At 40.4% G+C, this 285,692-nt stretch overlaps 10 protein-coding genes across 11 annotated transcripts; 2 read left to right on the top strand and 8 right to left on the bottom strand.

The window, feature by feature from the left end:
* Positions 1 to 11,662: 11,662 nt before the first annotated feature.
* LOC110366800 (ATP-sensitive inward rectifier potassium channel 10) lies at positions 11,663 to 33,526 on the bottom strand. Its single transcript, XM_036138590.1, has 6 exons — positions 33,251 to 33,526; positions 20,581 to 20,926; positions 17,350 to 17,561; positions 15,532 to 15,663; positions 15,101 to 15,278; positions 11,663 to 12,553 (listed from the first exon to the last, which is right to left on the bottom strand). The coding sequence occupies exons 2-6, from the start codon at positions 20,924 to 20,926 to the stop codon at positions 12,156 to 12,158; spliced, it is 1,266 nt and encodes a 421-aa protein (XP_035994483.1). The 5' UTR covers positions 33,251 to 33,526; the 3' UTR covers positions 11,663 to 12,155.
* A 17,142-nt stretch (positions 33,527 to 50,668) lies between these two features.
* On the top strand, positions 50,669 to 62,424 carry LOC105916715 (purine nucleoside phosphorylase). The gene is made up of 6 exons (XM_036138589.1): positions 50,669 to 50,831; positions 53,030 to 53,199; positions 53,314 to 53,417; positions 55,109 to 55,284; positions 57,428 to 57,618; positions 61,630 to 62,424. Exons 1-6 carry the CDS (start codon positions 50,812 to 50,814, stop codon positions 61,881 to 61,883), a joined length of 915 nt encoding a protein of 304 aa, XP_035994482.1. The 5' UTR covers positions 50,669 to 50,811; the 3' UTR covers positions 61,884 to 62,424.
* A 6,566-nt stretch (positions 62,425 to 68,990) lies between these two features.
* Positions 68,991 to 75,782, bottom strand: LOC110366796 (zinc finger protein 587). The gene is made up of 4 exons (XM_021309916.2): positions 75,375 to 75,782; positions 75,074 to 75,138; positions 72,539 to 72,632; positions 68,991 to 70,331 (listed from the first exon to the last, which is right to left on the bottom strand). Exons 1-4 carry the CDS (start codon positions 75,580 to 75,582, stop codon positions 69,313 to 69,315), a joined length of 1,386 nt encoding a protein of 461 aa, XP_021165591.2. The 5' UTR covers positions 75,583 to 75,782; the 3' UTR covers positions 68,991 to 69,312.
* A 4,715-nt stretch (positions 75,783 to 80,497) lies between these two features.
* On the bottom strand, positions 80,498 to 100,515 carry LOC105916714 (zinc finger protein 865). The gene is made up of 4 exons (XM_021309915.2): positions 99,741 to 100,515; positions 96,659 to 97,234; positions 87,768 to 88,529; positions 80,498 to 83,184 (listed from the first exon to the last, which is right to left on the bottom strand). The coding sequence occupies exons 1-4, from the start codon at positions 99,991 to 99,993 to the stop codon at positions 82,424 to 82,426; spliced, it is 2,352 nt and encodes a 783-aa protein (XP_021165590.2). The 5' UTR covers positions 99,994 to 100,515; the 3' UTR covers positions 80,498 to 82,423.
* Positions 100,516 to 101,374: 859 nt separating this feature from the next.
* Positions 101,375 to 106,684, bottom strand: LOC110366797 (zinc finger protein 227). Its single transcript, XM_021309917.2, is given in 3 exon segments — positions 101,375 to 102,438; positions 102,440 to 102,586; positions 106,309 to 106,684. Coding segments are annotated over 3 exon segments (1,146 nt in total). The 5' UTR covers positions 106,583 to 106,684; the 3' UTR covers positions 101,375 to 101,713.
* Positions 106,685 to 108,244: 1,560 nt separating this feature from the next.
* Positions 108,245 to 137,423, bottom strand: si:dkeyp-68b7.12 (rho GTPase-activating protein 30). The gene is given in 15 exon segments (XM_036138588.1): positions 108,245 to 111,235; positions 116,609 to 116,679; positions 116,681 to 117,154; positions 117,238 to 117,455; positions 119,838 to 120,593; positions 122,925 to 122,996; positions 123,364 to 123,461; positions 124,011 to 124,170; positions 124,251 to 124,369; positions 125,987 to 126,094; positions 127,418 to 127,500; positions 128,350 to 128,494; positions 130,499 to 130,601; positions 136,458 to 136,794; positions 137,362 to 137,423. Coding segments are annotated over 14 exon segments (3,675 nt in total). The 5' UTR covers positions 136,546 to 136,794; positions 137,362 to 137,423; the 3' UTR covers positions 108,245 to 110,055.
* Positions 137,424 to 143,936: 6,513 nt separating this feature from the next.
* tesk2 (testis associated actin remodelling kinase 2) lies at positions 143,937 to 191,307 on the bottom strand. Its single transcript, XM_012851330.3, has 13 exons — positions 191,188 to 191,307; positions 183,451 to 183,838; positions 180,498 to 180,617; positions 172,682 to 172,803; positions 168,941 to 168,989; positions 163,319 to 163,465; positions 161,544 to 161,626; positions 158,716 to 158,800; positions 156,960 to 157,043; positions 154,609 to 154,695; positions 152,519 to 152,651; positions 148,893 to 149,426; positions 143,937 to 144,577 (listed from the first exon to the last, which is right to left on the bottom strand). The coding sequence occupies exons 2-13, from the start codon at positions 183,559 to 183,561 to the stop codon at positions 144,291 to 144,293; spliced, it is 1,842 nt and encodes a 613-aa protein (XP_012706784.2). The 5' UTR covers positions 183,562 to 183,838; positions 191,188 to 191,307; the 3' UTR covers positions 143,937 to 144,290.
* Positions 191,308 to 193,983: 2,676 nt separating this feature from the next.
* LOC105916733 (zinc finger protein 578) lies at positions 193,984 to 197,997 on the top strand. Its single transcript, XM_012851329.3, has 2 exons — positions 193,984 to 194,505; positions 196,481 to 197,997. The coding sequence occupies exons 1-2, from the start codon at positions 194,214 to 194,216 to the stop codon at positions 197,371 to 197,373; spliced, it is 1,185 nt and encodes a 394-aa protein (XP_012706783.2). The 5' UTR covers positions 193,984 to 194,213; the 3' UTR covers positions 197,374 to 197,997.
* A 3,210-nt stretch (positions 197,998 to 201,207) lies between these two features.
* On the bottom strand, positions 201,208 to 245,148 carry LOC105916730 (nectin-4). Of its 2 annotated transcripts, XM_012851327.3 has the most exons (11): positions 244,725 to 245,148; positions 234,855 to 235,055; positions 232,598 to 232,768; positions 224,581 to 224,859; positions 217,776 to 217,893; positions 211,311 to 211,462; positions 208,954 to 209,110; positions 208,032 to 208,107; positions 207,711 to 207,761; positions 204,511 to 204,702; positions 201,208 to 203,300 (listed from the first exon to the last, which is right to left on the bottom strand). In XM_012851327.3, exons 1-11 carry the CDS (start codon positions 244,768 to 244,770, stop codon positions 202,989 to 202,991), a joined length of 1,755 nt encoding a protein of 584 aa, XP_012706781.2. In that variant the 5' UTR covers positions 244,771 to 245,148; the 3' UTR covers positions 201,208 to 202,988. The 2 variants fall into 2 exon arrangements, with proteins under 2 accessions (XP_012706781.2, XP_035994480.1); XM_036138587.1 differs by lacking the exon at positions 204,511 to 204,702.
* Positions 245,149 to 252,872: 7,724 nt separating this feature from the next.
* Positions 252,873 to 283,699, bottom strand: vangl2 (VANGL planar cell polarity protein 2). The gene is made up of 8 exons (XM_021309912.2): positions 283,597 to 283,699; positions 267,217 to 267,599; positions 265,413 to 265,536; positions 261,715 to 262,322; positions 259,186 to 259,319; positions 258,876 to 259,011; positions 256,375 to 256,618; positions 252,873 to 253,612 (listed from the first exon to the last, which is right to left on the bottom strand). The coding sequence occupies exons 2-8, from the start codon at positions 267,285 to 267,287 to the stop codon at positions 253,352 to 253,354; spliced, it is 1,578 nt and encodes a 525-aa protein (XP_021165587.2). The 5' UTR covers positions 267,288 to 267,599; positions 283,597 to 283,699; the 3' UTR covers positions 252,873 to 253,351.
* Between the last annotated feature and the right edge of the window lie 1,993 nt (positions 283,700 to 285,692).

Genomic DNA, 285,692 nt, shown 5'->3' with positions numbered 1-285,692 from the left:
CATGAAGTCTTACCAACATCTGGAGGGCAGTAATCCTCAATCTTTTTGGTAGAATTAGTGAAGCTGACCAGGTTGCTATGGTTACAGATGATCGATTCCTTCAACTGATAGATATGAAGATAAGAGCCAGATGTAGTGACCCCTCTACTCTCTCCACAGGTTTTATTCTCACATCTAAGAGTGCTGCTGATGGAAGAGTTCCCCGCCCTGCAGGTCACTGTGAAGATACTAGAGGAGGTGTTGGAGGTGCGGTTAACGGTGAGATCAGCTGGAGACACTGGATCTGAGGGACAGAGTTGATTTAAAAAGTTTTAGAGCATAAGAAAAAGAAAAAAAATAGAGGTCTGAATCTGACAAGAAATACAACCGAAAGAGCAATATTATTCTTAAAGCACTTTCTTTTAGCTTGTAGTGTTTATGAATATGGATTACATTGATAAAGGCCCTAAACCCAAACAAAGAGGTCTGACAGGATTATTTTTGGTGTTAATGTTTAAATATTTAAATAATTATTCTACTCCAATAAATAAATAGGTCAAAAATATACATATAAGAAAAACTCACCTTGAACTGTAACGTTGTATTCAGATAGTTTTTGTTCTTTAGGCGATACTGTCTTTGCAGTATAAATACCGCTGTCAGACTTTTGTAGAATCTTTAATTTCACATTATATTTTTCTCTCTCAAGAACTTCAATTCGTTCAGTGTAATTCTCCTGAATGATTGGTTGTGAAGTCTGTAAAAATGTTACCAATGCATTATCATTAAATTGCCATAACCAAACGTGAGAATTTTGGGGAATTTCAGCTTTTGTGAGATTAAGAATTAGATCCTTTCCAGTCTGCACAAATACATGATTCACTGAAGTGGAACCTGTAAAACAAAACACAAAAAATAATCAAAACTGTCAAGTAGGGCTGACTGTAGAGATTGATGTGAATTTTAAAATTAATTAATAATTGTATATATATATATATATATATATATATATATATATATATATATATATATATATATATATATATAGAGAGAGAGAGAGAGAGAGAGAGAGAGAGAGATTATCCAAAAAAAATAGCTTATTAATATGCTTAATAAACACATAATGTGAATAAGATTAATCGCTTTTTTAATCAGATCTTCAATGTCTGTCCCTGTTCGGCGACTGGGTGTTGTATCATAATACTCAGAGGAGCGTGATTGTAGGCCGTTCCTCCCAGCAGCTGTTAGGCTGTCTAACCATTACTGCTCCCAAAAAACCCAAAATGTTGTTTGCATTCCTACTGTTCTTTCCACAAGTTTTTAGGTGTTTGTATATAATCTGTTTTGTGCAAATATACAAAACACAAACTTTGCATTGTATTCCTATTGACTAATTTTTTTTGTATACCGTTACACATTCCATATAAATACAAATATACTTTGTAGAATATACATCCACTAATTTTTAATATTGTTTTTCTTTCTTTGTATCCTTAAAGACTTTACTTACTTAACTTAGGGCTTTATTTTGTTTTTGCTTCAGATACAATTATTATAAGTAAGATTTTAGGGCTGGTCTAGAAAAAAAGATTTCTTGACATGAGTGTTTTTTTCTCCCCCAATGAATAAATACACTGAAATTGAAGGTTGGATTTTTCTATTTTCCCTGTGAAAAATAAAATGATGCTTATACAGACATAACATTATCTCACTTAATTGCCGTAGCAAGACTCGTTAATTTAAATCGACCGCCAAAAATATTTTGTTATTTCAGCATCGTCTCTCTAGCTTTTAAATTAGTGAAGAAGGAGGACTTTCAGTGAGAAGAACAGTGGAAAAAAGTCAGAAACTTTTATACTATAAATGTCTTTTCTTATCTCACTGGACTAAACATTCTTCCTCTCTTTGTTTCATGAGGTCGAAACGTCTACAGAGATATCTTGAAAAAGAAATCTTCAGAACTACAAGAAAGCGATTAAAACTTTGAATTGCAAAAAAACTAAGAAAATAAATTATTTACCTTGTATTTGAAGATTGAAGACTAAAAACAGATGAGAAAAAAACGCGACAATCTGCGCCATTTCTGAAAGTGTATGTGGAAGTAAAGTAAGCACTTCCTACTTCAGTGTAAATACTAAATGAAACCAGAGCTGGTTCTGGGCGAGGATACATGAGGTGCAGACATCTTGCATACATGTTATGCTCCAGTGTATTTATTTTGTTTACAAGTGTTTCTTCGGGGTAATCGTTTAAGTGGTGGAGTGCTGTGCATTTTTGCCAGATTTGGCTGGTTTCTGCCCAGTGCAAAACGGCTTCTTTTGAACACTATGGGCTGGAAAATAGCTTTGAGCCGGTTTTTAAACATTCTTCTTTTCACGAAATCTGGTGTGGTTTTAGAAAGAATTGATAGGAAAATTCTATTAAATTATATTATAGTACAGTTAGATCCATTCTTTCCTTTGTCAAGCTTTGTCTTGATGTTGTGAGGCAGCATCTTGCTGAAGGGGGAAGTACAAAAAAATATGCAGGAAGCTAAAACTGACTGTATTTGGTTTTTGAGTGCTGCCTTTCCCTTTGGACTGTTCTGCCTGTTTCTGCTGGACCTGTCATTTATGACTCCTTCCTGTCTCAGGATTCTGCTTTCTGCCTCCCCCCGGTTCAGCCTGTCATCTCCGCTGTGAGCAGCCTCAGCATCAGAATGAAGTTTATTGCCAAGTAAGGTTGTACTTACTTTGACTTGGTGTTGATGGTGCAGACCAAAAAAAAAAAAAAAAGAAATATATATATATATATATATATATATATATATATATATATATATATATATATATATATATATATATATATATATATATATATATATATGTCAGTGGGGGAAGGGGAAGGTGGTGGGAGAGAGACAAGTTCTGCCAGTTGACCGACTGGCAGAGCGGGGTGGGAGGGGGGGGTGGGGGGGGGGATGCGTATCCATGTATTTTTGCCTGTTTTTTCCCTGCCATTCACTATATGCACGCGCGAAAGCAACAAAAACCGCATGTTAACGTCAAATAAACATGCAAGCATATCGAGTAGATAGATAGATAGAAAGCTATACACACTGTGCGTTAATGTAACGCAGAAGGTCTGAAAATGCTACGTTGGTGTAGCTTGTAGGTCCTGAACGGGGTAGAGAGGCAGTGTCCAGATTCACGGATGGCTCTTGGCCTTGTTCATAAGGCTGGTAGCAGATGGGAAAAAACTTGTTCTTGTAGCGTGAGGTTTTGGTCCTGATGGACCGCAGCCTCCTGCCAGAGGGAGGTGATTGAAATAGTCTGTGACTGGGGTGCGAGGGATCAGCCACAATCTTCCCTGCACGCCTCAGAGTCCTGGAGGCGTACAGGTCCTGGAGAGATGGAAGATTGCAGCCAATCCCCTTCTCTGAGACCGGATGACACGCTGCAGTCTGCCCTTGTCCTTAGCGGTGGCACCAGCGTACCAGATGGTGATGGAGGAGGTGAGGATGGACTCAATGATGGAGGAGTAGAAGTGCACCATCATTGTCCTTCGCAGGTTGAATTTCTTCAGCTGCCGCTGGAAGTACATCCTCTGCTGGGCTTTCTTCGTGAGGGAGTTGATGTTCAGCTCCCACTTTAGGTCCTGGGAGATGATAGTTCCCAGGAAGCGGAAAGTCTCCACAGTCTGGAGTCTTTCCGCTTGGCTGGAGATGACGGGTTTGATCTGGGACACGTGAAACGTAGATTGGACTCGGAGATGTGGAGGGAGTCTGAGGCGGACAGCTGTGGGACTGATGATGCGTTCGATCTTGAACGGGCCGAGGAACCTGGGGGCCATCTTCCTGGAGGTGTCCTTTAACGGGAAGTCCTTGGCAGACAGCCATACTTCTTGTCCGGGGGTGTGAGTGGGTGCAGGAATGCGTTTACGGTCGGCGATGTTCTTGTTTTGGATGGAGGTGCGTTCAAGCGCTGCTCGGGTCTGATCCCATACCTTACGGCAATGGAAGAGATGAGCTCTGACTGATGGGAGGATGGTTTCAGGGAACGAAGCGGGAAGGAGAGATGGTTGATATCCAAGTGATGCTTCAGATTCCGGTAGCAGTGGAAACATAGGTGTTGTGGGAATACTCCACCCAGGGTAACTGTTGGCTCCATGTGTGGGGATTTTGTGAGCAGAGGCAGCGGAGGGTGTTTTCTAACTCCTGGTTTAGCCGCTCGCACTGTCCATTAGACTGGGGATGGTAACCAGAAGACAGGGAAACCTTAGCACCCAAACTGTTGCAAAAATCGTGCCAGACCTGGGAGGTGAACTGTGGACCCCGATCTGACACGATTTCTGTGGGGAGGCCATGGAGTCTGAAAACGTGGTGGAATAGTAGTCGGGCTGTCTGATGGGCTGACGGGAGTTGTGATAGGGCGACAAGGTGGCAAGCTTTAGAGAACCTGTCAATAATAGAGAGGATAACTGTCTTGCGGTTGGACGGAGGAAGGCCGGTTACAAAATCTAGGGCTACATGGGACCAGGGGTGACTGGGTCTAGGCAGGGGCTGGAGAAGACCGGCAGGAGGTCTGTTAGAGGTCTTATTCTTGGCACACGTCGCACAGGCTGATACAAACTCTGACACGTCCCTATTAAGGCACGGCCACCAAAAATACCTTCTGATGAAGGCGATGGTTCGGCTCGAACCGGGATGACCCGAGAATCAGAAGGAGTGACCCCAGCGGATAAGGGGAACGTACGGAGGTGGGTACAAATGTTCTACTCGGAGGTCCACCTCTGGGGTCTGGTTCTCTTTCTTGAGCCTGTTTTATTAGTCTTTCGATGTTCCAAGTGATGGAACCTACATCACAGGATTCGGGGATGATGGGCTCAGGTTCTTTGGTTTCCTCAGAGGTCGTAAACAGAAAGACAGAGCATCAGGCTTGGTGTTCTTGGATCCAGGGCGGTAGGTGATGGTAAAGTTGAAGCGTGAGAAGAACAGTGACCAACGACTTTGATGGGCGTTTAATCGTTTGGCAGACTGGATGTATGCCAAGTTCTTGTGGTTGGTCCAGATGATTATTGGCTGTTCAGTTCCCTCCAACCAGTGACGCCACTCTTCTAATGCCAGTTTAATGGCCAGAAGCGTCTAGAAAAGAACGCACAGGGGTGAAGATTGTGGTCAGAGGCTGACATCTGTGAAAGGACTGCCCCAACTCCAGAATCGGAGGCATCAACCTCTAGGGTGAATTGGGCAGCGGGGTCAGGAAACGTGAGGATGGGGGCTTGAGAGAACCTTTCCTTGAGTTGCCGGAATGCATGGTCAGCATCTGTTGACCACTGGAAACTCCTCTGATGGAGGTGAGAGCGGTGAGGGGTGAGGCGATGACGCTGTAGTCCTTTATGAAGACTCGGTAGAAGTTCGCGAATCCCAGGAAGTGCTGGAGTTGTTTACGGTTCTCCCGAGTGGGCCAGTTGACCACTGCCTCGACCTTGCTGGGATCTGTCTTCACCTGTCCACCCTCAAAAATGAAACCAAGGAAACTGATGGTCTTCTATTGAAACTCACATTTCTCACCTTTTACGTCTTGGCGACTTGGCGAACATGTTGCTGATGCTGCCGGGGGTCTTGGGAGAAAATCAGGATGTCATCCAAATAAACGGAAACAAATTGATTAATAAAATCTCTAAGGACGTCGTTTATAAGTGCCAGAAAAACGGCAGGAGCATTAGTCAGCCCGAATGGCATGACCAAATACTCAAAATGGCCAATAGGGGTCTTGAAAGCAGTCTTCCATTCATGTCCTTCTCTAGTCCTGACCAAGTGATAAGCGCTGCGAAGATCTAACTTAGTGAAAATGGTGGCTCCCCGAATCATATCAAAAGCCTATGCCAATAGGGGAAGAGAATATTTATTCTTAATGGTTATCTGGTTAAGGCCTCGGTAATCTATGCAAGGCCGCAAAGATTTGTCTTTCTTCTCCACAAAAAAGAAACTAGCGGCAAGAGGTGAGGAAGAAGGTCGGATTAAGCCAGCCTTCAAGAAGTCATTAATGTAGCATAGCACAGCATTCCGAACGCATTCCGTTCGGACTGTGATAATTTGTAAAGATGAGCAGACGGCAGAGGAGCCCCGGGAAGAAGATCTATGGAGCAGTCATAGGGACGGTGGGGCGGAAGGCAAAGAGCCAGATCCTTGCTAAACACACGTTGAAGGTTGTGATACTGAGGTGGTATGTTAGAAAGGTCTGTGGTCTCCTTAGGGGAAATGGGACTGATCGGAGACAGGGGAACGGCTGGGTGGAGACAGGTAGCCAGACAACTGGAGCTCCAGGCCTCAATTCGGGAGTCTCTCCAGTTTATTTGGGGATTGTGAGCCACTAGCCAGGGATAACCTAATACAACCGAGTGTCTGGTGGGAAAAACAAAAAAAGATATAGACTCGTGATGATTGCCTGAGGTGATAAGGGAGCATCTGCTGGGTTATGGCGGCTAAGGGGCTGCCATCTAAGGCGGTAACAGAGACTGGTGTGGGTAAATTATGGACCGGAATCCGTAACTTCTCAACTAAAACGGGGTAAGTAATAAACCCTGATGGGTGACGGCATTCAATAATTGTGTTCCAGAGTCAGGCTGGTCAGTTCGTTCTGTCATATTTATGTAAATGTAACTCTGAAGAACGCAATGACTGACAAATAAGTAGATTTTTAAAAGGTTTATTGTATGGTTGGAAAAGGATGGTTCTTTCTGCGGGTTCTGCCGGAAAGATGGAGAGGGTGGTGAACAACTTGAGCTTGGTTATTGTGAAGATGAGACTTGGTCGGGAACTCACTGAGGCAGTAGCTTGGGTTTGGTCCAGAGAGGAGGTGCTGTGCAGACGTCCGGGTTGTCAGTGCAAGTCCTGGTTCCTTCTCGGTGTTGTGACTGACTGGAGGGTGGACAGGCAGGTAAGCACAGGCAGGAGGGCTAACAGGGTTCTGAAGGTTTAGCTTGGTTCTTGTGGACTGGTCCAGGATGGCTTCTGGTAGCATGAACGAGGTATCCAGGCTGAGAACAGATGAACGGGTTTCTAAAGCAAGGAGGCAACAGGAACAAGGTTAGTAAAGTCTTTTCAGGAAAAAACGACAGATAACAAAGAAGAAAGAGAAAGAAGAAAAGAGAAAGAGCAAGGAAAACAGGCCTGCACCTAGACCACGGAGTATGACAGGCTGAGTTCTTCCTGAAGTCCACAACCATCTCCACTGTTTTTACAGCGTTGAGCTCCAGGTTGTTCTTCCTGCACCAGGTCACCAGATGGTCAGCGTCCCACCTGTAGGCGGACTCGTCACCATGAGAGATGAGTCCGATGAGAGTGGTGTTGTCCGAGAACTTCAGGAGCTTGATAGACTGATGACTGGAGGTGCAGCTGGTGGTGTACAGGGAGAAGAGCAGAGGAGAAAGAACACAGCCCTGGGGGGAACCAGTGCTGATGAGCTGTGAGTCAGAGTCATGTTTTCCCAGCTTCACGTGCTGCTTCCTGTCAGACAGAAAGTCTATGATCCATCTGCAGGTGGAGTCAGGTACATTCAGCGGGGAGAGCTTCTCCTGAAGCAGAGCTGGGATGATTGTGTTGAATGCAGAGCTGAAATCCACCAACAGGATCCTGGCGTGGGTTCCTGCAGAGTACAGGTGCTGGAGGATGTGGTGAAGGACCAGGTTGACAGCGTCGTCTGCGGACCTGTTGGCTCTGTAGATGACATCAGCCAGATGTCAGCCTGTCGTCAGTTCTGCCTCTTATCTCCTCACCTCTTTCCTGCCAGCATCACATTTTCTCATCACAGCTTTTAAGTGCACCCGCTATTTTTCCCCCCAAGCAATTTAGAGTTCCTTAGTGAGATCTCTGAAGATCAGCACTCATATTCACAAAGAATCCTGAGACTAAAAGTGGTTCTTAGAGATGTCAATTTAGGAGGAATCTTAGAATTTCCCGAATTGTATGATTTTTCTTAGAATTTTACCTCGGTAACATAAAAATTATTCACATAGCATTTTAGGCCTTAAGAGAGCTCCTAAAGTGAAAAAATGTTAGCAGTAGTGTGGAGGACTTTTAGCGGGCCTTAGTGTCTGAAGCAGGAAGATAGTGGAAAGAGAGAGAGCTGATTGGCTGATCCACCAACTGAACAGTGAAGGAAATGAGCACAGAAACTTCCATAGCAATCATAGAATTATTAATATGTAGATAAGAAACTTTATAATCCCCATTGAGAAGAAATTAATTAGTTTCAGCGGGTTCTCACTTTCCAGGCTGGTACATAAAAGCACCAAGACGTGCAGAAAAAAGGTGTATTGATTTGGCGCTGTGATCCAGAGACGGATTTACCTTTCAATACTCCTCTGTTCTCCTTCCAGAGCTGAGTGCTGGACAGCGCTGTTGTTTTTCCATCTTTTTTCTATGTTTATGTCATTCATTTTGCCAAATACGACTGAATTATACAAGCAGGCAATCCCAGGAAAATGCTGACAGGTGAGTCAGGAGGTTTGGGCTATATAAATAAACTGAATTGAACTGAAACTTACAATGTTAGGATTTTATTAAACTTATTCCTGTTGAAAAGCATCACAATTTTAGATTTATGCTCACTTTTTATGCTTATTCTCATCATTTGGTTTTGTCAAGTAAAACTATATATGGCTGGGTTTTGGATGACTTTGAAGCAAACTGAGAGTTTAATTTTGATTAAATTAAACCAAAAGACATGCTCGAAAATGCAGTCTTTAATAATAAGCTTTATTAGATCAGTTGTTAAAGAATTACCAAATTCATTGACCTGGAAGACAAACAGCTGAGATAAAATACAATACGCCTGATTTCTGTCACAGTCATTCAGTCATTCCCATCACATTCCTGCCTTTACTTTTCTGTCTTAGCCCTTAATCTTAATAATAGTGTCATAATAATAATAAATAATGTCATATTTTATGAGTTGGCTGATTAAATTAGATGTTTTATCACAGAATTAGTAACTCCAAAGTTATTTGACTGCACTGATTGTCTCTAATCCTCACAAGAATCAGACTTCCTTCACTTTATAGGCACCTATATGATCTTACTACCTAAGTATTTACATCTACTGCAGCTTGCAACAGTTTGTTCATTTGCCCAATATCACTGACACAGAAACAGTAGTATTTTACAACTCACATCAGTTGTATTTAAGTCAGTTTATGTACATTTAGAGTGTTTTCAGAGATGAAAGAGCATTTAACATAAGTAAGGTTTTACAGATGGTAAACTAATTTTCTGAAGGTGCAAAAAAAACATTATGTGTTCCAATAAAGTGCTACTGAGTTGTCATACTTCTAGTTTAACAAAAGAATTACATACAGCACAGAAATACAGCATACAAGGCACCTTGAGGAACTCTAACATTGAGATGCAAGATTATTTCCATACTGTTTGCACTGCATAATTTGTAACAGGAAATTTTAAAATACTGATCAGATGCTTGGGAGGAAGTTGAGGGCGGGCGCATGAGTTTGCTGCTATTTTTTCTCACCATAAAAGAACAGAAAACTTAAAGTCATCTGACTTTCTGCTTGAGTGCTCAACAGAACATAGTTGCGTACATCTTAAGTAATTTCCCTTTTGGGAACTAGTAAAAGACTTTTAAAGTCTACAACTTTACCACACTTTTACCTAAACAGTAGCGAGAAGAATTTTTATTTCAGATGGTTATATGGTCACATTGTTTCTCTTACTGCTTTTTTCATTTTATCTTTTTAAATAGACACTCAATATGACTGACTTTTGGGTGACTAAGTCTCTCACCTAGTGATGTGTGACTGAGTGTGCTGGAAAGCACCCAAAGTAACCAGAATTAATTTCCAACCTTTCTTTATATTTGTTTCAAATAGGTATATGTATCATACATCCAGTAAATGGGCTCTCACGTAAATTGGCTTTCAGTATGTACAGACAGTTGTTTTAATGTAAAAGCATGTATTATCCAACACCCCTGTCCAGCTGTCGCATAGCTGATAATCCTGTGTTTCAATGGCATTCAAAGATGTGTATTTTAGGTAGAGTCAACATTAAAACCCTTCTCGTCCATGGTAAAATGTCAGGATTTTGTCATATAAAAAAATTTGAGCAATATAAATCCTTTCAGAGCTTTTTCCTCCTTTGATGTGACATATACATATTTTTCAACAGACAAAAAAGAAAATACAGAAAAATAAGTTGCAAAAGTGTTCACAACCTTAAACAAAAACTTTGTTTCAGTTAATTTACATTCAGTCTTCTTGGATGAAAAATGTATAAAAGTTAATTAAAAGAAAAAAAGCTTCCGTCAAGAGAAAGGTACAGGAAACAAAATAACAGGAGAAAATTAAAACCATAAAGGTCTTTATGGTTTACACATGAAAACAAGCTCATGTGTTCTTTATATGTCTGAATAGGATTGAGTTATAGAACCTCTTCCTGAAAAGGTTTGGCTAAAATCTCCCAGAACCTTACGTGAAAAGGTTTTGTGGTCAGAAAGAACTAAACTGGAAGTTTTGGCCACATTTCCAGAAGGTACGCTTACCCCTGAAACCATCAGATTAGACATTTCAGCTTCAAGGCCAGAAACCAACAAACTGTGATACAATTATGCAGCTTGAGCTGTTAAAAATAAATTGACAGCATTGTGATCTTTATAGCAAAGTCGGCTTGGACACTATAATTGGATTTATGTCTGGGGAAAGTACATATTTCAAAGTATAAAATCTCCCGTTTTCTCAGCTTTAATTTGAGCATTTTTTTTAAAAATTGGACAAGAATTAAGAGTGCAACAACAGTTTTTTTTTTCACAGATGTATCCTCACTCCACATTAGTACGACGTGGATTTGTTGACAAGAGTCAATGCTACCTGTGTGTGCATGCCACTGTTGGCCTGGGTGAATAAATACATGTATATATATATATTTATTTATTTATAGCTTCAACCATTTGCATATTCAGCTCCACAGTTTAGACATGGAAGTGTATTCACCTGCTTAAATGAACAGGATGAAGGAAAACTGGGCAGGGTTTTTACTTTCTGAAGCCAGATTTATCCACCTCTACTTAAAATGGAGAATGATTTTATATTTCAGCATCACAGTAAGAGGCCAGAACACCTTGGAACCAATTTGGCATCCAATCCAACAAAAAATCGGGTCGTATGACGTCCATTGTTATAATACACTGTAGTAAACACGGTCATGTAGACTGCTTGCAATTCACCACGACTGTGACTCGGACAGTCCAACCAACATAGACCAGGGGTCCATGTTTGGATGACTTGTGCATCAATTTGACAGAAAAGTCATCAGTCAGACAGGAAGTGAGGTACAGTGATGAAGTTAAAAACTTCTGCTGTGGGAAAAAAATCAAAGTATAGTCGCTACGGAAACAGTGTGTACTTACCAGGCTAGGAGAACAAAACTATTGAAAAAAAGTATAAAAGGTGAAACAGCAATCTTCTCTGAGCTTGTTCGAGCAACAAGATAAATGTTACAATAAAGGTGGAGACAGTTTTGAAAGGATGTCTAATAATTGTGACAATCTCAAAGGTCGCAAAAATAATACATTGTAATGACTTAATCTCATGCTATGTCATGCAAACACTCTGTCTGCACTGATAAAGATTCACTGTAGTAGTGAATGTTAGGAGTGACTGACATGGAGGGGGGTTGAGATCTATTTTATGATTAGGTCAGCTAACAGTAATTCTATTACTTTGGGGGTACCCACAGACATGATGTGGAGCATTTGACCTCATGATGGTCAGACCATATGGAAAAGGAAACAAAAAACAATGGTGACTGTATGGCAAAAAAGTATGTTCCTCTTTCTTTGCGCAACCAGAAGTCAGTAGATTTTACGTCCTTCAGTCCAATTTGGCATGAAATACACAGGACCTGTGGCATAACGAAATTAACATAATTTCTTCTCCCATTAGACTATTTGTAAATGTGTTGTTGTTTTTTAAATATTCCATCATTAGTGACAAGATGCGAATCAGTCTGACAGCAGCTCTAGCAAACATTTGTTCCTCAAATTCAGTACCATACTTGTTTTTTTTTTTTATCGTAATTCATTATCATTCAAAACAGTCTTTATCATTACATTTCTGCTACAGGCTTCACAGACTCCAGTTGTTTTGCTACGATATAGTCCAGTTCCAGCCAGTGTGGCTGTTCAGACGTTGCTGATGCGAACACTTAAAGGGCCATCTCTGACCCGGCCTCGGTCCTCGCCTCGCTGCTCCCTGTAGCTCTGCTCCAGGCGAATCTTCTCCGGGTCTGTCCCTTCAGACACAAGTCCGCCTCCATTGCTCTGGTATTCATGTTGTGAACTGGACGGTTTGAAGATGGGGGTCGTCATCGTCTTTGCCACTTTGTCAAAGAAGGAAAAGTCCGCTACGTATTTGCCCGACTTAGAGAGAGAAACTACGGGGGGGAACTCGTAGCCCCAGAGGATCTCGTCTGGCAGGTAGGACGTGCGGACCTGGCAGGTGGCTGAGGTCGGCTCTATTGTGGCGCTCAAGATCACCAGCAGTTCAAAGTCAGCCATCTCTGGATCTGTCCAGCCACCACCTGAGAGAGGAAAAAATTGAGTAATCTTAAAAAGACAACACAAAAAAGGGAAAGAAGACAAAGGCAATACTAACACTGATCTTAAGGAATTCTGGGTTTTCTTTAGATACTCTGGTTTCCTCCCACAGTCCACAGACATGCTTGCTCAATTCATGACCTATTCTAAATTCCCTTTAGATATGAATGCAAACATACATGGCTATTTATTTTTTAATTCAATTCAATTCAATTCAATTTTATTTATATAGCGCCAAATCATGAAACATGTCATCTCAAGGCACTTTACAAAATCAAGATCTAATAAAGCCAAAATTCAAGTTTATTTTTATATTGTCCTGTAATAACTCTATCTTGTCCTGGATTTACCCTGCCTCTTGCTCTAGAGACGTCTTGACTAGCTCCACAAACACTGATAGAATTCATCCACTACAAGGCATGGATAAGGAAGCAAATGAAAATGGAATTAGGAGGAAATATAGATATGCAGGAATAATACTGGAGCAAATAATATAAAGGTAAATGTACTATATATGAATAGCATTCCCCTAAGTTCTTTTCTCGTACGTTCAATGACTCTGTGCAGGAACTGCTTGCTTATGGGGGAAGTAATGTGGGTGGTTAAAAATAAAAAGGACACTCATTGATAACAAGGGCGTTGTACTTCCTCAGTTTACTAACTGCCAAAGAAGGCAATTTTTATCCCTCTGTTTCTAAGTTCATTAACAGACTTCTGACTTTTAAAAGCTTGAATTTGGAATTAAATGAAGGCATTTGGCATCTGTCATCAATCAAAAATCAAACCATCACTCCACAAAGTTTATTGTGGACTAAATCCAGAATTTTGTGTTAAACTGGCTGACGGAAGAATTATGCTTCAATGGACTTGTGAAGTTGTGAAGAAGGGCAGTCACACTTCATGTCTGCTAAAGGGTACCAATCAGAGTACATCCTTAACATGTGAAGCCAGTAGATTTCTGAATATGATCATTTGCAAACCCATCTCCTGGGCCTTAAAACTAAGAAAAAAAGGGCTGGACCAAATAATTAGCAAAACTGCAGGCGGGTCTTTTGATAATACAGTCAATTCATGAAACAAATAGGAATGCTGGGTTTCCTTAAACAGAAAACTTTTTGACCAATCTCTCTGTAGGATTTGATTGAATTTGACTTTGTCAAGTGCCTTGAGCTGACTAGTGTTGTGGACCGGCGCTATATAAATAAAATTTATTTGAATTGAATGCTAAAGTTGTTGGTATCCAGCACTTTGTAAAGTCAGATATAAATATGAAATTCTCTTTTTCACTACCATGTTTATTCTATGTTCATTTATGTTTTGCTTTTATTGCTTTGATGCCAAGTTTGGGAAGGGTTGCCCCCAGGCATGATATCAGCCAAATGTAAACGCTGTTCACATAGCACAGTACAGCTTTTTCACATTTGGGTCACCTCCTGCTGGGACGGGTCCCACTTGGAAGTAAAAGCCACAGTTGCTGAACTGTTGATGCAAAATGGTAAGATTGGGATTTTTTTGAACAGCTTTAATAAAAGTAAGTAAACTTAACTGTAAGGAGATCTTAATGAGATTTGCTACGTTCACATAAAACAACATAATTGCCTTGCACCATAAAGCTTATAAAGAGAAGAATTAGATATGTAAGAACTTTATAAATAGCAAGAAATATTTCATGGCATGATCATTGCAAGTTAGATATACCATGTTTACCTCACATAACCCTGCTACTTAACAAGGCCAGTACTACTCAGATGTTGCAGATATTAAATGATAATTATGTTAAAATGTATTGCTATGTTAAGCAGATGTTCTGTCTGCACTGCTGAAAACTTAGGCTTGGATACCACTGACACAGTGGCATAATACATATTTTGCAACCTTAGTCCTGATATACTCACACTATGTCACAATGAAACGGGGCAATAACAAATAAAACTCAAATTACATACATGTGGCAGGCCTCAACGCCTAATATAAAAACGCATAAAATTCACCTTAGGTTTTCACATTTGGATGTATAACATGTCAACCTAGGTGGCAAGAAGTAGAAGTGAGGTTTTTCTTCTTCAACAAATAGTAAAAAATTGTCTTTGTACAAAATGTGCTTTATCTTTAATGTGGCAAGAATTGGAGTTTTGTAATAATACAAGAAAAGGATAAAAATGGGACAAAGAACCAGTAATTGTTGTGCAGCAGAAAGAGCAAGTTACAAAGTGTCTTGCTCTTTCTTGAAGGAAAAAAAAATGCTTGGTTTCCCTTTTTCCAAGTTTAGCTGCGAAGTACAAGAATATGCTTTTTGAAAAAAAAAGCTATTTCTGTTTTATAATGCACAGCAATCCCTTTTTCCTCATTTTGAAGACTGGTAAATTTAACTTTTAGAGCTGTTCCTCTCTAAATTCTGATTTCAGCTAAATAGAAAATGGGTTTTGGAAACTTGTTTCATATGAATGAGCTTTTTCTCAGTCTCAACAAATGGAAAACACGCTAAACATGTGACAATACTAACAAATGACTAATTTCTCAACCAAACTTACCCTTGGCAGCCCAGGCTCTCAAGGGGCTGCTGTCATTGATAATGTGGTAGAAGGTGAGGGGAAGGATGAGGAAGGGACTGTCGCTGGAAGTGTCCACCTGAAACGGCACGTTTCTCTGATCCATACGGACTGTTTCGCCTTCCTTAGTCAGGGACGTCTGCAGGAGTTTCCCTGTCACCTGCATGAAATGATTTGCATCGTTTGTTTTAGCGCAGGTGATTCTCACGTTGAAACATTGCAAAGTAAAACAAATAATCTAAATACAATCTGGATGGAAACATATGTTAAGAAATAGCAAACTAGAATCAAATTAATGCCACAATAAATGCATGCCATAAACAAACCCAGCTGTGGTCCAACTACATATCAGTCAGGCTTATTTTGCTGTTTGAAGGAAGAGTATTTTGTGTCCATTCAGCATGTGCTCCTACCTGGCATCCCAGGAGGAGACTCTTGCGCATGTTGGCCACCCGGATCATCAGGCAGGGCTGGCCTTCATGAGTCGACACAACGGCATGTTGGCTGAACTTCACCGTCCCGCTTCGTTTCTTTGGCCGTGCAATCTGATCAGAAAGAAGCTCAGTTTAGATTTCTGTCAGGTATTTTTAATTAATTTATGTACTTGTTTGTTTTGTGCCTAAAACAGATCAAAGGACAGAGCCTTGAAAAGCCTTTCAACCCCCTTGAAGGTTTTCACATCACAAATGTCTGCTGAGTTTACACTGACGACCATCACAAGGTTAGGCATAACTCTAAAGTGGAGGTAAAATTATAAATGTGCACAATTCACTGCACAGCCTTAGGACTCTCTGATCACTGTCTCCTTAATCTCAATCGAGTTTAAAGGCAAAAATTTAAAACCTCTAAACTTGTGGTTATGGCTGTTAGTAGGTGGTTTATGAGTCATTGCTGAAGTTACGATCCTAGTTTGACTGCACAGACTGGAGTGCTTTTGAACCTGAATGAACTTGCTGAGACTGTGACATTTGTCTTTGTAAGGACGTGTAGAGATCAAGACCATTCACACATGCAACAGCAATGAAACCCGGTTCACATCATGTCTGAGGAAACTGCTTTCGACCAGCAGTGTGGATCAGTTCTAGCTCAAGCAGGCAAGGCCTAACCTGATCAGGGAGAACATGGCAGCTAAGAGAAGTGGTGAACAGGTGAAACAGCTTCTCAGCTAAGGGTCCTGAACATCACTGACTACATCTCCTTTGGTTCCTTGGATCCACCGTGCAGAGAATGTACTTCAAGCAACGACTGACGAAGCACAACCTTCCACAAGAGCTGCAGGTCGTCTTCTACGCTGCCATTATTCTGTCCCATCTACGTGCATGTTTGTCACTGTGTGGTTAGGCTCTTCCCTAAAACAGGACGGCTCCAAACTGCAAAGCACAGCTAGGTCTGTAGAGAGAACCACTGGAGCTGACCTCTCCTCCGTCAAGGACTTGGACAGGTCTAGGGTTAGAAAAGAGTGTGCCAACATCTTTGCAGAGCACACACACCCTGAACACAACCTGTTGAGACTTTTACTTTCGGGTTGGCGCTGCAGAGAGCTATTTAGAAAAGCCAGTCGCCACAGAGTTTCTCTAGTGAACACAAAGCACACCTCATAGACTGAAAAGTATATTTACACTACTGCATCCTTCCATTCTTTTGCCTTTTTATTACAAACAATGGCTGTACATATAAATGCATGTATACACTGTTCATACCTTTATTTTATTTCCTCTAAATGTTCAATATTCATACTTAATGTCTGAACCCTTCATGAGACTGAAAAGAAAAAGTGCGTGAAACTGAGGTCAGATTCCTCATTTGTGCACACAAATGTTTTAGCCAATACTGATTTTGTTTTTTGTTTTTCAAAATGTTTCACATGAAAAAAATTGGAAACAATTTGGAGCACAGCAAACAAGATTTCATCTGACCGGAAGGCTCTCCAGTAAGATGAGATAAGAGTTTAAAATATCGGGCCTACATGCAAAACTACATATGGTAGAAATCAACACTTTGCATCACCCTGAGCATGCACCATCCATGTTGAAACATGGTGGTTGCAGCATTATTCTTTGGAAATTACTGGTAACTCGAGACTGGAGCAATGGTCCACCAAATGTGGAAAAGTTCAAGGGGTGTGAATAAATTTGGCCCAAATAAGGGTAAACTGCAAGGGTTGGATTATTGAGGCTGAAGAACGCACTGGAAAGGACACTTTCTTTTGAAAGTTAGGTTCAGCTTATAACCTTGGCCAGAAAAGTGCCGGTGATGAAGATCTCCATGAGCATGGTGATGACCAGCTGGAGGATGAGGAGGATGATTGCAGCCGGACATTCCTCGGTGATGCATCGGAAGCCGTAGCCGATGGTTGTCTGGGACTCCAGAGAGAAGAGGAAGGCGGCTGTAAGGGTCTGCACCTGCATCACGCAGGGGGTGTGGTTGGACGGCGGGTCGAACTCTGAAATAAACACCAGCACAGAAAACAGGAGCTCAACGAGGTGACGGCGAAGAAGCAAAAGCTGCGTTACGTCTACATTTTCTGGAAGGTTTTTCTCATTGCCAGGAGTGGAAACATCAGTCATGAGAGGAAGAAGGGGAGGAGTGTTTGACCACACGTGGTTCAGTAACAGGAAATAAAACCCACACCGCAACTCTGTTAGTGTCAGTCAGTCCTCTGAAGAATTAGTGTACGTGTGCAGAGTACCCATGTTTTCATGTCTAATCTTTTCATCGTTCATGTTAAAAAGGTTAACTTATCTCTAAATCATTTAACCGACTTGCGGTCAGAAGTGCAACAGCTGTATTTTGTAGATTAAACACAAAGTAGAAGGGCATCAACGACAAGCCCAGAAGATGCACAGCGAAACGATGCTCAATTTCACACATTGTAGCAATTTCCTTTCTTCGTTCCTACACGTTTTTTGAATAACTGTTTCACGTATACGCATTTGACTTTTTACACCTTTTTCTGGTCTGCACGCCTCGCTCTGTGCAACAAAGCTGTTATTTTGTTTGCACTTTGGTTCCCATTTGCTCAGCTGCAAAGAAACTGTTGCACAAAACAGTGAGGTTTAAAAGAGGAAAAACTGAAATATTCACGACCAAAAAAGGACAAAAATCACACTGAGTCAAAGCTATGTTAGAGTTCAGAATGTTCCAACTTCTGCACCTTATCACCAGGCAGTGATAACGTGTTAGGGGAGGTTTTATGAAATCTGAATCACAGAGATGAGTTACTATTTCTCTTAATAATATCACCTGTTCCCATCAGAAAACAATGATGCACAGTGATGTGACACAAACAAAAAGAGAACTGTAAAAACTGCTGCGGGAATTTTATGTCACTTGTGTTCCTGTTTGATGTCTCTTAGCATTGTTCTGAGGCCGTTTTAGATCACAGGTCAAATATATTAGTTTTTAGTAAGGCCCTCTAATTAGGTAGGCTAATTTTTTACACAGTATTTTTTTAATCTGAGACTCAGTTCCCCTTTCTCTGTTGAGAACTAACCCTCCACCACTTCCTCTCATGTCTTCTTTTTTAGATACATATATGGTCTGGTCTAAGCGCAGCAAAAAAATATATATATCTTCTTAGTTTTTTAAATGTTTAAAAATTAACCCTATGTCTGGATCTCCCGCTCCTTACTTTGCCATCATCTTAGGCCCAAGATATATAACTTTGGATATTGTTAAATGGATATTTTACCCTTGATTTTTTAAAACAAAAACCAAATCAGACACAGTTTCTGTGCCATTGCCCACATTTCCCTACACCGAATAGGGGGTCGAAGTCAACCCACTGGAATTACATCCCTATGAGCTGTGAGGGTGATTGTGGATTGAGTGTGACTTATTGGTTTAATATAGTCCAAAGACCCGAATTGTTCGAAGAAAAAAAATGTAAAACAGGAAACAACAAAGTCCCCATAGTCGACCACAGAGGAAGAAGCATTATGATTTTGGGGCAGGATCTTCTGCTGACTATAGAGGGCAAATTTAGTGCACTTAGATAAGAATCTTGTAACCTCAGGCAAGAACAATGAAGATGGGACATTGATGGGTCTCCCAGAACAACTAAAACATATCAACAAGACTGCAAATCTCTAAAAACACTGAGCTAATTTACAGTCACCAATCGACAGCCATGAATGCTAAAGGATTTGAAGAGGATTTAAAGAGGAGTGGGCCAAAATCCCTACTGAGAGGTTCTCCAGGCCATGAAAACAACTTTAAGAAACAGCTTCCTGTCCGGAACTGCCAACAAAGCTCGTTCTAGCAAATGCAAAGTCATGTTTTGTATGAGATCAAATGCTTATTTCACTCTATACCATGCAAATAAACTTGTAATTCATAATTCATGTGTTTGCGCTGTTGATTCCTTTTGGGTTGATACTTTGTCTTCATAATAGTTTTATCAAAAATGATGAGACTGCTCCCTTAAAATCCAGTGGCAATATTTTATATTATATATTATTGTAGTTTTATCAAGTATAAACAGTTAAACCTTATGAGGTAATGCATATTTTTGTGAAATTTGGGTCTTGAACATATAGCCTCTGATCAACAATAAATTGGGAATACTGCTCTGTTTATATCCACAAGCAAGCCTGGAGTCTGCATGTTCTCCCAGTGCATGTGTGGGTTCTCTCCAGGTACTCTGGCTTCTTCCCAAAGTCCAAAATCAGTGGCGTTTAGGTTAATTGGTCTCTCTAATTTACCTCTATGTGAGTTTGTTTGTAGTTGCTTGGCCTGTGTGTCTCTGTGTTGTCCTGTGATGGACTGGCAACCTGTCTAGGGTGGATAGAGGAGATTATTTTTGCCCAACTGCTGGAGGTAGGCACTGGTTTCCCTGCAACCCTGCATGGAAAAGTGGGTATAGATGATGGATGGATGGATGGATGGATGGATGGATGGATGGATGGATGGATGGATGGATGGATGGATGGATGGATGGATGGATGGATGGATGGATGGATGGATGGATGGATGGATGGATGGATGGATGGACAAGCAAACCTTTAGCCTCACTACCTCTTCAAGTTGTTTGTAACGGTCTATTCTGGAGTTCTGGGAATTATGTCATCGTCTTAGACTCACTGACAGCATTTCCATTTGGGTTATTTTTTACAATCCGCTGTTGATTCATTATGAAAACTAAACTACTTCTCTGATAAAACTGCCCGTGCTTAAAGTTTCTGGATGATTCAGTCAAAGTTTGGACTGGAGAACTGGACTTTTGGCCGGGAAGTAAAATGTTGTTTCTGTTTCATAAAGAAATCACCAGGAAAACATTACCGAAATTACAGAACCGATGACATGAAACTGTGGGATAAACGCTGATGTCAGTTCTGATCAAAACCTTGGTTTCAGATGGAATAGAAATGGAAGATGAAATTTGTGGGTGATCTGGGGAGTAGGGGGGGGGGAGTGTGAAACCGTAAGAAGGTACTTTTCTGTCAAAACCTCTGCTTTCTTACCCAGCAGGTCTCCGTGCACCAAAGCCAGCAGGTACCACACAACCCCAAAGACAAACCAAGTTCCCGCAAACGTTGCTGTGAAAAGGAAGAACTTGTAGCGCCACGGCATTTCAAGAAAAGTTGTCCAGAGGTCACGCATGTAAAGGGCGTTCCTCCCACTGACGTGTTCAATGCGCATGTTGCTACGGCCATCCTTGGTCAGGATGCGCCTCCTCTTCCTCAGGGTCCCGCTGCCAGCGGACGAACTACCGCCCAACAGTGGCTTGAGAACGTCGGTTTGCGTCTGGGAGTGGCAAACTTTATGGGGAGAGGAACTGCGAGAGCTGGGCGGTGAGGCAGAAGTCATCTGATGAAAAGCAAGCAGAAAAAGAAGAAGTTGAAGTTGTTCATGCTTCACTTAGTTAACTTATTTAACTTTTCTTAGTAAAAGCCCGTGGATAACAGCAAATTGACTATAACTCATAAGCAGACACTCCTCTTCTGACAAACAAGCTGGTTTAGTGTTAAGCTTAGGCGTAAAAACCACAAACTTCCCACAACGACTGCAGGTTTCGGTAGATCGTTTGGTAACTTCCCTGCAGAGAAACATCCTCAAAGTGAAAGCAAAAAAAAGAAAACATTACACAAAAAGTCATAATTTAAATAATTACATCTCGCTTTGTTTGTGTTTTTTCTGTCATGGTGAAAATCCTGACATTATTAATGCAGAAAGTGGGTAATTTCTGCTCATGTTTTGGAAAAAACCCTAAACTTTTTTTTAACCAACACTCTTGTAGAAAGAAGCTGCCACTTAGTTTTCTGCTGAATTTGATGGTTACATGTAGCGACCATCATATGATGCCATCATAGGGAGAACACATCCTTCCCTTTAGTGTGTAAGATCTCTGCATATATTGTTTTCATGCAAAACGACCATGGCGAGACAAACACTTCTCCTCATTATTCGTAATATTCAAGGCCAGTTTGAGGGACGCTGGGGGGGAGAGAGTAGCCCCATTTACACTACCCTTTTTAACCGATCCATGCCGAGCTCGGTCCGAGCTTGGATCACATAACCGTGCCGAGCTTGGTTCTGACGACCGTTTACACATCACACTACCACGGTTCCTCGCCTCCTAGTGACGATCCACGGTACTACTGCTCTCTAGGATTGAAGGAGGGACTCAAGCAAATCAAAATGGCGGCGCCCGTAAGTGTCATGGTTTTTATATGTCCTGCCCACATGCAGACACAATACGGAAGACAGAATGCAGTTTAAAGGTGTTTATTAAAGGGTTCAGGTACAGGGATCGCACGGGTGTGGAGATCCATCAAGGTCTGAACGTCAATGCCAGAGGAACTGTGGGAAGAGGAGGAGAGTGTTTACGAAAGACTAGACCAGATAGAAAATCCCAGAAGCCGAGCCGCTTACCGTTTAGTTGAGCGAACCTAACCGGGGAGGGGAAGGTGAGGGAAACTCTGAGGCCGAGTGTTCACGAAGATGGCCGGTGGTTAGCAGCTGGGGGGCGGACTGATGGCAAGGCGGCGAAGGATCCGGAGCGAGCCATGACAGACAGGGGAGACAGATGGTTTGACCAGAGATCAGAGGGAACCAGCAGAATCCAGGGAAGGGAAACTTTGAGCTCAGCTGGGTAACATCCAGAGAGTACGAGGGGGAATGCCAGAGCAACATCTGAGCTTCTGGGATTCTTGGAAGCTGGTTCGTCGAGCGAGACGTCAAGACAGGTGAGTAATCCAAACACAAAACACGACTGGGTAAGGCTCTAGCGTCTTCCATCTGTCCGTGCCTTCCTTAAGACGCCAGTGAACAGCGTTCCAAACGAGCCGCAGGTGTGGGCCACGCCCCCCAGCAAACTAGAACCACCTGTGAACCAGAGTTAGAGCACCAGCCAGAGAACCCTGACAGTAACATTCAGGAAGTTATGTTTGGTTATAATTGTGATATTTCGTTGTTTGCGGCGAAGAAGGCAACCTTTGGTGAATTTACTTGACAGAGTCGGCTTTTGGGAAGTGGATAAGACAAACGAACATCTAATCAGGGATTACAGACGCAGGAAACAACGACAGACGTTGAGGTTCATCACACTGCACCTTATTTATATTTACTGACCAATTTTATGTAGTACAATGCGCTAAAAAAACTGTTAAAATGTGTAAGTACGACTTTGGTTAGCAACGAAGCCGCTCCGGTGAATGAACATTAGGAGCATTACGGTACACTGTGTTACTACCTGATTGGACACTTGACCTGTCTACAAGACTGCCTGACTGTAATGTCTAAACTAGAAGTGCTTTCATGTAAAGGCCCCCACATACTCGGATATAGTTCACTCCATGGAGGTCCACGCGTACTCGAAGCGGACTCTGTGCGGACACTATGCTTACAGATACGTGCAGAGCTCAATCTTTACAACAGTGTATGCTGTTCCCACTGGCAGAAAGTCTGGGAATTGTAGGAATTTGACACAAGAAATGTAGGCAACAGTACGCTTGACTATGAATGTTAAAATGTCTGCAGAGAGTCAGCGCGGAGCTCACAGTATGCGCACAGTGCACCACAGTATATAGGAGCCTGTAGGCAGCCCACGCCCAGAGTACACGCTAGCCACAATAAACCTAGAAAGTTAATTCAATTTGAAAGTTGCGTTTATTTTGGATTCAGTCCAACTACTCTGTCCTCCTTACAGAGACGGACAGAGAGCTGTGTGCATGGAGGGGGAGTGATATTACACACTTGGGAAGAATATCTAGTATGCCTTATAATTCGGTGTGCCTTATGGTCCGAAAAATACAATTATTGTTCTAGTAAGTAGCTTTTCACCTACATATATGTCAAAGACTGCTCCTTGGTGGTCAGAAAAACTGTTTAAGCATATCTATCAAAAATAAGTTTATAAACTATTCTTTGATACCCTCTTTTGGAAACATAAAGCTATGCTTACAAGGTTGCTGATTCATCTATAACATGATTAGCTGTCGCACACAATTCAGAAATATGCCTGTGGAGCTTGCCCTAGCTTTACCAAAAACGGAAATAGAGTGTCTTCAGCTATCCTTCTACACCATCTGTCTTCCTTCCTCTTGCATAGTTCCTGTGAAACCATGCACTCGTTCTAAAGAAACACCATCAGTAAACCTCTTATGAGACAGAGCAACAAATGTGTATGACAAAAACAACAGGATAATTGGGCATAAAACTGAAACTGCTACAGATAAGTGAGTTGATGTCAGTTTTCAGAGATTACAGTAATAAGAGATTATGTCTCATATATATTATGTCTCTCTATATTAGTATTACAATAATAATATAAGATTATATCTTTTTTTATTATCAGGGTCTGACCCTGATGCAGGCCATGAGTTGAAATCCGTTGGTGAGCAAATTGACTACCTACAAAGGAAATTTCACTGGACTGAGTGCCCTCAAGTGGTCAGACAATTGTTAGCCAAACTACACAGAAAGTAGGCAATGCCATCAGTTTCACTTTCAGTTTGAAGCATCTTGCATTCTGAAATGAGTAAGTCACCAACAGTGCAGACAGTTTTTGTACCATGTTGTTTGAGATTAGGCAACTTCTTATTTCTGTGATGTTTAAAGTGTAATTTGCGGCAGCAGGTGAAACTAATTAGGGTGAACTGAGCGGTGACATGAGTAGAGTGGAGTAGAGAACGGGGAAAACAGACAATCAGTCTAAAAAATATAAACCAAAAGCCCAAACCGTGACACCCTGTGGCGAGTCAGACTTAGGAGTTAGACTTGCAAACATTGGGAGCATTGATTGATGTTGTTTAGTGTTTGTTACTGCTTTGAATGTTAGCCCAAGGTAGCAATGATGTTGCCAACATCACTTTACCAATAAGAAACTGCACCCATTCTGTCCTCCATTGCCTCGGCAGCGTCAGCTTCAGGTTTTGCTGACTCAGCGCCTTATGCCAGCGGCTCACACTGACAAAGCTCAGCCCCTAATGGGCTTCACAAAACCTCTATCAACTTCGAGTGACAAGGATGTGAGAAATCCTCCAACTCAAAATAACGATCCGTGGCAAAACCACTAGATGTCATCCTGGTCACTCTTCATGTTCACTTTCCCTCATCCTAACCACAGCCCCACTTAACCCCCACCGCTCCCCTCCCCACATGTAGCCCCGTTTCTCTTTGAACCCTCCACTTTGGTCGCATTTTTCAAAATTTGTCTGGGGGCGTAGTTATGCCTTTACTTCGGGGTGAGTTATACTTTAAATAGCTGTAAAGCTTATAGTTGTGTAAGTTCTGTAGCAGTGGTGTACATGTGCTGTCTGCATGATCGCTGCTGTACCTATGCTACAGATTCTTTGGACATGACCAAAAACCACAGACTCGCTTTGCTGGTGATAAACTGTGCATGCTACAGCGTTAAATGTGTCGGAAGTCAATGCCAGAGATTCATCTGCCTAAAGGCTAGTTCATACGGCAAACTTTTAAAATAGTCGTCCGATTTTCAAAGCCAGAGAGACACCACATGTAAAGATAAATAAAATCATAGATAAAACAGGTTTGATGGTACAGTGTGTGTGGTGTCCAGTCAGATGACAAGCACAACACACCACACGTGAACAGATTTCACTCAGGCTCATTCAGACATCAGAAATCTTGTGAAACCTCTCAAGATCAAATGTGAGTTCAGAGTGAATAAACATGGACGACGAGTAAGGACAATGGCGACAGTTTGTGCATAAAGAGGTTTGTGCGACAGAATGGATGCATAAAGAGGCCTCTACGTTTGCTGCACTATGATATTGAGTTGAGTTATTTGTTCTTTTCTAACTGTTTCACTCACCGCGCTTTCTGATTGGCTACACGTCACAGTCAACAGGCTGCGTGCTCGTCTATCCTCGGGGAACACCACACACGCTAAGATATCGAGGTAAGACAATCCAACATGCTGAACATCCACAATTTGAAGTCGGAGCGATCCTGACGTTCTACTTAGCGGACCAGATCACTCTTAACACACCACAGATGGCAGGAATATCTCTTAAGATTATCTTACAAGTCACCCCGTTAGTCAGGGCCAGTCAGAAGGGGAAAATCGGGGCAAAAATCAGGCCTTAAGGCAGCAAATCTTCCTAGACCCTCAAAAACAAGGCAGTGGGGACTGATAGGCTATTAAGATAATAATGAAAATGGAAACGATTAAATCAAGAGAAGAAGTCAGCATGGAGTACTGAACTTAAAGCCATAGTTGGGAAACCTGATCAGAAACACTGTTTGTTACACTGGGCAAAAAAAATGGTCCTTCCATCCTGAAAGTAGTCAAAACATTATGTATGCAGAAAACGGAGGTTTAAAAATTATATCTCTGTGGGAGCCAAAACGAAGGGTTGTCAGAGTTCTGGTTCTGCCCTTACCTTACTGTTCACATGTCTTTACAATCCTAGTCTTTATAATCAGAACTGAGTTATTGCATGAAATTCAAGCGGGATTCATTTAGATTTAAATTTTTAGGAAGGCCAGCGCTGTGCCAGAATGGGAGACAGAAGGACTTGCAAAAGTAACATCACTGCTGGACAGTGTCTCCCCTGTCACCCTGTGCATGAAGCAGTTGCAGAACTGGAGAGCTCCGTCCACTGTCTGACCATCCTAGGTACACAAAGGAGTGTCATCACAGATCCTTCCTCCCAGCAGCTATTAGACTTTATAACCATCACTGTTTGTGTTTTTGTGTATAAATATATATACATGTTTTGCACATTTTTAAACCAGCCTACTCTGCTGCACATTTATTTAACCTGAGTATACTACTTCTAATAAATGTATAGGATTTCCTACTTTTCTACAGATTTTTTTAAATTTGCCTTTACTGTACAGTCTCTTATTCTTATCAGTAGAATACTTTTAAAGCATTCCTGTTAGGTTTTTCAGCGTCTAACTACTTCTGCATACTTCAACAGATTTTAACAATTTTGGTATCAAAACATTCAGCTCATTCACCACATTACCGCTATATCTCATGGTAATTATATCTTTTATAAATTTTCAAAACAGTTAAGTTTTTTGCCCTCATGGAAATTAACGGAAAATCCTTCAAATTCTTCAAAAACTTTGTGATTTTTCAAAGTTTACTGCTTCAGCCTAATCTCAGCTAGAAACTTCATTCAAAAAAAAAAAAAAAAGAAACTTCATTCAAGCTTTAAAATGTTCACACTTCCTTCAGCTATCTTCAGCTACTTCACCTTTTTCAAAATCTTTTGGTGCCTTTCTCCTTCAGCTGTTGTCCTTTCATGTTCACATCGGTTATTCTTTGATTTTAATGTGTTTTTTAGCTAGTTTTTTTACTCTTCTTCAGGGATCTTCAGCATCTTCTGCTCACATCATTCTGCAGAACAGCATTCTCACTGCTGTTTCGCAGGAACAGCTTTTTCTAGTATTTTTTGTCTTGCTGCTATATTTTGATTTTTTTTTCCTGTATCTCCATTTGCCTTTCACTTTTCTGCTGGTACACTTGAATTTCCCAACTATGGGACAATAAATTATATTTGTATTTCAAGTATTTGTATTGACTGATTATTTAAAAAAAAATCATCACAATTAAAACTGTGATTACTGCATTAAAATTTAGCACTTATTCCAGTTATTAGCCACAACTCGTTTACTGGGGATAATGGATCTTTATGTTATCTAAGAAATCTATCTTGCATTTTGTTTTAAAAGAAAAAGCTGAAGCTGAAATGTACAAAAAGTCACAGAAGTGTGATATGCTTTAATTGCTGTAAAGTCCTGACTGTAATCCACTCCTGTCACCCACAGACTGTTACTGTTTCCTCCACACATTTTAACAGGCTCAGCTACACTCAACGACCCCCAGAGGCCAAAGATTAGGATAACCCACAGGGGGAAAAGGTAATGAGAAGGAAAGAGAAGTGAAAGGAGCAGTGCAAGGTACATTAACCCCACAAAGCACCCACACAGAGATTCATTTGTGACTCCAAGGAGAAGAGATAACTGAACGCAACAATTAAGGTGCTAATCTTTGAGCAAAACTCGAACCTTTACCTAGATAAGGTGGTTTTTAAAAAAGCTTACTGTTAATTCTGGGTAGCGACATTTAGTTGGACAAAGAGTCGAGTCCTTAGTAGAAACTCGAGACAGCAGTGAAAGTGAGAGTTTGGACGGTTTGGGCTTTTTCTGTACCTTTACAATGTCTCTCTCAGAGATTTCTACTAAATGTCTACTTTCCACTTGTTGCATACAGTCTTCTTAGTCACAAGACCTTTGGAAAAATTCAATAATGATATCAAGCAGCATTGTGTCACAGTAAAACCACACTGCTTTTTTTATGTGGGAGATTTCAGTCGTATGTCATTGTGGGTTTTTAAATGTTACAACTTGTTCACAAACCTAGATTTTGAAAATTACATTTCTATTGAGACTCTATTAAATGCCAACGAAATAGATTCTTCCCAAAGTTGATAGTAGTTTGTTGTTTTACATTTACACCTAACATAAATAAAGAAAAATACCAACTGGAAGTACAGAACTGACCATAAAGACAAATGAAACTCTTTGGAGGCCGTCCTCGATATTTGCCTGCTGCTTCCAGAGATGGGACGTTGATTTTGATTAGTTTAAATTAAATTTCTATTTTAATCAATATACACGTTTTTATACATAACAACGGTGCTGTTAGAAAAATGCTGGACATTTGTTGGTTACATGAATTGTCCTGACAGTTGGGTAGATAGTTTTATTATTGATAGAAAATGTGCAACATGTCTGAAAACTTACCCTCAAAAATAAGCATTAAGGTACAGCAGCTGTCACTGCTGCACTTTGCTCATATAAAAATAGAAGTGACCTCAGCAAACCAAAAACTTTATTTTTCACGATGGTCAGAGCATCTACGATTATTAAATTATTAAAAGGTAATCAGAGATTTCCCACTTCCATGGCACGACACAGTGACCTATTTGTGTTGCTTAGCTACTAGAAAATGGCTATGCTAATAAACCTCCCATCCCTACATTTACAGTAAAAAGTTTTTTTTTCTGTCCAACCATCAAGGGAGTCTGATGAGACAAGGATTGAGTAATTTGAATCCCACACACCAAAGGGTGTGTCTTGCCCTAACCAAAGGACGTCTATGTAGTCCAGCACTTCGTTCCCACTGTTAAGTACAGTGGAGGACCTGTGATGATGGGATGTTTGATCCAAATCCACAAAGAAATGGTTCTCTAGACACAAAAATCCACCTTATTTCACAGTCTTCTCAATTACTGGACCTAAAACTTTTCAAGTCAAGTCAAGTTTATTTGTACAGCGCATTTCAGCATTAAGGCGGTTCAAAGTGCTCAAAGAAGAGACAGAGAAGAGCCCAGAATATAAGACCCAAGACTGAATGATGCAGAAAGATTGTGCACAGAGGATTGTTCTAAGAACCCCCATTCCAACATTTCAAGATGCAGCAGAAGAGTACATACTGTTCTATTAGCAAGAAGGAGTTGTGAGAAGTATTAACAGCGGGGGTGGCAATCATTGTGGTCCAAGGATTGCATGAAAAACTTTTTTTTCTAACATGATTGAATGTACTCAAATAAATTGTTGAGTTTTTGTAATTATTCAATGATATTTTGCTACGACAGTAAGTAAAAAAAAATGTAATTGCAAGGCTGAGGTGGCAATCAGTGTGGAGGGTATACCCAAACTTCTTAAACAACTTAGAATGAGTGAGGACAACATTACGGTTTGAAATGGAGCTTCTGTTTTTAACAATGTGGAGAAAAGTACATTCTTCTGTCAAGCTTATGCTAACCAGTGCACTGATTGAACACAAATTACTCTCCGTCATTTATTATTGGGTCGTGGTCCACAATTCTGTTCATGATAAATGTGAAATAGTATAAACTGCCCAGTTCTGTGCAAGATGGCTTGTTGTTTTCCTCAGCAGGTGTCTGTGCTTTTATGCTCAGATGTAAAGTAATTGCCCAGAGCAAGTATGTCCGCGCACGTAATAAAAGTGTGCATTTACATTCCCGAGCCTGGCTTACATAACCAGTCATATTTAATTAAGTCGCACTGCTGTGATTATGCAAGAGGGAGCTTCGTAATTACAATGACACCATTGAAAGCTTCTCACTCTCTCAACTCTGAGTCACCCTCGCCCAGTTTCCGCTCGTAGCTCCAGCTAAAACACTGCGCTCACGTGTTCATGGAGCAAAACAACATCCATCTCAGCCGCGTATCGGATAACCGATGGACTCAACGGGAGCAAGTGCGACCGACCTCTGCAGCCGGCTGGATCCGGTTACCGTGGCAACCGTACTGTACACCGTATCTTTAGATGGAGAAAAAAAAAAAAACCTGAATCAAAACTTTTTTTTTCTTTATGCCAGACAATGGGGTCCTGGATGTTTTTCTGATCTCTCTCTCTCTCTCTCTCTCTCTCTCTCTCCTCTTCTCACTCCTTCTTTCCCCCTCACTCTCCTTTGCCCCTCTCTGTACACAGGAATGCTTTGTTGGGAGCTGAGATAAAAGAAACAAAAGATGCCATTCACGGAAACGACTCTGTGTCCATTTGTGTGTGTGTGTGTGTGTGTGTATGTGTGTGTGTGGAGGGAAAGTAATTGCACGCATTAGTCCTTTCTTCTATACTTCTGCATATGTTACAGTGCAAAGTCCTTGTTGTTGTTGTTTTAAAAAAAAAAAAAAAAGGGTTTTGTTTCAGTCTGATTGAAAGGGCTTTATCTTGATTCTGAGGTTGGAAAACCCCTCAGGTTTGGTTAGGGATAGTGTAGGAGTTGTCGAAGGTTGGCGTGAGGAACCTTTAAAGGTGTGTGTATGTGTGAAAGAGAGGGTGAGAGAACTTTTAAGAGGAAAGGAAATAGGAAAAAGATCTGACAAAAGCCCTCATTAATATTCTGGGTTGAGGAGTAATCCTCCTCCATCTCTCTATTTCTTCTCCTTTTTTGCTTTTGCATGCAAACACACACACACACACTCAAACACACGTACCCTTCCACCCCATCAGCTTGTTTTCCTCTCACCTTACTTTTCTTGATTCACAGGAATCCTGCACCACAGTAGCCTCACAAGACATCAAATTCAGCCTATTTTAAAGCTTTGCACATTAAAACATTTCAGTCTACCCCCTTGTAGCGCTACGCACTCTTCATTTCGAGTGAATCACGTACTAGAGCAAAAACAAGGAAAATAAGCATCAAGCACACCGGTAAATATATTTCTGAAATGACCCATGGATGTTAAATTCCCACCAGATCCAGGTCACGACCAAAGAAATTCACACATACAAAGAAATCTAACCAACTTAGCAGATAGATTATGTGCTATAAAGTGCATTGAAACAGAGAATAAGCATTGATTACATGAAGAAAAAAAGCTGAAAAAATGGCAGATGGCCAAGAACATACCTGGAATATGTCTTTATTCAAATAAACGTGCTCCCTATCAAAGGTTTCTCCTTACCAAGGCATCACACCAGGAGCATCTCAAAATCAGTAAAAACAATGAACCCTTCCAGAATCTTTGCAACCTTATTGCAAAAATATTGAAGGCATTGGTTATAGACGTCTAATCTGCTGAATATTACTGTGAACACAGCTGGGAAAGATATAATTTCATTATAAACCAGCCACCATCAGGTGATACCTAAAATATATCCGAGAGAAGACTCAAAAGAAAAAATCAGAACCACTTAGAGAGACCTGGAATTAGCAGGTACATGGATTTAACAAATGTTCAATGTGCAAGACTCCACCGCAGAAGAAAAGGCAATTTGAAATGTGTTTAAAGTTTGCTGCAGAACATTCCAACAAACCTATAAAATACTTGAATATAGCCGCAACGGACCAGAAACCAGAATCAAACTCTTTTGATGCCACTACAAGCACCGTGTTTGGATCAGAAATGGCACTGCATGCCAGAATGTCCCCCCAACAGAGATGTTTGATAGTGGGAATATCTGCTTTTTAACTTTATGGTACTGTCAGATTTCATGATGTTGAAGGAAGGGTGAATGGAGAAATGTGCTGAGATATTCTTCACAACAATTAAAGAAGATTAAATGAAGGTGATGGGGACAATGATGCCAAACATGCAGCCAATGAAAGTCACTGTTTCTTTAAAAAAATCAAAATAAAGCCGCTACTATGATCAGATAAATCCACAGAGCAGAATTGTTTGAAAAGCAGAGTCCATAAAAGATGTTCCCCTGAACCATCAACATTTGAACAGAGTTTGTGTGAAGAATGGGTCCAAATCCCAGCTCGGTTAAAATTCATGTACTCTTTAGAGCTAGTTCCTCCATACAGGGAATATCCTGAAGTTGTCATTACCAACAAAGGTTTTTCCATGAAGTCTTTTATCCATTTCAGAACAAATTCCCTTTGATGTGTATTATACATTGCTTCCTTTGTGGATTAATTTGTTTCAATGTCTTAGTATGGATTCACTGCAACAACGGATCTAAAAATAAGTAAAATGTTCATAAAGTTAGTGTATTTATCCTTGATTTGAGCAGGTAAATAAGATTATCTGCCAACGGAATGAGTATTTTGAGCACTAAAATAAGATAATTAGACACTCTGCACTTAAAATAAGGTGATGGAGATGAATTGTTCCTATTTTAAGTGCAAAAATCTCATTCCATTGGCAGATCATCCTATTTACCTGCTCAAATCAAGGACAAATACACTCATTTTAAAGAATATTTTACTTATTTCTAGTTCCATTTTTGCATTGTATACTTATCTTATTATCAATGTCCAAAGTGAATTTCATGTTAATGGCCCGATAGGAATATAAAATAAACATTGACGTTTTCATTTTCCCAGCGAGATCACCCTTCCTGATGTTGGACAGGGATGCTCTCATGAATGAAGCTTCACCAGTGCATGAAATTGTAATGATTTCACCTTAAATGGTCAATTTCTGGGCTTAATTTCTGTGCATAACTGATGCATCATTGATATTAGAAAGATAAACTTTCTGATCATGTTAAAAAGCCAAGCACAAAAGTTAAAAAGTTTAGCTGATCTATTGTAACGTTTGCATTACAATATAATTTCAAATACAATATATTTCAAATACTTTTGCAATTTTTTTTTCAAATAAAGCCTTTTTTTGGTGCACATTTAGTCAATTTTATGTATATTTTGATGTCTAATGGCTTTATTTGGTTTATATACAAAAGTTCTTTCCCACAGTTTGTTGCCGACTCTCTGAACTCGAGTACAGTGGAGGAACATTTTCAACTTGGCTCCGTTTACTTCCTAGCGTTGAAATCAAACCATGAGCTTTGAACAATTCAGCCATTGTAAAGAAAACAGTGTCCACTTTCTGTTTTTTTTTTTTATCCAAGTTACTCTTTATAATGACACATATTGTCCAGATTTTGCAACAAATTCCTGTAAAAGAGTCATTTCAATTTAAAAAATGTTGCAGTATTACCACTTCTCATAATATCACATGTAGAGTTCAGATATTAAGGTTTTTTGAATAGTAACACAAAAGCAAATTAATTCAAAAAAATTAGTAAAAGTTAAAAAAAATCTAATCAAGAGAATAAAAAAATTATGCAAATTGAATAATTTAGATTATGCAAACAATGAGACATCAGTTCTATTTCACTCTTGATTTATTGCCTCAGCTTTTGTGCTGATAAATGAGTTTTCTTACCTTCTCAGAGCAGACTGTAAGCTAATTGTCAGGTGCAGTGAGGATTTTGGAGCCCAGAGCCTCAGCCTTTTGCTCTACATATCTTCTCTGCTGTCATACACATGCTCACAGGACACAGTCTGGACTGTAATTTTGCAGCCTGCGTCCCACGATACTGTACTCGAGCAGAATCGTGGGGCCTCTCATTGGCTCGTTGGGCTCCCGTTTCGAACCCGAACCCCGTCGTCTCGCTGCCCGCAATTTCTTCCCAAAGTGGCAGGACTTGGCTTTTATAAAAGGCCTCCCTCTCTCGGTTTTTCCTCTTTCCCTCCAAGTCCCTCTCTCCCTCACTCCTGAATTCCTGTTGTGTACGGATTATGCCCTGTGTAATTGCTGCAATAACCGATCATCGTTCCCTGCTGAGCCAGTTCAGTCCCAAGATATCGCATGTAATGTACTGTCCATGCATACTGCACATCATTGTCAGGGAAGAATGAGCTCTTGCAGATGCTAGTTTAATTCTATGGTGTTATCTTGCACTTTTATTGCGGTGGAAACAATTAAACATAACTTCGAAGTGTCGCAAAGTTTGCCGAAAACTTGCTGCACATGCAAAGAAGCACATGTTTTGGATGTCCCATGTGCTACATGCCAACGAAATGGTCCGGCAACACAAAACCTCTGCAGAAAGCGCACACACACTTCCGCTCATGCACAAAGATGGACCCACAAAACCCCTTTTAGACAACCCACAGAGCCCCCTATTCACCCTTTCTGTGGCCGGCGTTTGCTGTGTCCAAGAGCATCTGTACGGAGCGTCCTGTGAGGCTCCAGCACATAAAGGAGGCACGGCCGTGAGGCGAATACAAGTGCTCGCTCTGCAGCAGGAGAGGGTGACAATGCATTATTTCAATGAAAAGGCAGGAGCAGAGGAGGACCTCTAGTCAAACGTGTGAAGGGTTCCTGTGACACTGCGTGGTTCAAAGTGCAGACGAGGCATGTTTTAACTCTACCACTCTGTAACCTGCGTGGTGGATTTAAAAAAAAAAAAAAAACCCTGCAGGGACTGGAGAGTGTTTCTGTCATTGATATTAATGGATAGGACATCCCCTATAAGCAAATAAGGCTAGTGATGTGCTCACGCAGGCGCCGTTGCTATGCATTGAGTCTTGACTCCAACAAAACCATGCTGTTCTAATCAGAAATGTCCACATCTGTCACAAAATGGTCGTAGCTCCCTTAATTCTTAGCCGATTTAAAAAATAATATGGCTCAAATTACAAATGGGAAATTGCTGATGTTAACATACACAGAAATATTCCCTAAAGGTAAATCCATGAGCAATGTGGGAACTGTGCAATCATAGTGTTGATGGTTAGACTTACTGTCCTATAAAGAGCACCATGCTGTCAATTTATTTTTGTACAACTCAAGCTGCATTATTGTATCACAGCTGGTTGGTTTACAGGCTAAAAAGAGGGTTTCAAGGGTGGACTGGCCATCGGGACATTTCCTGGTGTGTCACGATGCTTCCGACAGCCCGTCTCTCTCTCACGGTGGATCTTTTCACTTTCCAAAGACATTTAATGCTACTGGGAAATTACGTGATGGATCAACACAAATAAATGGATAACTATGGATTACAAGGAAGATGATACATGTGTTTTTACAGGTGAATTCTGAACATTGTGACGTGCATTTCTATTTGGCCCCTCTTAGCCCATACCTTGTGGAACCACCTTTTGCTATTAATTAGCCTACAGCTATATGTCTTTTGAAGAATGTCTCAACCAGCTCTGTGAATGCAAAAGGCTTAGGCTGTTTTTTTTTTTGTTTTTTTTTAACTGACCTAAATGGACCTAAACACGATGTCTCAGAGATGCTATATTGGATTTAGGACAAGGGAGAGTGGGAGCCAGTCAATGGTATCAGTTCCTTCATCCTCCAGGGACAGCCTGCATACTCTGTCCACATGATGCCGGGTATTATGATGCACCAGGAACCCAGGGCCCACTGCAGCAGTGAAGGCTCATACCTAATGGCAGTCAGGGTGCCATCATGTATCCTGCACAGGTCCGTGCATTTCTCCACGGAGATGCCTCTCCAGAACAACACTGACCTACCACCAAACCCATCATGGTGAACAACGCTGCAGGCAGCATTAACATTTACTGCAGCTTTATAAGACCCTTTCACGTCTGTCACATGAACTCAGTGTGAACCTGCTCCTATCTGTGAAAAGAACAAGGCACAGTGCCAAGTTTCCCAATTCCCGTGTTTTCTGACATAGCCATGTGAGCTCCACGGTGCCAGGCAGTGAGCACAGAACCCACTAGAGAGCGTCAGGCCCTCAGGCCACACTCATAAAGTCTGTTTTTAATGGTTCAGTCAGACATAGTCCCACCAACAGCAGCCCACTGGAGGTCACTTTGTAAGGCTCTGGTGGTACTCATCTTCTTCCTCCTTGCACAAAGGAGTAGACGCCGCTCTTGTAGATGGGTCTAGGACCTTAGACGGGCCTGTCCAGCTCTTCTAGAGTAACTTCCTCTCTCCTTCATGCTCTTTAGACTCTGAGACACACAAACCTTCTGGCAATTGCACATATTGATGTGCCTGCAAAACCAGTCCAGTTTTTGTGGTCGTCTCATTATTTCAATTCAATTCAATTCAATTTTATTTATATAGCGCCAATTCATGAAACATGTCATCTCGAGGCACTTTACAAAGTCAAAATCAATCATATTATACAGATTGGTCAAAAATTTCCTATATAAGGAAACCAGTTGGATGATGTCACAGTTAACAGAAGGTCAGACCAGGTGTACCTACTATGAAGAAAAAAAGAGAGAGAACAGAAAGTTAAAAGCTGAAATGACAACATTCATTTCAATGCAATGCAATGCAAAACTGGAGAACAGTAGAACTCAGTAGAGTGAGAAAAATAGGCCCTGATGTCCTCCAATAGTCTAAGCCTATAGCAGCAAAACTATAGAGGTAGCTCAGGGTAACATGAGCCACTCTAGTTATAAGCTTTGTCAACATAGGAAAGTGTTAAGAGTAGTCTTAAAAGTAGACGGGGTGTCTGCCTCACGGACCAAAACTAGGAGTTGGTTCCACAGGAGAGGAGCCTGATAGCTAAAGGATCTGCCTCCCATTCTACTTTTAGAGACTCTAGGAACCACCAGCAGACCTGCAGTCTGAGAGCGAAGTGCTCTGTTAGGAACATACGGGGTAATCAGAGCTCTGATATATGATGGAGCTTGATTATTAAAGGCTTTATACATTAGAAGAAGAATTTTAAATTTTATTCTTGATTTAACAGGAAGCCAATGAAGGGAAGCTAAAACTGGAGAAATATGATCCCTCTTGTTGATTTCCTCGTTATTGCACCAGTTGTTAAATGAATCAACAGCAAAACAGCCGACAATGATTGACAAGCCCCTCTGCTGCTGAACTGACCAGCTCAAGATTACAGGACTTTAACTGACTTGATCTTATACTCCGATTTAAAATTGTTCCTTTAGTTTTGTTGATTGTACTTTATTTTATTGGAGCATTATATACTACTCATTCTTCTTTTGAATAAGTTAGTTAGACTGGATGGTAAGAGTCTGAACATAATTTTTTTTTTCAATGTTTTGCCACAGATTTCCAGATGAATTTTGGACTGGACTTTGAATGGGTCACTTTAACAATTAATATGCTTTCATTTAAACCATACCATCGCAGATCTGACCATAATTTCAGGGTGATTGTCTTGCTGGAAGGTGAACCTCAGGCATGTATTCTGCTGGATTACTGTGTTTAGCTGCATCCATCCACATGCAGCATGATTCAATTCAATTCAATTCAATTTTATTTATATAGCGCCAATTCATGAAACATGTCATCTCAAGGCACTTTACAAAGTCAAATTCAATCAGATTATACAGATTGGTCAAAAATGTCCTATATAAGGGAAAGAGTTGATTGCTTCAAAGTCCCAAGCAGCATTCACTCCTGGAGAAGCGTAGAGCCACAGGGAGAGTCACCTGCAATCCCTCATACTGAGCAAGCATGAAGCGACAGTGGAAAGAAAAACTCCCTATTAACGGGAAGGTCATCTGCCTCGACCGACTGGGGGTTACAGAAGACAGAGCAGAGACACAGAAAGCTCAGAAGCTCACATTGATCCAGTAATCTGTTCTACATTAGATGGTAATAGCGGATGATCTGTCTTCCCTGGATGATGTCACAGTTAACAGAATGCCAGACCAGGTGTACCTTCTATGAAGAAAAAAGAGAGAGAGCAAAAAGTTAAAAGCTGAAATGACAACAGTCATTTCAATGCAATGCAATGCAATGCAATGCAATGCAATGCAATGCATTGCAATAAACCTCGCCACAAGTTCCTCCATGACCTGTCTGCTGTGCTCCTCGGTCTTCATGACGCTGTTTGTCCTCTAAAGTTCTTTAACAACCCTCTGAGGCCTCCACAAAACAGGTGCATTTATACTTGCATCAAATTACACACAGAAACACGCCATTCAGGTAAATTCAGAAGACAATTGGTGGCACTAAATTAGATTTAGGAGCATCAGAGTAAAGGGGGCTGAGAACGAAGGCAAGTCACATTGAGCAAAGTGTCAATGTAAAGAAAAAGACAACGAGTCGGCAGATTTTCACAAGGCTCTGTGCATGGAGGGCCCCACTTACGGTTTATCAAACACATAAAAAAAAAGAAAAACGCGTCACATTTCCTCTGTGGGTTGAACATAACCCCGCTGAAGCTCCCTGACAGGAAGTAACATGGTTTGGTGTCGCTGCCTGAGCTGAGAAGCCTCCACACAAACGTACCCAAATGTCACCCCTCATACTACCGTGAACCTGGGTTACGTTTATGACCCAGTTCTGAGAGCAAAATGTGAAGTAAACTTTTTTAGAGCTCATGTCTTCTAGAAACCGTAAGAACAAAATACCGTTAAGACAATATTTAAGTTTCCCTGACTTTTTAGCCGTTCATGCAGGACTGGGGTTGCTTGGTCTCTACGCTGTAGCATCATCCGGACTGAATGATCGACTAGATCATTCAGTCCGGTTGCATTGATATAATAATACCTCCAAAACCAGAAATATTTATGGGCCACCTAGATTCTGGAAGGAAAACTGCATGCAAAAAACAAAAAAAACAAAAAAAAAAACCTGCATTTCCAACACAGTCTAAGGCGGGATCACTTCTGCAACTTGTGAGTCATAATAGTGCAGCGGTTGCTGAGCTCGTACCCAGGAAACCGAACGTACGTCGCAGCAACAGCCTCTCTCAGTTTTGTTTCTGTTGTGGTCGATTTCCGCCGAATTTATTATGAGTCATAATTCAAACAGTCACATTTTGATTTTTGCCTTGTTTCAGCTCAACGAGAGAAAATCGTTCTAAAAAACATCTGCTAAAAAAGGTTAATCGATAAAAACAGCAGACTTCTCCCAGTAGAATATCGAAGTCCTATTCATTAAAGACGACATTTTTGCAGAAAATAAACAAACAAAAACTTTCTGTAACATCTTTTGTTACGTTCTAATAAATACAGCGTTGTTTCCCCACATTTTAATGCACCAGACTGACCCCTCTCAAATTTGCTAACAAGCTATTGAAACAATTTTTCTCAAATTAAGGTATATGTCTTATTATTGAGACCTATACACATTAAGACAATACTGTGATCCTGGTAGGGGGTCCCTTTGTGTGGAGTTTTTTTTTTATTTCTGTGTGGGATTTCCCCACATGTACAGTAAGTGCATTTGAATAAATGAGCTCATCATTGAAAAGCTACATTTACTTCAGTATTTCGGCTCAAACAGTCTGTGACTGGATTGGCTACGTGTCCGGGGTGTAACCACTGAGCTATATAATACACTGGAGTGCTGATTTTGCCGAAAAACTGAAGTCACTGGCCGCCATCTTGCTATTCCCTACTCTCACAGAATGCCATAGGATTTGGTTGCAACAACAAGCAGTTTTCTGGCTGAGTGAAAACGTTTCACAGGTAATTCTACAGTCAGTGGATGTACTAACACTATCAACTACTAGGAAATTAGGTGCTGAAATATTACATTACATATAACATTATATATATATATATATATATATATATATATATATATATATATATATATATATATATATATATTAAAAAAATACAATGCAAAATATTTCAGCACATGACTTTCTCTGTACTTGAGTTTTAGTAAATAACATAAAAGTATATGGCATTTGACATTTTAAAAGTCTTAAGCCCCCCTGAACATGAGAAAACCCTCGTTATTCGATGCTATAGTGCACATATTCCCAAGTTGCTGGAGGAAAATAGGGAGTACCAATATGGCGGCTGGTGGCTTCAAAGCGACTTGTTCTAACAGCGGGCATTTTCACTCCAATGTATAATATAGCTCAGTGGGTGTACCCTACAGCTCACCCAATGACTGCTGGAAATGGGCAACAGGTTTGAGGGAGATTCACAGGGTGTAGGCTGCAGCTGGGTTCAGCCATCGCACATAGAGGTATCCAGAAATACATCCAAATACCCTTAATAACAGCTTCTGGCTACTTTTCCTTGACCTTTCATGGGGTCAACAGTAAGAACTCTATCGTGGGGAGGAAAAGAGCCTCGGACTCGGACCTTTAACTCCGACGTCTGTACGTGACGATGACTGAAAACCCAACATGTCACTTGACCTGGAATGTACTCACATGTGATCACGTTTTCACATACTTGTTAAACTAAGTCCCCAGAAAAAAATCAGCTGTTTACCACATCCTCTGTGCATGATGTGAGACTGTGTGTGTGTGTGTGTGTGTGTGTGTGTGTGTGTGTGTGTGTGTGTGTGTGTGTGTGTGTGTGTGTGTGTGTGTGTGTGTGTGTGTGTGTGTGTGTGTGTGTGTGTTTGCTGGGGTCAGCCAGTGCTTTTGGCTGGAAACGCCGCTGCTGGTGAGGTTACCTCCGTTTTATTCTTGCCTCTCTCAGGCCTTTCACGCTGCTCTTTCTGTCCTGCCTCCTGCATATTGATTTTCTGTTTTTGCCGTTTCGCTTCCTTCCTGTGCCGGTTTAAGTCAGGCCAGTTTGACCTAAAAGCAGTGGCATCAGGGCACAAAGAGTTGTGTGGCCCTGCAGAAAAGCTTTAATAAAGACTAACTCATTTGCGTTTATGCAGGAGATGTTGGGTTTGTTGGTTTTTCTAGATGAAATGCAGGTCTATTATTTAGGACAGCATATCATATTATTTTGGTTGAACATTAAAAATTGCATTGAAAATAACTTTGCACATGACAATCAAAAATCCCAGCGTGGCTTTCAGCAGTTCTGGCAAATTGCTAAATATTTTTAAATAGTAATAATAACCTCAAACATTATGTCTACATAAAGGAAAAATACAATTTCATTATTTTGTTTGTGCTCAGGATTGACCACTAGATAGCAGCAGATATCAGTTTTTCATTTTAAAACAAATGAACTTTGCATTAACCTGTCTGTGAGCTGAGACCTCTCAGTTTTGGACTAAAAAAACAACATTTTGTCAGTGCCTTTGTTTCAAAATGACTGTTTCGTTTGATGCTAAATTATAGTTTATGGTTTCAGTAGGGAATGACCGTGACTGCAAAACACAGCAACTCCTAAATTCAAATCTTGAGGAGTTTTCTTCCTTCTTTTTGAAAATAAAGTTAATTAGGTTGGCCTGAGAGAAGAAACGAATTTACAGGATAGGGTTGGTATCGCTGGGCACAAGGTTATGCAACATTTCCTGACATAGAGGTGTTGGGTTTCTAGTGCAATGCAATTAGAAAAATTACATACAACTGAATGTGTATAAAATCATATTTAGATGTAATAAAACAAAATTTTAACCATTAGTTTCACCATGGGCTCTCCTCCCAGTCAGATATGTCCAGAAAACCTCCCTGAAGGCAGCCATGTGTAAATGATTTAAAATTATTTGATTGTAACTGAATTAAACCGAAATTAATTAAATTAGATTTAACAAAACTGAATAAAGTTTTGCTCAACATATTTTGACTGATTTAAACTGAGTTTAATTGGTTGGAACTGAATTTAATCTAACCGAACAACATTTAATTAAACTGAAAAATTATCTAATTAAAGGGAACTAAATAGATTTGAACTGAACTGGACTAAATTAAATTAACTAGATTTAGTTTAACTGGAGTAACTGGAGTATACATATAAGATGCCCTCAAATCGTATTAAATAAAAATCTTCATGCTAACCTTTTCTTTTAATGTTGTTTAGCATGAGGATTTAAACAATAGCATTTCTTTTTTATTTTTGCATTTTTTGATGATCATTTACTGAGTACCACAGAAATAAACACTAATATTTTTGATTACCCTTTCTTGTAAGTGACTTTAGAAAAGTATTTGTAAAATGACAGCCCATCAAAGTAAATATATTAACAGACTAAAGCATGTCCATCAACATATATTGGATTTTGTTTTTTAACCCAGCCCCTGCTTAAACTTTGAATAAAACCAGTTTTACAGCTAGAAATGGGACCGACCCTGACTGGTATCCATGTGCAGGTAAACTGAGCTCCCAGAAAGGAAGAGATATAATGGAGAGTGTTCCCTTTGTAAGGCTAAAGCACTGGAACTGGATATCCTGAGAATAAAAGGAAAAAACAAATGATGTGAGTAACAGTAAAGCCTCCAGGCAATCAGGTCCATGTGCTCCCATCACATGAATCTATTGATTTGTACTGTCAGGATAGCAAACGTTGGGGAAGATTTATTACCAGGATGCATTACCTTTAGGGCTTCATGCAGCTTCTGAGTGCTGCAGCAGATTGAATGTGTATGTTGATGGGTTGTTCCATGGATTACAAGTGGCATTATCTGACTGTTTAGTGGCTCCGTTTCCAGGTATCAAGATTTCTAGAGACAAATTCTATTGAATTCCTATCTGAAATTGTTTTTGCTACGCTGTTAAGAAACAATCATTGCTCAAATTTGTTGTCAATATTCGTTGTTATTTACACTGTACTTAGACAATAGCAGGTTGACTATGGAATGGAAAAATCATTGAAACACTCTTCATTCAATTGTTGATCAACTTATTCCTTGTTTCCACTGATGATTCGTTTTTGTTGATCAGCTCCAAATCGTTGAGGCTGGAAGCCATCTTTGCCATCACACTAATCTTTCACATTTCAGCTCTTTGGCTTTAGATTTAACTCATGACTTTTGCCCCTCTACATCAACATGGAAATATAACAGCCAGACAGACAGAAACATGTTGGTAAAATGAAAAGTTTACTTTAAATTTACCTCCAACAGAGGTAAAAATCATTTAGGGGTTAAGTTTGTGTACCCCTTATAAGAATGTATGTCTTGTCCTTAAACTAAAGTCTGTTGTGTAAAATATCTACCCAACCAAAGTGTTTTTACATTTCCTCTTGTAACTGTTTAAAGAAGCTTTGATTAATAGTTTCCTAGTCTTTCAAACGTTTTACTCATCTATTATCTAGACCCAGTTGTCCATGCAGGACTGTCCCATACAATGCAATACCACATGGACACTCACACCTAAGGATGATCTGGAGAGACCAATTAACCTAACAGTCAAGTTTTTGGCCTGCGGGAGAAAGCTGGAGTAACCGGAGAAAAACCACACATGCACAGGGAGAACATGCTAACTCCATGCAGAAAGACACCAGGCTGGGATTTGAACCTGAAATGCAACAGAGCTACCAAATGTAACCATAAACCTTTAAGCTTTTTGCATATGAGCTATTTTAAGCTTTTTGTCTAGTCAATGTGACTAAAGACACCAAAGTTAAGCTGCTTGTAGCTAAAGAAAATGAAGAACACAAAAATAACTTCAATAATACCTTTGAAATGGCCTTTTACTGGACTAAAAATTAGACAAAAAAACAATGAAAGACCTTCAGAGATCCAGAAGTTTTCATTCTGATATTTTTTTATCATACAAGCAGACTGTGTGTTTAAAACTCACAGTAGTTTTGCCTCAAAGCCAAATATGGAATTAGCTGTGCGAATCGCTGAATCAGCGTTTTTGTTTGATGTCAGTTGGCCTCGCAGGTGAATAAAAGCAACATTTATTAGTTTAGTTGAAATTTACAGTTCAAGGTCGCTGGGAGCTACTTTAATCAAAGCAGGAAAGTCAGTGCTGATATCTTAAGATCATCCAGAGGGTCTTTACGCACATAAAACAGTTATTTCAGCAGCAAATAAAAATAAAACCATAATCACTGTTGTCATGTCTAAATATCTGTACTACAGATGATGACATTACTGTAAGTTTTCATTGTGAGTTCAACATGTGTTAGACACGGCCAGGTGTCAGACATCTTGTTTCTTGATCTCGTTGAAACATTTTACACATTGAATTAAATGGCTTTTACATCTGAATGATTTGGTTTTAATTTTTCCTTAACAAGATGGAATCATGCTTGAGAATGAGTTCAGCTTTTAACGTCCAAACATAAATCAACTGCTGTGAAGTTACCAACAGGTGTTCCACACAGATCTGTCCTCAGCCCATTATTTCCATTTTATCTCAATTGTCTTTCATTTATTTGTTTTAATTGAAACACTCACATGTTTGCAGATCGTCCAGTAGTTAATACATATGGTTACAGTATGACACAAGTTCCAAATGAGTACATAAACTTTATATGAGTAGGTAAAGTATGTTTAAATCTGTGCTACATGCACTCAAGGTATCGACATTAAGTTATATGTTTTCTCTAAGACATACAGCTTTAGGGTCAAGTCAGAAGTTTTGGTTTCTATGGAGAGATTTCAAGCTGTTTCTAAATATTAGCATCTTGGAGCTATAGTTGGAAATAAATAATTTCAGGATCAGTTTTAATCCCTTGCATTTCAAATTCATAAATGTGCTTAAAACTGTCCTTTTTGACAAAGCTTATAGTTAGAGTGGCTCATGTTACCCTGAGCTATCTCTATAGTTATGCTGCTATAGGTTTAGGCTGCTGGAGGACATCAGAGCCTATTTTTCTCACTCTACTGAGTTCTCCCACTGTTCTCCAATTTTGCATTATTTGTTGTTATTTAATTTTTTAACTTAATGTTCTCTCCGTTTTTTCCATCTTCATAGTAGGTACACCTGGTCTGCCGTTCTGTAAGCTGTGAAAGGATTCCTGGATCAATGTGAGCTTCTGTGCTTTCTGTGTCTCTGCTCTGTCTTCTCTAAGCCCCAGTGGGTCGAGGCAGATGAGCGTTCACACTGAGCCTGGTTCTGGTCCTGCTGGAGGTTTTCCTTTAAGTTACAGGGGAGTTTTCCTCTCCACTGTCGCTTCATGCATGCTCAGTATGAGGGATTGCTGCAAAGCCATCAACAATGTAGACGACTCTCCCTGTGGCTCTACGCTCTTTCAGGAGGAGTGAATGCTGCTTGGAGAGACTTGATGCAACCTGCTGGGTTTCCTTAGAGAGGAAACTTTCTGACCAATCTGTCTGGAGGATTTGATTGAATTTGACTATGTAAAGTACCTTGAGATGACGTGTTGTGAACTGGTGCTATATAATTAAAATAAAATTTAATTAAATTGAGATTTTGAATGTGGAAAAAAAAAAAACACAGAAGAGAAAATATGAAAAATGCCCTTTTGTCTAAGTTTGACAGATTTATGTTATTTTATGTCAACTGTCTGTATCATACAAACGAATAATAACATCTGCTGCTTCTGTAGCTTTCGATTTCCTGTCTTTATGTAAAATAAATTCTAAGATCTCGAGTAGTATTTTAGTGTGAATTATTCTCTAGACTCAGTGGATCACTTTTTCAAACACAAATGATGAAATGACAAAACAATAACACAAAATAAAGACACAGTTAGAGAGTTAGAACACAGTTAGCTCTAAAGCCTGTCTGGTACATCCGGGATCCGCTACCATCTAAGGCCACATTCCAGTATAATAACCTGTGATATGAGACGGGTTGAGGCATTCAACTGCCATACGTGCTTGCGTGACAAGAAAATCTGTACAAACATTACAGCAGAGCCACAGGCAACAGTCATTTTTCTCTGCCTGCTTTCCAAAACGTGATTGTTTAAAACCACTAAAAAATATATAAGCTTATTCAATTATTTTTATTTTTTTTAATTGCTTATGTTATATTTTTTGCCAAGAAAAGTATAAAACAAGAAGATAGAAAAACTCTGATTATCCTAAATATTATATGAAATGCTTGAATATCATGTGTCGAGTCAGAAATTAGTACAGACATAGATGCAAGTCCTTTAATGAGTTAAAGAAAGAGGTTTCATGGAATTTTTAGGCATTTGTTGGGTAAATTAGAGTGTGATAACAATTTGTGGTGCATTTCATTTGTGTTTGCTGTCCAAGCTTGGATTGGGGAATGATGCCATACTCCCACTGAGAAGTGTTGTATTAGTAATGCAATATAACAGCATGATATGTGGAAAAATCCTTTGGATTAGCTATTTGTTTTGGTGTTAACTTGAATTAGCAATACATACAATTAAAAATGTATTTCTTCACATTCGAACACCACTGGAACATATTCACAAACAGTACTGTGTGTGCCTATGACTCAATGAGATACAAACTGTCAGAAGTGCTGATAAATACTAGTGTTGCACCAATACTGATACCAGTATGGGACAGGGCTCCGATCCAGCACTAAAATGGTGGTATCGGTATCGGCGAGTACCAACAAATAGGGCACCGATACCATTTTGATGTTTGTATGTCACTTGAACGCAGCCTTCTCTCTCCCGACTAGTATTATACATGTTATATAAGTTCATGAAAGTTGCGCTATTTTGGCATTTGAGAGCCAAAACTCAGAGTTTAAAAAAGATTATTCAATTATTAATGTAATTTTACTGTCTTACTGTTGCACTACTATCATACATGTTATAATTTCACGAATGTTGCACTATTTTGGCCTTTGAGAGCCAAACGTTTATTCAACTATTTTCACCCATTCCAGGTAGGCAATAAAAAGTTCTACTACCCAAAGTACGTAGTATGCAGTTCTTCATATATACACACACACATCAATTTCAAACAGATGGTATCAGTATGGTATCGGGGCCAAAAAATGGCATTGGCGCAACACTAATAAATACCCTTACTGGCTGCTTTAGTTTACCCTGTTAGCAGCTGTTTGGATTACCTTTAGTCTTCAGAACCTCCCTGATCCACTGGACATGGATCCAACAAGGTGTTAGAGACATTCCTAATAGTTCTGATCCACATTCACACGAGATCACCATACAGTCGGTGCAGATTTATGGGCTGCAAATGTACAACGCAAATCTTCTGTTTCATTATATCCACAAAGTTGCATCCATCCATCATCTATACCCACTTATCTGAGCAGGGTCACTGGGTGCTGGTGCCTATCTCCAGCAGTGGACTCAATGCTGTGTTTAAAAAAACATTTAGAGATGATTTGACTGTTGTGACATGGTGCATTATATGACTAGAAGCAGCATCAGAAGTTGGTTACAGTGACCATAAAGGGACGTGTACAGTGGTGTTTTAAAATGGTGCTCAGCTGGGCCCAAAGTTTGCAAGCAGAATAATTTACCACACCATTACACCACTGCTTGTACTGTTGACACAAGGCAGGACAGATTCATGCTTTGATGTTGTTAACACCAAATACTGGCCCTAACTTCTGAATGTCGAAGCTAAAATTGAGATTCATTGCATCAGACGTGTCCCTCTTTCTGCCCCAGACACAACCAAACCCCCACCCTCAAGTTTAAAACACTTGTAAAAAATATGTACTCCTAAATAACAGTAAGTTTGCAGAATGAAACCTGTTTAGTAAATCTGGGCAGAAATACAATGAACAGGATGCATTGAAAAGAAAACATTTAACAGGTCACAATGAGTACGATAAAGACTTTATCTCTCCACAGAGTCACTTATTGTAACTTAAGAGATGAATTAAAAGAATAGAATAGTAGAATATGGCTTTTTGAACAAACAATAATCTAATAAATAAAAAAAACTGCTTTCTGCTGTATGTTCTGAGTTGTCTGTGTAAACTTCCTTCTTTGGAGACACTTCCCTTAATTGTCTGCAGCGTGAGAGCAGCAGGTCCGGGTTAGCATGTCAGAATACACAGCCGCCAAACTGTGTGAATATAAATCAGCAGTTACATAACAGCCGGGCGCCCAACAGTGGCCGCTCTGTGCTGCTTTCACTGCATTCAAATCAATTTAAACTCAGGGGCACAGAGCCTTGCCAGAGTATTGACACTCCTGTTTTTCACAGTTCGTCATCCAAAAACCTCAGTGTGTTTCGTTTAGGACTTTAAATTACAGACCATCATAAATTAGCCCATCACTGGGGCGTGGAAGGAATAGGATATATATGTGAATAAAATGATTTTTGCAAATAAAAATCTAGTTGTGTTCATTTTTATTCAGCAGTTCTTTGTTGATGTTCCTGTAGAAAAGCCTAGTCCAGCCAGCTGCCATCAAAAGCTCCCCTATAAGTAAAATGAGTGTACCCGTGTGTATTTTTATTTTAGTGTAAATTCAGCTTTTCTATGAAGGCCCCAGGGGTTTATTAGAGAACGCATTCATCCCTACACTCACTGGCTTTTTAAACAAAATGTAGATATAAATGCCCTGAAATTGCTGTGTTTTACCTTCAGTTTTAGCTCTAGTTAATAACTTTCTAAGATGTATTTTAGATTGATCTCTTTTGACATTTACGAAGCTGCCTCTTATCTTCCTGTCTTGTCAGTTGTTTGTGTAATTCCTTGTATCATTATGTGATGGCTGCGACTACTACTTGTCAAGAAATTGCCCTTTGGGGACCAAATAAAGAAAAGTCTAAAGTCTTAGCGAACAACCAGTACCACGAAGACTAAGTAAACCACCACAAAAGTAGTTCTGGAGACGATTAAAGCACGGGCTGGTTTCTAAACAAGTGTCCAAAGCTTAAAACATCTCATAGACAATAGTTCAATCCATTGTCTGAAAAGTGAAAAAGTATGACAGGACGTCAAAGCCTTGCAGAGAACACAGGAAATGTAGAATTAGATGCTCTAGTCAGATGAGATCAAAATAGATGATTTTAGGCCTGCAAATCTCTATATGTGGTGGGAAACCAAATCTGCACATTAAGCTAAGCATAGCATAAACCCTTTGAAACATGGTGGTGGGGGAAACATGCTGCACGCTGCTTGTCTTCAGCAGGGAAGCTGCTCAGAATTGATGGGAAGATGGTCGGAGCCACATAAAGGACAATCCTGAAAGAAAGGCTGAAAAAGACGTTAGATCAGGGTGGTGGTTCACTTTCCAGCAGGACATCAACATAAAACATGCAGACAGAGCTACAGTGGAATGGCGTTGATCAAAGTTTGTTCCATGTGTCAGAATGGCCTAGTCAAAGTCCAGGCCTAATTCTAATGAAGAATCAGTGGAAAAGCTTAAAACATGCTGCTCACAGACATTAGTCTTCCCGTCTGAGCTTAGCAAAGAAGAATGAGATAAATGTTCTGTCTCTAGATGTGCAAAGCTCATGGAGACATTCTCAGAAATATTTTCCTTGAACTTTACAATTCTGAAATATTTTCTACTGATCGCAAAACATCCCAGTGAAATACACCAAGGTTTCTGGTTGTAAATTGACCAAGTGGGAGAGTTTTCACAGCACTGAAACTGCCAACATGCCGTGCTTTGCACAGACATTCCTGCTGGCTATTAATTCCATTATGCTGTCTGCTTCAAACACAGATGGCTGCTGGTGTTTTCTGGAAAACCTACCGTGAGTTTTGTTATTACTTCTTTAGAAACATTTCCAATTTCTAAAAGGAGCACAGCTTGATATTTTTTTTATTAGAATAATTGTTTTGTTTTGTCCTTGATACCTTATAAAGGAATTCCATTACAAACTTCTGAATGTTAAACATCTGTTCCTATACACAAAGGGACATCGGTTTGGGCATCTACTTAAAAACACGTGAAATTGTGGTTGGTGAGTCAATAAAACAGGGAGTTTCCACTCAGCTTGAAAGACTAGAACTTTCCATTTTGAGCTCATATCACGCCACCCCAAAGCACAACCTGGTCTACTTTAAGCATAAATGTGAATAACAGCATCATTTTAATCATTTCTTAAATAGTTTACCACATTATATCAGGTATTATTATATATGTATAAATGAAATAGGCTAAACTATTTAGGCTAAAAAATGTCACAACACGGGTGATTTATTTATGAAATCTTATGATATTTCTTATAATATATAGTTAATTGTTTTTAAAATGTGGTAGATTAGGCTATTATGGTATAACATAGACTAACCAGATCTAAAGCCTTTTTCTCTAGTGTGGAGCGATTGCATCAGCACCAATGGAAACACCACCATGCGTTTCTGTGCTGCCTTCATGTTCAAGTTGGGCATAAAACTAAAATCTGTTCGAGTGCCGTGATGCAAGTTTTTTGGTAGACAATGTGACTGTGACGGATTATCAATAATCATAATTACATACCTCAAGTTGTTTAATTGTGTACATACGTTTTATTTTACTGTAATTTAATCCATTCGTGATTTTTACGGAAGTTATTGAACGCAGCACCGGTTCTATGACGCTGGTACAACGCCCACACATCAACCAGTAAATGAGCAGGTGCCGCATGACCGCATGTCAGCAGCATCGTCGCCATGTTTTTATTATATATAATGAGAAAAAGATGCCGAATTATCGTTATTTTGTGCTTTAGTGATATTTTCAGAGGCAAATTTATTTTTACTTCACTAGTGTTTGTTGATCTGTCCTATTTTGATTTTGAAAAAAAAAAAAAAGATTTTCAGTTATTAGAATTAACAGAAAATATCACTCTTGCAGTAACCAAAATTAGTTTAATGTTAACTTCGGTGGTGCGGTCTAGTACAGGGGCCTGCAACCTTAGTCTAAAGAGCCATTTTGCCTACAGTCCACTTCAGAGCCACAAATGTTGCCTGGCCTTTTGAGAAAAAAGCTAATTTATAATTTTTGATAAAGATCTCCTGTAGGGAATATGTTGTCTTTGGTAATGTTAATGTCTATTTTAAGGACAGGATTTTGATATTTGTGGATAATGATGTAAAAAAAAAAATCATAGTTTGCAAAATAATGAAAATATATTGATTTAAAATTAAAAATTGCTATCACTTGTAGCATCATGCTGTTGTGAAAATTAAAAGCAATTATTCCAAGAAAAAACTGCTAAAACCTGCATTTATTGTCATTATTACATTTAAATGCCATAATAAAAATATAATTTGTAGCTAAAGTTATTAAGAGCCACTGTGGAAGTTCCAAAGAGCCACAGGTTGTAGACCCTGCTCTAGTTTCTAAGGCGAACTTGCCACTCACAATATGGCGGATTGCGTGTCATCAGGCCACCTACGTCCCTCTGCGGGATGTGACGTATGGGGGGATGTGAGCGGGACAAGGGGGAGTCGAACCGGGTGCGAAACATCTAAAAAACTGATTTCTCCCTACTGGAAAGCAGAACAACGCTGGTAGACACACACCGGAACATCCCGCTGAGCTCATCATCACTTCCCATCATGTCTGAGACAACCTGCGGGTGAGCGACAAACTTATTTTATTGTTTTATTTATTTATTTTTACCAGCCTGTAAAAAAAAAAAAACAAAAAAAAAAACAACGACTTTTAGCGGTTCGAGTTGCCTGAAACCGGGTTTTAACCGAACGCGTCGTTATAAACGGTCACGTACACACCGTTAGCTGAAGTCAGTCATCTGAGGAAGTAAGCTAACCCCCCGGCGCTCTGTAGTCCGGTGGGTTTAATACGTTAATAGACGGACGGAAGACGAACTCTCTAGATCGGCCAAACTCGGAATAGTTCGGTTATTAGCCCTTCGACACGCTAAGTTGGAGGTTAAACCGGAAAAAAATCGCTGTTTTTTATTTATTGTTTCCTTCGTCGTTTTTTTTTTTTTTTTTTTTTTTTTTTAACCGGTTTACGTCAACTATAGAGAGCGACTCATTACCGGCTTCTGTGTTCGCTGGCTTCCCGCCCTCTTGTGTGCCGGATCCGGCCACATGTTGCCGCACAGCTGGCAGACATGCCGCCGTCTGTGTGCTACTGCGGCTCAGCCTCCACCAGTCTCCATGTTACCAGACAGAGACCGACCCAGAGCACGTTGCGCTCAGGATGGAGGAGACAAAGAGAGATGAGATGACTCAACCATGTAGGGCCAGGAAACAATAAATATTTAGATCTGATTGTTGCTTTAAAAAGGGTTTCATCGTATTTGTAAAGTGGACAAAGTTTCCACAACTTTAAGTTAAGGTGACAGGTTGTGTTAAAGGGGTTTGCAGGTGCATTTTAGGCCAGGGGTTCCCAACGTGGGTGGCCAGACACCGTGTGGGGGTCGCGTGATAATCCAAGTGATGATCAAAGCACCCGACTTTAAAATGTCAGATATATACTTGTCTGTATGCCTTTAATCATTAAAAGTGTAACTTTTCTTCTTGAAAATAGGTAAAATAAATAGATTTTTTGTGGAAATATATTCCTCTGTTGCCAGTAGTTTATTTTCTTTAATCAACAGTGGCCATAATACAAATTTATGAGGATAAAGTCAGAATATTAGATGTATAAGAATAAAGAACATTATGAAACACAAGAGGGGAAGACTGCGCTTTTTGGTGACTGTTCTCATAAAATTACTTCTATATCTTCACATGTTTATGACTTTATTCCCTTCTAAAAGATAAAAAGTTTGGCAACCCCTGGCGTAGGCGATCAGATGTGTTTATTTACAGTGTATTTTTTCTGATGGTGCTACATAATTCAGCCCAATCCTATAAAAAGATGAAAGTAGAACGCATTAAACATTTTTTACTTATGTTTTCAATTTGGCCTAAAGACTGAGCAGGATATTTGGAATATGGGAGTCTGGGAATGCCGGAAATATCAGAAAATCACATGTTTAGGATCCTGGCTGTAGATGTATGTTTTGGTCAACTTATCTATAAATATAAAGGTTACAGAATTACGTAGAAATCCTAATCCTAATTAAACAGCTGAAACAGATGTTTGCTTGATTTGTTTTTCATTCATAGCAGGAATTAAAAAATATAAGGAAGCACAGCTCTGATAAAATTAATTACACGATTATTAAGTCCCGCTGCAATCTGAGTAGCTGCTCGTCATCACGCACCAGCATATTTATATTTATATTAATTTATATTAGTCAGTACTGAAAACATACATTTCTAAATATCAATATGAAACTTTTTGACCAATTTGTATGACGTGTTGTAAATTAGCGCTATATAAATAAATTGAACTGAATTTTTTTCAGCTACTTTAATGTGTTTTCTCTTGTAAACTGGGAAGCAGAGCATGAAATGAGGCGTTTTCTACTCTCCTGTCTGGGGCCCTTTGTGTTCACGTAAATATCTCTGAAGCGCCTGGGAACTGTACAGTTTCCTTTGACTCGTTACATTTCCTTATTTTTGCCTTATCTGTTGAGTAAAAGGAGCATGACCAGGCATGTGCACCTTACAACATAGTAAAGGGAGTCAAACCCGTCTGTCCCTTTTCATGACAACAACAACACATTTGAGGTTGGGACATCCTGGTAGGTTTGACCCTCTGCTGTATTGTGACATTAACCGCTGAGGATCTTCATCCATCCATCCGGCTGTTTATCCGCCTGTCTCCACTGGGCTTGTTTGTCGTTGTTATCGCTGTTGCTTATCTTTGCTGCTTATCTTTGCCGTGCCCCCCCCCACCCCCCCCCCCTCCCCGCAGTGGAAGCTACGAGGAATGCAGAATCACCGCCGACTGGCTGCTGACGCAGACCCAGGTGCGACCCACCGTGGGAATCGTGTGCGGGTCGGGCCTGAGCGCGCTGGCCGGCATGCTGAAGGATCAGAAGGTCTTCAAGTACTCTGACATTCCCAACTTCCTCCACAGCACAGGTATGCAAAACCCAGGAGGGGGTGGGAAAAAAAACACCTGTTAACATCTGCATGTTAAAAAAAAAAAAAAAAACACAGCAGGAGAGGCTGATGTTGTGTTTGTGTGTGTTTCAGTGCGCGGTCACGCTGGCCAGCTGGTGTTTGGGACGCTGAAAGGAAAGCCATGTGTTTGCATGCAGGGCAGGTTCCACCTGTATGAAGGTCACCCCATCCAGAAGGTGAGTGGAAATAAAAACCTGCTGGTGGAGCTAAAGGCGTGTGCAGACACCTGACTGCTGGAGGCCAGTCTTCCTCTGCCCAACAGCTAAAGAGGCAGAACTGGATCCCACCAGACGCAGCTGACTGGTTGAGCAGGATTAACCTGCCTTGCAGTAAATAAATCATTTTCACCCAGATGTATTTCTTTGGTGGAAATAACAAGACCTAAAACTAATTTACACTAAAGAGTAGGGCTGGGTATCATCTAGCACAGGGGTCGGCAACCTTAGCCACTCAAAGAGCCATGTGGACACGTTTCACACAGTGAAGAAAACACTGGGAGCCTCAAAACCCTTTTGAAAATTTAAATTAAATAAATCTGCATATAACAGGTTTTTTTTGCCACAGAATGGATCCGCACCAGAACCAACGCACCTCTGCGCTTGTTGTTTTTTTCTGCACAAAGTGGAAAACTTCTACTGTTGTTTTACGGAAATCATCGACTCTGCTAATGTCAAGAGTTTTTATTTTGAATAAAGCTTGGTGCGAGTAAACGCGCATCATGGTCGGATTATTTGATTTTTCAGACCATATAAACGTTACGTTCTGAATACTTTCTTTACTTTTAATCCGAACACATTTAATCACATCTGGAAAAGTTACTCGTGTAAACGAGCTCCTGTCATTAACCAGCTAACAGCTGCGTTAGACGGCTCACAGCACCGAGCCAAGCGCTGTTCGCGTTTCCTAACTTTGAAAATTAACAAACATCAGATAAAGCAGCGACTTATCCAGCTGTTTAGCTCTCTTCACCCTCATCAATGACTCCGTGTTATTTTAGGTTCTCTGTCACTGTGGTGCTCCACAGTGACAGAGAACCTGTCACTGTGGAGCAGCATTTGAAAATGGCGCCTCGACGTGACGTTTATGTCGCTCTGCAGCCAGTCAGCCGTCAGTTCTTCTTCTTCTTGGGTTTATTAGCGGTAAACAAACATCTTTTCAGTGCGCATTACCGCCACCAACCGGTGAGGAGTGTTTGTCAGCATTAACGACTGCCTGCATGAGGCAAACGGCTCCGCAACATAATTATTTTTACCAGCTGAGCCGCATCAGAGGGATCAACGAGCCGCATGTTGCCGACCCCTGGCCTAGGCTGAGCCGATACGATACGATTCTCGATATAGCTCAGCTTGATTTAACTCCAATATCGATGTTTATTACTTTCAAATTAATGCTCAAAGTCATTCAATCAACAAAACCATTCAAATATTATATTTATGTTCAATTTATTGAACCCTGATATATTAACAGGAAAATAAAGTGCATTTGGTTCAATGCACTTAACGTATCACAGAAACCAGAAATGTGGCCAAACGTCTGATTTTAGGGACAAAGGCGCTTCTAAAATCCTGTCAGCCATTCCTCAAATTTGTCTCACCTGCACTTCCTCGCTGTGAACAGTGATGGCGCGCTGTAATATCGCCCCCTAGGAGTTGGGAGGTATATTTATATGGAAAGCCAGAATATCAATATTATTATTTTTTTTAAAAACATCAATATTAATCTTTGTATCGATTTTTATGCACAGCCCTACTAAAGAGTTAATTGGGGGTTTTGGAGACCTGAACCTCCGACTCCTCCTGTTCTAGTAAGATCAATCATGGCCTCTGAGGAGCCGTTGATGCTGAATTGTCCGTTTCCATGAACCCAGATCACGATGCCCATGCGCGTCTTCAAGCTGATGGGCGTCAAGACGATGATCATGACCAACGCAGCGGGGGGCCTCAACCAGGACTACAAAGTGGGCGACTTCATGATCATCAAGGACCACATCAACATGCCCGGCTTCGCTGGAGTCAACCCGCTGGCCGGACCCAACGACGACAGGTAGCTGGAGGCGGGAGGCACAAACCGACGCGGGGGAGCGTTTCTGTTTGGAACCACGCCGGCTTTTAGTTGGTTGTGTAGCAGCAACTTTAGCTTGTTGCTGTAAAAAAGAACTGAGATGAACCTTTAGGATGTATTTTGTAACCATATACAAAACTCTAAGCTATGGGGAGAAAATGCCAACCTCCTGTTTAGTAAACCAGGTCCCACCAGTGTGGGTCTCTCTGAGAGCAGGGTTCCTGCAGATCCTTAAAAAGTCTTAAAAGGCATTGAATTCTGTAATATAAAACTAAGGCCTTAATTGGCATTAAACTGTCTTAAATCAGTCTTTCTTTGGTCTTAAAATTGTTACCAGGTCATAAATAGGATTTTATTTTTGTAATCCTTACCAAACAGTAAAATAATTGATACAATTATATTTTTTTTAAATTTACCGAACGGCTCAATGTAACCATTATTGGTTCCGTCCCGAGAGCGGAACCAATAAAAACTGTTGTGGCCGGACCATAGCTGTGAAAAAGAGTTGGCACTGGTTATGTTGTGGTTTTTAAAACTGATTTATAGTTTATTTTAGTAGGGAACAAAACAAAGTTTGTGAATTCAGTTCAGTAGTTGTTAAAATATATCTGTAATTTGTGTGTTTTTTAGCTTTCTTCCTATATGGAATGTTTTTCAAAATCTTTAACATGTCTACTGGGCCAGAAAGTAATGGTTTATGTTAAAATAATCATTTGGGTGAAGTTGTCGCAACCAGGTTTATCTTGTTTATCGTGAAGTTGGTCTTAACTTTTTATTTCAAGTGGCATTAAAAAGTCTTAAAAAGTCTTGAATTTAACTTGCCTTATGCTGTAGGAACCCTGGAGAGCAGTTTGGGATTCGGTTTAACTTTATTTACAAACCATTCGCTGCACTGTTTTTTATTTTCATTGAAGCGTTGCCAGATTACAACCCATTTGTAACCAACGGCTGACTGAAAGTGTTTCAAGTATGCGATGACGTCACCACCCCTCGGGAAAGGGTTCGGTTACTCCGGCCTCGCCCTCCTTTCTTGTTGTAGCCTTTCTTCTCAGCTTCTCACACAACCTGGGTCAATAAAAAGTTCAGTAGAATAAATGTTTTTCTTCCTCATGCTCCGCCCCCTTCAAAGAGTTCAGAGAACAGTGATTGTTTCTTTTCTTGGCAAAAAGTTGGTTGAATTCAGTGTTTGTGTCTTCAGTATCTAAAAATAGATTGGTTACACTTTATTTGAAAATAATAAATAGATCGGTTACACTTTATTTGAAAATAATAAATAGATCGGTTACACTTTATTTGAACATAATAAATACATAAGAATACATAATGCATAAGACTGACACTACACTGTCATAAACATGACAACTTGACATTAACAGAGACAAGGTTAAGTTTAGGGCTTGACTTGGGATTAGGTTAATTTAAGGGCTTGGGGTTTTGTTAAGTTAAGGGCTTGTCATAACAAAGACATTTTAAAACAATATCAACTTTGCTTTAATAGTATTTACCGAATGACAATTAATGACAACAGTCCTAAACATTCATAAAGAGTCATTTATGTTCATAACAGGTGTTATGTCATGTTTATGACACTGTAGTGTCATTCTTATGTACACCCCTTCAAATAAAGTGTTACCAATAGATCTTTAAGCAACAGCATAAAATGACCAGGGCTGCACTTAAAATATACGTTTTGAATTTGTTGATAATTATCTATATCGATCAATATGATTTCTATTTTATCAATACGCTTTTTCTTCTATATCTTCCAGCCTTAATTTTAAGCTGTTACTGCCAGGTAGTCATATTACCTCCTGCAATTATACCAATAATTATCATGTAATTATATCTCTGGGCTGTTAGCTGCCAGCTGACCTTTTACCTTGTGACCACAGAGCTGACCTTCTAATTCATCAAATGTCGTTTTAGCTAAACAATTATCACATTCTTTGCTGTAAGAGGAAGCTATATTGGTTTATGAGGCTGTCGTCGTTTTACGGGAACATTGCCAAATATCAGAAATGTCCCGTATTGCGTCTGGAGGGATTCCAGCATTGAGTCACACTTTTGTTACTTTATTTGTTTTTTGTTTAACCACTGGCTGAGACCTTTGCCCTCCCTCCTCCAGGTTTGGTGTCCGTTTCCCCTGCATGTCGGACGCCTACGACCGCGAGCTGCGGCAGCTGGCCCACGACGTGGCGGCCGAGCTCGGCTACAGCGACTTCGTGCGGGACGGGGTGTACTGCGTCCTCGGAGGGCCCAACTTCGAGACCATCGCCGAGTGCCGCATGCTGCACCGCATGGGGGCGGACGCCGTCGGTAAGTAACCGCGTTCACACACATTCCTGCAGCCGCGACTCCCTGGGAGTTTATTTCAGCCGCGTGGCTGATTCCTCACTCTCTGTAAAAGCGCAAATTAACAGGAGTATAAGACCCGGGCGTTGCCAGGGGTCAGAGGAACCAAGACACTCCAGAGCAACCCAGCTGGCCAAAGAAGGAGGCGATGACTCCTGTCATCTGCAAAAAAATTAGCATCTGCCTTAACAAAAACCTGCATCGCTCAATCTCTAACCTGCACTGCAAAAAGAGAACTGAGAATAAGTAAAATCTTCTTGAAATGCCCTTGATTTGAGCAGGTAAATAAGATTATTTGCCAATGGAATGAGTATTTTTACCCCTAAAAAAAGCTAATTAGATAAACTGCACTTGAAATAAGATGATGGAGATGAATTGTTCCTATTTTAAGTGCAAAAATCTTATTCCATTGGCAAATAGTCCTATTTACCTGCTCAAATCAAGGAAAAATACTTTCATTTCAAGAAGAACTTTCTTATTTTTACAGGGTTCCCGCGGATCCTTAAAAAGTCTTAAAAGGCATTGAATTCTGTATTATAAAACTAAGGCCTTAATTGGCATTAAAATATCTTACATTAGTCTTTCTTAGGTCTTAAAATTGTCATAAATAGGATTTTATTTTTGTAATCCTTACCAAACGGTAAAATAATTGACACAATTATATTTTTTTTAATTTACCGAACGGCTCAATGTAACCATTTTTGGGTCGTCCCGATAGCGGAACCAATAAAAACTGTTGCGGCCGGACCATAGCTGGGAAAAAGAGTTGGCACTGGTTATGTTGTGGTTTTTAAAACTGATTTATAGTTTATTTTAGTAGGGAACAAAACAAATTTTGTGAATTCAGTTCAGTAGTTGTTAAAAAATATATCTGTAATTTGTGTGTTTTCTTTAGCTTTCTTCCTATATGGAATGTTTTTCAAAATGTTAAACATGTCTACTTGCCCAGAAAGTAATGGTTTATGTTAAAATAAGTTGAAGTTGAAGTTGTCGCAACCAGGTTTATCTTTTTTATCGTCAAGTTGGTCTTAACTTTTTATTTCAAGTGGCATTAAAAAGGTCTTGAATTTCACTTGCCTTATGCTGTAGGAACACTGTTTTAGTTCTATAAACACTCAGATGACTCTGCAGTCGTTGGATGCATCAGAGATGGACAGGAAGCTGAGTGCAGGGAGCTGGTGGGCCGCTTTGTGGCTCAGCGTCACTGACCTGCCTCTCCTAGACGTTCACGGCGGATGTCTTTAGTGTCAGGCTGGCTCCATCCTTCACCAACAGGGAAGCCGTAGCAACACCGTGCGTCACACGTGGATGTAAGAGGCAGAATCTGGTCTTTTATTTTCTTAATAAAACATGGTTCTGACTCAGATATTGATTAAGATTAATTCAGTGTCAGTTTTTTATTCTTTCTAACTCTGGTTTTTACAAACTTCATACTCAGAAGGCAAATAGCTTCAGATAGTTCAAATAGAGTTCAGGCTTTCTCTCCGCAGCAAGGCAGTTTGTCCAATGACGAGGCTTATTAAGGCATCTGAAAGTTTTTCCTGCCATAAAACTTATCCGGCGCAGGAGGCCAGGCCTGGATAAACAAAGGAAGGAAGGAATATTAAACTATTAAAGTAGCTGGAGATGAAATCACTCAGAGAAACTTCATCCTGACAGAGACTGGAGATAAAACAGGCGTTACCACAGAGGAAGAAGGTACGTTTCTAAAGGCACACTGATAGATAGATAGATAGATGGATGGATGGATGGATGGATGGATAGATAGATAGATAGATAGATAGATAGATAGATAGATAGATAGATAGATAGATAGATAGATAGATAGATAGATAGATAGATAGATAGATAGATAGATAGATAGATAGATAGATAGATAGATAGCAAATTGTGTAAAATATTGTAATTAGTTGGAGGCTAAGATTTTGAATAAACAGCAGTTAAATCAAGGTGCTTGCGCAAGTCTTGAAAGTCTTAATAAGTATGGAATTTTGAAACGTTGTTTTCCAGACCTTGAAAAGTCTTGAATTTTGTGTGAAAGTCTTAAAGTATGGGGAAAAAATGTATGGTAGAATTATACAGTATGCTCAAAGGCATTGTGAAATGAGAATTAGGAAGATAGGCTATAAAACTATAATTTTCCTAACTGGTGACGTACTGTATTAGCCTAATGGAATCAAACACTTGTTTGATGTGAAATTCATGTACTTGTGATTTTCATGTTTTGAAACGTTTTCATCAGTAAAAGCATAATTTACTGTGAATAATGCATTTGTTCATTGAATACTAGCCTATAAAAATTAACATTTCTAATAAACAGTTTGTACAATCTCAACCAATGAAGTAGGCAGTAGGCACACAAGTATACAAGTACATAAAGTTAAGGTCTTGGGGAAAAAAAATATCAGTTTTAAAAAAGTCTGGAAAAAGTCTGGAATTTTAATTTGGAAAAAGAGCAAACACCCTGTAAATGTAGTTGTAGTTTCCACATAAACTTGCTTTTTACCCAGATTACAATAATATTTTGCCCTTATACCCGTTCTAAAAAATCGTACAGTGTACGCCCGGTGTAGGTACCAGATCGACTCGGGTCCTGCGTCTTCTGATGACGTCACTATACATTGTTGGTTTAACGTTTGCTCAATTGCGCAAAATATTGTAATTGGTCTGGACAACTTACTAAAGTAATTATAGCGGGATGTAGGTTTTATTCGAGAGCGGGATTGCAGTTTGTAAACGGACAATTTTACGAAGAAAATCGCCATGGTCCATGCGCCTCCCGATGATGTCACCTTATGGCAACGCCACTCAAACAAACTACATAGAGCCCGTGGTCTGCATTTGTAACGAATCCATTTTATTAAGTTAATTAAGCGGTTTCTTTTTTCTCAAAAGCTTGAACAAATATTCAAGCCATTTTACAAATAAATAAAAAAAAAAACAAATATTTGACAATTGGCTCAATGTTTGGAAGAATATTGTTAACAAAAATGGAAGGGCTAGCCAGACTAATTTATCCAGCATAGATCTTAAATGTACCAAATACCACAATAAAAAAATACTCAAATTCATCACAATTTCATCTGGAATAATAAAAAAAACATGTGATCAGAAAGAACAACATCAGTACAAAAAGGAGGAATGAACGTTATTGATTTTACAGTGATGAATGCCGTGATAAAATTAAATTTGGCTGCTGACTTTTATTAAAAATGAAATGAGTTTATGGTTTAGTTTCCCTTCACAACTTAAAAAAAAAATTGGAGGAATTAAATTTCTCTAAGGTTGTAAATTTGATCCTGCAAAATTACAGATTAAATTGTCAGACTACCACACAAGTATTCCAAAATGATGTTAAAAGTTTTCATGCCTCGACTAATTTACAGGAAAATAACCGTAAATTAACAAAATAAAATTGATTTGTAACAAATGGAGACCGCGGGCGCATAATCTAGTTTGTTTGAGTTGAGTTGCCATATGTAGACGTCATCGGGTAGCGCCCGAGACGATCTGGCAGCCCGAGTCAATCTGGTACCTCACTGCAAAAATGGATCTAAAAATAAGTAAAATTTTCTTAAAGTTAGTGTATTTATCCTTAATTTGAGTAGGTAAAATAGATTATCTGCCAATGGAATGAGTATTTTGACCCCTAAAATAAGGTAATTAGACATCCTGCACTTGAAATAAGAAGATGGAGATGAATTGTTCCCATTTTAAGTGCAAAAATCTTATTCCATTGGCAAATAGTCTTATTTACCTGCTCAAAACAAGGACAAATACACTCATTTTAAGAATATTTTACTTATTTCTAGTTCTGTTTTTGCAGTGCTACACCGGCTTAAGCGAGAGCTGGTAGCCGCCCTTCGTTCAGCCGGCTGACTGGCAGTGCACAGCCAGTGGGTTGGGGAAGGGGACGCCACTGATTGGCCCACGCCTCGTGTTTAACGAGTTCCTTTGTCCCCGTCTTCACCGCAGGTATGAGCACCATTCACGAGGTGATTGTCGCCCGGCACGCCGGCATGCGCTGCTTCGCCATGTCGCTGATCACCAACCGGGCGGTGATGGACTACGACAGCCAGGAGCGAGCCAACCACGACGAGGTCCTGGAGACGGGCCGGCAGAGGGCCAAGCAGATGGAGGTGCTGGTGTCCACCATGGTGGCTCGGCTGAAGGACGACCAGAACGACGACGCCAACAGCGACGCCAACAACGACCGGAACAAGTCCTGAGCTGGGACCTCAGAGCCGGCTGCCCTGCGTGTTTCAGACATTAATCTGAAACACGCAGGACAGACTGGAGGACTAAACCGTTCCAGCGCCTGATTCCAGGTCAGCTGCTGATCCCAGACGGAGGATTTATAAAACGTTACAGTTCTGCTAAAAAGAGAGTTTTAAACCACAAGGCCAGTTCTAGAAGCATTTCTCCCGACTGTTACCACGATTTAAACGGACTCTCACACTCCTCTCTCTAAACGTTCAGCATGTTTGTGACTTTGTTTTCAAATTATTTATTGCTCCAGCATTCCCTGATATCGGCAAAGAACGATACTTTTTTTTTTATTGAAGCGAACCGACTCACTGAACGGCGGCATGAAATGTCGACGGCGGTAGAAGTGAAGCGTGAAATATTTATAAAACGTATTTATGTGGTGTTTGGGATCGGGGGACGTATTTAAGCGCGACGCTGTTCGCCGGCTGGACTTTGTTCGTGTTTTATTGCAAGTTCTGCAAACGAGGCTCCGACTGTCCAATAAATTACCTGGAATCAAAATGTGTTTTTTTTATTTTATTATCTTATTTTATTTTGGTCAGACATTGTCCTTGCAGGGTTTTTTTTTTTTTATTTGTTGACTCCTTTGAAATCCCAGAAGATCAATGTGTTTCGACATCGTAATGCTTGAATTAGAGAGAACTACGTTTACCATCATCAAGAATAAATGCAGAAACATTAAATGTCAAAAAGTGGTTACTATGCCAAGAAAGGCAGCAACCATAATAATAACAGTATGGTTAAATAAAGTATTTAATTCGATAATCAAAGGGCGAATTAAATAAATAAATAAAGAGAAATTAACACTGATTTGACACATTTTGTAGCTCTTATATTATTTAAACCAATTTTATTAATTTTATTTGACTTGCTGCAGTTTAGTAATTATTTTAATGGGCCATTCCTTCATTTAAAACGTGGCAGTTTTAGTTCTACATGTTCAATTGTTTTGGAGGCTTTCTATTGCCATATTTTTCTTTTTCTAGTAAAATTAATGTTCATCTAAGAAGCTTCTGATTCAAAATCGTCAAGCGATTATTAGGCCATTTGGGCCCTTTTAACAGGACTGACGTTCATTTTATAAAATATAAAAGTAGATTCTTGAGGGAGAAAACATCTACTTAGAAATGTTTTTTATTTCCCAAAATGATAATTTGTTTTTAATACATGACTGGTGGACTGACGTTTTCAGAAAATCTACATCCTCTTCCTCTGATATATATTTTTTCACGTTTGGCTGATAAATTATCTTTATTCAACACCAACATTGCGTGTTTTTTTTCCTGTCCTGATTCTCCAAACTTTGTCAAAACAGTAGAGGAAAATATTATCTTTGATACTTTTTGAGCTTGAGTATGTTTGTGACCTTCCTGGGTTGTTCATAGCCCGATTAATTTCTTTATAAAACTTGCTATAAAGTTAGGATTTAAATGGATCAACCATAATTATCCATTCTTTTTGCACTCTCTCTCCATTAGCAGCGGCTCAGATGGTAAAGTGTCTGAAAAAGCTTAAAAATAAATTGCTGTTATGAGGCCTTGGTGAGGCAAAGATGCCATTTATTCCTGCTGTTCTTTAACAGTGACCTCCCTGACCAACATCACTAAGTGTGGAGGAAAATTAACTTGTGTCAATACGGGCGATTATTCATTTTCTAAAAGCCTTCCTAGAGTTTCCCATTTTGAAGAGTGGCTGAGGTAAATGTTTCATATCATCTTTCTAATCCCAGGAAACAGGAAGTTACGGGTTTCTGAGGAACTATTTGATCGACCTACAAAAGTCGATTATGACTAATAAGCAACATTTATTTTCTGGGAATTTGTTGGTAAGTGTTGAACCAAAACTAATTCCTAATGTTTTAACAACTGAATCAATTAATTCATATTAATCTCTGCCAGTTTCCGTCTACATTTTCCAGTGCAGGATTATGTAATAAATACTTTTATTGAAGCATCTTAACCATCGTTACCTCCAGGGTGGCCTGTAACGGTGGAGAACCGCTTTACTCTGAGCTGCTAAATAAATAAATCAAAAGTAAAAGATTTATGGGTCTAACCTTCAGGTTTTATATGATGTTAGGTTGAATATCCATATTCCATTTCTAATTAAATAAAAGATTGTTTTATGCGTCCAGATAGAACCTACCTACAGTGGTTTCTCTGAGAAAGTTTAAATGTTTCTATTCGCCTTATCTGCAAACTTCAGCTTTATCTCATGGGTACGTCAGTCTAATTCTGGCTGTTTCTGCTCTCACTATGTAAACACAGCGTCTTATACAAAGGGGGGGGGGGGGGTGACTTTCCGTGACGCTCCCGTTTTCCTTAAGCTTATGGCCATACAAGGTCCTGGGAATTTTATGAGCGGTCTGAACTGAAAGGAGGAGCCCCAGGTGTCTGAACAAAATGTACTGATTTAGTGAGCAGCAGCTGTGCAGAGCGAGGACGAGCTGACATCCTGGGAAACGCTGACTGCTGCGAGGCTTACACAAAATACACAAGCCTGCCTCAGAGAAACATGTTTTGTGTCTTTCTAACAGTCCAGAGCGCTGATGAAGTTGATAATATCAGACTGAGGAGCACATTTTTACAGCACTGCAAAAAGGGAACTCAAAATAAGTAAAATTTTCTTGAAATTTGTGTATTTTCCCTTGATTTGAGCAGGTAAATAAGACTATTTGCCCATGGAATAAGATTTTTGCACTTAAAATAGGAACAATTCATCTCCATCTTATTGCAATCAACTGGTTTCCTTATATAGGACATTATTGACCAATCTGTATAATATGATTGAACTTGATTTTGTAAAGTGCCTTGAGATGACACGTTTCATGATTTGGCGCTATATACATAAATTGAATTGAATTTAATTGAATTTCAAGTGCAGTTTCTCTAATTATCTTATTTTAGGGGTAAAAATATGCATTCCATTGGCAAATGGTCTTATTTAGCTGCTAGGAAAATCTAGGAAAAATACACAAATTTCAAGAAAATTGTACTAACCTTTATTTCCCTTTTTGCAGTGTGTAGCGTTGTGCTGATGGTAAATGCTTTGATGAACATCGCTACCAAATCTTTACTGCACCTGAAGAAACTCTAATTCATGTAAAATAATAATAATAAAAAAAAAAAACATCTGCCGCTGGAAGGGATGAAATGTCTGGAAGAAAATACAGGATGGGAACATCACAAGTGTGAGCTTGTAGGAGCCAGTCAGACGGTTATTTGGGGAAAATGTTTTAGATTCCAGTTCAGAGCCAGAGGAGCAAAAACAGCGCTGTGCTTTACAGCGGCCATCATGGCATCACTGTGGAGGAAACTCATCCACTTTTCTGTAGATTTGCTTTAATTCAGCCACCCTGGGGAGTTTTCTAGCCTCTCCAAGGTCAGCCTCTCAATCACATTGAGATCAGGGATTTGACTAGGCCACTCCTCAGAGGTGGACTTGCTGGTGAGCGTTGAATATTTCTCCTGCTGCATAACCCAAGAACATTTGAGCTTAAGGTTACAAACTGACTGCCAGACTTTTGTCCTTCAGCTAAGAAGGCAGAAGAAATACTTTCAACTAGTTCAGAGTTCTGCAACCTGTGGCTCTTTACACCTTCATCTTTGGCTCTTAAAAACTTAGACCAAAAATATGGGAGGGAAAAATTGGTCAGTGTTTCTAAATGTAAAGGTAATTTAAAATTGCTAGCTTTAGGATGCATTTAGTTCTGCAGTATATGCATAACATTTCCAGAAAGAAGGAAACTGATGGTGTGGAATATTTTACTATAAATAAATGGATTATCTTTTTGTCAATAGACTGCAAACGACTTGCTTTTTCATTATTTTGATGCCATTTACTAGAAAAATAAAATGTCCAGTAGAAGAAATTGCATTAAACCTAAACATAAAAGTACTATTGGTTAAATAATAACTGTTGATCTTTAATTAAAAAAAAAATTAACAAATTTCCTATAGTATACTATAAAAACAAGCTCTTGTTTCAAAGAGATGTGTAACTTTTGTGGCTCTAAAATTTGTTTAGCTGGCAAAAATGGCTCTGCGGGCTGTAAGGGTTGCTGACCCCTGACCTAGTGGAAGTCATTCAGAGCATCACTCCACCAACACCATGTCTGACTGTAGGTTTAATGTTCTTTTTTATCAAATTCTGTGATTTACACTAAATGTAAAAGGGACACACATTCTTTCACATTTGTCTCATCAAGATGTTTTTTTGTTGTTTGTTTTTCCTCCACTTTGGTAGGTCGGCCACTCATGGGAAAAGCTTGTGTAAATCTGACAAATGTTAATGTTTCTCCTTCTGTTGTTTTGTTTATTTTATTAATTTTAAGGTTTTTTCAAAATTAATTTTAATTGAAATCTATTTGGGATCCGTTTCTTTTTTTAATTTCATTTATTTGACTCCAACATGATTTGAAGTTACTGAGGCAACATCATGTTGACCCGTGTTGCAACATTAAGGTCAGACAAGTTGCTGTTATCACTAAAGCTAAATGTTTTCTTATTATACCAACATAACATTTAACTTACACAGCAGTTTTCGATCTGCCAATGTCAATATTAAATTTTCTTTTCACGGGTCTCAAAAATGTGTATCTGAGCAGAAAAGGTATCTAATTTAAAATTAAGAGTGTATATTAAGGAGTTTTTTTCTGTTTTGTTGCTTTATTTTTATTGCGGCATGATGCGTTGTTTTGTTTTAGATCATTCTGTATGACATCAGGATCAATTTTATTCTAAAATTCAGGCAGTAATAACATTTGGTTGTGAAACTTAACCAAAATAAAAATGTAGTAATCCACTAATTTCATGTTTTAACAAGAGAGGGTGATTATTTTTTTACTTTCGGCATTTTGTTGGTATTTAAACAGGTTAATTTTGTCTGATATAATTTTTTTTGATGACTTTGGACCTTTAGGCGACAAAATAGTAAACTTAAAACGTAAAAGTCCATATAGGGTGAATACTTTTTCACTATAAATCTACAGCAGTTTTTCCAAGACATCTTTGTTCCTTAGATTTTGCTGCAAATAGCTCCCATCACCTCATGACTGCAGCGTCGTTTATTTTACAACCTGTTTAGACGAAGTCTGCAGAAAAAAACAACTGCTGACCAGGACAGAGCTGAGGAACCTCCTTAGGACAGAACAAGCAGAGCCTCGCTGCAGCTTTGCCAAGACGAGTTTAATTAAAAATCACAGGAGGGACTGTTCAAATCAAACATGGCCATCAGTAGCTTTAACGATGCGCGGGTCTGAAAAACATCCAGGTAACAGGTGAGTGTGCGTTTATGACACTTCCTATTTCAGGTGGACAAAAAGCAACACGTTGAAACGCCTGAAGTGCTGAATAAAATATTTCTGCTCGGATGCATTTGGAGATCAAAGTTGGAAGTAAAACTTTATTAGGTACACCCGTTCAATTGTTTATTAAGACAAAAAGTGAGTCTGTCAGTCACATGGGAGCAATTTAGCACATTTAGGTGTCTGGACGAGAGGAAGAGAGTGGCAGGAAAAAGAGAAAACACCCAAAGAGCTGCAGTTGTCTGGGTTAGGACGCCTTCTTGGTTTCAGAGGTCAGAGGATAATAGGCAGACGGCTTCAACGCGATGATAAGGCAACAGAAGCTCAAATAACCACTCAGGACAACCAAGACACCTCTGCTGGCTGAAATGATGGGTCACAGCGCCCCCTGCTGGTCAGTTGTGTACACGCTTCAATGATGCCGTAATTTCAGCCTAAACTGTTAAACTGAGGAACCTAAAGTCATTCAAGGGTGAGCAATTCTGACCCAGGTCTGATTTATTACAAAATATAAGGATTAAATGTGTTAATTTCCCCATTTTTCAATATAAGTCAACTCAAATCTAACAATATTAAAACAGATCATTATGAAACATTTCCAGCGGGCTAAACTGAGGGTGGTTGTATGTCTGTAAGAGGCTGGGCTTGAACGGTCATTTAAAAAAAAAAAAGAACTGGACATTATTCCTTCACATCAGAGTCGACACAGAGAGGTTTGATGGTCTGTTTAATGTAAAACACAAAATGATTTTATTGACACCAACGTGCTGGCATTAAAACATGAACCTGTGAGGTGCTTTTCTGTCGTCTTGAAGAGAAAGTCCTCATGTCACGGGGACGACATGTGGACCACAGCGTCAGATTTAAGTGCTAACGATGCAGAGCTCGTTTCTACATGACAGAATTAAACCGTGTAGAGGCGAAAGACGATGTCTGCGCAGGTACAGGGGCTCTCAGAAGTGCACACACCTCAGCTGAAAAGTCAGATAAAGCATTTAAAAAAACATATAATGCACATTTCACTTATGATACAAAGAAATCTGCTTTGGAAAAAAATAAAAAAGGTAAACAAAGTTAACTCATGAGACAGAGAGTCATGTTTAATAAATCAGAGGATGGGCTCCGATTAGGCTCGTCCTTCAGATTAAAATATATTTTATTGGTCTGATCTATTGTTTTAATCTTAAATGTTGGTTTGTCATTCATTGTAAGGGGAAAATAATCATAATTAAAATAAATAAAAGTTTGAACATATCATTAATCTATCCAATTCCTTAGATAGAAATTTGTTTTGACCAATCTGTATAATCTGATTGAATTTGACTTTAGAAAGTGCCTTGAGATAACATGCTTCATGAATTGGCACTATATAAATAAAATTGAATTGAATTACTCTATATAAACATGTTTCACTTAGTGAACTGAGTTACTGAAATAAATTAACCTTTCAATAATATTCCAATTTTTTTAATTAATGTTTTTTGTTAGTTTTTTTTTTTTTTTTACCTTTGTGAAGGAAATAAAAAAAAGAGTTGTGGGTAGAAATGTTCTCACAATCTGATGGGATAGGAGGAACTCTGCTGGACAAAAGACCGCTACCACAGATTGAACGCTAAACCTATTTAAAAAGATATGTCAGGAAAGTATTATTTAACCAGGTTTTTGTACTGTTTTTACATTTCCATCCCTACAAAGCAGATTTGTTTAGTCATATTGTGCATACTTCACCTGAAAGGTGGAAAAAGTTTGAAAGATCTCATTGTTTTTATCTGCCTTGTTAAACAGGAATGTGTAACACGTTCTAGATCCACTGTAACAGACAAAGTCGAGGGATCTCGTTTGGATGGTTTCACATCTTATTTTTTTTTTTGGATTTCTAGCTTTGGCAACGTCTGACACGTCTCACGGTCACATTTTTTTACCATCTTAAGACGAGCAGAAGAAAACTTCATATCCATTCCAGATGGATTCTGCGTGTAAAATATGCTTTGCTGTCCAAACTCTTTCCCACTGATGAGAATGAAAACCAGCCGTGGCTCGTTGGGTTTTAGTTTCGCTTGGTGTGGACGCGCCCCCCCGCCGTCTCAGCTGTACGTGTGAATGATCCTGTGTCGCTTCAGGTGGTGCATCAGGATGAAGGTTTTCCCGCACTGCGAGCAGCTGTAGGGCCGCTCCCCGCTGTGCGTGCGCTGGTGGACCCTCAGGCTGCTCTGCTGCGTGAACCTCTTCCCGCACTGACCGCAGCCGTACGGCTTCTCCCCCGTGTGCGTCCGGTGGTGGATGCTCAGGTGGGAGGAGCACTGGAAGCTCTTGCCGCACACGCCGCACCAGAACGCGCGCTTCCTCTTGTGGCTCTGCTGGTGCAGCTTGAACTGGTGCAGGCGGCCGAAGGACTTGCCGCACTGGGAGCAGGTGTAGCCCCGGGAGATGGGGGCGATCGGCTTCTGGGGGGTGTGAGGGTAGAAGCAGTTCGTTGTGTAGGCGTTAGCCGCGTCCGCTCCGTCGCCGCCTCCCTCCTCCCTCTTAGGGTCGTCCTGAGGTTGACCCAGCTGGGAGCCGCTCCTCTGGACGAACATCTGCTCCTTCTGCTTGTCCTGCTGCTGCAGAGCCTGCTGCTGCGCTCTGGGCTGGAAATGCGACAGCTGCACGTCCTTCTGGTACTCGCCGCCGTACATCCCGTTGCACTGCTCCTGGACGCCGGGTGACTTGCAGGCGTTGGGCGCCATGTTTGCGGCGTCCGAATGCTCAGAGAAGGAGCTGGAATACTCCTCCACCACGCTGGAGAAGTCGGGGAAACCCGCGTCGATCTCGTCCCCTTCGATGATCGACGACCAGAGCTGGTTTTCCCGTTCGTCCGCCGGATAGTCGGCGGCAGTGGGAGTCTGCTTCCCCGCCCGGTGCTGACAGCCGTCCTGTCTGAAGGGCTGCTGGTCCTCCGCCTTCTCCGTCTTCACCGTGAACTGAAGGCTGCTGATGTCTACAGGCTGCTGCCCAGAGGCAAACGGGCCGCTGAACTCTGCAGGCTTGTGTCTGACAACATCTGGATGGGTTATCTGCTGACTCTCTGGAGCATCACAAGCGCCGGAGTACTGGACAGCGTTGCCTGCAAACGACACACGAGACATGATCCAGCACCCTCAGCCTGTAAAAATGGTGAAAAACTATTTTTTTTTTAAACCTCTTCTAAACATAACTTTGCAGTTTGTTGTATCTGTTTTTGCCTCTGAAGGTTGTACATAACCAGGTAGAGTAAGTCTTCTTCTGCTGCTATTTAACTATTGTGCCGCGGTACTGTTCGGTCAACACCGATGCTATGTGTTTGGTAAAATGACTGCAGCGTATTCCAATGGAATTATGGGAATTAACTGGAAATTGGAGTACATTTAAAAAAAACATCATATCCAGCTATAAATATTTCTATTTTTTTGTGTTTTCTTAGTGAGGCATGCATGCAATCAATACCATACATTAAATGCATTTACCCGATGATATCTTTAGAACATATTATACGTAGTCCACTGCCTCAGATGTGTGATATCAATTCAATTCAATTCAATTCAATTTTATTTATATAGCGCCAAATCATGAAACATGTCATCTCAAGGCACTTTACAAAGTCAAGTTCAATCATATTATACAGATTGGGTCAGATTATACAGATTGGTCAAAAATGTCCTATATAAGGACAATTCAATCTTTTCTATAAAAGCATGTTTAGATGAAAAATTCCTGGTTTTCAGTAGCTGGATGGAAAACTTATTACCTAGGTTCTTTGTTTGTGTTGAACCAAGAGCAGAAAGACATCAAAACTGTTAGTTAAGTGTTGTTAGGTATATAAGGTGATATTACAAGTCGTATTATCCAGACATTCAACAAGACACTCTGGACTATTTTTTTCTCACTCTACTGATTTCTACTGTTCTCCAGTTTTGCATTGCTTGTCGTCATTTCAGCTTTTAACTTTTTGTTCTCTCTCTTTTTTCTCCATAGAAGGTACACCTGGTCTGGCGTTCTGTTAACTGTGACATCATCCAGAGAAGACAGATCACCCGCTACTACCATCTAATGTAGAACAGATTACTGGATCAATGTGAGCTTCTGTGCTTTTTGTGTCTCTGCTCTGTCTTCTTTAACCCCCAGTCGGTCGAGGCAGATGAGCGTTCACACTGAGCCTGGTTCTGCTGGAGGTTTCTCTTCTCGTTAATGGGGAGTTTTTCTTTCCACTGTCGCTTCATGCTTGCTCAGTATGAGGGATTGCTGCAAAGCCATCAACAATGCAGACGACTGTCCACTGTAGCTCTACGCTCTTTCAGGAGGAGTGAATGCTGCTTGGAGAGACTTGATGCAATCAACTGGTTCCCTTATATAAGAGATTTTTTGACCAATCTGTATAATCTGATTGAATTTGACTTTGTAAAGTGCCTCGAGATGACATGTTTCATGAATTGGCGCTATATGAATAAAATTTAATTTATTTGAATTGAATTTCTTCCACTCTGTGCTCCACTCATCTCAGCCACCTTAATTGGTTCCACCTGCTGCCGTCACTAATTAGTCACCTCTGTCACCTGTTGCTCTGCTGACTTACACCGGCCTCATCCAACCACTCCCTGCCAGAACGTCTCGTCTTGTTTTGGTTCTGCCTATATTCACCAGTTCCAGTCAGCCTCAGCCTCATCCTTCATCCTTTCATTACAAGATTATTGCATGATTTCCTTATATTGTGCAGCCCTAGCCACAATAGTCCAGGGTATGAAAAACCATTAGGGCATGTGGTGGTGGAGGAATGCACAGGAACCATGTAGTAGGCATTGCTTCTATACACTGCACCAAGCAGTGGCTGTGTGCATGTCAAATATGTTGTAAAATGTATTAAAAAAAAAACCAATCCTATTTATAAAGACTTCCCTCTGCCATCTTTCCTGACTGTCAGATGCTCCAGCAACTGCCTGGTGACATCTTCTTTACACTTGCAGCACCATCATTTACCACCATCAGTTTTAACTAAAACTCTACTGATCCTGGAGAGAAGTGTTTAACACCGGTGCCCAAAATCTGCTGTCCTGTTGGATGAGTCAAATAAATTAAATGAAAAAAGAAAAGGATCCCAAATAGTTTAATTAAAAAAAATAAATGCATGTTTTCATACTAAAATCAGAAGTAACGCCCATTTTAGACGTGTCAGCTTCTTGCAAATTAAACTATTGACATGATCAGATCATTAAGGTGCATATTTTTTTTGGCCAGAGTGCTAGAGGAATTATTTTCTTGTATTTTTTGAATTGTATAAAATACAGTTGTTGAACTCACCGATGGCTGCAGTAGAGTCACTGATCCACAGGGCCTCATCTGGACTCTCCTCCTTAATCGTGAAGGAAACACTGGACCCTTCGATGTCAGGAAACTGCAACAACAAAAGATGGACGGTTCCTGTTTTAGTCACTTTGCTGGAGCTGTAAACATATATTGTTGTTGTGTATTACTGGCTTTAGGAAGTAAACATGGCTGGTAAAGAATAGAATTTGCTTGAAAGGAGCAATAAGCGAAAATGTGTTATTTTAGAACTAAAAAATAGTGATGTGAAGAACTAAAGTTAATATTTCAGATGGACTATGGTATGATGTCACATCATCTCTATCTTCTCCAGTCTCTTGTTGGCCGGCTTGACGTTTGCACTTATTTTATTAGGAAAGAGAAATAAGTTTCTTCTGTTTTAGCTTCCCTTCATTGGATTCCTGTTAAATCCAGATAATTTTAAATTCTCCTTCTCACATATAAAGTTCTTAATAATCGAGCTCCATCAAACATCTGATTGATCCATATGTACCTAACAGAGGACTTGGCTCTGAGACTGTGGGTTTACAAGTGCTTCCTAGAGTTTAAGGCTGCTGGAAGAGATAATGACCACTTTACATCACTACATTCTCCTACTACTCTCCATTTATGCATCATTTTTCAAACCATGATTAACTTTGCATTCTCTGTTTTTTTTTTTTTTGTTCTGTAGAAGTATTCAGTATATACCTGTTTTTCCTGGAGGGAGTCATTGATGAAGAATTGCTGACATTAACCTTGAGAACTCTATTTTATTTATTTTTTGCCATGGAAATTATTGCTGACTCGGTGCTTTATTTTGCTGTCTTTTCCCTGAAATGAGCCATTAACTGTTGCTCTGACCCTCGGGTTTTCTTTTTTCCCACTAAAAAACACTCTCTGCCCAGTGCTTTTGTATTTCATCAGTATTTGCTTACTGTCCTTTCTCATCTCCATCCAGCTGCTTCAGATGGCAGGTTATAATGAGTGCGGTTCTGCTGAAGGTTTCCTCCTGCTGAAAGGGAGTGCTTCCTCTCCACTGTTGCCATATGCTTGATCAGTTGAGGTATATATGTATGAAACCTAAGATTTAATTCCTTTCTACATTAACGTACCTGAATATGATTGTTTATATTTGCTTTATAAATGTAACTGAAATTAATAGGTTGGTTTCTTTCAGACCTCTACTTCACATAATTTCAACTGTAATCAAGCTCTATATAAATAAATAGGACTGGACGATAATTTAATAACAATATATATCAATAGATAGACGTATATTGACTATAGGGAAAAAAGGTCAATAAAAAGTTCAATAGAATAACAGTTTTTATTCGTTTTGCATTCTAGTCATGTTACATATTTTACAGTCGTTACATCCTCCCAGCCAATCACAAACAGACCCAAGAACACTCCGTCACCAAGCTCCGCCCCTAAAAGTGTTCAGAGGGCACGCGTTCTTTTTCTGTTTTTAAAAACTTTTGGTAAAAAGTTGGTTGAATAAAGAGTTGAGTTTAAATTCAGTGTTTGTGTGTTCTGTATCTAAAAATAAGTCATTACGCAACAGCATAACCAGGGCTGCACTTAAAATATAGGTTTTGAATTTGTTGATAATTATCGATATCATGCAATATGGTTTCTATTTTATCGATATGCATTTTTTATATCGTCAGCGCTATAAATAAACTGAACTGAAATTGATATAATGCTTGCTTATACAGGGGGTCCTTGTGGTCTGAGGCCTTTTAGTTTGTTCCAGCCCAGTGTCAGGACCCGGGGGGCACTAGAAGGTGCTATAGCTCCCCCTGGAAAAGTCATAGCACCCCCAAAGAAAATATTAGATTATTATATTCTTATATAATCGTATTTAACATGTGATTGTTGTGATATTTCACTGACCAAATTTCCGCTGATGTAATTAGAGAAGGTTGATATTTTGGATGCAGATTCCAACCAACTGCGAAATATTAATCTGGATGAGGGGGCTCAACCGTGCGGCCATTCCTCCAGCGCTGCTGAAAGTGCTAACTATTACGTAACAATGGACGGCTAGAGGACCTAAGCTAAATTTAAGATAGACCAAGACCGCCACAAACAATAGCAATCTACCCTGTTTGGAGCAACAGAGAAGTTTGAACAAAGGCTTGATCAATATTTGGGGAACATCTGGGGAAGCAGAATGCAGAGAATCCATTGTAAAAGTTTACATACTACATCATTGAGTCACATGTCAGGTTTGTGTGCTTTAATTGAATTGCAGAATACCACATATGCATTATCCACTTTATTGGTGACTGTTGCATAAGTCAGATTTCTGGATGCACCTCTGTTTGTGCTCGTGTGGAGAAATATATTAACATATTATCCATCATAGCACCCCCAGTTAAATAGTTAGCCCCCCACCCCCCTTAGCACCTGCAGGATAAAAAAAAAAAAAACCTGGAGCCGCCACTGTTCCAGCCTTTAGACTTTTATCCTGACGCTACAGAACTGCACGAAGCTTTCAAACAACAGAAAAAAACAGACACCTACCTTTAAATCTCTGGCGGGATGTGAAAGGTTTCTCCCTAAATCAGTGCCTCGGTCCATAAAGTTTCCTAAACGCAGCGAAAACAAGCCATTTTATTTCAGGAAACGCACCGCTGCTTGACACAAACTGACACAATACAATTCAGCTGCGTGCAAGAGCTTAAGCCAAAAAAAAAAACAACAACAAGGTGTATTCCTGTAGCTTTCTGCAGTCTTTTCAACGGGATAACGAAGCTACGTTGCATGCGCAGGGATGAACTCATGCATCCGAGGCGGCAGCAGGACACGCAGCTGAGCTTCTCACCCAGTCCTCGCTGCAGCTGCGCGTTCTTGCTCTCCATCAGCAGCAGCTTCCTCTTCAGCATCTCGTTCTCGCTTTGTCTGCGGGATATCTCCACATGCAGGAAGGCACATTTGTCATCGACCAGCTTGGAGATCTGTGCCACCGCCGCCTTCACCAGGACCTCCATTATCGAGGATAACTGTGTCTGGAAGGGGACGCACGAAGCCATGTTCACCGAAATAATGTCGGAAAAGCAGCTTTTTGTTTTGTTTTGCTTTTTGTTACAAAAAAGGGTGTAAAGTCCTCTGGTTTCCTGCAATATTTCGATATGCTACAGGAAACGAAACAGAAGACGCCGTGAAAGACAAGCGTTACATCCCTGCGTGTTTGTGGCAGCTAGCTTAGAGCTTTCTTCCGTGTGCCGGAGAGCTCTACCGTAAATACAAGAGAGTGCGCGCAGGCAGATTTACTGCAGGTGGGGGGGAAGAAAGAACAAATGATGATTCAAGTTAGTAAAAGGTGACTTAACGACGCTGGAGTTCACTTATGACTCTAAAGCTGTGGAAAACAAATAAAGTAGCTGAGCTTTCTGGACAAGTGGTTTCAAATCGTAGGGTCGGGGGCTCCTCCGTGGGACGGTAAACACCAAGAAACGGGTCCTGACAGTACGACTTTCTTTACTGTGTTTACCTCTGTTTATATCTGTCAAGTTAAAATAAGAGCTCAGGATTTTTAAAGTGAGGTTCAGTTTAAAAGGTTATAAACAGTTAACATCTTACATATAGATATTTTCCACTTTCGTGTGTTTCACATATTTTATTCTATTCATCTTGTTTGTTTCTGTTCTGCGACCTAATGGTTTCCTGTTTTGTCATATTTTATAAATATGTCTACCTTTCATAAAAAGCGAGAAGTTCATTTTTGTTTGTTTGTTTTGTTTTTTGTTTATTCAGCCAGTAGTTAATACAATGTTGCAATAGAGATGGACGATAATTTATTAACATTATATGTCAATCAATAGACGTATATCGATGATAGAAAAAAGGGTCAATAAAAAGTTCAATAGAACAGTTTTCCTTCCTTTTGCATTCTAGCCAATCATGTAGGTCAGGGGTGTCAAACTAATTTATATATGGGGCCACTTTGGCATCATGAAGTTATTAAAAGGGCCGGTTGCATGTGTAGAGACGATACTTTTCATTGCATAATTTCATTCCAGTTCACACAGTAGTATAAAAAATGCACAGTAACATAAAAGTAGCCCCCTTAGGCCCAGTTTATACGGTTTATCTGCAAAAAAAGTTGATATTGGGGTGAGTTACACTTACAAGAGGCACAGTTTTAGCCACTTTATACACTTTAAAAGGACATATGCCTTTTTTTCTGGCTCTCGAGGGCCGGATAATTTACCTTGACGGGCCGGATTTGGCCCACGGGCCTTGAGTTTGACACCTGTGATGTAGGTTATTATTACAATCGTTACATCCTCCCAACCAATCACAACGCAGACCCAGGAACACTTTGTCACCAAGCTCCGCCCCCTTCAAAGAGTTCAGAGAGCATGCGTTCTTTTTTCTTTTTTAAAAACTTGCAGTTTTGGTAAAAAGTTGGTTGAATAAAGGCTGAGTTTAAATTCAGTGTTTCTGCGTTCTGTAGCTAAAAATAGGTCGCTAAGCAACAGCATAAGATAGTCAGGGCTGAACTTAAAATATATGTTTTGAATTTGTTCATAATTATCGATGTTGATCAACATGATTTCTATTTTATCAATATATCGTCCAGCCCTATGTTGTAACCTTTAATTTGGCTTATGCTATTATTATTCAAGTAACTATTAATTAATTATTATTGGGCTGCTGTTTTATTATTATTATTATTATTATTATTATTATTATGCATTAATACATTTGTTATATTTAGTAAGTATTTTATTCATCCATACCCTTTAATGTATATAAATAATGTATCTATGTTAATAATTTTAAAAAGTGACATGAATTCAGAAAATCAGTAAAAATCCTTAGCATAAAAGTATAAATAATAAACCACACAAACCCGATAGGTCGTTGCATCTTTATTTAAAAAATACCAAAAAAAAGACAATAAAATTACCATAAGTATACTCATCCTCAAACACAAGTGATTATCATGGTCAACTCCATGTCAGATTAACAGTTATTGATCAGATGGCTATAAAATACAAAATAATAGGAAAGTGGCAGTGTTAAAAAAAAGAAAAATAATATTAAAGAGGCAGAAGATGGAATCAGTTCCCATTTAAAGAATGTTTGTACCTATATTTCACCTGAAATTACAATTTTAAATGTCAACTGGTGCGAAACATAAAAAAACACAACCCTGGAAAATAAAGGTCAGGGAAAATAGTAAGATTTAAATTCATCAAGAGTAAGATAAAATGTGTCATCTGTTGGTTTTTGTTAGCAAACACTCTTAAGATCTTGTCAAACTTTGGTCAGGGAAAGGACAAAAAAAGGAGCTGCTTTCCCAAACTGGGATAATGATTTCCAAACATAATTACCACATTCTTAAAGGCTGCTGTGAAGGCAGAGAACATTGCAGCCACATGTTACTGGAACACGTTTAATAACCCAGACATCTCTTATTTAATCCTATCTTACACAGTCAGTCCCACAAACATATGGACACTGGTTTAAAGATCTAGTCTCACATATTCTCATCAACATGTACAGCCATGTTCAATAAATCAGAATATTATTGATAAATTAATTTTTTTCAGTAACTCAATTCACTAAGGGAAACACATTATATAGATTAACACAGACTGATAATCTTTTAAAGCCTTTATATCTGTTGCGATAACACAGCATTTAAAATAATTGCATCAGACCAATAAAAAAAAAATTCTTGCAGAAACGGGGGCTTAATGAAAAGTATGTTTAATACCTTCTTAAAGTTTTCTTTTTCAAAAGGTAATTTTAATCTGACAAACAAGCCTCTTAGAAATGCATATCCTAATTTTTTCAATTTGACTGTATATCATATTTTGGCCCGTTTATATCGTTACATTTTCCAGGTTTGACTCATAATACAACCTATAATACAACCTTTAACTCGCTGGTGGATCCACACAGAGTACAAATATGTTTATACATACCACCTGTTAATATTTTAATAAATGTCAAAAACCCAATAATAAACCCAATAATCGTGGTACTGGGTAGTGTTGCATAAAGTGAACGGGACAATGCGGTACGAAGACTACCTTCAAATTTATAAACTTCATCTCAAATCAACATCTAAATGGTTAAACTTGGACAGTGATCCCAAAGTCCACTGTTGATATATTAAGGAGCAACAATGGAGGCTAACATGAAGCGCTTTTAATGAACGGCGCCGAACCTCAAGCCACTGAAAATGTATGGACTAGGCGTGAAAGTTGGCGACTTGCTGAGAAAGCAACCACATTCAATAGACAAAAAAAAAGAAGAAAAAAAAAAAAGAATAGACATTTTAGATAAGAAGGGTTAAAAATCTGGCCTGAAATAAACAAAGGCGTGTAACTTTACCCGCGCAGAATGGATGTGGTCGAGATGCAACAAGCTAAGGAACATTTATCCAAGTAAAATTGGGGGTTTGGTGTGTATAATGGAGTCTGTAAGCATCAATTTGTTCATGCACTGCAAAAACAGAACTAAAAAAAGGTAATATTTTCTTAAAATGAGTGTATATGTCCTTGATTTGAGCAGGTAAATAAGATGATCTGCCAATGGAATAAGACTTTTGCACTTAAAATAGGAACAACTCATCTCCATCATCTTATTTCAAGTACAGGATTTCTAATTATCTTATTTTAGGGGTCAAAATACTCATTCCATTGGCAGATAATATTATTTACCTGCTCAAATCTATTACAAAAACACAAATTTTAAGAACATTTTACTTATTTTTAGATCCGTTTTTGCAGTGTGTGTAGCTTACAGGACAATCATAATAAATTCAGACTTGTGCAACTGATTCTAAATCATTAAAGTTGTACGTTGCATTATCGTCCCACACTCCCAAATCATAAACAATTCAATAAAAGCTACAAAAAAAAGACATTTATGTCGATGAGTAGATATAAATTTCTAACTAAAACTTAATCTTCATTCAGCCAGAACAGAATAAAAATTATACAAACAGGATGAAAGGCAAGTTTAAGCTGTAGTTGTGTTTTTTTAAACAAATTAATTAATTAATATTCAATAATTACTTATGCATAATTCATTTTAAGAACCTCAACTACAAATTGGACAGCAATTCATTAGTAATTACATAATATTTTGCACCTTGTGAGTCGGTGGCAATGTGTTGGTCCCGCTAACCCACAACAAATCAAAAATAACTTAATGGCATGTAGATGTTTTTTTAAAACTGGGGGTTATCTTGAGAGGATATGAGCAGTAAATATCTAACTGGGTACATTTGGTCTTGTCTCAGCTCTGATTAACTGGAAAGCCTCCAGTTTCTTCAATGTAAAGATGCCAAGAGAGTCATCTACTGAGCATAAAGCTCAAATTATCCCTTTAAGTCTGCAACATGTTAATAAAATGCTGGGTTCAAGGCAAATGTAAAAAAAATAAAAAATAAAAATAGTTTTTCCTAAAGCCAAAAACAGCATTTTGTCCTCATTTTCACATTTATTAAAGCCCTAAAACATAATCTCACTTTTCTAATACTACAGTTTTACCACATGTTGTTTCCATAGAACAAATTTAGCAACCTTGGTACATGTTCAGTGGAACGTAACTGGAATAACTAATGTTCTTCTTAATGGTTAATCATGTAAATACTTAATTTAATCAGAAATAATTTTATGCCTTTGAAATGGACCGGACTGTGTTTTAACACTAATTACACTGATTTTAGTCAGGATGACTTGTGAAGTCGTGAGGAAATTAAAGTACACCCTTCCTTCACGTCTAAGGTTTTAAATTATCAGGACATGAAAGAGAGAAAAAAAATCATCTGGTCCATTACAGGTAATAAAATCCCTTAAATATAACATCAAGCGAACAAAAACACACATTCTGTACTGTTAATATTTATTAAACAAAGACAAAGCCAAAAAAAAAGCTGAGTGGGAAAACTAAGTGCACCCCTGTAGTTTTACATTTTTTTAGCAGCAGCGCGTAATTTCTGAGGACATCTGAGCCGTTCTTCTGTGCGGCTCAGCTCCCACTGAGTTCTGGACTTTGACTTTTTTCTCTTTCCAGCCATTTTATCTGCTGCTCTGTTTAGGATCATTGTCCTGATGGTGATCTGGTCTGGGCTAAGCTACATCTCTTCTTTGGTCTCCTTGGTCCAAAGTCGACCCATGTCTTTCTGGGACGAGAAGAAGCCGTCTTCAGGGAGCGCTCCCTGCTTCCTGCCTCAGCGTTGTGTTAACGCAGAGCAGAAACCTGACAACACTCCTGCTTTTTTTTTAAATAGGGCACATTTATTGAAGACCACCAGGTAATTAAATGATTATTTGATGAGCAACGCTTGGGTGCAACTTTTTGTCCTGAGTCCTCATGATCCACAAGGGTGCACTTTGTTTTCAACACAGCTTTTTTGTTTCCTCTTAATTTCACAAATGTTTGTGTGTGTGTTTTAAACTTAAGGTTAAATAATTGGGGGAGGACTATTTCTTATTTATTATGTCCTCGTTTGTAAAAGTCTGAAGTTGAAAAGCCGTTCATTCTTTTTGTCACAACTCCCCAGTGGGCTCATATTAATGAGATTATGTGTTTATGTCCTCTTAAGTTATTATTTCAGAAATAGGCATTGCTTATTTTAGCCTAAAAAAAGTTATTTGACTTTAAAGGTGCATTGCCACATTATATGCCTGTACCAAAAAGACCAAAATCCAGTTGATCATGACAAAATAAGGTTATACAGTATATACCAAGCGTCTATCATGAAAGTGTTTTGATCGTTATTTTTCAGCCTAAATTGAACTCCAGCAACAGGCGCGATGAGCAGATATAAACAGATGTGGCGCCATCTACAGGCAGTACCGCAGAACTACCAGAAAGCCAGATGCCGACTAATAAATCACTGCTAAATAATGCCGGCCCGAGCCTGACCCTCTGCAAAGCAGCAGCTCAGCGAGATTGAATTATTAATTATTGTTATCAATTACATACACTGATTTTCAGCAACTTTACGAGCCTCATATCAGAGCATCAAGGAGAAAGAAAATTCCCGTTCATAAACAGGGACACAGCATTATGGTAAGAACAATGAATCGATTGATCTATTTATAATCTTGTTTGTACTTAAGACTGTAGAGGCTAAGAAGCGCATTATTATTACTATTATCACAGTATTGATAAGGACGTTTATTTATGTCAGTCAACTCTGCGGTCACATCTGAGCCTCGGCAGGTTTAGCTTCAGTGAACACCATCGTTCAGACTGTATTTCCAGAGACATTCAAGTCTTTTCCCTCTTGAAATCATTTATTTTTGCGTTTATATCTTCACTGGATCTTGGACCTTTTTTCATTGTTTCCACAGTTCGCTGGGAGATGCTAATAGCCGTTAGCTGCTTCCTGCATATCCACAGCACTGTACATCCGTTGTTATTATAAATAAACTCAAAGGACAAATTGAGCAAAAACAAAGTGTAAAACGGTCAAACAACGACTAATACGCCAGCTGGGACGTGATAATCGTTCATAAAAGCTTTGTAGGTAACCAGAGTGAGCTACTGATGTATAAATAAAAAGAGTCAAATAACGTGGCTATGCACCTTTAAATTTTAGTTTGTTTCAACAACATTCTGAGTTTCAGGAGAGATTTTTCTTTTCTTAATGTTACAAACCAACAAACAACAGAAATAATTTCAGTAAACAGAAGATAATAACCATTATTAGTGTTTTCTCTGATTAGTCTTTACAGTACAAAAAAGAAAAAGGTTCAAGTGTCAAAAATGGAGCTGAAATCTGTCATTATCTTTAGTTCTTTGTGTTTTTATTTCAGTCCCAGGAGAAAACAGTCTTGTTTTTGTCAGCCAGACACGGCGGGCGGCAGAGAAGGTGTGTTGCTCAGAAAGCCGACGGGTTTATCTTGCATGTAGCTTAAGGTGCAGTTTCAGGATGCTCAGCTGGTTAAACGTCTTCCCGCACATCTCACAGCTGAACGGCTGCTCGGGGACTTTGTCACACTGGTGCTCCTGGAAAATATGGAAACTATCGAAGCTTTGCCCGCAGCTGGAGCAGATGTAGTTCTGCCTGGCGGGGTCTCCGCCGCAGGCGTCCTCGTAGCGGTCCGAAGCCCTCAGCGTAAACTCGTAGACGCCGTCCTGGCTCACGCCGTCCCTCTCCGGGCAGAAATCCCTCGCAGCCAACTCGTGGCTTAGATCTGAGGTCCTGTGCTGCAGCGCCGCCGTTGAATACTGATCCTCCTGTGCTTTGTTGTCTATAAAGGCCAGATCATTTAGCGGCGAGGCGAATCCCTGCTGCTCGCTGCCTCCCGCGGCCGCCGAGCCGACGTGGTACTTCACGTCCTGTAAAAGCACACAGACGGATTGGTCGGGGCCGTCGAAGCTTTCCTCCACTGCGGACGTCCACAGCAAACGCTTGTCTGCTGCGCCTGCTCTGTCGTCAGCGTCCGCCTGGGACACGCCGAGGAAAGTGTCCCCGTTGGGCTCCAGGTTCGCCGGGGCGGGTTCCTCTTTAACGGCGTGAGAGAAGGCGGGGCCGGGAGACTGGCCCTCCTCTGCGGCCGGCGGTCCGTTACTGGTCTCCACGTAGTTCTCCATCAGCTGATTGTCGGGCACAGAGAACATCAGGTGATGGGCCTCTAGCATGTCTGTCGTCATCCCTTTATGACAAGAGAAAGACAACTTTAATAGAATCGTGTTCTGGTTGAAAGCAAAACAACTGTGTGCTTTTATATAGAGAATGATGCTTGGGAAAAAATCTGGATGTATGCTAGGACCACGTGATGAGAGAAAGTCGTGCTAATGCTGTATTAAATTCAGTAAACATAACCCTAAATAAAATCGAAGGTCAACAACAGGCTCAGAGGTCGCCTAAATAAGTTACCTGCATCCAGCTAGAGCAGGGATCTGCAACCTACAGCTCCACAGTGGCTTTTAATAACTTTGGCTACAAATTGTATTTTTATGATGGTATTTTAATGAAGTAATGATACTAAATGCAGGGTTTTTCTTTCTTGAAATAATTTATTTTAATTTTCACAACAGAATGATGCTAAAAGTGCCAGTAATATTTAATCTTTTCATTATGTTGGAAACTATGATTTTTTTTTACATCATTATCCACAAATATCAACATCCCATCCATGCTCTTTTTTTTAAACCTCAAAATAGACATTAAAGGGTGTTTTGTTTAATGATGACAACATATTTCTTACAGTAGATCTTTATCAAAAATTAGAACTTCTCTTTTTTCAAAAGGTCAGGCAACATTTGTGGCTCTGAACGAGTTTAATTCACGTGGACTGTAGGAAAAATGGCTCTTTAGACAGTAAAGGTTGCAGGCCTCTGGTCTAGGTGTTATTCAGTGGCAGTATAAATCCAGCTGGTCTCTGAAGGCCTAAGAGGTTAGTTAGAGACAGCTATTAAGCAAAAAACATAATGAAGACAGAGTCATGCAGCAGACAGGACAGCATTAACCAGAGAAGCAGCAAAAAGGTCCATAGTAACTAATCTGGAGGAGCTGCAGGGGCACACAGCTCAGGTGGGAGACTGATGAGGGAAAAACTATTAGTTGTGTGCTCTGTACCTTCTTCCACCTGTGCACTATTGCCAGAAAATCTGGATGTATGCTAAAGCCACGTGATGAGAGAAAGTTGTGCTATTGCTGTATTAAATTCAGTAAACATGACCCTAAATAAAATCCAAGGTCAACAACAGGCTTAGAGGTCACCTGATTAGTTACCAGCATCCAGCTAGAGCAGGGCTGTGCAACCTGAGGCTCTTTGGACCTTCCACAGTGGCTCTTAATAACTTTGGTTACAAATTGTATTTTTTATTATGGCATTTTAATGTAGTAATGACAGTAAATGCAGGTTTTAGCAGGTTTTTTTCTTGAAATAATTGATTTTAATTTTCACAACAGAATGATGCTAAAAGTGCCAGTAATGTTTAATTTTAAATCAATACTTTTTCATAATGTTGAAAACTATGATTTTTTTTATACTATTATCCACAAATATCAACATACTGTCAATCCTCTTTTTTTAAACCTCAAAATAGACATAAAAAGGTGTTTCTTTAACGATGACAACAGATTTCCTACAGTAGATCTTTATCAAAAATTAGAACTTGTCTTTTTTCAAAAGGCCGGGCAACATTTGTGGCTCTGAACGAGTTTAATTGAAGTGGACTGTAGGCAAAATAGCTCTCTAGACTGTAAAGGTTGCAGACCCCTGGTCCTGCAACCAGGGGCCTATCTTCGCACTCTGTGCTCGATTAACCAGCCTTGAAAACCGTGACGTCAGACCACTGTTGTGAATTCGTATTCTCAAAGAAAAAAATCCGTATTCTCAAGCAGTCGCTGCTTTTGGTGTTCATGAAGAGTAAAACACTAATTTAAACTTGAAATTTGTATTTATTAAATATTGAAGTTGTAACTATTTAAACTGTATGTTGTATCTTTTGCATGAGATTTCAATTATTATGAGTTTACAAATGTTTGTTATGCACAACTTCTGACTAATATGCACACAACTCTGCGTTTATGCACAAGTTTATTTTGAAAGTGATCTTACCTCATACAGGTGATCCTCAGCATTTAGAGCAATAATATTCCTGCTACTACCGTATCGTGCCTCTTGATTTGAATAACAATAATTTGTAAAACTGCCCAAGCAACATCAATACTGCACACGCTGATGCTGGGATGATGACAGAGATTGTTCTTAACCATTTTATCAACAAATGTATCAATCAGTAAATAATTAAAAGAGCATTAACTGTTATCGGTAATCCATAAAATAACTTTATTTAGCTACACTAACAGCTATACTTGTTAACGTATGCATGCGGCTTCATTGCAGCATATTTTAATATCCTTTTTTTTTAGCTCCTCTAGGGAGAGACAAGTGTCCAAGACTGAGTTTTTCCCCCAGAAAACTTTAGTTGTTTCCAGGTTTCTCCGTATCAAACTGATGAGGCAGCTGTCCCCGGTCTTTTTCAGCTGTTCTCTTTTGGCCTCAGGTTATAACGTAATGAGCCTTGGTATCATCTTTGACCAGGACTTGTCCATTAAACCCCCATATATAAACAGGTTTCTAGGACATCCTTCTTCCACCTGTGCACTATTGCCAAAATTAGAGCCATCAGTCCCCCCAGAGTGCTGCAGGGAAACTAGTCCATGCATTTATTACTTCTTAGGTTGGACTGCTGAACGCCTTTATGACCAAAAGAAGCAGCGAAAAGCCTTCAGCTGTTTCAACATGTTGCCGTGTGAGTTCTGCCGAAACTCAGCTCCATCATCTGTCATCCATCAAAAGTGTCAAAAACAACATGTGATGTCAACCAACCAGTGTAAATTTATATTTAGAAGACTTTTTAACCATTTTCTATATTTTTTTTAAAGGTTTTTGTCTGGCAGTGACTATGTGCATAGTGAATATGCTTTGCTCTCTGCTGGTGGTTCCTAGAGTCTCTAAAAGTAGAATGGGAGGCAGATCCTTTAGCTATCAGGCTCCTCTCCTGTGGAACCAACTCCCAGTTTTGGTCCGTGAGGCAGACACCCCGTCTACTTTTAAGACTAATATTTACACTTTCCTTTTTGACAAAACTTATAGTCAGAGTGGCTCATGTTACCCTGAGCTATCTCTATAGTTATGCTGCTATAGGCTTAGGCTACTGGAGGACATCAGGGTCTATTTTTCTCACTCTGCTGAGTTCTCCTACTATTGTCCAATTTGTATTGTTTGTTACTTCAACTTTTAAGTTAATGTTCTCTCTTTTTTCTCTTCATAGTAGGTACACCTGGTCTGGCATTCTGTTAGCAGTGACATCATCCAGGGGAGACAGATCATCCACTATTACCGTATAACATAGAAAGGATTCCTGGCTCAATGTGAGCTTCTGTGCTTTCTGTGTCTCTGCTCTGTCTTCTCTAAGCCCCAGTGGGTCGAGGCTGATGACCGTTCACGCTGAGCCTGGTTCTGGTTCTGCTGGAGGTTCTCCTCCCTGTTAAAGGGGAGTTTTCCTCTCCACTGTCGCTTCATGCATGCTCAGTATGAGGGATTGCTGCAAAGCCATCAACAATGCAGACGACTGTCCACTCTGGCTCTACGCTCTTTCAGGAGGAGTGAATGCTGCTTGGAGAGACTTGATGCAACCTGCTGGGTTTCCTTAGAGAGGAAACTTTCTGACCAATCTGTCTGGATGATTTAATTGAATTTGACTTTGGAAAGTGCCTTGAGAGGACATGTGTTGTGAATTGGCGCTATATGAATAAAATATAATTGAATTCCCCCCCTCCTTCTGCTACTTACTCTCCATTTAGGCAATTATTGCTGCCATCAATTATGTTTTGTCTATTTTTCTCCGATATAAGGTACCTGGCTCAGTATTTTGTAAACAGCTGTCTCTTTCCTGTAAAAAGTCCCTGATGGAGCTAATGCTTTCTAATTGTCTATAGAAAGTACTCCTCCTAACGAAGTGTTTCTGTGTTCAGCTGCTTGTCTTTGCTGGATGGAACCACAGAGGGAGCAATTGATGCCTTTAGCTTTTTGTACTCTTTTACGTTTGTTTGTTTTTGTTATAGAAAGTACCCCTTTGCACAGTGTTTCATGGTTTAACTGTCCTTCTGTTCTTAACAAAGTCACTGAGCGCAGTGATTGTTGATCGTTAACACTGTTCTCTCTCTCTTTCTGTAGAAGCCCGGTTCAGTAATTCTGTGCCTCTTTACTGGAGAAAGTCACTAACAGAGCTACATCTGCCACCAACATTGTGTATTGTCGTTGGTGGCAGATGTAGTTTTTTGTTTGCATGTTTAACTTCCCTCATGGAAAGTACCTTGACCCAGTTATTCTCCATTTTTGTTCTTTTTTTCTGATTGAAGCCACTGACTGAGCTATTGCTGCCATTATGTGTGTTTTTTTGTTTTCTTATCCATAGAAAGTACTCCTGGCCCAGCGGTTTCTGTTTAGTTAGACATTTTAGGCTCAAAGGAGTTTACCTGTGTTTGAATTTGAGTTGGATTGGAAGATGACTGGATTGTGTTGAAATAAAACTGGATCGATTTGAACTGAATTTCGATTAAACTGGATTCTCTATAATTCACGTTGGACTGAAGCATTCCTACCTTAGAAAAAACAAGTATTCCTGGTGTTAAGAAAACATTAGAAAGTCTGATTATTAAGAAGAACAAAGCAGGCCTGATTAAGAGTTCCTTCACAAAGAAATAAGAGCTAAATCTTACCGTTCCTGTGGGTCTTCATGTGCCCTTTCAGGCTGCTCTTCTGATTGAAGCACCTTCCGCAGATTTGGCAGCCGTACGGCTTCTCCCCGGTGTGGATGCGCAGGTGTCTTTCCAGGTGTCCGGCTCGCTCAAACACCTTCCCGCAGTACGTGCAAACGAAACACTTCTTCGGTTTCAAAACCGGAAACGACCTGTTTTTCCTCTGCCTGTGGTGGTTGGAGGCCTCCGCCGCGCCGTGGAAGCCCGGGTTACCGGAGATGATGATGGTCCCAGAGGAGCCGTAAGGGGTCTGCGGGACGCCGCTGTTCTTCAGCTGCCCGTACAGTTTTCCTCGGACAGAGAAGTTGCCGTACGAAGCTTCCTCCGGCGGCTGGAGTAACTGGGCGATGGCGGGGAAGGAAGACGTGTTCTGCGACGACGAGCTGTTGACGGCTTCGGTTCTGCTCAGTCCTGGATTGTTCTGTAGCCTGGAGGCCCACAGCTGGCCGCCCTGGTCCCCTGGTGTGACGCTTTCGCCCACGTTGTCCGCTCTGTTCGTGGTCTGATTGGGATTCACGTGATGCTGCGGTTGCGTTATACTTTCCTCGAGCGGCTCAGACTTCACCTGGACAGGAGTCGGCAGCACCTCCTCGGTCTTTGCTTGGTTATCTTCAGCCTTCACTTGGCCGGCCTCCTCAGGGCGACGCCTTTCCACACACGGATTCACCGGTGGGATCGGGAGCTGTTGGCCTATCTGGACCTCGCCTGCTCTCGGCTGAAGACCTGAAGCAGCAAGAAGATAAACCTTTAATAAAAACATTTAAACTGATTATCCCGTTTATACACCCACCAAAAAATTACATCTTTTAAGCATAAAGAGGATTCATGACATCTTCAATACTTAAACATAAAACTGAAGGAAAACTATACATGGTTTTCATTTTTTTTTCACCTACAATAATCCGAAACGTGCAACATCCTTTCATATTCAACCCCCTCTACTCTTATTTGAGTCCTTGGAGCTGATGTGGACATAGCCCGCTGCACCAGAGGGATCCCTGAAAGAGACTCCAGTTACGTTCAAAACTCACAAAATTAGTGAACAGAGTACTTTTTTTTCCATATAACTCCTCAGAAAACAGAGAGGGCACAGAAAAGCCGCCCCAGACACACCCCACCTAAACCACCAGGCTGGGCAAGGGGAGCGTTAATCAGAGAGGCAGCTCTGGAGGAGCTGCAGAGATCCACAGCTCAGATCAGAGAATCTATCAACGGGACAATTGTCAGTCGTAAACTCCACGTTTCCGGCCTTTGTAGAAATGGGGCAAGAAGAAAGCGACTAAAATCAAGGTTCTCTGCCCATCTTCCTGTAACCGGCTGCTGAACCAGGAGTCTAACAGCTGAATGAATGTATGAAATCCTGTTCACAGCGTGTCACAAGCCAAACACGTGTCGGAGAAGATTCTCTGGTCTCATCAGACCAAAATTCAACATCAAGCCGATTTAGGTGTGGCTACCAATTTAAAATGTTTAAAAAAAAAAACCTTTTGTGCAAAAGTGGTAGAGAAATATCTCAAAGGAGGGCAACTACGCTGAAAGATACAAACAAAAACCACTCTGTCCAGATTTATATTGGTAGAGATTTTCGAAAAACGCTCATTTTCATTCCACTTAACATTTGCGTAGGTCTGTTATCTAAAACGCAGTAAAGTCTGTGGCTGGAAAGAGCGAAAAAAATAAAATTAAATCCTTTGATTTAAAACCTTTGTATGACATCCAAGCCACAACTAACTATTTTAAAACTCTGACTCTTAATGTTCATCAGATCGACAGCCTGGGGGAAGAAACGGTCTACCTAGCGGCTGGTTTTCACCAATATTACCCCAAGAAGACAGTTTGTGTGCAGGATGTGTGGGGTCTGCAGAGATGTTAGATGCACCTTTCCTGAACTGAGACCTGTACAAGTCCTGGATGGAGGGAAGGTCAGGTCTGATGATCCTCTCTACAGATCTAACTGTCCTTCATAATTTGGACCTGTCCTGTTTTGCAGAGGAGCCAAACCACACATGATGGATGTGCATAAAACAGAGTGAATAAGGGCAGTTTAGAAGGTGACCAGTAGCTCCTGGTTGTACTTCTCGAGTTGTCGCAGGAAGTCCAGTCTCTGCTGGACCTTCTTCTGAAGAAGGTCTTGTTCTCCAATATCAGCACGATTTTCACACTTTTTTAGCCACAATAGTGACAACGTTAATTAATAAAGGAGCAGCGATACCCACATGTCCCATGTTTGACTGCACAGAACACAAACAGCTAAGAAACTGGAAGTTTTTTTGCAGCATTTTAAAGCTGATGCTCAACTATTTGGAAATCCGAGATTCTTTTGCAGCGGAAAAAAAATTACTCTTGGTAAACTTGTTTGCTATCCTAAATTTCTTCAGATCATGAGAATGTTAATTATGTGCAAACATGGAAATACACCACTTTATTGTGTCCAATTATACATAAGCCTGTAGTTTGGGTTTTAAGCTACTCTTAAGAAAACAAAGCGTTTAATGACACCACCTTTAGTCACAGGGCGTTGTTACGGCGGATATTTTTAATCAACGTTTGGATATCTTGAACGATTGTTGATTACAATAATATTCAGTCGCATTTCTGCATAATGGACAGAAACAAACGAGGAAATAGCTGAGAGGACTTCTGACTGTGAAGTCCTCTTACTCGTGAACTGCAGGAGAAGAAAGCAATGTGGAAAATGTTAAAGATGTATAACAGGTTAAAAGCTAAAGTCATCCAATACAAATATGCATTGATCCCACAGCCAATGATAAAAATACGACACGGCAAGTCCTACAGGAGATGCTCACCTCCTCGTGATAAGAATAGAGGCAATATTTGTTTAAGGCTGCACCTTGGAAAAACAACACAATTCCCTCTGGGAAACGGCGCACCTGGGGTTTGAACTAAAAGACTGAAAATAAGCTCAGAGCAGTTTGCTTCGATTGGAAATACACAGACTTAGCAGAGCGAGAATGATGCTTGTCCATGTGGGCTGCAAATTAATTCCCTTTAACAGATCTGCCAGTTCAGAAAAAAAAAGCTTAATTGAATGTTTTTAACCTCTAAAGTCTGCCATGTCCTTTTTTATTTATAATTTACTGACCTGTAAATGGTTTTGGAGTTAATAAAGTTGCCACCCGACTCCTAAACTTAAGTCAGAAATGGAGAGTAACTCCAACAAGAAGTTAGAAAGAAAACTAGAGGAGTTTTTTTTTTTTTTTACTCTGTAAAGTATACTGCTTTGATGCTATCCTAAAATAAAGACATGAAGGTCACATGAATAGCAACAAACTGGAAAGGTTTGTACTTTTGACTCAGGAATAGCAAAGAGTTTTTAAAAGATTCATCTTCCTACAGGTTAGAGGAACTGAATTGTGAGAAAAGTATTTTTCCTGCTTGTTATGAGACTTCTTATCAAATAACTGAAATATTTAAACCGGTCAAGCCTAGACAGAAACGACACACCAAACTAAGTTAGAACTCCACCACGTCTTCAGACTGAAAGGGAAGTCTCCGTTTCCCAGTTTAATATGATAGCAGCGAGCTGGCAGAGGTCCAGAGAACCAGCCACACACAAAGTCTCTGATCCTCTCTGATGCCTCAGCTGAAGTCAACCAGTGAAGCAGGAGAAGGAACGTCTTTTTTTTCTATTTTATCATTTGTATTTGATGAGAAAACTCCCCGGGTGTGCTCTCAGTGCAACACGCCAGTTTAAATGGAAATCTAAGGGACAGGAAATTGAAAATAACAACAGCCAACCGCTACACAAACTCTTTCAGCCTTTCTCTGATGGAACATATCATTTTTTTTCTATCAATGCGGTTCCAGAGTTAGAGGCGCTGGTGCTAACTGGTTCTAGGTGAAAAAACCCTGTAAGGAACCGGTTTGGGTTTCCACTGCCACAGAGCCGACACAAAGCCACCTCATGACGTCCCTTTGGAGGCCTCTCCGTGTTTTATCCTCCCACTGGTGGATCCTGGCCTTCTGCAGCGGACCACAGAGCGGGGAGCAATATTAGGATGTTTGACTCGTTAACTCTGCAAACAGATGTCTTCATAGGTTCAGACGGGATAAGAAATGACAGTTTAACGTGTTTATAAATGTGCTTAAAGGAGGATTCATAAATGCTGCTAAAGCTGGGGTCGGCCATTTTTCCAGAAGTTTCCCTATAAGTACCATTTTGAATAACTGCGCAAATCCACTCTGGTCTTATTTCTTTCTTCTGAATGCTTCCTCTTCTTCTCATAAACTTGTACGCGGTTTGCTTCTTCCAACTCTCAGCCGTGTTCAAAGTTTATGACGAGAGCAGCAGAGCTACAATGAAAGGCTAACACCGAAGCTAACCGCTAAGCTAACTGCTAAGCTAACCGGACACATAAACACTACAAGTGCGCATGCGCAGCCAGCAAGCAGAAACTAACAAGGAACGAGATTTTACAGGCCTACAACTCTCATATAGATTGATTTTTTTAACCTCCTTTTTGTGAATACATAATGAATTGACTACTGTCAGGATGGAAGGAGGATTTTACCCAGTATAACAAAAAGTGTTTCTGAACAGGATTACCAACTATAGCTTTAACTCAATTCAAATTCAAACATACTTTATTTGATCCCAAAGGGAAACTAAATGTTGTTGTAACTAATAGTCCAAATTCTTCAAAGAGTTATTGTAGATAATGACGGCTGTTGACAGGAAAGATCTCTTGTAGCGGTCTGTATCGCAGCAAATTTGAAGAGGCCTCTGACTAAACTCTGTTTTCCCAAGGCAGTCTCATCAAGAGGATGGTCATTATTTTCTTGGTTTTATAAAGAATCCTTCTTTGCTTTATCATCTCCAGAGTGTCCACAGTCCCCAGAACAGAACTATCCTTCTTTATCAGGTTGTTGAGCCTGTGTAATACCTAAACGGGTGTTACACAGTGTTTGGAGACAGTGGAAAACAGCAAGTGTGCGAAGATCTGGGAGTGGTGTAAGGTACGTAAGATGAGAGACAGTGAGGTCAGGTTCATCTTCACGCTTTCAACATTTCTACTTGGTTTGGAAAAGTTTGTGATTTCATTACTTTCCAGGTCTGGATAATTTGTTCCCTATTCTAGTTTAAAAACTCTCATCCTATGTCTTCCCTTGTTCTTTCTACCAATCTGGTGTCCATTCATACCATGTGTCCTTCTCTCCTACCTCCCTGTGGCCTTCCTCCTTTCCTTATTTATTTATGTCCTGTCTTCATTTCATCCTTATCTATCCTCCCATCACTCTCTCACGTGTCCTTTCTTCCTCGTGTCCTTCATTATTGCCTACTTTCCTCATCTTATATATCTTAGCCGGGCATTTGGAGAGTTTCTAAAAGTTGCCAGTTCAAAACTCTGGGTCCCTGAGCAGGAACCTTGACCACAGATTGTGCCTCTCAGTGTGGCAGCACACTGGATGAGTTAAATGCAGAGACAAGTTTTCCCCTCTGAGAGCCTTTAAAGGGAAAAACTTATTTATCTCCTACCTCGGTTTTTATAGTTCTTCCTTCCTTATGTCCTGCCTACATTCCTTTGATGTTTCCTTCATCAATTTCTTGTGTCATTCCCTTGCTCTCTTGTTTTTTGCTGGTGCATTATGCAAACCTCGGCCTTTTGTAGTGTGTGTGTGTGTGTGTGTGTGTGTGTGTGTGTGTGTGTGTGTGTGTGTGTGTGTGTGTGTGTGTGTGTTTGCAGTTATGTGAGATTTTTTTTTTTTTTTTTTGTATTTTAGCAACGAAGTGAGGAATTTGTGACTTTTTTTGATCCTCACATTTTTTAACCCAGGGGTTAGGTTTAGGACTAAGGTGTCAATTAGGTTTAGGTTAGGGTGAGGTATGTACTGGTAAAGTTTAGGGTTAGGGCATAGAAAGGGTTGAAAACTGATGTAAGTCAAGGCAAGGTCCTCAGTAAGTATTTTAAATGAGGATGTGTGTGCATGGATATTTGTCCAACTGTAAAACAGGTTTTTTTGGCCGCTAAAAAAGAAAGAACAGGTGCTAAGGAAGTTCTGGCTCTGTATGAATACTGGAACCTGTTTGGTGAGGGGGAACAACAACATTCTGAAATTTCTTTGGGCTGATTTTTTTTTATATACACCAATCTAGAACCAGTGCCAAAAACTGCACTTGCTCAGAAGTTGTTGTTTTTTTTTTTCAATTTACAGCACTTAGACTCATGTTTTTACTGAAAAGTCCTATATAAATAAACTTGCCTTGCCTAAAGCAGACAGAAAGACAACAGCTATCGCTTAAGAAACTCTTAAGAAAATTGCAATACCATAAGCTCACTGACTTTTATTTTATTATTTTATTTAGGGAAATAAAGTGTTTTTAAATTGCATAAAATTCTATCTGCCTGTACTTATTCTTAAAATATCACCAAATACAAAGTAAAAGCAGGTCAGATATGTCGCTGCACTCACAATCATTGGTTCCCGCTAGACCTATAGACACAATTTACTGCTCGGTTTTTAAAAACTATTTAACATTAAGAATTACAAGCTGGTCCCTATAAAATTGCACACGACACATGTTTTGCTTTGATTTATCTTCAGCATAAAACCAAACAGCAAAATGAACTGGAGATACCAAGATATTTCTAGATAACGAGACAAATCTTGTTATTCATGTTACGAACGATAAACAGTCCTCAGCATTTTAGGATAGCGATTAGCATGGTTAGCATTGGCAACCGTAAGTAGCTAACTCTTTCCTGTTACCATGAGATTTCCAAAAGGCTACCAACATTTCCAAAACTGGCGCGTTCAATAACAGACAGAGGTTGTCATACAGCAGATAACACGGAGCAACTGTGTTGTCAGATGATCCACCTTCCTTGTACCTGATGAAGTCAGCTAAGCTTACAGCTCCTTTAGCTCCTTCACCAACTCCACAACGAAACCACAACTGCAGGTGTGCAAAATAACAAAGGAGGGAAAAAGACCACAACCACCAAAGTCTAGACATCCTTTATGGCAGTTTGAACCAACAGCTGACATCCCTTCTTGGCTGTTCATCAAGCTAATAACAGCTAGCGTTAGCTTATGTTGTCCGGGAGGTTTATGACTGCAGATGCACGTTCAAGAGCTTTACTGACCTTTCTATGCTGCTCTCAAACATCCAGGTCGCACTGACCATTACACTCATGAGCGAAATGGTCTAATTTCAGTGTAGTTTTGACATCTGTCAGTGTAACAGCCTGTTACTCTGAAATGCACTGGCAAGAATCCTGTCCTTTGCTCAGTGACAACTTCCACACCGAAGAGCGTCACTGTTACCACCACCCGATACGACGTGGTTATGGTGCGTTCACTGACAGGCCAGGTTTTTGACTTTCCAGCTGTGCGGTTTAAGATCTGAGGATTTCAGACACCAGCTGGTTTCTCCACACATGGAGTGGCTTCTGTTAACAGCTACATTGAAGGTTTGGCGTTACGCTGAATATTTAAAAAAACATTGTGATGAAATTGGACCGTTGAAAATGAGTGTAATTAATGCTCAGTACGACACGGATGAGCAACATAAAAAGGTCTGCAAAGCTCTTGAACATGCATCAGCACTAGGGCCGGACGATAATTCAATAACAATATACGTCGATCGATGGACGTGTGATGTGATAGGAAAAAAAAGGGTCGATAAAAAGTTCAATAGAGAAACAGATTTCCTTCATTTTGCATTCTAGCCTATCATCTAGGTTAATACCACAGTCACTAAATACTCCCAACCAAAAACAAATGCAGACCCAGGACGCCCCGCCCCATTTAAAGAGTTTAGAGAGCATGTTTTTTTTTTTAAACTTGCAGTTCAAAACTTTATTCAACCAACTTTATTCAAAAGTTGGTTGAATAAAGGGTTGAGATTTAATCAAGTTCCTTATTAAAAACTAGGTCATTAAGCAACAACATGAAATGGCCAGGACTGCACTTAAAATATATGTCTTAAAGTTTTTCATAATTATTAATACTGATCAAAATGATTATCGATATATTTATTTTCTACATCGTCCAGCCCTAATAAGAGCAGCTATGAAGCTCCTGAGCAACATATGCTAACGCTAGCTGTTATTAGCTTGACAAACAGCCGTCTCCGAGCTGCACTACGCAGTACTCCGCTGCGTGAATGCATCCAGAGAAGCAGAGGAACATAAAGACCATCCTGGTGAGGCCCCTCACATTTATAGAAACGCTCCTCAGCCTTTTAAGGAGCATTGCCAAGCTCCCAAACGTGAATAATGCGCTTTGCTTTCAGAGAAAATGAGAACAAATCTTGTGATCTACGTCTCTCTGCACTGCGATACAACAGAGCGAGGATCAAACACCTGCAGGAACATGGAGTAGCGCAATGTATCAACCATCACAGACATCATCACCACAATATCTCAAATGCAAATGAGTGCTTGAATGCAATATTTGGTAGGCAAAAATATTTCAAGTGCCATGCATTAACTCTGTCCATGCAAATAATGCATTTGTACCTTCGGACGGCCTTTCACTGCCTTTTATCCCAAAACCCTGATGCAGATTTTAGAGACTGAGATGCTAAGGCTCAAGATAAGACAAAGAGAAGTGTGAGGTAATCACAACCTGTTCTAGTATTGTGCAGCCGTATTGGAAGAGAGGTTTTAAATGATCTTATGACATGGCTCTCAGTTGGCCCTCTGTGGAAAAAATTGTTTTTTAGCGATTTTGTGACTAACAAATTTAGACTCAGCAGTGGGACAAGTTTTATAGAAAATCAAAGCTGTAAAAGGACCAAACTCTTGGGTAAAACAGCTCTTTGTAGAACTTGGTTGTGCTCATTTCTACGCATTCAGCTTCAGTCCAGAGCATTCAGCCATACTTGCCTCTCCTGTGAATCTTCATGTGCTCCTTAAGGCTGCAGTTCTGATTGAAGCGCCGTCCACAGATCTCACAGCGGTACGGTTTCTCGCCGGTGTGAATCCTCTTGTGTCTCTCGAGGTGGCCGGCTCGCTCGAAGTACTTGCCGCAGTACGGACAGATGAAGCCCTTCTTGAACATCAGCCTCTTCGCGGTCCGCCTCCGCACCGTGTTCCTGTACTGGTTGTAGCCCACAAGCCCACGGCTGAACTGGCTCTGCGGGAATCCGGCGGAGCCGCTGCAGGACAGAACGAGCCCGGCGTCCAACGGTGGCTCGGAGAGACACGACAAGGAGTTCTGACCCAAAGTTAAGTATTCAGAGCTGCCGCCTCCGGCCTCCTTCGGTGGCCCTGATCTCCACTGCCCACCTCCGTACAGAGAGCCTTCCACCGGCCTCTCCAGCCGTCCTCTGGCGTCCTCGCTTCCCTCCTCCACAGGTTCGCATTTCACTTGCACTTCGGGCACAGGTGGCTCGCTGGGTTGCTCAACAGAAGGAACGTTTGCAACCAAGATCTTCTCACCTCCAACACCCCTCTGCCTTTCTGTGGAAAAGACGGGGGTCTTTATTTAAAACAGTTTTCAGGAAGCCTAAAAACTTTCTGGTTTTGGCTTACAAAACTAACACTGATTTATACATTTCATCTCTATCAATACGTACACTCTGGGCATTAGAAACTACTTCCAGCGATTTATAACCAATGCATAACAGAACTCTATAACTATAGGTATATCGACACTTTACTAACACAGAGCCATGCCCCATATTCATACTCCTTTAACGTTTCCACACAAAACCACAAACTATTGAGATTTAGTGATTGACCAACAAAGGGTAGTGTATAACTCTGAAGTTAGCACCAGGAACCACCAGTAGACTGCAGATCTGCTGGTGGTTCTTAGAGTCTCTAAAAGTAGAATGGGAGGCAGATCCTTTAGCTATCAGGCTCCTCTCCTGTGGAACCAACTCCCAGTTTTGGTCGGTGAGGCAGACACCCCGTCTACTTTTAAGACTAATGTTAAAACTTTCCTTTTTGACAAAGCTTATAGTTAGAGTGGCTCATGTTACCCTGAGCTATCTCTATAGTTATGCTGCTATAGGCTTAGACTACTGGAGACATAGACATAGATAGCTTTATTTGTCATTTTGTATGCACAAAGTGCGTACAGAACGAAATTTCGTTTGCATACAGCTTGAAAAATCACAGTAAATTGCACTAATTTTCAGGATAAGGATAAGGCAGCAGCAATTTATGTAAACAATTGAAATGTAAACAATGTAACAATGTAAACAATGCAGGGGAAATAGACAGTGCTATTCGCGGTATCCAGATGCAGCAGCAATTTATGTAAACTATTGAAATGTAAACAATGTAAAACAATGATAATTGTTAGAGGACATCAGGGTCTATTAGTCTTACTCTGCTGAGTTCTCCTACTGTTCTCCAATTTGCATTGTTTGTTGTTATTTTAACTTTTAACTTTTTGTTCCCTGTCATTTCTTCTTCTTAGAAGGTACACCTGGTCTGGCGTTCTGTTAGCTGTGACATTACCCAGGGGAGGCAGATCATCCACAATTACCATATGACATAGAAAGTACTCCTGGGTCAATGTGAGCTTCTGTGCTTTCTGTGTCTCTGCTCTGTCTTCTCTAACCCCCAGTGGGTCGAGGCAGATGAGCGTTCACACTGAGCCTGGTTCTGGTTCTGCTGGAGGTTCTCCTCCCTGTTAAAGGGGAGTTTTCCTCTCCACTGTCGTTTCATGCATGCTCAGTATGAGGGATTGCTGCAAAGCCATCAACAATGCTGACGACTCTCCCTGTGGCTCTACGCTCTTTCAGGAGGAGTGAATGCTGCTTGGAGAGACTTGATGCAACCTGCTGGGTTTCCTTAGATAGGAAAATATTTGACCAATCTGTATAATCTGATTGAATTTGACTTTGGAAAGTGCCTTGAGATGACATGTGTTGTGAATTGGCGCTATATAAATAATATATAATTGAATTGAAAGCTGCAGAAGTCCACAGCGCACATGGAAGAATCTGTTTTCTGACAGGACAACTATATGCTGGTCCTCCCAAAAGTCTGGCCATTATCAAAAAGTGGTCAAATAATTAAAAAAAAAATCTTAAAGGGCAGCAAAAAAAAAAAAAAAAAAAAAAAAAAACGTTAGATGGGCTGGAGTTTCTCCTTGAAATAAGACAACAACCCGAACCCTACAGCCAGAGGTGAAATCGAATGGTTTATATCAAGCATTGTCCTGTGTTAGAATGGCCTAGTCAAAGTCCAGGGCAGGACTTCAAAACTGCTTTTCACAGATACTTTCCATCTAATCTGACTGAGCTGATCTGTTTTGAACAGAATATTGTGTAAAATGTTCGTTCTATAGCTGTGCAAACTTAAAAAAAAAGCTGCAAGAAGACTGTAAAATGTGTCATTTTCTTTCCACCTCAAAATGTTTCACTACTTTGTGTTGCCCTCTAATTAGATCCCAGCATAAAACCCACTCACACTAAAACGAGAACACCTAGAGCCACAAATGTAAATAAAAGGGTGAATTGTTTGTTTCGACCAGGTTGTAGCTTATTTAAAAAATGGTATTAAAGCTTCTTAAAGTGTTAGCGCTGACTTTTGGTCGAGGCAGATGAGCGTTCACACTGAGCCTGGTTCTGGTTCTGTGGAGGTTTTTCCTTCCTGTTAAAGGGGAGTTTTCCTCTCCACTGTCGCCTCATGCATGCTCAGTATGAGGGATTGCTGCAAAGCCATCAACAATGCAGACGACTGTCCACTGTGGCTCTACGCTCTTTCAGGAGGAGTGAATGCTGCTTGGAGAGACTTGATGCAACCTGCTGGGTTTCCTTAGAGAGGAAATTATTTGACCAATCTGTCTGATATGATTTCATTTGACTTTGGAAAGTGCCTTGAAATGACATGTTTCATGAATTTGCGCTACATAAATAAAACTGAACTGGGTTGAATTTAACTTTTGTAGCAGATCTGTCCACAGCTAACATGTAAAGAGCTTTTTCTTTTTCTATCCCGTCCAGCTCACCGTCTGCAGCGCGGTGCTCCGGCCGCTGGATCTCCGGCCGCTGGGTCTCCGCCTGCCGCGCCGCCCTCAGCTCTCCATGCAGGACCTCCATGCTGCTCTTCAGCCTCTCGATCTCATCCTCCCGCTGACACATCTCCAGCCGCAGCACCACCATCCCGTCCTCCACAACTTTGGAGATCTCTGCCACGGCCGCTTTGGCCAGGGCGTTGATCACGGAGGCGATCTGGGAGCGCAGAGCCACGCCGTTCAACATGATGAACGTAATCCCAGCCAGTCCCCGAAAAATGAGGCTAAACTTTAAAAAACCCAGGAGAGAGGAGGATCCGCCCGGCTTTCAGGTCTCCTGCAGGCGGCCACAGACCGGCGTTAGGCCCGCTGCGCGCTCACAGCTCGCATCTTTTTCCATTTGCTCCGTTTGGGGTTCCCGTCAAGCCAGATTTTTAGCTAGCAACAGTTAATTGGTGCCATAAGAACACATAAACAACGCAAGCCCCCGTTTTACGGAAGTGATGACAAAAAAAAGGTACCGTAAAACGCAGAAGAAAGGCGCACAGTAGTACGCGTCGTGTGACGCTACAAAAACGTAAAAAACGCCGTCACCTTAGCGACCAATCCCTGAAACTCTCCCGAATCGCGACAACCAATCAGAGCACAGCGTCCCTCCCACTTTGTGCTGATTCGATATTGAATAAAAAGTAATTTCCCACAATAAAGCTTATAAAAAATACAGAGTAAATATTTCTAAACATGTTTCTGATTAAAAAGACACTTTTCTATTAAAACCAGCTCAGCTAGATATGAAAATGAAAAATCTGCCATAAAGAGTTTCATGAGACCAATTTTATACTTTCGTTATTTTTTGTCCAATTTCATTAACAAAATTTTGTTCAAAAGTTTTACTAATTTTATTATGGTAATTCAATTCATACAATGAATGCCTTGCATTACAGATTTTATATATATATATATATATATATATATATATATATATATATATATATATATATATATATATACATACATACACACATACACACATATATATATATATATATATATATATATATATACACACATATACACACACACACACACGCACACACACGTATATGTGCAGAATTTATAATGGAAAATTGTTCCAAAAAATACTTCTGATTTAATATAAAATACTGATCCACACCTGTTATAGCTGACAATTATCTTTGTTGGGAATGAAAATGTTCATGTTTTACGTTTAATGAAAAAACACAATTAATCAAACATCTATTTTGAGTAAAATACAAAGTCTGACTTCTATTGGTGTCCAAATGAAGTAAAGATACCAGCAGTGGAACCAGTGGAAGGAGGTGGAGAGATTACTAGAGTTCAAGTCCGGGAATATCTGCCGGATCAGGAACAAAATATAACCCTGAATATCCTCACATAACAAGTCACACTGATCTCACATCTTTCCCCTTTTTTTCTCCCCTCCATAGGTCTAAATAAAACTTCCCGCCATAAATAAACTCCTCAGAAAGAGCCACCTAACATAAACCACAAAGTACATATGCTCTGACAGGAACTGGAAAAAGGCAACAAAAAGTCTACAAAGAAAATCTATACCGAGAAAAAAAAAAGCATAGAGACAAAAGATGTACAGTGAACAAAATACTTTTAATGAAGTCATTAATGGGACGACATCCGGACAAAACAAGGTTGTACATTCATTGGATTGGCGTTAAACACAAGACAAACATTAAAAAAAAATAATTATCCAAAATAAGAAAAGAAAAATCTACATTTTGCTCGACATCTAAACCTTTCTCTTTAAGGGCTGCAGATATTTTGTGCACGCCTTTGTCTGACTCTCATTCCTGCATCGAAGTGGAACATTACAATTAATAAATACAACAGTGAACGCTTTCCACAGCATCGAGGCTTGATGCAAGAGTTCAAACATTGTTTAAACTGCTAAAAGTGGAGCGAGCGGCGCGCTACCTTCCCCGCAGGTGGATCACCTGATGGATTTTGAGGTTCCCCAGCACGGTGAAGCTCTTGCCGCACTGCCTGCAGCTGAACGGCTTCAGTCCGCTGTGGAACCGCTCGTGTCTCAGGCAGTTGTCCTGCCGGGAGAACTTCTTGCCGCAGATGCTGCAGCTGAACGGCCTCTCCCCCGTGTGGACCCTCTGGTGCGTCTTCAGCCGGGTCTTCTGGGTGAAGGACTTCCCGCACTCCAGGCACCTGAAAGGCTTGGAGGTCTGGTGGGTGCTCCTGTGCTCCTCCAGCTGAGACAAGCGGAGGAAACCCTTGTTGCACACCGAGCAGATGTAGACGCTCTGGTTTGCTCTCCACGCAGTCATGAACCTCTTTGGTCTGCAGCTCACCTTGCCGCCGACGTTCTCCTCGTTGGACCCGGACGCTCCTGCCGTGGACGCCTGGGCGTGAGGCAAAGCTGCCGACGGCCCCGCAGACTCCACGCAGTCGTCCTGAACGCCGCCCGGATGCAAACCGTCTGCATAAAAAGACCCTGGAAGCACAGAGACCTCCGCTTTCACGGGCAAAGCAAAGCGATCATCTGCTCCTTCCTTTCCCGATGATGAATATGAACTCTGCGCGTCTCTGGAAGAAGGCCGCTCCTCGATGTCGGACGGGAAAATGTGCGACTGCTGCTGAATTTCTCCACAGGCCGGCCAGGTGGGGTCACCTGGATCCGCTGCCTCATGTCACGGCACGCTCCGCTGCTCCGTCGACGCGAAGTCCGCCTGCTGGCTCTTCTTTCACGGCTGGACTGATGCGCGTCTCACAGAGTGAGCCAGCGGGGTTCAGCTCAGGATACGCCTCGTCTGTTTGGCAACGCTGCCTTTTATCTGCAGACAAAAGAAAACAGCAGCACTGCAAAAATGTATCTAAAAACAAGTAAAATGTTCTTAAAGTTAGTCTATTCGTCCTTGATTTGAGTCAGTAAATAAGATTATCTGCTAATGGAATGAGTATCTTTGCCCCTAAAATAAGATAATTAGACATCCTGCACTTGAAATAAGATGACTGAGAGGAATTGTTCCTATTTTAAGTGGAAAAATCTCATTCCATTGGGAAATCATCTTATTTACCTGCTAAAATCAAGGACAAATACACTCATTTAAAGAAAATTTTACTTATTTTAAGTTCTGTTTTTGCAGCGTGGGCGCTGAATCTGTAAACACTGATATTCACCTAGAGCAGTAATTCCAACAGATTCTTACGGTTCTTAATGGGAAAAGGTACAGGAGGTAAAGATTGACCTCGCTGGTCCCATTTAAGAATGTTAGGCTAAAGAAAAAATATGACAGAAAGCAATCTCTGTGTTCTGCCTAGCAACATGTCTGCACTGTTTATGCAGTAGTTATAGTATTACAGCTATTTTAGTATTCGCTTTTTAGTTTTAAAATGTTTGTTTTTGATAGTATTTGACTGAATGCGGTGTTGGATTTCTATTTTAAAAAAATATATATTTTTTAATTGCCTTTCATCACTACTGCTACAAATATAAGATATTCTACATAAAATGTCATGTTTCTATCCTGCATCTGTTGTGTAAGACTTGTGCAACAAGATTATCACATTTAAAAAAAATATTTTTCATTATTGTTTTCATGTGGGAAAAAAAACAAAGACCTGTCTTTGTACACCTCCTCTTGCCCATTGACAGCTGGAGATAGGCACCAGTACCCGTTGCGACCCCAACAGGGATAAGCGTGTCAGAAAAAAAAAAAAAAAAAAAAAAAAAATTTATATATATATATATATATATATATATATATATATATATATATATATATATATATATATATATATATATATATATATATATATGGGCTGGACGATAATTCAACAACAATACATATCGATCAATAGAAAACAGGGTCAATAAAAGTTCCAATAAAACAGTTTTCCTTCCTTAATATTACACTCATATTACATCCTCCCAACCAATCACAATCGCAGACCCAGGAATGGTTTGTCGACAAGCTCCGCCACCTTCAAAGAGTTTAGAGAACATGTGCTCTTTTTTATTTTTTTAAATACTTAGTTTTGGTAAAAAGTTGGTTGAATAAACGGTTGAGTTTGAATTCAGTGTTTGTGTGTTTTGTATCTAAAAATATGTATCTAAGAAGCAGCATAAAATGTCCAGGGCTGCACTTTTTGAATTTAAATTTTTTGAATTAGTCGATAATTATCCAAATTGATCAATATGATTTCTATTTTATCGATATGCTTTTTTTTCCCCATATCATCCAGCCCTAATATAGATAGATAGATAGATAGATAGATAGATAGATAGATAGATAGATAGATAGATAGATAGATAGATAGATAGATAGATAGATAGATAGATAGATAGATAGATAGATAGATAGATAGATAGATAGTGAACTTAATTTGACAAAAGGTAGATAGGATGGCTAAAATCCCCCAGGGTCATAACACATCAGCTGCACATGATGCGCAACATTTTTTTAACTTTTGATTGAATCTGCATGTCTCCATTTGCCTTTCACTTTGCTGCTGGCACACCTGAATCTCCCCACTGTGGGACGATTTCCAGTCCATTTATTATACAGCGCCTTAAAGGAGGTTTATCCTGTTCAAAGCTCAGACATTCAGCTTGGTGTCCTCCTGAGTGTTGAAGTGAGAGCAGACACCATGATGAGATCAAAAGAGCTGCCTGAGGCCTTCAGTGGAAGACTGCAGCAGACCGAGCGTCTCGTAAGAGATTTAAAAAAAAAAGTCTGGGCCATTCTGCTGTTACAGTCTACAAGCAAAGGAAACTCAAAACAACAGTAAAAAAACAAAAAGCCTAGGTTGGGGCATCCAGGGCCCCATTTCAGACAGCTGGGTTAGTTGATATTCAGAGTAAATCCTGGGGTAAATTCCTGCTTTTCTGTTTCAGAGAGCTCAGAAGCCGTTACCCTGAGTCTAATTATGACAACAAATTACTCCGACCCTGCTACCAAGCAGAGTTGTTTAGGCAAACTTTGAGTTTTTCCTCTGTCAAATAACTCTCACATCACTCATGCATTGACTTTTTCAGCAAATTTCTGCCGCTATAACTCGCCTTTTCTGCACCAACAGCATTGTTTTTGTTTGTGAATTATGCCTTGATATCCTCCGTATGCCATCATAAAAGATTTCCAATTCCACTCGCGGTAAACGCCACTTCCAGGCTTCTTATTTCATGCCGTTACCATTGGTGAATCCAGTTATCTGCGTTCCATTGATCAGGGCTTCTTTCACGCTCGTGTTCGTGCTTAACTCAGGGTTGATTGGACGCTGAGCTTAGTTACCTCATTGATATCACCTGTTCTGAAACCGAATACGCTGAATGTGATTATTGCTTTAGTTTCAAATGAATGCCTTTTTTGCACTATAAACATGGTGGAACATTTTTCTGCACACTTTTTTAAAAACTGTTTTTCTCCTGCACTGTACAGTCTTATCACTGCTGCACTTTATATTGTAATGTTATGTTATTTCAGTTGCATTCTCATTACATTGTCGTAAGCTGTATGCAACGCAATTTAGTTTTGTATGCACTCTGCACATACAAAATGACAATAAAGTTTAAGTCTAAGTCTCTAAGTCTAAGGTTAAGTGACAGCGTGAGGTAGAACTACTCAAAGTAAAAGCTTTCTACTCAGGGTAGATCGGCCCTTGTTTCTGAAACAGGTCCCAGGTCAGTTCACACAGAAAGCAGAGCCCAGGATGCTAAAAGAGGTCTTCGAAACGCAGCGTTCCAGGGAAAGAACGTTGCATGGAGGTGGAAGCGTCATGGTTTAGGGACGCTTCGCAGCAGCAGAACCGGTCCAGCTCACCATCACGGAATCGACCGTATGTTCCATCGTCCGTCATGCAAGAAATCCCTGAAACATCCAGCAGCTAGAACTGAGGAGTTAGGGTTAACTCCTCACTTCACGTGCGCTCTGAACTTTTTGAAGGGGGCGGGGCTTTGTACCTGGGTCTGCGTTGTGATTGGTTGGGAGGATGTAACGACTGTTATGTTTACCTACACGATAGGCTAGAATGCAAAATGAAGAAAAAGTGTTATTCTATTTAACTTTTTATGGATTCTTTTTTTCCCCTATCAACAATATACGTCTATCGATATATATATATATATATATATATCGTTATTGAATTATCGTCCAGCTCTACTGTCAAACGGCTACAAGAAGAGTCTGATTGAAATTATTCTGAAAAGCGAAAAATCAAAAACATTTGCTCACTTTTTCCTCGTCTTATATTATCTTAAAAAAAAAACTAAATACTCAATAGGCATACTATTTTTTCACGAATGTATATGTCAAATGGAAGATGAATAAATAAATGTTTTGCTTTTTAAAAAAAAAAAAAAAAAAAAAAACACTGTGTGTAATAACTATATTATGTTTAAATAACACATAGCATCAGACGAATTTAACATGAGACCAAAGCAACTATTTTACAGAGTGAACTTCTAAGGTAAGAGTGTGTTTTTCTCCAGCTGTCTATCTGGGTTTTGGATGCTCTGAATGCAGGTCGGTGGTGCAGGAGTCTCCTCGCTCCTCCTCACCTCTCCGCGGCTCCTGGCCCCCCGCCGCCGCGGTCTGCACCTGTTTCTCGGCCGTGGCTCGCCTTGCGGCGGCTTCCTGGGCTTTCCGGAGCTCAGCCTCCATCCTCTTCAGACAGCTCCGCAGCTCCAGGATCTCGCCATCCCTCCTGCTCGCCTCCAGCCGCAGAGCCACGCTGCCCTCCTCCACCAGCATCGTTATTTCCGCCACCGCAGCCTTGGCCAGGACATCCATGATGGCGGCCACCTGCGTGCTGAACGCCGAGGGGAAAGACATCCCGCCGGGGGGATGGATTAAAAACTCAACAGATGCGAGGTTTGGGTCCCCTGTGGAGGCTGGAATCAGCGTCCCATCCGTTTTATTTTGATTTACTTCCGGGAAATGTGTAGCCGGAAGTGAGGTAGACGCTGATGACCGTAATACATGTAATATGCGTGAAATGTTTGATTTCCTTCCACGCTGACTTGGAAATATCTGTTCTAGTAACAGACATGGGGTAAAAAGGTGAAGTAATATCTATATAGCTAAATGTGCACACAAAGTTTACCTATACATTGTATAAAAATTACTTAAAAAATTTTTTTCTCACTGTCTGGCATTAAATCACTAAATGGTTCCTATAGGTCAATTAGGATCATTAAAACGTCTTTATACAAAATACCAGAATGATAAAAAACACTTTATTAATCAAGTTTTCACATTGCCGTAGTAATTGTTTCTCAAAGTCAAAGACTTAAAACATTTTTGGCACACTTTCATAGTTGGCTTGAGTTTTGGCCCATCTCTTCTGACTGAACCAGGTTTAGATGGTAGCCCTGCCCACATATTTTCAATGGGAGCTTTGTGACGGCCTCTCCAAACATAGATTTTTCTTTCTTTGTAAGTAACTGCTAACTTTGTTAATGTTATTTTCCATTTGCAAAAACTATTTTTGCTGAAGCTTTACCTTGCTGGATGATGCTTTGAGATGTTTCTTTCCAAATTATATCATCTGTTTTGTGAAGTGCACCATTCCCTCCTGCATATTACCCCACCACAACATGATGCAACCACCGCTGTACTTCACAGCTAGGATGGTGTTCTTTATGCTTGCAAACTTCACTTTGTCCACTAAATATAACAATGGTCTTTAATATGGCCAAAGCCTCCAGTCTTAGTTTCATAAAACCTTACTCAGTGTTTCTTAAAGTTAGAGTTTTTGTCATTTGCTAAATGTATTCTGGCTTTAATGTCGCTTTTGAAGTACTGCTTTCTTTCTTAGTGGCCATTTAAGCTCATGTTGGTACATGAGGTGTTTCACTGTTGCTTTATTCCTGGGGCTGATTTATACATTCAACAATGTATAAATCACACAGAACCCGTCTCCTTCCTGAACAGTTTCCAGCCTTAAAGTAATAAATGCGTGGATAGTTTTTTTCTGGATTTTCGGGATTTAAATGGAATTTCTAGGTCAAATATGACAGAAAGGCCCTTTATTGGAGTCCATATTAATGGTAAAGTGAAACGGTTTATTCTCTCTTAAACATAAAATATAATTTTGGTCTCATGTGAGCCAAAAGACGGATGCTTATTTTGCTTCCATTATTTTAACCTCTTTCAACTCTCTTGATTTTTCTTGATGTGAATAGATAATCTTACTTGCCTGTCATTTGAAAGTTTAATTTCAACTCCTTTTTTTATTTGTTTTGACATAAAAACATAGTTTTGCCAACATTACTTTAAAAAAAATCATTGTATGCTGCTGCAGTTCTTCTGCAGGTAATCAATCTAAGCATAGTAACATCAGAACACTGAAAACCAAACAGATCAGCCAATTTTCTGTTTTCTGTGGAATTAGAAAATAAAAGCCCAAACAAAAAGGCATTTTTTTTTCATACAAGTCAACATACTCTTACAGCTGGTGTTGACCAGCAACAATATAATGTAACAAACACAACACCCATTCACAATATTCTTTATTCATTAGCCTCAAACCAGACTCGTCAATCAATCAATTTGAGATAAACTATTTATGTACATGAACTTTGTATAGAAAACACTTTTCCATAGCCAACAAGTGCAAACAATGAGTGCTATGGAGCCAGTTTCAAGACTAATCTTCAGATGTTGAGAATGAAAATGCAGGTAAACAAGGTGAAATGCTTTCTTTTATACAACCGTCACACACAGGGCATGAGAAATGAAGAGTATTTATAAAACTTGTTGATCCGTCTGATGTGTGATGTTGGAGCAGCACTAAATACTTTGTTCCATCCTCCAGTTTTGCTTTCATTTCATGGTTTATTTAGACTAATTTCAGGCAGAATCCTTAAGGCGCTCCGTGAATAATATATCTACGATTCTCCATCCTGTCGTTAGAATATAATAACCACCTAAATGTCATCATAACAGACTCAGTCTGGCCAGATCATACCATGGCCATCAAAACCAAACTCTCTTTTATTTAAAATGTTTCTTATTTCATATGTGCCTGATAAAAGCAAAATAAAAATCCTGAAGAAAAATAACAAACAGGTGAAGAATTAGATTCATCTTTCATTGCGGTGCCAACATTTCATAGTAGAAAATGAAGAAAAATATACCTTTTTATTTTAGCACTATTGGTCAATGGGGAGGGGGTTAAAACTCTAATGTTTAAAATAATTGTTTTCACATGATCCTGTGCCTCACTTCACAATTTCCACAACAGAAATTACACAACCATTGTCTTAATTGATCCTCTAGGTTTCTAAGTGGTTGCTGGCATCTGAGAACCTATAATTTCTAACGTATATCTGGGGGGGGGGTACAAATATGACGTAAGATGGAGGCCAGTTTCTCATAGCTGTTCTTCAAAACGGGAAAGACGAGAGAGAATTGTCATTCAGCTAGGGATCAGCTGAATGACAAGCTAGGGAGGTTGGACTTCACATTTGAAAATAGCTATTAATTGAGTTTACTCCTAGAGTCCGAGAAATAGTTGAAAATATAGTTTAAAACAGCTGAAATGTCCGGCATTTGCCAAACTCAAAAGTAGGTTTAAGCTGAAACGCTGAGCTTCGATCAGATGGGATATTATTGAGCTTTTCATTGACAAACACTCCAGGACGAGTAAATGCAAACGGTGTCACGTGTTCACCGGGACGTTAGCTGGAGGATCTGTGATGCTGTAGAGCCATTTCAGTGGGAAACTTGTTAGAGTTGGGGAATAAGTGAACTCTTTAAAAAGACATTTTAAATAGAAAATGTCTGAAAGTGAGTCAGCGCCGTCACCTTCAGCAGAAATATATCACAGAAATTGTCCACCAGACACAAAACTAAACTTCTGTAATGGCCACCCCAGACCTACATCTCTCTCTCTCTCTGCGTGCTTCAACTCCTGAAATGTTGCAGGAGCTGGCAAAGAGGCGGTCGTGTAACACGGACGGCGATAAGTCCAATGATTTTGTGACAAAAACACTTCTTTTGGCATTTTTTTAAGGCTTTTTGCGCGTTCCTCAGAGGAGAGGGACAGTAACTGCAGAGGGAGGTGTATGCATCTCCTTTTCTTCTTAAAGGACGATACGCTTACGACGCCCCGTAAAACCAAATAAAACTAAATATTAACAGCAATGACAAAAAAAAAAAAAAAATGTCAGCGATCATAAAATAAAACAATAAAGTTTTACTACAGCGGTGCCAGGACTCCCACGAGTAAATCTGGGCACAGGGCCGCATCGCACACAGGTGCTGAAACCGAAGCCTCTCCTCCGCCCGCCTCCATCGCTCCTTCACTTCCCCGGCCCTTCCGGCTCCGCCTCCCCTTCTCGGCCTCGCTCTTTCTCCCGCCGCAGCGTGGCGATGGCCACGGCCTCGTCGAAGCACATGCTGAGAGGGCTGTTCCTCTTGGCGTCCCTCCCGCCGCCTTCGAGCCCTTCCCTCCTCTTCTCCCTGAGCACGGACGACCTCTCCCGTCTGTCGGCGTGCTCGCCGTCGCCCGTCTCGCCGTCTCGCTCCTGCTCGGCGTGGACCTTCAGGGTGTTGTCCCTCCTGTCTCTCTGCTGCTGCTGGTGACGGAGGGTCAGGGCGGTGATCTTGCAGTGCTGGGGCTTCGGCGGCACCACCGGCACGGCTTTGACCTGGTACACCTTAGGCTGCTTGGAGACCACCAGCTTCCTGCCGACGCCTCCTGAGCTGCCGTCGCCGTTCGCAGGCCCGCCTCCGTCCTTCGGGTCCCTGACGTCAGCCGAGCTCGGAGGCTGTTTGTCGGCGCTCTGTTGTGTTCTGCTTTCTGCTCCGTCTGCGTCTTCCTTCTCCTTTTCTGCTTCTTCGGAAACCACTTCCTCTCCGTCGTGATGCTGAACTTCTTGGTTCAACTCGTGCTCGTTTCTCTCATGCCCCGCTGCTTCATCTGCCGGCTTTCCTAAATTTGGCCTCTGCGATAAATTCTCTTCCTCCGCTCTAACCTTTGTCTCCTCTGTCGCTTCTTGCTCCTCTGCTTCTCCACCTTTTTGTACATCTTCCTCTGCAGCGGCATTCCTCTTAGACTGCTCGCTCTCCTCATCCTCGATCACTTCACAAACGACATCCTCAAGCTCACTCCAAATGTCACTATTTGTCCTACTGTTTGCATCCTCCTCCTCCTCCTCCTCCTCTTCCTCTTCCTCCTCGGCCTTTGTGTCGTCTGGTCCGCCACCACCGTCCGGTTCAGGCTCCGGCAGAGCAGACTCTTCACACGTCTCCTCTCTTTCAGTCACATCCTCGCCGGCGCAGCTTTCAGGGGGTGGCGTTGGCAGGAGAGACGCATCTCCAGGCTCCTCTACAACCGTTGCTCCGGTCGAACCGTTGGCTTCCTGGTCGCCCTCGATGCTCGGCAGCTCCAGCTCCTCACAGCAGCTCGCCGATGCTTCTGAAATCAGGCGTTTTTCGCTTTGATCGTCTTCGGTGGCGCTCTGGGATTCATCTGTTGCTCTGCTGAAATGACAGATAAAAAGAGCAGGTAGGTCATCTGCATTAGAAGCAAGCCCGGAGAGAAATGTTAAAACTGCGAACTTCAATGCCTTTTGTTGGGATTCACAAACTAAAAATAGCACAAATTCACCAACAGAAGTATGAGTGCGATTTACTGACAGTGTAAATAAAAAGTATGGCACAACTGCAAAAATACCAAGACATTTCTGTCCACCTAAACTGACAAGGAAAGCATTAACTAGAGCAGCGGCCCTCAAACTGGTCCACAAACTGTGAAAACGCATGTTGTCGGGTCTGAGGAGGCACAGCTGAGGGTGCGTCGGGGTTAAGTAACACAACGGACAAATATTTAACTCCATCCACTTTATCGAGTAAGTTAAAAGCCTAATAAGCTAAAATTAGGAAGTATGACAACAGATACATCGAGTTTGGCTTTATCGAGAATGAGGATCTAATCCGCACCAAATCTCTAATACTATATATATATATATATATATATATATATATATATATATATATATATATATATATATATATATATATATATATGTGTGTGTGTATACACATTTAACATATACATATATGTATATACAAAAGGCTGTTTAAAAATACTAGAAGCATAAGGAATCTAAAGGGGACTTGGTAAGAATTTAAACCGCTGCTAAGGGGTCCCTGGCCACAAAAAGTTTGAGAACCCCTGAACTAGAGAACCAGCCAAGAGTCCCATGGTAACTCTAGAGGAGCTGCAGAGATCCACAGCTCAGGTGGGAGAGTCTGTCGATAGAACAACTATTCGTCATGCATGGAGCTCACAAATGAGTCCTTTTTGAAAATGTGGCAAGTAGAACACATTGTTGTTAGTAGTTTGCCAAACTGCAAGTAGGAAACTCAGCAAATGTGGCAGAAAGTGCTCCGGTGAGATGAGAGCAAAGTTGAAATTTTTGACCTATGTGCAGAATGCTATGGATAAAAAAAAAAAAAACTAAAACAGTACATGATCAGGAAAAAAAAAATCTCCCCCCACTCTGAAACATGGTGGCGGCAGCACCATGCTAAGGGGATTCAGTATGGATAAGGGAGGCAGTCAGAGTTAATGGAAAGCTAAATACACGACCATCCTGACAGAGAACCGGTTAGAGGACTGGAGCTGGGGGGGGGGGGGGTTCCTGATGTAAAGGTTGAGATTTAAAGCATTTTCATGTGTGTCTGAACGGTCCAGAGGTAAAGTCCTTTATTCTCTACTTCATAACATAAACTCCCAATAAAATACATTTAAGTTGGAGATAGTGGCATTACAAACTGTACAAAACTTAATTTCACTTTCAATGTATGGTGGTTTTAAATTAAATTTTGAATATTACTCTCTCTTTTTGATGTGGTTCTCATCTCTGTTTATGTGAAATATGACTTCGGAACAATTCAAAATAACTCAGAGTGACTTTTTACTTGAAAGAAGTTAATTATCGGAGTCACAAAAAATAAATTGTTGACAGTAAAACGGGGTACATTACAAAAGATTGTATTAAATCATTGGATTTCAAAGCAGGTATGAAACATTTTCAAACATCTCCTTTGCATAAATGAAAAGGTTGTTTATGATCCATACTTTTCAACACGATTTCGACTGTATTTTGTTATTCTTTTGTGTCTTTTCTTCTCATTTTTTCCATGTCAAAGTCAGCATTTCCAACCTCTCAGGACACCATGTTTTTTTTGTTCTTTTAAGTGAAAATTTGTTTTAAATCAGATCATCAGTTTGCTCTACAGAACACCAGAACAGTTGCATGATTGTAAAAACAGTGCTAACAGGTGCTAGGCAAGGCAAGGCAAGTTTATTTATATAGCATTATAGAGCTAACATTCATTCATTGTCCTCCACTTATGTAAGATCGGGTAGGAGGGGCTACGGGCCTAGAAGAGAAACCCAGACATCCCTCTGACATCCTCCAGCTCATTCAGTGGGCCGTTGTATAATGGAAAATGTTCTACTTAACTTATAAATTAAAACATGTTGTCGCCTTTGACAGAATGGCATGTATAGTCTACAGCCTGTGTTTGCAGAGATGTAAGGTTAATCAGAGTTCAGTTTCTCAGGGTATGCTTACATGGTCGTAAAGCATTCTTAGGGATCTATTATCTCCTCTGTGTGTGTGTGTGTGGGGGGGGGGGGGGGGGGGGTATGATGGTAATTTAGAATGGGAGAAGAGAGCTGGGTCCTCCCCAGGTTGGGGCCAGGATGGAGCGGTTATCTTTAACAGGGGGGTTTGCTTGTTCCTCACAGAGGCTCTTCCTGCTTGTGTACATTTGTTCCTTATAAAGACTCAAGGTTTATCTTACTAGGTGTGCATTTGGGGAAGAATGCACCTTGAACGCTGTTTGCCTTCAATAAAGACCGCATTGAGAGTATCTTGCTTCTTGATAAAAAAAATTTTTCCAGGCCAGAGACGGGACATGTAGTTCCTCCAGTGAGTTCTGTGTCTTCCCTGGGGTTTCCTCCCTGTGGCTAGAAAACTCCCAGAGGGAGGCACCCAGGGGGCATCCTGATAAGACCAAACCACCTCAACTGACTCCTCTCGACGTGGAGAAGCAGCAGCTCCACTTTGAGCTCCCCTCGGATAACAGAGTTCCTCATCCTTTTCTCTGGGATCTTGTTCCTTCGGCCATGATCCACACCTCATGACCACAGGGGAGGGTCGGATCGTAGAGAGACCGGTAAGTCAAGAGCTTTGCTTTAAGGCAGGTTCTTCCAGCCATTTCTCAGTATTTGAAGACCTGGCTGTGGGAGGAGGGCTTTTTATGACGCAGCACCAGGAAGAGGAGGAATCCATCAGGTTGCTGGAAGCTGGAGGGATTTGACTCTGGAGAAGCTACCAAAGACGTCTCAAATTTAAAGACTGGAAAGACTTTGATGTTTACTTATGCCTTTTTTGTTTAATATTGTGTTGTAGTACTGATAAATTGGCTTGAGTTCAGTTATTTTAGATGTATTCATGGTTGTTTGTCTTTGTGTCTTCCTTTCCCCTCCCTTCCTCGTTTGTTGTAGGCTAGCCTTTGTGTATAAACTCCCCTGTGTGTCTATTGTAAGCAGGTCAGTTTTTGTTTGTAAGCCTCAGTTCATTTTGTCTTGGTTTACCTCATTTACCTTGGGCCCTTCTTCTAGATTTGTTGAATTATTGGCTTTTCTATGGATTTTTGTCAACTGTTTTTTTTTTGTTGGCAAAATTAAACAAAAAATATTGTTTTATACCTTTGTCCTTGTGCCTTACTGCTTGGTCCCTGACAAAGCCTTTAGCTCTTTCTTCACCACAACAAAACCCTGATCTGTTCGTCCATCTCCCGCTCCATCCTACCGTCACTTGTGAACAAGACACCAAGATATTTAAACTCCTCCGCTGGAGGCAGAACCTGACCCAGAGGGGGCAATCCGCTTTTTTTCAGCGCAAACATTAGCCTGAAACTAGTTATCGGTCAAACAAGAGAAAATAGACTAAAAATTACCAATACCAATGGGCATTTAAGTCTAAGTCTTCACAAAACAGCCGCAAACCCACCACATTAAATTGTAAAATATACGTAATAAGCATAATTAGCTTAGCTTCCTCCACATGAAGCAGAACCATCTTTCAATTAAAGTCCTACGTTTGCATCTCAAGTGCCTCAGAACTATAAATTCCTGCCCTCCTAACACTAGAAGTCCTTTTTTATGCCTTTTTTATGTCGACCCTTTACTGTCATTATTTAGGCCATAAATGTAGTTAGAGTTTTTTTCTGTCCTAATTTAGCCTAAAGAAAATTGTTAATGTTCAGGCTTAGTTAGCTTGTTAATGTGGTTCAAATTGTGTTTTAACAGCTTCTTAATCACAATAATTATTGCCGCATCGTGTCTTTAAGTGGACAGCCTTTCACCGTTTTAACCACTTTCACATGATGTTTAAATTAAAGGAAATGTTTTCTTTTACATGTTTCTTTTTACTTATTTCAGAAATTATTTCAGTGCTATTTCTGTGCTGACGGCGCCTCCAGAACAGTCCATCCAAAGGTCTTGATTACTAAAACAAAATTAACAGCTGCTGCTTTTGCACTTTTTTTAATGCTGAGGAGCGCTGCTGCAGAATTTAGACCCAGCTTGATGTAAAGTCCACAGGTGGCTTTGAGGAGATTCATGGACGAGAGTAAAAACGGTGCATCTTTAACCAAATGTGTGTTTCCGTTCTTTTTATATGTCAAGTTTTAAGATGGAAAAATAAACTGGAATGTCACCTGAAGTCAAAATTCTTTCTATGGTAAAAATACATACATGTGGTCACATGTTCCAGATGGGAAAACATCTAAAATCACTGGTAAAAATACTCATAGCAGATGTGTAACACGTGAAAAATCTGTTTTACACGTGGGGGAAAGTGTCCAGATGTGAAGCACTTGTGTTAACTTGTTACTAAGCAGTATAATTCCCACATGTGAAAAAAATGTGGGCATTATATCTGTTCACATGTGAAAAGATTTAATATGTAGAAAGTATTCTGAAAGACCCTCCCATGTTGCTACGAGATACTATAATTTCCACTTGTAAAGCATGAAACAAACACGCCATTCTGCACATTATCAGTCTGGTACTCCTCCCAATGAAACGAGGGACATTCAGCAGGACTCTTCGAGCTGATTGGGCGAGGCAACACCTAGTGCCCGCCTAGCAAAGGTTGGTTTTAGCCAATCAAGGTATCAAATGAAAATGTCCGCAGCAGGCGCCATGAGAAACCATAACAAGGTGAACTAGTCAAGGCACTTCTTGCTCTTCTTTCAAAGATGAAATCGTGAATTCTGACTAAACAGATGTGATAGCAGCAGTTTAGCGCCCCCCCCCCCCAATGTTTATGTTGGTTCGGCCGTGGGCTCGGCAGCTCTTGCCTTCGTCACACCTGCATGCCCTGCCTTAAACCGTAATACTGCAACGCGATTGGCCCGACCCGATTTTTGGTTCAAACGGTTGAAATGGGAGTGGTACAAGATGGATTCTCGTGTGTTTGTGAACGCACAAATACCGCGAGAGGCAAGATTAGCAATGATGAGGAAAATCCCACAGTTTTTCCATCCTCCTCCCCGTATCTGACATGAAGCTGCAGAGGAAAATTAAGCTCTAGTTTTTGCGGGGAAAATCTCTGCTAATCCAAAGGCTTGAATGAACCGTCAACACTTCTGGAAAAGACAATCATCCTGCTCATATATGCTTAATCTTGTGTTTATCAGAGTTCATAACTTTATCTGTAAAAGTCAGTAATGGGCTCATGCTTGGTGTTGGTGCTTTTAAAGGGTTCACATTTAGGACTTTTAATGTGCTTGACAGCTGAACTGAAGTCAAACGTTAATAATTCTTACCTCGGTGTATCGTTTTCGAGCTGATCTCCTGCGTGATGAACTTCATCCTCTTCCAGCTTTTCCGTTTCTTCCCTTCTCTTCCTCGCTTCCAGCTTTCTCCTGCACACGCTCAGTTGGTTCTTCACAAACAGACAGTTCAACATCCGCCGGGTGGTAAATTCCTTCTTTGGATCGCTGTAACTCGTGTAGGACATCTCCGTCGGGACTGGGACAGTCTCCGCTTTCGGTTTCAAGTCCAGAGAGGTTGCTCAGAAAGAAGTCCGGTGGCAGGCTCTTGACAAACATGCTCTCGTCGTCGTCGCTGCTGTAATCACATCCATCGTCTTCTGAGAGGTCTTCGTCGGAGCAGGAGTCTTCCTCCGGGCCTTGTATGGGGGATGTCATGTAGGGCAGGCTGAGGGATTTAGTGTGTCGGCTGTTCACGTCTAGGCTGAGCGGTCGGTGTGGATTGGGCTCGGTCACACTCTGGGTGGGTCTTTCGGCTTGCACCATGATCTCATACTCATCATCGGAGTGACCCGGAGGCTCCACAGAGAACTCGTTGACCTAGGAGGTAAAGTGAAAATCTTAAAATCGCTGAATTATCATATTGCCTTCAAGCCTCCTCCTGACAGAGAGCAAAACCCCACCTGACAGGACACGCTGCAGTCCATGTGGTCCATGACGCTGCAGTCTATCCGGTCCAGGAACTCAAAGTTGTCCTGGATGTAGCCGGACAGCTTGTGATCGTCCTCCTCTCCCTCGACTTCCGTTGAGTTTAGAAAAAGATCCGAGTCAGACACGGTATCATCTTCGTGCCCTTGGGATGCTGCTGCCTGGCAGGGGGTCCACTCTGGTCCTTTCATTTCTGCAAATGATGAAGAGTCAGTCGTTTGAAAAAAAACAAAGTCTCTAAATCTACTTTGTGTTTGTCTACAAACTAACTTTTCTGAAACCTTTGTGTTAACTTTTACATTTCTTTACGTTTGTGTCAGATTATGACACACTGGTAACAGACCAGTGCAGTCTTTACTGAGGGTTTTTACTACAAAACAGCCTCTGGTGCAAAACCCAATTCTTTTTCTGATTACATTAAGACACAGTTAAGTTTGAACATTATATTCAACTCCTATATGTGAAAATATATATAGAGATGAATCCAAAAATATTTAAATTAACAAAGCATAAAAATTCATAGCACCTCTTTTCCCCTCTGTCTGACATTAAAGGATGCAAAACTGACTTTTTTAGCCCTTAAATACATTTAGTTGTGAACTTGGAATCTCCAGGCGTGCAGAGATTATAACATAGTCTGTCCTGGTGCTGCATAGATTTCTTTGTATTCTGTTTGGGGTCATATTCTTCAAACCGTTCAGTTTTCTCTGTTTTCTATTATGGTTTTCCTTTTATTTCTTCTTCTTCTTCTTTTTGCCAATTACGTCACAGTATTTGTTGCTAAATAAGAGCATTGACTTCCTTTAGATTTAAAGCAGTGGTGTCCAAACTTCTTGTCACATGGGCCGAAATCATCAAGTCAGAGGTCCTCGAGGGCCACAAAATGAATAAATAAATAATGAATAAACAACCAAAAAATTATGTGAATTTTTTTTACCTGCTCTACAAAACATGATAATTTTATTTAACAAATTCAGCCAGAAAGGGATGTGTAAATCATTGTAGATCCAAAGTTAAAAGGGTTTTTGCTCATTTGTCTTATCAAAAGATGGTCATCCAGTTAGCAAATTATTTTGGGCTTGATAAAAAAACAAAGGGGAAAAATGTATTCTTTTTTATTTAGCAACTTAAGAATGGGATTTGGGTCAGTATTTCTTTGAAAACACTTGCTCTATTTAGCCAATTTTAATAAATGAATTCAAATCTAAATTAAACTAAAGTCTGAATTTGAGAAAATGTCCTTGGACAGATGTGGTCCTGTTTATTGAGAATTTAAACTGGATGTAAAAAGTGTGGTTATTAAAAATAATCACTCTCTGTTTTACCTAACATTTTAAATCGCAAGATTTTCACCTGTCTATAACAACTTTGCCCTAATTAAGAATAAAAAGTTGGCATTTGCATCAGCCACCTGTGCTGGTGGACCAAATCTTTCTTAAAATGGAGTTTGAGGGCCACACAAAATCAGCACAGGGGCCACAAATGGCCCCCGTGCCGCACTTTGGACACGCCTGATTTAAAGGGACAGCACCAAAACAAGTTGCTCACAGGCGCACCTCAGAACAATAGAAAGGGGGACCATGGGGTAAATTAACAAGGAATCCCAACCAAAGAGTTGTAGTTAAGCTTTATTTAGCCCACAGCTGAATGATTTCAATGTGAAAAGGAAGGACTGAAAATCATGATACGTCCCCTTTAAATCTGACAAAAAGTTCCCTGTTTTCAGTCAGTTAAGATTAAAATTATGTCTAACTGCTAATTGTCAAAATTGTGAGAAAGAGAACTGTTCACGTATTTCTCGTTCGATCGAAGAAATTTGCATACATTTTAATAATATTATATCTAGTGGAAACATTTTGGGTCTCCTTCCACCAGTTTCTCACAACAGCAAACAGGCTTAAATTAGAGGCAACCAGACTTTTGTTCAGTTCTTGCTAAAAAAAAAATTCGACACCTATCCAGGAGTCTTTGTCAGTTCTGGTGGCTCACACTGAGCAACCTGCAGTCGGTGCGCTGCTGTTTTTAAGGACATGGAGGCCCATCCTCCTCGGTGCATTCTAAATTAGATGCAAATCAATGACCCACCATCACTGTCCTGGGTCGTTAGAAGCTATTGCTTGCTGTGAGTGGAGTACTTGGTCACCTGAATCATGATGAGATGCTGATGTAATCTCACAATAGTTTATTATAGTTAGCAATTTCCTCCAAAAGATACAATATGGCCAAAAACGTCTTTATTTTTTATTATACCAAAGGAAATGTGTCCAAAGATTCAGGTCCATGCTCCTGATTGCATTTGGAAACTCTAACCTGGTCCTGTTATATTGCTTTTAGGAATATTGGCTTCTTCCTTGCTGAGTGGCCTTTCAGGCCTTGTAGGTACAGGACTTGTTTTGAAGCAGCGTGATCGAATTGTGCTTCGATATACATTCACAGGTGTAAAATAACCTTAAAAGTGCATGACAGAAATTCAAACACAGCAACAACATGTGACCCATACATGCTTTGACGCTCTGTTACTTGTCTTAAAGCTAATAATAAAGCTAATAATAGCTATGAGATTGGATATAGTTACCCATGTATTCACTGTCATGGTCCTCCTCTGCAACAATTTCATGATCATCTCCTGCGCTCGAGTCGAGGCTTTCGTCTCGTTTCTCCCTCGGCACACGTTGGTCTCCCGCCTGCGTCTCCTCCTCGCTTCCACGATCTTTTCTCAGCTCCTCGTCTCCTTTTCCTCCTACTCCCTCGTTCTCCTCCTCCACAGCGTCTCCTGCTTCCTCTTTACTTCCTCCCGTGCTCAACTCTTCCTTTTCGTTTTGACTCTCGTCCTTCCGCTCGCCGTCTTTGCTCTCCTCCACGTTCCACTCCATCCCTTTTGGTTCCTTGATCTCGATCTTTGCCACCGCCTCCTTGCCGTCCTGCCTGTCCCCTCCGTCCTTGTCGCGTCCGCGGAGGATGACCCTGTCACTGCCACCCCCCTGGAGCACCCCCAGCGCCAGGTTGGAGGTGATGTGCAGCGGCACGGTGACCATGGTGGGGCCGGTGATGTGCATGGCAGCTCTCCTTGCCTTGTTGGAGAGTCCCGGGGACCTGGACTGAACGCCGTCGCCGCCCGGTACCGCTAAGCCTTCTGGGTCCAGAGCTGTGTAGGTGCCCTGGGTCCCTGTCCCGCCGCTCACCAGGCCCGTTCCTCTGCGGTAGGTCACGGCATATTCACTGCTACCTAATCCACTGGTGGAAACTGGGGTGTCTGAGCACGGCTGAGGGGAGGGCGTGACGACAGGGGACAAGTTGGTGGAGGGAGGACGCGGCCCTGAACGCCTGGAACCTGAAACACGAGAAATTGGACAGTACATTGAAATTACATTGAAATGACTGTCGTCATTTCAGCTTTTAACTTTTTGCTCTCTCTCTCTTTTATCTTCATAGTAGGTACACCTGGTCTGGCGTTCTGTTAACTGTGACATCATCCAGAGAAGACAGAACACCCGCTACTACCATCTAATGTAGAACAGATTACTGGATCAATGTGTGCTTCTGTGCTTGTTTGTCTCTCTTGTTGTGTCTCTGCTCTGTCTTCCGTAACCCCAGTCGGTCGAGGCAGATGACCGTTCATACTGAGCCTGGTTCTGCCGGAGGTTTTCCTTCCCGTTAATGGGGAGTTTTTCTTCCCACTGTCGCTTCATGCTTGCTCAGTATGAGGGATTGCTGCAAAGCCATGTACAATGCAGACGACTCTCCCTGTGGCTCTACGCTTCTTCAGGAGTGAATGCTGCTTGTCGGGACTTTGATGCAATCAACTGGTTTCCTTATATAGGACATTTTTGACCAATCTGTATAATCTGACCCAATCTGTATAATATGATTGAATTTGATTTTGTAAAGTGCCTTGAGATGACATGTTTCATGATTTGGCGCTATATAAATAAAATTTAATTGAATTGAATTAAATTGAAATTGTTCAGATCAGTAGAGAAAGGCTGTTGGGTGTTGGGCCGCTGTAGTGTGGGGTTGGCCGTGGCTGCCGTTAACGCTTTGTTTGTGGGGCAAATAGATTAAAATCAAGTGAAACCAATCTGTTATCTTGCTGCATGTTCCAGTTCTTCACAGCCGCCGTTGTGCTTTAATGTGAATCTCTGCACGCTCAGCAGAAACCGACGGCAGCTTCTCTGCAGACATTAAAGTCATTGAAGACGCAGCTCTCCACTTTAGCTTCTGAGCTGTATCATAGTCCTGGTTGGTGGATATAACTTCTCTCCTGTCTGTCAGGACCGTCTGCTTTGATTTCAGCTTCTTTTCTGTTTCTGTTACAGCTTCTGCTATTAATTTTTTTTCTGTCCAATACATATATTACAAAGTCTTTGCTTTGCCAATAGTTCTGCATCTTCACACTTTAACAAACCTTTCCGCTTCAGTTCAGGCTCTTCAGCAGGTAAGCTCACAACATTCACACTTCATTTTCAGAAGTAATTAAGTTTTATTTTATTGTTAGCCTATGTTTTTGTCTTATATTATGACTTAGATGCTGGTACAGGCCAGCATATCAACCAATAGCTGGGTTAACAGGTTTCTCCCCCAAGTATTTGGTGGGTGAGAAGCTGCTGGTATCATCAGAACTTTCTATGTCTCCAGAAAACTCTTTATAGGCATACTATGCAACATTTTTCAGTTAATTAATGTGCTCCATACCGTTTTGGATGATTAAATGAGTCATTTCAGGTCGAACAAAGGTTTTCTCGGCCGCCCTGGTGCCCTCGGCCCGCACCCACAGACTCAGAAGTCTCGTGCAAGACCACGAGAGTCGGTCTTGCTTTACGGCGAGAACTCCATGTGTTTTTGCCCTGCCATTCACTATATGCACGCGCGAAAGCAACAACAAAGAACCGCGTGTTAACGTCAAATAAACATGCAAGTATATCGAGTTTTTTATTATTATTATTATTATTATTATTATTTTTTTTTTTTTTTTTTTTTTTTTTTTTTTATGTTGGCGAGGCGGTAGTGTGAGTTTGGCGATAGCGCTGCGGAAAGCCCTGATGTTCATACTTTCACTGTGTTAGTCATTGTTTGTACTGCCGTTTTTTTCCACTTTTCGTTGTGTTCGCCTGTCTGCTAAGCTCAAAACAACCGCGCCTGGCTTGACGGAGAAACCAGAACAGCTGAGCATCTTTATGACAGTGCACTTTTACTTTTGCCCTCTGAGGGGAGCTTCGCTGGAAAATCAACCCCGGTTGCATAGTATACCTTTAATTAGAGCTTTTTCTAATTTTTATTAAAAAAAAAATTATAATTAAAATCACTTTGCGGCACATCATTTGGACATAGCAAATAAACACAATAAGAAAAAAGTGACTTTCTAGAAATATCATTTGGTAATTTGAAGGAGATTTTAAAATATTTGTGAGGAGCGGTGGTGGCACAGGGTTAGAGATATGTCTGCTCCCTCTCTCTCAAACTCCATTTCCTGTCAGCCTTCTGTCGAATTAAGTCCACTATCTATCTATCTATCTATCTATCTATCTATCTATCTATCTATCTATCTATCTATCTATCTATCTATCTATCTATCTATCTATCTATCTATCTATCTATCTATCTATCTATCTATCTATCTATCTATCTATCTATCTATCTATCTATCTATCTGAGGACGTACTACCTTCGTTTGGGTAGGTCGGTGTGCTGAGGGAGTCCATGCTTCTCGCAGGTCTTAGAGACGTTCTGTCTTTTTCTGAAATTACAAACAGCAGTGATACATTTATGAAGGAGAAAATAAATAAGCCGTAAAATTCCTCACAGAGAGCCTTTTAAATCCATACTAATCCAAGATTAGTACATGTATCCTAATTGTTTTTTTATTTTTATTACCACCCCAAACACTGAACACAGAAGTTTATCTTGTTAGATAACATGGAGGTAAATTTACTGAAGTTTAAAAACTCTGTTGTTTTCCGATATTAACCGTTAAATTGAAATAAATGAATGAATTGTTAAATTTTTTTGTTATTAGATCCTCTTGGAGTGGATTAAAAAACATATTTTAAAAGAAAAAACCAAGAATAAACTTAGAAGTCAAATCTCTCTGACAGGAGACTGACCCTTGGCGGACTGCTTGTGTCTCCGTCGTGGGTCTGGGAACCGACCGCCGATGTTAAAAATGGACATCCACTTCCTGCCTTTGAGCGATCCTTTCCTCCTGAGGGGGGAAAAAAATAAAATTTGTGAACACAGTTCAAATCAAAAAGTCTGGAGTAATGTGGAGTACCAAGCTTTATACTACTGTCCAAACAAAGGCCTTGTAAAGGCTTAGATAACATGCAAATTCAACCGAAACAGGTCCACCCCTTAGTAATGGACGGTCGTTAAAGACATTAAACCAGCAGATTGAACCGAAACTGGTCCACTCCTCTGTAACGAGGAGTCGTTAGGGTTGTTATTGGCTTAAAGGAGCGATGTTTTGATGTTTGATGTTTTTTTAAATTGAGAAAGCTTCCTGGAGAGGAAAGCGAAACGTCTTCAACTACGAAAAACAAGTCCAGTTGTTTTGTTTTTTACTTTTTTTTGGAATGACCATGACCTGGATGACTGAGAATCTTCACCAGCATAACACAGTTTAAAGTTAAAAGGCCAAGATTTGTATCTAAAGGGTTCAAAATGTCAGCAGCACCCTTGAATGAGTGTAGCCGTCTGTAAAGGTGTGCATGGTGTCGGTTCTGTATGAATATTAATTGATCAATCCTCTCACTTGTCTGTGCCTTCGATGATCGCGTGGTAGGGTCTGATCGCCAGCGGTCCGTCTCCTGGACTGATGTTCCCGAAGTTATGCGGAGACTTGAAGAACACAAGTTCCTGACTGGGCAGCGCCGACGGCGAGGGGAGGGACTTCCTTCTCTCTGCAGACCCACCTGGAGGACGCAGAGCGCGGAGGTGAAGCAGCCGGACTCAGAGCGCGGGAAAATGCGTGAGCGTTTTCGTTCGTTCAGACCTTCCAGAGGAAACAGCTGAGGGACGTGGGTGAGGATGAACTCCACCACGATGGACTGGACCCGAACCTCCATGAAGGCCGCCGTGCCGTTGAATCCAGAGGCCTCGATGTCCTTGGACCTTCTCGCGCAGATCGGCAAATACGTTCATGGACCGGTTTTTGCAAGGAAGAGGGAGCAAGAAAATGTTAAAAACATGAGAGGGGAGAAAGAAAGAGAGAAATAAATGATAAAATGAGCTATTGTAATGGAAAATAATGTAAAAAAAAAAAAAAAAACGGTGTCAATAACCATTCATATGTAAAACTCTAACTTGGAAACTTTCCATGAAGGATTATCAGCTTTTTATAGGAATACACATGGAATTTAAAACATGGACGTTTGTCTCCTATACCCACTGAGCTATATTATACACTGGAGTGCTGATTTTGCCGAAAAACTGAAGTCACTGGCCGCCATCTTGCTACTCCCTATTCTCACAGAATCCCATAGGATTTGGTTGCAACAACAAGCAGTTTTCTGGCTGTGTGAAAACGTTTCATATGTAATTTTACAGTCAGTGGATGTACTAACACTATCAACTACTAGGAAATTAGGTGCTGAAATATTTTACATGTTATTCATATTAAATATATATATATGTATATATAAGTGTGTGTATATGTATATATGTATATATGTGTATACATATATGTAAATATATGTTTTTGTATATTGTTATTTATATATTTATAAATGTGATATATATATATTTAAATAAATAAAATGCAAAATATTTCAGCACATGACTTTCTCAGTACTTGATAGTTTTAGAACATAACATAAAAGTATATGGCATTTGACATTTTAAAAGTCTTAAGCCCCCCCTGAACATGAGAAAATCCTCGTTATTCGATGCTGTAGCGCACATATTCCCTAGTTACTGGGGGGAAATAGGGAGTACCAATATGGCGGCTGGTGGCTTCAAAGAGACTCGTTCTAACAGCGGGCGATTAGCACTCCAGTGTATAATATAGCTCAGTGACTATACCAGGGACTTTAATATATAGTTAGGGGGGAAACTAGATTAGTAGAAAATAGATTAAAATAGATGGATTTCATGCAAGTACACAGAAGTCTATCTGCGCTTTTCTTCAATCAGGTGGAACACAGCTTAACGTAGGAAGATTGAGGCCACACCCCTTACATGACCTTTAACCTTCAGCATTTATGCCCATGAACATCAATGAAACAACTGAATGCAAGAAAGTTCCACTTTAATATAAAACTCTTTAAATCCGATGGTTTTGAATAGTGTGTTTTCAGCAATTTCTTCCTATTACAGAACAAAATGTTAATTCTGGTTAATTCCCATAAATTCAAATAAACCCCATGGAAACTTTCTCAACTTGGAAAGTTTACACAGTTCCCTTCAATCACTCAAAAAAATAAATAAACAAATAAAAAAAGGTTAAAAAACAAAACAACTGGACTTCTATTCTGACTGCCTTCCAATAAATCCACTTTCATGTCACTTAGCTGATGCTTCCAACAAAAGCAACTTATGTTTCAGGATGTAGTTGGATGACAGGCCTGAATATTCACTAAACCTATTTTACAGATGGAGTAAGTTGAGTAACCTATGATTCCCTCATCAACTCGCCTGTTTTACAGACTCAAAGCATGCGATGCTTAGCATAAAGACAGTTATAAATAGGAAAGCTGGTTTAAAACACATTGAGGCTGATATTTGGCACACCTGAGCAGGTTGGGGGCCCAAACGATGGCCAGGTTACGAGCGTGCATGTTGGTCTCTGAGGAATATGAAGCCATCCTGACCAGATGACGCATCAGAAACTCCAGAGTCCTGCAACACAGACATGTGACATCACAGCTTCTTAAAAAAAAGGGACAATTTGTGATTATTTACGCTTATGAATACATCACCAAGGGCCAAAGATCTGTAAACGGGAGTCACTTCTCTGTTTACTCTGTGAATTTATGTCAATCGTGTCATTTTATTCTAAAACAGCAAAAATATTTGCCAAGTATTGAGGCTATTTGGCTGTAAAACGAGTCCAGATCAACCCTATAAAGATCTATTCAACCACATTGTGGTTGAATAGAGTGTGATAGCACTGTGAGTATGTCTGCTCACAGTGCTATCTATCCATATAGAGAGAAAGAAAGAAAGAAAGAAAGAAAGAAAGAAAGAAAGAAAGAAAGAAAGAAAGAAAGAAAGAAAGAATTTCCTTATTTTAAAATCAAAGCATCTGCATCCGAATGATTTGACCGTAACTGTATTATGCAAAATTTAAATTTTTTTAATTAATTTTTCATCACTTTAGGATACGACACAATAAGTTTTCACATAAAATATCAAAACCTTATGGAATAATGTCTTGTATGTAAAGTCAATCTTAAAATTAATTTGTTTGACCTCTTCCTCTCTTTTTACACACATATGATTACAAATTAGATTACAAAATCTACAGTTTGCTGCAAATTTGTGTTTTAAAGTCACAGTTCGGTCTGCACGCTTCCGTCAAGAATATTATCTACTAATATATGCTGTTTTTAAATACTTTGGTCAGCAGTTTAGTTTCATTTAATTTTGTTTTGAAGCTTAAAAAAGGTGGAAAGTTTAACGCTGACAAGAGATTTAACATCTTTGTTGCAAGTAAGAATTAATTGGTTAAATAAAGGTTACTTAAAAATAATACAGATTTGATTATTTTGTACTATAAGCAGTCATAGTAAACACATGGATAGATTGATTATAGAACAATGTATCCACTTCCAAGTGGTCGTTGTTATGTTTAGAAATTCCTGAACATTAATGCAGATACTTTACAAAACATGTGCAACTCACTTTGCAGTTGTTGTGTAATTTCTACAAAATATTGTCCCAGCTGTACCTAAATGCTGCGTGTGCAGCTCCTGGGAAAAATATGATAAATCCTACCAGAATAAAATCACAATGGCGTCTCCACACATCAGCCACTCAGAGAATGAATACTGGCAAAGGTCTTTAAAAGTATTTTGAGTGCAGGACGTTTAGTAATAAAAAATGTGTTTTAATTCCATTGATCAGTGTCAAATTTGGCAAAAGTGTTTAACACCAGCTGCAGATCGGTTTGAAAAAAAGTCCAGAGTTAGCCGGGGCTCGCTGTGCCGCGGGAGACTCTACCTGTAATGAGGCTCCGGTAGCTCCTTCAGCACATCCCTGATCTTTACCAGCCTGTCCTCCTCCAGCTGGATGGCCACCGCCTCCTGCAGAGATGCATGCCTTCTTAACATTCTCCATCTCAATAAATTAACCTTCTCCAGTGTCAGCCGTAATTACACAGTCCCCTTTCATTTTAATTTTTACTTTTTTTTAATTTATGCAGAAGAAATTGGACATTAAGACAAGGGATTGCCCAAGCAACACTCCACATGTTCCTTTTTTGTATGAATCGTCAAATTTATTAAGTGATGTATTAATAAATGTATGTATTAGTCTAAGAACAAGATGTTTCAGCCCAACCATGTCTGTCTCTGAGCTGCATTTTACCTCCTAGGAGGGAGATTGAAGGGGGAAAAAATGCAAATCTAACAGCTTATCCAGGCTGCAGAGAAGGAACCCGTGGAAAGATTAACGCACTGCAAAAACGGATCTAAAAGTAAGTACAATTTTCTTGAAATAAAAGCATTTGTTCTTGATTTGAGTAGGTAAATAAGATTATCTGCCAATGGAATGGGTATTTTGATCCCTAAAATAAGATAATTAGATATACTGCACTAGAAATAAGATGATGGAGATGAGTTGTTCTTATTTTAAGTGCAAACATCTTATTTCATTGGCAGATAATCTTATTTACCTCCTCAAATCAAGGACAAATCCACTCATTTCAAGTAAATTTGACTTACTTTTAGTTCCCTTTTTGCAGTGAATGTTAGTGGTCGGGCTGGGTGAGGTAAATAAGTATGAAACACCTTTCGTGTTGATCCATTATTTTAAAACAGCGCTCAGCATTTCCCCCCCAACACGGCGTGAACATCCTCTGTCTTTCTTTTTCTCCCAGAATCAGATGGATCGGGATCACGTGAGTTTGGAGAGCAGCTTTTAGAGATACTCACAGCAAACTTGTCATACAGCTGGTAGGTGAGCAGAGGGTTGGGCAGCTCTCTGAAATACGCTTTGCACAAAGAGCTGACGCAGTGGATGTCCTGCAGGTACAAATCCTTGTTCAGATCCGGAGCTCCGTCGCCCTCGAACTCACCCCTGGGTGCACGAGGACAGAGATTCACGTCAAGCTATTTTCACAATCAAATCTGGTTCATACAGTCATTGGAGTAACGTTGCACGGTGTAGATCGTAGAATCACGCTTTGCAGCAATAAGTTAAGGCAGCCATTTTGTCTGACAGTCATATCATTGTTAAGAAACGTCTTCATAGCATCGCTGTAGTTCAGCGGTGTCCAAACGTTTTGCACAATGCGTCAAACTCTCCAAGTTAAAAACTCTTGGGGGGCTATTTAAAAAAAAAAAAATCAAGATTATAATAGGAATTATTTTTCCTTTGACCTGAAACAAAGTAGAAACGAACAAATTATGGCTCCAAAAAAAGGTTTTCCAACTTTTTGGGGTTGTGTGCTTTCTGTTTTGTTGGTTTAGAAATTGTTTTTAGTCTCTTCCCAGCAACCAATGGAAGAACTTTTTTTCAACTACCCTTTAGCGACATTTAATAAATGGGTGCGGCCCCAGCCTGTTTCTGAGGAAATAGTCACCGAATGGTTTGTTTAGTACCCAACGCTCTCCATTCAAGAAGATTTAAATTTAATATTTAAAACATTACCCCCCAAAAATAACTAAATTCTGTTTCCATTCCTTTTGCTGGAAGGCCAAACGTTTCTCCACGGTTGAACTGCGGTTGGGGGGCCACACAAAATGATTCACCCAGGCTGCACTTTGGACACGCCTGCTTTAGTTCATTGAACAGCAGAGATTGGTTTCTGCACATCTCTCTTTCGGTCACACCACAGGTGTTTCAATCAGGTGGAGGTCCGGCCTTTGACTAGGCCGTTGCAGCACCCTGCCTCTTTTCTTTTCTTTCTTTTCTTTTCTAGCCACCGTTTTGTAGATCTGATGCTGTGTTTTAGCTCCGATGAAGCTAAAAAGCCACGCTTTGGAAGACGGCCTCACGTTTGTCTCTAGAACACAGTGGTGCACCGCAGAGTTAATGGTCATCTCAATGACAGTGAGGGGCTGTAATAAAAGCTCAACTCATCAGCCCTCTGATAGTTAGGTGTTTACTCTGACCCACCTTTGCAGGCCTGAGTTGTGCTGCCTTATTATTTATAGGGAGAAGATGCTTCCTCCTCGTGACCCCCACAAACAAGCTGCCCTGTCATGAATTCTCTAATTCATATGCTAACTGAGGCCTGTAGAGCCTAAGGCGGCTCTCTTGGTTTTTTTTTTGCCATTTCTTTGAGCATTGCATGCTCTGATCTTTATGTTAATTTACCCTGGCATCTACTCCTGGGAAGATCAGCAGTTCTCCTGACTGATTTCTGCTCGGAAATAATAGTAATCGCTGTAAAATAATGGATTCAGATTTAGAAATAGCCTTAGAAGCAGGGGCGGTTCTAGACAGGGGCCAACAGGGGCCCATGCCCCTGTAGAACTGGTCCTGGCCCCTGTTATGGCCCCTTTACTAAAGACATAACAATAATACACTTCTAATAATTAGTTGCAATGGCAAAGAAACCATAACTGGTTGGTCACTTTGACCAATTTTATTTTTTACCTATACAGTTTTACTCTAAGAAGGATATTAAATTTAATATGTTTCACGTTTTGCTTTAGCTGTATTGAGCTGGGACCAAAGTTTTCAACTGCTAGATCAGGGGTCTGAAATCTGCAGTTCCAGAGCCACAAGTGCCTCACTTAATATTATTACACAGTTAAATATTGCCATTTTATTGTTTCATTTTTTTGTTCTGCGCCCCTGTGAAAAAATACTGGCCCCACCTTGGCCCCCCTGGTAAATTTGGTCTAGAACCGCCACTGCTTAGAAGCCCTCCCGGATTGATGAGGAGCAACAATTGCTTCTTTGAGGTCATTACTGATGTCTTTCCACCTTATTCAATTAATCAATTAATCGGGTCAATTTGATTGGAAAACACTCGGCTGTGCCTTCTTATTTCTACAGCAGGTGTACTTAGTGTCTCCAATGACAGTTTGGGTAAAAGGCTAGCACACACGTTGTCAAATACAACACACATACCTTAGTTTCTGGATGTTGGATGAAACCCCAGACAGCCGGTAGATGCCGTCCACGATGCCATGTTGCTCCACAAACTCACTGCAGGATCGTAACACCAGGGGAACTGCAGGAAATGACTCTTATTATTGAAGGCAACGCAAGAATTAGAGGCAAAATGCTTCTTTTGTATTCACTAGATGAGAGGACAAAGGTGAGACTACTATTATTCAATCTCCATGTGTTATCTTGTACGGATATACGTATCAAGCCAGATCGTTTAAGATGATCAGCCGAAGAAAGCTGCTTCTGTCAGACCCAAAGACCAAAGATTTGCCTCATATTTAAGTAAACGTGCTAGACAGATCATTTAAAAAGTTGGTATAGTACAAAATAAGCTTTAAAAAACCTTCAGACAACAGAAAGCACTTTTGATCAAGAAGCTTATAATAAAACCTCCTCCCTGGATGCTAAACAGAAAAAAATAAGGGTGGTTTGGACATTTAAATTACCCGTCTGCCTTCAATGAGTCTTTTCCGTCACTGTGAAGGAACTTCTTCCCACTTTGTAGCTCCTAAACTTTCTCCTTTTCAGGCCAGCTCAACTTTCTGCCGTGTTTCAGATCATTGTCCTGCTCTAAGTGAGCTTCTGTTTAAAGTTGCAAACCCATGGTTGGACATTAACCTCCAGGACTTTCTTCTATAGTGCAGAACCCATTGTTCTTTGAATTACAGGAAGTTGTTCTGATCCCAAAAAAGCAAAGAAGCCCAAGATCGTCACACTATCACCAATGTGTTTGACTGGAAGATGTTGATTTTACTGAACTGCTGCTCTGGTCAACTTTTTTTCATCAATGCACAGAATATGTCCCAAAAAGTCTTGATGGGTCATCAAGTTGATCTTTGCTTTAATGTGGACAGACATCCGGCTGTCCCTGTCCAGGACTTTCCAGTTTATAAAAGGCTTGGGCCTTTCCTTAACCCTAACCGATTACTTTTTTTCCACTTGGACACAAGTGGATGTTGCAGTGGATAAAGCAACCTGAGTTCAAGTTTTAATAAATGGCTCTCTAAAGCCAGTTTAATGGCAAGAAACCAACCGATTTTAAACAAGCTCTAACATTTCTGATTGAAAAGAACTGTCAAATGTACATCTAGAATTACTATATTTACATTTACGATAAAACTATACCGCCAAAAGTATTTGTTCACCCTCAAGAATCAATAAATGTCAGATGTTTTAATCACTTCCAAGGCTGCAGGTGTATAATATCAACTGCAGGAGTCTGGTCAATTACAGCATTGTGCCGTCACAGGATGTAACTTGTGCAATAGGTCCTGTCATTTAAACTTCCTTGAAGAGGGAGTGGTGGCTTGGTGTTTAGAGGACTACAAGTCTCCCGCTTTGAATCCCAGGGACTGTAAAATCACAGGGCGGGGTCAACAGATGCTGCACAGACAACAGCTACAGACCTCTAAACTTCACGTGGCCTTCACATCAGCTCAGGAGACTTGATGCAACCTGCTGGGTTTCTTTAGATAGGAAACTTTTTGACCAACCTGTCTGGAGGATTTGATTGAATTTGACTTTGTAAAGTGCCCTGAGATGACATGTACCATGAATTGGCGCTATATGAATAAAACTGAATTAAAAAAAGAATTTGGTGGAGAGGGGATTTTGGTGCGGGACTCGCCCTCGGTACTCTCAGTGAAAGAAGCTCTTAATGATTCAGCAAGCCAGGAGAATTTGACAATTTAACGCTTCCAACTTTGAGGGAACAGTTTTAGGAGGATCTCTTCCTGCTTCCTTCAGCAGAGCAGAAACCAGCATTCATGAAGACATGGATCTACGTGTTTAGAGTGGATAAACAGGCCTGACATTAACCTGACCGACCACATTTGGGATGAATTAAAGTGGAGACAGCGAGCCAGGCCTTCTTGTCCAACATCAGTGTCTGACCTCACGAATGCATTATGGGGAAAATGGTCTAAATTTACTCCTTAAAGCTTGTGGAATGCTTTCTCAGAAGAGTTGAAGCTCTTATAGCTGCAAAGGCTTTAATAAGATCCAGATAAACACTGTGGATTAACAATGAGATGTCATTTAAGTTTATGTTTGTGTGCAGGAAGATATGTGAATATTTTTGTCAATATAAGTCTTAGAAGCTTGTTAATTGCTGTTAGAAGCCTGTTGGACGATGTGCTCCTCCTTAAAGAAGATTTAACCCATTTTTAACGTTTTTTATGTATATATTCAAGATTCTCTAGATAATCTTGACACTGTGTAGATTAGAGTAAAATTGTGATCATTTCTGTCTTTCAAGAATCACAGAGGTTACATATAGTGTTATCATCCCACTTTAGCTCAATTTCAGCTCAATTAAGTAATTAAAAGTCCTAAATTAATAACATAAGCCAGTGATAAGTGTAAACATCTCACCAGAACTATATTTTGGTATATTATTCATAATCTTTCCAAAATAAATTAATCCTTAATTCAGTTACATGTCTACTTAAGCATCTATGTTGTGAAAATATAAAATATAATTCTTCATAGATATTCTTGTAAATCTCTTTCGAATGGTGTCAACGTTTTCTTTAAAACATCTAAAGTCTGTACACACTGCAGTTGATGTCAGAACGTGAGATTCATACTTAAGGGCGACCTTTTTTATTTAAAATGGTAATAATGCTCTGTTTCTTCATGATAACCCAGAGGATTAGCAGCTGCTTCGGGAGATTTCATCTTCCAAACAGATATGAAATGTAAATAATACGTGACCTGATGTTTTCCACACCGGTAAAATGTAAAAGTAAACATGCACGTCAATTTTAACCACGTTTCTAAACTGGACATAGTGATTTTATGTTGGGACAGACGGCTGTAATAACCACAACATGAGCAGCTGTAGAAACACTAAGACCAAAAATCAACTTCTTCAATGTGATGAAATCCCAGCAGCAGCGCTCTGGCATCTTTGCACAGTTTACAGGCTTGACTTGTGTGTTTTACAGGTTTCTCTCTTTTTGTCAAAACATTTTTTATATTACAGAACAAAGTTGCTGGGGTTATAAATATTCTCCAACTTTAACCAGATGTTGTGTTTTCAGCCCTGAGTTGCCTTGAAATCCCACCTGCTCCATCGTATGAGGAGACATGGAAACATGGGAAAGTTTTGAACGGGTGGAACTTGACACACTTTTATCTGGAACGGCCAAACGATGTGCAGACCTGAAGGTTGCTAACCTGACTCCGCCAGATGGATTTGCTCCGCATATTCATCTGGAAACCTTACGTTGAAGTAATTTTGGGAAGGGGTGAAAATACTGCTTAGCTGATTGGCCTATGTTGGTGATAGACGGGCCAAATTAACCAATCAGATCAACGAAGCATATGACGTACTAACAGCGACGACGAAAACACAACCACAAGCCAAGCTACTCTGACTGCTGCAGGTAAAGGCTCGTTAGCTCAGCAAAGAAATTCTCTGTAATTCCGATAAAACTTGCTCGATAGCCACGCTAACGCTAGTTTCATCGACTGAAGCCGCCATGTTCTTTAGACTGAACTGTCGCGCTTCTCCTTGCGTCACACCTCACCCCGCCTCAAAGCCAACGCTGATTGGACGTTCGTTTGGTGAACGGCTCCAAATTTTCTTTAACGGAGAGTAGCCAGACTGATCTGTGAGTGAAACCTTGAAAGCTCGCGAGATCAGGATGGTCTCACGAGGCTAGAAGGATGCGTCATCAAAGTCATATATTTACATCTTTACCCATAGAAACATGGCTCCCATGAACCTCATGTGTGGTTTGGGTTCAATGCAATCAATAATAATAATAATCTCGTAGACGTACCCTTTCTACCTCAAGAAAAATGCTTGGATATAAACCACTGGTGTACATTTCAGGTTGTTGTCCATCCCACCCCCAGTCGCAAGTGTTTTTCTGCCTCCAACAGGTTTTCTTTCCTCTACCCATCAACTTGAACTGAGCTCCTCAGCATGACGCTGCCCTCCCCGTGTTTTACTGCGGATACGATGTGTCCATGGCGTATAGACCAGGCACTCATAAGAATGGACGTTGTTTTGCCATTAAAAGACTGAAGGTTTTACTCTGGCTTCCCTCCACCACATGCTGAGCCCCAAACCGCCCACCAACCTGGATATCATTGTATGACTGTGTTTGTATGATAATCAGGATTAGCCTCGTGAGACCATCCTGATCTCGCGAGCTTTCAAGGTTTCACTCGCAGATCAGTCTGGCTACTTTCCGTTAAAGAAAATTTGGAGCCGTTCACCAAACGAACGTCCAATCAGCGTTGGCTTTGAGGCGGGTTGAGGTGTGACGCAACGAGAAGCGTGACAGTTCAGTCTAAAGAACATGGCGGCTTCAGCCGATGAAACTAGTGTTAGCGTGGCTATCGAGCAAGTTTTATCGGAATTACAGAGAATTTCTTTGCTGAGCTAACGAGCCTTTACCTGCAGCAGCAAGAGTAGCTTGGCTTGTGGTTGTGTTTTCGTCGCATGTTGACGAGTACGTCATATGCTTCGATGATCTGATTGGTTTATTTGGCCCGTCTATCACCAACATAGGCCAATTAGCTAACCAGTATTTTCGCCCCTTTCCAAAATTACTTCAACGGAAGGTTTCCAGATGGATATGCGGAGCAAATCCATCTGGCGGAGTCAAGTTAAATCAGGAGTGCGGATGGGTTATTGGGATTCATTGTGTGGAAGCGATTTGACTGGAAGAGCATCTTGCATGTGTCTCCAAGAGTTACATCAATGGTTTTATGTCAACAGATTCTCTGAGCTGTGGACCTCTGCAGCTCCTCCAGAGTTACCGTGGGCTTCACTGCTGTTTCTCTGCTTAATAACGCTCCTTGCCCAGCTGGTCGGTTAAGGTGGACAGTCCATGTTTTGGTAGATCTGAAGGTGCGCCACGCTTTTTTTTCCAGTTCCAGACGATGGATTTTACTGCGAGATGTTTGGTAAATTGTTTTATATTCTAACACTGCTTTATAGTGCTCCACATCTTCCTCTGAGACCTGTCTGCTGTGTTCTTTCGTCTTTGTGATGCTGTTTGATCACTAATGTTCTCTATAAAATAACTGAGAAAGGACGGATGTAAATACTGTAAAAAAAAAAAAAAAGATTAAGTAACAAAACTGATGTAGTGTTATTGTAAGATAAGTTAGGGGTCAGATATCATAAGATTGCTCTTCTCTTTGCTCCTTTTCATTCAAGATGCATCGATTTGGCAGTGTGTGCATTGCTGTGTGTATGAATTTTACAATTATGTTTGAAATAAATCAATAAAAATATCCAAGGCCTTCACAGATTCAGATCGAATGGTGAAGACAGTTGCGCCAGACTTCATTTAGGGGTTTCAGACTAAAGTCAAATAAAAATGCACACTTTTTATTTATTACTAAATATTCTTCTCGGATATTTTATTTCTATAATAGCTTGTAATATTTTCATCCAAACCCAACTAATCTGTTGGTTTATCGCTTTGAATCCCAACAAAACACATTAAAGTTTGCAGCTGCGACTTGACAAAGTGTTCGGAAAAGTTTTGAGGCACAAAAGTCAAGTTTTATTTTTATTTATTTTGTTTGGAGAAGAAGAACAAAAAAAGCCAAAAACGTGTTTCTGGTGATAAGCGGCCCCAGAAGAACATGACACTGGTAGTCAGAGTTACAATACAACCAGCTTGTCAGACCAGGTGTGGTTGAAGCTTTGCGGTTTGAATGTCATAAGAAGAAATGGCTGAATCCAGGCCTTAAAAAGTAGATCTGAGTCTTTTTTTAAAGACATTTAAACTGTATTTATGAAACTTTAGAGTCATGTAAGCTTTGAAAGCAAGTTAAGACAAATAGACAAAAAAATATCTGCTTTTTGTTGTTATATGGGGAATAGAAAAACAAAAAAAAAAAAGAAGCTGAAATAAACATGTACGAACGGGTTATGTGATCTACTTACTCTCCTGACTGGAGGCGGTGAGATGCTCCAGCAGATCACATCCAAACACCTTTTCTTTGTTGGCCCCTTTTCTTCGAACTCTCCGCATCTCTTCCTGCCTTCGGTCTCCCCGTCACATTCAGAGCGGCCTCCGGTGCTCCTCTGTCAGCTCAGGCTGCCGGCTGCCTGCGCTGGATGTCTCTCACCGACTCTGGTTAGTGTGACAGTGACTCGGCGGAGGACGTGTGCATGTCAGGGATTCTACCGCGCTGCTGCTGCCTCTGGAAACTTTGCCACCTGTGTGAGCTGTATCGCATTTTAAAGCTGGAGTCTTGGGACAAACCTTTAGCCTTCCACCCTGCAAAAAAAAAAAAAAAAAGCCCAAATATAACTTTTTCTTTGTGCAAACTGCAGCTTCTCATTGCAGATGACTGTCCATGCAAAATCAAACAAACTGCAGTCAATCCTTGGTGTGCAAATGTGGCTTTCCACTTCCCCCCAATGAACTCAATTTATTTTTTTCGAATCAAAGGCCACACCCTTGTCCCTGCACTTCTGCTATTCAGTGAAATAAGCCTCTAACTGATCACTCCCGTCACAGTTTCTAAGAGTCTTTGAGCTGGTGGACCAACTAAAGCCTCCTTTCTCCGCTTGGGCCCGGCTTCTGTGTTCACGGTGCGCCCGTACGGCCTTTCTAAACACATGTCACGGCCATTGTGGGGCCCGTTCTCACTGCAGCGGAAGTCGAGCTTGAAAATACAAACTCAAACAGACATTCAACTCAACCCCCACCTTCTCCACCATCCTGGCACCTGCTACCTCCCTCCCATCGCTCATCCCATCCCTATCTACGTGTCCCTTTTCAAGCAGGAGTTTAAAACAAGAGGAAACAAACAAGATATAAAGCGAAAACAAGCGTTCCTACCTTCACTCTGCAACGGCACACAAGAAGCAGCATAAAACGATGACGCAAAAAAACCACTAAACTTCCCCTGTTAACTTCCTGAGTGTCTCTCCTTCTCTTGTGCTTTCTCTGCGTATGTGGCCCACAGTTTCTCCGCCTCTGTAGGGAAATCAGTTCATTGTATCTGCATGCAGCATCTATTTCCCTTTATGAGCAACATTTGCCTCTTTGTTGTCCAGGCTCCTTGTGATTTACTCACCCAGACGAGAAGAAGCAAGCATATTGAGCTTATTTTTTTTATCAGTTTTAAAATTCAGTATAAGGTCACACGAATGAATTGATGCTCACAGAGATACTATATGTCCCAACGGTGCCACATTTGGTCACAATTTTAATAAGAAGTATGTGCATTTAATGCTACAAAACATTTGAAGGACCAGAAGCAAGCAATGTAGTCAGACACAGGAACTTATAAAGGAATTCTCAGTTAATAGATTTTGATGAGTGACTTCACTTGAGGGTATCCCAAACTACTTCTTATTAGTTAGGTAATGATAAAGGTATAGTTAACAACTTTAATGGGTAGCGTCACTTGACACTAACCACAAAAATGCTGGTTTGGCAATGGGGGAAATAGCGGTTACCTAATGGTTTAATGTGCAACTTCACTTGAAGGTACACAAAACATTTACTTAACAGGTAATGATCAAGTTATGTCTAGCTGATAGCTAACAGATTGTGATGTGTGAATTCACTTAATGGGGTACACTGTGGTTACCTAAGGCTTAAGTAATAATAAGTAGTGGTTAACTAACGCTTAAGTATTAATAAGTACTGTTTACCTAATGATTAAGTAATAATAAGTAGTGGTTAACTAAGGCTTAAGTAATAATAAGTAGTGGTTAATTAATGATTAAGTAATAATAAATAGTGTTTAACTAATGCTTAAGTAATAATAACTAGTGGTTAACTAATGATTAAGTAATAATAAGTAGTGGTTAATTAATGATTAAGTGATACTAAGTAGTGTTAACTAAGGCTTAAGTAATAATAAGTAGTAGTGGTTAACTAATGCTTAAGTATTAATAAGTAGTGGTTAACTAATGATTAAGTAATAATAAGTAGTGGTTAACTAATGATTAAGTAATAATAAGTACTGGTAAACTAAGGTTTAAGTAATAAGTAGTGGTAAATTAAGGCTTAAGTAATAATACGTAGTGGTTAACTAAGGCTTCAGTACTGGTAAACTTATGATTAAGTAATAATAAGTTGTGGTTAACTAATGATTAAGCAATAAGTACTGGTAAACTAAGGCTTAAGTAATAATAAGTAGTGTTAACTAATGATTAAGTAATAAGTACTGGTAAACTAAGGTTTAAGAAACAATAAGTAGCGGTTAAATAATGCTTAAGTAATAATAAGTAGTGGTTAACTAATTAAGTAATAATAAGTAGTGGTAAACTAAGGTTTAAGTAATGATAAGTGCTGGTTAACTAAGGCTTCAGTACTGGTAAACTAATGATTAAGTAATAATAAGTTGTGGTTAACTAATGATTAAGTAATAAGTACTGGTAAACTAGGGCTTAAGAAACAATAAGTAGCGGTTAACTAATGCTTGAGTAATAACTACTGTTTGCCTAATTATTAAGAACAGATGTTGATATGTGACAAGTTTTGGAGGACAAATGTTTTTCTGGCTAATGATGAAGCAATTGTTAAATAAAATGAAACAGATTTTGATGTGATGTTGCTGCAGGATACACAATATGTTTACTTAATACTTAGGTAATTAATGTTAAACAATGATTAATTAATAGTAAATTGACTGAATCTATGCGGCACTTTTCTAGTCATATCAGCCACTCAAAGCGCTTTACGTTATAAATCCACATCCATTCATACTCCGACACACAGGCTGGTAGGCAATTTGGGATTAAGTGCCTTGCCCAGGGGCACATTGACACATTACAAGAGGATCCTAGAATCAAACCAACAACCTTCCGATTGCAAGACAACTACTCTACCCTCTTTGTCGCAGTCGCCAACTGGTTAAGAGATCCGGTAACCTTTACATGACAACGGTTACCTGAACGTTGCCCGATGATTATTTTACAGGGACTTGTAAAGATTCCTCCGTGGTCAGATAATTATAACGTAATGATAAACCCAAGGTTAATAACAGATCTTGATGTGTGATTTTCTTTTCCTAAAATGGTGCAAAAACATTTACTCGTTCATTTGGTAACGTTAAAGTATGGGTAACCATGTATTTTGATATTTGACCACCTTATGGAGCGTACGGTAACAATGGTTAGCTAATGTTCTCAGCCTACCCGCCTGGTATGAGGGTGGGTGATGCCATCATCGCCATCCTGCACTCACCTGGAGAAACCTGGAAGTGCTGTGAGGATCATGTTCTTTAATTTCAGTCTCCGAGAGGCTGGTATGGAGTACGGAGGCTCCAGTAGGGAACTGTGCTGACGCTGTTCATGTTCACCCTCTGCACTGCAGACTTCTTCATCAACTTGCCAGGTTGCCATCTTCAGAGGTTCTCAGATGACTCTGCAATGAACAGGAGTTTGTGGACAGGTGCCAATGGAACCACCTCTTGATCAACACTGGGAAAACCCAATGAGCTTGTGTTGGATCAATCTCATTGAATGTGGTGAACATCCAGGAAACAGATGTAGAGGTAGTTACACGTACCTATGGATTCACCTGGAGTCACACCTCTGAGGCTCTTTTCAACAAAGGTCAAAGCAGATCCTACCAACTAGGAAACAAAGGTCTTTTGGAGTGCAGAAGAAACAACCTTTTATGTCTCTGTGGCGGCATCAGCCATCTTCTGTGGTGTAGCTAGCTGGAGCAACAGCTTATCTACAACTGAGAGGAAGCAGTTTGATAAACTCATCAGGATGGCCAGCTCTGTAAAGCAAGGCAAATGTTTTTATACTGCACATTTCAGTACAAGGACAACGCAAAGGGCTTTACATGATTAAATAGGAATACGAAAAATAAAGACAGAATAAAGCAAGTTAAAATAACAACAATAAAAACCAGTTGGAGTAAATTGTAGAAAAATTGACACAAAATAAACATGGGAGAATATACACTAAAAGCAAATATTAAAAACAGTTGGACTACAAAGCTGAACTAATTGTGTTTCAGTAAAACAATTTAACTACAACAGTCAAAGGCAATCCTAAACAAATGTGTTTTTAATCTTGATTTAAAAGAACTCTTACAGTTTTCTTTTGCAGTTTTCTGGAAGTTTGTTCCAGATAAGCGGAGCATAGGAACTAAATGCTGATTCTCCATGTTTGGTTCTGGTTCTGGTTCTGCAGAGCAGGCTGGAGCCAGAAGACCTTAGTGGTCTGGATGGTTTATACACTGATAACAAGTCTGTGATGTGTTTAGGTGCTAAGCCATTCAGTGATTTATAACCTAACACAAGGATTTTAAAGTCTATTCTCTGAGATACAGGGAGCCAGTGGAAGGACTTTAGAACTGGGGTTATGTGCTCTACTTTCTTAGTCTTAGTGAGGACGCGGGCAGCAGCATTCTGGATCTGATGGCTGTCTGATTGTCTTTTTAGGCAGACCTGTAAACATATAGGATGCCCCTGGCCCAGTGCAGACAGAAAGGCAAAACCAACGTCACTAATAGTTAATGTCTCCCATCCCATGCATGAAGCTGCGGAGCTGAAGAGCTCCTTCGGTGAAAGACTGCGGCATCCTCAGTGCACAAAGGAACACTATCACAGATCCTTTCTCCCAGCAGCAGTTAGACTTTATAACCATTCCTGCTCCCAACAAGCTCAATAAGTAAATTGCACACCTTACAGGTCCCTCCTTCTTGATCTCTGCTGCACTTCAGCCCTCCCACCAAAAAATGAGTCTGCTGTGCTGCTCCAATGTTTACCTGTCTTTGTTTTCTGACCAGGTGCCACTCCAGAAATCTGCATTTTCATGTAAAGCAGGTTGTATCGCCGTCCTTTCTCCAAACAGCTGCAGCCCACCAGCAGTCTGGAGCTTGAATGACGTTAGCCTGTGCGAGGGAGGGGCTGTGACAAGAAAGTACACTGAGTGATTGACACTCCTAACAACCAATCAGAGTCAGACGTGCCTCCTGGCTCTGATTGGTTGTTTCCGACCGGGAGCGGTGTATTTCTGCAAACATACCACTGGGTGGAGCCAAAGGAGTGTAAGGAGCCAGATTATATGTGTCATTGTTTTACCTTCAGGATAAAGTGACAGTTTTAAGAAATATGCTAAAATAAATATTTAGATAAAAGTTACCTATTGTAGCTTTACAATAATTAGCGTAATTTTGATTTTAGCATTATTTTCCATTTTCCCCCAGTATCCTGCAGATAGTCCTGCATTCAGGATTTAAATTTTGAACTGGCAGAAAAATGGACAGTAATGAGATGACAATTGATGGACGGATTGAAAATGAATCAGGAAATATGATAAAAAATACAAATATCTTTCCGTACTAATCTGGATTTGGAAGACACCCAAAAATCAACTAGTATACTTTCCCAGTGTGTTCTGAAGTGTGCAGGAACCCTGAAACGATTAACCCGTGCAAACCAAACTCTTTTCTGAACTGTTTTTTCTAGGAACAATCATTTGATATTTAAAATGCAGATAGCAATTATTAGAAAATAACTCCAGAGCTTCTGTTTTTTTGGACTGAAATAAAAAAGAAAGAAGAAGAAAGAAAACAAGAAACAAAAAACTCAGGGGAGCTTTAGTTATTTAATCAGAAATTTCTGTATTCTGCAGATAACACCACCGTTTTACGCAAATATACAAAGAGTAAGACATTAACGGCTCCATAAATATCAAAGCAGATCCTTTATCTTGTAAAACTATACGATCTAACTTGCATAGGAAAACAGTAAAAGGAGGTTCTGTGCATCAGAGTTCCTGTAAAAGAGACCCGATTTAGGGCTAAATGGTGGATTTTACAGACAATTTAGTTTATACAATGAAAACAGTTTTAACTAAACGCTTAAAGAACTGCTCGGTGATCAAGAATGAGGAACCGAGACACATGGAAATCTCTAGCACTAGATCTGTTTTAGTTTTAGTAGTTATGGGAACCACAATATTAGCAGCTATCTGGAGACATTTTACCAAGAAACACCTACTATATTTCACCCAGATGTCGTGGCCATCTTTTCTCCTCAGAGACCCGACACCAAAACACTCAGTTCTCTGAATGGAGAAAAAAAAAAATCACCAGATTATGCTATTTTCTTGTTCTTTTATTAATAATTATTCAAACTATGTCTTTTTCCCTCCCCAGGTATAACTCATGTTCTCGCTTTAAGCAATAATCTAATGTCCACAGCAAAGATTTGCAAATTTTCAGAGGTTTTGAAATCCTGACCAGAATCATCTGAGCACCAAAATGTCTGAACAACAATACATCCTTGGCAACAACTAATAATGACGTTTGAGTGACAACGAGCTTTAACACTGTTTCAAGGTTGGGATTCACCATTTTGAGAGTAAACAGTCTTTTTTTTAACGTTTATTAACCAAACTCAAGGCAGATGAAGATTTAAATGCGTATTTTATCAGCCAGCTCTGTTAGCTTGTTTTTTATTGTGTCCTGCAGACTAATGGTAAATGTTATAATAAACTGAGTTTTGGCTTAAACTTTGACAGCAGAACCACTTTTAAAGGCATTTTCTTGGGGTTTATTTTCTCACATGAAATTGTAATCTTGACTTTCATCTGCTGAGGGCCAAAGTGCCACAATCCCATATATAGTATATATTGGTTATTTTTAAAAATCTGAATAAATTAAGTATATAAAATAACTTAAATAATTGCATTTTAATACATGTTAAAGACACAATATTTCTTTATTTAATTGTATATTTTCAACAGTCCGCCAAATTTAAATTTGTCCCTTGAGCTTTGCTTGGGGAGCCAAACATGTGATTGGCTGATTCAGCTGCAGACCAATCATCGTGTCTACAATAATATTAGCTCCGCCCACTGAGTTATAAAAACACAATGTGCTGCAGCAAAGGAATATGAAATGATTTGATACTTGAAATAATTATATGTGCTTTTAACTTATAGATTAACTTTTAATCATTCAAATATGTATTACATAAACTATTTACATATTAATTTATTTAACATATACATCCCCAAACTTATCTAAACTGCAACAAAAGTGTTTACTTATTGATTTATTAACGTATTTAATGAATTGTGGCACTTTTGACCCTTGATATTATTAATAATCAAATAAAAGAAATGTCACATGTGCACCTAATAGGACAAATATCAGATGAAATGAACTTTTTAAACTAAGAAAAAAAAAGCACTCTTTCCTATTTTAGGTTAAAATGTAACATTTGTTGTATTCATTTCTTCTATTAACTTCTAAAGGGACCGTCAGTGCAAGATCTTCTTGATCAGAAACATAAAGGGTTTGTTTTTATTTAACTTAGCAGAAGCGCTTGTCTCAAAGCGAACACTGAAAATATCAAAACATATTTTTAAATTCACACACAGACACACACACACACACACACACACACACACACACACACAACACAAGGGATCATCAATATCCCACACAAAAAAAAAACAACAACAAAAACAGGGCAGTCTTAGAGGGGGGGAAAAAAAGATATCTACATCTCAAAAAATATTAAATATCAATAACTTTGTTTCAGAATATAATCTTTACAGAAAGCGTGGAGATAAAAGCCTCTTGTGCTAACCGGGCCATAGCTTTGAAAAATAGTTATTTATCTAGACCAAGTGGTTTATTTATTCAAAAAGCCATACATTCACTTGACAGATTAGAGAAAAGTGAGTGCTTTATTTTAATAACACGTTTCCAGTCTTTTCTTGTCTCCACCTCCCTGAAACCAGGAGCTTAGAGTTCAGTCTTGTTGAAATCTTCAGCCGGCGTTAAACCAAAGCAGCTTTGCATCCCCTCTCTCCCGCTTCTCCTCCTCCGGAGCAGTCCATCGCCTCGCCGCTGTCCGTCTCGCTGCCGGTGAGCATCGGAGACCAGCTCTCCACGCTCGCGTCCCCCGACCTCGCCTCCACAGCCCCCCCGCCGTCGCCGTGCCCCCCCCTCTGCCTGCAGAAAGGCGGGATCTCCACCACCACGTATTTCCTCGCCCAGCCGCTCAGCAGCGCCTTCTGCCGGATGTCGCTCAGCAGCGCCGCCCCGTCACACTTGGAATTGGTCGCTGAAGGTAAAAGAAAGAAAAAGAAGCAGATTTTTTTTTTTTTTTTAAGTTTTAGTCGACGACTCTAACAGCTTTTAGATGCACACTGCAAAAACAGGATCTAAAAATAAGTAACATGTTCTTAAAATTAGTGTTTTTGTCATAGATTTTAGCAGGTAAATAAGAAGATCTGCCAATGGAATGAGTATTTTGACCCCTAAAATGAGATAATTAGATATATTGCACTTGAAATAAGATGATGGAGATAAGTTGTTCCTATTTTAAGAGCAAAAATCTTATTCCATTGGCAGATCATCTTACTTACCTGCTCAAGGCGAGGACAGATAAAGTCATTTCAAGTTAATTTTACTTATTTATAGTCCCCTCTTAGGCTTTTATAGTAGAGTTAAAAGGTTTTGGACCACCTAATGATCCACAATCCTGATCTTCCAAGCGGACGTCGTAATATTTGTGATGAATATTTATTCTGGAGTGAATTTATTGAGATCTTCTTGTCATACTGACCCTAAAACCGCTTTAAAACATAGCAAAGTTCAACCCGGTCGCACTCAAACACACATTCATACACACAGCTGGGCAGGAAAATTTTAAGATATTTAACCCTCTAACTCCAAATGTATAATTTTCGATAAAAAAAACTTCGGAGACTTTTACCTCTTCACCAACCTCAGTGTTTTTCTGAACATACAAATTAATATATTTTACACGCCTTATATAAAAATCCAGAAAACAAGAGGAAAACGTGTTTTCTGGTCTAACATATCAATTATGTAAGAGAAATTCAAAGCCTGATGTTTTATTTTTTTAAAGAAACCAAAAAAATAATATTTTTTTTAATGAAAAGTTTCCTCACAAATACCAGTATCAGGCTTTAAAGGGTTAAAGGAATGTCTTCTTAAAAAGGGTCGGAGTTAGCGGCGTGTTTGTAAAGCTGAAAAGTCGTCGACTTTCTTAACAGATTTTATTTCCCTCCACGCCTCAGAAACGCTGCGTTTTCTAGTCCGCATTAAAAGACGAAGGAATTCCCGAACTTGTTGTTGCAGAAACAACAGAAACAGAAAGTGAGGACAAAGGGAACGTCAGGCTGATCAAACAAAAATAGCAGCGTCAGCATTTTTCTTTACCAGCTCACATCTGTGTTGCTGGAATACTGGTTTTCCATTTTCCTCCTAACTTTTCTACCTCTGGTTTCCATCTAAAGCATTTTAGCAGAGCAGCCGATCGCCGTCTGCACTCAGATAAACCTTTTTTTACCCTTAAAGTAGGCTATTCTCCTGGACAGCATGTGTGTTTGACACCTGATGCTTCCCTGAATAAGCGGGAACGTCGTCCTGTTGGAGCGCCCGACTGGGTCCAAGTTTCAGCCATTTTGGGACGTTGGTTTGGGTCCAACATCCAGAGCATCACCACCTCTGGCCATAAAAGCCACAAAATGGGACTATGGACACTGAAATTTACTGTAATTTACTGCAATTTACTGTGATTTTCCAAGCTGTATGCAAACGAAATTTCGTTCTGTACGTACTCTGTGCATGCAGAATGACAAATAAAGTTGTCTAAGTCTAAAAGACGCCCTCAGCATGATGCTGCCACCACTATGCTGAATAATTGGTACATCATTCTTAGGTTTCAAAGATGCAAACTTTAACTGTGTAGAAGATTTGTGGATTTTATGTTTGAAAGTCAGTGGAAAGAGACGCTTTTAAACTCCTCAACCCAGGCAGAATACTGTCAGGACTTTGTTAACGGGTGAAAAAAGTCATGTGGCGGTGGTGCAACAAGCTAAGGGACATAAGAAAATCTGAGCTGGTGTGAAACTTTACTCACTTTAGCGTTTATTAGGATTCATCTTCTACTTCAATCACTGCAATAAACTCTTAGACCAGGGGTCTGCAACGTTTACAGTCTAAAGAGCCGTTTCGCCTACGGTCCACTTGAATTAAACTCGTTCAGAGCCGCAAATGTTGCATGGGTTTTGAAAAAAAAAAAGACAAGTTATAATTTGTGATAAAGACCTACTGTAGGAAATATGTTGTCATTGTTAAAGAAACGCCATTTTATGTCTATTTTGAGGTTTGAAAAAATAGGATGGATGGGATGTTGATATTTGTGGATGATGATGTAAAAAAAAAAAAAAAAAAAATCATAGTCTCCAACATAATGAAAAAATATTGATTTAAAATTAAATATTACTGGCAGTTTTAGCATCATTCTGTAGTGAAAATTAAAAGCGATTAGTACAAGAAAAAGTTGCTAAAACCTGTATTTATTATCATTACTGCATTTAAATACCATAATAAAAATATAATTTGTAGCCAAAGTTATTACTGGCACTTTTAGCATCATTCTGTTGTGAAAATTAAAAGCTATTAGTCCAAGAAAAAGTTGCTAAAACCTGTATTTATTATCATTACTACATTTAAATACCATAATAAAAATATAATTTGTAGCCAAAGTTATTACTGGCACTTTTAGCATCATTCTGTTGTGAAAATTAAAAGCTATTAGTTCAAGAAAAAGTTGCTAAAACCTGTATTTATTATCATTACTACATTTAAATACCATAATAAAAATATAATTTGTAGCCAAAGTTATTACTGGCACTTTTAGCATCATTCTGTTGTGAAAATTAAAAGCTATTAGTTCAAGAAAAAGTTGCTAAAACCTGTTTTTATTATCATTACTGCATTTAAATACCATAATAAAAATATAATTTGTAGCCAAAGTTATTACTGCCACTTTTAGCATCATTCTGTTGTGAAAATTAAAAGTGATTAGTCCAAGAAAAAGTTGCTAAAACCTGTATTTATTATCATTACTGCATTTAAATACCATAATAAAATATAATTTGTAGCCAAAGTTATTACTGGCACTTTTAGCATCATTCTGTTGTGAAAATTAAAAGCGATTAGTCCAAGAAAAAGTTGCTAAAACCTGTATTTATTATCATTACTGCATTTAAATACCATAATAAAAATATAATTTGTAGCCAAAGTTATTACTGGCACTTTTAGCATCATTCTGTTGTGAAAATTAAAAGCTATTAGTCCAAGAAAAAGTTGCTAAAACCTGTATTTATTATCATTACTACATTTAAATACCATAATAAAAATATAATTTGTAGCCAAAGTTATTACTGGCACTTTTAGCATCATTCTGTTGTGAAAATTAAAAGCTATTAGTTCAAGAAAAGTTGCTAAAACCTGTATTTATTATCATTACTACATTTAAATACCATAATAAAAATATAATTTGTAGCCAAAGTTATTACTGCCACTTTTAGCATCATTCTGTTGTGAAAATTAAAAGTGATTAGTCCAAGAAAAAGTTGCTAAAACCTGTATTTATTATCATTACTGCATTTAAATACCATAATAAAATATAATTTGTAGCCAAAGTTATTACTGGCACTTTTAGCATCATTCTGTTGTGAAAATTAAAAGCGATTAGTCCAAGAAAAAGTTGCTAAAACCTGTATTTATTATCATTACTGCATTTAAATACCATAATAAAAATATAATTTGTAGCCAAAGTTATTACTGGCACTTTTAGCATCATTCTGTTGTGAAAATTAAAAGCGATTAGTCCAAGAAAAAGTTGCTAAAACCTGTATTTATTATCATTACTACATTTAAATACCATAATAAAAATATAATTTGTAGCCAAAGTTATTACTGGCACTTTTAGCATCATTCTGTTGTGAAAATTAAAAGCGATTAGTCCAAGAAAAAGTTGCTAAAACCTGTATTTATTATCATTACTGCATTTAAATACCATAATAACAATATAATTTGTAGCCAAAGTTATTACTGGCACTTTTAGCATCATTCTGTTGTGAAAATTAAAAGCGATTAGTCCAAGAAGAAGTTGCTAAAACCTGTATTTATTATCATTACCACATTTAAATACCATAATAAAAATATAATTTGTAGCCAAAGTTATTAAGAGCCACTGTGGAAGGTCCAAAGAGGTTGCAGACCCGTCTTAGACAATGAAAAACGTCCGTCACAATCAGAGACAGACAGAAACCGTATATATATATATATATATATATATATATATATATATATATATATATATATATATATATATATATATATATATATATATATATATATATATATATATATATATATATATATGTGTGTTTATTGCAGCACAGGAATGAGGCATCTTCTCTGATTCACGTTCACAATAACAGAACTCAACATTTTTTCTGCCACATACAACATGGCGGTGACGCTGACGTGCGAACCTGCGCCCTATGACGCGTCTACGTATATATGTCTGTGCTTGAAACCTACAGGAGGCGTACCTGGCAGTGTGACGGAGAGCTGGGCGGACATGCAGGAGACGGAGCCGGCGTTAATGGAGACGGCGGGCTCCGCCAGGCGGAACATCTCGGAGCGAGGCAGCTGGGGGGACACGGGTAAGGAGTGGCACTGGCGCCCCGGCAGCTGCTGCCAGTAAAACGACGTCTCCTGCTGGGAGCCTCCGGGGCCGTGGCCGGGCGGCTGGTTGGTGAAGGCGCTCCCCGGCGGCGAGTGCAGGTCGAACACCAGCGAGAAGACAGACTTGCTGGGCACGTCGAAAAACTTGATCTTGCCGCCGCAGAGGTCCTCCCGGGCCGTGAAGGGGTTGACCTTGCAGGTGCGGGGGCTCCGCTGAGAGGCGGGCGGGTTGTAGTACGGGTCCTGGACGTTGATCTTCCTCCCCGGCTTGCAGGAGAAGATGTCCGACTGGCTGCGGCTGAGCCAGATGTTGCGCCTGGGCCGAGGCGATTTGGGAGGGATTTTATCGTTTTGGCAGCCGAGAGGATTCAGTCGCTTGAAGCCCTGGATTTTCTCACCTGGAATTAAAAAAAAACAACAACATTTTTTTTATCACTGCTTTAGATACAAAATGCAACAGGAATCATTGCAAGAAGCTTCAAAAAAGGAATTATTTACATTAAGCATTTTCTTAGATGTAGTCAAAGGGCGTTTATCAGATTTGGGACAATACCTGAAATTTATGAGAATTTGTAAAATGGATGAAGAAGAAATTACTTATTTTCTGATCTCGTCTTTATTGATGCACTAAAAAGTTAGAAAACTTGAGACCGTTTTCCTCTTCTGTAATATCTGCCATCTATCAATGCTTTAAACAGGGTGCTTGCTCTTTTTCCAAATTAAAATTCCAGACTTTTTCCAGACTTTTTTAAAACTGATATTTTTTTTCCCAAGACCTTAACTTTATGTACTTGTATACTTGTGTGCCTACTGCCTACTCATTGGTTGAGACTGTACAAACTGTTTATTAGAAATGTTAATTTTTATAGGCTAGTATTCAATGAACAAATGCATTATTCACAGTAAATTATGCTTTTACAGATGAAAACGTTGCAAAACATGAAAATCACAAGTACATGAATTTCACATCAAACAAGTGTTTGATTCCATTAGGCTAATACAGTACGTGACCAGTTAGTAAAATTATAATTTTATAGCCTACCTTCCTATTTCTCATTTCACAATGCCTTTGAGCATACTGTAAAATTCTACCACACATTTTTTTCCCATACTTTATTAAGACTTTCACACAAAATTCAAGACTTTTCAAGGTCTGGAAAACAGTGTTTCAAAATTCCATACTTATTAAGACTTTCAAGACTTGCGCAAGCACCCTGATTAAACAAATCTAAGTAATTAGAAAAGTGCTGCACGTTGTCCTGATAGTCCTTAGACTAGGGGTGGGTGATATAGACTTTAAATCTTATGAGTTTATCATTTTCTCAGACCAGCTCACCTGGCTGCTATGGTTACAGATGACTGATGAACGGAACAGGTACGTGTGGAGAGAAGCACCATATTTAGTGACCCCTGATCTCTTTCCATTATCCTGATGGCAGATTGTAAGGCATAATTTCCAACGTCTAAGAAGTCTTTTTTTAAGTAACCGTGTGCCCTACATACAGAAATGCTGCTCTTAGAGAACACAGATTCTTAAAAAGGCTTCTTCTTGACACCAGTTACATAAATAAGTGATGATTATGACTAAACTGCAATCAGTAACTGCATTTAATTGTATTTTTGAATTTATTGGCGCTCTCATGGAACCAACAGTGGAGAAAATGGTAAAAAAAAATGATATAAAGCTGACAATGCAGTCAGCTTCTGTGGATTGAAACAGCATTAAATTATTAATGCTGATAAGAAATTATTCACGACAACTATAAAAGCCTCAGGCCCGTATTATCAGTATCAAATGAAGCCAACTCTCTGACCCAACGCGAAGGCCAAAGTTATGTGACACGTTTTCTCTGGCGTGTAGAGCTGAGTTTCCCTCCTCATCCCGCTTCTGGTACCCATTAAAATAGGGCTGGACGATATGACCAAAACTTACATCACGATATATTTCTTAATTTCTGCCGATACGGTATAATCACGATATCGATATAAACAACATAAAAGCCTCAGAAAGACGGCAAAGAACAGCAGCAACAGAAGTCTGTTGAAACCGATGACAATTCTTTGCCATGTTTAAAAAAAACAAAACAAAAAAAACTCCTTCAACATAACATTTTAGAAACATTTGCTTTAAAAAAATAAAAACCCAGAACGTCAGTCGGTGACAAACGCTGTAATCCTAGACTGAGCCTACATGTTGCTCCACTTCAGACTCCAGGTTGTTGCGGTAACGTTGTTTTAAATAAAACCACCATGTTTCTGAGAAACCCTGAGCTGTGTCACAGATTTGTAAAACATTGACCATGTCAAAAGCTGAAGGTTGTTTTTCCACAACCCTCCATCCCGTCAAATTAGTAGGAAAGCATCCAACCTCATTTCTTTTCTCCTCAAGCCTCCCATTAGATTTTGGTTACTGCAAGGACAACTTTTGAGTAGTCGCCTTCATCTTCAAAGTAAGGTGGTTAAGAAAAACTTTATAAGAATTTATCCCAAAATGAGCACATTAACTGGAACCCTTACATTGCTAAACATAATTTTCCCCCTGGTAATGCTCAGATGTGGCTTAAATATTTAAATAACCCTAACCTTGCTGCCCTGCAGGTCCGCATTTGCATAAAATCGACGGTAAAAACCATGTTTTCTCCACATGTTCATTTGGTAAAACGTAACATGGCCACTAGATGGCAGCACATGTTTGTTCTTTAAAAGTCGCCCTAAGTTTTCTGAGCTAAAGTCCCGAGGTCCTGGGTTGGATGATTACTCAGATATTTTGACAGGGTTTGTTAAATGTAATTGTCTGAGAAAAGGTTGATTCATAGTAGCAACAGGTTTACAGAAACACTCTTTCGTGAGTTTTACTTAATTAATACACTTGACAGTCACAAAACTAACCACCAGCAAAAAAAAAAAAAAAAAATCAGTAACGGCCTCTGACAACAACAGCAAAAAAAAAAAAAAAAAATCAGTAACGGCCTCTGACAACAACATGCGAGCATTTTATTATGAAACGTAAATATCTCCAAGAATGAGAGATGCTGTCGTGAGAAATGCTGATGTTATCGGCCAAAGCAGGATGTAACAAGCAACACCTGAGCAGTGGGAACAGACGTGGGATCGCTGCCATGTTTGGCACAAAACAGGAGCTTCAGAAGGAATAATTCATCTGCCAACAGGCTCAGGTTTGCTGTTTTTCTGACATTCTGGGGTTCTAGCTGCAGGGAACCGAACACTGGGCTTAGAGGACACACGTTGCCCTGCATGGATCCAAAAAATCACAATAATAAACGATCTCTGACCAAACTTCTCCTTAAGTTTGAGAGGTTTAAGAAGAGATGAGATAGACCCAGATACCGACACAAAATAATTTCTGTTTCCTGTCCTGGATTAAAGCTTCCCGCTTTTTCACAGGAATTTACCAGCTTCTTCTTCTAAACAAATGACTTTAATTAACGGTGAGGCTGCAGCTTTGTGTAAGTGCCCTCACTGCCGTTACCTTTGGGCAGGGCTTTGTTCTCATTGTCCCCGCTGCTGGACTCGTTCTCCATCTCTGCAACTTTGAGCCGTGCGAGAATCTCCTCCAGCTGCCAGACGATATCTGGGAACGACGGACGGAGTTTGGGATCCATCTGAAGGGAAAACGGAGGCCATGAAATGACATTTTAAAGCTAGATGCATTTTTTTTTTTAGAAACTAATTTAAAAAAGAGAGGGAAAGATAAAATCTTACAACAAAGCACCACACATAATATAAAGTACATAGCTTTTTAAAAGATAAAAGATTGTTAAAAATGTTATCTTCATTTAGCAGCGTGTTTATTGGCACAATGAGGCTGTTTTACAGCTGCCTGCTCATTTCTATCATTTCAGAAGCACCTGCGCTGCACGAGGATCTTCCCGTTTTCAACTCCATCTCTCCATCCAGTGTGATTTTTCTGCTATTTGCACATAGGCCCCAAAAAAAAGTTTGTATTTTTGATCAGAGCGTCTTCTCCCACAGGGTTGCTGTGTCCCCTGCATAGCCTGCACCATGCTTTCAACGACAGCTTTCCACTTCCCAAACCTCATCAGGGTTTAGATTTGCTAGCAGCTGTCCTGCCAACTATTCCTCCACCTGAGCAGTGACTCTCTGCAGCTCCTCCAGCGTTACCACAAGGGGGGTTTAGGTAGCCCGCCACATCCTGGACTGTCTGCATGCATATAACATCTGGGATATTGATTTATATATCAACTCTGCTTTAAACGTCTCCCTGACCAGACAGCTGCGTCCCTTGGTCCCCGCGATGCTGCTTGTCCACTAATGTTTCAATAAAGAAGCCGTCAGACCTTAACAAGACAGCTGGATTTATAGGGAGACTAAATTTTACACTGGTTAGGATGAGATGTAGGAATAGGGTGAGTTCTGGTGGCAATTGGTTGCACTGGTTTATATTTAGGAGTGTCAGAATAAGGGGGCTGAACACTACTATTCAGATACAAAAAAAAAAGGTTAAAAATAAAACAACTGGACTTTTATTCTGAAGCTGAGGATGTTTCACCTTCAGCTTCAGAATAGAAGTCCAGTTGTTTTATTTTTTTTAACCTTTTTATGATTGATTGATTGATTGATCAACACACTTTTCAGATTCTAAATCCATGCATGCCACTCCTTCCATCCTCATAATAATGTGGTAATTTGATGCTGTCGCGTGACAAAACGTGAACAAGTTCAAGAGGTTTGAAGCATTTTGAAGCTTTAGATTTAGCCACCAACTTTCACCACGTTAGGGTTTTCCTCCCGCAGCCAAAAATAAAAAGCAAGAGATGAATCAAGCGAAGAGGTCACATTTCTGTTGTGATGCTTGGCCGGTTTAGAGAAAGACTCAAGTTTTAAGCCAGCGATCAATAATCATTCAGGGAGCTTGCTAAATGGCTCCAGGCATCTCCATCAGAGGTTGCTGCAGAGTAAAAAACCCTCTGATGCTTCCACAGAGACCCCATGCAGCTTAGGAGGGTTAGGTGGAAGGAGGGAGACACGTCACCAGGCTTGGGAGGAGGATGAGGGAGACAAAGATGATGAAGCAAGACAACAGAAAAGGATGAGAGGGGATAAAGGCGTCTGTATGGGATCAATTAGCAGGGCGCTCCAAAAACCTTAACGCTATTATCATCAGGAGATGTAATTAAACAAAGAGCAGAACAGACAAGAGGAAAAAAATGGGGCCCAGAGTTTCAGTGAAGTGTTGAGCATGAATGAAGAAATAAAAAAAAAAAAAAAAAATTATAATTCAGTCAAATGTATCCAAGTTAACCCTCTGAACATTTTTATACCAACTACTTGAACCGGACAAAACAAAGCGCCAGACTGCAGAGAACAAAAACCCTGCAGGTAGCCGGCTAAATCAGATTAAACAGATAATCAGATCGCCTTACACATCTTAACGAAGAAATAAAAGTTGCAAATTAAATTAAAAACAAATCCCTCACATTAAAAAAAAAAAAAACACATTTTCAGCCAGTATTCTGTCCCTTATTTTCACCCGTTAGGCAGCAGCTGCCGATTTGACACAGATCGACATTTTGGACGGCAGCAGGACGGAGGACTCACGTTGCAGCAGTTGAAGGCCAGCTGGAGGAAGTCGGGCGGACAGTCTCCAACCATGTGCTGGAACGTGTGATAGTCCAGGCCGAAGTTCTGGTCGGGAGGGGAGAGAGAGAGACAGAGAGGTTTGATGCATGACACATGGAAAACAAACAGGAAACCCCGTACAATAAAAGAGGGATGAAGACGGATCCAAACGGCCTTCATTAGATGTCTGACATAGTGCAACTCCACGGCCAAAGCCCGTCTGATGTCACACTAATCTCCCTGACTTCGTCCTGTCGTCTGCCAAGTTCCACTACGCTCTGCAGGCCACCAAACACTATTACCAACAACTTATTTATAAAATGGGATTTACCTCTAAGCCTGACTTAATGGTGCAACGAACACCAGGATGTAAAGGATGATCCCTTCTAGTAGTTAGCGTACTGACTGGGTTTCAGCATTAAACAAGGCGAACTGTAGCAAGAGGCTTGTCATTTCTTTCTATGAACAGCTTATATTTCATAAATTAGTTAAAATAATGTTGGAAAGCTGTAGCAAATGCATGCTGAATAACCTAATTTACACTTTGCACCAAAGCAGATTTACTTTTTTAATTATTTAAAACAGCCTTGGTTACTAAACAGATACCCCAGTGCAGGGTCAGTGTGCTACGAGCCACCTGGAAAAGGAGCAAATTTTAAACCGGACCTTTCGGCTGCTGTCACCTCATCTCGTTTCATGCATTTTGGTGCATCTAAAACCACATTATGAATGTTATTCATGATGTTTCCCCGTTCTGTAGTGCATGTTGGTATAAAGGCTGTTAAATTTCCAGGTACCTACTGCATAGTTAAATTTTAACTGTGATTTTTACTTGCTTTTTTTTACATACTTAATGAAAGTTCAAAGCTCTAAGGACAGTTTATGAGTGACCGATTGACAATGTAACTTTCTGCAGTGCTGTTTTTTTTCCTCCTCTCTCAACATCTATCACCATAGCAATGCAGAGGAGTGAACAGGTCATTCGAACAGTGTTTTAAACAGAAATGGTTCATGATTTATGGTCTTTTCTCTTCATTTTATTGATTTATGCTGTGCACAATAGTACATGTTGATGAAATCCAGGGTAAATTCTATTACCAAAGACCTTTACATGGGCAGAAAGAGTCCTACAATGTAAATTAGCACTTTTATTCGACCTGCTGCCCTTTAATTAGGTAAAAACACATTTGGCACAGTTTTGGCATATTTGGTCCTATTTGGTCCCACTAAACTCTTTGTGAAACAAATATGCTTCAGCTGATTCAGCCCAGCTTTGCTGCAGTTATAGACAAGAAGTGGATATACAAAGTCTGAGGCTTCTCCTATATTTTTTACAAGGGTTTTTATGCAGTTTTGCAGTGTTTGCAGTGGCTCAGAAAATTAGATTTTTTTATTTGTCTAATTGCCTATAAATCAGACATATGGAACATTTGTAATATTACTTAATATTGTCCAATAGTGTGATAGAGGTATTAGGCACCAGCACAAAGACAGTTAGTTTCCATTTCTTTGAAATTTAATTTACAAAGAATACCATAGATTTGTCAGTTTGGCAAACAACAAAATAATAATTTTCTCCCTAGAAGGTGATCCACCTGCATCTATTAGGTGTAAAGTAGTTATTTCCAAATTTTTCCTAACTTGGTAACAATATGACATCCAGATCATTTTCTACAGGTATATTTTTTGAGTTTTCCTATTTTCAGCTCCTGCCAGTTTGGTAATTTCCCAATTTTATCAAACAATTCTGGAAGTTGCAGCTAAAAGAAACACACAAAGAAATACTGCAATCAAATTGTGCAACAGTAACCTGTAGGAAAAAGTGCCTCAATTTATTTTAACTTGCATTCATCCATTGAGCTATGTGACTATTTAAATGTCAGAAATAACATTCTTTTCAGGTCAGTATTTGGCGGTTTAGCCGTAAACTGCATTGTTACTAGACTGGTTATTTATAAAGACTGGACTTAAAAGCAGAGAAAATGAGAGAGGAAGCCTTTAATATGTAATGAAAATTTAAAGAACAACTTGTCTTGAGAAGTATAGATCACAGCTGTGTTTAAAGGTTGTATGTAAATCTGGCTTTTTGGAGGCAAAATATCAAGAAATAGGGAGTGGAACCTTTGCACAGCACTATAAATTGCCATTTTCAAGTCCTTCTTTCAGAAACAAACCAAATATTTGCCTCAAACTAAGAGGATGGAGTATAACACACATGTACTCTATCATTCTTTTACTGATTTGTTTGAGATGTGTACCCTGCAAACATGTACACAGAGTATTATAAAGTCACGAGGTGGAAAAGAGGTCAAAAGGGGATGAGCCGTTACCTCTGTGCGAGGAAGGAAGTCGGGGTCGGCCTGGATCCGTGCAATGACTTCACAAAGGATTATACCGTAGGAGAAAACATCAGCCTGGAAGCACACAATGAGCTCATAAATACACAAATATACACATAATATTCAGCAGTTTTACATGTAACACTAAATAGCTGCAGTTGTGATCAGAAGTTCACATACACTCAGCATGGGAGTAAAGTCATCGTAATTTAGGGGTTAATTAACGCTCCTGGAGCTTAATATTACCCTGCTTTACCCATTCAACATGGTTCTTGTTTGGGATCATTGTTTTTTTTTCTGTTTAACCATCTCTAACCCCCAGTCGGTCATACTGAGCCTGGTTCTGGTTCTGCTGGAGGTTTTCCTTCCCGTTAATGGGGAGTTTTTTTTCCACTGTCACTTCATGCTTGCTCAGTATGAGGGATTGCTGCAAAGCCATGGACAATGCAGACGACTGTCCCTGTTGCTCTACGCTTCTCCAGGAGCAAATACTGCTTGTCAAGACTTTGATGCAATCAACTGTTTTCCATATATAGGAATTTTTGTTTTTTAAATTGAATTGAATTAAATGCAGAGACACGTTTCCCCTCTGAGAGCCTTTAAAGGGAATTTTTTGATGTTTCCTTCATCAATTTCTCGTGTCCTTCCCTTGCACCTTGAAGTTCTTGGTTTTTGCTGGTGCATTATTTAAACCTCGGCCTTTTGTAGAGATAATTTATAAAATACCCATAAATTCATAATAAAGTTTCTATTTTAGGGTAATTTGTCTCTTTAAATTATCCTTAGTGTCTACGTGTGCGCGTGTGTGTGTGTGTGTGTGTGTGGATTTGAGGTAAAGTTGTAGACTTTAGACAAAGTCCTCCTTACCCTATAATACCAAAAGCAATACACCAATGGCAATGAAGCTACCCAACTCAGGATGCAGCCTCCGCCATGCTCCCACCATGATGTTCCACCTTCTTAGTCTTTCTTTGTCTTGTCTGAGTGTAAAACCTTTTTTCAGAAGCTATTTAGCTCCTCCAGGTGGGCACCTCCTCAGGTGTTTGTTTTGGAGCAGCTGCTCCTTTCTTGGTCGTCACCTTTCTCAGTCCATGACGATATTAGGGTCGCTGCAGACGGCGACGCTGGTTTTCCACCAGTCTCATGCTCACGACAGGCTTGCATCTTGGGTAGTTCCTAAACTTCCTAAACCATTTTTCCTTTCATCTAAAGGGGAAACATCTTCTTCCAGACACTGGCAGAACGCCATCACATCTGGGCTTGACCTGATATACAGCTGTTTGAAATGATGACCGTGGAATCAGCAGCTGTTTAACCAGTGACTTGTGTAAATCTACGATTCTCGTCTTCACCGAGTTGCCAGTATTTCTGGGTTCTGTATCCAAATCCTCGTTATGCGATCACCTGCTGCGATCCGTCATGTTCAAAGCTAACAGGATTCTGTATTTGAAAACTTAAACATTCAAGAATCTTCACCACCACTCATTAAAATATTTAGCTAAATCTATTATGAATTGTACATTATGGAAAAATCCACAATAAATTAAAATGCGGCTCCAATTCTTGCTTTTAAAATTCAATAAATTGCTGACACAACATTTATATTCATGATGAGTATATATAAACATCTGCTAGGAACTGTGTTGTGCAATAATTGTTTTAAAGTAGATGCAAAAGGCAAATTCTGTCTGGATCAAGCTGATATCCGCCATAGCAGCCCTCTGTGAGCCAACAGAGATTTTCTTACCTTCTCATTATAAGGTTCATCTCTCAACACCTCAGGAGCCATCCAGAACGGGGAGCCGACCACTGCAAGCTTCTCTCCCTCGGCACTAAGCAGAACATTTGGACAAGATAAAAGCTTAATTTCTGCATCATTTAACTGGTGAGTGAAATAAACTGGCACAGAACATGAGCGTAAGCACGTTAGGAACTGGATGTTCTGTTTTCGTTTTGCTGGGAAGCAGCACTGTGTGAATTTGGCAGCACATTAATGTTTAAAACAAACCTCATTTCTAGCGCTAATGAGACCCAACTCTGCGAAAAGTTAACTTTTTGCTCCAGATCTAGGTTCAAACTGCGTTTAATTTAATCAGATGTGTCAAATTCACAGAGAAGTTCAAATAAGACCGATCTATAAACTGTATTTTTCTGACTATAAGGTGGACTTAAATCCTTAAATCTTCTCAAAAATTGGTGGTGCGCCTTATAATCCGGTGCATCTTATATAAGATTACCGTTGTGCTTACTGACTGATTTTATGTGGTACAATGCGGTCAAAAAATAAAATGTGTAAGTACGACTTTGGTTAGCAACGAAGCCGCTCCAGTGAATGAACATTAGGAGCATTACAGTACACTGTGTCACTACCTGATAGGACCCCTGAGCTGTCTACAAGACTGCCTGACTGTAATGTCTAAACTAGAAGTGCATTCATGTAAAGGCCCCCACATACTCGGATGTAGTTCACTCCGCGGAGATCCGCGCGTACAGGTACGTGTCACACTATAAACTTCTCGGAGGCAAGAGGTCTTTACATCAAACAGTTTTTTTTGTGACACTGAGGTTGATACACTGAGCTGCTCCAAGCAGGCGGTCTCCAGGACGCAGCATCACAGTTCCTCTCTGTTCTCACTGACAGGTGGGAGCTGCTGGAAAAGAAACGCTTTAGGTGCTCAGCTAGCTAATCACTCATTTTAACATCCGTTCTGTCACTTAGTCTCATTGGCGGAAAGTCTGGGAATTGTAGGAATTTGTCACAAGAAACGTAGACAACAGTACATTGGACTATCAAGGTAAAACGTCCACAGAGAGTCAGGGCAGAGTCCACCAAGTTCACAGTATGCACACAGTACGCCGAGTATGTAGAAGCCTTTAGGCAGCCAGTTCCTGGATTACGCGCTAGCAACAATAAACCTAGTAAGTTAATTCAATATGAAAGTTTATTTTGGCCTTAAGTTAGAAACAAGGCAGTGTAGTCCAACTACTTTGTCCTCCTGACAGACGGATAGAGAGCTGTGGAGCACTTTGGAAGAATATTTAGTCCGCCTTATATGTGGACAAAGATGCATAAAGACACGCTAATTCACTGTGCGCCTTATATACTGAGCAGCTTTGTTGCTAGCCAAAGTCGTACTTACACATTTTAACAGATATTTGAGCTCGTTGCACCACATAAAACTGGTCAGTAAGCACAACTTTTATCATATATAAAGGTTCACCGGATTATAAAGTGCACCATCAATTTTTGAGAAGATTTAAGGATTTTAAGTGTGACTTATAGTCCGATCAATAATACAGTGATAGATGCTAATAATTTTGCTGAGCTAGCCATTCCTGGGAAGGTTCACCCCTGTTCTCTGTTTTTTTCTGTGGAAAATTATTTAATTTTAGGGTTTGCTGGAGTCCCAAAGCCTCAGAAATGGCTCCACAACTCTTTACAGGTTCATAGATCTCAATGGCTTTGCTCCACATCTGTTGGATTTCTTTAGAATGGGGCTTAAAATGTTGCTTAATGAGATATTTTAGCCCTACTTCCTGTTGTCAGACAGGTTCTGTTAAAGCGATTTATTGATCAGGCAGTAATCAGACCTGGGCGTGGCAAAAAGCTTTGGTTCAACACAGTTAATCCTGAATTCACGAGGGAGCAATTAGATGTTCACATAGGGCCAGGTTAGTGTGGATAGCTTTTTTATAATAAACGAGACAATCATTTAACAGTTTTTGTAATTTATCAAGTTTTTTTTTTGTTTAATACATTTCGTTTGATCATCTGAAATATATAAATGCGGCAAAAAAGACATTATGTAATCTGCGTGGTCACATTCATTAACACTTATAGACAATCAGAGGAATTATTTTAGGTTTTCGTTTACGACTGTGTGTTCCCAAAATCCTTTTAGAGAACAGAAAGCAGACTCTTCTTTCTGCTACATGCAGGATTAGAAAGAAAAAACCCCTGGGCTGATAGGATCCTCCTGCTTTAAAAAAAAACACTTGAGGCAGAGAATCCGAGCTGTAGAGGCGGCTTTCAGTGACCTATGTGCTAATAAATAACCCTGGCATGAGGAGGAGGAAGAGGAGTAACTAAGCTCAGCTTGCTGTAGGAATGAAGAGCTGAGATCAACAAAAAAAAGTTGATAAAAGAAATAAAATTCATATTATGTGACATGTTTTCTGTGAGCGTCATTTATTATGAATAGATTTGATATTTAGCCAGAAGGTGGAAGATGAAGACCAGAAAAAGCCTCATTACTTTGCAGACCAACATCAAAACAGACACAATAAGGAGATAAAACAGAAGTTCAGGTTGAGTCACCTGGTTTATATTCAGTTTCCTTTTCTAATTGATTTCCAGGCAAAGAAGGAAATTGCTATGACTGAACCTTAATCTATGACTAACTCTACGTTGGGGGACTGGTGTGGGAGGGGGGGGGGGGGGGGGAAGCAGCACAGAGCAGAAAACAAGCAGCCAGCATGTTTTCAGGGCATTTCATCTTCTACTTTTGTTTTAAAATTATTTTTATTCTTATAAATCCTCCCTGGTGTTTCAATAATCAGTTCGACTCTTCTTACAGTTTGGACGGGATCTTCTCCGCCAGGCCGAAGTCTCCCACCACCGCTGTGTAGCCGTTGTCTTCGCATTTGATTAAGCAGTTCTGTGAACAAAGAAACCCCCAGAAACACAGAACGTTACTTGAGGAAGTTGTGACAAATAGTGCTTAAAATAAATTAAAAAAAAATTGCTTCCTATTCAGAGTAATTTCCTCCTCTTCAGTTTGTTGTAAACACTCAACCCGCTCACTGGAAACCTTAACCTGCAGAGCGGCGTGTGCATGAACGACGTCTGGATCATCTCATCCGCTTAGCTGAGCTGCTAATTAATGTTCCACGGACTACAGATCATTAATACCTGTTGTTCTATAGCTGACTTTGTTATGCTAAATTTATCCAATGCATAACTCAAATCCCATCATGCCTCCTTCCTAAACCCAGTCATTTGTGTTTATGTCAAATACCGTCGGCTTCTCTGAAAACTACAGTATCATTTCTACATCCTCGCTGGGGAAGTTAAAGTCCAGCAACTTTAAACGATTTGAGGAAGTATGACGTTCCAGGCAGAGAAAACACCATTTAACCCCTAAACAGCCCTGTTGTCCTTTAATGCTAAAAAGGGCTTCAGATTAGTTCAGAAAACTAAAACAACGACACAGCCACTGTTGTTTACATTAATGAGCTGTTCTAAAAATAACTATTAGACTATATTAGACTGTTATAACTATTTAAAAGAAGGGCTGGATAATATAAGGCAAAATGCAGAATATAATGTCATTATTTGCAGAATACCATCTAAAATGAGAGCAGATGTACCTTGTAATTATTAAAACCGGCTTTAACAGTAAAAACTTTGCCTTATAGCTATTTCTGATTTTTATAAAGACAAATTGGGAATTTCTTTATCGTATTACTTCAATCAGTTGAGTGCCTTAGTTTTAATATGTAGGCTATGAACTATCTTTCTGCTAAAGTAATCTATTTCCCTTGTAAAAACCTTGTATAAGCTTTTTTTTTCTAAAATAGTTCATTTTAATTATTTTGGGCCTTCAGTTTCAACCAAAAGTCTCTATACTGCGTAGATTTGTAAAACCTTCTTTGCACCTCCTAACAAGTTTTATTTTGTGGCGACAAGGAGAAAATGGTTCCCTAGAGGAAAAAAACTGTGGTGTAAGTTTTTAACCATTTTACATTTATTTAGGGTTTTATTTTGGAGGCAGCTTCTGTTAGTTTTCTTTCCTTTTTCTTTCTCATACTGCTTCCTGAAAGACTCATACTTCAGAGGGAAGTGGGGCGAACGAAGAATTCAAGAGTTGCATCAAAAGGCGAGTTTTCCAGCACTCCTGCCAATATAAACTTAATGAACATTCGGTTCTAGAGTCGTTTCCTGCTGGGGATGCGACAAACATGTCTTAATGCCTATTTGTTCTGAGTAAAATAATGAACAGGGCTGCGTGTCGGGACGGTTGTTGGCACTACAGCCTCGTAGCGAGAAGATTCTGGGTTCAAACCCCAGTTGATTGGACTCTTGAGGTATCTCTAGATACTCTGGTTGTTTGTCCTGAGTGTTTCTGTGCTGCCCTGTGACGGAGGGGCGACCTGTCCAATGACCGCTAAAGATAGGCAACCCCGCCCCCGCAGCCCCGCCCAGGATAGCTAGCTATAAACAAATGATGGATGGATGAAACATGACGAGCTACACTGTTGTTCTTGTAGCCAGGGTGCTGTTTTTCCTCTGGTCCTCGATCACATCTTCGCTTTCGACTCCTTTTAATGACCAATTAGCCTCAGCTCACCTTGGAGGTGAGGTCCCGGTGGAATATGCCTTTGGAGTGCAAGTAGGCCACACCGCTGGCGATATCGCAGGCTAGTTTCACCCTGGCGGGCCAGCTAAGGTGCTTGTTGCTGTCTAGAAGCTGCTCCAGGTTTCCTCCATTGATGTACTAAAGACAGACAGAAGGAAGGAACACATTTCAAACATGTGAAGCTGTGAGCAAACGCAGATACACAAAAATGCACAAAGCACTGCATAACATTCCCAGAACTGTACAGAAGTGCTGAAAGAAAAACAACCTTGGTTCACAGCGTCCCAGAAATCGTATCTGCAGCAATTCCAACATGAGTTAAAAATGTTCACCTTTAAGAGCCGTAAAACTGATACCTCACTGTTAGAGCTGCACAATGTATCGAATTACAGTCAAAGGACTGGTGGGAGGCGAGGTTTGCCAGGATATTATGTTTTAATTATCAGGAACCTGCTTATCGATAAAGTCTCTGACCAGCTTGATGGACTCTAACCGCCTTTAATGCTCAAACCTGATGCATATCCTTACTGTCTGAATCGCTAAAGTTCAAAGAGGGTGGCACAGAAAGAAAAGTGCCTGAATAATGAGTGTTAATTGTCATTTTAAGCAACAGTATCACAGTTATTTCCCCGATACTGTGCAGCTCCGCGTGCATTTGAGCCAAGAACTGCAGGCCTCCCCTGACTTAAAACTGAGGCCTATTATAGCGTGTATTTAAATATACAGAGCAAGAGAAACTGCACTGAGGTAATAACAGAACACATTTCTCCAAGCAACTGATTCCCACGGGGGGGGCAGACGACTAAACCGCTGGCTCTTTTGACCAGAAACGACATGTGCTCTTGATGTTTTTGCCCGAGCGTTGACAAAATCTGCGTTAAAAAAATATCAGGCAACAGCATGCCACAATGCTGGCAGAACAAGTGGTTTCTCGTATATGATTATGGACTGTCTGACCAAATATAGACCGAAGAATGAAAAACCAAGAGACCCATTAAACTGCAGTGGGTTTAGAGAAAGAAGAAAAAAAATGAGGGTTTGTCGCTTTGTCAGCTTTGATCCTCGGGAACTGGCCTGACCTTCCCGCTGGCATGCAAACACCCTAATCCCATGTCACATATCATGCGCAGCAGTAGTTAACTTGAAGAGAGCTGGCATGAAGCAAAGAGATGGTCTGGTTGAGCTGTGGTTTCTGACTGACAGGCACACAATTAGAGCAAAGGGTGGCGCTGGGAGGAGACCTCTCTACAGTCGGCTTCGTGTTGGTTTCACTGCTTCTCTAGAACAAAGTTTGAACGTTTCTCCACGGTTGATTCTTTTACAGCTGAACGCAGATTCACCGTTTTAACACTACAGCGTCTTCACTGCAAAAACGGATCTAAAAATAAGTAAAATCTTCTTAAAATTAGTGTATTTATCCTTGATTTGAGCAGGTAAATAAGATTATCTGCCAATGGAATGAGTATTTTGACCCCTAAAATAAGATAATTAGATATACTGCACTTGAAATATGATGATTGAGATGAATTGTTCCTATTTTAAGTGCAAAAATCTTATTCCATTGGCAAATCATCTTATTTACCTGCTCAAATCAAGGACAAATACACAGATTTTAAGAACATTTTACTTATTTCTAGTTCTGTTTTTGCAGTGTTCTCACCGCCTGACATCAAATCTGACAAAATGCTTCCTGTTTTATGTCAGTTATGTTATGGAGAGAAATTTAGTTCGAACATTGTCATAGAAAGTGTTTCAAAAATGAAAAAACTAAAATATTTATTTATTCATTTAAAATTTTACAATTTGAGTTTTATGAATCGTTTTCTTTCTCTTTTGGGGGCGGGGCTTCCTCAAAGGGCGGGGCTTCCTCTGAAAGAGGCAATGTAAAGCATTTCAATGGAAATTTCCGGCCTTCTAAATCAATCTAAATGTAACAACAGCACCCCCTGCTGTTTGGTCTGTACCTCCGGACAAAAGTATGATGAATACTAATAATAAACTCCTAAAATAAAGAGCAAAACTTAATGTAACTGAAGTTTGCCCTTTAATATAAATGGCTTATTAATCTTTTTTTGCCATATGAGGTTCATGGCTAGTTAGAAGTTGACTGCGAGTCAGGCTAAAAGCCATTTATATTGTTTTGTTGATATTGTTAAAAAAGGTGTGGCAATGTGGCATTTTGAAAAGAATACATTTCATTAAAACTCTGAGTCCAAAAAAAGAAAAGAAAACAAGCTCCAAAAATATATCTTATTATTCTGTCATTTAGGAAAAATGTGTTAATCTGGTTTAACGGCAGAAAAAAAATATTGGTTTATCATTTCATGTCAGACAGCAAGAGAAAGAAATGACTGTGTGTCATTTTATACAGTGTAAATTCTGATATATATGGGTTGCTTTAAGTCCTGTTTACTATATTATACTTTACTTAATGAGTGGCTTCAAAGCTGGTGAAACATTTAATACAATTCACTTCCATCTTCATCTGAATTTGACTGGAAATAACTATACAAACTGATTGAAAATTAATGGTGTTTTTCAATAGGTGATTATTTAAATCTAAACTGGTCCAACTTCCTTTTCTCTATGACCACCTAGAAAGACGGCATTAGTGCAAACTGAGGCAGGTCAGACATGCAAATGTCGAGGTTTTACAAAAGAGTGCACCTGCTGGGTCAAATAAAAACGGAAGTAAGGTTGCGCTCAAAAAGCCTCTTATCCAGCGATGGCATTTTTTTTTTCCTGGAATCTACTTTCTCCTGTTTCCCAGAGTTGCTGATGTACGGCAGAAATCACTCAGCTCAGCTCGGCTTGGAGCTGAATGAAGAACCCCTGCACCTCGACGTAGGAGGAATAGCGCTGAGGGACAAGAAACATATGCCGGGTCATAAATGTGGAGGTAGTTTCTCTCAGATGTACAGTCTGGGACTCAGGCTAGGGTTAGACTCGAACAAAGAGCGCTTGTTTGCTTTGCAGAGCATCTTAAAGCAGCATAATCCCTGCAGAGGTCACGACTCACCATTAGGCCTGAATGTGACCGCAGTAGCAGGACGCATTTAAGTGATGCTCGGCATAATCAGAAAAAAGAGTCCTCTCCCATCAGATCGTTTGCAGATAATCATCATGTCTGAATGTTAATCATTATTATTTTAACAGGAAGGTAAAGAGATGAAACATAGCCTTAAAAGTCATTCCGTCTTTACTGTAGCGTGGACTTTGGCCGCTCCTGGGTTAAAGGTTTACTGTGACTGTAAGCAACTTCCTCGCCGTTGCGTGTTTTTACCAGGATGTGGTTTTTATCCGTCTGTGTCAGAGTTAATGAGTTTTCCAAGGTAACCTCGGGGGCCCTGCTGTAACTTTATTCCAATTTTCCTCCGTACAGAGTCATAGAGGGGCCAGGTAACAAAATCGCCAGGAGCCTGCTACCGACATGACACAACCGGATCGGTTTACCCTGCAGAAGGAAAAACAAGACCTACCACGGTGTCTGAGCATGCATATTCAGATGTGTGCCTCACAATGGGCTCATTTACATCACAACTGCAGCGTCCCTGCGTGTTTGCATATGTGTAAACTTGGTAAGACGTATTCTGGTACGCAGCTGCAGAAAGCCGGCATCTTTCTCTCCCCCCCCGCGGCTACAATAGGCACATTGAAACTGCAGCACAAGAGTGTGGTTAAGTCAGAGAGCATCTCATACATGACGCCTTCCTCTGAGGTAGCCGCATTAATCGTTAGCTTGAAGCTACTTGCATCAAATGTATTAAGCCTCACATGTTTTCCACATCTTGTCAAGTTACAAACCCCGATGCACACAGCAGCACGTGACTGTAACATGGACGGAAAATGGTGGACGGGGAATCTAAATGGCTTCAGAAGTCGAGCTCTTCTGCGAAAGCCTCAGAGATTTGTCCAATAACAGGAGAGAATGACATGGCCGTCTATCTACGCTGACAGGCTGGGCTAAAAGAGCTCCAGGTTTAAACCAGGATTTCACGACAGAAGTGTACCTGCACACGCTGCCTATCAATTTTATAAAACTGCAAGGCCCAAGCAAAGGGAGCAGCAAGGAAGTCTGAAAGCACGTCCGTTTTTACAAGCATTTGCACGACCGAATTTAAACAGAAGTTCCCAAGATTTGTAAACACGTCTGAAATGTACACCCACGCAGTCAAACTTTCTATTTATATGTTTATTCGGAAAGCTCTTCTTCTGTTACCAATCGATAAATACGTGATGACTTATAAGATCTATAGGGAAATCCACTGTTTGAATGCCACAGGCCTCGGGGGAGTGTCTAAAAGTCCTAGGGACGTTGTTCAGGTCTAAAAGAGATTTAACTTGTGCAAAGAAATGTCCACGTCTTTAATCTGAGAAGCAGCCGGGAGCCCCACAGTAACTCTGGAGCTGCAGGAAATTATAGGTCAGGTGGGAGAATCTCCATCAGGAAAAACTTTTAGTTGAATACAACACAAATTTGCTTCTCAGAGTTGCAAGAAGAAAATAAATTGTTGTAAGAAAGACAAAAGTTTTGATTGTAGTTCGGCTCAAGTCATGCAGGAGACACCAAAAGCAGAAAAGAACTTGACTCCTTGGGTCAAATGTGTCTTAAATGTGACATTTTGGTCCACATGCAAAGGTTACAAGTGGAGCCGCACATGACCCTGAACGCACCACGCAATGTGCAAAACACGGTGGTGGCAGCATCATGATGTGGGGCTGCTTCTGGGCAGCAGAGACAGGGACGCTGGTCAGAGTTGATGGGAAAATGGACGTAGGCTGATTGTGGATCTGACATTACAAAACGTAAAAAAAAAAGAACTTTACGTGTTTAGTACACATGTTGGCACATGTTGACATATCGGCTATCAACAGGTATAAGAAATCCACGATCAACACTACTTCAGATCATCATTGAATTAAACTTTAAAAAATTGCAAAATAGTTTAAGGAAACTGTAGTAAGCGACCTGGATTTTGTTTTAGAATCTAATTGGTTTATTGATCACCTGACATGTAAAACAATTTCATTTATCTTTGCATGATTTTTTTTTTTTTTTTACTTCCATCCAAACTAATTTTGAATAATAATTGAAATGAAGGAGCAAAGATTCAGATCATTAAGGACTTTGTAATATAATAATTGTAATATAATAAACAAACATGCCCACCAACTTCAGCATCACTTTCTGAGGCTTAACTTTTCTGACAATCACTGCAAATTAATTTTGATCCTAATAACCAGAATTACATATGTACACGTATCCAAGCACATGTATTTCATCCAATTCTTTCTTCACACATACAGACAAAGCAAGACGGCGTTTAAATTGTGCGACATGAAACCCGTGGCATTAAATTTGACCTCTCAGACACAAACACACTAAAGGGGCATTTGGTTCTTTTGGTCTCCCACAATTACAGGCTTTTGTGCCAGTGTGCGTTACTCTTCGGTGACACGAACGTTCCCCTAATAATAGGAGGAACACAAACTCCACGACTAGAGGATGCACCCTGACCGCCTTTCATTAGCCGACACAACTTGATCAGAGGTTTCATCTCTTTGCTGCGGAGGGTTTGACGTGAACCCGCCTGGGCGCGCTTTTCCTCTTACCTCTGTCAGAGCGTGAAGCTGGCCTTCGTGGACGCATACTCCCTTAAACCTGAAAAGACATGAACAGAAATGTGTTGATTTATGTCACACGAGACTCTCAGCAGAAGAATGACGTTGTGTGGAATATGTAAATGGCGTCACCGGGCGAGACTGGACAGGTGATAGCTGCAGGACAGTCTGCTAAAAGTGGGATAATAACAGCCCGACTGCCTCACCTACATTCCTCCCATTTCTACCGCTGCCTTGCCCATCAATTCCCAAACCTAATAAATCCAACCAGCCACTTAAGCGTTTTTCTTTATTACTTTAAACACTCAAAGTAGGGAGTAAATCTGCTTTTTGGAGCTGAATGCCTCAATCCAAACAAAGGCCACGCACTTCTACAAACTGCGTGCATCTGGAGGGAAACACACTTTGTTCATGAGCTGCTTTAAGGGCCTCATAACGCTCCAGGCAACGAAAAGGTCACATTTCTAGGTCCTTGCTGGATTTTTTTTTTAGCAAACAATGACTCCATAGTGTGTGTGTGTTTGCTCACACAGAGACAAACATACAAGGCGTGCTCAACAAAGATTACGTTGTACAAGACGTGGGGATATGAGGCGCTTGCACACAGAAGAATATTTATGCTTATATCTGCATGCTTGGTCCACACAGCCTCCCACCCAGAAGCAGCGCTGGAAAGAAAACAACAACAAACATGTCCTGAGACTGTCAGTCACACAGTGTGTTGTTGTTTTTTTTTACCCGTTTGCTCAGTTCAACATGTACAGTAACTGCAGACTGAGAGATGTAAAGATTTAAAAAGGTGGAAACAATTAAAAATAAAAAAGCATTTTTAGGATGTTTGGAGCATCTTAATCAGAGGTAACGTCAACAGGCTGGGTCCTAACTCAAGATTATGCTGCACTACAAAAAGGGAACTAAAAGTAAGTCAAATTTTCTTGAAATTAATGTATTTTTCCCTGATTTAAGCAGGTAAATAGGACTATTTGCCAATGGAATGAGTATTTTTACCTCTACAATAAGATAATTAGATATACTGCAATTGAAATAAGATGATAGAGATGAAATGCTCCCATTTAAAGTGTAGAAATCTTATTCCATTGGCAAATAGTCTTATTTACCTGCATAAATCATGGAAAAATACATTATTTCAAGGAAATTTTACTTACTTTTAGTTCCATTTTTGCAGTGTGCTTTCTACATTCTCTTGGGTTAAATCCATCTTACATGGTTCTGGCCAGAAGTTTACATACACCAATACACACATCACTAGCTTGAATGTCGCTTTTATTTAACTTTAAATTATGCTTCTTTTTTTAAAAGGGTGGATTTGTAGTAAAACATGCAAATTCCATGTTTTTGTAAAAATGAGAACCGACTTCACGAATTTGAATTTATTGCGGATCTTTAATAATCTACAAATTGCCCAAAATCATACATATACAGGACTGTCTCAGAAAATTAGAATATTGTGATAAAGTTCTTTTCTGTAATGCAATTAAAAAACATGAAATGTCATACATTCTGGATTCATTACAAATCAACTGAAATATCGCAAGCCTTTTATTGTTTTAATATCGCTGATTATGGCGTACAGCTGAAGAAAACTCAAAAATCCTATCTCAAAATATTAGAATATTGTGAAAAAGTATACTAGTAGGCTATTCAACTAATCACTTGAATCGTCTAATTAACTCGAAACACTGCAGGGTTTCCTGAGCCTTGAAAAACACTCATCTTGGTTCAGTAAACTAAATCACAAGTATGGTAGTGGTTAAGAGACGACATAAGATTCTCACAGTAACTGGTGTACTGGCCATGGCATTACTGTCCTTGATTGGCCTGCCAATTCCCCTGACCTGAACCCCATCGAGAATTTGTGGGGTATTGTGAAGAAGAAGCTGAAAGACACCAGAGCCAACAATGCAAATGAGCTAAAGGCCGCTATTGAAGCATCCTGGGCATCCATAACACCTCAGCAATGCCACAGGCTGATTGCCTCCATGCCATGCCGCATTGATGCAGTAATCTGTGCAAAATGATTCCCAACCAAGTACTGAGTGCATTAATGAACATTTTCAAATGTTTGATTTTGTTTTGCTGTTATAAATTTTTTTTTACTTGGTCTGAGGAAATATTCTAATATTTTGAGATAGGATTTTTGAGTTTTCTTCAGCTGTTCGCCATAATCAGCGATATTAAAAAAATAAAAGGCTTGCGATATTTCAGTTGATTTGTAATGAATCCAGAATGTATGACATTTCATGTTTTTTAATTGCATTACAGAAAATAAAGAACTTTATCACAATATTCTAATTTTCTGAGACAGTCCTGTTAGTATATATGGCAGAAATCTCTTACGGTTTTCGTAGCCGTCTACAAAGTTAAGTCCTGCCAGGAAGCATGAAACTTCTCAGTAGAAACGGTTGTTTTCCAGTCAAAGACCAAACTTTGCACATTTAAATGCAGGTAATGTCAGAGCTAGTCCAGAGTCAGCCTGTTTTATCAAACCCAAAAAGCAGTCCTGATTAGTTTGGGATTAATGGAAACCCAAGAAAGTCCTAATTCCGACAATCTAGCTGTTGATGTGACAGGAAGGTGAAGGTGGTTCTCCTCCATTACTCGATCCACCTTGTGCAATGCACCAGTACCATTGCCACCGTGCTCCATTCATTACTTTCATTAAAGGAGAATTGCTCAATCTTTGCCTTGTCTGAATACAACTTTTCTCCAGGAGTCGTTTGGTTTCTCCAAGTGAGCAGCAGTGAGTTTCAAAAGCAGAAACGGTCGGCGTTTCAGCCGTCCCATTAATGACAGGATTGAGTGGCTAGTGGCTTCTGGTTGTTCCACAACGTCCCATTAAAATTTCCCCATCATCTGAGGGTGACCGTTCGGGTCAGATGTTTGACACGATTGGGTTTTCCAACGGGACAATGTTCCCAAACACACATCAAAACTATGTTGAGAGCGCACGGAGCAGGCTGACAACCCCGGAAGCTTTTTGGCTCGGCGGACAGAAAAATGTAGGGCAAGTGATTATTTTCCCTTTGAGGTTTTGATCAGAAATTCAATATCATCCAGCACTAAAAAAAAAAAAGTCCTGGGAGCCAAACCAAACCTTTAGCTGCACGTAAAATAGGCTTACTGTGTAAAAACGCGTGTCAATTTCCTCAAACAGTCAATTATTAGATTTTCTAAAATGCTGACAGGATCGTTAACAGGCTTTTCCTTATCCATAATGACAGAGAAATGTCCTTGCTGTCTGCCTCCAGGCATCTGGTGCAACTCTAAAAGGAACTGGCTCAGTGTTTGGTCCATTTTCTAGCCCCCCCTAAAGGAAACTGCTCACCCCATAAGGCTTAGGAGCAGCAATGATAAAATACAGATTATAAAATAGGCTGGTGGAGATGTTATGTGACATATTTGACAATTATTTGTCTGGATAAATAAATAAATAAATAAATAAATAAATAAATAAATAAATAAATAAATAAATAAAATCAGCAACACAATTTGTTAAATTCCAACAAATGTTCAGGTTTTTAAATTCCAGTTAATAAATGTAAAAATTAGCTGTTGTTGTGACATAATGCATTCATCAACAAGATCAAAAAAGTGGAAAATAATCACTTGTTTTCTCTTTGCTTTGGTTACAAATGGCATCAACAAGGATTTGAAGTGGTTCTCCATTGCAAAAATGTGCTGGCAGCCTCTCTAATTTGCTTAATTACAAACCTGAGGATGTGTGGATGGCAGAGTCGATTCATTAGCTGCACCTCCCTCAGCATGTTCGCCCGGTTGCTGCTGAGTTTGTTCATCTTCAGAGCCATAACTTGGTCTGTAGCTCGATGGCGTACCTGAAAAGCAGATTTGTTTCATTTTATGCTCAAGGCAATCAAAACACGTCAAAACAGATCCTTATATTGAAAATATTTTAACTACAGTAACAGTAAAAAAAAAAAAAGGGCATAATGGCCTCCTAAGGAGTAATCGTTACTAGGCTAGTAGGTACTGAATGTTTAACAATCTAAACTCAAGTGTGCAAACCAGAAATAGCAGTGTTGTATTAAAAACAAGCTTTAATTGTGTATTTATATAACACATGAATTTACAGATTTGTTGCCAAAGCTAACATGCAACCTCTGTCACTAGCTCGGCTCTTGAGGCTGATTTACAGAAACTAAACTGCAGCTAATGCTCAAATGCTAGCTGAAGTTTACACCAATGCTTTATTATGTATCTTAAAAAATAAATAAATTCAGAAACCTTTAATATCTTATGGTAAAACAATAAACTGTTGTGCTGCTAGCACTGCTTACTGCTATTATATTACTGTTTGGGCTAATTGTTGTTGTAGAAAGACCTTGGCAGCATTTGTAAAAAACACTTCTGTAACTAATATTAACAAACAAACTAATAAACATATTTTGACACATGCAGCGAGAAGCCAGAGGAAGCAGATAAAGAAGGCGACACAAAAAAAAAAAAAAAAAAAAAAAACAAGCAAAATGAGGTCAGTCGTCGCTGACCGGCCATGAGGACAAAGTACATGTGTCATTTTCAGAACCATAAAATCAATTAAGTATTGTTGTGCGCCGCCAGTGTCTCGCTTTTCTTTTTTCTTTTTTTGCGGTAGCATCAGCATTCATTTAGCTACAGTTGACCGGACTTCAGCACACGCTGGCTGGAAGTCACTGCAGGAAGTTGTTGCACCACGATAGTCCATAGTCCAACTATTACAACCACTACTGAGAAATGTTACATCAACTGACTGTCAAAGACAAACAAATATTTTATTAAGAAAGTATAAATACACAGAGTTTTTGGCATTATTCAATGTCTCTGTTGAACTTACCTGCATACAAATAATATTAATCTAAATAAATGTTTGAATACTTCTGGGCCTTCCCCATTTCCTCACAGTCTTTGAAATAGTGAGGTAACCGTAGGTCATCACACCACAAAGAAACTAACGAACAAACACAAAAAAAAAAAGAAAAAAGAGAAAAAAAAGAACTAGCTTGTTTATATTCACCCATGCATGCAGGGAAATAGGAGACAACCTACAAAACCACACGGCTCACAACATGACTGTGCTGCTGCAGATAGACACATTCATCTACCTACTCTTGCTAACTCACTTCCTGGAAGCAGAAACGTTTATAGATCAACATGAAACTAATCTAACTCGGCTGCACTGACCCCCCCACATCCACCCCCTCCATATAAGACCTCAGATGCATGAAATTATTTCAAAATGTCAAATAGAAATGTAAACAGTCCCGTGTCATGTGTGCCAGTTGTTTGCTTATTTGTGTTAAATGCAGATCTGACATGTAAACCCACAAAGCCTAATGCGAAGTGTAAATATTTGCTAAAAAAAAATGGATAAACATTGCAGTTTAACATAATTTAGAGTATTTAAAAGAAATTGTAGCTGACACATTTAGAGCAAGATCTCTTGCAGGGTTCTTTTGGACAGGGCCTACACGGTCGACACCATGCCTGGTCCAGTTGGTCCAGTGGACAGCTAGCCAATCACAGCCTGGGGTCCTCAGGACACCACGACACCGCTGCTTTCCCCAATAACGTCCGTCCCTCTAATAACAGGGTGGATTATTTACAGCCGTGAGTACAAACGGAGCTTGTCGGCCTGCAGACGATAGACTGCAGTGCTCCTGTTTTTGACCAACCCCTTTACAACTTGAAGATGATGTGATAAATAAGATGCAGTGATAAAAGTAGCAGGAACTAACACCACGAATCAGCCGCTACAACAGTTGAACTAATGGAGACTAAACTCAGACTGGTGCACGGAGATTATTGCGGAGTTAAACTTCTTGAGCTAAAGGAAGGCTCTACTCCGTCAATGTCCTCTGGAGAAGAGAAACAAAGCTCCATTTTGTTGAAAGGCTGCTTTATCAGATGAGGGTAGGAACGGTCTACGGTCACGAGCTTTGGGTCGTGACCGAAAGAACGAGATCCCGGATACAAGCGGCTGAAATGAGTTTTCCCCGTAGTGTGTCTGGGCTCTCCCTTAGAGATAGGGTGAGGAGCTCAGTCATCCGGGGAGGACTCAGAGTAGAGCCGCTGCTCCTCCACATCGAGAGGAGCCAGTTGAGGTGGCTCGGTCATCTGGTCAGGATGCCTTAGGAGAAAAATACTTCATCGATCTCAGAGTAGAACAGGCAGAGTGCTTTGAGATGACAGAAAGGCAACAATAGCTCAAACAAACAATCCGTACCACCAAGATAGACTGAATAGCTTCTCTGATTACACAACCCATCAGACCTTGAAGCAGCAGAACAGAGAACTGGGGCGATGATTTACACAAAGGTCCATCAATATCTGACAACAAAAGACGGGAAAACAGTTGACTGGTCTAATGGGTCTCCATTTCAGCTGTGACGTTCATACGGTAGGGTCAGAATTGGGCAAAAACACATCCATCCTGCCTTGTATCAACAATTTAGGCTGGTGTAACGGGGTGGGAGATATTTTCTTACCAACAGACCATTGTTTAAATCCTCAACCTAACCCTAACCTTTATGACCAGATTTCACAAAAGTTCAAATCATCTCAAACTGATTTCTTAAACAAGACAATAGGTTTACTGTGGTCCAATAACCAATAATATAGGGCCGGAAGATAATTAAATAAAGTGTTAATACGTGTCAATCAATAGAAGTGTGGCGCAATAGGAAAAAAAAAGGGTCAATAAAAAGTTCAATAGAATAACAGTTTTCCTTCCTTTTGGACTCTAGCCTATCATGTAGGTTAATATTACAGTCACTACATTCCAACCAATCAGAAACGCAGACACAGGAATGCTCCGTCACCAAGCCCCGCCCCCTTTAAAGAGATCAGAGAGCATGCTCTTTTCTTTTTCTGTTTTAAAAACTTGCAGTTTTGGTAAAAGGTTGGTTGAAAAAAAGGTTGAGTTTGAATTCAGTGTTTGTTCTGTATATGAAAATAGGTCATTAAGCAACAGCATAAAATGGCCAGGGCTACACTTAAACATAGGTCCAGAATTTTTTGACAATTAACAGTTTCAATCAATATGATATTCTATTTTATCAATACGCTTTTTTCTATATTATCCTACCATACAGCTTATTGCTAAATTTAATATTAATTTCACTGTTATATCATTTGTAAGTTGCTTCAAATAGAAGTTCCTGCCCAACGCGTCAACATAAACGTAACCAATCACCAGATCGGGCATCAGGCAGGAGCAGCCCAGGAACCTGCAGCTAGTCAATGCAGACCAAAAATTTATGAGGAATGTTTGTGAGACCTTCTAGGCTACAAAGATTTAAGGCAGTTCTGAAGACAACAGAGGGTCCGATCGGTACTGGTGAGGTGAACCTAATCAAGGGGCCAGGGAGCGTATCTGAAAGGACAAACTAATCACTTCCTGTTACTTGCCAATTTGGAAAGCCCCCAATGAAAAAAGTGGCTGCAATTCTCAACCAAGCTGTCACGGGTTCAAATCCCAACATGGAGATTGTCAAATTGTCAAATAAAGGCCACTAGAGCCACATAATTAAAAATAATATAAAAATGAAAAACTGGCCATCCAAAAGGCATCTTCTAACAATTTTTTTTTTTTTATTTCAAAAGTACCGTATGAATAAATACGTGGCATAATGTACAACAGAGAGCAGAGCTGACAGACACACAAACTTAAAATTAACTGTTTCTCTATCAATGACATCAGACGTCAGACAAATATAAATTTGGGCAGTTTTGTGGGTGACGAAAAACAAGGCAAAATATTACGACCATTAGCTACAGGATGGTGGGTTTAGATTCTGTTAATCAGAGGTTCCTGGATCTGCTTCTCTCTCTCTGGGTCTCATCCGCAGACAAAAATCTCTCTGTTCAAGTTCAAAGGAGGGGGCTTGGCTATAAGAGGCGACAGTCTCCACCGCAGGGCAGCAGAAACAACAGATGGCCACTCCTCCGAGGGCCTCCTCCCCCATACCCGTCTATCCTCCTCCGACCCCCACCCGTCCTTCGCTCTTCACATCCCCCCCTCTGTTTCCATGTGTTCCTGATTCCCCTCTTCTTCTGCGCTCCGTGGCTTCAAACAAACCATGATGCCCGGTCCTAATCATTCCCTGCAGTGGTGGCAGTAGGAGTAGTAATATCTTTCTCTACCATCTTCCTCTCATGTCTCCCCCCCAACGCTGTCCGCCCTCCTTTTCAAATGGAGAACTTGACCCCTTTTTTTTTTTTTTTGTCCATCCCCTCCAAACACTCTGCTGCAATTTTTTTCCACCCTACTAAATCCAAGACTCAGCCGTCCTCCTCTCCGCAAACTCCTCTTCATCTCCCTCTATGCCTGCCTTTGTACTCTGAGGACACCTAAAACCTCGTCTAAAACCCCCCATTTTCATCTCTCTCAACAGCCTTCTCACCCCAGCTCTCTAACATCAGAGGGGTTTTCTCCTTTGTTTCCCCTCAGCGCGTGCTTTCATCCTCGCCGTGCGCCCCGTCCCGCTCCATACGTACCCTTCTGCTTTGAACGCAAGAATTTCAACTGCGGACTTTGTTCGTTTGTCTCTGGGGCAGCATGCCAATTTTTTGTTACAGTAATTAAGAAAGTTAGTCACAGGAATTTCCCACGAGACTGAGCTGACATCTACATTTAGTGGAATCATGGGGGTATTTTGCCCTATTAGGAGAATTTAGGGGATACGGTAAAATTTGTCCTGACTTAGTGTAGGTGATAAATGTTTCACACTAAACAAAGCCCCCATGACGTGTTGCTATGAAGGTTCAGTTTTATCAAATGAAACCTCCATCACAGCACAGAGTGGACTCAATAAATTGAGAGCCTACACTGGAAATCTTAGTTTTAAAATAATGTCTGAAATTTGAGCTAACTCAGTCAGGGGGAATCCCTTATTGTTGGGTTTAAAAAAAAAACGAAAGAAAAGTCACCTGTGCCAAGATTATTGCCACCCCCGCTGTTACTACTTTGGACACGGCTTAGTCTTCTATAACATTTCAAAAGGTTTGTGTATATATATATATATATATATATATATATATATAGAGAGAGAGAGAGAGAGAGAGAGAGAGAGAGAGAGAGAGAGAGAGAGAGAGAGAGAGAGAGAGAGATAGATAGATAGAGATAGATAGAGATAGATATAGAGATAGATAGAGATAGATATAGAGATAGAGATAGATATAGAGATAGATATAGAGATAGATATAGATAGAGATAGATAGATAGAGATAGATAGATAGAGATAGATAGAGATAGATAGAGATAGATAGAGATAGATATAGAGATAGATATAGAGATAGAGATAGATAGAGATAGATAGATAGATAGAGATAGATAGATAGAGATAGATAGAGATAGATAGAGATAGATAGAGATAGCTCTCTCTCTCTCGATCGAGCTCGACTCGCGCTGCTCGCGATCAGCTCGCGCTCGCTCTCGCGCTCGCGATCGCATCGCGCTCGCTTATCGCTCGCTCATCGCTCGCTCGCTCTCTCTCGCTCGCTTCGCTAGCTAGTCTCTCGCTCGCTCGATAGCTCGCTCGCTCGCTCGCTGCTCACCTAGCTCGACTCGCTCCCTCGCTCGCTCGATAGCTACTAGATAGATAGATAGATAGATAGATATCTTTGACCTCTGCACAATCTCTCAAGACCATCCAGAGTCCTAGCCTCGTGAGACCATCCTGATCTCGCGAGCTTTCAAGGTTTCACTCGCAGATCAGTCTGGCTACTTTCCGTTAAAGAAAATTTGGAGCCGTTCACCAAACGAACGTCCAATCAGCGTTGGCTTTGAGGCGGGTTGAGGTGTGACGCAACGAGAAGCGAGACAGTTCAGTCTAAAGAACATGGCGGCTTCAGCCGATGAAACTAGCGTTAGCGTGGCCATCGAGCAAGTTTTATCGGAATTACAGAGTATTTCTTTGCTGAACTAACGAGCCTTTACCTGCAGCAGCAAGACTAGCTTGGCTTGTGGTTGTTTTCATCGTCGCTCTGTTAGTACGCTTCGTCATATGCTTCGTTGATCTGATTGGTTTATTTGGCCTGTCTATCACCAACATAGGCCAATCAGCTAACCAGTATTTTCGCCCCTTCCCAAAGTTACTTCAACGGAAGGTTTCCAGATGGATATGCGGAGCAAATCCATCTGGCGGAGTCAGGTAACCAGAGTCCTACATCTGCTCCAGTCTCCTAAACCTACTCCACCGGTTTTCTGCAGGGTTTAGGTCTTGGAATGAAGGTGTTTTTCTTTTTTTTTTTTGCCTAGAGGTCAATTTTTGTGTGACTTTTATCTTATTTCCACCACACTGCCTCCCCTCAGCTGTCTCGTTACCACCGTTTCTGCTGTGAATCACTCATTCCTATGAACAAACCTTTCTTAGGACCTGACCTGACCTACAGATACTCAAAAAGTCCAACAGGAGCTGCTGGTTTATCTTCTAAACTGCCGTTGTTCAGGCGGTCCTGTGTCCATCCAGCTCCCATTATTGGTGTGCAGAACATTAATGCACAAAACCTTCAGTTTAATAGTTTACCAAACAGTCTTTTCTGAGTACAATACATATTTATATTGTAATTAAATATACTGTGCAGCTCTACAACCAGCTAGCGTGTAGACGGTCCAGTGGTTGTTGTGGAGACTTTGCTGCATTGGGTTTTGGAGAATTTTTTTTTTTGTTATGTTTGTTATAATAATCCTCACTGTGCTTTAAATATTGCTCTAAAATAATTATATTAACAAGATTATTAGCTAGTGTGCTACAGCCATTTCCTGACTTTTGAGGATGAACACACATTTGCCTTTCTTGAATGGCGTGTTTTGCTGTCTTTCCCATTTTGTAGAGTGGCTTAGATTACTTCATGACTTCCTGTATTTTACAGGAGGCCATTTCTCTATTTTTATTCATTTAAACTTTATTTTAAAAATGTTGGAGTTACATTTATTTCATAAGAATTATTGGAGGGGCCAGCAAGTTTTGCACAATTATTTTAGTAGTTTTCTGCAATTAAAAGGTTTGATTTTTTTCTTGATTGCTGATTGTGAGATTATTTTAATGTTTTTATTAAATCATCGTTACCAAGTGTAACAATAACAGTCATGGAGGGCAATGAATGTATGAAAAACAAGTCTGATTTAAGTTAAAGTCACACCAAAAAAAAAAAAAGAAATAAAATAAAAGTGCATTTATAGCTGTGAAATTGTGTTTAAGCAAGTTTTCCACTCACTAAGCATCTTAGCTCCACAGAACCAAAATAAAAAAAATTGTTTGGTTTAACAGTTTAATCATTTTAAAAAGTATGTAATTCCCCACTTTTCTCCTCATGATATGCCAACACAATAAGTGCAATGTCACATAAAAGTAGACATAAGATGGGGCTAATATTACCTTTGTAACTTTCTGGATGGGGTGATGATGTGTGAACACAAAAGAAACGAGAGGAAATGGGAGGAAAACCCAAAAGGATCTGAAGGTGCAGCATGAAGGGAGAAAAACTTCAGAGAAGATAAAGAAGGAGGTAATTTCAGATCTCCACCCACCTTAAAGACCTCAGAGAAAAACCCCGAGCCAATCCACTCGCAGGTGAAGTCATCGAGGCGTGTCAGACAGGAGAAGGCACTGATGAGGGCTCTGTAGGAGGACGGACACACCCTGCCCACCTGGATGAAACAAGACCAAGCAGGTGAAAACACGACATCACGTTTATGATCTGAATTCCAAACTTTTTCTGCTTAATGACAGCTTATTGCTTCATGATAAACCCTGAAAATAAATGGCAACAGAGGTAGAAAATTAGAGAGAAATACATAGACTGGAGCATATTTAACACAAACGCCACAATGCAGCCTCTTGTTCTTATTTTTTTTATTATACGGGGCTTGTTTTCTTTCTCGACGTTTATGTCGAACGTTTAAATCTCTTCCAGGCGGCGGCAGGTATCGGATTCAGAGCATCCCTTTTTTTCCTGTTTTGAGTGAATTATAATGTGCTATTGCTACCAACACATGTGTGTGTCCTTTTTAAAAAAAAAAAATAAATAATATGCAAGAATTGTTTGCTAATGTATTCAAATTCTCATGAGTTCAGGGTTTGCATGGAGACATTCAGCCTGTGGAATGTAGTCCTCCTGAAAAATGTGGCTTTATCATAACTGATGTCACTGCAACCATTCACCTATAATGGAGCCACTGCATGACTTTCTAATACCGTGCAGCCCTATTTTTTTTACATTATATCAATCCTGTTTGTTTCATTGTAAAATAAAATAAGCATTATTTGTTTTATTTCAATTTCCAGGCTTGAGAACAAAAGAAAAGATCATAGCTTTACAACTAGAGAAAAACTTTTTAAGTCAAATCATGCAAACTTGAGTTTTGTGCAAAATGAAGAAAAACAGATAACCCACTTCTAATAATTGTTATAAATCAAAAAGGACTAAATGAACAAAAAAATCTCTTACTTAGCGTTTAGTTGCATGAAACTCTAGATTTCACATGAAAGCAGTAGAAAGAACAGCAAAAGTTTGCTCCTTTCTAATTAATGTTTGGTCCAATTAAGAGTCAATGTGGTAAAGAGCCACCGGAAGGGATGTAGGTTGAAAACCTCGGACCCCGTCAATCCTTAAGCACTGACCCAATTTCAGTTTACTTAGTGCAGTTACACAAAACCTTGAGGACTTCATATATTATAATTATACTTCCCCCTTTCTATCAACCGTAGCTTTGTGACTAGAAGCTGATAGTAAGATCATTGCCCTTTATCCCACTAGACAGGCTGAGGCATTCACTAAATTCATTAAAAAGGTACAAGTTCCAGGATTTCTGCTGACGTCTGGCCCCTCTGGCAACAAGTTAAAATGACACCAGTGTCCTGCACACGCATGAGGTAAGAAAGGCGGAAACATTATTTTGCTTTATAATATTATATGGAAACAATATATTATTGAGTCAATGGTAAATTTTTTAGGGGAAAAACCCTATCGACCTTTTAGTTGGTCAATAACGGCGGGGCAGAGCGACGGTGGCCTGGCCTGCTGGCTCTGCCCGGTCCGCTCAGCGATCGCAAAGGTCCGCGTTGCTCTTGATAACAAAAGCAGCTGCGATAGGCAAAAGACAGACATTTTCATTTTCTGAGGAGGCTGACTCTCTCGGTCAGTTGCCAGCAACTCCTCAGACCCCTACTACACTGATTTATTCGTTTTTAAAAAAAAAAGCAACTTCTCGTCTTTCTTCTGTAGTTGGCTACTTCACCGTGAAAGCACTCCTCGTTCTCCGGTGTCTTGAGGGAGCCGCGATTGCCTTTTTATTTCTGCAGTCAGTCTCACAGACAGCTGCATGTGGAGCAATTTCAATAGTTGGAAAAAATAATGCAGGTTTGAATTAATGCTTTACAGGAAAGCAGTGTCAATTCAGTGAGTAGAGCCAACAGTGCTGCAATAGCTGCTGCTGGCATGGAGGTGGTGAAATGTGCTGCAATAAGGAGTCAGAGCAGGACAGAACAGCGCTCCCTCCATTACTTGAGAACTGCCCCGATATTTACTCTGCTCTTATGCAATCGCAGATCAGACTCCAAGTTTGCCCTTTCTCATCGCACTAGACATTTTTTAAATACATATTATAATATTGTCTGGGGTCTGAGATGCGCTTGTTGCTGGTCTCTTGTGTTACATCTTCTGAAACAGTCGCGGTGTTCTCTCGTTAACGCCTCAATAAGTTGAACAACAGTTCAAACGGTCTGAACAAGAGTGCAATGCACCTTTAAAGGCATACTATGCAACATCTTTCAATTAATTAATGTGTTCCATACCATTATGGATGATTAAATGAGTCATTTCAGGTCGAACAAAGGTTTTCTCGGCCGCCCTGGTGGTCTGTGGGGGAAATACCGTGCAGGAGTCCTCGGCCCACACTCACAGGCTCAGAAGTCTCGTGCAAGACCACGAGAGTCGGTCTTGCTTTACGGCGAGAACTCCATGTGTTTTTGCCCTGCCATTCACTATATGCACGCGCGAAAGCAACAAAGAACCACGTGTTAACGTCAAATAAACATGCAAGCATATCGAGTTTTATTATTATTATTATTATTATTATTTATTTATTTATTTATTTATTGAATGTTGGCGAGACGGCCGCCTCGCCAAGATAGCGCTGCAGGAAACCCTGATGTTCATACTTTCACTGTGTTAGTCATTGTTTGTACTGCCGTTTTTTCCACTTTTCGTTGCGTTCGCCTGTCTGCTAAGCTCAAAACAACCGCGCCTGGCTTGACGGAGAAACCAGAACAGCTGAGCATCTTTACGACAGTGCACTTTTACTTTCGCCCTCTGGGGGGAGCCTCGCTGGAAAATCAACCCCGGTTGCATAGTATACCTTTAAGTACCAGTGGGATGGGTAAAGAATAATTACTGGGACTTTAAGAACTGACAATAAAAGAAAGAAACAACAAACTAATGGTCAGGCGTTGGCGTGCCTGCAGCCAACGTCACAAACTGACCTGTGAAGGCGGGCCCATCTCACAGTTTCCTACGCCTCCGGCCCCGTCCTCCTGGACACGTTCCGGCCACGTTGGGATCCCGGCGATAGAGTTGCGTTTATTCCGGTCCATGGCGATGTGAAAGACGGCGATACCAGAGAGGGTAATATGGGCCTTTTTCTGTAATGTACCCACATGTCAAGAGGAACAGGTTGTCCTGACGGCGCCGAGGGTTTCACGGCAGCACGGTGTGTGTTCAGTTTGTGTCGTGGTAGGAAATATGTCGCACGCATAGACTTCAGGTGCTTTTGTTTGCTTTGGATGCGCCTGTTCTCGTCCCCTGAAGGGTTACTGGCCGGTCCGGTTGCTCGCTGGCCAGACCTTCACATGCTCGTTAATCCGTGAAGAGCTGGAGAAAAAACAAGCAAAAAAAAAAAGAACAGACATTAAATAATCAGTGGGCTTCTAAGATCACCAGGAGGAGTTTTTTAAACAACTTTCATAGAGAGACCGACGTCAGGATTGATAAAAGTCACTGTTGTTCATCAGGCTCAAACATAATAGTTGTAATAATTGCTCAATTTTGGGATTTAAGCCAAGAAATAGTTCCGGTTTCGGACCCTTCAGCCAGTCAAATGGGTCCAAAAACAATCAGGAAGGGAAGTCTGTGGCTGAAGCATGTTGTTTGTGCTGACAGTAAATAAAATGGTTTTCATATTATATTATTATTATAAATTACTCTTTAGTTCACCAAAACGGAGCCAGGCTTTAAATTCATTTCCTGAACACCACAGACTGCTGTGAGAAAAACACCTCTTCTTTTATTTTAATATAGAGCTGAAAACATCTCTTTGCATAATTAAATATGTTGATTTTGTTAAACCAAGACTTAATGTATCACAAACAAACTTTCAAGAAGTTTAAAGTTTATTTGTTTTGCAGGAGGAGTGGAAAGCTTTAATAGAGAAAAGTTCCCAACATGCCCCAGGCCAGAGAACCAGCATGCAAAATATCCGCATCACGACATGAGTATGGGAGAAATATCCTTTAAATTGACATTTTCGTCCTAAAATTAAATAAATTGTTTTGAAATAAATCACATCAGAACCAATTTCCGCAACATTTGCTGTTTGCTATTTCAGCATATAAAGTAAATCAAAATTTAAATGGTTGCCAATTTGGTCACTTTGAGAATTTATCCTGATTTCTTTGCGAAAATAACATTAATATGTATATTACCATTATATAATTGGACACGTTTTTCCCTATTTACTAAATTAATTCAAACTAAGATTTCCCCAAAGGTTTAATCCATGAGCCCATCTACCTTTGAGCTCATGAATTAAACTTTGATGTACTTTTTTTTTAATTCAACCAAAATTAAATAGCCATTGAAGACATATATGTGATAAATAATCAGGGATAATCTTCTAATTGCTTCATTTTCTGTTGGATTCAGAACTGCTAGGTCCATCAAATGACTTGCAATATTATTGATCCTTGTTTTGTTGCAAAGAAAGTAAAAATAGAAAAATTAAACTGAATTGGGGAATCAAAATTTTAATTTCGAAGCTCAGAACTGAAGGAAAACCCAAGGGAATCGCCAGGGGGCATAACGGCCTTATCGGTGCTTTTCTCATCTTTCCTTCAGATATTATGAGCGAGAGTAAATGTTAATATGCAAAAAGTTCGATTTTAAACACAATTTCCCTATTAGGGAACATGATGGAGATTTATTTATTTTTTCTGAAAAGAATTTAACTAACTTGTGTAGCGTTGCCAACTCGTGTCTCGTGCCGCTGACATTAGCACTTGTGCTCAGCATTCCTAAGATATGTAATAACGACTAATTACGCACGGCTGAAAAGAAAATATGTGGAAACTCAGGCGTTTAATCTCTGACACAAGTGGCTCCAATCCAAAACATTAACAGAACTACAAAAACCAGCAGACTTCCTCTAGACCCATTCCTGTCCCAGTCATTCCCTTACAAGGCTTTCCCACCTCTTTTTTGCTTTTTTTTTAAGTATTTATTTTATCAATGACATTTCATTTTCAGCCTCGCTAATAGGGTACGGCAGACAAAAACATGTTGCACGTGCCAAGAAAAACACAAGCCCAAAGCACCAGGCCTGAGCCGCCCTGCCCATGTACTGAAAGGCTGCGATCCAGAAGCAGAAGCGGAGACACGCTTCTAGTGAGCGAGCAGACCAGAATAGGTCAGCATGCAGAACATTAGCTCACTCTTTATTCATAACGCTGTGCAGCAGCAGCAGCCAGGAAGAGATTTTGTTTTCACACTTCCACATCAAGCCGTCTAACCTTCATTTTTCTTTTTAACCAAACATGAGGTCATGCCTGAACACTCGTTCCTGCAAACGCACCCATCAGTGCTCGTTAACCTGTACTTTAGGCTCGGCGCTGTTAACGGCATCAAGTTATACGAGTTTTCTAAAACGTAAGGGGTTTAAACCACTGAGCTATATAATACACTGGAGTGCTGATTTTGCCGAAAAACTGAAGTCACTGGCCGCCATCTTGCTACTCCCTACTCTCACAGAATCCCATAGGATTTGGTTGCAATAACAAGCAGTTTTCTGGCTGTGGGAAAACGTTTCACAGGTAATTCTACAGTCAGTGAATGTACTAACACTGTCAACTACTAGGAAATTAGGTGCTGAAATATTTTACATGTTATTCATATTAAATATATGTATATATAAATATTTGTATATGTAGCTATGTATATATATATATATATATATATATATATATATATATATATATATATATATATATATATATATATATATATATATATATGTATACATATATGTAAATATATGTTTTTATATGTTGTTATTTATATATTTATAAATGTTATATATGTATATTTAAATAAATAAAATGCAAAAAAATTCAGCACATGACTTTCTCAGTACTTGATAGTTTAAGAACATAACATAAAAGTATATGGCATTTGACATTTTAAAAGTTTTAAGCCCCCCCTGAACATGAGAAAATCCTCGTTATTCGATGCTGTAGCGCACATATTCCCTAGTTACTGGAGGAAAATAGGGAGTACCAATATGGCGGCTGGTGGCTTCAAAGCGACTCGTTCTAACAGCGGGCGATTAGCACTCTAGTGTATAATATAGCTCAGTGGTTTAACCCCACCCCCCACCCCCAGAGTTGTGCCAACATGTTGTAGCTATAGTTTAAAGTCATTTTAATGAGAAAACACCTGCTGGAATGAAAGAAGTCCCTGCCCCTTTCCACCTGTTGCTGCGCACTGCCGGTCAGTCGGCTGAAAGAAGCCGCTTGCGAGACAGAACCTCAACATTTCTGATTGCAAAAATAAATAAATAAATAAGAAAGACCATTATTGTGTGAAAAAATGAAAAAGTAAAACATGACAGTGGCAGCATCTTCCTGTTGGGATGCAGCCAATCAAACAGTGGCAAGCTACAGGCAGCATGTGTGTGTTTAATTATAAAAATTAAGATGAGAATAAAAAATAAACCTGCACAGGCAACATTACTTGAACTTTAACAACACATTTCAGCAGCACTAGAAGTCATGTTGGGTTTTCTGTTTCAAATGAAAGCAGTTATAATGCATATGTTTATTAAACTGTGGCATTTCTTTAATCAAAGCACCAAGCGGGTAGAACCTCGTATCAACTCAAGGCTCCTGTAGAGGGTCAGAAAATTTGATTAAATAAGGATTATTTCAGGTTTAGGGCAAGATATTAACTTTCACCCAGCACTGCTGGAACCCTTCAAAAAGACTGAAAATCCAGCTGTGTGGCAAAAATAAACTAACTGGAATCTTAAAGTAATTCTGGAAATAAACCAGACCTGCAAACAGCATTTGGTTAGAATAACATGAATGAAGTCATACATTTAACTGAGCAGCAATCGCATTAAGCTATGTGACGAAAGCTGATGCTATTGAGACCTTTTCATCGCACTGATTTGCCAACCAGACTTTCACTACGCCGTCTTGGGCTCCACCAGAATCAGCGCTGATCTAGACGGCTGTCGGCTAATTAAAGCAGTTTAAAACAATGTATATCTTTAAAAAAAAAAACTAACCCGCACAAGACTCCACTCCTATTGTGAAACATGGAGGTGGAAGCATCATGCTGTGGGGATGCTTTTCCTCAGCAGGGACAGGAAAGGGAAAATAGACTATAGCGTAATCCTGGAAGAAAGACTTTAGATCGGGTTGGACCTTCACCGTCCGGTACAAAAACAACCTTTGATTTAGTTTATTACATTTAATTACACTAAGATACATCCATCCATTGTCTTACTCGCTTTATCCCTAATGGGGTCGCGAGCAAGAGGCGGGGTACACCCTGGACAGGCCACTAAGACACACTGATGTAACCAGATAAACTGTGAAAAGGGTTTAAAGCGATACTTTTGCAAGGCGTTCTGAACTTGAGATAAATTAAAAAAATTTAAGCAAACATCCTTATTGCACTAATGCTAAATGTTGCAGCTCTGCATGTAAACAACTCCACGGGGAGACGAATAAGAGTCAAAATGCTCCGTCATCATTTAAGACTGTGGGGCTAGAATGAGGTTTGCATTTTTTTCGTCTTTATATTAAAAATATCCACTTTTAATTGTTTTATTATAGCCTTTCATAGTAGCATCTCCCCACCAATAATCACTACAACATAGGGATCATTTTAACTCTTTGTGTTCTTACTACTACAAAGATGTGATGTTTTACGCAATTAGAAGAGAGAAATAAATGGACATAATGGGATAAATGACTACTGAGTCAGCAACTTTTTACAATCCAGGGCCATTTAGCCCTCATCCTGCAGCGTAAACATTACCTAGTGCTCCAACACCTATGAGACCTTAAAAAAAAAAAAAAAAAATCAACTTATCAAGTTTAATAAATGATTACTTTATCAAATTGAATGCTTTACTGTTGAAATTTTAAGCTTTAAGACTAAGAAAAACGTTAAACTTTTACAAGAGAAAGAATATGATTTCCTCCAAACTGAGGGAATATGGAAAAACCAGCACAGTGACAAAAACAATGGTTTTTGTAAAAGAAATTCTTCCTTGCACTTTTAGTGCCATTCTGTTGTGGAAATCACATCCAGAAATTGGCGGAAAAGGGTACTTAATGCAGCTATTTCTAGCTTTATATTAACAAACCCCGCTCCGTTATTTTCCACTTAGTTATTAAAAGGCACCAAAAAGGGCCTGAAGAGCCACATGCGGCTCCGCAGACCCCTGGTCTGAAGAGACTGCAAAAAAACAAAAAACAAAAAATCACAGGGAAAGTTTTAGCCTTTTCCATACTGGCAAAGATCCAGTGACGAGGAATTCATGTAATGAAACAAACAAGCAAGCAAAATAAGCTTATATGTCACAAACCCATATTTTTTTTTACATCTATAATAACCCTCAGTGATGTTGCAAGTGATAAAATACAAATAGAGAAAAGCCACCCATGTTGATTACTACATTTGTTTCCAAACTATACCCCGCTGACTTTGTATTCGAACGGCCTGCATTTAAAATACCACATTAAAAGGGGACACTGGGTGGAAAAGGGTGGACATGTAAAGGCTGCCTCTTTTCTGTGTGTAAAATGTGGCCTGCTGATACTCCAAAACAGATGGGGCATCCCACCAAAGCAGCCCCGGGCCAAACACTGTGGGAGTGGGTGGAGAAGGGCGCTGCGCAGCCATCCAGCTGTGTCCTGGCGGATTACAGGCTAATGGGACACGTCGTCAATAAATCACAAGTTAAGTGACGTTATGACGTTAAGGCTGCAGCAAATAGTTTAGAGCAAAGATTCAAATACCAGCAGACCAATTTCCCAGCTGCAACTGTGTACGCTCGACTACTTCGATTTTTAAATGCCAACATGATAAAGAAGAGATTCAAGTCAGGTTTCAGGAAGTGTTGCGGCGCTGAATTGCCTCAGTTAAAACCTGGAATGACTTCCTTGAGTCTTGGAGTAGCAGAAAACACGTTTAGATGTTGAGGGCAGCTGATTATTACTGACGATTAACCTATTCATTCAATCTTCTCTGAGACGTAGCTGGTATTCATGGCATCGTCCTTCACCGGTTCGTTTATCCAGAAGCCCTTCCAGTGTGAAGCTGGGACGATTCCCCTTCCTCTACAGCAGCATTAAACTGTGGTGTTCCTCAAGGATCCCTCCTAGGAACAGTTTTATTCACTCCATTATGTTGTAAAAGGAAAAAAGAACATTTACCCCGTTACAGATATCTTCTGATTTTTGTTTCACTCTCCTGCCGGAAAGTTTCAATCAACAAAGAATGTAAAGTAACAAGCAAAGAGAAACAGTGTAGATGCAAAATTATAATTTAATTGAAAAAGCGAGGTGTAAAGAAAACAACTGCTCCCTTATGAATTTGTGAATTAACTGTTTATACTCAAATTTTCTTGAAAATCTGAGTAAAATTTCCCACGTTTGATTCCTGCCAGAACTGTAGAAACAAGAAGTCGCTTAAATAGAACCTGCCTGACAACACGAAGCAGGTTACAGGATCTCAGATAACAACACGTCCTGCCCAGATCTGACATCCATCAGCCTGTTAATGGTTACAAAGCCATTTCTAGAGCTTTGGGAATCCACTGAAGCACAGCTTGTTGTGCCATTAGCCATAAACAGAGAATGCATGGAACACTAATATGAGCCCATCCAGGGATTTGCCAACCACCCAGAATTACTCCCTACAATAACTAACCCAGAACATCATCTAAAGAACTGCAGGCCAAACTTGCCTTAATCAAGGTCAGTTTTCATGACTCAACAATAACTAACAGGCTGGCCGAAAACTGGCAAGTCTGACCAATCTGCTCTGCACCTGTTATACAGCAGGAAATGTTCTATAGCATGCTAGCATGACCAACTCTGCACGGTCCAAAGCTTAAAAATATATAATAATAATAATAATAATAATAATAATAATAATAATAATAATAATAATAATAAATGTCCTAGTCAAAGTCTCTATTTAACTCTGCTTAAGATGGGGCATGACCTTGAACAGGTATTCATGCTCGAAAACCCATTTTAGCTGAAAACTAATCTGAACACAATTATTATCACTTGCTCTTATTTACATTTTATTATCTTTGGATTTTTTTTTATTATTATTATTATTTTGGCAACAGGTAATTTAAATTGTGTCTGTTGGAAGGGGCTGTTTTGTTTTTGTTGGGAAGGTGCTTTATGAATAAAACTGACTCGGTTTTGCCTCTCCTTTGACACCGTTTCCGCGCAGCACTTTCGACATTTTTGGTGATCCGTTAGATTTCTGTTTGTTCCAACAAATGAACAATAAGACAGGAAGGAAAAAAAACGAGCGACGTCACAGAAAACCCCCCAAAACGTTTATCTCTCTGCTGTCTGACCACAACCAACTGTGGCCAACACAGCCACGACATGCAAGCGTGTGCGACGCATGGCATCCATTCTCCAAGGGTTGGCAAGCGATGCGCAGACCGATGGAGCAGCGACGGTGTGCAGAGAAAGCCGCCTCCACCTGGATGCCACTGACAGACGGAAGAGCCGGGTGAATAGAAATAAAACCCATTAGTAGCTAGGTTAATTCCTGTTAAACGTTTACTATAAACTCCAGAGGCGGCGGAGGAGGAGGAGGAGGAGGAGGGGGATGTAAACAAACACTGGGAGGCAGTAGCCATTATTCGGGTTTGTTCCTGTTGGGTGTTTTAAAGTTTTACTCACCTAGTTTCCAGGAGCAGTCCGGGATGTTCTCCATGTCTCTACCCGGAGACATTTCTGAGAGAAAAAAAAAAGAAAAGGCTACCGCCGAAACACCGCAGCTAGCTGACGAATTAGCTTCGTTTTGTCAACAGGGCTGGAGCGAAGGGAAGAGCTAGCACACGTTAGCCGGACGAGGGAGAGCCTGCAAGCACACGCACTTAACAACAAGTTGCTCCGGGCGACGGCTTCAAAGTCCGTTCATCCGGCCGCTGGGTTCCGCAAGTCTAACACGACGTCTGCGCCTCCCGGTGGTTTGTCAACACGTCGGTGAAACGCTCTGGTGCTGTTGTCCGCTCCTCCTGGGATATTTCCAACGACTGTCGGTGTTTGACAGCTCAGTCGTTTCCCCCACCACCACCACCACCCCCAGTTCTGACCCCGCCCACCTTCAGTTCTGACTCCGCCCACCCGCAGATGTGACTCCGCCCACGTTGGACGGACACGTCTGTGAGCCAATCAGAAATGCGCGCTGCTTTGTCGCGTTCGAAGTTGGAAAAGTATGTTTTGTGTTGATTGAGGTGTAAATGAAGGAAGTTGATTTCATTAAGAGATAAAAAAAAAAAACACATAAATAAATAAAATAAAAAACAGGGGCGGTTCTAGACAGGGGCCATCGCCCCTGTTGAACCTGGCCCCTGCTATGGCCCCTGTAAGGCAAGGCAAATTAATTTGTATAGCATATTTCAGTACAAACACAATGCAAAGTGCTTTACATGAATAAAATGTAAGAAAATGAAAACAGAATAAAAGCAAGTTGGAATAAAATGTACAAGAGAGGAAACAAAATAAAACAAGGGAAAATAGAAACTAAAAGCAAATATTAAACACAGTTGGACTACAAAGTTGAACTAATGATGTTTCAGTAAAACAGTTTAACAGTCAAAGGCAATCCTAACCAAATGTGATTTTAATCTTGATTTAAAAGAACTCAAGGTTTCAGCACTTTTCAGCATGATTTCTGGGAGTTTGCTCCAGATAAGTGAAGCATAGGAACTAAATGCTAAAGACACAATATTAAATTAATTTCTTACGATGACATATGCTGGCAAAGATATCATAGCTGATTGGTCACTTGGACCAATTGATACTCTAACAATAATTTTAAAATTAAGTTTTCGTTTAGTTCCAGCCATAGGATCAGGGGTCTGCAACCTGCAGTTTCAGAGCCATAATTGGCTCTTTGACTCGCTTAACGTATTACACAATGAAATATTGGCCTGTTTAGCTTTTTTCCCAATCTTTTGTTCTGTGCCTCCATGAAAAAAAGATTGGCCCCACCCCCCTGCTAAATTTGGTGTGGAACTGCCACTGATGCTGTTAGTTGTATATTTTCCAACTTCCAGTTTATTTTTATGAGTTGTTCAGCATAGTACAAAGCAGTACGTTGTATCTTTTGTTTCTAGTTAGTGAATCATTTTTACTCATTTGTAAAGTCAATTTTAATTCTATAAATCTATACTTCTTAAAGATTTTAGGTCTGCCTCAACTTAAAACCGTCTGTCAGACAGGGCCACTTCCATTATTTACATAATTACAGAATTATTTCTTTTTTTTATTTTTAGCTCATTATTTGTTTGTTTTGTCATCGCCTTCAGTTTTCCATGCTATCTAAAGTACTTTATGTGGCTTGCATTGTGTATCAAAAGTTCCCTCTGAATAAAGACTGATTGATCAGTTGTTGTTTTTAGGGCCATTTAGTTCACGTCTTTGAAATCTGGAGGATGGCAGTTAAACGTGATGGGGGCTTTCTTGACCAGTAAACGGACTATTAAAATGCTATTTGAGTATTCATTCAATAGGCTTGTCATCCTTTACGTGCTGGTGATTTCTTAATGACATGACTCAAAATGGTCTACCTTAAAAGGATTTATTTTTCTTTGTAAACATTCTTTTCTAAATTGTAGAAACGCAGCCCCGCCTAGTGGAGAAACACGGCAAACACAATTGACTTCTATATGTCTTATATGTGGGTTTTGATCAATTTGCGTTCAATAACACCTTTACAAATACACAGTTACTCCTGTGCTTACTCCTCCAAAACAAAATGTGCCAGTAACAAAAACAACAAAGTTTATAAATATAAAAGAAGGTCAAGTAATAAAAAAAAAATACATTTTTGAAATTTTTGTAATGAGGAAAGATACATTGTTTTGAGTAAAACAAGAGAAATTGGGCCCTTCTGTTATTGCATAATTAAAATAGGTAGGGCAACCCAAAAATAGTAACAAAGTTCGCAGCCTAATGCGATACAAACAGAAGAAATCGTTATTCTGTTGTGTGCAATATATTTGTTTATTTTCTTTGCAAATACTTTATTAAAATCAGGATAAGAACGGCTATAACAAGATTTTCTTATTGTATTTTTCATACAATTGTGTGTATATATAGTATGTGGAACAATCTATATCTATAGGTCATTAAAGATGTGTCTACAGTAAGAATCTTTTTATTATTATTATTACTGATTCAAAGAATAGACAATAGTAAATCAGTCCCAACAGCTATAAAAAACAGTGCATACAAAATAAATTATAGGCATATCTGGAATAAAATAAAATATATAATACAACATATCTAAAAGATAAAACAATAGATTCATAAATAAAGGAATAGACGGAGGCGACAGACTATAACTCAAAATAACTTAATACATTTTTTATTTTTTTTATTTTATTTTATTTTTTTGGTTTTTATTTTACTTATTTTTTTAATAATTTAGTAAATGTTTGTACTGTGAACGAGCTTACAGCGACGTCATATTTTCCTGTCAGAGATTGTAGCCAATCAAGAGCGCCGCAGAGCCTGGTCACGTGACCATGACCGTTTCCTGTTTCTATTGTACACTTCCACGATTTTGCTTCAAATCAGCAAATGTGAACTTTTAAGGCGAACTCTTCCGCCGCCGTGGGATTTGTCCTCGCACATTAAAGCCCCCTTAACGCCCGCCGACGTCGCTTCAGCTGCCGGAGGCAGCGGACCGGAGCAACATGGCTAACAGCGCCAACAATAACAACAACTGTGTGGCTTTCCAGAGCAAGCTAGCCTCCATCATGGAGAGGCTGGCTAAGGCGGCCGTCGTGGAAGTCAGCAAACTGTGGGAGGACGGCTTCGCTGTGGTCCAGGTGGAGCTCCTACGGAGAGAGAGCGAAATTAAAGCCCTGAACAGAAAGCTGCTGTCGATGGAAAACGAGCGTTTCACGGCTCTTTCTCAAGCTAACAAGTCCTCATCTTTACCACGGAGAGAGCAGCAGAATAACCTGCCGCCACCTGCCGGCGAAGGTAGGAACTGTAGCTAAAAACAACGGGTTCCTTGAAATGTGTTTTTACTACATAGTTTTATACACTGTAAAGCTTTCATACTAAAGAAAACGTTGTTGCTACAACGCTAAATGCAGCTGTGTCTCAAATTGGAATATAATCAAATGTAATCCAGTAATCTAACAACATTTTGAATGAATGCTGCTTGTTAAGACTTGATGCAACCTGCTGGGTTTCATTAGAGAGGAAACTTTTTGACCAGTCGGTATAATCTGATCCAATCTGTATAATCTGATTGAATTTGACTTTGGAAAGTGTCTAGAGTTGACATCTATCATGAACTGGCGCTATGTAAATAAAATTGAATTGAATGGAATTTTGTAATTCAGTTCAAATGGTAAAACTAATGCATAGGGTCATTACACACACGGCAGTTGCTTATAAAATTTATTTGTTATTTTTGCTTGTGTTAGCTTTTAGCAGATAAAATCCCCAAATTCAGATTCTTCAAAAAAATTAGTTTGCATTAAAAAAAGAGATAAAGACGGGGTTTTAATATATGACTGCAATGTTTACATGCATTTATTGATTGAATTACCTCCTCAGAGTGTCAGTGATTTTTACAGTCCTCCTTATCAACTAATGATTTGATCGGATTTGGGAATTGCCCCCTTGAGACTGGAGTTTGAAAGCTCTTTCACAAAGTTTTGTTTGTTTTCAGTAGAGATATGCTCTAAAAAAAGAATCCTGAATTTGATCAAACACAGTGGACCAAAACCAGCATATGACATGATTTCCGAATCACCGACAGTGTGAATTTCAGACGAGCCTTAAAACAACTTAGATTTCAGATTCTGTGCCTCTCCGCTCTTTCTACAGGCTCTGGAATATTGATTTGCAAATTAAATACAAAGTTCACCTCCGTTCGGAACGAGGACCCCGGACAACGGAGCAACAGTCCAGTCCTGTTTCTCCCTAGTCCGGTTGAGGAAATCTTTGGTGGCTCATGAAGAACTGAACCTCTGCTTCAGTTTACATCTTAAAACCCATTAAAACTCTTTAATGGCTTTTACTTCCCCTGCTTCTCAAGACTGATGTGTATCCCAGTTACTTCTGCACCCTTTTTCAACCACACTCTTATCTCCTTCCACTCAACTTTTCATTGATGTGCTCGGCACCTTGTGAGCAAGTCAACGCCGCAGTCCTCTACATGATTGTTTAGGCCACATGACATTTCTGTATGTTGCACATTCTTATTTTATTGCTATTATGTGATATTCCCATTTTCTGAGAAACTGAATTTTGGATTTTTATTTAGCCGTAAACCACAATCTTCAAAATTAACAGAAATAAACTCTTGAAATATGTTATGAATATAAATGAGTTTTGGATTATTGAAACCAATTAGCGTCTCAGTAATATTTAAAGTAATTGAGATGCATCTGCATTATTTTTTTAAGTTTTACAGCTTAAAACGTAGTAGTAATAATAAAAATAATACATCAAAATTATAGAGCACTTTTTTGGACACTCAAAGACTCTCCAAAAAAATATATATATGAAATATACGAAAAATCATACTAGGAAAAAGCAAGTTTAAATAAGTGGATTTTGAGATGTGATTTGAAGTTCTGTAATGAACGATAAATAATCGTGTGTTTAATCAGTTTTAGGTGGTACTTAAGTCAAGATTCTCTCCATATTTTGTACGAGATCATTTTGTCTTAAATTCAGACACATTGTATCAAAGCAGACGTGTTAAGCTTACCCTCTGTGTTCCTCTTTTACATTTAATTCAATTTCAATTTTCAATTTTATTTATATAGTGCCAATTCATGAAACATGTCATCTCAAGGCACTTTACAAAGTCAAGTTCAATCATATTATACAGATTGGGTCAGATTATACAGATTGGTCAAAAATGTCCTATATAAGGCCTATCGTTAAGATTATCTAGACAGTTCCATGTGAGAAATTGCGTTGTTTTTCATTTCAGGGCCTTTGGTAGAATCACTCCAGAAGTCGACTCCAGATCAGAGCCTCCGGGATAAGACGGACTCGTCGGGAAATAACAGAGCCGCACTGCCTGCTCAGGCGGAGGAAAACCAAAGTGCAGCAAAGCAGCGTAAGCCGGACGCCTGTGAAGCTGAGGATGGAGACAAAGAAGACTCGGTAGTGAAGCTGGAGGAAGACAAAGACGTTGAGATTGTGGAGCAGGAAGTGGATTTGAATCCCAGAAGCAGCAAAGCCGCTCGCAACGAAGCGAAACGGATCCAACGACCCGCTAAAGTGCCACAAGAGGCCCAGTACTGGATGTCGGGCGACAGCGACACGGAAGATGATCCCGACTGCTTCTTGAAACCAAACCAGCTTTCACAGCATCTGGACTCGGAAATCTTGCTCATTCAAAACTCTCTGGACATCTTTGACAACCCGGCGCCGGCAACTCTTCCCGATCGGCTCGCGGGGGAGAACAGGACGCTTCAAGGTGCTTCGATCAAATCCAGAGCTCCGGGGGCGTTCGGCCAATCACAGCCGAGCCAGCCGACGTCCCGCCACGCAGACAGACAAACGTCCGCCGGGTTCCCGTTAGAGAAACAACGGCGGACTAAAAACGTGTCAGCGTTCAACCCTGAGAGCCGGCTGTTTGTCTTAAACGAGCCGGAGTTGCACAAAACCCTGGCGAGTCGGCACGTTAAGGAGAAGTGGTACATCTGCCCGTTCTGCGGCAAAAGCTTCGACCGCGTCAGCCACCTGGAGATCCACCAGCGGATTCACACCGGGGAGAAGCCGTACACGTGTGAGGCGTGTGGCAAGAGCTTCTCCCAGAGGAGCAACCTGCGCACTCATCAACGGACGCACAAGGAGGCCGTCTCTCTAAACCTTTAATCCACAGGCACCAAAGACAGAGTTACTGAAACGCTGTAGCCGGTTTTCTTACAGTACCACCTTGGGATGTAGGGACAAAATTTAATTATTTTACCGTGATTAAAAGTCTGTCCAAACGCTTAGGTGCATTTATTAGCTCCCCTGGTTAAGATGTCTAAGAAGCCTTAAGATAAATGTGTCTGTTACTGCAGTTACATAATGTCACTGTAAAACATTAAGGAAAAAGCTAACATTTAATCATGATTTATCAAATCCATCCATTTTCTAACACGCTGATCCCTGTTGGGGTCATGAGGGGTTGCTGGTGCCGATCTCCAGCTGTCACTGGGTACACCCTGGACAGGTCGTCAGTCTGTCGCAGGGCAACACAGAGACAGACAGGACAAATAACCATTCTATTTATTAAAACCTATATTCTGAAATAATTCACTGTGGTCACAACTCCTGGTGTCCCTGGGAGGATCCCAGAGTACCCAGAGAGAACCCGCACATACACAGGGAGAACAAGCAGACTCTATTCAGAAAGACTCTCCGCTGGGGATTTGAACCCAGGACCTTCTTGGTGCAAAGCAGCAGTGCTACAAACTGCATCACTATCAATAAAGTACTGTTTTTTTGATTTTATGCTTGCTTGGCTTTTCTAAGTTGATCGGCGTTTCTAGGAAACATTTTTAGTAGCAGTAGTTCACGCCTCTTAAAGGCAGACGTGACCGTTCAGAGTTTCGCTACAATAAGGACATCCAAGCAAAACTGGAGCTATGACAAAGCTGAATTATGACTTCTATTTATCTTGACTCACACAGACGGGAGGCAAAAAATAATAATGATCCAGCAGAGTGGCGTCTTGTGCTCACAACGTGTGCATAGCAACCATTAGGCATCGTCTACATGCCAGCATGTCACAGATCTAAACTAGTGAAGTTTATTTTAACTGGAACTTTGTGCAATGGTAAGATGAGCTTTCTTTGCAGGCTAAACGAAAAAGGAAACATGGAAAAGCAGCTCATACACACTGTGAAGTAAGGCGGAGGGTCTGTGGTGCTGTGGGCCTGATCCGCTCCAAGAGTCCTTGGGGACCCTGAATAGTGTCATCATTATTTTTTTTTAAAAGGCTAACAGTCTCTGCCAGAAAACTGAAAATGGTTCATTTGTGTCTTTCAGCAATGGAAAAAAAAAACTAAAAGAAATAACTTACCAGACAAAATCCACCTTCTTCTACACGTCATCTCAGTCCCAGACCTCAATCCTACAGAAAGCCTGTAGTCTGAAGAGAAGGGAGCATGAGGAGGGGACGCAGGACGTTTCAAACGTTCCCCCCGCTGAATAAACATCTTTAGATTAAAGGTTGAAAAGGAAAATGATAAAGCTTGACGTCTCTCTACGCTTCCAGTAGTTCGCGCTGAACCACAGTAGCAGAGGCTGTAATTGAATCACTCAGCATACACGTTTAATCAGGCGTTTTATTAGGTTAAACAATGAAATGATCCAGTTTTTATTAGGAAATCGTTCCACAGCTTCACTGTCGCCTGCATGGCTGACGGCAACCAGGACTCCTGGCTCTTTCTGCTCACTTTTCCATAAAAACTAGATGGAGACTTTTCAGTGTGTGCTATATGTGGGCGATAACCTCTGAATTTATTATACCAAACTCGATTAATAAATTTTTTTTCCTCGTTTTCCTTTCACAAAAAAAACGAAAAGGAAACTTGCTTTTATTTCAAGCATTTCGTCTGGGAGCTGACCTTAATTCAAAGTGAAACTAAATACAAGCTGTGAAACAAGATGCTGTAGGAAACAATGAAAATAACACAAAATATTTGCTGCAATTGCAAAGAACAGGTTTCACTTTATCTGTGTAACTTCAAACTAACAAACTAAAAATAAGTAAATTAATAAATTAAAGTCCCTCGTATTATGATTAAAAAAGTTTCATCTTTACACTGTTATGACAATATAGCCCCCTAAACATATTTTCAACATTGCTGCTATTCTCCTTATGGAAGCCCAATAAATCCATTGGCTAAATAAAATCCAGATTTTCCAAAAATTAAATCTTAAAACTTTTATAATTCAAATGAATCTATTAAATCAATTTATCACCCAGCCCTTGTTCTATGTATTTGTCTGAGCAAGAAACAAGATAAGATAGACTTTCTTGATCTCAGAGTAGAGAAATTCACTTGTCACATCAGCTCAATAATCAAAAGAAGGCGCCTAACGGAGGAAAAGGTGCATGAGGTGTATACAGCGTCCACATATATGCAGTGGATCGAGAGAAAAAAGAAAAAGAAATGAAGAGATTTAAGGTGACTTATATACATATGGATTTGACGTACATTAAAATGGTACCAGGTAAGGAACAACAGTGAGGTAGTGAGATAACTATAACAGCTGAAGTCACTTATTTAACAGGATTATTGCACAGGGTATTAAATAGTAATTGCACAATAATTATTGCACAATTCATTGCAGTTATAGTGCAGCATTGTAAAGTCTGATGGCAGCAGGAATGAATGAATGACCTGCGCTCCTTTTCACAGACAGGATGTCTAAGTCTGTCACTAAAGGAACTGCTCAGCTCCTCTACAGTCTGGTGCAGGAGGTGGAAGGTGTTGTCCATGATGGATGTGAGCTTGGACAACACCCTCCTCTCAGCCACTTCCTCCACTGAGTCCAGAGAGCAGCCCAGGACAGAAGTGGGCTTCCTCACCAGCTTATTCAGCCTCTTTCTGTCCCGCTCTGCGCTGCCAGGAGCCCAGCAGACAACAGCCTAGAGGAGGGCTGAGGCCACCACAGAGTCATAAAAAGTCTTAACCAGGGGCCTGCTCACTCCAAAGGACCTCAGCCTCCTCAGGAGGTGGAGGCGGCTCTGGCCCTTCTTATACAGAGCATCAGTGTTATGTGTCCAGTCCAGTTTATTGTTGACGTGAACACCCAGGTATTTAAAACTCTCCACAGTTTCTATGTCCTCCCCCTGGATGTTCACAGGTGAGTGAGGTGGGGGTCTTCTCCTAAAGTCGATCACCATCTCTTTGGTCTTACTGGTGTTTAGACACAGGTGGTTTCTCTCACACCAGTCCACGGTTAGAACTAAATAATGACCATTAGAAGTTTTACAAATGATGCTCAAATGCTCCATTACAGGGACTACTATGCTTAAACAGATTAAAAATTATGGAATAATTTACAAAAGAACCACAAATGAATCCCTATTCTTCCCTAAAAGTAGTTTGTGACCTGATGACTGAGGGTTAAGGCATCTGATTTATATCAGTGTTACGTTTATCAAAGCTTTCATTGACCAGTCAGGTTTGACCGGTTCCTACGCCGTCCACAAATATTTCATCTGCAAGTCGAGGCTGTCGCTCTAAACGCGTTTGTGTAGATTGACACAATGTTTCCTTTAAAATGGGGCATTTAATTCCAGTTTATGTTCTGAAAGAGTCAAGCATGTGACTTCCTACAACTCAAACCCCCTGATCTACCTTCATATTTCTGCTCATCTCATCATACTCACCGTCTCATCTTCCCATCATTGTAAGAAAAAGACAAATCTGTAAAAGAACCACATTGAATCTCAACAGCTTCTCAATGACTGTTTATAAAATCCCATATGCTGTAATTTTGATAAAACTTTAATCATTTACACGCTGAGACTTCCTCAGTTTCACATTAGGACATATATACAGGCACATTTCAGTGGATTCAACAGAGCGTTTTTATAGAACATCAAATGTCCCGCTGCTGATCGGAAAGGTAAGTCGGCAGTGTTTTCCAGTTTTTTCCCCATAAAATCCACAGGTGAAACATTTTTCCATCACTGTTCCTCTTTTCTTTTTTTTACCTCTTTGGTTCCTGTAGGTAGCTGTTGGTGTTTCACATATAGAAACATGAGCGATTACATTATGACCACTGATGGTACAGTGAGTAACACTGCTTTTATTCTGCAGGGGAAAATTAGACATTTTCATGAGTGAAGTTTGTCTAGAGCTGCAAAAACTGTTTGACCCGTAGAAAAAAAAAAAAACAGCACAAATAAATTTAGCAAAATATATACACAAAAAAAGGCTAACGTAAGAGTAACTGCTGTAAACTGCTGCATAGGCTTGGGAATATTGCATCTCTGTTTTTACACAAATGTAGTTTAAAATTTTATGCTAAAATATATAACACATTTATTATTACAGTTATTTCATCCATACTAGTTAATATTTTTCTTATTTTTCTTAATATTTTTTTAACACAGATTTCCAAAAACAGAATAAACAGTTGCCAAATGTAATAGCTTTTTTTAAGTGCTTATTAATCTTCCGTTCGATCGGCCCTGACCAGTGACTGGCTGGTTGGAAAATCGGATGTTTCTAATCATCCCACCGATATCCTGATGTTTTACAAAACAAAGCATGAGAAATACTCAATTTTCTTTTTTTGTATTTTCACAGGGAAAGTAGTGTTACTTTAAATTAAAACAGTGTTCTTTAATCTGTGTAGAATAATCCAGTTTAAGTGTGAGCAGTGTAAACGCAGGGGTGTCCAAAACAAATTTCCAAACTGGACGACCGTCTTTTAAATAAGACAAATGTCCAAAACCATTTTATTTATTTATTTTGGATCTACAATGGTTTACACACACTTTTGCCTTAAGAAAATCCGACTAAACTGTATTTTGTGGAGCAGATAAAAAAAAAAAATTGGTGATTTTAGTTGTTTTTTTTAATTGTATTTTCTTTTTCTTTTTTTTTTGACCCTCATGTACTTTTGACTCAAGAGTTTGTGTGATGTGATGAAACGTTTGGACACCCCTGATCTAACATGTTCCAGATTCCTTGATAAATAATTAAATACCCTTTAAGCTTTAGCCGTTTAATCGACAACTTGCAGTGCACGGCCATTTTTGCAGCAGGGCCTTCATTGTGCAACACGAGGGGGGGTTGCCTATAATAACCATTTACTAAATGTGTAAATAAGCAATAGAAACCTTGTTGGAGGTGCGACTGACAGGTTTTCTTTTCCCTCCGCCTCTCTCGAATGTCGGTGCTGCCCCATGACAGAATGGTGCTCTGGGCACCAAAAAACTGTAACATGTTCACCTATACAGGTTTTACAATACTGTGTGTGTCTGATTTAATGAGATGCAAACGATCAGAGGTGCACATACACAGATTTTATGTGTCTTTTTATACACAGTTTTGGTTCTGAGGTTGGAGCAGGTGAGAAAAACTTGTGTTTTCGACGGTGCAGAGAGGTCCAGTTGGTTATCAATTTCTTGAGTGGCAATCCCTTCCTGGTTCTTCCTTCAGAAATTTATATGAAAAATATTTCCAAGTGCAGAATGAGAAGCGTTGATGTTCTCAAGCAAGAATCCTCATTTCCCTTCCATGTTTTCTTTGAAAGCCAACTCTTTTAAGAAAAAAGCGTAAAAAAATATCCCAGAATATTAAAAAAAAAGGTTCCCGTGATTATAAAGCAAGATTCGAGGTTCAGGGGTTTGAAAGCACAAATAAAACTGTCCTTTATACATTTTAAATACTTAATCCTTTCAAAACAAAAGTCTCCGCCAGTAGAGAACTGCAGACAGGCTGTCCTCGTTTCCAAAATATGAGAGAGTCTGAGGTTTAGACAACTTGTGGTTTGTAAACATTGTTGGGGAGAAAAATGACGTTGCGATTCTCAATGGGTCGGAGGTACCCATTTCTGGTGTAAAACATTTTGCCGAGAGTCTTCGAAAGCTGTTCGGAACCGTTCACATCTTCTTCCTCGTATCCCTCCGTCGTGGAGGATTCCAAGATGGAGTCGTCGCCCGGTGGGGAGTCGCCACTTGATGGGATGTCGCCTTCCAGCAGGTGGCCCAGGTCAGGCTCTTTGTGCCTGTTGCCATCGTCCGGCTGGACCTTCAGGGGAACCAGGGATGAAGGAAGACCGGAGTCCTGAGAGAAAAGGCACCAAAAATTTATATAAAGTAATCAGGAATAAACAAGGTAAATCCTTGAGGGTTTGTGATCTAAAGTAGTTTTGTCCAACTTTTCCAAAGCTACAACTAAAATAACTTATTTAATTCATTGTTTCACTGGAACAAGCTTGATCAGTATCATTTTAAAGCTTAAAATTTCTATTCATACATTACCAAAAGAAAAAACATTACATTAAGCTAAGTAAATCCTTGACTAGACTTCTTCAGTTTCACAGGAACAAGCTTTATCGCTAAAATTCAAAGCTTAATCATGTCTGTTCATACATTAAATTCTTAAAGCCACAACTTAAGGTCTCTGATCTGACGTTTCTGACACTAGAGCTAAAAAAGAAAGCATCAGAGTAGAGGGAAAGCAAGGGCTCTCCTTCTCCTAGTTTTCGTGTTGAGAATATTTTGATTAATTGTGTTCAGAGTCCAGCTGACCAGATCCATATTAGGAGGCTCCAAAAAGATTGATAGAAGCAGAAGCAGGGAAGATAGAGGGGGGGGGGGGGGGGAAATAAAACATTTCAGAAAAAGAACATGTTACCGACTATTCTGAGCTTCATCTTAGAGCAACTCGTTTAGGTGTGATCTCTCTTAATGGAAATGAGGCTCTGAAGATTACTCCAGTTATGCAGCAGGACGGCAAATTACAGTACCCTAGCAAGCAAATAGAAAATTGAAAATAAATCTAAATCAAAAGTCAGATAACATTTTGGAGTGGCAGAGCTTATGTTGGAAGTTTAATCTGATTTAAATGACTTTAAAACAGATTTGAAACCCTTTAATGTGGCTCAGTTAAAGTGATTCTGGAAAGAAGAACGACCGACCGGCAGTTTTTGCAGCTGTTGGTGCTAAAGTTGGCCAAACCAGTTAATAGGATTAGGAAGCAATGCCTTTTCACATAGGCCCAGGTTGTTTTGGACATCTTTTTCCCTTTAATAAATTAGATTTTTATTTTAAAACCGCATTTTGTATTTTCTCAGTTTTTTTTTGTTTTTTTTTGTCTCATGTATAAAGTTGTTGGAAGCGTGGGAAAAATCTGCTCAGACAAATCCTCTTTGTCGGGCTCCGTTTCGGTCTTTCCGCTCCATCTCTATGAAACTAAACTGCATGGATATACAAGCCGTCGCATTACAAACAAAACTACATTTCAGCCTAATCTCTCAGGTGCCGACACATACCAGCGACATGTTGCTGTTCTTCTTGAATGACTCCGCCTTTTTCCTGAGCTCCTGCTTCTCTCTGCCCATCTCAGCGCTTCTCACGCTCTCTCCGTCTTCGCTCCAGACGACGGGACGCCCAAATTCATCCTTGCGCACCGTTTCTGGCCCCCACTTCCCACCCAGGGAGGTTTGGCTGCTCTTGACTCTATCCTGCGAAACAGGCAGGTGGAAGTTATCACTGCAAACAGAAAACTGATTTATGCTGCGTTCACACCGAACGCGTTCTGAGCGTCAGGGGCATCAAGAGGTCCTGTGGCGCGTTTCAGCCGCCAGGACTAAAACGTCTGAGCATTCGAAGCGGCAGACGCTCGAGTGGGAAAAATCAGACAGACGCTGCTATGTGACGTATTTTCCAACAGGACGGCAGGACTGTGATAAAGCTAGGAAGTTGACAAAGGAGAACAAACTCATCGTCGCCGTTTGTGCTCTTCCTATTATCTGTTATCAGTCGAGCTTTCACTACAGAGACAGAAAAGGACTTAAAGGTATACTATGCAACCGGGGTTGATTTTCCAGCGAGGCTCCCCCCAGAGGGCGAAAGTAAAAGTGCGCTGTCATAAAGATGCTCAACTGTTCTGGTTTCTCCGTCAAGCCAGGCGCGGTTGTTTTGAGCTTAGCAGACAGGCGAACGCAACGAAAAGTGGAAAAAAACGGCAGTACAAACAATGACTAACACAGTGAAAGTATGAACATTCAGGGTTTCCTGCAGCGCTATCTCGGCCCACGCTAGCGCCTCGCCAACATTCCAAAAAAAAAAAAAAAATTATAATAATTAAAAAAAAAAAAACTCGATATGCTTGCATGTTTATTTGACGTTAACACGCGGTTCTTTGTTGCTTTTGCGTGCATATAGTGAATGGCAGGGCAAAAACACATGGAGTTCTCGCCGTAATACAAGACCGACTCTCGCGGTCTTGCACGAGACTTCTGAGCCAGTGTGTGCGGGCCGAGGGCTCTTGCAATGCGGTACCGCGCACGTGACGTCACCGTCTCAAGAGCAACGCCCCTTTTGCCGCTTAGGTAGGGCATACAGGAGAGAACGCATACAGGAGAGAAAGCACGGATAACCCAGCTATTACAAGCGCAACAGAACCAGTGAAATGACCGACTTTACAGCCGTTAAACTTTCCCAAGACGATGTTCCAGGCACACGGTTTACTGGTCGCACTGTCGAAGAACACACCAACCTTCAGCTCAAACGATGGCTTGAGGTTCGAGGGCTTAAAAAGACTGGAAAACGGGCCGAGTTGATGAACGGTAAGCTTTGTTGTTTTTTTTCCTGCGCGGCGATCATGGCAGCGTTGGCCGTTTTTTTTTTTTGTTGTTGTTTGCAATCACCGTCCAGGAATGTGTATATGTTTAATGTTTGTCTCATTTGAAATGTTTTTGAGTAAGCTATCCTGGTAGCAGGCTATCATGTTAGCGCCTGCTACCAGGATAGCCTATATTCTGTCATGGTAGCAGGCGCTACTTTATTGACATGTCGGCCACCAAAATACTCTTACCTTGACTTGATGTCGCTGGAATTGGGTCAGGATGTTCTTCGGTTGGGCCCTTTCCTCCGACAAAATGTTTGCTACATATGTATGTGAATTTGGTAACTTTTTCCGGGTTGAACTGTTGTGTAGGCCGACCGCCCCGGTGTTCCAAGCGCACACATTTCTCCTTGGCAGTCTTGAAGAAAACATCCTTCATATGCGGCCGATCAGCGTAACTCGAGTCGCTGTTGCACGTTCCATAGCAACAATGTTTAAAAACCATGGTCTTAGATTTGGAAAAAGCAGTCGTTTACCGAGTAAAACCTAGGCTAACGCACGTCTCTTTTACAGCAAAACAACGGCGGCTTTCCGGAGTTTGCCCCACTGCGTACCACGTGATGTGACGTCATCGTGACGTTGTGTTTCTAAAAATAGCTCGCGCGCGGTACCCCATTGCAAGTACGGTATTTCCCCCACAGACCACCAGGGCGGCCGAGAAAACCTTAGTTCGACCTGAAATGACTCATTTAATCATCCAAAACGGTATGGAACACATTAATTAACTGAAAAATGTTGCATAGTATGCCTTTAACCTGGAGGAGGATTAGCGAGGATCTCATGTAAGTTATCAAAACTTTTAACACAGTAAATATTTCCGAGCATTTGACGAAAAGACGAGGGTCAGACCAGTCTGTCCACACTTTGCTGACGCTCTAAACAAGCGTCCCAGTTGGGAGTAATAAGTGTTGGATGTCTTTTTGACGCTCAAAACTGTTACTCTGTGGCCACTTATTGGCTACAAAGAACAGGAGGGACTGGTCTTTCATACTTTCTCCAACAATCTTTGACTTTGAAAGAAGTCGGCTGAAGCGGACGGATTTCTCCTCACCAGCCAATAACATTTTCTACATCTGAAACAGTTTTTTGTTCCAAGACTATTAAACGATAAAGAAAACTAGCTTCACAGGAAGGAACCACAGGCTCAGAAATACGAGTTCATGCCATGGTGGCGGTAGGTAGCTCAACAGCCAGACCGTCGGGGCAATGGTAAGTTGTTTGTAAGCAAGTTTCTCGGGTAAAGTACTCGCATGGGTATTTTTATGCATCTTCTGTCCAGGGATCTCAATAATTCAACCCAAAAAAAACTGCTGAAGCAAATCATTAGCTATAGCATTGGCTTTAGGTGACTTTTTATTGCCAAACAACTAGTTTTGAGTAAATTAACTGCGGATGGTTTTGGTGGCGTGACAGATGGTGCCCTCATAACGTTTCGACAGCTACATTGCTGTAGTTAAGTCAAAGTACCAAACTTGAGGAAAAAAAGAGAGACTTCCAGCTGCTTCCATTCACCATGTTTTAAACAACCACTGCATAAGACGCTAATATTGACTATTTCTGGTCACCCAGTTTTAAGGAAAAAGAGACAACATTACATCTACCTGAATGCTGCTATATCTTAAACCGTGCAGTTCTCTAAATTAGTCTCTTTTGGCATCGTCATCTGTAGCCGTTTGTCTATTGATTTGATAATCATTCCTTTCTGGTTATAGTTTTCTTCTGTATTCTTTAAAGTGTAACCAGTCTATTTCAAACTAATATATAAAGTTTTATCCTGCTAACCTGTAGAGCACACATGCAGTTTATTCTCTTTTCATCCGTTCAAGCTTTTTCCAAACTCACCAGAGACATTTGGCTGTATTTAGCGCGGCTGTCGATGGCGTAATCCTCAGACTGCAAAGCATGGAGAAGAGATGGTTAGTAAATCCCTACTGACGAGAGCAGAAAAATTAACCAGTTCACTCAGAGTCTCAGGTACGGTTGAGCTCCATGATGTCCGTGTCCCGTTTGTTTGAAGCTGGAGCAGTCTGTAATCATCGGCCTGCACAGCAGACATGGCTGCCGGCTTACTGCCAGCTCCACCCAAACAGGAGCCGTTGTGCCAACCTGATCTTTGCCTCCAGCTCCCAGGATCTCAGAGGCAAAGCCGTTGTGTGTTTTTACCTGCATTCGGGAAACTGAGCTGTAAGAGTTCAGTCTCCTGAAGGAAGCTTGTCTCGAGAGTGAATCCATTTGATCCCTAGGAAGAAAAAAAAACAAAAACACAAGAGCAGCATATTTAGAGGATTTATGAAACAGAAACTGTGTCTGAGAATGTGGTCTGATTGAACAGGTTACGCGCTCCAAACCAAACATTTAGGCAAGGCAAGGCAAATTTATTTGTATAGCACATTTCAGTACAAAGACAATGCAAAGTGCTTTACATGATTAAAATATAGGAAAATAAAACAGAATAAAAGCAAGTTGGAATAAAATGTAGAAATAAATAAAATAAAAAAACATGGTAGAATGGAAACTAAAAGCAAATATTAAAAACAGTTGGACTACAAAGTTGAACTAGTGATGTTTCAGTAAAACAGTTTAACTAGAACAGTTGAAGGCAATCCTAAACAAATGTGTTTTTAATGTTGATTTAAAGGAACTCGGGCTTTCCAGACTTTTACAGTTTTCTGGAAGTTTGTTCCAGATAAGTGGAGCATAGGAACTAAATGCTGCTTCTCCATGTCTGGTTCTGGTTCTGGTTCTGCAGAGCAGGCTGGAGCCAGAAGACCTGAGTGATCTGGAGGGTTGATGCACTGATAACAAGTCTGTGATGTATTTAGGTGCTAAGCCATTCAGGGATTTATAGACTAACAGAAGGATTTTAAAGTCTATTCTCTGAGATACAGGGAGCCAGTGTAAGGACTTTAGAACTGGGGTGATGTTCTCTACTTTCTTAGTCTTAGTGAGGATGCAGGAAGCAGCGTTCTGGATCAGCTGCAGCCGTCTGATCCACTTTTTGGGCAGACTTGTGATTTAACAATCTCTCATCACAGAGATTACCATTAGTTTCTCACTCTGGTAAGGCAAACCCGGTAAAGCTCACCTTGTCCGTCGGAGCTCCGTCTCCAGCCTTTTGGTTGCTCTTCGATTGCGCCGTCTGACGACCAGGAACACAATGACCAGCACCAGAACCAGAACCCCGGCTGATGTACCGATGATGATCAGCAGCAGGTTGTCCTTAAGTGGAACATGAGATTTCTCTGGCAGGGGAAGATAAAAAGACTTCTGATTAATCTCGCTCTCAAAAACTTTGCAGATTCATATTGACAAAACAGTGTCATATGTTTTTTAATCCTCCTGTTTAAAATAGTTGGGGTTAAATAACTTGCTGCCATCTGTATCGCCCATTCAGTAATTATCCAATGGGAGGTTCGTACCTATTTGCTTTGTTAAATCCATACGGCAACTTTTTTTGGCCAGGCAATGTAATGGGCAACTAAATCATGACACAGTGGCAAAAGTATTAATAGTAATCTTCTCCATATTGTCATGTTAGACCGACAAAATCAAATGTGTTTTATTGGCATTGTAGGAGCTGAAGTGCAAGTCCTCCAGAGATACTATCTGGCATCTATCAGGTGACTCTCCCCTCTGCAACACAGCTGATTTAAATGGAGGAATTCCCTCATCGGCAGCTCAATCAGCTCTGCAGAGGTCTGGTAACAAGCTGGTAATTTGATTCGGCTGTGCTGGAGCAGGGAAGCAACCAAACGTTGCAGGCTAGTGACTCAGGTGGCCTGGATATGGGCGCACTTGTGATAGACTAACAAGATAGCGCATAATCATGAAGAGGAAAATAAATGATTCATGGATTTAAAATGTATTGCTAGTAAAAAATCTGAAAAGTGTGGCACACATTTGAATTCAGCCTCCCAGAGACAATGCTTTCTAGAGGCACAATTAATCCTTAACTTAGTTAATCTGTGAACAAATTCTCTGTTTATTTATTATCCAACATAATTTGATCTAAACACCTTATTGTAGCTCTGACTGTAAGTTTGGGGTTTTGTCCTGCTGGAATGTTATCCTCCTCACCAGCCTAAGGTTTTGTTTTGTTTTGCCTTGAACATGTTTTCTACCAGGGTTGCCCTGTATTTAGCTCCAACCATCTTCCCTGTAACACAATGCTGCCCTCTTCCCTTTCTCCCTCGGATGATGGATTAAACAGTGCTCTATGAGATGTTAAAATCTTGGGACATTGCTTTATAATTTATATAAAACCTTGTAACCTTTTAAAAAATATTGGCTTTTAACATCCCTTCAACTTTATCTTGCCCATCTGCTGCGTTCATAATGCCATTTGTTTACTTTTGTTCTCCAACACACCTCTCAGGCCCATTCATGCTGAAATTAATGTTTCCATAGGTAAGCTCTGCTTAGTCTTTCGGAGATTTCTGTACCAGGTATTCGGATAAATAAGGGTTTAATACATACGCTTGCCACACTATTAGATTTTTATTTTTATGGATCAATGTGAGCTTCTGTGTTTTCTGTGTCTCTGCTCTGTCTTCTCTAAGCCCCAGTGGGTCGAGGTAGATGAGCGTTCATACTGAGCCTGGTTCTGGTTCTGCTGGAGGTTTTTCCTTCCTGTTAAAGGGGAGTTTTCCTCTCCACTGTCGCTTCATGCATGCGCAGTATGAGGGATTGCTGCAAAGCCATCAACAATGCAGACGACTGTCCACTGTGGCTCTGCGCTCTTTCAGGAGGAGTGAATGCTGCTTGGAGAGACTTGATGCAACCTGCCGGGTTTCCTTAGAGAGGAAACTTTCTGACCAATCTGGAGGATCTGATTGAATTTGACTTTGAAAAGTGCCTTGAGATGACATGTATCATGTATTGACGCTATATAAATAAAATTGAATTCAACTGAATTGAATATTTGCAAAAATAATTTGGAAACCGTCTTGTTTTATATTTTCAGTTAATTTAATGCATTGTATTGGCTAATGTGTGTTTTATTACAATCTTGCATGTTTGCTAGAAAAACGCCTCTCCTGAAAATTAAACAAGGTGTTTCATGAGATTAATCTGTATAAATAGAGCTGGACGATAATTCAATAACAATATATATCGATTGATAGACATAAATCGATGATAAAAAAAGGGTCAATAAAAAGTTTAATAGAATAACAGTTTTCCTTCCTTTTGCATTCTAGCCATGTAGGTTAATATTACAGTCATTTCTATTTTATAAATATACTTTTTTTCCCTCTATATCGTCCTGCCCTACGTATAAATGTGAAAAGCTTTTTGTCCTGTTTGCAGCAGTATTTGCACAGACTTCAGATTAACCACAAGGGGGCAGCCTACTCACACAAGTCCACAGTAGGAGGGCATTATAAAATGTTGCTGCCTTTTTATTTCAAACTAAAACAAACTAGAGAGATGCCCAAATCTTACCTGATATTGCCAACGTATAGTATGTTTTTTCAGACCCCACAGTGTTCTTGACCGTGCACTCATAGGTCCCGCTGTCATTGAGCTGGACGGCCCGTCCGAATAAGAGTTTATCTCCAACAACAGCAACCCCGTCCGGCAGAACTCCTCCTTTCCTGAAGATAACATAAGAAAATAATTTTTTACGTTAATTCGCATGTCAGCACGAGGTTACCCATAGAGATTGCATGACTCAAGGCTTGAAATTAAAAAGAAATATAAAAAAAAAAAAAAAAGTTGTGACTCACATTGGAAAATGAAAACAGAGGCACAGAGCAAAGCATGCCATCCGGTTCTTAGAAATGTTAAGCAACAGTTTAAAAGTGCAACAAGGTTGGTTTATATCACGGAAGACATAATTCTAAATAAACAGCACAAAGGCTTACTGTAGGGCTAGAGCGAAACTATTAATTTACATGCACCAGACCTGCTGCCCAGTCATCCAGCCTAAATAAACACCAGCTTTGGTGGCTGTAAGTACAGCGGATACTGGGCAGCTATAGAGGCTTCGCTGGGCACATAATGGAGCGCCAGTTTCTGATCAGGTCCACTGAGACGGTTCAGGTTGCTGGGTTGGTTTCTCCGTTCTGCAGCGGCTATTTAACCCGCCGCTTTACCCCCCCTAGAACTGGAGCGGGCTCATGTTTCGTCCCTCAGAGCCCCACCTAGCTTCCCTGAACCCTTTTTATGATGAAGTCACGCAAGGATTTTATTTTATCTGAGACGGTGAAGGTGATTCAAAAAGATAAACAGATGAACAATCTACCCTCAGCAGCAGCTTATGACATCCTAATCTGGGATCTAGACTCACATAGTTCACTTACTTTATCAAGGAATTATTACTACAGCAGGACTTTCGGGGTCAGAGTTTACGATGGTGCGCCTCAGCAAGTGAAACCAAAACGGTCGACGGAGCGTAACTTACGGGACACGCAACGTTCCTAGCAGCACCTTCACAATAAGGATCAAAAACTGTGAAGCTGTTAAACTTTCTGGGTTAAATATCACTGCATGCGCCTCGAAAGCCATTCCATAACTCTGTTTTGCATTACAGGCCACCAGTGGAGCGGCTTTTGCCTTGCAACAAGAAGATGCTGCTGCATTAAAACTTCACTGTAGGCTCTCTTTGTGGAGTTTGCATGTTCTACACTTGCATGTGTGAGTTTCTGAGGATGATCTGTTCTCCTCCCACAGCAATAAAACCATGAGTGTTAGGTTAAAGCTCACACTCAATCTTCCGTATGCGTGAGTGCGTGCAGGAATGGTTGTCAGTCTTTATGACGGGGAGGCAACTTGTCCAGGATGTACGCCGCCTCCTGCTCATTGACCCCCCTGCTGCAAATCTGCCAGGATTAAGCGGGAATAGAAAATGGATAGATGGCTGTCTTGCAAAGGTGAAATTCCTTTAACGGAGCAGCAGATCAGTATTTTATATTTTGTAAAACTGCCCTAATAATCAAAATTTGCAAAAGTCTTTATTTTTCCAGGCACCAAGTGAAACACTGCAGCCCGAGTTTTGGATTCCGTGTAACCAAAGTGTTTTCGTAAAAGGAAGAAATGTTCGACAATGCAAAACAAAAGAAAAAAGGGAGGCGACTGAAGGCGTTACGCTGCAGACTTGCAAAGCCAGACAGCCAAGTTTGAGACACATTTGAATCAACATTTCCCAAGATTGTTTTTCTTTCGCAGTAGTTCCAGTTTAAGCTCAACAACAATTAGAAGTCATAGTGTGCATGTTTGGATCGGATGGTGAAAAAGACACAATTGCAATCAGAAAACACAATTTAGGAATGTTCAGATCTGATCCATATTATTGGTTGGGGTCACTCAGTCCATGACTAAAGAAAACTTCCAAAATGTTGTTGGTCTACTGTCTGGATTTTATGTCATCTGCGTCCCAAGTGACCTGCATGAATGCATTCTGGGCAGTCATTAAAAAAATAACTGCATATTTATGTGTACACAACCTAGAAAACTGCATTTATAATCCATGCCTATTATTTGTTCATCTTATAAATGAGGATTTTTTTCCCTAACAATCCCAGTGTTTTCCAGTGATAACAATGAGGACTAGGGCTGGGCGATATGGACAAAAAATGATATCTTGATACATTTTTGGCTGAATGCTGACATAAGATATTTATCTCAATACGTTTGTCTTTTCATAAAGTAATTATAAAAAGCATCTCTGGATCAAAGCTTTATCCCAAATCTCTCAGAGGCAGATTTTTTTAACAAACAGCTGTAGATAAATGAAAAATAACTTACTGAAATACATAAAAGTATATATATACACCATCTTGATACAATGCACCTACTCTGCTTTTGCACACTTTGATGTTTCAGATTAATTTCAAAATAAGTTTCAGATTTTTTTTCATCATCTGTTTGCAGACAAATATAATAATAAAAAAACAGATTAAGATCAAGTTTTTGGAGTTAATTGTTCGACCATTCATCTGACAAGTCAGAGAGATTGTCTGGTCTTTGGATACACAAATCTCTGAAGGCCTAGGAAAATCCCAAACTTGTAACTTTTCTGTTTTCTTCAGAAAATCTATCACAGTAACAACACTTAACTTTACCCAGCAGGTTTAGCTGACAGAACACAATAAGCAATGTTCACCAGGTCTTCTTCTTTTATGGAAACATGCATTTATTTATGAGAATAAAATAGTATCTTCCTTTTTTTGCTGATTTGCACTAAATGTCTTCATTGAGAGCAAAGCAAAACCAGAGTTAAATTATTTGTCCTATGAACCAACTTGGTGATTAAAGCCGATTCTGATTGTAAAGTTATAGCTAATTAATTATCTTAGCTTTCCTTCTTGCTGTCCCTCCTACAACCAAAGGAACCTCTCTACAGCTTTGCTGGGGCTCATTTATCCCCAACTGATATAACTGAATACAGGTAAGGTGGAACATGTCTGTCTGACTTTATAATGTCTCTGAGTTCATGTCGTTGTCTAACAATAACAAAAAACACAAACTCTAAAGTTTCCGTAAACCCGGTGGCGTGTGATAAAGTAAGAAAAAGGTCACAAAAAGGCCACCATTCCTCATTCCAAAACGAAAGATTAGCGACATGAACAAACATCCTGCTTCTGCTAAACAAAGAGCCTCAGTTAGACAGTTACAGTTTTACACAGATTAAGTCAGAAACGTAGGATTTTTATCACGAAAGCTTCGGGTAAAGCCTGAATCACTAATTTTTAGGGAATGACAAAAGAAACCTAAAGGACTGTGTAGATAAAAACCTTTCAAGTTTTTGTGTTTTGCAAAAATTCTCAGCAAAATGTGCAGAATAAACCAGACACTGAACACCATGACTACGCATCCCTATTGTCCTTTATCGTGTGGTTATGCCATTCTACAATAGAGAAAATGGGACATGAGACTTCATAGGGAAAGAAAACCTCAAGGATAATAAGGAAGTTTATGTCCCTGGAACTGGAACAGAAATGAAATATCGCATGCTTGGACAATTAAAAAGCAAAATGTTTTTTGTCTTATTGACCAATAATAGCGCTTTGGTCATAAGAAAGTGCATACTTAATGAGGTTTGACCAGAAAACAGGAATTTTGATTGTGGTACCCTACATGTAAATTTCATTCACTGAAACTTGCAGAAAAAAAATCTCTAGCCATAGACGAGGGGCACGCCCTTGACAGGTTGCCGGTCCATCACAGGGCAACACATGACAAACCTCCGCGCACACACCCTCACACCTAAGGGCAATTTACTTAGGTAGTAATTAGTCATGTTTTTGGACTGTGGGAGGAAGCTGGAGTACCCGGAGAGAACACACACATGCACAGAGAGAACATGCAAACCTGGATGTGAACCCAGGTTGCTACCAGTTGTGGGCCTCCAGACTTTACCGTTGTTGTCAGAGCAGCCTTCTGCTAACCTGACTCATGCCAGACGCATGTCGCACCGCCTAGCTCCACTCACATCCATCTGGGACATCTCCAACCAATTTTATTGTCTAGCCAATCAGGACGCAGGGCTGCAGTTTCATAGATGTGACGTAGTGGAGAAGCGACCATGACGTGAGACTGTTTTGACAGCAATGGCGGCTCGCATCGAGGAAGCAAGCGTTAACATTGATGCTGCTATTTCTTCTGTGTTGTTCAATCTACCTAATATTGTTTCATTAAAAGAACATCAGAGAACGCCTCTGAAGGCTTTTGTTGGTGGAAACCATGTTTTCGCCCTTCTCCCGACCGGATTTGGCAAGTTTTGTTTTCCGGGACGCGGACGCGCCCCGGAGCGGTTAGCACGAACCATGTTAGGAGGCCTTTAGTCCTCGACGCGGTCGGCCCGGGATCGACTCCGACCCGCGGCGCTTTGCCGCCTGTCTTCCCCCCTCTTCCTGTCAGCTCACTGTCAATAAAACGCGTGCCACTAGAGCCGCAAACACATATAAAAAAAATTAATGTTTTTTTGTTTTTTTCCCCTGCGTTGCTCTCACAGCGTCACGGGTTAGCTTCGGTGTGAGTGGTTGAAATAGCACGTCGATAAAGATGACAGACAAGTGGCTTATCCAATCATATGCAAGAATTTTTGATAAGGCCCAGCCTTCAATAAAGGCAATTCCTATGGCGGTGTCCCAGATGGATGTGAGTGAAGCTAGACGGAGCAACATACGTCTGGCATGAGTCAGGTTAGCCTTCTGCGAGCCGTGATGTAAGCATCAAAAATAGTAAATTTAACACAAAATGGTTAGCTGACCCTACATTTAGTAGATGGCTCTACGAGACAGAGTACACACTGCAAAAAGGGAACTAAAAGTAAGTAAAATTTTCTAGAAATTAGTGTATTTTTCATTGATTTGAAGCAGGTAAATAAGACTATTTGCCAATGGGATTAGTAGTTCTACGCCTAAAATAAGATAATTAGATATTCTGCACTTGAAAAATTATTACGGAGATGAATTGTTCCTACTTTAAGTGCAAAAATCTTATTTGCCTGCTCAAATCAAGTAAAAAAATGCACTACTTTTGAAGAAAATTTTACTTCATTTTAGTTCCCTTTTTTGCAATGCAATAAGGATGTTTGGTACAATATAAAACTCTTGACGTTATTAGCCACGGTAATTTATGTTTCATAACATTTTACTGTTAAATTCCACAGCAGATACCCCTTTTTTTTAAAATAGTTGCGGCTTTTTTGTGCCGTTCTTAGGTACGTATCGTCTGGTGTGTCGCAACCACTGACATCCGGACAACGCTACCCCAACCTGAATCTGCACTGAAGCCGATTTGCTAAACGCTCATATTGACTCTCTCCACCATCGCACTAGTATTGAGATGACAGCAAGCAAAAGTAAACGATACAATTGTACCAAAATAAATGGACCTTGGCTTCTTTGGTTGAGATGGACCACCAAAAAAAGGTTCTGGAAGAGTTCTTTGAAAAACCCAGATGGAAATAGTAGAAGAGGTCAAAACACAGCACAGCACAGCACATCTCTCCTCCCAGGAGTTCCCTGATTTTATTCTTTGGCACTTTAAGCGATCCGTTTCTTGTTTCCATGTTTGCACTTTATTAATTTATTTTAGTTCTAAATGTTACCAGCATTAGCATTAATGTATTTTAATTGTATTTTTTGTGTTTGTTTAAAAAACATTTCAACCGTGCCCCTTTTTGTCAGACTGTAGTTGGTGTTTAAGTATTGCCAGTTTCCTGCGATAACACACAATTAGTCATATTCTCCAATTTCCTGTCAGCTTTTAACATTTTGGACCAACTTCCTCCTAAACAAGGCCATATTTTCTTTCCTGGGAAGAAATCGGATTAGATCTTAAAGGTGGGGTGTGGCAGACCTTTTCCTGCACTGGTTACCTAAGCAGATTGATAATATTGTTATATCTGATTACTGATAGACAAGTTGGGACGTTAGTATCTCATCTCTTATGTAATTCTTATTTAACATCTAAGGGTTGTCTCCTGTTTAAAGATTTTCCACCCAGCATTCAAAGACTATGTGCACACGCAGAGATGTAATGGCTGGTACGGTGTCTCTAATTAAAGCACAGACCCTGTGTTTTTACCAGACATTAGAGTGATATTTAAAGCATTGCTCTGTGATTAAGTGCTTAGTGTACGTCTCCTGCTCTTCCTCATGTCGCTGGTTCCATCCCTCTTGTGAAACAGGCTCCTTCCCCGAGAATGTCTCACTTCACTTTTCGCAACTCGACACCACAGCTTTTGATTTTTAGCAGCGAATCGACCAGAAAACGGCGTCCCACTTTAAAATCAAGTGCAAACGCTTTTGTTTTGCTGCCAGTGTGCAATCCGTGTCTCATGAGTGTTTTCGGTCGCATTCCAGCCGCATGTAAAGAGCAATTTAGATGCACCGTGAGCTAAATGAACGTGTAATTGACAGATTTAAAGTGTAGGTTTGCATGATATGATGACGGTACCGTTTCCAGATGACGCTCTGAGGTTCGGGGTTGCCCCTGCCTTCGCACAGCAGCTCTGCGTTCTCCAAGCCGACATACCAGTGGCTGGTTGGACTGGAGATGATGGGATCTGGGGGGTCTGAAACAAACAGAGGTGTAAGTAAACACGTAACACCCTCCCATCTGATACAGCAAACAGCAAGTTGACGTCGTCTTGTTTATTAAAAGTGTCCAACGGTACAATTGCATTAGCAAATGAGTGAAGTCAAACTTATTTTTAACCACATCTAAAAGATTCATAGGCAAAGGAGTGTGGAAAAAAATCTGGTGCGGCAACATCCAAGTCAAAATAATAATAACGAAAACAAAAGTAATGAATTTTAAAAACACAAACAACCCAGATCTTGTGTACCTTTGGTACAAAGTTTAAATCCCGGACAGGTCAAAATAGAGGTGGGGTCTCATTTAATGATTTAGAAGCATAAATAAGGTCTAACCTAAAACAACGGGGGCTCTGTGTCACTTTTTTTTAAAACTTTCAGCAAAATGCATTCATGGTTGATCACTTTATCTGCCGATATAATTTACAAATATTTGTGTTAAAGGGTTTGAACTGGGCAACTACCTGAAAATTTGCAGGTTGTGATTTTGATTCTAGCGAGCTGCCCCCAATCTCCCCGCTTCCCAACTTAACTGAGGAATCAAAACAAACAATTAAATAGAACTTGCCTGATGACATAATTTAGACCAAAAGATATCAAGAAGTAATAAAAATACCCCAATCTAGAAATAAAGTAAGGGCATAATTCAGTCTGGAAAGGATAGCAAAGCCATATAGCATACCACACTGGGAATGTTTGGAAGTCCACAGAGTTTAACCCTAAAGCAGCAACGTGTAACATTGAGTTACTTGTAAAGACAAGGCCACATTTATTCCTTTGAAATATACTCAGTCTCCAATTGAAACATAGAGGGAGGGGACGAGGTAGAGCCAGGGGGAGAGGGAGAGGGAGGGGGAGCTCCAGGAGCCGTGGAAGAGAAGGATGGGACGACAGGCTCAATCATCTGATTATGAAAGCCTGCAGGAACTCTGAACTATATTTACTGTATTTTCTAATAATGACCATGACAAACTTTAACTCGAGGATGGGAAAAACAGTAGTAGCATGTGAGGTTAGCTCTCCTGTTTAAGGGGAGCTCAAACGTTCGTAAAGCAACGCTCTAGCTCGTCATTCAGACCAAGTTCCACACCTCTCAGGTTACATAGGCAGGTTTTTGAGAAGGGCAGCTTGCATTGAAAACTTATTTAATAGATCTCAAATTAAGCTAATAATTGGGTTAAAACTTACACGGAGCTGCTTCAAGAGAAGCAGGTCTACCAACATTATTCCAATAGTGCATTGACGACTCATCTGGGACGTCACAAAACAACCAAGAACGGCATCGAAAGCACTGTGGGCCTCACCTCTCTCGGCTCAGTGTTTATGACTTAAGAATAAGAGAGACTAGGCACACATGGCATCCATGGGAGAGGCCTGAAACCAAAACCACTGCTGGTTAAACAAAGGCCTGTCTTATATTTCCACCAAAACCATCTTTATGATCCACTAAACCTTTGTGAAAATATTCAGATGAGACAAAGGTGGATGTTTTTGGAAACCGTTTGCATAACATTGGCACCATGTAAGAAGAAGGAAATTATGACACTCAACACACAGTGGTGGTAGTGTGATGGCCAGGGATGCTTTGCTTCCACATGACCTGAATATTACCAATGGAACCAAAAATTATGATAAACTCCTGAAGCAAAACGTTCAGCCATCAGTTTGCGATCTGAAGCTCAAGAGCCTGCGGGTTATTTAGCAGGACAATGAATCACACCAGCAATAACACCTCTAAATGGTTTAAATTGTTTTTTTGTTTTTTTTTAAAGGGGACCTAGTAAAACAGACCATTAATGCTCAAAAACGCTCCAATACATTCGGGTTAAAATAATTGTTCTAAGAAGAGTGAGTCCAAATTCCTCCACTTGATTATACAAGTGGGGCTGAGATCTAACTATCTTTCATCCAATCAGGAATGCAAAGTGTTAGCGGCGTAACCTAAATCATAATGCTGTGGTATTTGAGGTGTATATACTGTGACATAATCTAATATTGCCAGTAACCAGATTTTCTCTAAAGCATTCTACTTTTAAAGGGTAACACATCCTCAAATTGACTTTTTTTTGCTAGTAAACTTTATACATGGATGCCTTATAGTGCTGTCTACACGTCCCTGTCATCACTTGGACAAATTAAAGAGCATTTGTTGAAATCCTGCTTTTTGTCTAAAACCGTCTGTGTGGCACTCCCCTCATGTTTAATGTGTGCACTGCATTTGAATTTTGAATAAGTATTGGTATTTGCTCAAAAGATATTGTGATGTCACCCAGAAGGACTGACGTCAGTAGCTCTGCCGCTGTGGGCTATAAAGGCGGCTCCGTCTGGTACGTCTCCGTAGGGGCGTTAGAGTTGGAATAGTGAGCTTTGGGATCTTTCTGTCAATTTTCAGGTGAGATTCCCTGGTCTACCTGCCAAGGCCTCCTTCGGGCAAATTTTTTTTACTATTAGATACGGGCGTAAAAAGGCACTGGTCTGAAAAGTCTTTGTTTGGAAACAGGTTTAGGGAAAGCTGGACACTTGTTTGTTTATTTATACATTTTATTTTATCATACATTTTATATATTGTATTTTATTTTTCCCAGTCCACACTAATATTTGATTATTCAGGGTTGGAACCTCCAAAGACGTCAAGTTTATGAGTCACAGCCACACCTTTAAAGCCGTCAGTCACGTCACACACAAACGTCAAACAGTAACTGTGGAACACCGAGAGGCCAAAAGGTTAGCCTGAAAACACAGAAACAGTAGAAGTCGGAGAACCTCTGCACTTCTGCCAATACTGTCCAACGTTTAGTCTACCATCACAATCACTCACTACCACAGAAAGACAGCCAAGCTGAATAAATACAACTATGGGAGATAAAGGGTGAATTCATTCCAGAAAAAGGAAGACCTTAACAAAGCTGGCTCAGAGCCCGGAGAAGAGCTTGAGGGAGTCGACTGAGTCATTTCACACCGACTTTCCTCCCTAAGCTGAGGGCATTGCTGAAAGAGGAACCTCTTGATTCTGTGCCAGATTAGCTGTGGCAGGGCCTGCAAGGCCTTCTCTGCTGGCGTAAGAAGGATCTGAATCACACATTGCTGTTAATTATATTTGTTCAATAATAGTTCATTACTAATACCAACACTAGTACAAAATTATCTTAAATGGCTGGTCTGTTTTCTTTTAGATCTTTTCCGCTGATTGCTGCTTCCAAACGCATAGTTTCATATTAAAGCATTTAAACAGTTTCATTTTAAGGCATTTGTTGCCAAGGTAAAATAAATTTGCCTGGAGGCCTTCACTGACGGTTCTGCAGGCCCTGTAGCATTAAATAAGTGTCGACCAAACTGTTGCTTCAACCAATCAGGTTTTGAGTTGGTGGCACCAAGGCCTTTGAGCAGGCGTACGGTAACGTCAGAGAGCGGACTAGCCAGAGATTCAGCAAACTGCATCTGTAGCGAGCTGGACGAGCAAAATATAGTTGTGTTGATTTTGCAGATTTTCTGTCAACCCTCACTGGCTGAAGGAGGATTTGTTTACAGGTCTTTTGTCAAAGCCGTTTTTCACCATGGACTTTTTCCACCACCACAGATTAGTACCTTAAAGCAGGCATCTAACCTAAAGTTTGTCAGCGTTAAACCTGAAGCTTGTTTAACGCTGTTAATGTTTTTCTCCCACTCTGCTGAGTTCTCCTACTGTTCTCCAACTGGCATTGTTAGTTTTCATTTCAACTTTGTGCTCTTTTTTCTCTTCGTAGAAGGTACACCTGGTCTGGTGTTCTGTTAGCCGTGACGCCATCCATGGAAGACAGATCATCAGCTATTACACTCTATCATAGAAAGTACTCCTGGGTCAATGTGAGCTTCTGTGCTTTCTGTGTCTCTGCTCTGTTTTCTCTAACCCCCAGTGGGTCGAGGCAGATGAGCGTTCACACTGAGCCTGGTTCTGCTGGAGGTTTTCCTTCCTGTTAAAGGGGAGTTTTCCTCTCCACTGTCGCTTCATGCATGTTCAGTATGAGGGATTGCTGCAAAGCCATCAACAATGCAGACGACTGTCCACTGTGGCTCTACGCTCTTTCAGGAGGAGTGAATGCTGCTTGGAGAGACTTGATGCAACCTGCTGGGTTTCCTTAGGGAGGACACTTTCTGACCAATCTGGAGGATTTGATTGAATTTTACTTCATAACATACCTTCAGATGTGAATTAGTGCAATATAAATAAAAAATTGTATTGAATTGAAGCTTAAGACATGATGATCACTCAGTGTTTAACAGCAGGATTCAGTTTATGAAATACATCATATTCTACCTCAGTTTGCAAGCTGTAACACAGTCAGAGATTTAAGAAATGTTTAAAAGGGTGGAACAGCTCTACACGTATCGTATCACTTTGCTGCTGACATTTTGACGCGTCAGCAGGAAAGGTTTGGTCATAGCGGCTTATCGTAATAGAAACTTCCTTCAATGGATCTGGCTGTGAGCCCTGTTGATCGAAACGGCAACAAAGAGGCATAACAAACAGGATCTTATTGTATGCGTGGCTCCATATTGAAGCTCACAGTGGTAACTGAATATTATAGCAGTACAAGATAAAGATGGGATCATGTTCTCAAGTCTAACAAGAATTAGTAGAGGGAATTCAAATAAAGGGATAAAACAAAATATTTTAACAATGAAATCTAAAAACTACATTCAAATTATGTTTTAAGGTAAAACAGGACAAATTAAACAATAACTTGATAATGATTCTGAATGAAATATGATAACACAGAAAAAGGGCTACATTGTTAAGAACTGAATATGATTTTAAAAAACATTCCTTGCTTATTGTAAATATTTGCTCTCATTCACAAATTAACTTAAAAATGCTCCAAATGTTTCTCATGTGCTGAGTTCTGTGTCCGATTTGCAAGACAAGTGGAAGAAAACTGAGCAACTCAGCAACTACTAAGTGAGGATTTCTGGCTTCTGGGGTGATGGTGGCACGAGGATTTAGAGGAGTTTGTCCTATAACTGGAGGGTTGCCGGTTCAAACCTCCACTCTGACCGTCATTTACCATTTACATAAAAAGGTCTTTAGTTTGTTTTAACAAATACTCTCATTTTACTGGTAATTTCGCAGATACTTTGTGTTTACCTCTAAGAACGTAAAACTGTAACATCCTGTGCATTTATCTTATAATTTCAAAACAAAACACAAACAACAAAGTTCCATGTTGATTTACCAACATGTTTTAGTTAGTTTTCCTGCAGTAAGCCAGTTTCCCAAATAAAGCCAGAGGATCTTTATTGAAAGTCTCCTGGCTGATGAGGCAAAGCAACACGGTTCCTGGGGCGTTTCGAAGAGAAACCGGCCCAAAGCATCACTGGCCCTCCACCATAATCAACATCGGGCACGGGGGGCTTTTTCTCATATTCATCTTTTTCTTTTCATCTTACAGCGCACCGCCTGCAATGTTTGTTGCAAAATAAACACAATCTTTGTCTCATTTGACAAAAATAACACCTCCCATTAAAGGTGCAATATGCGAAATTTCATTATCTTAGATAGACAGAATCAAAATCAGTTTTGTGATGAAGTAAAGGTATCTTTTTAGTGAGAGGAAACGGAAACACAAGGGGAAATAAGCAAGCGTGCATACGCAAATTTTCGAGCTTATTTTCATTACTCATGTGAATAAAATTTATCGCGCGAGTAATTAATTATTGAGACAGATGTACGCGTACGTGAACAGCTGCCACTCAGTACTTACCCACCCGCTGCCCATAAAATGCCATCACTAGGCACAAAATAGGGAAAAGCGCACCCATCGGATCAAACTGTTCTCTTGCTAACAGCTTTATAAAAGTCATGAGTTACTGTTTCACTGAACATGTTCCCCCAAAAGGTGATACTATTCAGCTGTGTTTTTATCTTTTGTAAATAATCACGTATGAGCCGATGGGTGAGAAGGGGAAATGGCTGCCGAGTGCCGGAGCGGAGCTACAGAGAGAGGGGTGGCTTGGTACACATCTTGTTTTGGTCTACAGACAAAGATCAAGCTCCATTTAGTGGTGAAAATTTGCTTATTGCTGCTTTAAAGTCTCAGTATTGTTCAACAAACTCCTTGTGATGATAGGATAGTAAATAATTTTTCCTCCCCCCAAAAAACTGCAGATAGTGTCTGCAGGTTCTTATGGATACTTGCTGACCGTAGAACCCCACTCTGTATTGCAGTTCTTGAACGGAGAGCTTTGGATGTTTTTACTATCCTTCTTACCATCCTACTAATTGAATATGTTGGAAATATAAAGTCGAGTCCTTTTTACTGCCTAGCTTGTAACAGTGCCAGTTATTAAACCATAGCTACTTATTGTAGTCATTGACAGAAATGGGCCACTGTGTGCCATCTTATTGAAGCCACAAGGAACAGAGGTTTAGCAGTGAAGAATTAAAAGTTTGTCAAAACTAAGCAAATATTTTAAGGTTTGGCACTAAGTGTGGTTCGGAGGTTCAACTCCCACCGGCTGCCACTCTGGGTCCCTGAATAACACCCTTAATCCCAGACTGCTCCCCAGGTGCCGCACAGTGGCACCCCACTGCCCCCCCAGGGGATGGGTAAAATGCAGAGGACATATTTTATTGCAAAGTTTGTTGCAATGACAATAAAGATTATTATTATTATTATTATTATACTCACATTGGACCACCAGGCGGTTAGAGATCCGGCGGGGCTTCTCCAAGCCCGGATGCCACACCAGGCAGTCCAGCTTCTTTCCGTTCATGCTGCGCAGCGGGTGGAGAAAGTAGCGGCTGGACACGGCCCCACTTTCGGCGGTGCGGTTCTGGGTGCGGCCGGGCAGGTCGGTGTCCCAGGTGAGCCAGGGGACAGGTTTGCCCACGGCCCGACAGGAGGCGACCTCGCCGAACGGATCGCCTTCCACCATCATCACAGGGTCCAGGGAGGAGATGGGTAAAGCTAGGGAGAGGGGAGAGATCTTTGTGAAAATGTGCGACTCATTGTTCAAGAAATAAATAAATTGTCTATTTTAAAATCGATGTTTCTTTTTTAGACTTTAAGTGATATTGCAGGGCGACACCGTGACCCAAAATAGTCTTTATTTTGTTTTATGGATTACCATAAAAGGCTGGAAAGTCATCGCCCAAAGATGATGCATACAGATGGTATTCCTGACTTTTCAACTAATAAAGGAGGTTACTGTTCACCTCTCAGCCTGACACAACTTTTTTTCAACGCCGACAACAAAGGCTGCTGTCCACCTCAAGGAAGTTCAGCTTTAGCAAACAATGACCAGCTTGAAACAGCACACCTGCACTTGTCCTACCGTCGCCAAGCCAAAATGTCTGCACTTAAAACAGGAAATAAAAAATATTGTACTCTGTTGTATTCTAATGTATTATGTCTGTCGTTGTATTCTAATGTATTATGTCTGTCAGTATGTTTTATATTTTATTGGTGTTTTAACTACTTTACATCACCATGTCACCAGGTGACTATGAACCAGTTCAGGCACTGAGTAAATGCCTAGAAGAAATCAATGCCTGGATGTGGCTACATTTTTTTCAATTGAATAAAAACAAAACAGAAGTAATAATATTTGGACCAATAGAGGAGAGATCAAAAGTTAGCACACAGCTTCAATCGCTTCAGCTAGAAGGTGGGTGTAGCGATGGACTCAGACTTGAACCTTCAAAAGCATCTAAAGACAATTACAAGGTCGGCTGAGGAACATTTCCAGGATTAAAGGACTAATGTCTCAGCAGGATCTGGAAAAACTAATCCAAGCGTTTATATTTAGTAGAATTGATTACTGCAACGGTGTTTTCACAGGTCTGCCTAAAAAGTGGATCAGACAGCTGCAGCTGATCCAGAACGCTGCTGCCTGCATCCTCACTAAGACTAAGAAAGTAGAGCACATCACCCCAGTTCTAAAGTCCTTAAACTGGCTCCCTGTATCTCAGAGAATAGACTTTAAAATACTTCTGTTAGTTTATAAATCCCTGAATGGCTTAGCACCTAAATACATCACAGACTTGTTTTCAGTGCATCAACCCTCCAGACCACTCAGGTCTTCTGGCTCCAGCCTACTCTGCAGAACCAGAACTAAACAAGGAGAAGCAGCATTTTTGTTCCTATGCTCCACTTATCTGGAACAAACTTCCAGAAAACTGTAAAAGTGCTGAAAGCCTGAGTTCCTTTAAATCAAGATTAAAAACACATTTGTTTAGAACTGCCTTTGACTGTTCTAGTTAAACTGTTTTAATGTTCTTTTTTTGTTTCTACATTCCATCCCTACTTGCTTTTATTCCTATATTTTAATCACGTAAAGCATTTTGCATTGTCTCTGTACTGAATTGTGCTATATAAATAAATTTGCCTTGCCTTTGCCTTGCCTCGCCTTACTTTACGTATTCTCCGATGCATTTGTTTGTTTTTTAATATTGAACAGGATGTGCCATAATTATGTACAACAACTTTCCCCCGAACACTGCAAATACTAATTTATTGAATATTGTACATATCTGTGTTGTCAGTGTTTAACAGCAGGATTTAGTTTATGAAATACATCATATTTCATATTTCCTGCATTGTTTTTATACTGTTACTATAGTCATAATGATGTGCATTTTGGTTGAACAATATAGCAAGATTTAAAAAAGAAAAAGAGATATAAGATGAGACTATTATAATTTATATTGAGATCGTCTACATGGTCTAGACTGCGTTAGATTTATCCTTTGATATATTCCAATTTCTCATATTTATCTATAGCGGTCAGTTAAAAATTGTGCTTGTGAGACATTTGAGATAAAGCTTTGATGCAGAGACACCTTTACTTTACGACAAGAAAATCATATCGAGATATGATGTGCTTGTTTGTCTGTGCTTTCTGTGTCTCTGTTCTGTCTTCTGTAACCCCAGTCGGTCGAGGCAGATGACCGTTCATACTGAGCCCGGTTCTGCCGGAGGTTTTTCCTTCCCGTTAATGGGTGGTTTTTCTTCCCACTGTCGCTTCATGCTTGCTCAGTATGAGGGATTGCAGCAAAGCCATGTACAATGCAGACGACTCTCCCTGTGGCTCTACGGTTCCCCAGGAGTGACTGCTGCTTGTCGGGACTTTGATGCAATCAACTGGTTTCCTTATATAGGACATTTTTGACCAATCTGTATAATCTGACCCAATCTGTATAATATGATTGAACTTGACTTTGTAAAGTGCCTTGAGATGACATGTTTCATGATTTGGCGCTATATAAATAAAATTGAATTGAAATTGAATTGAATAAATATTGTATATTGGCATTCAGCCTAAAAAATAAATCAAGATATTAATTTTGGTCCATATCGCCCAGCCCTATGTGCAATTATTGTAATATCTACCCAAACACTGCCAATACTTGTTTGTTTGTAGTATTTTATGTGTTTGATGTCATGTGTGTTGTGTCAACCTGCATTGTTTTTATATTTAAGCATCGTTTTTATACTGTTACAGTTACACACCACCACTATTTTAGTTGTAGCTAAAGAGTAAAGCCAATCGTATGTCCTTCTAATAACAAACGTGTCTTCAAAGTCTGATCAATCTGAAATTACTTTTTGCAGGGCGACGTATTTATTTGATTTTCAGTTTTGTTGCGCAAATTATTTGTCCCATCCTTTTTCAATGCTTTATGTTTTAACAAGTGATGGCATTTTAACAGATGAGCATAGACTTTTGAGACGTGAAATCATTCAAGAATGAGAAAATAATTAGTTAATAAAAGAAGAGAAACTTTAAACCAAGAGTGTTTTTTTGTGTGTGTCGTCCCGTTGCTAGCTGGAGTTTATGAGGATTCCCCCCTTGTTTTTTTACTTAGATTTCACACAGCGTGCCAATTGTTTTTGTCGAAACAGGCGGCTTGTACTCAGAGCAAGCAAGACCAGGATTAAATTACAAAGTTTCTGTTTAGCATTTCATTTCATTTCAGCGGTTTCAGCAGAAACTCGCTGTCTTTCCAAAAGCCTAACTTGGTTAATTGGAATGGGGACTGGGCAGGATTTCACGCCGTAAACAGATCTATTTATACTTAAACACTTTTGTTTTTATTTTGTATCCAACTGGTTTAGCATGACTGTGATTCATTGCGTAGTCACGATCATCCAGTAGATGATAAATCTGCACATGGGACTGGATTTTCTTTTTTAATGAAATAGTAACAAAAGCTGTTATGGTTTAATTCATTCCTTAAAACCCAAAACAAATGACATCATGGTGTCTCACATCTGCAGAATAAACCTGCAGCCAGCAAAGTAAAGTTCAGTGTTTTCACACGTACGGTGCCTGGCAAAAGCATTCACCCCCCTTCCCCCGAAAGTATTCATCCCCCCCCCCCCCCCACCCCCACCCCTTGGCTTTTTACCTATTTTATTTAACTCCAACCTGTAATTTATGTATCCAGCTGGATACATATGCTCACTGGCCACTTTATTAGGTACACCTTCTTGGTATCGAGTTGGACCCTTTTTGCCTTCAGAACTGCCTTAATCCTTCATGCCACAGATTCAACAAGGTACTGGAAACATTCCTCAGAGAGTTTGGTCCATATTGACATGATAGCATCACGCAGATGCCGCAGATTTGTCCGCTGCACATCCATGATGCAAATCTCCCGCTCCAGCTGGATACATACTGTGTGCTCGTGTTAATCATTAGTTCTGGTGCAACCAGTTAGCTTCAAAAGTTACGCAATTAGTTAAATGAAGTCCAACTGTGTGCAATCCGAGTGTCACATGACTGAAATATACAAAGAGCAGTTAATTAGGAAGGCTGAGTCTATCTTGGATAATTACACCCATCCCCTACACAACCAATTTCAGTTTCTACCCTCTGGTTCCCGTTTTAAATATCCACCAGCCCTGACAAATAGATACAAACATTCCTTTCTTCCCTCTGCTGTCCAGCTGCTAAACGCTACCAGGAAAATCAGATAGTCACACGTTGCATACATATAAGCCTTTGCTTTATTCACTCTCTGCGCTGCACATATTTATATATATATTTATTCACCTTACTTTTATATTTATGTGTTTCTTGTTTTTTTAATGGTGAAGTGTGAATGTTTATTACTACTGCACAAAAATTGCCCATATTGGGACAAATAAAGTTACTACTACTACTACATGATCTATTAAAATAAACACACCTTTTCTGAAAGACACCATGAAGACCGAGGAGCTCTCCACAACAGAGACTGGAGGATCTGTCCATGGGACCACAATAAGCCATTGAGCATACTTTATGGAAGATGTGCCAGAAAAAAAAGTTTATAAAAAAAAGTAAGAAGGCGCGTTCTGAGTTTGCCAAAAGACACATCGGCTACTTCCCAAATGTGCTCTGGTCAGATGAGACAAAAATTAAACGCCTGCCAAGGAAAACGCTACATCTGGTGCCAACATCCCCTCATCCTAAGAATGTCCCACAGTGAAACATGGTGGTGGCAGCGTCATGCTGCGGGGATGTTTTTTAGTATCAGGGGCTGGGAAACTGGTCATAAATGCAGGGATGTTCTTCAGTGAGTATGCAGTATGCTTCAGATTAACCATCCAGTAGGACAATGACCCGAAGCATACCGCTGAAAAAGCATTCAACCAGTTTAAGGAGAAACATTTAATGTGTTGGAATGGCCTAGTCAAAGCCCAGAACTTAATCAAATTCGAGAGCAGGTGGTTAGATTTGAACAACGGTGTTAACGAGCAAAAACCCTTTAATATGAAGGAGCTGGAGGACGGTTGCCTTAAGCAATGGGCAAATTCCTTAAGCTAATACTTTGCAAGGCAGTGTAGACTAGAGATTTTATTGCAAGAGAGAAAAGACAAACACATGTCTATTTTTTTTCCTCTAATGAATCTGTTTTTGTATCCTCTATGAAACATACAATTAATGTTTCCAGGAGTTTAATAGCGCTTTAAAAAGGTTAGTTTGATTTGGCACAGTCTGTTCATGCAAGACCGAAACCTGCTTGAGCAGGTTGGTCCAGTTCCAGGTTGTTGTAACGTGTGTTCAGGACACTTCCTGCACGGACATTTTAAATGCAAATGGTTCTTTTACAGCCCAGTGTCTCAACTTTCCGAAAATTTGGAACTGGAGGTTGTCGGTTACTCGTCTGTGTGCATTTCTGTTGCTGCGCCTGATCCGAGGCGTGCCAAAACAAGCCTTTAAGCTCGGAGCATCGCCGCCGATGGTGACTGGCAGCGGAATGAGACGATCAGAGGTGATAGCATCGCTATAATATTTACCTGTTTGAAAAAAAGGATCCGCCCATAGATGCTTATTCCCACAGCTGCTGTGATGATTCAAATAAATGATAATGCCTCATGTGAGGCACTCGGGAAGTGGAAACAACCCACAAAAATGGTGACAAGTCCTGCCAAAGAAAACCAGTTTGCTTGAGGCATTTTTTTCCTTAAATGTTTATTTTTATTTATTTTTTTGCAAGCTATTTAGCCAACAATATACAGATTAAAGGATGCGGAGGGCAACATTTTTGGAAAAAACGTCTCAAACTGGAATCCTGTCGCAGTCTTAAAAGCTCACCTCCATGTTTGCAGGTGGCCTCCACAGATATAGTGCCTGGTTTCATATTTTACGGTCCCTTGCAAACGTGTTCTCACCCCTGGAATGTTTTTCCTCGCTTTGTCTCGTTACAATTAGAAAGAAAACTGAAAAGACGTGTGTTTGTTTGTTTGTTTTTTTACTCCCCTTTAATCTGATACCCCTAAATAACATCCAGTGCTGCAGATTGCCTGCAGAAGTCAGCTGTTGAATAGAGAGTTCATCTATGTGTGTGATTAAATCTCAGAACAAATCCAGCAAAGTCTCAGATGTTTATCAGAGAAGAATCACGAAGGACCAAGGGACACAGCAGACGGGTCAGGGAGAAAGCTATGGAGACTTTCAAAGCAGGGTTAGGTAATAAAACAACACCCAAAGCTTTAAAAATCCCTCCGTTTGCTTTAATCCATCATCAGAAAATCAAAAGAGCATGCCACGACTGCAAACCAACCAATGTACGGTCGTTCAGCTACACTGACAGCTCTGACAAAGACAGCATTCATTAGAGAAGCAGCCAGGAGCCTCTGGAGGAGGAGAAAAGCTCGTCAAGTGGGAGAATCTGTCGACAGGAAAGCTATTAGCTGTGCCCTTCACCAGATCTGCTCTTTAGGCGAGACAGTTTGCCACGAGCCAGCTATGGGACACAGCAAAGGTGCGGAAAGAAGGTTCCCTGGTCAGATGCAGCCAAAACTGAACCTTTTAGGCCTACATGTAAAATGTTACATGTGGCATAAAACTAACGCGGAGCTACAATTGAATGGTTTAGATCACCAAACTGAAATGTACTTATAGGCCTTGACAACAGCAATGGTGATAGTAAAAAATAATAAAGAATGAATTATCCGTATCCTACTTCCTATAAAATTAAAATGACAGCCAAACACACGGTCAGTGTTGATCAAAACAAGTTGAAAGCAGTGGCTGGCTGACAAATGTACTATTATTATTACTGATTAATAAAGAGGAACTTGCTGGATGTTTGTGCTCCTATTTATAAGAAAGCAAAAAACCAAATACACACTTTGTGAGAGATTTTCCATTTCAAGGATATTTTAGAGAAAGTTTCTCCCTTTTACCTCACGGCTCCTCGGTCTCCCCCTAACTTCAGGTTAAGAGTGTCGTCCTCCATAGCAGGAGTCTATCCTTCACCTTTCACACCAACAACATCACCTGTTCTGCTTGTTCTCACCTACGCATCATCAATCTTCTTCGTCCCTCCCTTTCCCTGCAGCTACCCTCACCCTGTCCAATCCCGAATCGACAGCAACGCTTTTTCTCTGCTCTGCCTCAGAAATCTCTCCATAAACTACAAGTGGTTCAGAAATCAGAGAGTTAACGCACCGGGATTATCTGTCCATTGTAACTTTACTGTTGCTGCGCTGCTTGATTTTTAGTGTTCCTGAGCGCTGAAAAGCACTTTTAAATCAAATATATTAATATCTTTATTGTTATTTATTTTTTTTACCCCCATCAGCATCAACCACCTGTGCTGTCGTGCCAAACTTTTTACAATTTTTTAACACAAACGGCCCCCGGGCCGCACATGGAGCATCCCTGGTGCAGAACAGAGTCTAGAGCCAAAGACGATTGAGAACTGATGTCCACAGATGCTCTTGATCAAGTCTGAGCTTGAATTATTTTGTAAAAAATAATGGATAATAATTGAATTTCCTCCCATATTTGCAGCTGTAATTATAGAAAAAAGCAGGTTTTCAATCTTTGAGCTCAGTAGGACTGTAAGCTACACATTTTACATATTTGATTTTAGGATAAACTCAGCAGTTTACCAATAAATCCTCTTGATGTGTTTTACTAAATGTCTGAAAACAATGTTTTCAGACATTTGAAAACAATGTTTTCAGACATTTGAAAACAATGTTTTCAGACATTTCACGTACAGATTCAATAGATTATATTGAAAGAGAATAGACGATTCTCTTTCATTATAAGAGGCCCCAACTTGGCTCGTTCAAGTCGTTTATGTCGTAATTGTGAAATTATCAAACCGCCTTTTATTGACAGCTCATCCCTTTATGGTTTTATCACAACTCAAATAGCCCTGACAGGCAAAACGCATCAGAAAACAGAGGACATGAAACTTACTCCAGACAGTAAGCTTGATGCGCCTTTCGAAGTTTCCGCTGGGGAAGGTGGAGATGTGACAACTGTAGACGCCTTCGTCAGACTCCTGCGTGTTGGGGAGGAGCAGAGCCGAGCTCTCAGTAGTCGGGGCGAAGCTCTCGAACTTCACCCGGTCGGCGTAACGGCCAAACCCTGAAAAGAAATTAATAATTAGCCCAATTTTTCCACTGATCTTCCCCTTCTGACATGCTCCGTTTATCAGGGCGACTCTGAACGCAATCTTAAGAGGTATTCCTGCCGTGATCGGTGTGTTAAGAGTGACTTGGTCTGCTCAGGACGTCGGGAACGCTCCGACCTCCAATCGGCGGATAATCAACATGTTGGATTGAATTGGCCCAACATCATAGCGTGGTCCGTGAGCACAAACGGGCAATCGTTGTGCAATTGTTGCAATTTTATGTGTTTGAGCAGATCTCTCTTGTAAATAAGACACAGAGTCTTCAGGGACTAACTTGTATAAATAAAGGATCAATAATAACAATTAAAAGAAACAAGAATGAAGCATGTCAAATATGACGTGTAGCAAATCGGAGAGCAAAGTGATAGAAACCCGTAGAAAAAAACAACAACACAGCAGCAACTCACGCCCATATCTAGTGCTTCCATCTTGTACATTTCACAGTTTAAAGTGCCTTGCTCTTATGAGATGAACAAATTTAGTTTCCTTTGAATTTGCACCTTTAGCAGAAATGTCTCTTTTTTTTCATGAAGGACTCATGAATTGTGCAACAAAAAGAAACTTTGACCTGACTTAAATGTTTTTGCACCCATCCTACAAACCTTTGCCCAAAGGACATTTTGACTTGTTTTAGCAGATTGATGAAAACACACCAGGATCCTGTCTGTGATGTTTATAGACAGGACCTCTAGGTGTAGTCGAGGCGAGAAGCGATTTTGGTTCTGGAACCTCAGGGTCTTAGCTTAGCTTTTTGTAGATGATGTAGTTCTGTCCACATCTTCATGCCATAGTTAACTGGAGAGGTTTGCAGTGGAGTGTGAAAAGGCAGGAATGAGAGTCAGTTTGACAGGAAAATACAGACAGACTTTCCTCTGGATCAGGGGTCAGTTTGTAGCTTATTTTAAAAAACAAAGATATATCTTTTTGCTAACACTTAAGGACAGGATGTAGTGGGAGATGGTTTAGTCCATTCAGCCTAATGTGGTCTAACAGCTATTTTGGAGACTCTAAGATGCAACTCTTTGCAGCAACTCTACAACGGGGAGCTTTGGAGTTGTTTTTTTTAACGCCTGTTATCTTCCTCCTTAATATGCGCATTGGTGCAATTGTCAGAGTTGAAGTTGTCTTACAGATGTTTGTTACTCTGACTGTAGAGAAGAGCAAGTTGAGGTGAGTAGCTCATTCTTTCAAAGCCATTTCCTATTTACGAATAACAACTCCCATATGCATTAATTGCGTGGCAAGGTTTCTCTCCTTTGTAATTCTGACAAAAAATATCTTAGAGAAATGTTTTTTCTTAATCAGGTCATATTTATACCCCAAGAAAAATTCAAAGTAAAAATTATTACCGTCATTTTCGGACTATAAGGCACAGTTAAAATCCTTACACCTTCTCAAAAATGTATGATGCGTCTTATAATCCGCTGCGCCTTATATATGATTGTCGTTGTGCTTACTGACTGATTTTATGTGGTGCAATGCGCTAAAAAAATCTGTTAAAATGTGTAAGTACGACTTTAGTTAGCAATGAAGCCGCTAAATGGATATTAGGAGCATTACGGTACACTGTGTCACTACCTGATAGGACCCCTGAGCTGTCTACAAGACTGCCTGACTGTATTGTCTAAACTAGAAGTGCATTCATGTAAGGCAGCCCGCGTCCGGAGTACGCACTAGCAACAATAAACCAAGTAAATTAATTCAATATAAAAGTGTTTATAATGTTTATAATGTTAGAAACAGGCCAGTGTAGTCCAACTACTCTGTCCTCCCATCAGAGACGGATAGCTCTCCCTCTCAGGAGAGATCTGTGTACGCGGAGGTGCGGAGTGATATTACACACATTATTATTTAATGCGCTTTATGGTCCGAAAAATACGGGTACTTTGAAGTTTGTAAACACTCTGATAAGCTCCAAGTATAAATTACAAAAAAAAAAAAGTGCCAATAATTGTGGCACAATTGATTTTGAAGCTATTTCTTTACAAGACATTTCCCCCCCCCCCAATGAAAACATTTTCTCCTTTGGTGATTTAGTACCTCTAAGGCCCTCGCTGAAGTGGTTCATGATGATTGGCTCCTTGGTGCCATCTGGGAGCTCCTTGTTCCAGGTGACCTGCACCACACTTTCCCCCTCCGCCGTCTTGTAATGGCAGGGGAGTCTGGTCTGAGTGTCGGTGTAGGAGAGAAGCTCGGTGCTGGGCTGAAGAGGCTCCACAAAGGCCCCCCGAACGCACGCCGCTACGGGGAGAACAGAAAGGAGTAATCAGTTAGAGATAAAAAAAAATAAATATTGCTTGCAGGGAGGAAGAATGCATGAACTCCTACATGTAGTTTCCAGGAAAGCTGAATGATAAAACCAAATGTTACAACATTTTCTGGCTTATCTTGAGATAACTAAACTGGGATCATCTGCATTCTTTTTAAAGGAAAGGTTATTTGCACATGTTGTATCCTAAAGTTGTATTTACCATACAATATTGTTCTATTAAAAATGTGGTCTGTTAAGGGAGTCACATCCTCCTTAAGTGCATGACTAAAGAAGTTATGCAGCGCCTCAATAGGTTTGTTTGCAGACAAACACTCCCATAGGTCACGGCTAAAACTTCACCCAACCTGCTTGGCTTTGGCCTCACCGTCCTGGAAAAAAAAACACGCAGACGTCTTAAAGAAAGACAAGGAAGGTCTAAATGTGCTTTAAGACACCTGGGCTAAAAAAAAGTACAGCTCTTCAAATGGAGTTAAGTCTTTTTCTTTTAGAAGATAAAGGTTTCCCTGCTTCAAAGCGGACAATAATGAGGACGGTTTACTGCTAATCCTGATTTCCTTGCTCATAAATGACTGCAGTGGTTTCATCTCTGTGACGCTTGTCCCAGCGATGAAAACAGATAAACTATTTTTACATTTTGGAGTTAGTCTGTTTTGCATTCAGAGTAAAATGTTATTCATTTAGCATTTGGATAGTCATCACCTTTCCGATACCGTTTCCAAACACTTCAATTAACGTCTGCTCTGTAACGTTCAAATGTAGCACAACATATAATGCCATTTTCACCAAACTGAAAAAGTAATCTTCGGACCAAGCTTCTTCTTTTTTTCAGAAAGCTTTTATCTATTGCGGACATTTTAAACTGTGTGCAAAGCTGCCAAACAGGAAATGAGGTTGCTTCCTCGAATCAACAAGATCTTGGCAAACAGCCTCAGGACCAGCTTGTTTCGTAACAGCTAATGTTATTTTTTTTTTCCATTATTATTAATTTAGACAAGTTTTAAACCCCAATACATGCCTTGATGTTAGAATTTCAATTTCAAAGAACCCTTTTGAGGAGTCAGGCATATTTTAAACCTTCCTGGTATTCAAATACAGTCACTTCTGGCTTTAAAAGGACCAAAAACAAGTTTGCAACAGCAGTTAGAAAATAAGCGATGTTAACGGAGACACATTCATCATAGAGCCGAATAATATAACTTGGAGGTTTTAATTATTTATTTGAAAAATGTCTTTTACCAGAGATGTTTGTCTGAGTTACACACAACTTGTAGGATTTTTTTTAAATTAAGGAGCACAAGTTTATATTCTTTGGTGATTTTCTCCACTTCCCACAGGGTCAGTTTCATACCAACAAGTTCAAATATACACATGAATCCCCGATAATATGCAGATCAGTTTTCCTCAGCATGTTTCAGCTTGATTTCTTGCTTCTAATTCTGAGTTTATTTAAACTGGTTGGTTTCCTGGCATGGACTAACAATCAGTTTTTAACAGATCTGCCACCAAAGGGTTTTGAGGAGGACCTTCAGGAACAGCGAGTCAAGCCTCCCCAAGCCGGATCTGATGTGTGTTTGGGATCTTCGTCAACAAAGAAAACCCAATTATGTTTCAATCACCTGCAAACTGTGAGGGGCCAGATGAAAGGAAAGATGCAGGAAATGCTCCGGGTCATACCTGGAAGATGGAGCCAGTTTTTATGTCGGCCCTGCTCCAAAGTTAACGCCTAAAAGCTGGACTGAACACATAGATAAGCCGAATGCCTTCAGGGGAAAAGTTTAAAAGTCAGACAGGACAAAGATTGGGGTAGCAGGGTGGCGGTAGCATCAGATCTCAAATAGGTAGCACCCTATATGAGATCTGTGGTTTACGCTGAAAAGCAACGTCTGTGGGAGGAAACCAACCGATTTAATGCAAAAAAAAATGACTGAAACTGCACAGTATAGTTGTCTGGAGTTACAATGATGATAATAGCGATTTTGGGTTAAGCTGCATAATGCTCACTCCTCTTTTCATATTATCCAGGTTTCTTCACCAAAGCCAATAAAAGTCCATCCAACTGTCAAAATTTATAATTCATTAATGCATGGTCCTTAAAATATAATAAATGATAGTGATTGGATTAAATGTGCAACTACTCTACTTATTGATACAGTTAAGGGCCAAAAAAGAGTAAAAACATAAAGATTTGCACCCAAGCGCTCAACCTTGATGGATGAACTTATGGTTTTCTTTAGTATTCACTGCACATACAGGGCATTTCATTCTATTAAGTGCTCAGTTTATCTTATTTTGATCCTTGTTTTGTTTTTTTAGCCTTGCTTTTCCAGTAAAGCTACCCAACCAGATTGCATCTTGAGCCTAATAATTAAACAAAACGATGTTACAAACGCTTTAATAGGATTCTATGTAACTTTACATTTGAAGCTTGACTATTTAGAAGTACCCATGTCATGCGTGATTTGTTTTAAAACCAATCGAAACTGGCCAAAATGTCGGCTCATTAATTACTTTCATCAGACCCGTCTCAAAGGCTGCATTTACCCGTGGGAGCCCAGCAGAGACGAGTGCGGGACACAGAGAGAAAGCGGTGCATCAAAAACTCAAACCGGAAAAACCAAAGAACTGAACTTTGATTTCTGGGACGAACACTTTTATTTCTTCTCTGGTTACTGATTCACAAACTCGACAAATGATTACAAAGACGCCAATACGGGATACAGACTCCTACGGATCCTGCAAGGACACATCGACGCAACCAGAGGCCCCACGGGTCCCACACAGGGAGGAAATGTCAATCTGGAGTTGGAGGCCGTGGGACGGACACCGAGTTGGACTGAAAGTTGGGTTTTAGAGCGAGGCCGAAAGCTGTGAAGCCAGAGATGAGACAAAGCAGATAAAGAGAAGAAAGAAAGAGTTAACCACTGTTCACACACTTCCAGACAAACACGACCTCACAAAGCTGCCTTTCAAGCTTTTCCTGCTCACTCAGGGTGACAGTAACTCCATCACACCTGGGGTTATCACACCTGTTGAAACCAGGAGTCTGATAACCGCATTTGTTCTTCTAAATGGAGCGTCGCTCTGTCAGTGACTTAGAGCCACGGCGACGAGGGGAAACAAAGAGAGACGAGCAGCACCTGAATTTGGTCGTGAAATCAGGAGGATGCTGGTTGCGCAACGAGCTCTGACTCACGTCAAGAAGAAAGAGGAATGCGCCCGAGCCGCATTCTGTCCTGTCACACCTTCAGAGAACGTGCATGCCCCCCCCGATCCAAAGTGTGCAGACACCAAAGACTTTACATGCAGCCGTCTGGGTACGCGGGTTTCACGCTGCAGGGATTCGCTTTACCAAACTTGCAACAGTAGAAATCCAATGTTTTACAGGGGGTTCACTGCTCTGGGTAAGCCGGGCAAGAAAAAAAAGAACTTTATGAACTTGTGCATGCATTAAAAGCAGGTGGACAACCCAACAGCCTTTTGAGCTTGGCTTGTAATATCCTCTAAACCCTCCCAAAACAGCACATTAAGTGCTGAGCATGTTTTCTTTGGTCGTTTCCCAACGTCAAAACCAGAAAAACAGAAGATTTGCTTTAACCTGTGGTGAACTATCTGAGTCCTGATGATTGACATTTAAGGCATTCAATGGAAAAAAAAAAGTACTTGTTGATAAAATTAAATAATCAGAGAAAAGCTGCTGTGTAAAGCATTAATAAGCACTCCTGGAAAGAAGTATAAAACACCTTCATATAAATGTGTTTTTTTTTTATTGCAGGATAATTTCACACTGAAATTTTGAGAAAAATGCAGCATATAATTTAAGTTTATTTATTCAGTAGAGGTAAAAAAAAACATTACATTAAGAAATAACTGGGTTGTCTTTTTGCATAAAATCTGTGTCGTACCCCTTAAAATGCCTATAAAGTAAAGAGTAAAATCAATTCTCCCCCGGGGTATAATTATGCCAATTTCTCTTAACCACCGGTTTAAAATGAGAAAGACAAGAGAACATGTGATTCTAATAGGGCAGATGTGTGGCAATCTCTCTAAATCAGGAAATGGATACAAGATCAAAGATGAAGCTCCCAAACTCGGCCAAATTAGAACTGAAACATTTTAATTACTGCCCTAAGACAATCCAGATTCGTAAAGCTCCCAACGTTTATCTCATCGCCACACACAGTAAGCGGGATAATAAAAAAAATACAAAAGCATCAAAGCTCACGGATGGGGACGTGTCGCAATTTTTAAGTTCAGTTTCAGATTGTGCAACTGCATTATACGAGTCAGATAAAGATCATTTTAAGTCCTATTGCACATCGGTATCAGTCATTTAAAAAAAAAACTTGCTTTTAAAAAAATAAAAAAAAGGGCATAGCTGTTAGAGTAGTTAAGAGTTCTGGGGGAAAAAAACAAAGTGAACCAATCAGAAACTCGTGTTTGTCTCCGGGTTGTTTTTGTCAACGCTGTATGCTGTTTCCTTGTTGGAATACCTTAAGTATTAAAGTTTAATTTACTTGCATCTGAAAAGAGGGCCTTGGACCACTGGGGCAACAGTCCAGCCCTACAAGCACAACTCCAGCGACAGTCCTTATCTGTGAATCTCCCTCAGCATTTGAAAGCGCTTTGCCTAACAAGCCACACGAAGCTGCGCCTGTCTCTGTTGCTTGGGCACCTTTTTTCAACCACACTTTTTCCTTCCACTCAACTTTACATTAATGTTTTTGGATACAACAATGAACTCTCTCTGTGGTTTACAACCTTTCAATGATCTTTAACAGAGATATGGCTATAAATAAATAGTTTCCTTGAGCTCTCTGGAGCTCTTTAAAACTTTCAAGCTGATCTTGTCTTTGTTAAGTGGCAACACACTTAAACTAAGAAGCTGCTGAGCTGCTGACCGCCAAACCAGGAGGTGTCCCTCAAGAGCACTAGAAGAACTGTCTCACAAATCAGTTTTACAAAAGTTTTAGTTTTCTTTGTTGCTGTTGTTGTTTGTAGAAGTAATACATCAGCAGTAATTGTATCAACTTTATTGATACTGAACATTATATGTAAAGCAGTGTAGTCTCCACCAAAACAGCAGAAGTAAAGTCAAACATCCTTACAAAGATATCAACATGAAGAACAATTACAGTCTTTCCCTGAAATTATCTTGTATAATAATAACTTAAAAAAATCAATAATTAAAATCAAGAGGCCTTCTGGTCCAAGCTCTAGATTACATGACATTACTTAGAAAAACACTGTTGTTGTTTTTTAAAGTACCATTTGTCCCAACTGCTATTAAATAAGTTGTGCAAAATTTAATGTAAAGCTGCACAGGCTAACATCAAGTAAAGAAACAATCTTGTGTAGCCAGGGATACAGCTTCTCAGTCTGCCTTTGTCTGTTTGACCCATGCTGTCCTCTTGACACCACCCACAGGACCGGAGTGGTACTGCAGTGTTCCTCACAACTTCCCCATACGTCACTGGGGTGTTTTCCATAAACGGTCTCTAACAAATGAAAACACGTCAAACTTAAAAGCCCCAGGCTTTGGCTTACCCCAGGAAAGTCCTGCATTGATCTGTGCTCCATATAGCTCCAGTCACACCAGGACTTTTTCCTGGTATCTCAAAAAAATTACATTAAACTCCAAGAATGCCATGATGGAAACATTTAGCAGCTTTGAATCAGTGACTCCATAAACTTTTTGAGCTGCTCAAGTCTAACACCGGGTGGCTGACATTACTTATAATAATTACATTATTATAACAATTAAGCTACATGCACAATGCACAGCCGTTTGAACATGCATGGGATAATGGGAATTTTGATTCAACTGTGGTGCTTGATAGTCGTCGTAAGGCCCCGCAAATCTCACAGCTCAGCCTGTTAATCATACATCAGCTCTGGAGGATCTGACACTGGGTGAGATCCCTGAGAAGATTGTGTTGAATTGGAAACACTTTGAGACTCTTAGCTGTTTGACTAAAGCTGCACAAACAGAGTTTAAAACACAGGACGTCCTCTTAAGCTAACTCTCACCCTGAAGGTTTTGCAGAGAAATCAATCCTCGTTGACAGGATAATGGATTTTTGCTTTAGAGTGTACACTGATGTTGAATGAAACAGTACACCATGTTTCATTGACATGGGTTGTTCCTACTTTGTTACCCTCCATTGTTTAACTCTGGAAGGCTCATCTTCAACTTATTCCTGTTGTTTCTACAGTCCAAGGGTTTCCACTTGATCTGCTTTGAAGTGATAAATGATAAAAGTGTGTTTGTGCAGGCCAAGTTTAAAAAAGGGAAACCTTAAGTGGTGTATTTCGGTGTAATTCACCTGTGTGCCCTCGCTAACCCCACCTTCACATAACACTGAGACGAATAAGTCAGCTACAACACAGATTGTCTTTGCACGAGCTCGGGGAGGGTATCTGGGGTTCTCAAGAACACAATTAACTTTGCTTTAAACATGGCGGAGCTTAGAGCTACCAGGCTGTTCTAATTCAATTCAATTTTATTTTATTTATATTGCGCCAATTCATGAAACATGTCATCTCGAGGCACTCTACAAAGTCAAATTCAATCATATTATACAGATTGGTCAAAATTCCCTATATAACGGAACCAGTTGATTGCTTCAAAGTCCCGACAAGCAGCATTCACTCCTGGAGAAGCGTAGAGCTACAGGGAGAGTTGTCTGCTTTGTCCATGGCTTTGCAGCAATCCCTCATACTAAGCAAGCATGAAGGGACAGTGGGAAGAAAAACCACCCTATTAGCGGGAAGGAAAAACCTCCAGCAGAACCGGGGTCAGTATGAACGGTCATCTGCCTCGACCGACTCGGGGTTACAGAAGACACAGCAGAGACCAAGTATCCATAATTTCTCTATGTTGGCAGAAAATGTGGATCCTGGTTGTGGAACCTGGAACTCGGGACCAACAGTGGTAGTTCATCAATAATGTGTGGCCTACATGCATCGGTGTGCATTGCACAACAAAAGAAGATGAATCTGAACTGGTTACACTCACATCATGTCTATGCTGCCACCTCATCACATCCACACTGAGGTAAGAGCTCTCCTCCTAGTTACTCTAGCTCATGCTTTATGTCCATACACAGCTGTAGCTGCAAAACATGATCTTACTAAAGTGCTTCAATAGCCTCTGTGCCAGGAAATATGACAGTTGGGCCTTTTGTGTGCTTGGCTCAACATCCCCTGCTGAGGAGAGGGGTGCACACACCTCCAAATTGCGCATATAGCCAGCTTTTCAAACTGCTATATAAGCTGTAAAATATGTATTCATCATGCGGTCAAAGAGAAGCCGAGGCATCTCATTTAATGATGGTTGTTAACAACGATGCTTTTTGGATTGTTGCACCAACACTTTTTACCAACTACAAGCTTTAGAGAGCATAAATTACAGGGAAAAGAACATCTGTAGCAATCTCACAAAAACATGCCGTTTTTTTTGTGCATTAAAAGTATATGCAGAATACCTGATGAAGAGGAATGACAGCAATTCTTGTGTTGACATCAATCCTGCTTAATGTTCCAGGATATAAACGAGCATGTTGAAAGTACCAAACAAGTCTGCCAAAAATCCTGCCATCCTGCACAAGATCAGTAAACAAATGCTGCAGAAGATCAGCAGCTACATCTGCACGTTTCCAAACACATTTTTAACGTCTCTGTTAAATTTGTTTTGTGTCTGGGAGGAAAATGTCAGCAGAAACATGCATTCTTCAGCCCCACCCATCCTATGCAACTTTAGGACATTTCAGAACTGCAGCGCACATGTGAAAATGTTATCTCTATAGTTTTTTTCTAACATTGCCGTCGGCTTGGTACGTACCTTTTTAAAACAAAGATGAAGAATAGTCCCATAATTCTAACCTGTCAATTTTCTATTGCTACTCTCCACGTTTGCATTACTTTAGGTTAGAAAACTTTGTTTTCTCTATCTGACTTATTTTTCCACAAAACATGTGCCTGTGTCAGTGATTTCTCCCTCAGCCAGTTACAGAAGATGGCTGCTCACATTTGACCCTGGTATTGCTGGAGGTTTCTTCTTGTTAATAGTTAGTAGTTTCTCTCCACTTTGCCCACATGCTTGGCTCAGGACAAGTCAATGACTTGCTGAAATAGGCCAGTTTTGATTCAACAGACAACTTTTTATTGATTCATATTACAATAATCCCTAGAATTAAATCATTATACGTATTAATTTGGACAGTATGTCCAAGAACTGAACTGATTTGGACGTAAACTAGAAACGGATTTGTTTTCATTGTGTTATAAAGTCCCTTGAAATGAAAGTTGTTCTAAAATGGTCAAGTATTATAAATTAATTGAACTGCACTGTGAATATACGTATTGTGGTCTAGTACTGAGTTTGAACACTATATAGAATAATTAGGTTAGTAAAAGATTAACCAAGTTTTTTTAACGCTTTTAGGTAAATTATAGTTATATTTATTGTTTAGGTCAAATTTTGAGCAAAAGCATAAAGACACCATGCACAATGTCTGGGCACCTAAAAGTCTCAATTAGGGAACGCCTAAATTAGTTTGAAGTTCCAGAAATTCTCTAACTGTCTTAAAGCCCTAAAGAAAATGCTTGCATTACAACGCACTGTGCATGTTACAGAAAGTTTAAAAAAGGCTTTTTGAGGGAACTGATCATTAATGCAAAAGAAAAAAAAAAGCTAATTCAAACCACACCTTCACTCTAAAAGATCTCCAAGAAGATTTTAAACACGTTGTTAATGCTGAACTCTGCCTTTTTTGCAGGCACACCAGACAAAATGTGACATTTCTCACCACAAACCCTGCATCTGAGGTTTGAGTTGGTCTTAACCAGTCAGAAGCGTAATGTAAAAAACGATAGAATATGCAGAATTTCCTGAGAACAGCTCACACAGCGAGCAAACACACGTCACTGCCTGGAAAGAGCTGAAGATTAACATAATAACTATAATAACACATCAAAACCCACGCTGAACTCTTTTAGACCATGCAAGGATAAAGGTTTTTCCAATACTTTTTTTCTGTCCTATAATAAAAAGTGGATAAGTAGACATCAGCTGTACAGTGCATACAAGACAGCCTAAAAAAAAAGTAAGAAGGAAACAAACAAACCTCCCAAACAGGAACACCGAAAAGCCTCTCAGTAACAGCAGCAAACACATTTTACAAGTTGTAATACTTGTCAAAAGGGCTAAAAAGAAGGTCTAGAATGTTATTTTAAAAAGAAACAAGTAAAAAAAAGTAGAATACAATTAAAGCCTTAAATTAGAGCTTAAATCTAAAATTCCTTAGAATAAACAATTAACAACTGTATTAAAAGTTAGCTTTGTCTCAATAGAATGCCTATAAAATAAAACAAAATCAAAACTGGACGTTTTTAACTGTGTTTCTATGCCACACTGAGTTTCCCAGTGGGTAATGTTAACTCCCACCCAAGTTATTTAGGGAGGTGTTGGGGCAACCTCACCTCCAAGTAAGGAAAAGCTGCTTTATCTGAGGTATTTTGTATGAAAGTAAGATTAGATCCAAATTCTCCAAGCCTGAATCTGATTAAAAATAAAAGAAGAACGATTCAAAACCGGTTGGACAAACATTCCTCTGATAGATTTCCGATGAAAAACTCACCGATAAGAAGCAGCAGAAGCTCAGTCAGGGTCCTGGTCGACTCCATCTGTAGCCCGGACAGCAGCAGCACTTCGTCCCCCTTTCTAGGCTGTTGTAAATATCGCGTCAAACTTTCATAATGTGCGCCTGCTTCAAGTCCAGAACCAGGTCCGGAGCAGGCGGACAGATCCCAGAGCTGTTCTCCCTCTTCCTCAGCTCCTCTGCGGGGTTTCCAAACTAAAAATCCCGATCTGTCCCCAAGTGGAGGTTTTCCCCGGGAGCGGCTCTAACTTCATCACAGGTGAGTGTAAACATTAAAAGAGGAGCAGGACGAAGTGTATCTAGTGAGGAGAAACATAGCAGGGGGGTAAGAAAAAAAAACACAGCGGCTATTTGTGTAACAGAAACCTGTCCGCTTGTCACCACAACCTGCGCAGGTTAGAGCCGCTGCTGCTACACCTGTCGGATTAAGCCCCGCCCCCAACGGGGCTGGTTTCCGCCCACAAAAATATGACGCGTTCAGGTTGCTGTGAAAATTAAAGTTTCGCAACATTTGTATATTTTTTCCCATGGTAATTGTATCAAAACAATAAGCTAAACATACATGCTTATTGCTAAAATATGAATGTTTTTTATGATTTATCTATAGCATATAGAAATAGTGAAATAAAGCCTTATATTACATGAAGAAAAATACCTAAATAGTAAACAAAAAAAAAATAACTGAAAGCACAGGGGGGAAACACATAAATTTAAAGAATGAAGTTTAAACTGCTAAAATCTTAATCCCACCTAAGTAGTCCGATGCACAGAGTGCATACAAAACGATATTTCATTGCTTACATCTTACAACAGTGTAATGAAATTGCAGTTGGAATAAGATAACATTACAATATAAAGTGCTGCAGTGATAAGAACATTGTAGGAGAAAAACAGTTTGTTGTTGTTTTTTTTTTAAGTATGTAGAAGAATGTTCCATGTTTATGGCGCAAAAATAATGGTGCAAAAAGGCATTAACATGGAAAAGTTAAGTGCAGTGCAAACTAATATGGTGCAAAAGTGCAGTACACATTCAGTTGTGTACTATTTAAATGAATTATAAATGTTCGGTAACGTTGGCAGTGCAAAATAATGGTGTGAAATGGTCATAAAAAAAATCATTAAATCATTTCACCTTACTCAATGTTTTCTGTTTTTAAAGTGCTTGATGAATAAAGTTGGCATGGCCGATTGTGTCTGGGTGTTTTCATTAAAATTTAATAAAGCACCACCACAAAATGACGCTTGGCATGTGCATCCCATGATAAAAAAGAAAGAAAGAAAGAAAGAAAGAAAGAAAGAAAGAAAGAAAGAAAGAAATCTTTGAATTTGTCTTCTGCAGTTAGCCCATCCCTCAGGGAGCAGGACAGCTTTTTACAGCGCCCAGAGAGTAACCTGATGCTGTGGGTCTTGGTCAGGGATAATGGTGGCAGTCTGCGAGGTTTGCTCTTCTCTCTAGACCACCACTCACCTTGTTGATAAGATGTCACCCTGGGTGGTGAGCCATAATCAATAATATCTGCAAATATGGAGCAGCGTGTGGAGTAGAGGTAGAGGGTGAGGCCCATATACGAAGGCCATTAGTCCTCGATGCAGCTGTCTGGGGTTTGGGATCTTTGCTTTCTCGCTCTCTGTCCATTTCCTGTCTGATCACTGCGAATGAAAAAAAAATTATATTTTGAAGAAAGAAGTCTGTTTTTTGTTCCCTCTTTACTGATCAGTTTTATCATTTAGTTTTTTTCCTTGATCAACTAACTAATGCATCGGCCTTGTCAACAAACACATATAAACCAGATTTATTGTTTGACGTGTGGTTCAGAAGAAAGCCAAAAACAACTACAGAAAAAAATATTGCTAAAACCTTTCTTACTCATCCACTGCAAAGATTTTTAGGTGGAAAACTCACGGCTGTTCTATTAAAACAAAAAAACTCTGATCAATTTCCAAGTTTCTCTTTTCATTCGTTTATAATAAATCTGTTTGCATTTTTTATTTTTTTTAAGGCTTGTGAAGTTTTAAAACTTGTTTTGGGATCTTGAAGATTTAAAAATGCTTAACTTTTGGTTTCTTTAATAATACTAACTGCATGTTAATTACCTAAAATAGTTTGAAATTAGCAGATGAGGTAACATCAAATATGACCCGATTTGTTTCAGGTTTGCCTCTGTATTTTTGCAACAGAGAAAAAAAAATTAACCTGTTGCATTAAGAATAAACATCCCAACAAAATCCATGTATTAAGTCATTAATAACATAAAGTTACGCATTCTTTTTCATCTCTGTTGTGAATTTCAACTGACACCTAAATCTCCCAGGAGCAGTGAATGCATCACGACTTGATTGGCGTGTTTTTTCTTCTTTTTTTTCTTTTTCTTTTTTCTAAAACAGGTTGCAGGTTTAGTGCGGTTTCAGCGGCTCATGTGGATTTAGTAGCTGCATACAACACAGGGCCTCCTCCTTATTAATTAATTCAATCCTATGTTTTGCAGCATATGATGCACAGTTGCACTTTTTTTATCATCCTGTAGGGCTCACCTTTTTTAGGAATCCAGCAGCTAAATAGCAGCTATGCTAAATTAAACTGGAGTAACAGCCACAAGAACACAGAGAGCAACAACTGTAATAAAATGTGCTTTAATTCACCAATAAAGACATTTTCATGACGCTGCGTGGGAGGAAGGCACTCTAGAAACAGCCCAACAACATGGACAGCCTGTTGCAACATTCAGCAACACTAGTTTCAGTTTAATGCAGCCGTGAATCATTAAGTGATTTAATCCTATCAGTGAGGGAAGCCGCAGGGCGAACAGACACCTGGTGCTCACACATCTGCTTTGAATAAGTTTCCAGTTATGTCTCTATGTAAATCCATCAGGAAGAATGAAAGGGGGGGGGGGCACAATGATACAGATAGAGTCCTGATGCCTCTAGAGTTGTTATAGATTACTGCTGATAATGGGACAGCTGCAGAAAAGCTGCATAACCAATGGACAGATAAGACTTATTTTACAAGCAAAAATAAACCAGTTTTTATGGTCACATTCCAACAATGCACTTAAATGGATTTCATTGGAAATGGAAGACAAGATTTAGCAAAGCAAAAGATAAAATCCAAAGCCCTGATACAGAATTATCCACCTGAGCTGGGGATCTCTGCAGCTCCTCCAGTTTACCCTGGGCCTCTCGGCTGCTTCTCTGATTAATGGTCTTCTTGCATGCCGATTGGTTTAGGTGGACGGCCTTTATGGAAGTTTGGCAAGAAAAAAAAAAAGTGGCGATTGAGCCGGAAGTCCTGTTTGCATTTTGCCACAAGCCATGAGGCCTGATGATACCAGAACGCTACTTTTTTGGTTTTCATACATAACGCTATATGTGCTGGAAAACTTAACACCCTACATCAACCTAAACGTGCAACCCCTGCTGCGAAACATGCCAGTTTCATTTTGTAGATACGCTTTTCTTCAGTAAGCAGCGACCCTAAACATAGTGAGAGCTACAGCCAGATGGGTAAAATGGAAAATGTATCATCTGTGGTAAGACTCAGACACTGATGTTCACAGCAAAATCTCACGGAAATCCCACGTTTGTTGCATAAAATAGTTCAAGGGGTGTGAATACTTTTCTTATCCCACTGTAGAAAGTAATGAAATCTGTTAATTTACAATTACCCAATGAATAAAGTTTAAATAAGCTTTTATTGAGCCTAATTTCAAAGATGTAAAGTTTTATCATAGAGCATCAAAAGTCAAAACTCTACTATGGCTCAAATTATATTTAAAGATGCTTTTTAAATATATTTTTTTAAAAGCTGAGTTGGTTTCCTGATTCTGGGTCGTTTCACCAACCTCGAAAACCCAAAAACAGATGCTGGCAGATGATATCGCCGCACACAAAGTTAAGCAACTTGTATTTTTTTTTTAAAGGTAAAAGACAGCCGTAAGAGAATTAGTGACTACTCCATGATCTAATTAAAAAAGTATAAATTAAAAAAAGATGCATTAACAGTGTAATACATAAAAAGATTTCCCTCAAATGATTTAGTCATGGAGGATAAAATTGTAAGACATCATTTAAGACTTAAAAATAGGAACTATTAAACCAGAAACTAAAAAATGTATTCAGACTTCTGCTTTCCTTTGTAACCCCAGCTGAAAAAGCACAGAAAAGCAATCAGGAAGCAACCGGTCTTTATTAGTAACATGTTAAATTAATTTACAAGCTTTAACATCTTGTGCAGAAACAAAACACAGGGTGAATATTTTACAAAAAAGAAAATAAAAAGGAGAAAAACATCTCAAAAGGTTAATATAACGTATATATATATAGCTCGTCATCCTCGTCGCGCCCGAAGCGCGCAGCTCACACGATGGGCCTCTTGTCCATTTTAATGGTCTCGTAGGTGTCAGTGCTGCGGGACGTCAGACCCTGCAGGACACAAAGCGGGCGCGATGACAACCATGATGCAAAGTTTAAAAATAAAACTGCTCTCTGTGAGTGTTTCCTGCAACCAGTCCGAGCGCAAAACAGTGACAGCCTGCTGGTTTATTCTGAGACGAACAGAAAACACTGGCCTTGACCCTCCACTGCGTGATGGGCCGTCACTTTTCCCTCATGTGCATCTTTTAAAGTCTTTTTGAGCATTAGAATAAGAAGTCTCACCGCATAGATGCCTCCGCTTGCGGGCTGCTTCTGTAGAGGATGGAAACAAAGACATAATCAGGAGCACGTAGGTGCCATCATTCGAAGATAACGTGCTGCGTATGTGCCCCTGTCTGAAGGGGCACATTTCATGTATTTTCATGTGAAAGGTTGAAGATGCATTAAAAACAACAGCAGGAAGCAGGATCTGACACCAGAGGCCCAGGTGGAAACTCTGAGTGTGAAAATAAATAATGTAGGTCGGTGGTCAGCTCGAGCGTGCAGGAAATGATTTGAGCGAGGTTGGCTTTGAAGTAGCACGTCAACGCTTTGAGGGCGAAATACCAAAAGAAGAACGCCAAAGCTGTGAAGTCGCGTAAAATACGCCGTCCCAAATTTGGTTTCATTTACAGAAAAACACAGACGTGCCGCTTCGTTGTTTTTTTTTTACCTCGCCGTGTCCGGCAGACGCTTTGCTGGACGGCCGCATCTGTCGAAAATCAAAACAGAAAGGGGAGAAATATGACTTTTAAACAAAATTACTGAATTAAAGCAAAGTCGGCAGGCTTTTCTGCCACGATTTCACCGTACAAACGGTGAACCCTTATGCCTGATGGAATAAAAACGGGGCGCCGTCTCAAGAGCGTTCTCACATCTTACCCTCAGCCTGCAGTAAAGGACGGTGAGAATGATGCCGTACAGGATCAGAACCCCATCCAGGATGTAACAAACGTTCATATCTCCAGCTGGCTCTGCGAAAAACAACCCATCATCGTCAGCACACCAACCAGTCCTAAAGATAAAGATAAGATAAAGACGTGATGGATCTCACCGGAGAAGGAGGCGAAGGAACGGCTTTGCTCACTCCCTTCGTCGGCTGTCGGAGAAAAAAGTCAAAGCGTCTGAAGAGCCTCGGCGAGCGACTGAGAACAGGAAGTGCAGGGCTCTCTGTCCGTTTTGAAGCTGTGAAACCACACGCCTACCACATCAGCCATCTTCCCCTCACAGAAGTTCCTCTAAAGGCGCTTCATGAGAAGCTCTGTGCCTTTCTTTAAAAAGGTGAAATTCCCGTTAGGACACATTTTCTGCAGCGGGACTCAGGAGAACAGCTAAAAGACTGGGCACAGAGGCAGGATTTATTAGGAATAGTTGGTTTAATAATAGAAAAATGTCTAAAACACTTTACAAGCTACTGTTACCAAAAAAAAAAAAAAAAAAGAAACCACAAATCTATGTGTTTTTTTTCTTTACAAGTCACTTGTTTTTTTTGTTTTTTTTCATTTAAGTAAAAACATTCAGAAAATTGCATCCTTATAACTTAGGCACCTTAAAATGATACAAAAGTTAGTTTTCAAAATAAAAAGATGGGAGCCCAAAATAATCCTCTGCATGCTTTTCTTAAAATAAAAAAAAAGTCAGGATTGTTCATAAGAAACGGTGAAACACTTCAGAGTTTATACAAGAGGGGCTTTTGCTTCTTAAAAAAATGCACCAAAAAAAAAGGCAACCGGCGGGACCGTGGCTGAGCAGACGGAGAGTCCGGATCAGCGGAGAGAGGAACCAGCGGCAGATCCTCCACGTCTGCAGAGAAAAGGCCGAGCGAGGGTTCGATTACGGCGGCACAAGGCGAGGCGGTGATCACAGGAGTTACAATCGCACGTCTGATTTGGGACATTTATACGTTTTTTTACAAAGACCACATGTTCAGAACTGGTTTCAAAACCATAGAAATGTTTTCACAGACTGGGACCACACTTAGAACAGGTACGACACCCAGAGAACGAGTAGCTTCAAATTTACATCTTTTCTATTAGGAAAGAAGTGAAAAGTTTGAAAATTAGCTGTAAAATTGGCTAAACCGTGTCAGAAAATGGAAAACTCTGCTAGAGACTTTTAAATATAAAATTCCCACTCCTATTGGTCGTGTTTCTGCATGATGCATGATCTAAAATATCAACTGAGCTGCATCTTCTTCACCTTCCTGCACTTATTTTTTCAGGTGGCGCTCTTACATCTTAGATAAAACGTTGGATAAAAAACAATTTCAAGTTTCAAACAGGTCAATTTTTAGCATGTTTGAACGTCCAGTGTAGGAAAACATTTATAAACGTGGGTTGAATGGTACACATGACGTCTAAATAATACTCAGAATCACTGTGCCGGATTTAGATCTTCTACCGAATCAGGCCTAAAACTCCTGTCTGCATCATAACTGACTAAGTTCAACTGTTAAGAAACTCTGATTAAAAATAGCTTTTTAAGACTTATGCATTGTCGGTAGCAGGACAAAACCTGAGGGCAGCCAACCAGAAACGGTTATTACAGGAAGTGTCCTTTTAAAGGCTGAGCGAATCATGCATCGGATGCAGAGCTGCAGCTAGCGGCTAGCAGCAGGCACAGCTCTGGTTCAGGCGTGTGCTGCAACCGTTGCTGTGAAGCCCTGATGATCACTAAACCACACCATAAACACAAACCACAGTCAGTATTTAAATCATAAACTTGTTATTTTTCTTTTTGGGGGATTTAATCGGGGGCCTGCGTTCAAACATTGTCGTGCAAATTAAGCACAGCAGAGAGGGACCCCGATTGAACGCATGTCTTATTAAAGAACAATTATGTTTAAATAATATCGACTTGTTCCTTCATCTCAAATGTTTTGATTCAGTGCCAATAAAAATCCTGCTGACAGTCGAGCACCAAGACCGTCTTTTGTGTGCGTTTAAAAAGACAAGTCTGGTGATGCCATTTGTCTTTCATGTTGTCCGAAGTTAGCTCATATTAACTGAAGACAGTTAATATAGCAACTTTTAATTACTTACGTCTGCCTCAAAGGGTTAAAAATCATAACCTGACTCTCGCCAGATGGATATTGTCCTGCAGAGCTCCACACACCCATCAAATCCTGGCATGTGATTGGATAAACCACTTGTCCGTCATCTTTACCACTAACAAAAGCCTTCAAAGCCGTTCTCTGGTGTTCATTTAAATAATTAATATTTGGTAGATTGGACAATAATACTGATGAAATAACAGCATCAATGTCACCAGGTGAGCAGATTTCTCTATGAAAACCAGGGACGTCTTTGACTTTGCTAAGCAGGCGGGCGCAGAGTCTCTGTTGGGGGACATTTCTGGGGACAGGTGATCCAAAACAGGGACTCAACTACGAAAATCCCGCCCGTCGATCCTGATTGGCTCGTCCATTTTATGCAGTGGAACGACATCCATCTGGCGAGAGTCAGGTTACCTACATCATCCTTCTGCCAGAAATACTTATACTTCAGCTTCTGTTAGCCTTAAGTCACAGCAACGCAACACAGGCCCCGCTTCGTACCATGTTTAAGCTGTGACTGTGTTACCAGTTCATCTCACTGGATTTATGGACAATAAGAAGATCCAGACCACCGGCAGACTTGTGCAGGTTAACGGCATTCAGTTCTCTAAGCGGAAACCAATAAAAGTAGTGGAATAAAAAAAAAAGTAAAAGAAAAAAAAAAGGCTGCATCATCAAAAACAGACATCTACACACGGCACATGATGCTACATTCTGTAGTTTAAAACAATAAAAGCCACACTGGCTCTCATGTAAAAAGCAGGTCCGTGTCACAGAAAGCATCCCCACCAGCGCTGCACAGAGAGAGAGAGAGAGATGGAGAGAGAGGAAGTGACAGCTGTGACGTAAACCCCTCCTTCCTCTTGCGTTCGTGTGTTGAGTCACCGCACCGCCGTAGCTCAGTGGTTAAAGACAAACCTTGTGAAAAAGAAAACTCTGGTGGCGAAAACGCCTCTGCTCATTTTATCTGGGTCTGATACAAACTCAGACCCCAGTGTGATGATCAGAAAAGCTGCACTCCTCCGTCTGATTGGTTTCTGTCATAGAGGGGGGGGGGGGGGGGGGGACAATCAAGTGTCCTGTCACATCCAGGAGGAGCGAGCTGCAGGATCAAAGAGGGAAAGTTCATCCGCTGGCCTCACACCGAGGTCTCCGACTGCAGCCGCATGACGAACTTGTGGCTCTTCGGGTCGATGAACTCCTCCCCGAGCCGCAGGAAAGGAAGCGGCGTTACCGTGACGACCAGGGAGAAGTCCAGCCGCCGCAGCGAGAAGACCAGGCCCTGCCGGATGCCCGAGGTGACCGGCTCCTCGCTCACCAAAGTCCACTGGCGCCCCCTGCCGCTCTGCTGCTGGTACTGCATGGTGGGGCCCGGGGTGAGGTATCGCTCCAGGAAAGCCTGACGCAGACAAAGAGAGAGAGAAAGATGGAGGTTAATCAGGAAGGGTTTACCTGCTGATGACGCCTCAATCAGGTTAGGGCATCAGTTTTTAGTCAGCAGGAACTTTCCAGCATCAATATATGTGAAGGCTAAAGTCCGCAGACCAGCCGCCTTAGTGCTTGACTTTCCTCATGAGACACAAAATACAAACATTCACGCTGGATTTAGGGTAGAAATTATCAGTACAGCAGGGAGGGTTCATGTATGAGGCCAGCAAAAGGAAGGAAAGGAGTTAAGACAAAAAGAAAGGATGGAAGGACACAGGAATGGACAAAAGGGTGCAAGGAAAAAAGAAAGGAAGGGAAGAAGGAAGGAAGGACACAAGGTAAGGATGACAGGGAAGAAGGAAGGACACATGAGAAGGATGGAAGGGAAGAAGGAAGGAGACATGGAAAGGACGAAAGGGAAGAAGGAAGGACACAAGGAAAGGACGAAAGGGAAGAAGGAAGGACACATGGAAAGGACGCAAGGGAAGAGGGAAGGACACATGGAAATGATGAAAGGGAAGAAGAAAGGATACATGAAAGGATGGAAGGGAAGAAGGAAGGTGACTGGAAAAGGTATAAAGGGAAGAAGGAAGGACACATCGGAAGGACGAAAGGGAATAAGGAAGGACACAAGGAAATGATGAAAGGGAAGAAGGAAGGATACATGTAAGGATGAAAGGGAAGAAGGAAGGTGACTGGAAAAGGTATAAAGGGAAGAAGGAAGGACACATGGAAAGGACGCAAGGGAAGAACGAAGGACACATGAAAAGGACGCAAGGAAGAGGGAAGGAGACATGGAAATGATGAAAGGGAAGAAGAAAGGACACTGTGTCACTACCTGATAGGACCCCTGAGCTGTCTACCAGACTGCCTGACTGTAATGTCTAAACTACAAGTGAATTCATGTAAGGCAGCCCACACCTGGAGTACGCGCTAGCAACAATAAACCTAGTAAGTTAATTAAATATAAAAGTTATGTTTATTTTTGGCTTAATGTTAGAAACAGGGCAGTATAGTCCAACTACTCTGTCCTCCTGACAGAGACGGATAGAGAACTGTGGACGTGAAGGAGTGATATTACACACTTGGGAGTGATATTTAGTGCGCCTTATAATGCACCTTATGGTCCGAAAAATACGGTAATTTGATCAGGTTTTTATTTCTTAGCATTCATAGAAAGAGACGAGGCTCAGGGTCGTTGTCCGGCTGGAAGGGGAACCATCCCAACAGCATGATGCTGCCACTACCATGCTTCACCAAAGGGACGTTGTGTTCAGGGTGACGTGCAGAAATAACCACATACAGCCTGTCGCATGTCGGTCAAACGGTTTAGTTTTGGTCTCATCTGAGCAGATCACCTTCTTTAAGATATTCCCTGTTTCTCTTGAACGGTTTGTCACTGACTTTAAAACAGGAAGATATTCTTTCTTTCGACCTCCTTCCTCTTGACAAACTTCCATAATGGACAAGATGGCGGTGCAGCAGCCAAGGCGCTCCGGTTTATTTTATTTGTTTTTGTGTTCTTATCCGTGTCATCACCACTCCCAGCTCTAATACAATTGTAACACCTGTTCGTTGCCTGTTTGTCTTTTTGCCTTCAGTATGTGTAAAGCAAATTTCCCCTCGATAACACGCGGTGACAATAAAGAATATTTGACTCTTTGAATAAAGGTGAGACAGTTCAGTCAACACTTTCTTCCACCTGAGCTGCATCTCTTCCACAGCTACCATGCACCTTTTGGCCGCTTCTATTAAAGGCATACTATGCAACATTTTTCAGTTAATTAATGTGTTCCATACCATTTTGGATGATTAAATTAGTCATTTCAGGTCGAACAAAGGTTTTCTCCGCCACCCTGGTGGTCTGTGGGGGAAATACCGCACTTGCAATTGCAGGACCCCTCGGCCCGCACACACAGGCTCAGAAGTCTCGTGCAAGACTGCAAGAGTCGGTCTTGCTTTACGGCGAGAACTCCATGTGTTTTTGCCCTGCCATTCACTATATGCACGCGCGAAAGCAACAACAAAGAACCGCGTGTTAACGTCAAATAAACATGCAAGCATATCGAGTTTTATTATTATTATTATTATTATTTTATTTATTTATTTATTTTATTTTTTTTTTATGTTGGCGAGGCGGCAGCGTGAGTTTGGCGAGGCAGGCCGCCTTGCCAAGATAGCGCTGCGGGAAGCTTGATGTTCAAACTTTCACTGTGTTAGTCATTGTTTGTACTGCCGTTTTTTCCACTTTTCGTTGCGTTCGCCTGTCTGCTAAGCTCAAAACAACCGCGCCTGGCTTGACGGAGGAACCAGAACAGCTGAGCATCTTTATGACAGTGAACTTTTACTTTCGCCCTCTGGGGGGAGCCTCACTGGAAAATCAACCCTGGTTGCATAGTATACCTTTAATGCTACCCAACCTGGTAGGTTTGCGGCAGCGTTGCAAATGTGGTTTAAACAAATATAATCCTCTGAAGAAAGGACCGAGAACGACTGAAAAAGCAGCCCAAGTCCAAGGAAAACCCTTCGAAAGACATCCAGAAACACTGGAGAACGTATCAAGCTGACATTTGCAAGAGCGTCTGGCTCCTTTGAAAATAAATAAAAATAAAGTACTGCAGCAGGTTGCCTTTAAAGAAGTTTGTTCACAGCAGTCCGACTGATAACAGGTGGTAAAGCTCTTCAGTCAAACGCGTCCGCATTAGTGAGCGCAAAGAAACATTTGCGCCTCACCTTGGGCGTCATGTTGTGGGTGATGCAGAACTGCAGGTGTGTGAGGATGCTCTCCATGCTGTGGAAGGCCTGCTGCCGCGTGGTCCTCAGGTACTTCTGCATGGCCCGGGCCATCGGGGCGAAGATGGCCTGGGCGGCCTCCCTGGGGTCCATCACCTCTCTGGGGTGTTTGGGAGACGAGGCCACCTCGTCCTCGTGGAGACGCTTGATGTGCGTGAAGGCCTCTTCCACCGCTACGACCAGCCTGCACCACAACGACAAGAGTCAGAAATGGCCAAACAGGCAGGTGGCAAAGAGTTAAACCTGTCAACACCTTAATATGTGATACAATAAATAAATAAATGAAGGAACGTTGAGCAATTAATAGCGCAGCTTATTCCTGAATGGTAAAGTTGGTGTAAAAGGTGGCTGAGGTAAAGGAATACGTTCCATTGGGCTTGTGCAGAGTAACTACGAATAGTCAATATTAGTGTTGCACCGATACCGATACCAGTATCGGCCGGGGCGCCGATACCGCACTAAAATGGTGGTATCGGTATCGGCAAGTACCAACAAATAGGTCACAGATACCATTTTTATGTTTGTATGTCACTTGAACGCAGCCTTTTCTCTCCCGACACTCAGTAGTTCTACTGGATTCACTTTGTATTCGTTTTTTTCCTGCTTTAATAAGGTAGCAGCTTGACAAAGCCATAATAGCAATTATTTTACATCCAAGTAGTATGCAGTTCTTACTATACACACACACATAAATTTCAAAGTAATGGTATCGGTATCGGCCGATACTGCACAGCCAGGTATCGGGTATCGGTATCGGGGTCAAAAAATGGCATCGGCGCAACACTAGTCAATATCAGACATTTTGAAAAATAAATGCGGATTTTTCATTGGGGAGCCGAGCGTTATAGCTAATCGGTACAAGGACAAATAAAGAATGCATTTCAAACCACATAAAAATGCAGTTTGAGCAAATACTATGTTCCAGAGGACCTGCAGATTTTATGCCCAAATTTCAGGCTTTTTGCCACAATTATTGTTTCTATTAAATATGTTTTTTGAAAATACTCCAAAAAGAGATTTCAAATAAGAAATCTGGAAAACGTGGCGTGTATTCGTGTTCAAGTCCCCCTCAGATAATATTTTTCAGAAATGCGTTTTGCTGCAGATCCATCTGATAATTTTTTTAGGTTCCTACCAGCCATGCACATCTAGAAACATGCATGTCCCCCCCCCCCCCCCCCCCTTTGTTCTTTGCAACATAACTCAGGCTCAGTCAGATTGGATGGGGAGCTTCTGTAAATATCAGTTATCAAGCCGTGCTACAGTTAGATTTAGATCTGAACTTTCCAACATAAATATGCTTGTAAATAATTCCTTTAAAGCTCCAGCTGTATATTTGGGGTCACATTTGTTACAATTAGCTGTACTGTCAAGTAGGCATGGGCCAGTTACGGGTTTCACGGTAAACCCCGGTATGAAAAAGTCACAACTACTCAAGTTTTCCATCATATTCTCAACAGATTCTCACACCTGAGCTGCGGATCTCTGCAGCTCTTCCAGAGTTGCCATGAGCCTCCTGGCAGCATCTCTGATCACTGTTCACTAAAGTTATCTAAGAAACCTCTGAGGCCATCACAGAACTGTGTTTATACAGAAATTAAATCACTTGCAAGGTGATTTTACAAGACATTTTGTTGCACTGGAATTTCTTAAAAGGAATGCACATGATGCTAATCTGTAAAAAAAAATATATATATAATTTCCCTTCCTCTTAGCAATTACCTATTCCCTTGTGTTGGTCTATTACTTATAATTCAGCCAAAGTTTGAGGTCCTAATTTGAAAAAAAAAAAAAATGCAAGGCACTCTAACTTTGGATCAAGCCAACTACAACCAGGAATATAATTATCTGTTTTAAGTGCATTTCTACGCATTTTAGTGGGGTGTTACATACAAGCATTGACAAAAAAAAAAAGGTTGGAGTTATATAACAGCGATTTTCAAGTTAAACAGTTCAACTGGGGTAAACAAAACTGAAACTACGTGTTCCTCTGAAAACAATCCCTTTGCTCTAAATAAACAGACAGCAAAAAAATAATTTCCAGATTAAACTCATCATTCAGGATGGTTAGGAAACGCGTTTGTACAGCATGTACCGCTGCTCTGAGGCGGCAGACTGCCAATCAGTCGAGTTTTTCCCCCCCAAGAAAGAAGAAGACCAAAACGTTTGGCTGTGAAAAGCCGTCTGACTTTTTTTTACAGCAGCCGCGACAACCAGAACATGTGAGAACACGACTACCGTGACTCATTTAAATGAAGGCTTTAAGTCAGATTGTCAGAGTTTACATGATGGAAAGACCTTAATGATATCCACGGCAGCCCTCATGATTGCTCTCTAGTCACTACATGCCTGTTTGCTCCGAAACAGGAACAAAGAAACAGAAAGGAACTCATTACACTCCGGTTCTCAGGTTTTTACGTCGTTTCGGGTCCGTTTCTGACCTGGCCTTGCGTTTGCGGATCCTGCGCTCCATCTCAGCCTCCTCGTAGTAAAACTCGTTGTGGGAGTTATCCCTCCTCCTGGCAGCCGCCGCGATCATGGCCCGTGATTGGCCCGTGGAGTTATTGGTGGTGCTTTCTGCAAGACGACACACGCAGAGGGAGGATTTAGAGGTTTGCACGAAAGGTTTTTTCATCCAAACGTTCACAGCCGAGCGAGAACAAAAGGGGGAATAACGTCCTTTTTGTGGTAGAATCACAGAGGTGAAAGTGATCTCAGAGGGTTTGTGGTGGTGCAGCGGTTGTCACTCACCGTCCAGGGAGTAAACCTTGAATCCGGTCATCTTCTTGGACAAAATGGACTTGGGAAGGTTGACCACGGCAGGGTTGTAGACGGAGAAGTCGCTGTAATACCGGTCCAGCACCCAGACGGCGGCTCGCTGGATGCTAAAAACGAATCACAGGACAGAACCGATCAGAAAAACACTAGATATTTACATAAGCATTTGCCTTTAAATGTACATGTACATTATTTAATAAAATAAATAATAACAAAAACAAATTACAGCCCATTCCAGAGTAACATTATGATTAAACATCACTATCAGGATCAGCGGGGTGGAGACGTCTCCTCTGGGAGAGAAAAACGGTAGAAAAATAAACCGAATGAGGCTGAAAATGTTTCCTGGACTCCAGCTACAATCCTGGAATGTCCTAAACATTAAAAGACAATTAGACGAAACAAGCTCATTCTAACGTCTGAACATGGGTGAACTGTTTTTAGATTCTGGTGTGTGTCAGATGTGAAAGGGAAAGCCTAGGGCATCATCGTTACTTCATGATGAAATAGCCTTATGAATAAATTAGAGATTATTTTACAGTTGAGATAAATTACACGTAATTATTTCTTGTTACTGAAAGAGGCTTAAACATGGAAAGCTACCGTAGACAGTAATTACTTTCATTTTTGGTCAAAGTTAGTGAGAACCACTTTTGCTCAGTAGAATATCTTTGACAGGAGTTCCCCAAGGGCTCAATCTTATGCCCTGTTTTATTTAAAAAAAATAATTATTAATGGCATTGGAAAGAAAATGTCTAGAGTTAAGAGTTAAGCATTATGCAGATGACACCATACTTTACTCAGTTGCTCGGCGTTAGGCTACAGATGAAACGCTTTTAAACTGCTGATATCATCAGTTTATGCCTTAATTCCTTAGTCTAAACCAGCGGTGTCCAAACTTTTTAGCTATTGGGCCAAAATTGTTAAATCGAAAGCGCTCGAGGGCCAAAATAGGAAAAAAAAAAAAGCAAAAATACTAACCCTGCCCAACAAAATATGATAATTCTAAGAACTGAAATTGTTAAACTGTATTTAGCCTATTTTATTGAATTCTGATTATATTGTAATGAACCAAAGTCTGCATTTGAGTAAAAGTCACCTTATTTACTATGTAATTAAAGCAAATGTAAAAGACAAATATTCTATGTTGTACTGATAATTCAATTAGACATTCAATTGTAAGATTTTAACTTGTCTATAATAAATTTACCCTAATTAAAAATAATATGTTTCCATCTGCAAAAAGCCACCAGCGCTGGTCGGCCAAATCTTTCCTGAAATTCAGTTGGAGGGCCACACAAAATCAGCACAGGGGCCACAAATGGCCCCTGAGCCATAGTTTGGACACCCCTGACTTAAGCCGGGCGTACACTGTACGAGTTTTTCCCCTTTTCGGGCCGATTCTTCAGTCGTGCGAGCATTTTTTGAATCGGCCGAATTTCAGCTTGATCGTAGAGGGGGGGAGGAGGGGGGACTGGCTTCTCACGACTACCTCCAGATCAGGAATCGGACGATCGGTGAAAATCAAACATGTTTGAAATTCAGTCGGCTGTCGTGAGGTTTTTGTGAGCGCATCCTGCTGTTCAAGCAGAGCTACGAGGGGGCGCCCTCCCCTCCTCTCCGTCCCCGCCAGCGGAGGGAGGGAAGCGGGCGTCCCTGAAGCAACCTCCGGCCGGTGTTAGGGAGGGCGAGCCGTCAGGTCCGCGCAACGCGCTGGCCGCCTGTTTCGGCACTCCTCCGCGGTCCGCAACGCGCTGGCCGCCTGTTTCGGCACTCCTCCGCTTGTTGGGGGGGCGGGCCGGGCGACCTGCCGTGCCGCGCGGCCGCCGGTGCATCTCTTCCCTCCTCTCTCCCCTCCGTTCCCCTGACGCCCGGTGCCTCCTGCGGGCTTCGCCAGAGCTGGGCTCGAACCCCTGCTCTGGGTCCCTGTCACCTGCCACCACAGCGAGCGGTCCCAGAGGGGACACGCCGTACAGTGTGAGCAGTCCGGTCTCGTCCGAGCGTCGCGCCGCACAGATCGTGAGCGGTGAACTTTTAAACCCCGCGGTTCCCTCGCACAGTTTGAGATGTATATAAGTACCACGACTGAAAAACTCGTACAGTGTACGCCCGGCTTTAAACAAAACTAAATTGGTCTTGTTTTGCTGAAATTACTCTGAGATAATCTAAGACAATATTGTTATGTCTACCTAAACACTAGCCGGGAGATGTTTGAGCGTTTAGCTGGATTGTAGCTTTCAGTGCACATATCGCTACATTTACACTTCTTGTACCTTACAGTGCACAAAAATATCAAAGAAAATCAGGACAATCAAAATAAACACATTTTAACGAGGGTTAGGAACTTACACTTTATCCAATAAAATGAAAAAAATAAAGCATTTTTGACAATATGTTAAAGTTATGTTATATGTTAAACTATTTATATGCTGAAATTTGAAAAATAAAAAGCTCCTGTGAGCTAATTATGCTGTGAACCAGTTTCCAGGATCACCAACTCACCTGAGATGACCCACGTTGTAAAACTTGCTGGCTCCATCCGTGCTGCGGACCACCTTAAGGCAAAAAGCCGGCTGCAGGTGTCGGACCTCCAGCAGCACCAGAGCCAGGTACTGGATGAAGAGCAGGGCGTCCACCAGGGAGGCGGCATACTCCACGATGCCCCGGTAGTCCCTCTCCCTGGGCTCCAGCACCCGCACGCCGTAGAAGAGCCAGTAGGACGCCACGAACAGGAACACCAGCACCATCAGCAGGCAGCGGAAGACAAAGAAGCGCGGCAGGGTGGCCCGGGGAGGGCGGAGGAACAGCGCCCAGGAGGAGATGAGCAGGACCAGGAGCTTGAAGGCGAGGGAGACGTAAAGCCCTTCGCAGGGAGTGCCGCAGGGCTCCAGGACGTCTCGCCACAGCACCTGCGGCAGGACGAGGAAGGCCAGCGGCGTGATCAGAGCAAAGAAGCTCAGGCAGCCTCCGAGCACCGGGCCGATGAAGCGCTTGCACTCCAGCGGCGTCGACTCCTCCAGATCTTTGGTGACGCGGGTGAGGTCCTCATTGGAGAGGCTGTGTTCGGAGGTGCCCGTCACGACAGTGGTGGTCTCTCCCCAGTTATCATCCTGCAAAAATAAGGACAGAGATCTGAGGGATCCTTTTTTTAAATTGTCTTTGTGAACAAATTCTTTCAGAAGGCCACAAGTGGCCCACGTACCATAAATTGAACTCCTGAGACATTAAGTAAATACATGTATAGTCATGTTTTTGAATTTTAGCAAAAGGCCCCAAATCCATGATATGTAATTTAGATGATTACATTTTAAACCTCATTTTAATCTAAAAGCATTAACAATTAACTGTGACACGTTTCTGTTTCCCCATGTCGCTTTGCTGTTTAAGTAAAGGCCCCTTTTCAGCTGATCCAGCATAGACATAATATAAGAGTAGACGCGTCGTTGGGCGGGTTCTGCCTATGCTGCGATGCGTCAGAGCGTCCGCCATCTTGAATGTGGCAAATCTGCAGTTACTCAGTCACTTAAACAGTATCAGAGGGACTTTACTCTCTGAATATACTTTGTATTCGTAATGTTTTTATTTTTGGAATATTCTGAGTTTATTTTTGTATCCCTTTAGCTTCATTCTCCTGAATTTATTCTCCGTCCGTCCGTCTTCTTCCGCTTATCCGGGGTCGGGTCGCAGGGGTAGCAGCTTCAGTAGGGAGGCCCAGACGTCCCTCTCCCCAGCCACTTGGGCCAGCTCCTCAGGAGGAATCCCAAGGCGTTCCCAGGCCAGCAGAGAGACATAGTCCCTCCAGCGTGTCCTGGGTCTTCCTCTGGGTCTCCTCACGGTGGGACGTGCCCGGAACACCTCACCAGGGAGGCGTCCAGGAGGCATCCTGACCAGATGCCCGAGCCACCTAGACTGGCTCCTCTCGACGTGGAGGAGCAGCGGCTCTACTCTGAGTCCTCCCCGGATGACTGAGCTCCTCATATATATGAGGAGATATATATATATGAGGAGATATATATATATATATATATATATATATATATATATATATATATATATATATATATATATATATATATAAAATCACACAGCTATTTGGCTTATTTATAATACTTGAAAATCTATATATGTGCACATCTATGTCTAAATACAACAGTCTGTACTGTATGCAAGCTAAAATTCTTGAAAAAAAATGGTCTTGCACAGCTTTTTTCTAGTGTTGCAACTCTGCAGCTTTAGTGTGTCCAGTTTGGCAACATGGTGCAGCCTTAGTTTATAGAAGGCAGATACTAGTAGTGAAATCAGCCAGAATACATTTCCATGCAGCACAGGAATGAGGCATCTTTTCTGATCCACGTTCACTACAACAGAACGTAACTTTTTTTCTGCTACATACAATATGGCGGTGACGTTGACGTGCGAACCTGCGCCCAACGACGCGTCTACGTATATGGTGTCTATGTGATCCACCCCCCAGTGTAAACACACCTCCACACCCAAAGTAATTTATCTTCTTTTATTTAGTGGCTCTGTTGACCAGATGTCAACACCTGCTCCGTCCCTGCTGACAGGGACTGAAACCAAATGAGCGACTGCTGCAGCAAAACACAATTCAGTCGCTGATGGAGTTCAAGAGCCCGCGCCTGCACCCCACTTTGGCCAAATCTGTCAACAAGGCCGACAGCTGTGTGGTCACAGATTCACGCAGAGGTAGACAAGGAAGCGGCGTAACCCTCAGCTCGGACAAACATACATCCAGGCCTCGAAATATAGGATTAATCTGCCTGAATAAATCCTGATGTCACACATTTACCCCTGAATTGCAACAACCTGCCGATGTAGAGATTTTAAAGAAGTTGTGCTGATGATACAAATCTATTTTTTTCAGGGAAAAATTTGGATGAAATAATAAAAACGATAGAAAAAGAGTTAGCTGAGTTGAAAACATGGTTTGATTATAATAAGTAGTCGTTAAATGAAGGGAAAACTAAATGTATGGTATTCTCTGGTAATCGGGTCCATAACGATGTAAAGTTATGTATAAATAGAGTTGAAATTGAAAGAGTATATCACAGGCCTGCATATTTTATATTCCTCTTTGGTCATGCCTTATTTGTCTTATTGTTCAGAAGTATGGGGAAATGCAAATAAAGCAATTATTGATAAGTTAGTTACGTTGCAATAAAAAGCTATAAGGCTTATTAATAAGGTGGGATACCGTGAACCAACTGATAAACTCTTCATTCAAAGCAACACATTGAAATTCAAAGACATTGTTTATATAGAAATACTGGTAATAATGTATAAAGCAGTGAACAAAATTCTTTCTTCTGGTATTCAGAAATTATTTAAGTTAAGAGAGAATAAATATAATTTGCGAGGTTTGTTTATATTTGAATGTGCAAAAGAGAAGAGCCAGATAAAGTCTAGATGTGTTTCAGTTATTGGTGTGAAACTGTGGAATGAATTGAATGACGATTTAAAGTTATGTCCTTTCTTGGTGAATTTTAAAAGGGCTTTAAAATGTAAAATGATAAAATCCTATGTTATGTAGATTTGAATATTTATATATGTACTGTAAAGAACCTGGTAGGTTGTAAAGGTTGTAAGTATACACTGCAAAAACAGAACTAAAAATAATTAAAATGTTCTTAAATGTTGTGTATTTTTTCTTGATTTGAGCAGGTAAATTAGATGATCTGCCAATAGAATAAGATTTTTGCACTTAAAATAGGAACAATTCATCTCCATCATCTTATTTCAAGTACAATATATCTAATTATCTTATTTTAGGGGTCAAAATACTTATCCCATTGGCAGATCATCTTATTTACCTGCTTAAATCTAGGATATAAACACAAATTTTAAGAACATTTTACTTATTTTTAGATCCATTTTTGCAGTGTATAAAACAGGGTAGGCAATAATAAGCTTTGCTTCAGCCTATTCCTTTTTTTGGTAAATTCTGGGTTTGTTTGTTTATCGTTGTTTTTGTTTTTTTACAGTTTCCTGTGTTTAATGTTGGATAATTTACTAAAAGTAAAGTGAAAGAAAGAAAGAAAGAAAGAAAGAAAGAAAGAAAGAAAGAAAGAAAGAAAGAAAGAAAGAAAGAAAGAAAGAAAGAAAGAAAGAAAGAAAGAAAGAAAGAAAGAAAGAAAGAAAGAAAGAAAAAGAAAAAGGTGTGATGTTTGAGCGAGGCTGACCCTGTCGTCTCCTCGGGTCGATTCTGCGTCCAGCAGCGGTTCTCCGGGCGTCTGGATGGTGACCGACTTGTCTCCACGGCTGCTGCTGTCTCTGCTCTTAGAGCGGTGCCGGTCCCTCCGGTCCCTGAAGCCCAAAAAACACACATAGAGATTAGCAGAGAAACTAAGTGCTCAGTAATGGGTTTTCTCCCTTTCTTCTGTCTCAGTTCCATCATAATGCAATTCCTATAAAAGGAAAAAACAGATCCGGTAAAGAAACGTTTCACACATGGACATGAAGTTTGAAGCAAGATGACAAATAAATATCATCTGTTTTTTTTTTATTTGGATCGCTATGATGGTTTCAACAGCTTTCTTTTGATGGCAAATACATTCTCACATCCTCACAGCTTAACGATCTTCAGGAAAAACAACACAGCTTCACGATTTCATGCAATTTGCACAGAAACATAAAAAAATTACAAAATGATCTAATCATCTTAATCAATTCTTTCCTACTGCAGGAAAAATAACAAGCAGAATCTTGCGGTTATAATAACGTCAACTATGAAATAGAGTTGAGTGATAAATCGATTTAATCGATTCATTCGAATTTACAATTTTTGAAGATTTAAGTTTTTGGAAAATCCAGATTTTATTTTGCCAATGAACTCATTGGGCTTCCATGAAGAGAACAACAGAAATACTGAGTATATGTTTAGGAAAATATATTGTCAAAATAATGTAAACATGAAACTTTTTTACTATAATACGATGCACTTTAATTCACTAATTTTTTTTAAAGATAGTTTGAAGTTACACAGGTAAAGTGAAGCCTGGTCCTAAAACTACTAGCAACAATTTTGTTATACTTTCATTGTTTACAATGGCCGGGCGGCCATCTTGTTTTCAAGCATGTCTCTCAACTTGTATTTAGTTACACTTTGAATTCAGGTCCACTGCAGGATGAAATGCTTAACATAAAAGGACATTTATGAAATTATTTCTTTATTTCTTTTTGTGAAGCAAAATGGAGGGGGAAATAAATCGATTACTCGGAATTGGTATAATAAAATCTGAGATTTTATTTTTAAGCCATATTGCTCAGCCCTGCTATGACATTATTTATCAGTATATTGATTCTAATAAAGACGTGAGCAAAAATATACATTTAAATTGTAATATTCAGCAGAATAATACAATTTCACCTTTAAATTTTAAATGGTCGGAAAAGCTGCCTTTTCCTGCTGCATTACTCTTATTAATGGTGTCCGCAAATGTAAAACCTTCTGATGCAAATTGATTGTGAATGCAAAATGTCCCTTTCAGGTAACCATAAACAGCTCAAATTAAAGGTGTGGATGGATTAGGTGTTTATGATACCATTTATTCATCTGATTTACCTTGTGATTGGATACAAGAAGCTGGAATTACTAATTAGTTAATGATAAACCTTATTTTATCCATCTGAGGAGGACAATTTAATGCGTCTACTATACTAAAATCGCCACTCCTCACCTTTAAATTGCAGCATTTAGTTTTGTAAAGTTTTTTTTAGACTCTATAGCCCTTTTAACATTAGTAAATCTCATTATTGCAAGAAAGTAACTTTGGACTTTGGTCTCTAATTCAAACAATATAATTTAGATTTATTTTTGGATCAAAATGCCTCAAACACTAGTCTTTTTGTATAAATCACCTTCCAAATCAACTTTTCTTTACCAACCAAGTTGCTTGTTTTGATAAATTAACAAGTCATCCACATTAACATATATTGAATGTGCATCAAGTGAGTAACTCTCAGCGTTCGTGTCAGATTACCCACCTGTGCTTTCGGGAGCTTCGGGAGTGAGACGACTTGTATGAGTAGCCCGAATACTGCGACTCGTTGTCCATGTCTCGGGTCGGCGGTGAGCGGGCTGTGCGAGCCCCGCCTCCTCCACCCGTGCTGCGCCGCTCGCCGGCTCCTCCCAGCTGGCTCTTGCGCTCGGAGATGGACTTGGTGGAGAGGGTCAGAGGCAGCTTGAGCAGGTCAACCTTGCTCCTGAGGGAATCTATCTTGGAGGCTGATGAGGAGGAGGGACGGAGAAGAGGGGAGGTGGGGGAGCAGGGGGGAGGCTACAGAGAGGAGGACGACGGACTGGGAGAGGATGGTGGGTATGAGAGTCACAGCGGGGGGGAGGGGGAGGGAGATGAAGTATTTGAGATCTGAAAAGAAGAAGAGGCGAGATTAAAACTTTATGATTTGTATGACCTGGTTTTATACACCGTGATAAATATTTAACAAAAACTAGACGAACTTCACCAAAAATAGCCCACCTTCTTATTTTCATTGAACTTTCTGCCTTCATTATGATTAATAATAATAATAATAATAATAATAATAATAGTAGTAACATCATCTTTATTGTCATTGAAACATACATTGAAACATACATTACAACGAAATTTGTTCTCTGCTTTTAACCCATCACCCATGGGGAACACCTAGCCAACTTTATTTATAGTTGCTGAACAAATATGTAAAAACATACATAAACACATAAAAGATGTTACAAGCAACTAGAGTAAAATGCAGTATAAAAGCACATAAAATATTTTGTAAGAAACTTGAATAAAATGGATAAAGTGAGCTAATAAGTTATTTGTGAAAAAACTAAAATATTACATTGTTCACTGTGCTGAGTTCTCCTACTGCTTAATTTTGCATTATTTGTTATTTTGACTTTTGTCTTTTTTCTCTTCATAGTAGGTATAACTGGTCTGGTGTGTTTAGCTGTGACATCGGGGGGGCGGGGGGGGGGATCTTCTATGTTACATTTCCATATAACATAGAAAGTACTCCTGGGTCAGTGTGTGCTTCTGTGCTTTCTGTGTCTCTGCTCTGTCTTCTCTAACCCCCAGTGGGTCGAGGCAGATGAGCGTTCACACTGAGTCTGGTTCTGCTGGAGGTTTTACTTCCTGTTAATGGGGAGTTTGCCTCTCCGCTGTCGCTTCATGCATGCTCAGTATGAGGGATTGCTGCAAAACCATCAACAATGCTTTGCAATGACTGTCCACTGTGGCTCTACGCTCTTTCAGGAGGAGTGAATGTTGCTTGGAGAGACTTGATGCAACCTGCTGGGTTTCCTTAGAGAGGAAACTTTCTGACCAACCTGGAGGATTTGAATGAATTTGACTTTGTAAAGTGCCTTGAGATGACGTGTTGTGAACTGGCGCTATATAAATAAAATTGAATTGAAGAAAACATGGGTCTTCAGACCAGTTTTAAAAACTGACAGGGAAGAGTCTGATGCGCAATGGCAGTAAAATCCAAAGTCTTGGAGCTGCCAGAGAAAATTCTCTGTCCCCTCTGAGCTTTCGCTGCGATCTCGGCACGTCCACGAGAAGCTGGTCCGCTGACCTGAGTGAGAGAGTGGGGCAATGCACTTGCAAAAGCCCAGAGAGGTAGAGCAGAGCCAGACCATTTAAAGATTTAAAAAGAAATGAGAATCTCAAAACGAACCCTTAACTGAACAGCAACCAGCGCAATGAGGCTCAAACAGCAGATTTGTGCGCTCTGTTTCGTGTACCAGTTAAAAGGCGGGCAGCTGCTTTCTGCACCAGCTGGAGACGAGACATTGATGTCTGAGACTCCATAGAATAGAGAGTTGCTATAATCGAGGCGTGTTGTGATAAAAGCATGGATTACAGTTTCAAAATCCTGTTTTTAGACCATATGTTTCACATTTGCCAGTTGATATAAACTGGATCCATTTTTTTACCCCAAAATTGCTGATAATGGGTTCTATATGCTGATCTAGAGGGCCAAGCTCTAGAGGTCCTGGGGTCCACCAGAGACCCGGGGACTAAAAAACAAAACCTGTCTTTTTGTCATTAAAATTAAAGAAGTTAAGAGTCATCCAGGCTTTTACTTCCTCAAAGCACTCAAACAGTGATTGTGCAGAGTATGTTTTCTCATGTTTTAGGGGAACATAAACCTGGCAGTCATCAGCATAAAGCTGGAAGGCACAATTGTGCTTCCTGAAAATAGTGTCCAGGGGAAGAAGGTATAATGGAAAAAAATGGTGACCCAAGAACTGAGCCTTGTGGGACTCCACAGGAAAGGGAAGCAGAAGAAGAAGCTTGTTGGACTTAGTGGAGAGAGCCAGAGGCATATTGAGCAAGTCAACCTGCCCCTGAGGGAATCTATCTAAACGGCATGGGTGTTGCCTGGAGGCAAGCCTGTTTTTCCCATCCTCTCCATCCTGGTGCTGTTTACACTCATGCCACCAGTGCTGTATTATGGCCAGCTGGTGAAAACCCTTGTGTTCATGTAGCAAAAACAGAAATTGTGAGAAATCAAGACTTTCCATACATTTCAACAAAGTCTGGTGTTTTCTGTTTGTTTCCTACAAGGTCAGGCGTCACAGTTTCCACTTTCCTCATTAAAATATTTTCAATGATTCAAAACATTAAATTACAGCACGGTGTAAAATATAAAGTGTGGTATTCATGTATCTCATTTGTTGTCATTTTTATTCTGAGTAAGGAGGGAACAAAGCAAAAAAAGTGATATATATATATATATATATATATATATATATATATATATATATATATATATATATATATATATATATATATATATATATATATATAGTGGGAAACAGGCTACCCAACAACAACCCTCAGTCATACCAAACAAATTAATCTCTGTCAGAGAAACGAATATTTTTATTTCAGTTGAATAGTAATGAAAAATGAATGAAGGAAAAGGGGAACAAAAGCAAAACAAACGAGGATGAATTTAATAGGTAAATTAAAGCCTATTAGTTTTTGATGCAGCTGCCCAAGGTTTATTTTCTGACCTTGGGACCTTTGCTGCAGGTTTTCCTCCTCCTCGCTCTACCCGTTACCTTTCTGATTACATTGAATAAGAGCCTGTTGCAGCACAAAAAAATCACGCATTAAACCTAAGAAAACATTTAAAAACAGATTTGCAAAGAAAGAAAAGTCAACAAACGAAACAAAAAAGAAACAAACAGAAAGTAAAGACTAATACAAATACACTGATCCATTAATTATAGGACTTAAATGATTAATATAACCAACAATAGACAAATAACTAAGTAGACATAGAAACTAATTTTTATGCTCAACCTCCTTTTGTAATCAACTGTTTACCTTCTAAAACAGCCAATTACACGGCATATGAGGTGGGATCACCTGCACCACCTTTAAAAAGTGTTACCCACAAACAAAATCACTGCCTGTCTCAGACGAAGCACTTTTTTTTTTAGCTTCGATTCGAGTGTAAAACTTGTTAAATCCACAATAATTCCAACTTGTCGACACAGAGTCTAAGAAAGTCTGAATATTTAAACCAGTAAAAGTGTGGCGTGAAAAGCCACGGCATTAATATCAGATTTCAAGAGGGTGGGTCAGAAACAAAGTGGGTTTTATTATGCGGCTCGGATGTGAAACGACCCTTTAAGGGTCTGAGCTTATTATCCACAGAGGGAATCAGAGGTCTCCACCCGGCAGACTGAGCCCTGTGTGCTCCATGGACGCTTACACCCATTAACCCCCTGAACCCAGGTTCTGGTTTCTCCACGACGTCCAGGTCTCCGCCGAGGTTAATCATTACACGGCTGCATCTCCTCTCCGAGACGGCCCGCTTCGGCCTCGGTTTGCTGCGGCACAATGGCGGCCATATTGGATTACGGTGTTTGCACTAAACTTGTTTGCCCTCTCTCCCACCCTCGCTCCTGCTTGGATTCCCTCCCTGGCGGCCGTCGTCCCCCGGGAAACGGGGGCCTCTCCGCTGCCATGGCGATGAAACGGGGGGGGTGCTCGGATGAAAAGGCGGAGGCCGGCAGTTGCCGGGGATGCGGATCCGTTCTCCACGCTGGAGGAAAGTCTCCAAAACAAACGTGCCGGCATGATGGACGTCAGGCTGTCAAACGGAGGTTATTGAGAACGGCCGGCTTTCATCGGCCTCTGTGAGAAACCGACGGGCCATTAGCTGCGACGTTGTGAGGTTTCTCTCTTTCCATCTTTAAAAATCGCTTCTTCTCGGCCAGATTGTGCACAAACCGGCCTGTGGGATTTCCTGTAGGTTTCCCAGTCCTCCATTAAAAGGAGGGCAGATTCCCTCATCCGAGACTGGAATCCCTTACCAGACCGGAGAAGGTTCTGAAACGAGCTAAACCTCAGCGCAGCGTTTATTCCTAACCTCAAAAGTCAAATGACTAACGGCCTCCTCCTCCAGAGTAATGACCAGCTTTTATCTGCAGTAAAGGCCGAGGAGAGCAGAGAAGAGTCACAAGGAGCTAAGAGGCGAACACTGTGAGCACAACATCTCTGTACCGGCATGAAAGCTGCTCTCTGATCGTCACAATAAGAGACGGCATTCTGACTTGTGGATTATGTCCAACTAACTGAGATTACGTGAGGGAAAAAAAAAAAAACACATAAGGAAGCTAAGATCGAATCTCTGCTTTGCTCTGAATCACTTTAGGAAAGTTAAAGATTCCTAGCATCGCTAAACCGAGCACAGCTTCACATGAAAGGCTTCCAGCAAAAGACATAAATGTGCCGGCGGTTCCTGGAGAACCCTCATTAATCCCTGGGAAACCACATAAATGTAAACACCGTCCTAATTAAAGGGCAGCTCAGCTGAAAGGTAGCGGCAGAAACCTTGGCTGAAATACCCTCCATGTCCGGGATTCATGTTTATCCAGCAGATTTGGTGAAAATACCAATTAGGTAATAATTGCAGAAGCTACGGCTGCGAGTCAAAGATGTGAAACATGAAGATGTCTGCGTTATTCCAGCAGCCTGTTTACCAGTAAACATCTGAAACTCCTGCATTAAACAGGCGAAGGTAGATAACCGTGATTACCGCCACTCAGCTGTGACTCTGAATGACTTTAGTGTGAGAAACATCATTACCGAACGTTTCAGATAGAAAGCCGGATTAATCAAAAGAAGAAACAAAATGTTTTATGGGGTCTTCAGCTGTGGTGGGAGACTGTTCCCTCATCTTGGTGCCACAGAGTTTTTAATTGTTGTTCAAAGAGTTACAGAACAAATTCAAAGACTACGAGCAGCAGGGAGCTTAGTGAGAACTTAGGACTGGAGCCGAGCGTGTTCCGAGTGTTTTTCGGTTCGTGAACAAATTTTAAAACAGATCCTAAAAAGAAGCAAGTGTTAAGACTATAACACACAACAAATATCAACACACAGGGTTGCATTGGTGGTATGGCTGAAGCACTTTCTGGACAGCTTGGGGATGTGGGAGAGGTGATTTATGCAGGATTCATTTTATATAATTAATTTTAAGATGGGCGTACACTGTACGATATGTTCAATCGTTGTACTCATGTACAGCTCAAACTGTACGACGACGCCGCAGGGTTTAAAAGTTCACAGCTCACCAAATCAGTTCTTACTGTATGGACCGACGCTTTGATGTGACCTGACTGCTCACACTGTACGTCTAAAACCACGTCGGACTCAGCCTCGTAGAGAGATGGCGCTACTCGAACTCGTCTACCTGGAAGCCAAATGTCAACAGTAGAAGAAGAAAAAGACTAAAGTGTAGATGCTCGCTGTTAAATGTGAGGCTCACTAGAATAAAACGCGCTGCCTTGGTAATTCTACGAGTTTCTCCTCCGTAGTTTGACTCCATGTCACACGTACCGCTGTCATGCTTCTCTCCACTCCTATGTTTTCGTCTGAGAAGAAGAAGAATTCCCTTGTTTGCACATGCACAGTGCATGAGGTTGGGTGAAATCGGCTCGTAGCTCTGCTTCACCAGCAGGAGGCGCTGACCATCACCTCACGAGGGCCAACTGAATTTCAAACATGTTTGATTTTCATCCAATCGTCCGATTCCTGATGGGGAAGTGGTCACGAGAGGCTGATCGCCCCTCGTTACACCCTGTATGCTACAGGACGCAGGACGAAGCTGAAACTCGGCCCGATCCAAAAAAATTCTCTCACGATTGAAGAATCGGCCCAAAAAGGGTAAAAATAATGGTACAGTGTACGCCCGGCTTTAAAGAAATAAAAAATGTCACCACTAGGTGGGCTGTTGATCACTGTCTGTAGAATAAAACAAGTCGTAACAAGCTCGCCTCTCTCTACCTGCAACTGAAAACGTGAGGCTGTTGGTAATCCTCGCTTTGTCTCTTTTTGCTTATCTGACAATGTCTTTGCCAAAGACCGTTGTTTTGTTTTTTTTCCTTCTTCTTTTGTGGTAATAAATGGGTCCTGACCGTCTTCAGGAGAGCGTTTCGACCCGCTGGCCGTGTAATCCCAGGCTACTCTGCTCTGACGGTGGCATTTACAAGAGACTGGACAACAACACAGAGATGGTGTGTGACTTCATACCGTAGCCCAGCTAAAAAGATACCTTTAGTTCTTTGCAAACCTTTTTTTTCTATCTAAAATGATGAATTATTGCTTATTGTCTGAAAAAAGTTTGCTGTTTGAAGTATAGAGTACATCATTTCCCCTGCCTCAACTGTTGTTGCACCAATGAGGCGCTTGATTTATTCATTAATTTATACCAAATATGACTGTTTGGAAATATTTCAGGTCACCAAACACATGGACAGGTGATTGAACTCTTAAAAACACCGTTTTAAAACTACAGTTCGTAAATTATTTGCTCACTGGAAAGCTGTAACAAACAAAAGCTATTAAGTCATGTTATGTATTTGTCTTTTGAATTTTTGTATTGAAACTGTTGATAAAATGGAGAGTTTGCTAAAATGCGTCATAACCTGAGAAACTCATACCAGTCTTTGCTCAGTCCGTTCTCAGAAGATGCTCAGCCTTTGCAATAATAAGATCTAAATTCATCCAGAGAAAAAAAGAACAAAAGTCTTTGTGGTCTTTTGAGGAATTATGAACCTGCAAAATGTTTCAGCCAGTAAAAAAATGGTTATATGGTCCGTGTTGCGTTGTAATTAACGTTACAATAACAACATGACACTAAAAGACACTTTTAAATAAGATTAAATAATAAAGGAATCTACAAAACAATTCAAATGATTCGTTTGTTTAAAATTAACATTTTTAGTGTCTAGACTGTATGTTGGATCTCAATAACTTGATTACCAAACTTTACTGAGTCATCTAATACATCTTTTATGATGGTATAAAAAAATATGTATGGTTATTTTATTTCTCCCTGGAATAACTGATGGAATAAAAACACATTAGCTGGCTACTGATGTCAGTTTGGTCTATAGGAAGCCATAAGATAAAATCTCAAAATCCATAATTTCTACTTGCTGTTCTAATTATATTATGTGTATTTCTAATTTAGTTACAGCAGGCCTGACATTTCCCAGAAATCCTTTTATTATTGAAGAGCTAAAGACCCAAAACCAACATCCAACACAAAAAAAGCACGCTCAACAACTGGGGTGGATAAGAAAAATAAGTAGTTAATCACGTATAACCCCTCCCAATATTGTAATAATAACTAAATTAAAGCTGCACCCATGCAGGAATGACACTTTAAAAAAAAACATGCTTTAAAGAAAACAAACTGATGGCTTGATAAACAAATGCAAATTCAAACAATACATTTAACATCAACAAGGAGCGGAACTGTCTTTAAAGACACATTTTTTTAATACACTGAGCTGCTCCGACGCCTGTTAGCGCTGCTTTTTCGCTTTTTTCGCGGAATAAAACCCGTTTCCTGTAAACGTTGCATCACCACATCCATATTTGACCCGTTGTTCGCTTTAACGAGTCACAGATGCTGCAGAAAGCTCCGCCGAGGGGTCTGCCTTTGTAACCGGAGCCCCGTCTCCAGCTTACGCGCTCCCCCGAAGAAACAAAGGCAGGAGCCAACAAAAGAGACCGGTTTGAAGAAAACAAAAAGAGCAATGCGTGATTTAAAGAAACGTCACAGGGCCGTAAATCAAGGCCTCTGAAAGCAAACATCCACACGCTCGGCTCGCTCTTTAAAACAAGCCCGGTTGCATGCGTGCGCTTTGATACTGGTGAATTCACCTGTCTGGCACCTTGCGTGGCTTTCAGGAAGCCTGTAAGTGAGAATAGGACACAGCACTTGATCTACAAAAGGTGTGGTCCACTGCTGGGAGGTGTAAGGTTTCCTATTCAGCCATCCGTCCTTTGGCCCAGTTAAAGGAACTCACTGGGACTCCTCTTAGACCTGAAGTTCATCCTCAAAGCTGAACGTGCCCAGTTTGTTCAGTAGAACACAAACCCGTCTCTGCATGCAGCTTTTCCTGCTTCATCAGTACAAAGTCACCCCCCCCCCCCCTTGACCACCTTTGACATTATTCCTGCGTAAGCATGGCCAGCCAAACAGAGGCGTCCTTTCACCGCTCGGCTTCAGGAGTTTTCCCTCCTGTGTAGAAATGCGGAGCGGCTTCAGCAGCAGCAGCCGGCGGGAGGCCGATGCAGAGGTCTGTGTGTGTGGTCCCAGATTAAACATCGACCGCGGCGGGGCTTCCGGCCTGCTCGGTGACATGACTGAGCGGCTTTATGGCTCAGACCAAAGGATCTACGGAGTCACTTTATTATAAACAGGGGAGTGCAGCAGTCTCTCAAAACACATCTCAATAACAAAAGATAGAAACCGGGCAAAATTTCTGCTCATTTATACCTGCTTATTTTCGACCAAGACATGTCATTTAAATTCCATATTAAACAGGTTTCCAGAGTTTCCTTTTTTCATCTCCGGAACATTTCCAAAATTACAAATATTCTGTCCAGGGGTGATGCTGAAAAACTGGTCCATGCATTTGTTACTTCAAGGCTGGACTATTGTAATTCTTTACTATCAGGAAGTCCACAAAATGCAGTTCAAAGCCTTCAGCTGATACAAAATGCTGCAGCAAGAGTTCTGATGAAAATCTTTCTCCAAGTTTAGCTTCCCTTCATTGGCTTCCTGTTAAATCAAGAATAGAATTTAAAATTCTTCTTCTAACGTATAAAGCCCTTAATAATCAAGCTCCATCATATATCAGAGCTCTGATTACCCCGTATGTTCCTAACAGAGCACTTCGCTCTCAGACTGCAGGTCTGCTGGTGGTTCCTAGAGTCTCTAAAAGTAGAATGGGAGGCAGATCCTTTAGCTATCAGGCTCCTCTCCTGTGGAACCAACTCCCAGTTTTGGTCCGTGAGGCAGACACCCTGTCTACTTTTAAGACTAATCTTAAAACTTTCCTTTTTGACAAAGCTTATAGTTAGAGTGGCTCATGTTACCCTGAGTTATCTCTATAGTTATGCTGCTATAGGCTTAGGCTGCTGGAGGACATCAGGGTCTAATTTTCTCACTCTACTGATTTCTACTGTTCTCCAGTTTGCATCGTTCGTTATTTAAACTTTTAACTTTTTGTTCTCTTGTCTTTTTCCATCTTCATAGAAGGTACACCTGGTCTGGCGTTCTGTTAGCTGTGAAATCATCCATGGGAGACAGATCATCCACTTTTACCATCTAATGTAGAACAGATTACTGGATCAATGTGAGCTTCTGTGCTTTCTGTGTCTCTGTTCTGTCTTCTCTAACCTTCAGTCGGTCGAGGCAGATGAGCGTTCACACTGAGCCTGGTTCTGCTGGAGGTTTTTCCTGCCCGTTAAAGGGGAGTTTTCCTCTCCACTGTCGCTTCATGCTTGCTCAGTATGAAGAATTGCTGCAAAGCCATCAACAATGCAGACGACTCTCCCTGTAGCTCTACGCTTCTCCAGGAGTCAATTCTGAATTGGCGCTATATAAATAAAATTGAATTGAATTGAACTTATATCCCTAAATTAAACAGCTGAGTCGGGGAATTTGGCAACACAAACTAGTAATGGCAAAAATTTGCTCAATCAAGGAAACCGAGGTTTTAATAAGCCACTTCCTAAAAAACGTCAATTTTCCATTTACAGATCAAATGTCCCTTCAATGAGAGGCCACAGAAAGTACCAGGGTGACCAGTTTTCTCCATCAGTACGGATCATAAATGTAACGCACCGCCGTTCCTCTGTGCACGGTTGCTGCACACTGCCAGTCAGCTGGCCAAAAGATGCAAAAATGAAAAATATGGCCACTCATCACACTTTAAAAGTTAAAAATACAGTTTTGAGAAACGTGTTTGTAAACCAGCTGACTGCAGGCTACGGCCTGACCAGATAGCCCAACTTGATGTCGTTCTCTATAAAACGCAGGAAGGAAAAAGATATAATATTATGTTCAATAAGTTCATTTACTTGAGTAACTACTGCTAAATTAGTGGGTGTTTATTCCATATTTTTGCATACAGGAACTTTACCCGAGTCTGTTTTTGTCTGGTTGCATAAAAAGCATTTTTCTTAGTGTAATACGAGTCAAAAGACGTAATCTGATAATAACAACAGGAACTGATTGCGTGATAAGAGTGAGCCCAGGTGTGTTTTTTTTTTTGGTTTTTTTGCAGGAATAAAATCAAAATGGGGACAACCCGGGACAACTTTTCTCTGCCAACAAGACGCAGCATGGCATGCAGGTGAGTGTGGACCGTTCACTTAAGAAAATATAATTTTCTGGCCATTTATGCCAAAGAAAACAAAGAGAAGCCCCTCGATGAAGCGTCGTTTCCCCTGGAGGGTTGTGCACGAGCCTGGGCTTTAGTTTTGTGCACGTCAAGGGAGAGGAGGAGGGTTTCCGATGGGTAAAAGACAGTTGGAGGCGGGGCTTAAAGTTCAAACTAAACTGTATTCCTCGCTCATGATTCAACAGGGTGCAGAATCAGGGAAGGTTACTTTAAGTCTGTGTGTATCAAAATGTGAATAGCTACATGTTTTAGATAACCTTTCGTAATTAATAGGATAGTTTTATGTTTGCATTAGTAGACATATTTAGTTTTTTAGTTAAAATGAATCAGCCGTACTGTAGAAATACTGAAACAGTGAAGCTGTGGCATTTACCGTGAGAATCTCATACAGACCCACGCCTTGTTGCAACACCTTCAGATGTTAAATATTAAATTGGCAGCTTTACAAGTCTGAGAAATGCAAAACAACCTGAACACGGCAGTACTTATTAAAGCATACCTCTATCTGGGGGCACACAGCATGCATGGAGAGAAAGTGTTTCCACCTTTAGGTGAGGGGCAACATTCAGGCCCAGAAATACCGTTAGCTTGGCACAAATCTCGAGGTTATTTTTTGTTTACCCTTTTATGAAAATAAAATGACTAACAGGTCGGTGATATCAACACCTCAGTTAGGTATCACCCCTAGTCATCAGAGGTGTTGATATCACGGACCTGTTAGTCATTTTATTCTCATAAAAGGGTAAAAATAAGGGTAAAAATAACCTCGAGTTAAAGCATCCTGCCTGTCAATCTGTCTGGCAAAGCTTTATTCATCTGCAGTCAACATGACGTCATCAGTCTAAGTTAGTCATTTTGTTTCCCTCAGCAATTTTCAATCACCTGAGAGGACATATTATGGGTTCCCTCTAGAAAAACAAGGAAAGAACACGTTCTATACAACGTCTCCACAATAAGGCTCATAACAAACCCCGATTGACCCAAAGGCTTAAGAAATGTTGCTCACAGCTATATAAGCAACCCAAAAAGGTTTTGGGTTTCTGCTCCATGGAGCGATGAATCAACAATACATCCGGAGAAGGTACAGTGATGCTCTGGTGCCTTTCAATAATTTATCAGCAAACACCAAATATTCATAACAACGATAAAGGTGCAACAAGCCGGACAATAAATGTGTGCCACCGGTCAGTAGCTGGGGCCACAACTGCTGAAGCGTATTTAAGAGGTGGAGAAGATAGCAGTAGTGTGAACTTGATTTGCATTGTTCTACGGTTCTACCCAAAAGTGTTTGCATGTTGAGACAAGATGGCAGGTGAGATCTGTGCATAGATAAACCACGCGGTAAGAAAGTGTCATTATTATCCATGAAGTCGAGTCATTTTTAACGGGAATTCAGACGAAACCGTATTGTGATAATTACCAAAAAATGCCCATTAAGGAAAGAAAATCATGATAATGTTTTTAATTTCATCTCACCCAGCTCTGTCAACCAAGGCTTGGTTTCAGAAGAAGCTCTGATTGGAAATCTCTGGCATGCTTTTTAAAAGGCCGTTATGTGATGCAGACCCAAGAATATTAGTGAACTGGAGGCTTTCGCCTATTAGATGTGGGATTATATCCTTCAGGAATCCTGTTTGCTACGTCTCACAACAGCAAAATGTGCTGATAAATACTAAAGGTGATTGTCGTTAAGGTTTTGAATGATTTGGACACAGGCAACAACTGTCAAAGCGTCGTCTAATGTTGAATTTGGAGAACCGACTTGTAACTTTAGACGCTATGAGCTATTAAAATCGATCCTGTTTGGTTTGCTTATGGCAAACAGCTCCTGGTTGGAAACATTTTACAGATAAACCAAATCGGAAGCGGATATTGAATAAACGTAGATGCCGCTGGACGTTATTAGCGCCACATTTGATCTACTTGATGTCGGACATGACCAACAAGCTCTCTCGGGCGTCGCAGAGAGAGAAGCAGCAAAGCTTTTAAACACAAACACTAATGCTCTGTCATAAAGCAGAAAATCAATTTAGCGCTTGTCAAATAATAACTCAAACCATATCAAACGATAATATGTCCTAAAGAAACACATTGGCTCAGCACTTGTGCATTCCAATTCAACAGATGCATTTTCTTTACCGCCTCCTTTCTGTCGCCAAAGGCAGAAAGACATTAAGCTGTCATCAGACGCTGGAAGCTGCTGGCTGCAGCTGTCTGGGGGGGGGGGGGCATCTCTGAGCTGACCGTCCCCGCTTGGCAGCCAACTGTGAAAATACGCGTGTGCACACACCCAGGCTCCACCAGAGGAAGAGGCTCATCATCCTGGCAGCAGGGCCACACACACACACCCGCCCAGATTATATCGACCACCACCCACGCTCGCCTGGGACGACGTCAGCGCACAGAGAACTGAGATAAACCGGCCGACGGCTGCAGTCAGACGTTGAAGCTCGCAGCTCTAGAAAACCACAACAGGTGAGCCGCCGGGCGTCAAAAACTCCCACGGTGGGGTTTATTCCACCTTAAATTACAAATGCCGGTAAATTATAGCAGAGAGAGACAGGAAGTGGCTCAGAGAGGGCCTGAGATGGATGCGGTTCGGCGCCTGTCTCAGGGGACCAAGGCGGCTCTTCTCCTGACTGACTGATATCATACAATAAAGACACTCAGGCTCATGGTAGACGTCCAAAAGATGCAACGGTTACGGCTATTTGCAAAGATAGCCAGGTTTAGTGGAATGAACCAACCCAAAGCAGAGCATAATGCTGAAGATCCAGTTTTTAAACTGTTTTACCAATAAAAACTTAAATAGTCTTTGATGCATACCGCTAAATAAAGCGGCCTGATGACAGAAGTCCCATAACTGATAGACAGAGCCCACCTGTTTTCCTCATTCAATCGCAGTATACATGCAGCTGCTCTGTGAAGGCCTCAGGGGTTTGTTAAAGAACGTCAGCGAACAAACGCCATCGTTCTAGCTTTGAACGTCTCAGTGAGCTCCGTTCAATCCATCATCTGATGGTGGAACAGGTATGATGCAGCTTCGGGTCCCCCCCCCACCTGAAATGGCAGGCGGGGCAAGCAGAGGAACATTCAGAAAAGCAGCAGCGAGCTCCATGAGTGACTCAGGAGGAGCTGCAGAGATCCACAGCTCAGGTGGGAGCACAGAAAGAACAACTTGGCCATTATGGGAGGAGTGGGAAGAAGACACACCCTTCCTCCGATGAAACACGGTGGTGGCAGCGTCATGCTGTGGGGCTCCTTTTTCTTTAGCGGTGGACAAGGAAATCTGAAACCGATCAGGGCTGATGGAAATATGGAGGAAGCTAAATACAGGAAAACCTGAAAGGGGAAGAAAAGGCAAGAGAATGGAGACGGAGGTTCATCTTCCAGCAGGACAGCGACCCTGAACACACAGCTGGAGCCCAGTGGTTTAGATGAAAACATATTCATGTCCAATCAGAGGTAAGACTGTCACAGGCGCGCTATATTTAATCACTTTGAGCTCATTTATAAACAAGCCGGCATGAAACGCCGGTGCAGAGACACCCCAAAACACTCACAGGTGGTTCCAGGATGCACTGGCTTGACTTCAAGCATCATCTTGCTTCCACTTCAAAACTATCCACAACTCACTGTTGGGTTGATGCATAAAATCCCAGCAGAGCAGAGTGCACAGAAGTGCTTCCTCGTAATGCAACAAGTACGTGAGAGTTCAGGGGAAAAGAAAAGGCATTGCAACGGCGTTATTTACCACAAAATTCCCTATAAAGTTACACAGATTCTCACTAAGACTCTTGTGAATAGCACACTGTCTATTTCCCATGCATTGTTTACATTGTTTTTCATTTCAATTGTTTACATAAATCGCTGCTGCATCTTTATCCTGAAAATTAGTGCAATCTACTGTGATTTTTAGAGTGATTTCTTTTCAAGCTGTATGCAAACGAAATTTCGTTCCGTACGCACTTTGTGCATACAAAATTACAATAAAGATATCTATCTTTAGCGTCAGTAATTCATGGCGGCTGACAGATTTCATACACAGCTCCATTTCCTGTCAGACACTCAAAACTGTCCTCAAATGCACCACAATCTTCACCTTCATCACAGAACAGAAGGTTTCAACAATCCCTCCCAAAAAGCTGGTTTATTTTCTTAATATCTGGTGTAAAATTTGTTTTTTCAAACAATACATTTATTTATTTGGATGAATTATCATCCACTTCAGAATACAGACAATTCCCTCTTGAAGATAAAGAGGAACGTGGAACTTTTTTACTCTCACTACAATTATATAAATTGTTTATTTACATTGTCATGTAATCATCTGATTTTATTTACCTAAATATGTATCATTACTGTGCAATTATCATATAGTAATATATATTGCCATATTTTCCCCTTCTTTTTTCTCTTTCTAAGCTTAACTTTAGATTTACCTTTCTTTATAATAATAAATCTTGTGTGTAAGTCTTCTGTCTACCTGTTTTGCCCACTGTCACGCCCAAATCCCCTCATTGTGAGAAAATAAAGGCATTTATATTCTGCTCCGTTTAAAATGCTGGTTTTGAAATGTTAAAGAAACCATAAAAACAAAGACAACTTCACATTTGCACGTAGAAGATGATTTAAGGGGGTTTATCGCACGACTAGTTGGACAAAATGATCAACATTAAAAGGTTATCGTTGTCTTTCTTTTAGTCTAAATAAAATTTTTGTTGATATGTCTACCGTTGGCATCCATTTACTGCCAAATTCTTCTGAATCTATGTTGACATCCTGTTTTATTTCCTTAACAGCCAAACAAAAGTGGCTTTAGTCTTTCTCTGGTTTCCCCCTATGAGATAAAGAGCCGCATTTAACCCCCAGTTTGTATTTCACAGCCTCGCTGAAGCTGGGCCTGTTTTCTCTGAGCAGCAGCAGCACCTATTATTCCTTCTCAGTTTAAATTTCAGCCTCATAATAAACAAAAAAAAGGAAGAAGAAGAAAGAGGTGTCTGGAGGCATTTAGCTCCTGTAACCTGCATCAATAATTTAGCAATAGTCAACAAGCACAAAGGGAGAACTTACTCTGAAGAAGGGCCAGAATAAAGAGTTGTGGGAGCTATAAAATGAGGAGGGGGGGGGGGGGGGACAATGGAGGACTCTTCCAGGCCCCTGCGGTGGCGTCCTGAAGCCAAGTGATCCGAGCGCTCGGTCCCTTTCTGTCCCCCCTTCCCCTGAGTCCCGGACAGGACGCCCTGCGGAAATGAATGGACGCACTGGAGGAAAATTCAAACCCTTCGGCCTACAACCCGGAGCGGACGCGCTCGTTCCCTCCAGACGCGTCTGCGTCCTGGCCCCCCCAACAAACCCGGGTCCCGTCCTCCAGGATGGGCGCACGGAGCAGCGCGGCCTCCTCTCCCCCCCAGAGCAACAATAGGGGCCGACGAGGCTCCTAAACTTCCCTGCGGTTTGGGAGAAAAGGCGACCATCGCGTCCTCCAGACTATTGTTTGCGGGGCTGAAACCGGAGAGCTCCAGCGCCACACAATCCTCCCCGTTTCCCCGCCGCGTAAAGACCGAGCGCCGGCGTCCGCCTCCACCGAACCTCTCGGCACATTTTCCACCGCAATAAAAAAAAGAAAAAAGAAACATACAAATACTACTTACTTATTCCAGATCGTCCATTCAGGTATTTTTTTCCCCCCACACTTTCCACTTTCTCTCCACTCAACCGAAGCAACCGTGGGCCCCGCCTCCGCTCCGGATTGGCCCCTCCCAGTGTTGCCAACTCCTCAGTAAGGAAAGTAGCTATTGGCTGGTCTAAAAGTCGCTAGAAGTCGCTGAATGACGTCATCACCTAATTTGCATAATCTGCCACATGATGTGATGTGCATATTATTGACGCTGTGTGAGAAATAACGTCGTTAGAGAGAGACAAAAAGTGAGTAAAAACACTCAATATATATAGAGCTACTTTTTTTCTGTCCATTAATGTTTATTATTATTATTATTTTTTTTTATTAGTGTTTATTTTATTACAATACTAACCCTCCTCCTTTACCCGGGTTTGAGACCGGCAAAATGAACCATAAAGAGAAACTATGGCGGACTTACAATTTTTTTCTTTTCAACTTTTTTTCAACATTTTCTTTTTTCTCTTGTGGTCCACTAAGGAGCCTACAAATCACGGTGAAACATGAACACGTGGCTGTGTGAATCAAATGCCGATATTTATTTAAGATAAAATATTTAAAATTCAGTTATTTATTATCAACCTGCGCCGTCAATCCCGGCGCATGTGCGCTTTATTTGCAATCTGGACGCTGAGGGTAAACATGCTGTGGCTCTGACTGCAGCGCTGAGAGGGACTCCTGCGGTAGCGGGAGAACGGGGGAGGCGCCCCACGGCAGCAGCTGCCGCTGGAGGACAAGAGTATAAACGATACGTGCTTTCACGTAAGAGTCTCCAAAAGTCGCTAGATTTGTCGCTAGTCGCTTTTTCGAAAAAGAGTCGCTGGAGGGGTCTGAAAAGTCGCTAAATATAGCGACAAAGTCGCTGAGTTGGCAACACTGGCCCCTCCTCTGGTTTTCACCCCCCAGGGGGACAAACGGGACCCAGGAAACGACACCGCTCACCCGTAACACATCACGTCCCTGCGTTGGGACTCATTTAAAAAGGAATGCGTGGTTTAAAGTCACAGAATAAAATTAATCCCGGGATAAAGTAGTGTTTTAAACACTGCTGCCACCAAGTGGGTGTCAAAGCCCCCCCAAATTAACCCACTTCGGTCGTCATAGTGGCCAGATTATCATAACCACAATGTTTTGTTCAGATGTGAAGAGAAAATCTGCTTTAATTAAGCAATTTTTTTTATTTACCTAATTAATTCAACATGCACATTGACCAAAAAATATTTTTTTAATCTGAATTTTAAAAAAAAGGAGAGGCCCTGCTTCCAAAAAACAGATTTATTTAGTTAAGCTTGCAAGAAAAAAAAAACATCTTCAACAATGAGCTATTATCTGCTTACTTGTTTACTTTTGCATCAACGCATTCAAGAACATTTTTGTCTTTTTAATAAAACCTGAATTTAACAGCTGAGAGGCTGATTGTTTATTTGCTTGTGCGCCTACGCATATTACCCAGAAAATAATATATTTTTTAAAAAGGTAATGGGTCCAGCTTTGCAGAACATTTATTTTATTCGCCATGCATGCATGAATGCAGGTTGCACCAGCCTGGCAACATTTACTTACTGATTTAATCATTGTGTTTGCATGCATATGCAACACATTGACCCCAAAAAAAAATTTTCATCTAGAAAGCATTTTCTAAAATATGAATCCAATAATAGAGAAGACCAGCTTCTAAAAAAAGAAATATGGTATTTATTCATCTTAGCCGATCATATAATTGGTCGTTTCTAAAGAGCATCTTCAAAGATATAATCTGACCCAATCTGTATAATATGATTGAATTTGACTTTGTAAAGTGCCTTGAGATGACATCTTTCATGAATTGGCGCTATATAAATAAAATTGAATTAATTGAATGAACAGCAGCATTATTTTATTAGTATAAACTTATTTATATTTTATCCCTAAAAGGAAGGAGGCGTCGACCACAGTGGCCTGAAAATCTTACAGGAAGATTAATATGAATTTAAGGAAAGAAATATGACCAGCAATAAATTATTTCTATTTATGCACACATCACTTACTTCTTCATAGTGGGCAAAATTTGAATTTTGACAGAGGCCCCAT

Source organism: Fundulus heteroclitus, chromosome 6, assembly GCF_011125445.2.
Source record: "Fundulus heteroclitus isolate FHET01 chromosome 6, MU-UCD_Fhet_4.1, whole genome shotgun sequence".
Taxonomy (NCBI): Eukaryota; Metazoa; Chordata; class Actinopteri; order Cyprinodontiformes; family Fundulidae; genus Fundulus; species Fundulus heteroclitus.
Note: the sequence above shows the minus strand (reverse complement) of the source record. Positions and strands in the feature narration are given on the sequence as shown.

What these genes read in the sequence shown, in the direction of transcription:
- LOC110366800 (XM_036138590.1), bottom strand. Translation starts at nt 20,926, where the DNA reads ATGACTTCTGCCTCACCGCCCAGCTCTCGCAGTTCCTCTCCCCATAAA. An exon ending in GGTGCACGGAGACCTGCTGG is followed by an intron (nt 17,562 to 20,580) that starts GTAAGAAAGCAG and finishes TGTTTATTTCAG; the next exon opens with AGTTCGACCCGCCGTCCAAC. An exon ending in GTCTCCTCCTGGGATGCCAG is followed by an intron (nt 15,279 to 15,531) that starts GTAGGAGCACAT and finishes CATTTCATGCAG; the next exon opens with GTGACAGGGAAACTCCTGCA.
- LOC105916715 (XM_036138589.1), top strand. Translation starts at nt 50,812, where the DNA reads ATGTCTGAGACAACCTGCGG. An exon ending in ATGTCTGAGACAACCTGCGG is followed by an intron (nt 50,832 to 53,029) that starts GTGAGCGACAAA and finishes CCCTCCCCGCAG; the next exon opens with TGGAAGCTACGAGGAATGCA. An exon ending in CATGGGGGCGGACGCCGTCG is followed by an intron (nt 57,619 to 61,629) that starts GTAAGTAACCGC and finishes TCTTCACCGCAG; the next exon opens with GTATGAGCACCATTCACGAG.
- LOC110366796 (XM_021309916.2), bottom strand. Translation starts at nt 75,582, where the DNA reads ATGGCTTCGTGCGTCCCCTTCCAGACACAGTTATCCTCGATAATGGAG. An exon ending in GCAGCTGCAGCGAGGACTGG is followed by an intron (nt 75,139 to 75,374) that starts GTGAGAAGCTCA and finishes CGCTGCGTTTAG; the next exon opens with GAAACTTTATGGACCGAGGC. An exon ending in TGACTCTACTGCAGCCATCG is followed by an intron (nt 70,332 to 72,538) that starts GTGAGTTCAACA and finishes TGTCGTTTGCAG; the next exon opens with GCAACGCTGTCCAGTACTCC.
- LOC105916714 (XM_021309915.2), bottom strand. Translation starts at nt 99,993, where the DNA reads ATGTTGAACGGCGTGGCTCTGCGCTCCCAGATCGCCTCCGTGATCAAC. An exon ending in CATGAAGATTCACAGGAGAG is followed by an intron (nt 88,530 to 96,658) that starts GCAAGTATGGCT and finishes TTGCTGCTTCAG; the next exon opens with GTCTTCAGCCGAGAGCAGGC. An exon ending in CATGAAGACCCACAGGAACG is followed by an intron (nt 83,185 to 87,767) that starts GTAAGATTTAGC and finishes CTTGTCATAAAG; the next exon opens with GGATGACGACAGACATGCTA.
- tesk2 (XM_012851330.3), bottom strand. Translation starts at nt 183,561, where the DNA reads ATGGACCGGAATAAACGCAACTCTATCGCCGGGATCCCAACGTGGCCG. An exon ending in ACCGGGACCTCACCTCCAAG is followed by an intron (nt 161,627 to 163,318) that starts GTGAGCTGAGGC and finishes CTTTGTTCACAG; the next exon opens with AACTGCTTAATCAAATGCGA. An exon ending in GCTCTCCGTCACACTGCCAG is followed by an intron (nt 144,578 to 148,892) that starts GTACGCCTCCTG and finishes TTTTACCTTCAG; the next exon opens with CGACCAATTCCAAGTGTGAC.
- LOC105916733 (XM_012851329.3), top strand. Translation starts at nt 194,214, where the DNA reads ATGGCTAACAGCGCCAACAATAACAACAACTGTGTGGCTTTCCAGAGC. An exon ending in GCCGCCACCTGCCGGCGAAG is followed by an intron (nt 194,506 to 196,480) that starts GTAGGAACTGTA and finishes TTTTCATTTCAG; the next exon opens with GGCCTTTGGTAGAATCACTC.
- LOC105916730 (XM_012851327.3), bottom strand. Translation starts at nt 244,770, where the DNA reads ATGGAGTCGACCAGGACCCTGACTGAGCTTCTGCTGCTTCTTATCG. An exon ending in GCTCAGTTTCCCGAATGCAG is followed by an intron (nt 207,762 to 208,031) that starts GTAAAAACACAC and finishes CATGCTTTGCAG; the next exon opens with TCTGAGGATTACGCCATCGA. An exon ending in AATACAGCCAAATGTCTCTG is followed by an intron (nt 204,703 to 207,710) that starts GTGAGTTTGGAA and finishes CCTGTTTCGCAG; the next exon opens with GATAGAGTCAAGAGCAGCCA.
- vangl2 (XM_021309912.2), bottom strand. Translation starts at nt 267,287, where the DNA reads ATGGACAACGAGTCGCAGTATTCGGGCTACTCATACAAGTCGTCTCAC. An exon ending in CGAAGCTCCCGAAAGCACAG is followed by an intron (nt 265,537 to 267,216) that starts GTGGGTAATCTG and finishes TTTGGGCTTCAG; the next exon opens with GGACCGGAGGGACCGGCACC. An exon ending in TACAACGTGGGTCATCTCAG is followed by an intron (nt 259,320 to 261,714) that starts GTGAGTTGGTGA and finishes ATTCGTTTTTAG; the next exon opens with CATCCAGCGAGCCGCCGTCT.